This window comes from Equus przewalskii, chromosome 3 (genome assembly GCF_037783145.1).
Source record: "Equus przewalskii isolate Varuska chromosome 3, EquPr2, whole genome shotgun sequence".
NCBI classification, from domain to species: Eukaryota; Metazoa; Chordata; class Mammalia; order Perissodactyla; family Equidae; genus Equus; species Equus przewalskii.
Window position 1 is genome coordinate 19,416,119 of NC_091833.1, and position 288,358 is coordinate 19,704,476.

A 288,358-nucleotide genomic window follows, 5' to 3' on the forward strand; every position below is an offset into this window, starting at 1 on the left:
AGGGATTCAGTCATTTCTAAGGTTTCTTCCTGCAGCTCCAAAACCCAAGCATTCTGAGACAATAGAGCTGAGAAACAGACTGTAAACTTTTGGCAATGATCTAGTATACACTGTGCTCAGTCAGATGCAGCGGAAACAGATAATATCCAGGGTCATGTGTTCCCAGTTGTTCCCTCTCTGGGTCCCTGGGAAGAGAAAGCTCCATAAAACACCAGATCAAATTTTCTTTTAATCCTCTAAGTAGTGAAGTGGATAAAAGTTTCTGACAGTGGAAAACTCCAATTATTCAATTATATTAAAATAAATCTGTCACTAGACTTGGAAACTCAAGCTTTGCTTGCTCAGATAGCTATAAAAGTAAAAAGGTTTCCATGCTACATACAATTTTTCTAACTTCCCCCATGTGATTATGATTTAGAGTCATTTTACCCACTCACACCTGCTGTTACCCAACTTGTGAAATCAATGCAATAAATGACAAAACAGATTGTAAGAGGAACCCTAGCTAATCCCAGTAAATACCTCATTTATACTAATTTTGAATGTGTTCATTGTCTCTGGGAAGTAACCACAATTCAGGATATCAGAATATGCACATGTCCAGGCAAATATATATTCTATTTCTTAGAAATAAAGATACAATAGACACTGACATCTTGTCCATGACTCATGTCTGCATGGTTCCAAGCTCATGAAAGGGACTTAATCCACTTATCTGAGTAGGGGAATATCGTTAGGACAATACGAGTCTTTCCTTCACCTATTTAATCACAGATACTTAATACTGGGGAGTATATTAATAAGAATGTATATAAAAATGCATAAGATAGCTCACTGTTGATTCTACATTGACATTAACAACCTCTATCCCTTATCACGAGTTTGGAATTTTCCATTCCAGTTCATTGAAAATATATATATATATATATATATATATATATATAATATTAAATAATATATATTCAATATATAATATATATATAATATATAATGCTTGCTGGGGTTCCAATTTCAACTACTTCTTATGTGACCTTGAGCCACGTACCTGACCCTTTTGAGTCTTGCTTTTCTCATATTTATAATGCAGATAATAATAATACATATCTCTAGGTTCTTGTGACAATGACATGAGATAATAAAGTGCCTGGCAAGGGACCTAGAATATTGTAGGCACTGAGGAACTGACAGCTATCTTATCTCTTTATTGTTTGCACCTTAAACTTGATCCTGCTTAACAGATCTCAGTGGCTGAAAACAAAAATCCATGGAAAAAATGTTCAGTGGTCAAATGAGTTTGGGAAACCCTGTCTATTCCAGTAAGCCAGATATCAAAAGTTTAAAAATCCAAGGTAAAAAGAGTTTAACCCAACATTTCCTAAACATATTTGACCACAAAACCCTTCTGTTACACTAACATCTATAAACATCCTAAACAAGTAATGTCCTATGTGGAACTCATTTTGGGTATTAGCTTAAGGTACGACTCCCTCAGAGCACACAGATGCATCTGAATTGGGCCCCTTCTGTGTCTTAATCCACACAAGAAAGCTTAGCTGGCTACTCCAAAATTTCTGCTCCTGTAAATTAGAATGTGTGTTGACAACCATATGCTAATTCTCAGGCAGTTTTGAGCACTCAACAGATCATCGGTCCTGTAGCAAAGAGCTTTCTTTAGTTGTTTTAGAGGTCGTCGTCCATGCATATGTGGGACAGAGCTTTGTGACCTTGGAGCAAATCTCTAATTTGGGATAAGACCCTCCTTTCCCATGGTCTGGCTTTTATGTCTGAGGTCTTTCAAATGTCCTTGGGACTAGTGTATGACTGAAGACACTGTTAACCAAGCCAAAGACAAGCCATAGACAGGGAGGAGATATTTGCAACATATAAAGCCAACAACAGATTTGTATCCAGAGTACATTAAAGACTCTAACAAAAGCCAAACAACCCAAATGAAAAAATAGGCAAAGGGAACAAATAGAAGAGGAACCTAAATAGTCAATCAATTTCTGAAAAATGTTCAAACTCACTAGTAATAGGAAAATACAAATTCAACCAATGAGACACATATATGTAGTAAAAATACAAAAAACGAGCATGGGATGATATCTTCCAACTTGAGAATATTGGTTTCTATGGGGAGGGAGAAAGGAGAAAAGGATGGGAATGGGACTTCAGTGTTACATATAATGTCTTACTTCTTTCTAAAAAATATGAAGAAATACGGGGAAATGTTGAATCTTTTAAACCTGTGTGGTGGATATATGGCATCTATTTCCTGTATATTTGAAATATTTCCTATTTTAAAATAAATGAAAGAAAAAAAACTTCACCTTGAGCTGATTTACATGAATGTGAAACTTTGTAAGATATCACCTTATAAAAATAGTTTCTTCAATTTTGAGTATTATGTTTATTTCATTTCTTTCATTTATTGATTTTGCTCTTTGATCAACAGACTTGTCTGGAATAATTTGTACACTGTAAACCCCAGAGACGTTGGTTGTTGTGGTTTAATTATTCTCTAGGGTCTAGAATCTAGATAGTTAGGCTTCGCTTAATAGTTGTTGCCTTTTTCCTTTTTTAAAAAACTGGTCATGGATTTAGATAAACCGGGCTAAATAAAGTTGCAAGTGACAGAAAAATCATCTCAAAGAGGCTTAAGATGAAATTTTATTTGGCCATGGAACTGAAGAGCTCTGGGTTGAGGGGGAGCTGGTCAGGCTTCATGTACCAATGGATCCAGGGTCTTAAATCAATTCCCTCTTTCTAGTTTTTCAGTATTACAAATAATGTTGCAATAAGCATGTCATTGCCTGCTTCTATACAAGAGTGAGTTTCTCAAATCTAGAAGTGGAATTGCCAGGTCTAAAGTATAGACATTTCTAACTTTACCAGATATTGTCAAGTTTCTTACCAAAGTGTTTTCTTTTTTTGTTTTTTATTTTGTCAATTTATACTTCCACCAGCACCAGCAGTGTATGAAAGTTCTCCTTTCCTTTCCTTTCATCCTTATTATACTTTAAGAACTAAAGAACTTTAAGGGGCCGGCCTGGTGGTGCAGCAGTTAAGTTCGCACGTTCCACTTCTCGGCGGCCCGGGCTTTGCCGGTTCAGATCCCGGGTGTGGACATGGCACCGCTTGGCAAAAAACCATGCTGTGGTAGGCATACCACACATAAAGTAGAGGAAGATGGGCACGGATGTTAGCTCAGGGCCAGTCTTCCTCAGCAAGAGGAGGATTGGCAGTAGTTAGCTCAAGGCTAATCTTCCTCCAAAAAAAAAAAAAAGAACTTTAAGACTCTAAAATTTTTCTGCTCTTCAACCAGTGATCAAGGTCAACATCAACAGTCATAAATCATGTTGATATGATGTGATGAAAATGGCACTTTAACTCTGTGATCTTCCTCCCAAAAACCCATTGTCCCAGTCTAATTACAAGAAAAACATTAGACAAATTCCAATAGGGGGATATCCTACAATGTACCTGTCCAGTATTCCTTAAAACTGTCAAGCTCATCAAAGACAAGTAAGGTCTGAGAAACTGTCATAGCCAAGAGGAGCCAAAGGAGACATGACGACTAAATGTATCCCGGATAGGAGATCCTAGAACACAAAAAGGACATTAGGTAGACTAAGGATATCTGATTTTTATTATTTCTCTCCTTCTGCTGACTTTGGGCTTTGTTTGTTTTCCTTTTTCTAATTCAGTTAGGTGTAATTTGAGATTGCTTATTTGGGATTTTTCTTGTTTGTTAAGGTGAGTCTATATTGCAATGAATTTCCCTCTTAATACAGCTTTTGCTGCATCCCATATGAGTTGGTATGGTATGTTATCATTTTCATTTGTCTCCAGATATTTTTTGATTTCTCCTTTAATTTCTTCAATGATCTATTGCTTGTTCAATAGCATGTTGTTTAGTCTCCACATCTTTGTCCCTTTCTCAGCTTTTTTCTTGTAATTAATTTCTAGCTTTATAGCATTATGATCAGAAAAGATGCTTGTTATTATTTCAATTTTTTAAAATTTATGGAGGCTTGCCTTGTTTCCCAACATATGGTCTATCCTTGAGAATGTTCCATGTGCACTTGAGAAGAATGTGTACTCTGCTGGTTTTGGATGGAGTGTTCTATATATGTCTATTAAGTCCAACTGGTTTAGCTTTTCATTTAATTCTGCTGTTTCCTTGTCGATTTTCTGTCTGGATGATCTATCCATTGATGTGAGTGGGGTGTTGAGGTCCCCTACTGTTATTGTGTTATTATTAATATCTTCTTTTAGGTTTGTTAATACTTGCTTTATGAACTTTGCTGCTCCTGTGTTGGGTGCATAGATATTTATAAGTGTCATTTGTTCTTGATGGAGTGTCTCTTTGATCATTATATACTGCCCTTCTTTGTCTCTCTTTACCTGCCTTATCTCGAGGTCTACTTTGCCTGATATAATTATTGCGATACCTGCTTTCTTTTGTTTACCATTAGCTTGCAGTATCGTCTTCCACCCCTTCACTCTGAGCCTGTGTTTGTCCTTGGAGCTGAGATGTGTTTCCTGGAGGCAGCAAATTGTTGGGTCTTGTTCTTTTTTTTTTTCCCTTGCTTTTTTCTCCCCCAATCCCCCCAGTACATAGTTGTATATTTTAGTTGTGGGTCCTTCTAGTTGTGGCATGTGGGACGCCACCTCAACATGGCCTAAAGAGCAGTGCCATGTCCGTGCCCAGGATCCGAACCCAGGGCCGCCGAAGCAGAGTGTATGAACCCAACCACTCAGCCACGGGGCCAGCCCCTGGGTCTTGTTCTTTAATCCATCTTGCCACTCTGTGTCTTTTAATTGGAGAATTCAAACCATTTACGTTTAGGGTGATTACTGATGTATGAGGGCTTAATGCTGTCATTTTATCATTTGTTTTCCAGTTTTCCTGCATTTCCTTTGTTTCTTGTCCTGCGTATTTTGGTCTACCCATTGAATTATGAAGTTTTTTATGATGTTTCTTTGTTTTTTCCTTTTTTATTTTATTTTATTTATTTATTTATTTTTGAGGAAGATTAGCCCTAACTGCTGCCAATCCTCCTCTTTTTTGATGAGGAAGACTGGCCCTGAGCTAACATCCATGCCCATCTTCCTCCACTGTATATGTGGGATGCCTACCATAGCATGGCGTGCCAAGTGATACCATGTCCGCACACGGGATCCAAACCGGAGAACCCTGGGCCGCTGAAGTGGAATGTGTGCACTTAACCGCTGCACCACTGGGCCAGCCCTCTTATTTATTTTTTGAGTCTCTCTTCTGCTTTTTTGTTTAGTGGTTACCCTAAACTAAGGAAATCTGCATAAACTGTGAACTTTAATAATGATGTGTCAGTATTGGTGTGTTAATTGTAACCAACATACCACACTGTTAACACTCAGGGAACCTGGGCATGAGGTATACGGAAACTGTATTATTTTCTTGAATTTTCTATAAATCTAAGAGCTTTGCCTATCTTAAACATTGGGTTGTTTGCTTTTGGAGAAAATGATTTGTTGAAATTTATATATATTTAGTGTATTAACCTTTTGTTGGGTAATCTATTAATCTTTTTGTTGTGCTGAATTGCAAATATCTTCAGTTTGTAGGTATTGTTTGATATTTTCTAGGGTATATTATGGTATGATATTAATATGGGCTGGTAGATATTTTTAATTTTAATGTACTCAGATGCTTTTCTTTACCCTTTTACTTTTGAGTCTTGTTTAGAAAATCTTTCCCTATTCTGATGTCATGAACATATTCTACATTTTCTTCTAACAATTTTTACATGTTGCTTTTTACCTTTAAAATTTTTAATCCACATGGAATTCTTTTTATCTGTTGTAAGGTAAGGAACTGATTTATTTTTTTGTATAAGTAGCTAATTTTTTCAACACCATATATGGAGTTTTTCATCTTTTCTCACTGATTTATAAAGTAATTTCTATTTTATGCCAAGTTTGCATATATATTTAAGCTGTTTCTGGGTTATCTATCCCTGTAATCTATTTGTCTATCTCTAAAACAAAAGTTGAATTCTTTTTAAACATACGGCTTTATGATAAATTTTTCCTATCTCATCTGGTAAGTCAAGTTCCCTCCTCCTTATCTTTTTTTCCTCAAAATTATCTTGGCTATTTTTAGCCCATTTGTTCTTTCATATGAAATTTAAGGTCATTTTATCAAGAGCCATAAAAAGTCCTCTTGGAATTTTGATTGGTATTGCAATGAATTTACAGACTAACTAATATTATAGACTAATGAACTTATAGACTAATACTGCATCCTTCTATTCATGAACATAGTATAGTCTCCATTTACCTAAGTCTTCTTTTATATCCTTCAATGATGTTTTGTAAATTTCTCAAATGTCTTGCCCATCTTTTGTCCATTTATTCATGGGTATCTCATAGTTTTTGTTGCTCATCATTAACAACACTATTGATTTTTGGGTGTTGTCTTTACCAGTAAGTCACTGAAGGATTTTAACGTTTTTCTTGGACTTCCTATGTAGACAACCATGTCAATTGCAAACAGCAAAGATTTTTCTGTCTTATTTTCCAATCCTTATTCCTCTTACTTATTTTTTTCTTATTGCGTTGGGAGAACCTCTAGGATTATGTTTAATAGTAGCACACAGAGGGAAGCATCTTTATCTTGCTTCTTATTTTAATAAAATGCTTCTAATTTTTCGCCACTATGACATTTGCTGTAGGTTTGCTGTAGGTTTTTGATAGATAGTTGTCGCCCATTATCTATTTTATTAGAATCTGTTTTAATAGAGCCCCAGATTTTTAGCTGATCATATAGTTATCCGAAACCCATGCTACATTTTTCAGCCTCCCTTGCAGTTACTAGATGTGGTTATCTCTAAGCTTTGGCCAATTAGATGTAATTAGAGGTGGTTCTTACCCTTAAAGGAGAGAGGAATGCTCTTCCTTTTCATTTTCCTCCTCCTTTCAGTCGACTGCTATCCATTCTTGATAGCTGAGATAGAACAGCTGTCTTGAACCACAACATGGAAGGATGGCAGGAAATCAAAATAGAATATTTTGACAGCTTGGGGTTTTGATGATCTTGGAGCTGCCATATTAGCCAGAGATTGCCCACATTTACGTGAGTAAGGAATAAATTCCTATCTTGTTTGAGCCATTGCTTTTGTTTTGTCTTAAGAGTTTTTTTTTTTAATCATGAGTCAGTAATGAATATCATTCAATGCTTTTTCTGCATTGATAGAGATGACCATGATTTTGTCTCCTTTACAATGTTCTTTCCACCTCACCTACAACATTTATTTATCTCGTGATTTGTTTCTAACCAGGATAAGAAGATTGATTTTATTATTCTAAAATATAGATGAAGATGATATGTTTTCTGCCTAATTATCAACATTTTGAATGTTGGATGAGAATAAACTGATTAAGGCACACAGAACTCTAAGTACTTTCAACTTGGGATGAATTTCTGTAAATTGATTTGCCACAAAGTAAGACAAAAAGGAAAGACTATTTTTTCTTTATACATTTAAAAATATATTTGAAATGATGTATTATAAATAACGAAAATTTTAAAAAGAGAATCTATAAAGCTGCCATCTAAGTGCGAATATTCTTATTGTTACATACTTTCATTTCTTGTTCATATACTCTTGTGTTTTACTTATGATTGTAGTACAGAGACATTTTTTGCATTTTGAAAAATTACTTATTTTTAAAGTTTAGGTCCTCTAAGTCTCCATGTAAGAATAAACTACTGAACAACAATAACGAAAGTGCATAGAAGAAGTGTCCTTTCCCACTTGAGTCACCGAATAAAAGAACTTTTAGAACTGGAGGGAATTTTTAAATCCCACCTTTTGAAGGTTGATTTAAATATTTGTTTCTATAAGATAATTATTTGATAATAGGTTTGATAGCATGCTCTCAAATCATTAAATTCTCTAGGGGCCGGCCCCATGGTGCAGTGGTTAAGTGTGCACTTTGCGCTTCGGTGGCCTGGGGTTCGCCGGTTTGGATCCCGGGTGCGACATGGCACCACTTGGCACACCATACTGTGGTAGGCGTCCCACATATAAAGTAGAGGAAGATGGGCATGGATGTTAGCTCAGGGCCAGCCTTCCTCAGCAAAAAGAGGAGGATTGGCAGCAGTTAGCTCAGGGCTAATCTTTTTCTTCTTCTTCAAAAAATCATTATATTCTCATATTTAGGATAGCATTTCTGCTGTCCTATCTTTGTGGCAAACCCAGTTCTAGTAAAGCCTGAATTTTTTAACACTTCATCCATTATAATAACAATTACCGGTAACATTTGTGTTAAAATATTACACTTTATAAAGCACTTTCTCACAATTTAGCTCATTTCTCCTTATAATAATTCTGTGAATGACAAAGGTACTGTTATAAACCCATTTTAGAGGAGGAGGAGACTGAGGTTTCAGAGTGATTAAGAGGTTTATGCATTTAATAAGTGGCAGAGTGGAGACTCAAAATGAAATATTCTGCTTTTTCCACTGGCACCAGTAGCTTTTGAGCTCCGCCAGATCAGATAATGTCAGCATTTTTCCAGTTTAAAGTAGAAAAATAATTCATCAATGGGCCATACTTTCTCAATCATAAAGTTTTCCCTGATGTGTTTTTCTTAAATGGCTATCTCATGCTTGTCTGTTCTAGATGCTGGAATAGGATGGTATCTGATGTAGCATAAAGTTATACGTTTTGTGATTTTGTTTCCCTATCAGCATTTCTGCAGTGTTGTGCAGAGAGCTCAGATTTCCAGGTGTTGTATCACAGGAATATATTTTAAAATCATTGCAGTTTGTTATGCTAAGTCCTGGAACTTGCAAGCCGAACACATTTTAGGTCCCCAAATAATGGTAAAGAGCTACTATGGACTTGCCATTTCATGCATTGTTTCTCCTTACTGCTCATCAAAGTAAAACTTTTTGAGGGGTGTATCCAAAGGAAATCTTTAAGAAAAGACGAGCACAGATTGGCTTCAAGGATGTTCATCTTGGTGGTATTTACAAAGGTTTTCAAAAAAGGAAATAAACTAAATGCCAAAAGTAGGCGATTAATCAATTAGGATAGGGGCTGGCCCCGTGGCCGAGTGGTTAAGTTCGCGTGCTCCGCTGCAGGCGGCCCAGAGTTTCGTTGGTTCCAATCCTGGACGTGGACATGGCACTGCTCATCAACCACGCTGAGGCGGAGTCCCACATGCCACAACTAGAAGGACCCACAACAAAGAATATACAACTATGTACTGGGGGGCTTTGGGGAGAAAAAGGAAAAAAAAAATCTTAAAAAAAATAAAAAATAAAATAAATAAATAGCATTTGTTGTTAAAAATAATAAATTAGGATATAGTCTATAATAGAATACTCCTCTACTATCACATATTATTAAGAATACGTATTGGGGGCCACCCCGTTGCCGAGTGGTTAAGTTTGCATGCTCTGCTTTGGCAGCCCAGGGTTTCACTGGTTCAGATCCTGGGCGCAGACATGGCACTGCTCATCAGGCCATGCTGAGGTAGGTCCCACGTGCCATGACTGGAAGGATCCACAACTAAAATATACAGCTATGTACTGCGGGGAGTTGAAGAGAAAAAGCAGAAAAAAAAAAAAGATTGGTAACAGTTGTTAGCTCAGGTGCCAATTTTTAAAAACAAAAAAGAAAAGAATATGTATTGATGTGTACCATGTTCAGTTACATCAAGAAGGCAGGATGATGGTATACAGAGTGTAGTCAGTTTTTGTATATGTAATGCAAATACATATATAAAGTTCCAGAAAGACATATACTAAATGATCTTCTTTGTGTGGTGGTTTATGAGTTTTTGAATAATACTTTTTTGAATTATGTTCAAAACATGTCACCTGCTGCGTTCTGTCTACTGAGAGAGCAAAGGAAGAGGAAATGGCCGTGAAAGAGTTTAATTGAGACGTAAGAAGAATTTCCTGAAGGTAAGACCTTTAATCTGTGAAAATGCGAAGGGCTTAGGTGAAACAATTAGGTGAAGGGTGGTGGTCAGGGTGCTGACTCTGGAGGCTGAACTGCATGTACAATGGTGAAGAAGACTTACACGGAGAAAACGAAAGGCTTTCTAAGCTGGCTTCCTAGGATACAAATGGAGTTGATAATGACTGAGATGCAGTCAGTTAACAAGCATGCACTGGGGACAGAGTTCTGAGGAGAGAAAAGACATAGAAATTCAGATTTCAATTATTCATTGCTCAACTGTTACCAATTACTCGCTACAAATCCAGCATGGTGAGAAGTATTCGGCTTTGCTCTTTACAAGTTTACAATTTAGTTGGAAAGATAAAAGATGAGGATATGAAATCATTTGAGAAGGACTGGAAACTAGAAAGAAAAACCAGGTAACAGTTCAATTAGAGAAGGGATCAGAATGGTTGGAATTAGTGAGAGCAGGCTTCCAGAAGACTGGAATTTAAAAGTTTAAGACAGTTTTAGGGAAGAGATGATAAATGTGAAGAGCATTTGACTAATGATTTGATATCTTACCTGTACCTGTTGTCATTTCATTTATGAGATGTACCTCTACTTTTCCAAAATTTGAGATTTTAAAAATGTGTTCCCTTTCCACAACATATTTATCTCTTTTCCATTAAGAAAGGATTAGGTGAAACCAAATAGAAAAAAGATTAGAATTACAGAATTTCAGACGGGAAGGGTTACCTTTGCTATTATGAAGTCTGTGGCAGCTACTATAATTGTCTACCCAACATCTGTCCTCTCCCTCTTCCCTGCCATCTGACCCCTAATTGTGTTCAGAGCATCAATGCACCCATCTAAAAAACCCCACACGTTTCCCAACCTTCCTTTCGACAGGGTGACCATGTGACACAGTCCTGGCCAATAAGATGTAAGCAGAAGCCACTGTGTGGGTCTTCCAGGTACCAGAGGTATCCCTCTTGCCCTTTACTCTTCCTTCCTCCTCTAGCCTAGAATGTAGACAGGATGCCTAGAGGTGCTGGCCATCGTGTAACCTGAGAACAAGGGCCACCTCTAAAGCTGGTGAGGGGGACGCCTGTGTGCCTGATGGCATTGTGGGACTGCAAGACTAGCCCTGGACTGCCTAATCCAGGCTCCTTGCATGAGAACAAGAAAACCTTTAAGCCACTGGTGTTTCTTACTAGCAGCCAAACACAATGCCTGCCTGATAGATAATCTAAGCCACTTATTTCGCAGAGAGGAGACAGAGACTCAAGAAAGTTCCATAAATCCGGGCAGGCTGTATCAAGTTAAAACTTTCTCTCTCTGGAATGACAGAAAACCCAACCCCAGGCCTCTTAAGCAAAAAAAAAAAAAAAAAAAGAATTTATCAATTCAGATAATTAAAGTCAGACGTGGCTTCCTCCAGAGACTCAAATGATTTTTTTCACGTTCTGGTTTTTCTCTCTCCCCATCTCTTGGCAATGCTTCCTCTGCTCGCTCCACTTCAGGCAGGCTCTTTCCTCTTTGTGGTAAGGTGGTGCCAGCAGCTCCAGCCTTACCCCACCCAGGATTAAGTCTGGAAGGAAAGCAAAAACTTCTCCCTGGAGGAAAACCACAATGCTCAGGAAAAGTGTGACTGCCTGCTGGGCATTCCAACAGTGGACATTCTCTGCTCAGTAGGTGCTTAGAACCGGAACTTAGAACTCCGAATTCCAAGTCAGTTCACTTTCTACTTCATCAAATAGCCTCTGATAGACTTAAAATAGTTTATGTGACAGCCATGAGAAATACACATCTGTCAGCTATTTCCTTGGATCACATGATTACATGCTCCTTAAGTAGCTTTTGACCACTGACATAAATACTGTAGAGAAAATAGCAAGTCTATCAGAAGAAATTAGAGCTCATTGGGCGCCATATCTAAAGATGGCCCCCAACACTGAAGACCAGGTCAGATTTGGGGCTTGGGGTTGACCTGCTCATGAGCAATGATACGGATTACATCTTCCTCTTTCCCTCTAGATGGAAACCTACTGGAGCAACTCTCTACAAGCTTTGTCTTTCGTGTTTTTCTCTTCCTCAATGTTTCTTCCTTAATTTACCTCCTCTTCATATTCCTCTCACATACTCCAAAATATATTTATTTAATAACTACAAAGGGCAGACAATCTACTTGTTCCTTATGACTGCAGTCCAGGTGGTCAGGCCTGAGTTCAGAGTTCCCCTAGCCTGTTTTGTACTTGGTTTTTAAATGCTTTAGTCCTTGATCCAGGCCTTGCAGAGTAAACCTTAGGTCCATTATTACCCACGTCTTCTAAGAATGGGAGCTTTGCAAATTGATCCTCTTTAAAGACATGATGGATGCTTTTTATTTCTACAAGGCTTTTTCCTTTTTTTTGGAAAAATTGTTGGCCTTTAGGCTTCTTGGGATTCTTCCACATTTAGTTATATGAAAGTGAGCATATCAAGGCTTAAATGTTAATGCTCAAGTATGTTTGGAGGGAAAACTGGGAGTGCATGCTCATGTAGATTTGTTTCCTATCAATTTACTCTTTACTGAGTTTCAGCAAGTTATATTTACTTGAGTTTCCTACTGGTAAGAAGTAAATCTAGGATAATTTCTTCTCTGGTTAGAGTTTTTGCTGTTCCAGGTAACAAAGTATAAAGTCTCTTGCATGTTCCATGTTTAGTGGTGTTTGCTTCTCCGTTAAATATTTTTTTTGTAGGTTAAGCTATTGGACTCCAACGATGAAGAAACTATTGGTGGATGTTTCAAACCTCTGTCTCACTATCTCTTTTTCTTGAATATTCTGACTTTTCTCTCTCCCTCACTCTTATTTAAGCAGTCTCTGAGTTCTTTTGATTCTACTTCCACAATGTCTTACATATACACCTCTATTTTTCCATTTTTCTTTGGGATCTACCCTTTAAGGCCTCATTGGCTGGGCTCTCTTTCCAGGCTCTCAGCTCTCAATTTACTCTCCATACTGCTGCCTCTGTTACTTTCTTAAAATACAGCTCTGGGCAGGTCATTTCCCTCCTCAAAAACCTTCAATGGCTTCCCAGTGGCTATGGGATAAGCAACAAAATCCTTGGCATGATGTCTGAGGCCTTTTGCCTCCGCCCTTTTCTTACCTTTCCAGTTTCTTCTTCCATCCTGCCAATCTCTATACCTTATGTCAAATTCCTCCTAAAACATCAACAAATAACTTATTAAAGAGTTTGTTTCATTCTGCCTGGGTGCTAAAGTTATGTGCTCACAATCAATTATAAGTTATTTAAGGCAAGGATGTGTTTCATTTATTTTGACCTTCTCAGAGACTGTAAAAACAAGTGTTCCTAATTTTTAGAGAAAGACCCATGAACTGTAACTCACTGTCATGACTGCTTTACCAACAGTTTGAACAAAATGCTATGGGAACCTAGAGGAGAGAACAATTAATGCTGCTTGGAAGGGTTCAGGATGAATTCACAGATAAAGTCATATCTGAGCTGGACTTGGAAGGATAAGTAGGATTTTTGCAGAGAAAATGAAATAACTGAATGAATAAACAAATGAATATTCTCTCTCAGCCTCATATTTTATAATTAGATTCTAACACCTGTGGGCAGATACCTTGTCTGCCTCTTCTCATGTTTAGAGCAGCCTACATTTCCTTATTCAGCTGAAACAAATGCTTTTCAAGCGAAATAGTTATTTCTAAAGTCACTCTCGTTTATCCAATAACTTCAACTTAGCCCTTCAATTCTGGGGCTTAGTTGTGGATGACCAATTCAGCTATGTTATCATTGCATCCTTAACCTAAGTATTTAGCCATAATCCTCAGCAAAGCTATAAAAAAGACACTCAGTGTTTCTTTGTCCATCTTGACAAAGTCCAGTGAAGCCCAGGTATTTCTTGAAATATTTGTACCAACACATAATAGCCATGATGCATCACAATGTAAACATTGTATGTCAGGACTTTGCTTCTTTCAACCATTGTAGGAAACTGGGCTTGAAGTGAAGTGATATCAGCTGTGAGGGAGAATAGGCAGGGAAGAGAGTGATGTGTGTTAGATGGCATTCCTTCCTCTTCCCTTCTATCAGCTCACTAAGAAAGCAAGAGGATAATTTATTTCTAGATACCTGTACAGAACTCTAGCATAGCACCTGTCATAATGCATGTGTTTGTTGACAGGTCATCTCCCCCATCAGGCTGAGAGATGATTTCTTATATTCATCTTTGTACAATCTCTGCATTTTCCGCACCTTGCATATTTCCTGGAGCCAATTTGTGGAAAGATGGAAGAATGGATTTGCTCATATAGAGGAATTTTCATCTTTTCTGGGTTATGGATCTTTTTTTCAGAAATCTTATGGAAGTTGAAGACCTTCATCCCAAGGAAAAAGATGCATGTAGATACAAGCTTGCAAAAAATTGTGTGCAATTAAGGGAGATCACAGATGCCTTGAAACAAACCCATGGACCTCAGGTTAAAACTCTCTGAATTAAGAGAGAGGGTAGTAGGAAATTGGAAAACCACTTCTAATTCATAGTCTTGGCCAAATTAATATCAGCTGAGGTGGGGCTACGAGACTCAATAAATATTATGATTAGATGTAGAAAGAGCATTTTAGCAAATGTGAGGTGATGGTATCAAGGCCAGTGTGAATAAGGATTTGTGAGCAGTTTGTGTCAAGTCTAACCTGCTTACTGCTGGGATGACCTAGAGACATCGTTCTTCCTTTCTTGGTTTAATGGGCTCAGGGGTTTCTATTTTCCCATTAAAATTTCTTCTCCTTAATTTACCCTTTGAATTTCTCTGGCATTTACCTCCTTTCTCACTACTCACTAAGTCCCAATGATTCAAACTGATTGTACAGTATCTCAGGACTTGTGATTATTCTAGACCTTGAGAGACTGAACTGGTCTCTATAAGACTTAAGAAGAAAACTCTGACTCAGACTTTATGACCACGTCATAAAGTACAGAAGTACTTCATCAAAGTGAATTAGATGCCTGGTTATCAGATTTAGGCACTTTGAAAAATGTAAGGCGTAAGAATGTTCTAAACTCGATGACAAACTTTTGAAACTAATTTTGCCTTCAGAAATATTTGCTAGAACATGTTCTAAGGGCAAAAATTGACTCATAAACATAATCAAATAAGACTTTGGTTACAATTTCAGCACAAATGCCATCACTGCTGTTTCCCATCACTATCAATTCTCCATTAATAAGGAGTGCTCCCAAGGTGGGGCAAAGATAATTTGCTGTCTAAACCTTTTTTTGTCCGTGATTTGAATCGCTCTGGAAATTTTCCTTTCAGATTTTGTGTTTGTTTAGCAGGTTCTTTATAATACACGTGTGATTAAAATTATTTTAACAGCCTTAATTGTATTGCAATGACAAAGATCCTGTAGATCTTGTGACAACACATTCCTCTGTTCTGTATGAGTTTATTTAATGCCTTTTCAGTGGGTGATATTTGAACCTCTTTCATTTAGAGTAGATCGAGCAACACAATACACTAAGTGCCAAAACAGGTCGAGGAGGGGTTAAAGAACACACTACCAACAGAAAAACTGCACTCTATTGCGTAATCTACACAATCTTCGAGTTGAATCTGGGTTCTTGTGAAATTTTAATCAAGTAACTTGGGAACATGATATGATGATTGGGAAGTAATGTAAAGGAATTCTACAGACTACTAAATCTGCTTTAGGTTTTGTTCTATAATCCTATTGTAATTTTCAACGAAAGGAAATTTCCAAATCTTACATGCTTGAAGTTTCACTTTTTACTATGCACAGAGAAAGTTTTATGAAAGTAGATGTTTGGGTGATGGGGTGGTTTTTAAAGTACAACACGAGACTATTTCAAATACCAAATAAAAGGGGAAGCAACTGAGACTTTAATGACCACAGAGGGAAATATCATTGGAACTAGGGGTAGCATGAAATTTCCTAAAGAAACAGCAATGCGATAATTATTTTTGGTAACCCTGAATATCATGCAGGTCATATCGTATTTTGTGATCAGAGCAGAGCAAACACTGTTTAATAATGAATTTGTGATTTTAGTCATTGAAATTTTAAGGACAAAATGAAAATCTAAGTCTCTATGGTATTGCAAAGCACAGTCATGAAAACCATCCATCTAAGTAGTTTTTCAAAAAAATGTATGTCTGTAAAAGGACATGGGAGGAACCACTGAATTTTCAAATATCCATTTAAATATAAGTACTGCTTGACGCAGGGCCTGAAGGAGTGAGGCCTGAGCCCAAAGACTCCCAGTCTAGGGGAATTCACAGTCCACGTCAAGTAACACTTCTGGAGACCCGTCTTCACTTTGCTCTTACCTAATCAGGGAAAATCTGATTTTTAAAAAAGTCACAAAAGGGCAGAGAAGTGTTGAGGGAAAGGGGAAGGAAGAGGCCTTGCCAATTCTCGACTTGTTAATTAGGGTCAGACCAGTACTGGGGATTTCCTATACCCTAAGTTTGTTGAATGATTACATAGGTCTGGGGAAAAGGGATATGCTTAGAGTGATTCACCCAACTTTTTTAGTGTTGGGGTTCTGCCTGGTATGTTGCAATTTCCTCTTCTCACATTATGTATTGACTAATGGAGAGGGGAGGTCTCCAGCAGGTGTCTACTCCAATTCAAAACCTTGGCCAAGGCCTTGGCCTGTTGGGTAAAGTGGGGTTTGAATCTTCCTCTCTCAAATGAGTGGGGCTCTCACCAGTTAGGAAGAGACTTCCCTTGGGACTTGTTACAACAGCATATAGTGGCCATGGAGATTTGAGTGTAGTTTCCTGTTCTGCTTTGCCATCTTGGGGTAGCTCTGAAAAGCTTTCTTACCTCTGACAGGAAGAAAATGTTCACAGGATTGATTAATTACTACACAGAATGCAGTGGATAATTGAGCAACCTAAACCAGATGTTCAGATGGAAAGATGGGTAGACTCTGATGACACAAGTTTAAATTCTAGGTCTGCAGGTAAAGCTTTGCAAAGGGACCCACCTCAGAGACACCTGCACTGGAGCCTCCTTTGCTGAGAGCTTCTTCCCCATCCCTGGCATGCCAAGTCTGGATGAATTATCCGGATTCCTGGGGAAAAGGCTCCATAAATTGTATATACATATAATATATATATATATGTATATTATATATAGAGTACATCAGATTAACTTTTCTGATTTGTCACTATCTTTGTAGACAAAATAACAAAAACGAAACCAACTCAAATAGCTTAAAAACGTTGACCAGTGGCTGCTGGTTTCAATATTCCACACGAGATTAAAATTATTTCCCAAGATGCATACCCTGTGCTCCAAATGATATTTTAATAACTTGATTAAAAATTTCTCAGAAGTCTATTAGAGTCAGGAAACGGTCTGCGGTGTAGGTGAGGATTTTCAGTTTTTGCAACGGAAACTTTTGGCCCCATAAACATAATAGCAAAAACTCAATTAAATGTGTTCTTCCTCCACCCTGGTCTAGTCCAAGGGCAAAAAACGAAAAACTGCTTGGAAGAGTGGTGTGTAGGTTTGCTTTTCCTCGTTTTTCCTCTAGAATAACCAGGGGGAGTCATACGATCCAATTTTTAAATAATCTTTTATCTCCCACTCTGAATAAACCCAGCCACTCCAGCACAGTCAGAAAGATTTTTCCCCCCAGCTTTTAAAGGATGGGGGAGGGAGGAGAGCGAGAAGGGAGAGGGTAAAGGAAGGGGGAGAAGGTACTTTAATTAAAAACAACCAATAACTCGAGGTTTTAGGATATGGGCTGTCATTAAGAAACAAATGAGTTTGACAACTCTTTGTCCAACTCAATTTTGACATTGCTATGAAATCCCTAGAGGGGTGGTGACTGTCCAAGCGACGAAACTCCATTCCCATGCGAGACCCCAAGCCAGCCCTCCCCGGCCGAGCCCGGCTCTGGGGTCCTTCCCCTCTTCGCGCAGACACCTCGGCTCCGCCAGGTCTGTCTCCTCCTGCGCTGCGCTCGGCGCTGGGCCGGCCGCCTCGGGCCCAACGCCACCAGGTCGGCGCAAATACCTTTTCCCTCCCCGGGGCCCCAGGCGCGGACACCTCCCAGCCTCCCTCCCTCCCAGCCCGCGGGGCCCTTTCCCGGCTGGGGAACAGCAGCCCCGGCCGAGGCGGCAGGAAGCGAAGCCCTTGTTGATGCTGTTCCGTGGCGCGCCTCCCCGCCCTCCGCCGGCCGCCCCGGCTCTTCCCAGCTCTGAGGCGCCCCCCTCCGCGCCTGCGCAGTGCCCCGCGGGGGGCGGGGCTCAGAGTCCTGTCAGCGGCGGCGGCGGTGGCGGCGACCGTCAGTTCTCGCTGAGGAGAAGCACGAAACGGACCCGTTGGCTCTCCCCCCTCCCTTTCCCCGCCCTGAACCCCCCTCCTAGCTCGCCGGGAGTTAGTCCCCGTGGAGTTTCCCCTCCACCTCGCCGCCGTTTCCTCGGTCCTCCGTTCGGTGGAAGTCACTGCCCTCGAGGAGGAGGCAGCGGCAGCAGCCCTCGCCTCGCCGCCCCCGGTTCGGTGCCCGCGGTCCCGGAGAGGAGGTGCCGCCGCCACCGCCGCTCCCCCCCTCCCGCTGCCCTCGGGCCGGGCTGGGTCGAGCTGCGATGCCCTCGGACTTCATCTCATTGCTCAGCGCGGACCTAGACCTGGAGTCGCCCAAGTCCCTGTACTCGCGAGGTGAGTCAGGTTGGGGGCTGGGGCGTGGGGGCGGGGAGGCCGGGCCCGGGGAGCCCGCGGGGTTCGGGTCGGGGGGGCGGGAGGCGGCCTCTCCCGGGCCGGGATGGCCTGGCTCGGGGGGTGGGGAGCGGCCGACCGCGTCGGGTGATGGTGGAAGGGGCCGGGGAGGAGTGGCGGCCCCTCCCCCGCGCAGCCGCCGGCCTCGCGGGGCCCAGACGCCGTCGGCCCCCGGGTCCCTGCAGCACCGGTGGCTCCGAGCGTCCCTCGGCCTGTCCGGCCCCGCCGCACTCCCCGAGCCGCCGGCCCGGCCTCCCCCGCTCGGGGATCCCCCGGCCTGGGCCCCGCGCTGGGGCCGCAGCCATTGGTGCGCCGCGGCTCCTCTTTCCAGGACCATCCTCCCTAGCAAAGTTGCCCCCAAACTGGCGGCGTGGCCGGGGGCCGGTTCTGGGTGCAGGGTCACCATTTTCCTCCCCCTCCAGGTTGTTTGCGCGCCGCCGTTTCTACCCTCGCTCCCTCCGGCCTAGTCCACTCCCTCCCCTGGTTGGGACGGCCCCCCTCGACCAGGCGTTCCTCCTCTCCTCGTCATCTTTCTGCTGGAAGGGGCCCGAATTTTCTTTTTTTCCTCTCTCTCCACCTCTGTGGCATGCTAATTACTTACTTCTCTCTCTGGCAAAGATCGGGGTGCTCTCTCTGGATTAGTTTTATTCTTCTCCTGTCCCAGGGGTACCAGCTCAGGTTCAGACGCCGTCCTTTGAGAATTTTCTCTTTCGTTGCCGTTCCAGGGCTCGTGGCAGGGAGGGGACATCGGATAGAGATTCTCATTTTAAAACTCTTTTGGCCAAGGCCTGGAGGGGATTCCCGGGATCTAAAATATTGACACTCCAGCCGATTTCTATTGGGGTTAAATTCCTGTACTGGACACCACAAGAATGTGTTAGAACAGGTTCCCTGTGCAAGGGACGTCAAGTCGAAGCGTTCCCACTGCACTCTTCACGGCTGTTTAAAATACTGGGAGGGGGCAAAAGACATAACTGGGTTATTAGCTATTCATTTTACATGTTAAAAAAAAAAGATGTGCCCGTGTGAACCTCCTTCTTGAGAAATTCAGCGTTTCTTCAGTTTTTTACTGGATGTATCCATCCGCTGATTCCACCCCCTCCAGAAAGGGGGACTTCAGCTTCACATTAGCATGTTTAAATTAAGTGAATCCGAGTGAGGTAGTTTACTGTGGAAGGTACTGGACTTTATAGACTGACGATTGAGTTTGTACACAGAGTCCTGCTTAAAGACTGTAGCCATTTGTCTGTTGCTCTAATGACTTTAGTTGGCAGTCACCACCCTGTAGGATGTTTTTCGGGCAACGTTACCTGAAGTAGTTTGGAAATACTGTAGTTTTGAGTGTCAGAACGAAGAGACGATATCAAGAGATGATTCTTAGAGGAGGGCTAATGTGGTACAATTGGGTGCTAAAAATAGTCAAGACATTAACACCATTTGTGCAGTAATCATGAGATAATTTTCCATGAAACAAATGCTTTATGAAAATCTAAGTTTAGCATAGATACCAATGTGGAGGCAATTCAGCCTTCTTTTGCAGAGAATATATTCACAAATATGGACTTTAGCTCTTAAAAATACGTGACAGTTATATAAGAGATGTATGCTATCCTAGGCTTTTTTTTTTTAATAAATCATTCAGCATAAAAAGTACTTAATGCTTTTTGTGTTTTTCAGATTCTCTGAAGTTACACCCATCACAGAATTTTCATAGAGCTGGACTATTGGAAGGTCAGCAAAGTGCGATTTTAAAGCATATTGTGTGAGTATGCAAAGGCTTTCTCTGAAATGGAGTTTAAATGAGAAAGTGGGAAACTTTGCAAACTCATACAATGTAGTTTTCTTCTAAAGAGCCTGATCCTTCTTTTAGAGCAGCTGAATGTTTTAGTGGATTTTGCTGCTGTGTTTGATGTGCTTGTTAGCTATTGTATCTGCTCTGAGAACCCTTGAAAAAAACCACAAAATCATTAAAAATCATGTGTTGGGTGTTTTACTTTAGAATTCCAGATCTTAATTCTAGCTTTTTACAAACAAACGGAATATGAAAAGGCTCAGACATTAAGATCATGAATATAACTAAAAGAGTGACACCAACACATATTTAGTTTGAAAATTAAGAATTTAGAACTTTTATATGCTGAGGATTTCAAAATGGTATATTAATTATTTATTACAAAAGCATTGATATCATTACTATTGCATTATTTTTTTAAGGTTAAGGAAAGCCAAGTAATAGAGATGATGACTGAGCTATGCTTAGAAAAAAGAGTTTTAGAAAGTTCTGGAAATGTTAATAGAATGTGTAGAGTAATTTAAACAGCTGACTTTTTAAAGCTTTATTTTGTGTTGTTTTTGGCGTCGTAAGATGAAAAAGAGTCTATTTGTGTTGTTTGTGTAGTTTTTGAAGTAATTTCACATGTCATCTTTGAATCTTGGAATTGGACGGCAAGACTATTAATTTCCCTGGTATAGAGATGAGTAATCTGAGGCTGAAATTAAGAGACTTAGAAAAAAAGTCACACAGTAGCAGAAACAGTGCTTTTTGTATTTTAGTTGATGCTCTCTACCCAAAACCAAGTTGCTGCTGTAAAAAGTACATGTAACAAGTAACTTAAACATTTTGTGATCTACTTAAAAAAAATCCCTAAATATTTAAGTTTGACTTGATTCTAAGTGTTTGCCTCCCATTATAGTAGTCTGGTATATTGGGGAGAAAAGTGGGTTTTGTTATTGAGCTTAAGTTTGAATACCAGTTTAGCTACTTATTAGCTCTGTGACTTTGGACAGGTGATTTTACCTCTCTAAACTTTAATATTCTTTCTATAAAAATGTATATAATCTTTTAAAGTTAGTGAGCTAATGTGTATGAAAAGGCCCTAGTGTAGTGTCTAGCTTAATAAATGTTAGTTTTTTCCTTTAGTATCACCTAAATTGTTTTAACAGTATAATTTAGAGCATATTAAAGGTTCTCAAGTTAATAATTGACTATATTTATGTTTATAAGAAGCCCATAGATATATATTAGTATGAAAATCAACTACAATTTGAGGTGAGGAATTTTTACAAGTGTTTCTTAGTGAAGCAGATTTCTGTTGTTTATTCATTTTGTTCAATTTACGACCATGTTGTAGAATTGTCTTTGTCTGTACAAACCTATCTATTTTTCTGGACAACAAACCAGAGAGTGTCATAATCCTAGAGATTATCAGAGAGGAGAAAGATATGAAAAAAAAGACTTAATTTTTTAAGTAAATATTTTCAACAAGTTGGTGGAAATGCAGACAACCATTTAATATGTATGTTTACATGTTTGTGCCTGACTACTTTTACTAATTTTTCCTTTTGGTTGAGAGAATACTGAATTATTTAAAGAAAGAACACCCTTTTACAGATTATGTATGAGATGTAAAATGTCTTAAGTATCACGTATGTCATATCCTTTTATATCTTTAATACAGGGTATCATAAGAAAGTTCTTTGCTTCTATAATGAAAATATTTAATCTATGCATCCTATTTCTATTTTTAACCTTTTATTATGGACATTTTAAAGAATATATAAAAGTAGAGAGAATAAAATAATGAACTGCTATATGCCCGTCACCAAACTTTAACAATTATCAATATATGTCTAATCTTGTTTCTTTATCCTCTGCTCTCCGCCAGGCTGTATTATTTTAAAACAAGTATCAGAAATCATATCATTTCATACATAAATAGTTCTGTATTATAGTGACATTTCTTATATTAATTTTTTAAGTACTCTATTTCATTCCAGGAAATACATATTCTAATTTATTTCAGCAAAGTCTCTCATGTCTCTCCCGCCCTCTTTATAGGACATAGTACAGCAGGAGGCTGCTACTTCTAGTGTATAGTGTACTTTGTAATCTATGTTAAAATTGTAGGCCATGCGGTCAGACTTAGGTTCAAATCCTTGTTCTGACATTTGTGTGTGGCCTCAGCTCAGTCATTTAATCTTTTTGTGCTTCACTTTTCTCACCTTTGAATGAGGGCAATAATAATATCTTCATCATAGGTTATTGTGAAGAATATTTGAGGCAAATTCATGTAAAGCATTTAACCTAGCACATAGTAAATAAATTTAAATAGCTCAATAAATGTTAGCTAAATTAAAAAATTTTAAACAACCAGCTAAATAGTGCTTACTGTGTGCCAGGAACTTTACAGATATGAACTCACTGAATTCTCATAACAACCCTTTGAGAGGATTATCATTATCCTCTTTCACAGGTGAGGAAGCTAAGGCATAGGGAGGATCAGTAACTTACCCAACGTCACACAGTTGGTAGGTTGTAGAGCCAAGATTCCGACTCAGGTAGTCTCACTTTAGAGTCTGTGTTCATAACTACTATGCTCTACTGACTCCCTGTATTATATGAAATATTGTCTAGTAATATTTGTGTATGTATGCTCTACATCAGTAGTCTAGATTTCCATCTAATAATTAAAAACTAAGCCAGGGTGAGAGGAATTTAATTATCATCATACAATTTATTAAATTTTTCATAGAACGTACTTTTTGCAAATTTAAGTTCTTTGTTTATGACAGCAAGGTTGGAAAACCTGCAGTTGGGTGTTATTAAGCTTTAAAAAGAGATTCAAAAATCTGTTTACCATTCGGTTAAGTTTGCATGTATCCTACATATCAATGCTGGTCCTTGCTGCTACTACTACTATTTTTTTGTCTTAAGGAATAAGCAATTAGTCTTTTTTTTTAAGTTGAGGTGTAGTTCATATGTAACCTTATAATAGTTTCAGGTGTACAATGTAATGATTTGACATTTGTATATATTGGGAAATGATCATGACAGGAAGTCTGATTAACATCCATCACCGTACATGGTTCTGATATTACCTTTTTAATTAACATGGTAATTGCCTGATGATGGGAAAACAATCTAGCTATTTAATGTAATGATACATAGGCATTAAAATAATGTTTCTGATGACCCCATGGTTAATATGAAACCCTTAATAAAATAAATAAATGAAAGAGGTACTGTTGTAATTATATTAAAAATAACTTGCATAGAAAAAATTCTGGACAAAAGTATATATTGTAAGTTTTTACTTTTTGATTCTATTTTTGCATTTTCCCTACTTCTTTAAAGAAGATTGTTTTGTATATATTAAAACAAATAAAATGGTTTACAGTTACGGGGTTCAGATTTGAAGGCTAAGATTCTTCTTTGGAGTACCTAGAGAAAAAGTTCAGTTACACAGAGGAAAAGGTAACCCTTTCTTAAACTTTCTGTATTGAAAAATATCGATTTTAGCCTATATTGTTTGCCATATAAAAAACTGAGATAAAAGTGAAACTAAATGAAAGTAAACAAATAAGATTAAGAGGTAATTCTAAAAATATAGGCGTGTAAGATAAGATCATAGAAAATCAAATAAAACAGGAAAAATAATATAAGCAAATTGGAAAAAATAGAATAATAAAAACAATGGATTAAAATTTTAAAATGCTTTTAAAAACATTAGTTAAGAGATTACATGATGGATCAAATTAAAGAATTAGTTAAACTGGCTGAACTCCAATATGATGTGATCTTGGTATGAATTAAACATTTAAGATTAGAAGATTTTTAAAAGAAAATATGAAATCTTACAATGAGTTAGGGGAAAATATACTACCTTTTTTTTTTTTCCTATGGTCAGTCTATTTGGTATGGTATAATGCGTAATTATACTTTATGGTTTACAAATGAAAATCCTAAAAACAGTAGGATTTTACTGGCTTGATGGAATAATTCTGATTTGCCGTTAGGCCTGATTGATTTCTCTTTGTAGGGTCTGTGTTTGTAAGATAGTTAGGCCGTTAACTCTTACATGATGAAATATATGAAGATATCTTACTGGAAAGTATTTTTGGAAAATATTTAACATTAAAAATAATCGTTCAATCCTTTTCTTGTTTAGTGTATGTTAATCTCTGTTGATCCCTACCCAGTAAACTAAAAATATCATTATGGAAATGTAGTTCAAACATATGATAAGTCATACATAGTTCATCCCAACTTTTTGCTTCTAGGATCAGTCTCTCTCTGATTTCCTACCATATCTTTTTGCGTTTCTTTATAACCTCTGCTTTCATTATTTTTATTCAATACTAGAATTCTATTGTTATTACAATAAGAGGTAGAAATTCATATTTAATCCGATGTTTCTTGACCTGATCTTAATTCACTCTTGACTCTACTGTAATTATTCCAGGAGTCCCCTAAACTTTAAAGTGGTAGTATAGAAAAACATTTCTTATTTTGATCAACATTATATATAAAAAATTACTACTTTTATTAGAAAAAGTTGTCTCATCAGATTATATTTTCTATTAAGAATAACAAATAATTAGAAAAAAATAAAAGAGTAAATTAATCTGAAGCATCAGTTGGGCCTGATTATGTAGTGGCAGAGGATAGTCTTGTTAACTTTAGAGAGGTAAAAAACATTCTTCAATAGAAATGTAGCTTATTAACTTATGTTAATTGTCTTTTCTTTTTGTTGCTAAGATTTTATTTCAAGTTACATAAAAGAAATTCATGTGTCTCTTGTTTACTGTTGTCTTAATAAAAATCAATGTTAAAAAAACTAACAAGGTATAACATACTAATTTTTTAAACATGTACTTGAATGAATAGGTAGAAATTTTCTTTATGGATTAAAGATGTTGTGATAAAGGATCTATATTTTTGCTGATTTGAACTAAAGATGTTACATGAAATTTTTCAGTTTTATTTATTCTTAATAGCTATTGAAAAAATTTTTTCTCTTGCTTTTATTTTTAATATTTTCTTGATAAATAGTTGATGATTATTACTGCTGCCTAGCCATGAATGTTTATCACTTCTTTCCTGTTCAGATATGCTATGATTAGTCTTTTAGTAAGTTTGGTACTTGGTTTTGACAGTGAGACAAGAGCAGAAAAGTTTCTAATAGTGAGCTAAGTTGTTGATTACTCTTATCTTTATAAATGTAGTTTTAGTTTAAAAAAAATCTACTTAAAGCAATCTTTGTAGGACATATTAAAAGAAACAATGTTAATACTTAAGGAATAATAAATTCTTAGTAATAATGTTAGTTATTACTAGTTAATAGTAATAGTACTTAGTTAATAAGTACTAAGTACTAAGTAATAGTACTTAGTAATAATGAAAACATTTTTTGAGCAATTTATGTGTACCAGCATTTTACAGATGTTTTTCACATTTAATCCTCAGAAAAATCCTGTGAGATAACTATCGGTATCCCTATTTTATAAGTGAGCAAACTGAGGTATAGAGAGGTTCACTAATTTTCTCAAGGTCACATAGGTAGTGGAGGAGCTGGAATTTGAAACTTGACAATTTTACCCCAGAGTTTTGAGCTTATAGTGACTCTCTTACGTTACAAACATTTGATAATTGGCATTTATAGTTTTGGCCCTGATAAGATTATACCACTGTTTAGATGGTATAAAAAGAGTACTTTGTATAGAATTTTTAAAGCTAAATTTAGCTTCCATAAAATAAGGAGAGAAATTCTCTAAACCACACATAAAAATCAGTAAAGAATATGATGATGACCCTTTGGGGGAACATTTTAACACTCAAAATTAGCAAATCATTGCCTGGCTCTGGTGGTGTCTTTGAGATTTAACTGAAGCACATGGTTGGTCTAACCACCTATGTCTTGACTGATGATGGTACTCAGAGTGGAAAGTAGGGAAAGGGTAAGCAAGCCATCACCTGAAAATTACTTTAGAAATGCAGGGTACCATGGGCTCTTGATTTCTTGGACGGTAGTTTTATGGAAGTCTAGAAATCATTGCACCTTATTTCTTTTGGTATGTTTCAGAGCCTAGTTAAATTTGAGAAGAGATGAGCAACAGAAAAAACAGTACTAATAGAGCCTCAGGAGTTAGTTCTGTTTCTTGCTATAGTTGGTCTTTGTTAACTTCCTGAAAGTTTTGTGTTAGGCATTGGAAAATAAGGATTTTAATTCTAGTTTGGTCTTGAGACCTCATGGAAAATCATGTACACATTCCTTTTCTTCAGCAGAGACATTATTATCAGTCTTGCTTACTTTAGAGTTATGAGGAAGAATAACTGAAATAATGTTAGAGGACTTTGAAAACTATTAAATGCTATATGAATGGTGATATTTTGCATAGGACCCTATTAATTTACTTTGGTTCTTCTTTCTACTGTCCCTCTCTCCCACTGTTTTTTAATCTTCTTCTTCTACCTGTGTCTTCATTTTCTCATGGTACTCTCTACATTTTACTTGTTGATTCTGCTGTTACTTCTTGTATTCCTTCTCTCTTTCCCTCCTTTTTTAAAAAACAAACCATCTTTATAGAGGTACAGAGGTACACTCCTTTTTAAGTGTTCCATGAGTTTTTAACAAGCGTCTACATTTGTGTAATTGCCTCAGACAAGATAGAGAATGTTTCAGTCACCCCGTCTAGCTACCTGTTCGTCTTTTATAGTCAGTTCTGCCCATTCCAGTCCTTCAGGAAACTACTGGTGTTTTTCCTTACTGTAGATTAGTTTTGCCTCTTTTTAGAATTTCACTTAAATGGATTTATACAGCATGTACTGTTTTCTCTTTAACTTTTGTTGTTCAACCACTGTAACCTTCTAAAAGGGAAAACTATTTTGTTTTTAAAGGACATAAAGGTAATAAGACATTTTTTATTCTTGTATATATTCCTGTGTTCTATAATGTAGCCAATTGTAGATTTTTAGGGATGCTTTTTGATGTTTATGTGCAAGTATAGGTAACTTAGTCGTGATTTTGTTATTTATTCATTCACTCAAAATGAATTTACACAGATCCTGACTATATATTGCTTGTAATTTAGTAGAAGAGATTGTATGTGAATAAACAGTGATAACATAGAGTTTTCAAGGGTTTCATAATTCAGTCTAGATTAGAGAATGAAGTTAATAATGTGGGTGACTTTTATTTGTTAATAGGAAAGTACTTTTATGCAGAGTATACCAGAGCTTATAGTTAGACCATATACTTGATAATTGTAAATTGAAGTTTAGAACTTTAAAATTTCTTTTTAAAATAGTTTAAAGGGTCATAGAGTTAAAGAGTATGTAGGGGGTATGAACTTATTTACTCTGATGGTTTCTGTAGGCTAAGCACAAAGGTAAAAACAAAATATGAGCTTACTGCCCCATGTAAGTGACTGTTGTCTTGTGTTTAACTGTATGTTGTGAACACTAATTCTGAATAAAATTCAAGTTTGCCTAGTAATCATACATACTGCACTGCTAGTTTGGATGTTAGACATTAAGATACTTTTGTTAGCAATGTGCTGAAACACTTAAATGTTTTTTGATGGGGGCCTGATTACACAATCTTAAGTATTTGTTTGAATTAAAGCATCCATTATAATCGTTTGGGTAGGTCAGTAAAATACCTTGTGTATAAGTGTGTCTTATAGCAATGAAGCACCCAGACATAGGCTTAAGCTAACAAGTAGCTGTCCTTCACAATGGAGTTGTAATTAGAAGCCTTAGAGAATTTGTTAGTTTCTCTTTTTTCCAGTTTTTAAGCAGCAACTTGCCTATTGGGTTTTCATTCTGAAATGAAGATTTTACTTGGAAAAGTACTACTGTAAAATGGAATTAATGATCATAAATTAATGTTCTCAAGTGTAAATATTCAATTTATAAATACTTAGATAATAGGTTATAAGGACTTTAGAAACACTACAAATTAAAAGTTTACTTGAATAAGCTTTTATAAAATTGTATGAACTCCAAGGGTTTTTTCATTTTTATTGTTCAATCATATTCTCTAGAATATTAGGTTAATGTAGAGTGAATGAACAGGAAATATAAACATATAGCATGAATTTTATAATTATTTTTTAAGAACTTTTCATTTTCTTATTTATTTTCATTTTCTTTCATTATCTTTATATTTACCTGTAATACTGAGTACAAGATAAAGATTTATGTATAATATTTGAATAATAGATTCTTTTGATAAAACGACTAATTCCTTTAAAAAATTCATTATTGCTTTTTTAGGGAAAAAACTGGGTAATGAGGTAGCTGAACAGAATGCCATTAGTTAACTAAATTACTACTCTATTACAGTAAACACAAATAACATCTTTACAGTGTAAAATATAGTAAATGAAACAATGGAATAACTTTCTTGATAATGTTTTTCAACCAAACTTCACAAGAATGGATAGAATCAACACTATAAATTTTGCGCAGAAAAAAATTTAGTGCATACTAAATTGAAAATAGATGAACAGAAGAGTTGAAGAGTATGAAGAAGTGCTTTTCTTAGAAATTAAAAATGGTAAAGATAATCAGCAAATCAAAATTCCATGTGTTTATCAGTCTTGTGAATAAAGACTCAGTTTCAAAAACATGCATTATTTAATAGCTGTGTGATTTTAGGCAAGTTACTTAATCTTTGTGTGACTCAGTTTATTCTTCTATAAAGTGGGGATAGACTCAGATTTGTTATGAGGATTTGATGAGTTACTATTTCTAAAGCATTTAAATAGTGCTTGGCATGTAGTAAGCAGTGTATAAGTATTTATAAATAAATAAAATAATAATTCATATCTAGAGATAAATTACTTGGCAAACATACTTATCCAAGATGTAGCAAGGGACCAGGATTTTATTGGCATGAGCTTCTGAACACCCAAATCAGTTATTGCTAAATTTATATACTAAAGTTTAGGCATTCACAGCACTGTTATGCAGGAGTTATCTTCCTAAAATACAAATCTAATCCTATTGCTTGCTTAAAAATCCTTTAATCGTATCCATGGGCTTTAGAGTGAAATCCAGATTCTTAAAAACCTGGCTCTTGATTATCTTTTTTTAAATTGAGATAAAATTCATGTAACGTGAAGTTTTATCATTTTAATCATTTTAAAGTGTATAATTCAGTGGTTTTTAGTGTATCCACAATGTTGTGCAACCAGCACCACTATATAATTCCAGAACATTTTCATCATCCCCAAAAGAACACTTTACCAATATCGCAGTCACTCCCCATTCTGCCCCCCCAGCAACCGCTAATCTACTTTTTGTTTGTATGAATTTGCCTATTCTAGACATTTCATATAAAAAAAAGATCAAATAATATGTGGTCTTTTGTGACTGCTTTGTTTCACTTAGCATAATGTTGTTATGGTTCCTTCACATTGTAGCATGTATCAGTAATTCATTCCTTTTTATGGGTGAATAATACTTCATTAAATGGATATACAACATTTTGTTCATCCATTCATCAGTTGATGGGCATTTAGGTGGTGTTAGCTATTATGAACAATGCTGCTATAAACATTCATGTACAAGTTTTTGTGTGTACAGATGTTTTCATTTCTCTTGGATATATACCTAGGAGTGGAATTGCTGCATCATATGGTAACTCTATATTTAACTTTTTGAGGAACTGCCAAACTGCTTTTCACAGTGGCTGCACCATTTTACATTTTCAGCAGCAAAGTATGAGGGTTCTGATTTCTCCACATCCTTGCCAACATTTGTATTATTTGTTTTTTTGATTGTAGACATCCTAGTGGGTATGAAGTGGTCTCTTGTGGTTTTGATTTACATTTCCCTAATGACTAGTGATGTTGAGCATCTTTTCATGTGTTTGTTGGCCAGTAGGATATATTCTTTGGAGAAATGTCTATTCAAGGCTTTTGCCCATTTTTAATTTGGATTACTTGTCTTTTTATTGTTGAATTGTGGGAGTTCTTTATATATTCTATATACAAGTCCTTTATCAGATATATGATATGTAGAAATTTTCTCCCATCCTGTGGGTTGTCTTTTCACTTTCTTGCTAGTGTCTTTTGATGCACAGATGTTTTAAATTTTGTTGAAGTCCACTTTATCTGTTTTTGTTGTTGTCGCTCATACTTTGTGTCATATTTAAGAAACTGTTGACTAATCCAAGGTCATGAAAATTTACACTTATATTTTCTTCTAAAAGTTTTTTTTTTTTTGAGGGAGATTAGCTCTGAGCTAACTACTGCCAATCCTCCTCTTTTTGCTGAGGAAGACTGGCCCTGTGCTAACATCTGTTCCCATCTTCCTCCACTTTATACATGGGATGCCTACCACAGCATAGCTTGCTGAGCCGTGTCGTGTTCACACCCGGGTTCCGAACTGGTGAACCCCGGGCCACCAAAGCGAAATGTGTGAACCTAACCGCTGTGCCACCAGGCTGGCCCCTTGATTACAGTAGCTTTGAAATAAGTTTTGAAATTGGGAAGGGTGAGTCTTCCAACTTTGTTCTTCTTTTAATAAGATGTTTTTGCTGTTCAGACTCCTTAGATTTTCCATTTGAGCTTTAGGATCAGCTTCTCAATTTCTGCAAAAAAGTGAGCTGTGATTTTAATAGAGATTGCATTGAATCTGTAGGTCAGTTTGAGGAGTGTTGCCATCTTAATAATATTAAGTCTTCCTGTCTGTGAACATCAGATGTCTTTCATTTTATTTAGGTTGTCTTTAATTTCTTTGACAATGTTTTGTGGTTTTCAAAGTATAAGTTTTACACTTCTTTTTAATCGTTTTTTTAAGTATTTTTTTAATTGTTTTTAAGGGTTAATAAAATTTTGGAAATAATTTGAGGAAAGTTCTTTCTAATCTTGGGACTGCTTTAGTCTTTTTTTTTTTTTTTTGAGGAAGATTAGCCCTGAGCTAACATCTGCTGCCAATCCTCCTCTTTTTGCTGAGGAAGACTGGCCCTGAGCTAACATCCGTGCCCATCTTCCTCTACTTTATGCGTAGGACGCCTACCACAGCATGACTTGCCAAGTGTGTAGGTCTGCACTCAGCATCTGAACTGGTAAACCCTGGGCCACCGAAGCGGAATGTGCGAACTTAACCACTGCACCACCAGGCTTGCCCCCCAACAGGAGGGTTTTTTTCCTCTATTTGGGAGGATTATGTTTTGGGAGGTAGGTCTTAGTAAAGAAGGTTTTTCAAAAGTCTTTGCCCCACAGAACAGAATAACCAGTTAATATGAAGTGATTGTAGTACTGGAAATAGACCTTTTTACACATCAGCCGTACATAACCTAGCTTTCTGAACTCTTTTGCTTACCGTACTTTCCCTGAAACTTTAGTTGAGTAAAGTGTTGGGTGAGTAAAGTGAGGATCATTCCTGTCAACCCCCCAACTCTACCAACAGCTATTAAATGAATCTTGTAATTTTTAACTGTCATATTCCAGGAGCAAACTTCACTTTAAAAATATAAGTCACTGCAAAGTAGGACTTACCAATATTCTTCATAGATAGATTTTAAAGAAAATGTATGTCTTTTCACATGCAGAAACTGCATAGAAACTTTTTTAGCCTTTAATTTCTACAGGGTCCTAGAAGCAATGTAGCATCTAAAACACTTATTTGGGACTATCATACTTGTATTATTGGATTCATTGGTATAATACCACTACTTTTAGAATGACTGTGTTAAGAATACTTCTTAAACATTATTTTTTCCAGCTAGGAATTAGTCTTTGAATTATGAGATTTTTTTGTTTGTTTTTGATCATTTTACTCCTATGATTGACGTTCTATTTTTCTTCTAATTAAAAAAAATTTTTATTAAGATATAATTGACATATAACATTTTATTAGTTTTAGGTGTGTAGCATACTGATTTGATATGTGTATGTACTGGGAATGATTACCACAATAAGTTTAGTTAACGTCCATCACCGTACATAGTTCAATTTCTTCTCTTGCAATGAGAACTTTTAACATTTCCTCTCTTAGTAACTTGCAAATATACAATATTGTATTGTTAACTATAGTCACCATGCTGTACATTACATCCCAGAACTTATTTATCTTATAACAGGAAGTTTGTACCTTTGACAACCTTCACACATTTTGCCCCACTCCCTACCCCCTCCCTGCCTCTGGCAACCACTAATTTGTATCTATGAGTTCTTTTTTTTTTAGATTCAACATGTAAGTGAGATCAATACAGTTTTGTCTTTCTTCATCTGACTTACTTCATTTAGGATAATGCCCTCAAGGTCCATTCATATTATCACAAATGACAGAATTTCTTTCTTTTTTATGACTGAAAATATTCCATTGTGTATATAAATACATATATATATATATTTTTTTTCTTTATCCATTCATCTGTTGATGGACATTTAGGTTGTTCCATATCTTGACCGTTGTAAGTAATGCTGCAGTGAATATGGTACAGATATCTTTTCAAGATAGTGATTTTGTTTCTTCGGATAAGTACCCAGAAGTGGAATTACTGGATCATGTGGTAGTTCTATTTTTAATTTTTTGGGGAACTGCCATATTGTTTTCCCTAGTGACTGCACCTGGTTGACATTCTTGGGGACAGGAATTTATTCTATTTAAATAAAAAGGTGTCAGTTAAAAGAGAAATATTTAGGTGATTGGCTGTAAACAAACATAATATGAATAGAGTCTGACTACTTTATTTTATTGATTAGGACAACTATTTCACTATATTTACTTTTTTTTTTTAAGATTTTATTTTTCCTTTTTTCTCCCCAAAGCCCCCTGGTACATAGTTGCATATTTTTAGTTGTGAGTCCTTCTAGTTGTGGCATGTGGGATGCTGCCTCAGCATGTCTTGATGAGCAGTGCCATGTCCGCGCCCAGGATCCGAACTGGCGAAACCCTAGGCCTCCTAAGTGGAGCATGCGAACTCAACCACTCGGCCATGGGGCCGGCCCCCTCTATATTTACTTTAATAGCAGCAAAATACTGCTTGTGCTGTTAAACATATTTGTTTAATGTATTTGTTTGAACATATTGGCTTTTTAGTATCTTTTTCGTAAATATTGCTAAACATAAATGTTTTAATATGAAAGCACTGATGCAGTAAAAATACAAAATATCAATAAGCACGTGAAACGATTTGCAGCATCATAAGTCATGAGGGAAATGCAAATCAAAACCACAGTGAGACACCACTTCACATGCACTAGCATGGCTATATTCAAAAAGACAGATAATAGCAGGTGTTGGCAAGGATGTAGAGAAATCACCTTATGTACTGCTGATGGGAATGTAAAACTGTGTAGCCACTTTGGAAAATAATCTGCTAGTTCCTCAAAAAGTTTAACATAGAGTTTACCACATCACCCAGCAATCTCTCTTCTAGATATATACCCAAAAGAAATGAAAACATCTGTACACACAAAAATTTGTACATGAATGTTTATGGCAGCATTGTTCATAATAGTCAAAATATGGAAACAACCGAAACGTCCATCAACTGATGCGTGGATGGATAAACAAAATGTGGTACATCCATTTAATGGAGTATTATTCAGCCATAAAAAGGAATGAGTTACTGGTACTTGCTACAACATAGATGAACCTTGAAAACATGCTAAGTGAAAGAACCCCATCACAAAAGACCACATATTGTATGATTCCATTTATATGAGATGTACAGAATAGGTGAATATATAGAGGCAGAAAGTAGGTTAATGAGTCCCAGGGGTGGCATGGGAGTTGGCGTAGGGAGAGTATAGTTAAAGAGTTTGGAGTTTCTTTTGGGGGTGATAAAATTATTCTAAGATTTATTGTGGTGATGGTTGCACAACTCTCTCTATATACTAAAAAGCCAAGTATCCATCAACAGATCAATAGATAATAAAACGTACTATGTACATACAATGGGATATTAGTCACCCTTATAAAGGAATGAAATTCTGATACATCTTACAACATGGATGAACCTTGAAACATATGCTAAGTGAAATAAGCCAGATACAAAAGAACAAATATTGTATGATTCCATGAGGTATCTAGAATAAAGGCAGAAATTAGAATGGTAGTCACCAGGGACTGTGGGGAGAGGGGAGAGGAGAGTTATTGTTTAATGAGTACAGAGTTATGTTTGAGGTGATGAAAAAGTTCTGGAAATGAATGGTGATGATGGTTGCACAACATTGTGAATGAGCTTAATGCAGTTGAATTGTACACTTAAAAAAATGGATACGATGGTAAATTTTATGTTGTGTATATTTTACTACAAAAAAAATATGCTAAAAACCCCCCAAAAAGTAATTTAAAGAGTCTGAGATATACTAACTTTTTTTGTAAAGTTAACGAGACAATGTTAATTGTGTGGTGGCACGTGGCAAGGAGATTATTTTGATTTTCCTATTTAACAGAGTATATTTTAGTTGTCTAAATTATTTATGGTTTTCTTCCTTCTGTTTTCATAAAGTGTGAATTTCTCTTGCTTTCTATATGGGTCCCAAACTCTTTTGCTTTTAATGTAAATGGGATGACCTAGGCACCACTGAGTGTGCTACATCTTGGATAATCAGAAACAAAGTTCTGGGCCAGCCCAGTGTTGTAGTGTTTAAGTTTGCATGCTCTGCTTCAGCGGCCCAGGGTTCAAAGGTTTGGATCCTGAGCACGGACCTACACACTGCTCATCAAGCCATGCTGTGGCAGCAACCCACATACAAAAAATAGAGGAAGATTGGCACAGATGTTAGCTCTGGGCCAATCATCCTCACCAAAAAGAAAAAAAAATTTTTGATGAGCCAGACTAGACTACCGATGACTGTGAAAAAGTCATGAAGTAGACACATTAACTTTGTTTAGATTGGAAAGTTTTTTGACTAGTATTGGCATGCATGGTTGATTCATTTTGTTGATTTCTGTAAAGCAAATGTTTATATTCAATAGTAGGAAGAGGATTATAGTTTTCTGATAAATGTCACAGAATTGTGGCAGTGAACCAGGAAGAAGAAAAGCTGCATTAGTGAAGTGAGACACACTTCTGTAGCTGTGGAGCCTATAAACCCTACTAAGTCTCCAAAAGGTATTCTCTTTGTATTCTTTTTATTATTATTATTTTTTTTGAGGAAGGTTAGCCCTGAGCTAACATCTGCTGCCAATCCTCCTCTTTTTACTGAGGAAGACTGGCCCTGAGCTAACATCCGTGCCCATCTTCCTCTACTTTCTATGTGGGATGCCTGCCACAGCATGGCTTGCCAAGCAGTGCCATGTCCACACCTGGGATCCGAACCGGTGAACCCCAGGCCGCCAAAGCAGAACATGCGAACTTAACTGCTGTGCCACCGGGCTTGCCCACTGTATTTCTGTTATTAATTAGACACTAGTAGAGGTTAATGAGGACCTTGGAAAACTGCTAGATTAGTTGTATTCATCAGGGGTCTTGGGTAAGAGGCATTGTTGTGTAGTTTAGTATTTGTTTTATGTGAACATTAAAGTGTTATTTATTTTTGTTTAATTTGATTTATTACAGTTCTGAACTACTAAAATACTTTCTATTTAAAAGGATCTTTTCTTAGATTATTGCCACAGCTCGTTTTAAATTTATTTGAGAATAAATGAGAGAATATGAACATGATTCAATTTTGTAAAGTTAAATTAATCGTAACCAGTACTTGTATGTTTACTGGTAGATGCATATTAATCTGTACACAAGTAGATTTTATGAATACATACTATTTTAGGTATAAATTAATCACTTTGGTAATTTACAATAATTTTTGTAAAACGACTTGTGCTTTTACTGAGTAATAATTTCCTGATGGATACCTTGACTGGCCTGTAAGCTTAATATTTCTCTTAGTTATAGAAACTAACTTACTCCTAAGAATACTTATGATTAGATTTGTAATCAGGGTTCCTATACTCCTTTGGTGGAATTATAGTGGACTGCTTGAGGTAGCAAAGCTTCAGAAGGGGCATGGTGGCTAATTCTAAAAATAGAAAGGTAACCTAGAGCTGAAAGATAGATACTGAGTAATTGTGCTCTCACCATACCTATTATTTGTGTGTAAGCCAAAAAGTGCATTTTTCCTTAAATTTAGATATGTTTTGTTCTCTTATACACCTATATTAGGAAATATTTCTTCAACTTGCTAGGCATTTTCAGAAATGTCAGCTGTCAACCAGCATAGAAGCAAATTATGGAATCTCCCAAATCAAATAGATTTAGAAGTGAAATGTAGCAGTCCTTTATTGTATGAGCAAAATGAAATAGAAAAAGCGAACTATGAGAAGTAAGCTGTTTTGGAAAAATCATTTTAGGTTGGACCCTTTAATATTGCCCGGAAGAGAGAACTATCCATTTGGAAATGCCAAATTAGGGGGAAACTGGTGGAGGAAATGTTCTAGGCCTTCTTCCATTAAGAACTATTTGAATATTCACCATTATGTGTCCAGTTCTGGAACAAAGACCAGAGCATTACCTGGAGGATCCTTCTCGGTATGTTGGATCTCTTCTTTTTCTACTTCCTTTTTAGTAGAGCATTGTCCATCTACTTGTCCATTAATTGCATATTGCAGAGATAATGGATTGTAGTAAACATAGCTCTTCATAAAAGGACTGGATGGTGTGTCCTGTGCAAAAAGTTCCATTTTAGCAATCCAAATGTGGATGTCTTCTACTGGGATGGATAAGCATGTCCACATTTGGACTGCTGAAGTCCTTAAATGTAGATAAAACTTCAACTCAGAAATTCAAAGGTTAGAATTTGGTTAAAAAAAATATTTTTAACAGGAATAGACAGTAAAAAGCAATATCCCTAATTTTGGTATTTAACTAAGATTGGCTAGAAACTTCAGATTGCAGAGTCTCTACCTCAGTATGATTCAGATCACTCCTTTGAGTCCTCAGGGTAAGGCTTTTGAATTCCAAACTTGGGAATTAAAAGAGAAATCTCATTTTATTTATTTGTTTCTTTATATATTTAGATCAGTAGCAGAAAGTTATTTTCCTTGATACTTTGCTATTTTGTTTTCCAGTATTCTTTCTCTGTAAATTTTGTCTTCCATCATAGGTAATTCTTTGATACCCCAGGTGTCTAAAGAACTCCTTACTTTGGCATTTGTAGGTCTTAGTACAGATTTTAATAAGTGCTAAGTACCAAGTGACTAAATATGAGTATTCTGAATGAACTAATAAATGGACAAATCTTGTTTTAGGCAGTTAGGCTATGGTATACAACAGACTGGTTTCCTAATAATTTTATGTTTGAGTATGTATTTTAAAATGGCTTCCTTTGGGCCAAGGGTAAAAAGACATTGAGTCTTTCATTGCCTCACAGATGAGTTTTTTTCTAGCAACTTAGGTAATTACTCTCTATAGCCTGGCTCAATTTCTCCATTAAAATAAGGATCACAGAGAAGTTATGTTGTAGGACTTCTTCACTTTACAGGAAATCCAATTCCGAAGTCTAATGCCCAACTACAAATAATAGCCCACTTCGTGGAGCCAGTGTTCTTGTTCAACAGCAATGTTCTTGTGCTCTGGCCGTATAGAATTTTAAAACATTAAAGCAATTTGAAAAAACTTCTTATCTGTTTGCCATATTCTTTCCCATGATAATACATTAATAACATGGAGAAGGCAGTGTGTATAATGTAGTTATAGATGTGGGTCTTGGAGCAAGACTGCCTGGGTTCCTAGTTCTGGTTATATTGTTCACTTGCTGTATGACAGCTTGGACAAGTTAATTGACATCCCTGTGCCTCAGTTTCCTCATCTTTAAAATGTTGTTGATAATAGAACTTACATCATAGGGTTGTGAGAATTAAATGATTTAATAATATGGGTAGGTACTTAGAATGGTGCCTACCATAGGCTACATGAGTTGCTATTACTATTATTAGAATATAGTTCCTAAATATTTTTTTCGAAAGGGATAAAAAACATACTTTTATTCTAAGATCATTATTGCCGAAGAAAAAGTGGAAAACATCACATTAAAAAAAATTTTTTGTTGAGATTATGATAGTTTACAAACTTGTGAAATTTCAGTTGTACATTATTGTTTGTCAGTCGTGTTGTAGGTGCACCACTTCATGCTTTGTGCCCACCTTCCACCCCCTCATTCCCCTGGTAGCCACTAATCAAAACGTCACATTTTAAATAAAGCAGAAAAAACATCAGTATTGGTCTTTTTGGCATTCTGTGTTTGTGGCCATTTTCCTTTGGGTGGTTTCTTGATTTATCTGGTTGTCGGAATAATAACAGTGCCAAAGGTTCTTTGGATTTGAAAACAAGAATTTGTGCCAGTGCAAGAGCAGCTAATGCTGCCAACCATCTCCCCTGTCTAGAGTGTCTGGTTTTTAAGGCTCAGTTTTCTTATTCTGGATGAATAAGATGAAGGGGAAAAGCTTTAGATTGTTGGTTTCAGGCTGGCTACCATGGAAAAAGTACTTCCTGTTGTATCTTATTTGCAATTCAGAGGTACCTATGTGGTAGGAGGAAAAAGTACAGAGTTTGTAATCAGGAAATATTTATTTAAATATCAGGTTTATGTTTTGCTAGTCATATTCTTTTTATCCTTTGTACTCATTATCTAACAGGGTTATTATGAAGTTTATCTGAAATAATGCTTCTTATTATGCTAGTGTTTTTAAACATTTGAATGTGAATCTACAATTTGTTCTGAGTATTTTGAGAAAAATTTGAATATATATATTTGAAAGAAAGAATGTTAGTTTTTCAGGATAAGCCATTCTTTTTAAAGGTGATTAAGATATTTTCAATAGAAAATTTTCAAAAATTGAAAGCTTAATTCTTTCAGATTATATAAAATTATACTTTTTATGCTTATTACAAAAACAAAGTTAGGCCATTGTGAAAAATATAAAGCATATAAAGTAGAAGGGGAAAATAATATGTAATTCTACCACACAGAGATAACCACTGTTTGCATTTTGACATGCAATATGTCATTCTGTGCTTTTCTGTGCATATATAGACATTTTATATTTATTTTTTCTAAAATAGGATCATATTGTGAATTTTGTAACTTGCTTTTTTCTCTTAGTATATATTGATATACTGAGTTATCACTCTAGATTAATAGATGAAGCATAATTTAGCTTTATTTTTTATTGTAAAAACTTCAAACAATATAAAAAATATAAAGAATAAAGGAGGGGCCGGCCTGGTGGCTCAGCAGTTAAGTGCGCACGTTCCGCTTCCACAGCCTGGGGTTCGCTGGTTCGGATCCTGGGTGCAGACATGGCACCACTTGGCAAGCCATGCTGTAGTAGGTGTCCCACATATAAAGTAGAGGAAGATGGGCACGGATGTTAGCTCAGGGCCAGTCTTCCTCAGCAAAAAGAGGAGGATTGGCAGCAGATGTTAGCTCAGGGCTAATCTTCCTCAGAAAAAGAAAAAAGACTAAGGGAAAAATCACCCAAAAAACTACTGGGAAAAAAGCAAATACACATTTTAAAGGATTTTAATACCTGTTGCCTTGTTGCCTCCAAAAAGGTTTCACCAACTTATATCCATTAGCAGTACCAATTTCCAACACCAAGTCTAATCTTTAAAAAATTTTTACAATTTCATATGCTATGCTATTTTATTCTTTTAATTAGATGTTAAAATCTAATATTTTTTCATGTATATTGGCCACTTGTCTATCTTTTTGAATCATTTATTCTTATCCTTTGCTAAATTTCCTGTTGGAGTGTTCATTTTCCTTCTAATTGATTTAAAAGTTCCCTAAAAAGTAAAATCATAATTATTTTCTTGTGGATGATATGTGTTCTTGGTTGTCATTGTCAAACATTATTATATATCTATAAGTTTAGTAGGACATTAATACTTATAAAATTGACAGTTTTGTCGTGTTTTAATCATCCTCTCAATTTATCCTTCTTAAAAATGCATTCTAGCTAACAAGATGAAAATGTTTAATAATAATAATATGTTGATACTTTATTGTATAACTAAGGTCTGTAGATATTATAGCTTTTAAAGGCAGATAATACCATTGATCAATATATTGTAAAATCTGAAGGTCTTCAGCTATTGAAATATTAAAGTTTCAATTATTTGGAATTTTTGAAATTCTATGCTTCTATCTTTTTTAAGGTATACATCATTGATATAAATAAATTTTCTTGTGGTTGTCAATAATTTCCTAAATTGTGATAGATTACCTCTTTGTTACCCTCAGTGTTAGGTGCTTGCTGTTTCTGAGAGATACTGAGGCGCTTGTGGTAAAATATTAAGCATCTCCTCAACAGTGTATCATAATTTCAGTGTAGAATGTGATGAATTTTAGTGTAAACCCTCAAGCTTAAGTAATTGTGTTAATCTAAGTATACTATTCAGTTGTAGATTTCTTTAAAATGTTCTTTTCCGTTAGTCTCTGAAATTTTTCAACAGAGTAATTTACTTTTGGAATGTAGTAGTGTTTATGCTTGGGAGTTTGCAGCTGAGCAGAGAGGCATGGATATAAGAATGGATTCACATCCATTTCCTGCCTGGGTAATTTAGGAATGTAATCCATGCCAGGTTTAAATACACATTTTTTTTCTAGTTATATTAATGCCCAAAATGAATAAACTAGTTTTAGGTTTCCAGTGTGTTTTGAATATTTTAGATATGTACATACTCTTACTAAAGGTGAATAAATTAATTAAACAACAAAATCTTAGAATTTTATTGTAACTAGTCAAGTTAAAAAAAAGTGGCTTTTACTGAGTTGCTATCTCTATCTTTCTATAAGATGTTATCGTGAAGTATCTAAGAAGGAAACTGGAATGGCGTTTGCCATTGGAATAACTTTAATTCACCTCTAGTATTGCAGCACAGTTACATTTTTAACAAAGTAATTTTGAGAAAACAGATAAAAAGAGTGTGATCCTAAAACCGGTGGGTATGTAGAATAGGATGAGGAAAAGGAAGCAAAGTAAAGGAAGAAAATGGTAAATTGAATTTTTGAGTTTATTATTATAAGAAACTATGCCATTTTTGTACTGTATAAGAATATAAGCTTATCAGAATTTTTAAAATATAAAAATTTGTACTTTAATCTGTTTTCACATTAGAACTTTTTTTCCAGATGCTGTCTCAGCTGTAACTGTTAGTAGGCTAAATTTATTCCAGTCTTCCTAGTTGTTTATTACCCTGTTAGCACTTGACTACTTTAATAGGTTCAGGAAAACCTACTACTTGTTTGTTGAAACTGCCAAGAGGTGGAATTGGAACTATTCTGCTTTTAGTACATCTTCCAAATTTCATTTCGTTTTGAGAAAAGTTCCTTTTAACTTTAATGGACTGACTTAACATGTTATAAGAAACCACAGGTAGGAATTTTTATATTATGAGAGAGTGGGCAAGTAGATGGCTTACATTAGTGTTGTAGTATACTTTGCACACAACTTCGTAGAGTACTTTGATATACATTATTTCATTTAATCTTTTTGACACCTGGGAGGTATAGTTGTCATTCTCGTCATCAGAAGGATAAAACCAAACCCCAAGTGATTAAGAGACTTGCTCAAGTTGACATTGTTAATCAGTAAAAGAGCTAGGTTCAAAAAAAGGAAAACGTATTCTAACTTCTGATCCATTCCTTTTTTCTGTAACTGCAGCCAAGATAATTTACTAACGGATGGTAGATATAATGGTAAAAGACAAAAATGTAATTCCTACCCTGACTGAGCTTACCTTCTAGTTGGGGAGACTAGTAAATAATCAGTTAAAAATAGTATGCTCACAGCAAAGAAAACCATCAACAAAACAAAAAGACAGCCCACCAACTGGGAGAAAATATTTGCAAATCATATATCTAACTAGGGGTTAATTTCCAAAATGTATATATATAACTCATACCACTCAACGACAAAAAAATGGACAACCTGATCAAAAAATGGGCAGAGAGGGCCAGCCCGGTGACATAGTGGTTAAGTTTGCACACTCGGCTTCAGCGGCCTGAGGTTCGTGGGTTCAGATCCCAGGCACGGACCTATACACCTCTCATCAAGCCATGCTGTGGCAGCATCCCACATACAAAATAGAGGAAGATTGGCAACAGATGTTAGCTCAGGACCAATCTTCCTCACCAAAAAAAAAAAAAAAGGATATGAATAAGACACTTTTCCGCAGAAGATGTACAGATGGCCAACAGGCACATGAAAAGATGTTCAACATCACTAATTATTAGGGAAATGAAAACTACAATGAGATATCACCTCACGCCCATCAGAATGGCTATAATTAATAAGACAAGAAATAACAAGTGTTGGAGAGGATGTGGAGAAAAGGGAACCTTCCTACACTGCTGGTGGGAATGCAAACTAGTACAGCCACTATGAAAAACAGTATGGAGATTTCTCAAAAATTCAAAAATAGAAATACCATATGATCCAGCTATCCCACTACTGGGTATTTATCCAAAGAACATGAAATCGACAATTCAAAGACATTTGTACATCCCTGTGTTCATCACAGCATTATCCACAATAGCCAAGACGTGGAAGCAACCCAAGTGCCCATCAATGGATGTGAATAAAGAAGATGTGGTGTATGTGTGTGTGTGTGTATATATATATATATTTATATATATATATATGCATATGGTAGAATACTACTCAGGCATAAAAAAAGACAAAATCGTGCCATTTGTAACAACATGAATGGACCTTGAGGATATTATGCTAAGCAAAATAAGTCAGACAGAGAAAGACAAATACTATATGATTTCACTCACATCTGGAAGATACACAAATACATGGATAAGGAGAACAGCTTAGTGGTTACCAGAGGAGAAGGTGGTGGGGAGAGGGTGAAAAGGATAAAGGGGCATGTATGTATGGTGATGGATAAAAACTAGACTATTGGTGGTGAACACGATGCAATCTATACAGAAATACATATGATATATAATTATATAATCTATAATACATATATTACATATATAATATTGTACACCTGAAATTACACAATGTTATAAACCAATATGACTTCAATAAAAAAAAGTAGTATGCTAAGTGCTCTGAAAAGGAAAGTACAGATTGATGAGGTGGGACATGGGAGGATGCCAATGTGCCAGGGAATCAAGGAGGGCTTTTGAATCCAAACTAGTCCTGAAATCATAAAAATTAGTCAAGTAAAGGTGAAGGGGCGGTGTTCGAGGAAGAATGTTCCAGGCAGAAGGGAGAATATCATGTTGGAAGATTTGGAGGTGAGCAAGAGTTTAATATGTTAGAGAATTGAAAAAAATTCGGTATGGCTAGGTCATAGAGCTAGGGATTGGGGAAGGGTAGAGTAAGAGAAGGAAAAGTTATAGCTGTGAAAGATGTGGTAAACCAAGGCAGGGTATGATAAGAGCCTGAATTAATAGCAGCAGGGATGGAGAGAAGTGGACCACAAGTATCACAAAAAGCTGAATAAAGGTGATAGAAATATTATAGTCAACAAAAGATATTTTATGCAGTTATTACATATGTTTTCTTTGTACAGTAAAGGGCACAGGATCCTAATAGTTGAAAACAGATAACTCTGTACTATTCACCGTGATGAACCCTGGAGGTCAGCTTTGGCTATTAGATTCTTTTGCTACCATTTATAGCCTGGCTTCCCTATTCTGATATGTCTAGGTTAATCTTCCTCCAAGGTATTCTAAAGTAGGTCTTGGGTCTAAGGTTAATAAAGGATAAATAACTAAGTGAGGCTTACTCTTGCTTGACTTTATAACCTCTGTTGTCTAGAGAAGAAGATGTTACGGAAAAGCCAGGGAGAAAGGGATGGAGGGGTGGGAATTATCATTTGTTGCTATAATGGTCTTTAGTTATTAATTTAATTTTTAAGCATAAATTTAAGTCAATACACTGAATATTAAGATATTTGGGAAGGTAGCCATTTATTCAGTGTATTTTGTGCCCAGTGCTTGAATGATGTAAAGAGGCTAACCATTGTTAATAAAACAGACAGACATAATTTCAACATAGTTTGGTAAGTGCTACTTTAAAGTAATTGTTTCGTGCTGAAAATAAGGTAAAAGAAAATAATGAGTTCAGTTTTGGATATGTTGAAATTAAGATGCTTGTGGGATATTGAGTACCTACTATGCAACAAGCACTAATCTAGATGCTAGGGATACAGAAGTAAAGAAAACAAAGTCCCTGCCCTCACCAGTTTGTATTCTGGTGGTTGGAAACAGACAATAAACAAATAATTATCAAATGTCAGAGCGCAAGAACAGACAAATCCATAGAGATAGAAAGTAAATTAGTTGCCAGGGACTGAGGGGATGAGGGAGTACGGAATGACTGTGAATAGGTGTGGGGTTTCTTTTGGGGTTATGAAAATGTTCTGGAATTAGGTAGTGGTGATAACTGCAAAACTTTATGAATATACTCAAACCAGTGAAATTTTACAGTTTAAAAGGGTGACTTTATGTTATACGAATTATATCTCAATAAAAAAATATCAGGGAGTGAAAAAAACAAAGTGGGGTTAGGAAGGATAAGAAAGTGATGGGGACACTATTTTATATATGGTGGTTAGAGTGCCTCAAAGAAGTGGTGCCTCATTTGTATAGAGACCTGAAGGAAGTGAAGGAGTAAGCTATAGGGATATCTAGGGAAAGAATTTTCCAGATGGAGGAATGCAGAGTATAGAGGATTTGAGATTGGGAACGTGCTTGGAATGTTCAGGAAACAGTCATGAGGCCAGTGTGGCTGGAACATACTGAGTAAGGAGGAAAGTTGTAGGAGGTAAAGTGAAAGAGGTGTTGGGTGGTTAGATCACGTAAGGACTTTGGCTTTACTCTGAGATGGGAGCTGAGGAGTGATATCTGAATTAGGTTTTAAATGGATTATTCAGTCTACAGTGTAGATAATAAACTGTAGGAATGAAATAGTAGTAAATCAGTTAGGAGGCAATTGCGTTAATCCAGGTGAGACAATTAGACCAGATGGTAGTAGTGGAAGTAACAAGAAGTGACGGAATTCTGGATATATTTTGAAGGAAGAACAGACAGGATTTGCTTATGGATTGGATGTGGAGTGTAAGAGGAAAAGATGAGTGAAAGGTGATACCAAAATTTTTGAACTGAGCAACTGGAAGAGTGGAGTTCTCATTTAATGAGATGGCAAAGACTCTGGTGGGTGGGTAGGTGGAGGGATGTAAATCAAGAGATTGGTTTTGGGCATGTTAAGGATGAAATATCTATATAAGTATCCAAATGGAGATGTTGAGTAGATATTTATATCTCTGATTGGAACTAGAGGCAAACATTGATAGTCATAAACTTATAGATATCATTAGAGTTATGGTTGAAGTTGAAATTAACAATTAGGAGAGAAGAATGAGAAAGAAGGCGGCTGAGGGGGAAAAAACAAAAAACCAAAATATTTAAGGGCATGAAAAAAGGAGTAGACCAAAGAGGAGTAGATGAGGGAAGAAAAGAAACAGAACAGTGGAGAGAGGAGTTTCCAGAAAGCAGGAGTAGTCAGTAGTGTCAGAAGTTGCAAATAAGTCAATTGGGATTTTATTGGTAACAGAGAAATTTTGATGGAGTAGTGGGAACACATGCCAAGTAGTAGATGACTGAGTAATAAATGTGAGTAAAGAAAGTGGAGGAGGCTAGCAAAGACAACTTCTGTTGTACTAAGTCTGGTTGTGAAGGGAATGGAAAGTGGAAGCTGGAAAGAGATACAATAGGAATAGGAATCTTGTGGAGTGAGGAAGTGGAAGATAAAGGACAGGAGATAATAAAAGAAAGTATTGGAGGGGAAAGGATAGAAAGGGGTTCTAGTACATAGGGTTGCTTCTTCTCTTGAGCCTAAAGGGACAGAGGTAAGGATAATTTGTATCTGGGAAAGGACATATGGGAAATTCATGCCCTATAGCCAGTTTTCTCTCTGGAGAAATAAACAGTCATTTGCCAAGAATGATAGATAGAAGGTAGTGCCTTTAAGAGAATCATTGTGAGGAATAAGGGGAGAAAGCTGAGGAGGAATACTTAAAAAAAAAAAAAGAAAAGAGGATTCCCTGAGCTGCTTTGAGGAAGATCATGAATTCATAGCGGTACTAGTCTTTGTGTTTTGATTTTGTCTATCAAAACTTGGAAGCTATGGTTCAGGACTGTTGAAGATGAGTGATTTAGGGTCATTGAGAATTGGGCATGATTAATAGGATTATAGTAGAAACACAGTTAAGGGCTGGGTAAAGGAATTCTTCAAGACACAACCTCATCTTTTCCTTGAAGTTATCCTCCATTGATCTTTTGCATTTTGTACTTGTTTTCCCTATTAATACTGCCTTATAGTTAATCTATTAGAATTATATATGTGTACACATATATACTTACATTTAAAAAATATAGAAAGTACAAAACAAGGACAAATCACATGAAAGCCTGCTGTATCTAGATATGACCACTGTTAATATGTTGGTGATTATTCTCTCAGACATCTCTATATATGTATGCACGTGTACTTATTTGTAAATTTCTGCATAAGTGAACTTACACAGTACATCCTGTTTTCTTGTCTGCTTAGTGATATTATTAAATATAGGTCTATTATGATGATTTCTTTTTTTATTGAGTTAATGATAGGTTACAATCTTGTGAAATTTCAGTTGTACATTAATCTTTGTCAGTCATGTTATAGGTTCACCACTTCACCCTTTGTGCCCACCCCCCACCCCACCTTTCCCCTGGTAGCCACTAATCTGTTCTCTTTGTCCACATTTTTAAATTCCTCATATGAGTGGAGTCATACAGAGATTATCCTTCTCTAACTGGCTTATTTCACTTAACATAATTCCCTTAAGGTCCATCCATGTTATTGCAAATGGAATGATTTTGTTCTGTTTTACAGCTGAGTAGTATTCTGTTGTATATATATACCACATCTTCTTTATCCATTCATCAGTTGATGGGCACTTAGATTGCTTCCATGTCTTGGCTATTGTAAATAATGCTGCAATGAACATTGGGGTACATAGGACTTTTGGAATTGCTGACTTCAAGCTCTTTGGATAGATATCCAGTAGTGGAATAGCTGGGTCATATGGTAGTTCTATTTTTAATTTTTTGAGGAATCTCCATACTGTTTTCCATAGCGGCTGCACCAGTTTGCATTCCCACCAGCAGTGTATGAGGGTTCCTTTTTCTCCACAACCTCTGCAACATTTGTTACTATTAGTTTTGGATATTTTTGTCATTCTAATGGGTGTAAGGTGATATCTTAGTGTAGTTTTGATTTGCATTTCCCTGATGATCAGCGATGATGAGCATCTTTTCATGTGCCTATTGGCCATCCATATATCTTCTTTGGAGAAATGTCTGTTCATGTCTCCAGCCCATTTTTTGATTGGGTTGTTTGATTTTTTTGTTGTTGAGTTGTGAGAGTTCTTTATATATTATGGAGATTAAGCCTTTGTCAGATATATGACTTGCAAATATTTTTTCCCAGTTACTGGGTTGTTTTTTCGTTTCAATCCTGTTTTCATTTGCCTTGAAGAAGCTCTTTAATCTGATGAAGTCCCATTTGTTTATTCTTTCTATTCTTTCCCTTCTCTGAGAAGGCATGGTGTCCGAAAAGATCCTTTTAATACTGATGTCAAAGAGTGTACTGCCTATGTTTTCTTCTAGAAGTCTTATGGTTTCAGGTCTCACCTTTAGGTCTTTGATCCATTTTGAGTTTATTTTGGTGAATGGTGAAAAAGAATGGTCAATTTTCATTCTTTTACATGTGGCTTTCCAGTTTTCCCAGCACCATTTGTTGAAAAGACTTTCTTTTCTCCATTGTATGCCCTCAGCTCCTTTGTGGAAGATTAGCTGTCCATAGATGTGTGGTTTTCTTTCTGGGCTTTCAGTTCTGTTCCATTGATCTGTACACCTGTTTTTGTACCAGTACCATGCTGTTTTGATCACTGTAGCTTTGTAGTATGTTTTGAAGTCAGGGATTGTGATGCCTCCCATTTTGTTCTTTTTTCTCAGGATTGCTTTAGCAATTCGGGATATTTTGTTGCCCCATATGAATTTTAGGATTCTTTGTTCTAATTCTGTAAAGAATGTCATTGGGATTCTGATTGGGATGGCGTTGAATCTGTAGATTGCTTTAGGTAGAACGGACATTTTAACTATGTTTATTCTTCCAATCCATGTACATGGAATGTCTTTCCATCTCCTTATGTCGTCATCCAATTCTCTCACAAAGGCCTTGTAATTTTCATTATGTAGGTCCTTCACTTCCTTAGTTAAATTTACCCCAAGGTATTTTATTCTTTTTGTTGAGATTGTGAATGGTATTGTGTTCTTGAGTTCTTTTTCTGTTAGCTCATTATTAGAATATAGAAATGCTACTGATTTATGCAAATTAATTTTATACCCTGCAACTTTGCTGTAGTTGCTGATTACTTCTAAGAGTTTTCCAATGGATTCTTTGGGGTTTTCTATATATAAGATCATGTCGTCTGCAAACAGTGAGAGTTTCACTTCTTCCTTCCCTATTTGGATTCCTTTTATTCCTTTTTCTTGCCTGATTGCTCTGGCCAGGACCTCCAGTACTATGTTAAATAAGAGTGGTGACAGAGGGCATCCTTGTCTCATTCCTGTTTTCATGGGGATGGCGCTCAGTTTTTGCCCATTGAGTATGATGTTGGCTATGGGTTTGTCATATATGGCCTTTATTATGTTGAGGTAGTTTCCTTCTATGCCCGTTTTGTTCAGAGTTTTTATCATAAATGGCTGTTGGATCTTGTCAAATGCTCTCTCTGCATCTATTGAGATGATCATGTGGTTTTTATTCCTCAGTTTGTTGATGTGGTGTATCACGTTGATTGATTTGCAAATGTTGAACCATCCCTGTGTCCCTGGTATGAATCCCACCTGATCATGATGTATGATCCTTTTGATGAATTGCTGAATTCTGGTTGCCAAAATTTTGTTTAGAATTTTTGCATCTATGTTCATCAGTGATATTGGTCTGTAGTTCTCTTTTTTCATAGTGTCCTTTTCAGGCTTTGATATCAGCGTGATATTGGCCTCATAGAATGTGTTAGGAAGTGTTCCATCCTCCCTGATTTTTTGGAATAGCTTGAAAAGGATACGTATTAAATCCTCTCTGAAAGTTTGGTAGAATTTCCCAGGAAAGCCATCTGGTCCTTGAGTTTTATTCTTTAGGATGTTTTTGATTGCTGTTTCTGTCTCTTTCCTTGTGATTGGTCTGTTCAAATTGTCTGCTTTTTCTTGAGTGAGTTTTGGGAGATTGCAGGAGTCCAAAAATTTATCCATTTCTTCTAGGTTATCCATTTTGTTGGCATAAAGTTTTTCGTGGTATTCTCTTATAGTCCGTTGTATTTCTGCAGAGTCTGTTGTTATTTCTCCTCTTTCATTTCTGATTTTGTTTATTTGAGCTTTCTCCCTTCTTTTCTTTGTAAGTCCAGCTAGGGGTTTGTCAATTTTATTTATCTTCTCAAAGAACCAGCTCTTTGTTTCATTGATCCTTTCTACCGCCTTTTTCGTTTCAGTAGCATTTATTTCTGCTCTGATTTTTATTATTTCTCTCCTTCTGCTGACTTTGGGCTTTATTTGTTCTTCTTTCTCTAATTCAGTTAGGTGTAGTTTAAGATTGCTTATTTGGGATTTTTCTTGTTTGTTAAGATGTGCCTGTATTGCAGTGAATTTTCCTCTTAATACAGCTTTTGCTGTATCCCATATGAGTTGGTATGGCATGTTATAATTTTCATTTGTTTCCAGGTATTTTTTGATTTCTTCTTCAGTTTCTTCAGTGATCCATTGCTGGTTCAGTAGCGTATTGTTTAGTCTCCACATCCTTCTGCCTTTCTCAGCTTTTTTCTTGCAATTAATTTCTAGCCTTATAGCATTATGATTGGAGAAGATGCTTGTTATTATTTCAATATTTTTAAATTTGTAGAGGCTTGCCTTGTTTCCCAACATATGATCTATCCTTGAGAATGTTCCATGTGCACTTGAGAAGAATGTGTTTTCTGCTGTTTTAGGATGAAGTGATCTATATATGTCTATTAAGTCCAATTGTTTTAGTTTTTCGTTTAGCTCCACTATTTCCTTGTTGATTTTCTGTCTGGATGATCTATCCATTGATGTGAGTGGGGTGTTGAGGTCCCCTACTATTATTGTGTTGCTTTTAACATCTTTCTTTGGGTCTGTTAATAGTTGCTTTATGAACTTTGGTGCTCCTATGTTGGGTGCATAGATACTTATAAGCATTATTTCTTCTTGATGAAGTGTCCCTTTGATCATTATGTATTGTCCCTCTGTGTCTCTCTTTACCTGCCGTATTTTGAAATCCGTTTTGTCTGATATAAGAATTGCAACACCTGCTTTCTTTTGCTTGCTATTAGCTTGAAGGATTGTCCTCCAGCCCTTCACTCTGAGCCTGTGTTTGTCCTTGGGGCTGAGGTGTGTTTCCTGGAGGGAACAAATTGTTGGATCTTCTTCTTTAATCCATTTTGCCACTCTGTATCTTTTTATTGGAGAGTTCAATCCATTTACATTGAGGGTGATTATTGATGCACGTGGACTTAATGCTGTCAATTTGTCACTTGTTATCTGGTTTTCCTGCGTTACCTTTGTTTCTCATCTTGTGTATTTTAGCCTACCCATTGATTACTGCAATTTCTTATGCTGGGTTTCTTAGATTTTTCCTTATTTATGTTTTGTGGCTCTGTTTTGTTTTTTAGTTTAGTGGCTACCCTGAAGTTTGTATTTAGAATCTCGTGTATAATATAGTCTATTCTCTGGTGGTCTCTTACTTACTTGGCCTAGACTGATTTGGTCCCTTTGCTCTTCCCCTCCTGTATTATTATTTTCATTTCTTATTCCAACTCATGTTATGAGTTTGTAGTTAGAGTGATAAGATCGTCTTTGCTTTGGTAGTTTCCTTACCTTTATCCTAATGCTATAGTTGAATATTTGCTATCCTATTCTGGTTCTATCTATCTGTCTCCCTACTCTGTGATTTGTGACCCCTTTCTCCCTTTTTTCTTTTTTCAGGTATGAGAGCCTTCTTGAGGATTTCTTGTAGAGGAGGGCTTTTGGTTACAAATTCCCTTAATTTTTGTTTGTCTGGAAAAGATTTAATTTCTCCCTCATATCTGAAGGATATTTTTGCTGGACAGGGTATTCTTGGCTGAAGATTTTTATCTTCTAAAGTTTTGAATATGTCACTCCATTCTCTCCTAGCTTGTAAGGTTTCTGTAGAGAAATCCACTGAAAGTCTGATAGGAGTTCCTTTGTAGGTTATTTTTTCCTGTTTTGCTTCCCTGAGTATTCTTTCTTTGTCTTTCATTTTTGCCATTTTTACTACTATACGTCTTGCAGTGGGTCTTTTTACGTTGACAAATCTAGGAGATCTGAAAACTTCTTCCACACACATTTCTCCCTCAATCCCTAGATTTGGGAAGTTCTCTTCTATAATTTCATTAAGCACACTTTCTGCTCCATTTTCCTTTTCCACGTTCTCGGGAATTCCTATGATCCTTAAATTCTTTCTCCTCATTGAATCTGCTATCTCTCTGATATTTTCCTCATTCTTTTTAATTCTTAGTTCTCTTTCTTCCTCCGTCTGGAGCCATTCAGCTTGTCTATCTTCGGTTATGCTAATTTGCTCCTCTATGATGTCTACACGGGCATTCAGGGAATCCATATTCTGTTTTATCTGGTCCATTGTATTTTTCATCTCTAGTAATTGTTTGATTCTTCTTTATAATTTTAATCTCTTTTGTGAAGTAACTCCAGAACTCGTTGGCTTGTTTCTCTATCTTTCTCTCTACCTCATTGAGTTTTTTGATGATAGCTACTCTGAACTCATTTTCACTTAGTTTACCTATTTCCAAGTCTTCAGGACTTAATTCTGTGTTTTTGTTGTTTTCCTTCTGGTTTGGAGCTTTTATAAATTGCTGGATGGTAGAGGAGTGGTTTTTGTGCATGATGGTGGAATTCGGTTGCAGTTACAGCCTGTCGCCACTAGATGGGGGTCGAGAGCTGCGTTCTGAGCTCTCCGCCTTCAGGCAAGGTGGCGGCGCCCAGCGCGGGTTGCGGGCGGCGGGCGGGGGGGGGGCAGTTTCTCTCACACGCCAATCCGGATTCGGCTCAGCTCTCATTCTCTGGTCTCCTGGGGCCCTGGCTTGATGGGGTCCCCGCACATGGAAGCTTTCCCCCGTCAGCGGGTTTCCACTGCACCAGCGGCAGGAGTCCTGGATGATCCCCTGGTCACGTGGCCCCTCCCCTCCTTCTTCCCTCACTCATGGCAGCGATCCCAGTCTCTAGGGGAGGTAGCAAAGTTCTCTCTTACCCCAGTCCAGCTCCTCTGAGGACGGCTACAGCCTCTCTGTTCTCTGTCTTCTTACTCTGTAGGTCTCTGACAGTCTCGGCATTAGGGGACATTGGTTGAAATTCAGTTTTTCCGTTTCTTTGGTTGTATTTTGGAGGGGAGAGAGTCCCGGGTCAGCTCACCCTGCCATTTTGCTCCATCTCCTCTCTATTATGATTATTTCTAATACCTGCAAAGTATTTCATAGTTTAAATAGTAAAATATATTTAAATCAGCCAATCCTTTAATGATGGATGATTATTTTATTTTTCAACTGTTATAAACATCACTGTAATGAATGCGGTGTATACATTTTTTTTTCTGTACTATTATGGTTATTTCCTGTGAGTTAATAATATACTTATGTAGCATTTACTCTATGATGAGTACTGTTCTAAGCACTTAAATTTGTCTTTTATTTCTAAATTTCTTCTGCTGTTAAATGTCAAGGTGAATCCTTCATACCTGCATCTTCTAGCTTTATGTTGAGAATGGAGTAACTAAAAAAAACAACCTGCATGTAATTAGTTAAGACCACACCTAAACCATCCTGTAATATATAACGTGTGGCAAACTGCTTAGGCTTTGGAGTCAGAACAGATCTGGATTCAAATCCTTGTTCTGCTACTTAGTTGTAGCACTCTACTAAACTTCAGCTTTCCAGTTTGTTAAATGAAAAGCATTTAAAGCATATGATCTTTTTTTCCCATTGGAAGAATTTTATAACTAAGATGAAATAATAATTATTAAAAAAATTTTAGCTTATTAAAATCCTTCATGGTGCAATTAAATGTTATTTTCCTTTTCTAGGTTAAGGGAAACTAGAGAAATCTTAGTTATCTTTTGTTTGATAAACATTTATAAATGAACTATTGGCTGTTATTATAAATCATGTATTCAAAGAATATTTAATGGTAGGAGAAAATGTCCATGATTGAATGTTAAATTTTAAAAAAGGAAGATATATGGAGCTGGCCCTGTGGCACAGCAGTTAAGTGCACACATTCCACGACCCTGGGTTCGCTGGTTCAGATCCTGGGTGCGGACATGGCACCGCTTGGCAAGCCATGCTGTGGTAGGTGTCCCACATATAAGGTAGAGGAAGATGGGCACGGATGTTAGCTCAGGGCCAGTCTTCCTCAGCAAAAAGAGGAGGATTGGTGGCAGATGTTAGCTCAGGGCTAATCTTCCTCAAAAAAAAACAAAAAAACAAAAAACAAAAAGGGAAGATATAAGACTACGATCCCAGTTAAAAAAAAAAAAAGACTAGTAGGAAGTAGATCCTGAGAATTGGGATATTCTCCTTGTAAAAAATATTTTCAGAGGCCAACCCCATGGCATAGTGGTTAAGTTTAGCACATTCTGCTTTGGCAGCCCAGGTTCACAGGTTCACATCCCCGGCATGGTCCTACACTGGTTGTCAGCCATGCTGTGGTGGTGACATACAAAATAGAGGAGATTGGCACAGATGTTAGCTCAGGGCTAAACTTCCTCAGCAAAAAAATCAAATTTTCCGTAATGTTACATCCTTTATATGTCCTTTTTGCCTATCAGTTTTATAATTTAATAAAATATAAAAATAATAAAGTAGGAATCTTCATGTATTAGAACATTGTAACTCTGAAACTTTTATGATACCATCTTTTAATTTTTTCTCACAGATTTTTATTTTCACTGCTTATATTTATTGTAGCCCTCTAAGTGCTCTTCAAGTTTTTCATTTATATCACGCATTGCAGGACTTAACGCAGAACATATTTCTCTATTGAGATCTGATTCTGTGATGTGTATAATTCTAGGATTATCGTTTCCTTTGCGTAATTCTAAATCAAAGAACTTGAGATTTGAGCAATTTACTTGTCAGTTCTAGCTATATAAGAAGCTTTTGGTGATAGACCTACCAGTTACAAATTTCCAATGACATTAATATTAATTAATGATATTAGTTATATTAATGGTAACTACATAAATTAATATTAATAGCTAAATTTTGTTTAATTCTTCTAAGAGCCTCAGTCATTGGATTCTTGGATCATGGAATTAATCCTCAGAACAACCCTGTAAAGTGTAGGTAGCATTATGACTCCTATTTTACAGAGAGGAAAACAGACTAAAAGTAACTTGTCCAGAAGTACGTAGTAGCAAAGAGTGGAGCTGGGATTCAAATGGTACTCAATTTGGTACCAGAACCACCTGCAGCTTTCCCCGCATGATAAATTTCTCTCTCCTGGTTGTTGTGTGAGATTTGCTGACATAGTTTATATTTAAAGAATCTAGCACTGCATTTGGTACCCAGTAGGTACCTTTTTTTCCCCCTAATAGGAAGAGCAATCACTTTGAGTTAGGTGGCATATTCCACCTGGTGGTAAAGTGAGGAATTGTTTTTAAAAATTTCTTTATTGAGGTGAAGTTCACATAAATTAACTGTTTTAAAGTGAACAATTCACAGTGTTATGCAACTACCACCTCCATCTGTTTAGGTCAGAAACATTTGCATCACCCCCAAAGGAAACCATGTACCTGTTAAACGATTGTGACCTCTCTCTCTCCTCCCCAGCCCCAATCTAACCACCAGTCTATGTTCTTTCTCTTTGTAGTCACCTATTCTGGATATTTTATATAAGTGAAATCATACAAAATGTGACCTTTTGTGTCTAGCCTCTTTCACTTAGCATGATGTTTTCAAGATTTATCCACCTTGTAACATCTATTAGTACTTTATTCCTTTTTATGGGTAAATACTATTCCATTGTATGGATACCACAATTTGCTTATCTCTTCATTTTCTAATGGACATTTGGTTTGTTTCCACCTTTTGACTATTGTGAATAGTGCTACTAGTCACATACTACGAACATGCATGTACATGTATTTGTTTGAGTACCAGCTTTCAATTTTGAGTATAAGAAGTGAGTTTTTTGGTTTGTTTTTTAAAAGTAGCCTTTGGGGCTGGCCAGTGTCGCAGTGGTTAAGTGCGCATGTTCTGCTTCAGTGGCCCGGGGTTTGCCTGTTCGGATCCCTGGTGTGGACATGACACCACTTGGCAAGCCATGCTGTGGCAGGTGTCCCACATATAAAAGTGGGGAAGATGGGCACGGATGTTAGCTCAGGGCCAGGCTTCCTCAGCAAAAAGAGGAGTATTGGCCTCAGATGTTAGCTCAGGGCTGGTCTTCCTCACAAAAAAAAAGTAGCATTTATTAGATTCTTTAAAATTCTATAAAAATATTAAGAAAAAAAGAAAATGGAAAAGTAGTATATTGTGAAGAATACTACTGTACCTAGTATTTGTATCCGTGTCATCTTGCAGGGAGCCTTACAAATATTAGATGCTTAGTAAATGTTAAAATTGAATTGTTGGTGTTTGAGAAACTGCTTTTTAATTCTGATGTTGCTGTCAACTATCTGATTGGGGGCAAATTTTTAATCTCTGGCCCTATATAGATATAGTTTCTGTATCTGTAACATAAGGAAATAGTAGACTCTTTAAAAATCAGATTAAGTTGTGTGAAAATCTATACCTTTTTTAAAATAGGAAATGTTTTGGTACTGCATCCTTATTTTACCCTCTGGAAGATCAGGTACTTACCAGCTCTTGACTGTTGTATACTCTTTCTTTCTCATTAAATTTGCCTCTGGAGAGGGATAAAGAAAGTTATGATCTTTATGATCAAGAAAGTTGAGACTACTGTTCTAGTCTTTAAGCTCTTGCAAAGTTTCTTCAGGAAAGATTCATCTTTTGTCTTCCCCTCCTCCTGTTTCATAAAAAGACTTCAATTATGTAACCCTTAATGTGGAGATTGAAAACTCAGATATCTACAGGACTCAGACAGTGTAATGTAAATCAGTGAAATTGGCTGAGTGGTACTTGGAGTAACTGGGAAAGCACACTAAAAGAGGCCGTTCCAGTTTTCCTTGTGGGAATATACCTAATGTTGCCAGATCTTGTGATTCATCAAGAGAAGCTAGAAATCTGGATTTTTGTGTAAAATCCTATTATTAAATGTTGACAGCTAATTCAAAATGTTTTAGAACACTGTGCAAGCCAAACAGAACACTTGCGCACTCCAGATATTTAGTGAATAAAGTGCAAGACCTGCAGAAAGAAAAGCTGTGTATTTTAAAGTAAGATTAGAGTCATCTTGGAATAGACATGAGGTATTCAGCTGATTGCGTTTGGAATTAAAGAAATAATGCTTATGGAATAACTCAATAATACCTCCTCATTGCATACCCTTTTGGGAGCAGGAATTACGAGTTTTATTTCTGTTAGTAGCTCCAATTAATATCTCCAGAACTCAGTGGTTCCTGGTAATCTCTCAGTGAATGCATGTAATTTAAGCTGGTGTGCCTGTATCCTTAACAGAGTTTATAGGTTTATGGTAGAGCTAATCACAGATTATAACCAGGTTCCGTGTAAACTTTTGGCATATTTTTGGTTGGGGAAACAGCGGCAGTACTGTGTTGTTAATGTGTGTTTAGCCCTTGTTTACTCTTACATCTATGTTTTTAGGCTTACTAGGGCGATAGTGATTATTCCTGTATTTTTTACTTTGTTTCCTTTCCCTAAAAAGTGAATTAATTTGAATAAGTAGAACTTCATTGTTATTGTTTATGTTTTTTAAAGATGCTGGCCACATCATTAGGTATTTCTCTTTTCTGAGTCCTTTTGTATGAGCTTTGAATTCTGTTTCGTTCATCCAACTGTGTATCCCTCTATTCAATAAACATTATCTTGACCTTATCAAAGATGCCAAGGCCCTGCATGATCTGTCCTCTACCATCCCCACTAACCTTATCTCATGCTAGTAAGGGGAATCTCTTGATTACTATATTTAGACCATACTGTGCCCCTTTCAGTTACTCAAACATGCCTTGTCTTTTCCTGCCTAAGGAGTTTTGCACATCCTCTTCGCTCAGATTGTCTTGCTTATCTCTTTGCTCTTAGAGTTACTGATTCTTTCTTATCCTTAGGAAGCTCTCAGAGAGGCTTCCCTTACTATCTTCTCATAAAGTAATTCCCACATTATTCTTTATTACAGATTACTGTTTTGCTTTCTTCATAGCCTTCACCCCACTTTGAATTTTTAAAATGTATTTCCTTGTTTTCCTGTTTCTCTCATTACAGAAGAACTCCTTAAGGACAGGGACCTTATTCAATTTTGTATCCTTGGCTCACAGTAGATTACTTTTGAACGAATTCATTAATCAGTGTAAAAATCCTATTGTATGCCTACACTTTGCTGGATAGAGCATTCTAGGCATGATGTATACGTTATTGCTAGCGCTCACAACTTTATAAGGTAGGTAGATATTACTGCCGTCTTGTAAATGAGACAACCAAGGCTTACTGTGGTAAGTCACTTGCCCAAAATTACACAGAAAATAGGTGATAGAGCTATAATGAAAGCCCACTTCTGACTACCTTTGCTTTTTCATATGACATGCTACCTACCTCTTATTTCTTGTGAAGAGTATTGGTATCCTGACACAAGGATCGTACTGGTTTGTGTAGTGATTGTAGACATTTCTAAGGAAGCTTGTGGTTTTCTCCTTCCTCCCTTACCCCGCTTCATGTAAAAGATTATGATAATATTTGAAAAGCCTAATAATCATCTGCTGTATATAGCGCCTCATAGTTTCGACTTTCTGATCAAGCCAAATGAGAATTCACGTACTTTTGTTTAATAATAATACTGATACCTTCTAGTATTAGAACTTTTATCCCCTGAGCCTTAATCCCTTAATTCTTCTATATGATATAATTGGCTCTTTAAACATTAATAGGTGTAGAAGGATTTCTACATGCCTCTTAAGCATCTGGTTTTAGGGCACAGCCACTGGCAAATAGAAATACTATCTGAATTGTCTTTTAGAGCACTTTGAAACCATCCCACTGAAGTACTTCAACTTTTTACGTCTTCATCTCAAAAATTTGTTTGACTCTTCTCATTTCCTATTTTTGTTTTCTCTCGTGTCAGTGGAAGAAATGTCTAATCTTTTTCTAAGACACCCTCAATCTCCTAGACTTGATTCCATGCTATACTTTACCTTCCTTTAATATTTTTCAACTATCTTTTTTCATTCATGTTTTTGTTTCCTCATAGCAGTCAAACTGTGTTTAACTACAGTTTCTATGGAGGTACCTCTGCAACATGATATAGTTTCAAGAGAAATTATACTTAAAAAGTAAGTTAGAAAATGATTTCCTTATAGTTGTATAATCCTAAAACAAAGCCCTAGAAAACTGTTTTATTCATTGCTATACTAATCTCAACTTCTTTGTCATCCAATTGTCCCTTAACTCTTTGTTAGCATCCAAGCATTCTCTAGGAAATTCAGTTATGGTTTCACAATTGTCTAATCTGATGGTGTTTTCTTAATTAAATCTCTTTTGTATGTCCTCTCTGGGATCTTCAAGCTTTTCCTCCTTACTGGCTGTTTTTCTGGTACTGTCAAGCATATGCAGTTTCTTCTTTCACACAGTGAAATAAAGTAAACCCTTTATTTGATCCTGTCTCCTTAAGTATCCTTTTCCTTCTCTTTGGAAGGACTTTGTCAAATAGTAGTCTATATTTCTGCTTACACTGCATTTACTTCCTCACTTCTATTTGGTCTTCAACTCTTTGCCTTCTGGTTTCTCTCCCCATAACTCTCTTGATCCTTCTTTGGCAAAGGTATCAAGAAATACCTTTTGCCACATCAAATAAATGCATTCTTTCAAGTTTTTCCTTACTTTAACCAAATGAGGCATTTTCATCTTTTGGCAATCCACTCCCAAGACTGTTCTTTTTTTGACTCTGTACTCTCCAGGCTCTCTTCTGACTCTTCTTTAGCTTCCTTCCTGACTTCTTTTCTCATTCTGAGCCTTCTGCTTCATTCTCTGTATGATCTGTCAGCAATCTTGTGTATTCCCACAGCTTCTGTTTTCTTGCTCATTCATGTATTCATCAAATGAATGCCTGTTTGCGCCATACACTGCTGTTGCTGAGGAGATAGTGTGAATGAACGAGACTGACACAGCCACTGTCCTCATGACATGTATGGTCTAATAGGAAATACAGATAGGTGAACTGGGAATTGTGGAACAGTGTCTGTGATAGTATTCTGGTAGAGGACATACATATAGGGAGGTTACCTAACTAAGACTGGAGTGGTCAGGAAAAGCTTCTTGGGAAGAAGTAATGGTTGAAAGGGGCTGTGGGAAGGGCAGTGTTTCAGGCAGAAAAAGTAGCACTTGCAAAGAAATAAAGGTAATGGCATGCAAGGCTGAAGAATTGAAAATCATTGTATCTTGAGTGTGTGGAGGGAAAGAAGAGAATGGAGAAGGATAAAGCTGCAGACACTCATATAAATATTCGTTTAATAAATATTTGGTGCTTTGTTGTGTTATTTTATAGCTACACTCACATAATTATACATTTTAATAGCCTAGTTTTCACTCTTGCTGCTATGAACAATCAAAACTAGGTTTTAGAAGATATCTGAGTCTATGATAATTGCTTATTGCTATAGACTTGTGTTATGATATGTTTATACTGGTTATATTACTAGATGTGACTCAAAATATTCAAAGAATCTTTTATTGATTATTCAAGACCTTGGCCTCATATCTCTGGTGTTTAATTATAATCATTCTCAGTAATGTATAACCTATTCTTATTCTCTAAATGTTTAACATATATTGCCTTATTCCAACTAGATTTTCAGTTCTTTGAGGGTATAGCCTACTATATCTTCAATTTCTTTTACATGTTCCTTTGTGCCTAGAGTACAAATGGTACATCTGTCTGTGTCTGTGTGTACAGAGTATTTTTGTACTCTTACAAGATTAAAACTCATTTTTTTAAAACCTCAAAGGGTTTAACCAAGTATTTTTTACACAGGGCACATATGATATTTATAGAATATTTAATTAAGTAACCTGAAAAATCTTCAAATCTATTGAAGGTTGTCAAGTAGAACATGGTTATATTAGTTCTTCATCTTCTCTGAGCAAAGAACATGTTGATATGGATTAAAATTACAATAGAATAACTTCTGCTTTTAGCCAAGATAGAGTAACAGTGAACAGATTTACCCTCTTGCCTGAAACAACTAAAAAGCCAGATAAAATATATGAAACAACGGTTCGCTTGACATTTAACGTCAGGCAAAGAAGGACAGTGATCCCTGAGGAAAAAAAATCAAGTGGCATGAGCCCTGCAAGTGCCCTGGCTTACTCCTTGGAGAAAGTTTCCAGGCTATGTTGCAGAAAGGGGGAATCCAAGTAGAACCCAGTGTTCTCGCTGAGTTGAGGAGATAGAGCTAGGAGTATGGGGAATCCAAGATAGCTAAAGTTCTCATCTCAGGGCAGAGTACCGGAAAGGAGGGAGATGTACTTAGAACTCCGGAGATCTGCAAAGGGTCTCCTTTGAGTATTTAGTTGAGTGGTGATCATAACATGCATGTGGGAAAACTACCCAAGACTGAGGAAAAAACTATCTGAAAGGATTAGAGGGAACAGTGCTCAGACCTCACAGACAACTGGAGTATGATGCTTGTTTGCACCAGGGAGAGTAGAAAACCTCTTAATTCAGAGGATATTGGGTAGTTTTAAGAAAGGTCTTGCCTCAGTAGTAAGGAAAAATTAAATCTGAACTAAACATACTCTGGTCATGCCTAACAAAGCTTAAAAAAGGCAAGAACCAAAAGGATCAAACTATTTCCAAGTAACTTAACCATATCCCAAAACAAAGCTCAAGAATATTTATAGGAATATTAAAATATCCAGCACACAACAAGGTAAAATTCTCAATGTTTGACATCCAATCAAAAATCACCATGGTACTAAAAGTTAACTTTATTTTATCAAAAATCACCAGTCATGGAAAGAGGCAGAAAGTTACAACACATAATGAGAAAAATCAGGTAAATTGAAACTCATCCAGAAATGACTTGTGGCTTTTTTTGTCTGTGCCCACTGGCATCTCAAGGTTATTGGCCTCTCCAACACCCAGTCTGGGATACATGAGACAAAAAGAAAACCCAGAGAACTCACTTCTGTATTGTTCCTGGGTCCCACTATCCATAGCTGGTCTACCTTCTTTTCTCCACCTTTCAGTCTTATTTTTTTTTTTTTTTAAATACGTATATAATAATATCCAAGATTTTTAGCTGAACTTAGTGGGAGAAATAAGGAAAAGTGCATCTACTCCATCTTTCCAAAAGATAATGTCTCTGAGACTTATAGTTTTAGAGTGAAAACAAATATTCCTTGCCAGATCAACGGAATATCCATATGAAAAACAATGAACTTTGACTTCACCCTCTTAATACAGTAAAACCAGTTCCAGATGGATCGTAGTTATAAATGTGGAAGGTAAAGCAAAAAGACTTCTAGAAGAAAACATGGTAGAATAGCTCCGTGTCCTTGGGTTATGCAAAGATTTCTTAAACAGGACACAAAAATTACTAACCATAAATGAAAAGATAGTTAGATTGAACTTCACTAAAATTAAAAACTCCTGTTATTAATACCATTAAGGGAGTGGAAAGGCAAGCCACATATGGAAGAATACATTTACAATATGTATATTTGACAGAGGATTTGCGTCTAGAATATATAACGAACTCCTACAAATTAATTCTTTTAAAAAAGGGGCAACCCCGTTAAAAAATGGGTAAAAGAACAGTCACTTCAGGAAAGAAGTTAACCACATGGCCAATAAGCATATGAAAAGGTGCTCAAAATCATTAGTTGACAGGGAAACGTAAATTAAAACCACAATGTGATACCACTCCACCTCCAGCACATGGCTTATAAAAAATAATAAAAACTTTTTTATGACTGAGCTTGTGGAGTAGCCAGAACTTTCATACACTGATGAGAGTGTGTATTGGTATGACCACTTGGGAAAACTGTTTCAGCAGTATCTACTGAAGTTGAGTATACATATACCTTATGACCCAGCAAGTTCACCTCTAGGTATATATCCAAGGGAAGTACATATTTGTACATGTAAGAATGTTCAAAACAGTATTTTTATAATAGGTAAAACTGTAAACAACTCAGTCATTTAACAACAGAATGGATTAACTGTAGAATATTAATATGACAGAATGATATATAGTAGAGCAAAAGAATTAACTTTTTGCAACAACATTGATAAATCGAACAGACATAATGCTAAGTGAAAGAAGCCAGGCATAAATGAGCATATCCTGTATGCTTCCTTTATATAAAGTTTAAAAACAGGCAGAACTATAATCTGTGGTGATAGAAGTCAGAAGATTGGTTACCTCTAGGGATGATGCTTGGGAAGAAGCATGAAGGATGCTTAATCACCTAATTGTTGGTGATGTGTGTGTTGTGTTCATTTTTTAAAATTCTTTAAGCTCAAGACTTAACATATGTATACTTTGCTATATGTATATGCTATGCTTTAATGAGAAGTTAAAACACAAAAGAAACAAACTATTCTGAAATTAGGACTTATAAGATTAATAATTATCCATTTTCACTTATGTATACTTTATAGTCAAAGCAGTTTTCACATATAGTAATACTATGATTATAAAGATAAAAGTACTTTGTAAACTCTAAATTGTATATTATCAGATGAAATCATCTGATAATCTGGTGAGATGATCTGGAGAACTACCATATGCTGTCAGTGGGTGAATTTTACCCATTGAGAGTCTTGTTTTTGCCCATAAGAGGTAATTCCGGATAATTTCTCCTAGGCTTAAAATAACAAGCACTGTGCTAATTTGTTTCATTATTTTAGGTATTATTCAAGTGTACATGTATCAAATATCTAAAATTATCTACCACTGTGTGAAATAGCAGTTGTCATTTTAGTCAGAAAAGATAAACAACGTTCATTTCATCTTTTTGATATGTAAGTATAATTGTTTCTCTTCAAGGTTTAAAAATTTAGGTAATCTGCAGAGGATAGTTCAGCTTTTTGTTGCAGTCCTTTTCTACTGTTCAGGGAAAAAAAAAAATAACTAGCAATACTTAAAGAGACAATAAACTCAGGCCACTACATTTGAGGCTGAATTTCATGCTTTAAAGTAATGGCTCTTGGCCAGAATCAGCTGTGGAGCTTTATAAAAATATACATTCTGTGATCCTACCTACTGTAAACCCTTATTCAGTAATCTGTGATGGAATCCCAGGCATCTTCATTCAGAAATAAAGAATACATATTTTCGTCTGCAGTTCTGATATTCCTTGTTGATTACCATTCTCTTAACTTAAGAAGCAGAAGTAATGAGCTTGGTCATTTGTTTATTGACACTCATGGTAGACAAATATTTTTGATCTCTGCAAACAATCAACTTATGTCTAAAAGTATGAGGTTTGAACATTTCTGTTTATTGTTGATAATCTTTGTGTAGAGTAGAAAAGACAAAGCCTTGTTGATTTCTGTAGTATTGACTTGAAAGAGGAAAAAAATTTGTGTTACATGAATAGAAAAGAAGAAATTTGATAGGAAATAACTTTAAAAATCATTGAAAATTAAGACCCTAAATCACGAAAAGTAATTTTTGTTTGTTCATTAGGAAAATGGTGGTTTAGCTGATGCTGGAGTAGAAGCTGGAAGATGGGACATGGAGGGAATGGGGTATTTGGAGTAGGAAATACTGTAGAAAAAAGACATTTTTAGTTGAGGTGGTGGACATTCTGGTAATGATAGCAAGGAAAACAAGATGAGTTTTTGTTTGTTTTACTTTCCCCCAAGATTATAGGTATAAAAATGAATTTGTTCATTTGTTCATATATTCATTCATACATTCATTTATTAAGCATATTATTGAAGTGCCCATTATGTGCCAGACACAATAATAATATAGTAAATAAAACAGATGGAGTTCCTAACTTCAGTGGGCTTTTTTTGTTTTTGTTTTTTTAAAGATTGGCACCTGAGCTAACAGCTGTTGCCAATCTTCTTTTTTTTCTTTTTTCTTTTCTTCTTCTCCCCAAAGCTCCCCCAGTACATAGTTGTATATTCTAGTTGTGAGTCCTTCTAGTTGTGGCATGTGGGATCCCACCTCAGCATGGCCTGATGAGTGGTGCCATAACTGCACCTGGGATCCGAATCAGCAAAACCCCAGGCTGCCGAAGCAGAGCACGCAAACTTAACCACTCGCCCACCTGGCCGGCCCCTCAGTGTTCTTTCTAATTGCATAGACGGGAATGCTCGGGAAAGAATTTATCTTTCAGCCAGCTGTTCTGCTCAGGACCCAGCTTTAACCAGTCTTGGCTACGCTAAATCATAACCTAATTGGAACATAATTTCTTTGTGGATACTTTCACCACTTCTACCTCTATAATTCTATGCTTTTTATGTGAATTTTAGGTTAATCTCATGAAACTACATTCATTCCATTCATACTATTCTTACCTTGCCCTCTTTATGTTTATTCTCTCCTACTTTCTTTTTTCACATATAACGTCTATGTCTTGATATGATTCCATTGGTTATTTATGTACTTGCCGTCTACCTCACTGGATTGTAAGCTGTTTGAAACTGATGCAGGTCACTTTAGTGTTTATGCACACAAAATGAATTAGTGGTGACAAAATTAGGTTTTTCTTCTTTTAGAAAATAAACTCCTGAGCTACCTTGTGATACAAGTTCTATGAGATTAGAAATAACACTGAAGTTATGAATTCCATTTATTTTATTTACTATATTATTGTGCCTGGCACATATGGACACTTCAATAGTGTGCTTTATGAATAAGCCAGAAAATCATCATTTAGTAACTGTCTTTTTAAGATCAAAAACAAAATAATATGCATAAAATAATATTAATTCTATTTAGTTCTTTTCATTTATAAATTATTACATACATTGATAACTACATGATTATTTTAGTTTTAAAAGGAATGGCTGTTAAATGTATGGTTATGTAATATGGTTAACTGTTCAGCAATGGAAAAGATCTCTATTCAGTATTGGTTTTGTAATCATTCAGCTAAATTATGTGTATATACATTATAAAGTTTTTTTTTTTTTTTAAAGGATGATTTTTTTTTTTTTAAAGATTTTATTATTTCCTTTTTCTCCCCAAAGCCCCCCGGTACATAGTTGCATATTCTCCGTTGTGGGTTCTTCTAGTTGTGGTATGTGGGACGCTGCCTCAGCGTGGTCTGATGAGCAGTGCCATGTCCGCGCCCAGGATTCGAACCAACGAAACACTGGGCCGCCTGCAGCGAAGCGCGCGAACTTAACCACTCGGCCACGGGGCCAGCCCCTACATTATAAAGTTTTAAAATAAATGTATTTTGAACTTTTTCTGCTGCTTATGTTCTTGAAATGAACTTATTTTAGTAATACTATGATTAAATGTGAGTTTAGTAGGGGTAGAAAATTATAAGACACTGGAGCCTGCTTCTCTTGTTAGCAAGCAAGCAACCAGTCACCATAATTTAAGTCCATTAGAATGGAAGTTCCATGATGCCGATTTTTGTCTGTTTTGTTACTGATGTATCCCCAGGACCTAGGACAGTTCTTGGCATACATTAGGCAGTCTGTAAATATTTGTTGAGTGAATGAGTACATGAATAAATGAATGAATATTTATCGAATTGTGCTTCATTCTATAGTAGATACAATGTTATCACCTTACCACTGATATTTATTACCTCTTATATTTATTAGCAGTGTTTCTAAAATAATATGAAAATTAGAAATTTTCTAGAAGCTTATTTCACAACTTATAATTACCCCTGTAGCCTTCCTTAGTATTTTGATAACCTCATCAGCAAACATTGAGTGCTTGTTGTAAGTAGAGTACTGCTAAACTGTAGTCGTTCAAAGAGGCTAGCAGTGGAGAGTTAGAAAATAGGCATAAAGATGATGCATAGCGATATGAGGATGTCAAAGATACAGTAGATATCAGAAATTAATATGTTCAGTGAAAAGTTTGATAATTAAGTTTATGTGCGTTCAACGTTTTAAAGATATACATAGAAAAATATGGAAAGGAAACATAAATATGCTAGTGTTTTAATAGTTATCTTTGGATGATGAGGTCATGGGCAAATTTAATTTTTATATCTTACATATCTGTATTTTTAAAAGCAAGCAATAACTTTAAATATGTTAATAATTTTCTGTCCTGGTTCTAGGACAGATTTTGTGTGAAACACAAAAATAAAGAAGTCTGTGTGCCCAGCAACATCAGTTTCTAGACCTCTCTCCTATTTACATGTTCACTAGGATGCACCATAGGTACCTCAACCTCATCATTTAAAGCTGAATTCATCATCTTTCCAGATTTGCTCTTATTCGTATATATTCTCTATTATGGGAAATAGCACCACCTTCCATCAGTTTTCCCAATCTAGAATTCCTATGAGCTGCTTAGAACTCTTTTTTTTTTTCACTCTCTCTGTCCCTCACAGCCAGTCATCCAATTAAGTTCATCAGTTTCCTAAACATTTTTAAATTCATATCCTGTTTGCCATTCTCATTGCCACTGCTTTGGTTCAGGACCTCGTTATTTCTTACTTAGACTGTTGTAAAAGCCTTCTTACTCATCTCCATCTCTAGGACCTAGTTTGCATATACCTGGAATAATGATCTTTCTCAAATACAAATCTGAGCTTATCATTTCTTTGCTTAAACCCTCAAAGGCTCCCTGTGTGCTGAGAGATAAAATCCTTACTGCTTAGCATGGTATAGAAGGCCTTTCATGTCTTGTCTCTCTATACCTTTAGTAGCCTCATCTCATGTTACACCTCAATGTAACTCTCGTATTCTAACTTACTAAATTACTTCAAAAACTGAAATAACTGAAATAAAAATACTCTTTGATCAGGTTTGCTTTTACAATTTCTCCTCCTTCTTCACAAACCTGTCTGCTGAATATCCATTTCAGTGTTCAAGATTTACTTCAGGTATCACATCCTCTGTGCGGACTTCTCTGATCTTTCGCAGATAGTGTTAAGGATTCCCTCTTCTCCACTTACAAAGCACCCCGTACTTCTATTAAAACATATACCATACTGCGTTATTTTAAACTTGATTAATTTTATTTTCTCTTGACTGATCTTCATAAAAGTGATTTTCTTTTATATTTGTGTCCCTAGTTTAATAGTGTGGGAGCTAAGTGTGTGTTGAATGAATGTTTAATTGCTATTCTGTCAGGTTGAAAGTAATAGTAAAGAGGAGATGGCATAGCAAAAACTACTGAGCCTGTGAGTGTGGCAAATAAGGTGTCAAATAAGTAAATATGACGAAGAAATAACATGATATATTTTGTAGCCCAGGTTATCTTTCTGTACCAAAGTATTTGGTTTCATTTGTTTGAGTGATTTTAGGCAGAAAGGGTAGGAAAAGTGAGAGGGAGGACAATGTAGATGACCAGATATCTAAATGTGAAGACATGAAATAAGCTTGTTTCCTTTGATATATTCATTTCTTTGGAACTTGCAATTTAAAAAAGTAAAACTACTAGTTACAGAGCTGAATATTTGGACTATGTAGTAATTAACTAAGAAATTTTTAGTGAAATGTGTGCTTTTATGTACTTTTGGAACAATCTTGAACTTATAAAACAGTTGTGAGTACAGTACAAAGAACTTTTTTTCTTTTTTCCTGAACCATTTGAGAGTAAGTTGCTGACATAATGCCCCATCACCTCCGAATACTTTAGTATGTATTTTCAACAAACGAGGATATTCTCCAACATAATCACAATATAAGCACCAAAATTTAAAAAAGTAACGTCAATACATTTTTTCCATCTAATTCTCAGACCTCATTCAGGTTTCTCCAGATGTCCCAATAATGTCCTGAAAAGCACAAGGATCTGGTTTAGAATCACATGTCCATTTAGTTGTCATGTCTTATTGTTTCCTTCAGTCTGAAATAGTTCCTTGGTCTTTCCTGGACTTTCATGGTTCTGATACTTTTGATTACAAGTCACTTATTTTGTGGGATGTTTCTCGATTTGGATTTGTATACTTCCTCGTGATTATATTCAAATTATGCATCTTTGGCAAGAATATAACAGAAATAATGATGTATTTGTATTGCATCCTCTCAGGTAACATACAAGTTTGATTTGTGTCATTGCTGATGATACTCACTTTGATCACTTTTAAGGTAGTGTCTGTCAGCATTCTCCACTTTAAAGTTACTCTATTTCAGGGCTGACCCAGTGGCATAGTGGTTAAGTTCATGCACTCCACTTCAGTGGCCCAGGGTTCGCAGGTTCGAATCCTGGTTGGGGACCTAGCACTGCTTGTCAAGTCAAGCTGTGGCGGCTTCCCACTTAAAATAGGGGAAGATTGGCACAGGTGTTAGCTCAGTGACAGTCTTCAATGTTAGCTCAGGGCCAGTCTTCCTCACACACAGAAGAAATTATAAAGTTACTCTATTTCTCCTTTGTAATTAATACATATTTTGTGGAAATGTACTTTGAAACTATATTCATATCTCATTTCTCATCACACTTTCAGTTTATTCATTACTGTTTTATATCAGTAAGGACTCCTGTGTTTTCAGTAGATTATAATTTGTGACTATTATTACTTATTTTTATGTTCATATTATCTCATGTTTGGCCAATGAGAGCCTCTACAGGCTGGCTTCTGTGTCTTTTTGGCATGTCCCCCATAATTCTTTGAGTATTTCCTTACTTTTAGCAAAACAAGATATTCCAGGCTCATTTTGTACCTTCCCTGTCCTAGCCCTGATGTCAACCATTTCTCAAAGAAACCCTACCTACTCTTGGTGGAAAAGGGTATTTAGAAGCCAAGATCTGGATATGAGATGTGCTCATTTTGCATAAATATGCTTTTGGGGTGCTGTTGCTCACAGGACCTTTCAGAGGACAGCACTAGGGAATATATGTATATTTATATACACATACTCACACATACATACATTTGTGTCTTTATTTTTCTTTCTATTCATATTGACTATCATGAGTTCACACCGATACCTCCAGTTGCAACTCAAAACCATACGGTTCCTTCTTGTTTTTCTTCCTTTCTATGTTTGTAACTCCCTTGTTTGACGTTGGGAAACTTGATTTCCTTTAATCTTAATATATTTACTTATTTGAGCAGTCTCCCTCTGTGTAACGAAGCTTCTGTTGCCACTGCCTCTCCCATTCTTGTTAATACCCTAATTACCCAACTTGGACTCCCGTATCTTGCCTCCAGGCTGTGGCTGCTGTCCTCCTACGTGAATACTCTTTTCAACCCACATGTGCTGTGACACCCAGAGCTGCCCTCCTGCTTACCTGTGGGCATCCTCCTTACACTGCATGAGTTCTGACTCCCCACATCCATCCTACATTCCTCACCCTGCTAGGATTTTGATACCTGCCTAAAGCTGCTGTTTGCTTCTGCTCCCTCAACTCCCATGGATGTCTTATTTATCCTGCTTGAACTCCAACATCCTATGCTGGGCTGCCCATCCATGGGAATGTCCTCTTCATCCTCCTCAGGTTCCAACGTCTTACATGAATGCTGTCTTCACCCTCCTTGGATTTCTAATCCCCATGCTGGGCTTCCTCACTCTGCACATGGGCACGTTCTACTTCCTGCTTAACCTTTGATACCCCAGCTACTATATGGATATCCTCCTTACTGCTTGGGTTCTAACACCCTATGCTGGGCACCCCCTGCATGGACACCTTTCTCACCCTGCTCAGGCTCTGCTTTCCTGTGCTGGCCACCCTCTGTCGTCTTCCTACTACTGGGCTTGTGCTGTGATACCTTGTGCCATCCCCTTGAGGATACACTGCTCACCGTGCTCTGGCTCTGACACCCTATGCTGGGCTCTCCCCACTCCCTCCGATAGATACCATCCTCATTCTGCTTGGACTGCCCATCCCAGTGGAGGCTCTCACTTTGCCTGGTCTCTACCCCCTCCCCCCCCGCCCCCAGCAAGCTGTCCCCCTGTGCCTCAGGCTTACCTCTTGTATGAACACTCTCCTCATCCCACTTTCTTGGTCTCCACCCCAAGCTGGGTCATCCTTCCATTCCCTGCTCCCCCTGCCCCCATATATTCTTCAACCTGCCTGGGCTCTGACAGCACATACCAGGCTGCAGATATTTTCTTTACATTGCTTGGACTCTGTACCTGGATATCTCTTCTCTCTCCCTCTTCCTCCTCCCCATTAACACTTTCCTCACCGTGCTTGGGCTCTGAAACCCCTTGTCAGGCCTCGCCCCCCCCACCGCCCCCACCATAGATACCCTCCTCACCACTTTTTGAGTTTGTCTAAACTACAATTTTTTGTTTTTGTTTTTCTCCCCAGAGCCCCAGTACATAGTTGTATATCCTAGTTGTAGGTCATTCTGGTTCTATGTGGAATGCTGCCACAGCATGGCCTGATGAGCAGTGCATAGGTCTGCGCCCAGGATCCAAACTGGCAAACCCTGGCTGCCAAAGCGGAGTGCACAAACCCAACCACTCGGCCACGGGGCCAGCCTGTGAGCTCTACAGTTTTTTGTTTTTGTTTTAAAGATTTTGTTTTTCCTTTTTCTCCCCAAAGCCCCCTGGTACATAGTTGTATATTTTTAGTTGTGGGTCCCTCTAGTGTGGCATGAGGGATGCTGCCTCAGCATGGCTTGATGAGTGGTGCCATGATCTGGGCCAGCAAAACCTTGGGCTGCTGAAGCAGAGCGTGCGAACTTAACCACTCGGCCACAGGGCCAGCCCTGAACTCTACAGTTTTTAAAGCTCTATTGAAAAGTATTCTTGTAAGATCTTTGAAAATTGTAAATAAGCCATAAATGTTTTAGGTTGGGGCCAGCTCCATGGCTTAGTGGTTAAGTTCGGTGTGCTCTGCTTCCGTGGCCAGAGTTTGGTTCCTGGGCACAGACCTACACTACTTGTTGGTGGCCATGCTGTTTTGGTGACCCACATACAAAAAGAGGAAGATTGACACAGATGTTAGCTGAGGGCAAATCTTCCTTAGCAAAAAAAAAAAAAGTTATAGCTATAACTTTGAAAGTCTCGTTCCTTCTAGGACAAACTTAAGTAATTTCTTCAGAAAATAATATAAATAAATTAAGAATATAGATAATCAAAATGGTTGGTTGAATAGTATACTCCATTCTGTATTTCATAAATGTTAAGAAGTTATTTAGAAAATAATTGTGAAGTTTTTACATGAAAAGTAATACCTACTAGAAAAAATATATGCTGTTCTATATTAAAATGATTGTGGAGCTCCAGTTAGTTTTCTTATTCTCCAAATTGATATAATTTATGTTGCTGTATATTATTTGAAATTACCTTAGAACACTAGGTCGTTTTAGGGAAACAATAATAAAATACAGTTAGGAAGAAGTGATATTATTATGTAAATATGTGACAGCAAACCAATAAACTGGCTTAAATTTAGATGAGAAAAATTTGTTAAAACAGAGCGTCACCTACCAGTTATTCTTGGACTTCATAATCTTTTAGAAACCAAATATCCAGTAGACCTGCAGCCAGAACATTTTTCCAATGGAGATGCCAAGTATGATGACTGTCAAGCCCGAAGTGTTTTTAACAGAATGAATGCTGTCTCTTTTCAATGCAGAACTATGCTGGCACAGTGGAGGTGCCAGGCATTTTGTTTTAGAATGTCTGACGTGAAACCATAGCCTTGGGATTCACCAGCTTATTGAGATAGTTAATAGAGAGATGGAAGAGTAAGGCAGTTCTCAAACTATTTGCGAGGACTTTTTGAAAATCTTCACTCTTTTGGGTGCTCAAGTAGCTTCGTCTTTAGAGTTTTAAAAAAAGTAAAATCCCATTTTTGAAACAAGATATATTTATAAATGGATTTTTCAGTATTATGTTGTTTGCATCTGATATCAGGGAACATTCATTGTTTGAATAACTAATACCTGTGCTGAGTATCAATTCAATTTTTGTTAAATTTTTTAAGCATTCCCAATACAAAGTATCATCCTTTTTACCACAAATATTTCCACTTAGCTGCTTGCTTGACAATTGAACAGAAACATCTTATTTACAGAATTTTTTTTCCCTTTTTATTTTTCATCTCTGCTTGGAGTTAAATCTGTAGTATTAGTTGCATACAACTTTTATTTATTTTTGTTACCTGGAAGTAATTAAGATAGTCTTCAGGAAAGTCATATAGTAGGTGGGCTTTCTGACAATTTTGGTTTTTACTCACTAATCCTAAAGTAGTTGAACAGTGAGCGCTAACTATGAGGTCAGCAAGGGTGAGGTAAGGATAAAAATTCCAAAAAAGGAATAATAATTTTTTTAAAGATTTTTTTTTTTAAAATTTTTCCTTCTTCTTCCCGAAGTCCCCCAGTACATAGTTGTATATTTTAGTTGTGGGTCCTTCTAGTTGTGGCACGTGGGATGCCACCTCAGCATGGCTTGATGAGTGGTGATAGGTCCGTGCCCAGGATCCAGACCAGTGAAACCCTGGGCCCCTGAAGCAGAGCACACGAACCCAACCACTCAGCCACGGGGCCAGCCCCAGGAATAATAATTTACAGAGTCCTTTTTAACAGCCCTTTCAGGCTGTGTACCATCCATGCATATCCTTAGTTTTTATTGTATTTATTGATTTGATTAGGTTATATATTTTAGTAAAAAGAAGATCCATGAGCCTGCTGTCCAGCCCAAGTTATTTCTGCTCCTCCTTTGTCCTATCTCCTTGTCTCCCCATCAAAGGAAACCGCTGTCCTAGACTTTGTATCTATCATTCCTGTCTTTCATTTTATCACGTGTTTTTCGTTTTTTACCATTACACAAGCTTCAAATTCTTGATTGGTACAGCCTACCTCACACGATTGTTTTGAAATTAAGTGAGAATATGTACATAATGAGCTTTGCACAGTGACTAGCCCTGCTAAAATGCTCAATAAATGGTAGCTGTAATTGTATTATTAATGTTGTTATTTTGCTGCGAGAAAATAACATGAAAAGCATGTCTTTTCTTAGCTGTTAACTTTGTTTTATCTCCCTGGACTCTTCCGGGGGAAATTGAGGGAATATGGGGGTTTGAAGTCTTTTCCTGGAACTGAGCAACGTGCAGAATGAAACAGTAGAGAATGGGATTGGGCCATCCGCAGTTAGGCAACAGAGTTCCCAATTGAAAAGGAAAAAAAAAAAGCAAAGCTGCACTGTTAAGTTACCAGTTTTTCCCTTCTCTTTCATTACTTTACACCCTCAGGATGGGATTTCTGTCTACTTTGAGTTTGATAAGGTATAGTGAAGCTCTCACCCCTTATTAGCCAGTGTTTAAGAATAAATGACTGAATTGACCCAGAAATAATCAGAGACATAAATGGATCAGAGTTTGTTGAATGACCAAGCAAACATGCCAGCCAGTCAGCCCATTTTTACGTTGTTCACCTTCCCACCCAACATTGGGAAGCATTAATTTTCTATCAATATCTGAAAATGATTTCATTCTTCCATTTCTTCCTTCTTCCTCATTGCCCTAGGCTCTGCACTATTGCACCAAGAGAAGACAAATTCTTGATCTGAGCTTCTTCCCCTTTCTGCCTAATTTCTTTTATCACACACTTGCATTAATAATTTATGTTAACAGAGTTATTTATTATATTACACTTGCCCTAGTTCTGCTACATAGATTCTTTTTTTTTTTTTTTTTTTAAAGATTTTATTTTTTCCTTTTTCTCCCCAAAGCCCCCCGGTACATAGTTGTGTATTCTTCGTTGTGGGTTCCTCTAGTTGTGGCATGTGGGACGCTGCCTCAGCGTGGTCTGACGAGCAGTGCCATTTCCGCGCCCAGGATTCGAACCGACGAAACACTGGGCCGCCTGCAGCGGAGCGCGCGAACTTAACCACTCGGCCACGAGGCCAGCCCCTGCTACATAGATTCTTAAGCAGTGGACTTATGTTGGGATTTTGGTCAACTAAAATTCATAATGAACCATTAAGTTAAGTTGACTAAACATTGTGATTGCCCAAATTATTAGCAATGTTAATAAAAAAAATGCATGACAATGGTCACCCCAATCCCAGCAGACAGAGAAAAGAATTCCTTAGAAAACAAAAGTAAAATCATGTATAAATATCTTTAAAAAGAGAGAGAAAGTGTGTGCATTTAAGTACATTGCACAAGAGCAGTTTTTATCAGCTGTTACATTAATCCTTATTAAATTTCACCTTATTCCTTTGGGCAACTATTCCAACCTTTCATGATTGGTGATGAATTATAGCATACGAGATATCCCTCTTAAGCCTGTCATTCACAAATTCAGTATCTTTGTACAAGTTATTGATATAGTAACCACCTCCCTCCAGGTTGAACCCATACATTTTTGGGTGCTATTGCTTAGCGTCATCTATTTTATTGTTTGTATTTCTTCATCTTGTTCCCTAGAACTTTTTAAGATTTTCATCAATTATTTTACTGAATTTAGGGTAACTATGCCTGTAGCATTTTCTTGATCCTCTAGTAGAAGAGCCTTAAAAAGCAAATTAGATTAGTTTGCAGCTTGACCTTCCTCATAATTTCATTTTTCACAAATAGAAGATATATGAAGGGGCCGGCCCCGTGGCCGAGTGGTTAAGTTTGCATGCTCTGCTTTGGTGGCCCAGGGTTTCACCCATTCGGATCCTGGGCACAGACATGGCACCGCTCATCAGGCCACGGTGAGGTGGCATCCCCCATGCCACAGCTAGAAGGACCCACAACTAAAATACACAACTATGTACTGGAGGGCTTTGGGGAGAAAAAGGAAATAAATTTAAAAATCTTTAAAAAAAAAAAAAAGAAACTATGTGAAGAGATATTTTTTGTCCGTGAAGTTTATTAGGAACATTGAGAAACCTAACTTGCTCTTGTGCAATTCTCGCTTGTCCTTGTTCTACTTCTCTTTGTTAAAAAACAGTATTACCAATGTATAATTCACATATCATAAAATTCATCCATTTAAAGTGTGCACATTCAGTGGTTTTTTAATATATTTGCAATTGTGTAACCATCACCATAATCTAATTTTAGGACATTTTTACCGCCCCAAGAAGAAACCTTGTAACATTGTCTCTCTGTAAAAAAAATCTAAAAGTGATTTTACTTTTGTTTTCTAATGAAGTCTTTCCTCAGGAAGCTGCCTTTCCATTATGGATTTCCCATTCTCTTTCTTCATATTCTATGTTTAAAAATCTAGAATTTCTTTCCTTCCTTATCTATCTAACTGATTTAAAAGATAACACAAGAAAAATAGATATGGTGGCTTAACATGAAATATCTAGTACTTACTTAGGACTGTTTGTTTTCATGAATTTAAAATACCTATGCTCTTTTTCAGGAGTTTTTTCATTGGCTAGTGGAGACTGTAAAAGTGTTTAATTTGGATTGAATTTAGGATCAAATGGCAGTAGTGTAAACTGCATAATTTATATACCTTTAATCTTTTTATGTCTTATGGGAAACAGATTTAAGAGAAAGACCAGTGTATGTGGTTGAGTTGAACAGTTATATCTTGGAAGGAAAATCTTTGAGGTAATAGGGTAAAAGAAGTTTAAATGAGCATTTAAGTCTTAGAGAAGTTGTTTAATGTTGCAGAGCCAACCCAGTTCTGTCTGAAATCAGAGCCTGTGCTGGTAAGGACGATATTAACTACTACTTCCCTTGGATAGATGAGATAAAACTTCTGACTTCTCGAATTTCTGAACACTTGAGTCACTTAATCAGAAAATACTTTGATGAAGGAGTGAATCCATGCTTCCCACTTCTTCCACTTGACCTTGTGTGTTACTTTGTTTTGAGGGATGGGGAGAGGGAGGTCTTGTGATATAAGTTCTGTATTTAGTTACTTTCCAATATATTTTTGTTAACATTGCTTTTGTACCTCTAATGTAGACTCAACTTTATACCCTTTTTTGGGAAAGATAGAGTGTTTCAGTCCACAAGGGTTTGTTTTGATTTGATTTATTCATTTTAATAATTAGAGGGGCCGGCCCTGTGGCCAAGTGGTTAAGTGCGCATGCTCTGCTTCAGCATCCAGGGTTTCCCTAGTTCAGATCCTGGGCGCCGACGTGGCGCTGCTCATCAGGTCATGTTGCGGCGGCGTCCCATGTAGCACAACCAGAGGCACTCACAACTAGAATATACAACTATGTACCAGGGGGCTTTGGGGAGAAGAAAGAAAAAAAAGAAGAAAAGAAAGAAAGATTGGCAACAGTTGTTAGCGCAGGTGCCACTCTTTTAAAAAAAAAAATAATAATAATTAGTGAAGTGGAGAAATAGTTTTGACCAGCGAAGTGCTGTTAGTGATGGGGCTATTACTAGGATAAGTTTTTTTCCCTTGACATAAGTGTATTTTGGTAGATCTTTCATCTAAGTTAATTTCTATTTTCAAATCTCCTTTTTGTTTGGGGAAAAAAGGACTTGAGTGTACTTTTATGTATGAGGAACTCTTGTTTTCAACATGTATTGAGAAAAATAATTGTATTAAAATCAATATTTGATGATATGGCATTTCTGTTTTAATTGTGTTCTCCCTACTCTCCGCCTATATTATTTGAAAAATGGAAGTAGTTTACGTAATGCTATTGGCAACATTCTAACAAGCTGAAAATTTTCAGTCAGGGCATATTATATTCACACATTTGCCAAATGCTTTGAAGATGGAAATTTCAACTGTTAAGTAGTAGGGTTTTTCAAAAGAAACTTTTAAGTTAATTCTTTACTGTTAATGAAGATCATTTAATAGTACAACTTCTAATTTTAGCTTTCCTTCCTGACATTCTTCCTTATTCCTGTCCACATCAGTTAGGATATATACTTTAATGATTAACTGGGAGGATCAAGTATATATGAATTCAGTAGTAAGTTAATTAAAAATATTGTTTGTCACCGAGGATACAGTATCTTATAGTGCTACGTTTGCTTTTTGAATCAATCATGCAAATAATTAATAAACTTCTTTAATTGTTGGAATGTTGGGTTTCTTGGAATACTAGGCAAGTCCATTAAACTCTTGTGCCTCGGTTCTTTTTAAAATGGGCATATGATTGTAATTGGTCTTTTAAAGTTCCTTCCAACATTGATTCTACTACTTTTTGAAGATATTTTGAGAATTATTTCTGTCCCAAAACCATGCAGTAATAACTATAAAAGGATTTTTAAAATAGTAGATATAAATTTAATTTTGTGGACAATTAGAATTATAAAAGACACTGAAAAAGATAATATTCTGTAATCTGGGATACAAAAGTAATCATAATGTAATATGGGCATTTATGTTCTCTGATTTAAGAGTATCCTATACTTGTGCCTTTGTAGAATTGGAGATGCCTCAGAGTAAGAAGTATTTGCTTGAGCAATGACATTCCTTTTTTAGCTTCTTTAGGAGGGAAAAATGCCTTATAATGGCAAATTAAAATATTTGCTAAAGGGGCTGGCCCTGTGGCCAAGTGGTTGGGTTTGCGCGCACCGCTTCGGGGCCCATGGTTTCGCTGGTTTGAGTCCTGGGCGCAGACATGGCACTGCTGGTTGGGCCATGCTGGGGCAGTGTCCCATGTGCTACGGCTAGAAGGACCCACAACTAAAAATACACAACTATGTACCAGAGGGCTTTGGGGAGAAAAAGGAAAAATAAAATCTGAAAAAAAAAAATTTGCTTAAAGGTGCTGGGTAAAAGAGCAGGGCTAGGCTAATGGTCTAATCGAAGAAGTCAATTTCAAGCTGATAGACACTAGTATATGCTAACTCATATGTAAAAGATGGTAAGTTACACTCTTATTATTACAGAGGAAGATACTGGAACATTTTGAGTTATTTGACATTTCTTCTATTCTTTCCAATTTCATTCAGTTTTAAAATTTTATGACTTTTTCTGGAGACCATCTTAATCATAAGGAATAAAAGCCAAGAAGAATATAGGGCAGAACTAATGGAAAATTTATTCTTCAGTTCAATAAAATTATATAATAAAAGAAAAAAACATTTGCTGGTAATTCTTTACAACAGTAATTATATGAAGTTTTGTGTGTGTGTGAATAATACAGTTCTCCACGTGAGAGAAAAGACTTATTAATTTCGTGCTCATATATTAGGTTATTGCCTTACACTCTTTCAAAAATTTTTTCTCCCTCTCCAACAGAATCTGTCTATGATCTTCTCCCCAAGGAGTTACAGTTACCTCCATCTAGAGAAACATCTGTAGCATCAATGAGTCAGACAAGTGGTGGTGAGGCAGGTTCGCCTCCTCCAGCTGTAGTTGCTGCTGGTATGCATTTCATTTTACTTTATTAAAGAAAACTAGAGTATTATCTGGCCAACATGAACAGTGCTGGCAAAGTTCATATCAAAAAGAGTGTGATTTGAGGGTTTGTTTTAGGAGGTTTTAAAATATATACTTTTACTATTAAAATTTTTCAGTATAATTTTCTTGATGTAATTATTATTTCTTAAAATTTCACATTGGCACATGTGTTAGTGCCATCTCCTTGAATGGACCTTGTCTTCAGCTATGGGAATGAGTTTAAAGCTCTTTTGTTGACTGCACATAAAAAAAGTTGAATACCAAGCTATGGATAGAAAATTACGTTTGAGTCTGTATTTAATAATTTTTTTAAGAAATTTGTTCAAAGGGAAAAATATTTTGTATAATATGAAGAAAGACTCAAGCACTTAAGTCTCTTTTCTGTTTGTAGCATGTTGTTATAACCTTTTCCCTACATTTAAAAACATATATGACTTTATACTTATTTTAAATTAAGTTGAAAGTAATGGAAGATTTGAATGTAATATTTATGTAAAGACGTTGTCTTCTATCAATGAAAAAGTATGGAAAGTAATGTTTAAAATTTATCAAGTTTATTTTTACTCAGCTCTCAAATCATACACTTTATGATTGTATAAAATTGGTTCACATTTTGATTGAATTAGAATAAAAGATTGACAGACAAGCAATAGAAAAGTCTTGATTAGTGCTAACTTAATAAGAATGCTTTCAATAATATTAGGTTGCCCAACTGTAATTCTTTTTTTAGTTGGGTTTATAGACTGCTAAGTGTGTTTGGTTTAAAAAAAGGAAAAAAGTATATACATGCTCTGAAGTTTTATCTGTTCTATTAGAGGTTTCTTGTCTAATATGATACCTCTCATCTTTTAAAATGGTAAAGTCCATATCAGAGCATTGTTTTCGGTAAATTCTTTTCATTTCAAAAAGAACAGTGAAGCGGAAGGTTGTGATTTAAATGAGGATATTGGTACTGTAGTAGAACTTTGGGTATTTTTCTTAAATGTGTTAACTTATGTACCATCAACCTTGTGTACCAATCTTTCACCTAAGCTGTATAGTGCAATATGCAGCCTTCCTGATTGAGGGCAGGAAAGCTTTAAACATGGCAAAGAAACTTAACAGCCCTGCTCACTGTTCATGTATTGCCAGACATTTTCTAACAGATTCTGTGGATTTAATTGTGAACTTTTTAGTAATCAGATTGTTAAGATGACTTATTTTCTCTTTATATTCACTGGGTTCTAAAATGCCCCTCCCTGAATTTTTTTTCTGGAATTTAAAGTTTTAAATCTTGTTTAAAAATTGTATCAGATAATAAAATATAAAAAAGATTTTTTAATGAAATATTTCACTTTAAATCCACAGTTAGAAATTGACTAACTGATTTTTTTTGTATCTTTGAGATTGTTTTTTAAAGACATCTTGAATCTGTATAAAACTAAAAGTCTGTTTCTTCTGTGCTTTTTTACATCTGTTGACAGTAGATCCAGTTCCTTTTAAAAGCTGAAAGAATGTTAGCTAGGTTTGGAATAAGAACAACACTTCTTTTTAAGTATTACCAAACAATTTCAGAAGTTTTTATGTATAAACATTGAAAATTCTTGAATTTGAGTCACTAATGGAATGTTGATCCTCTCTCCCTCCGTCCATGTATTTGAGAAAATCTTCTCCAGATAAATTAGATTGAAAGCTGTGAGTTGAAAAAATATGAAAATAAGAGAATTAACCAAAGGAAGTATTCTAGAGTAATAAATTCATGTTAGATTAAGAAGTTATTGACATTGTAAAGATAGTGAAAAGAATAAGGAGGTAACCTCGAGGTTTTCTTATATTCACACATGGAAAGTTTCTATGATCTAAAACCAAGTCTTTTGTAACTTTTTTTAATATAAGTTTAATAACAGAGATATAGTCTTATTCTAGGATTCTAATCTCTTATTGGTAGAGTAGTCTTTGTCATATAACATTATAGATAAGAGAGTTTAGGTTAAAAAATAATTATGCAGGGAGATCAGTTAGTATATATCATTAGAGTTGCTTTTTTATTTGACATATTAATATCCTTAGTGACCTAACTGTCAAAGAGAGATTTGGAGTAAATTACCAGTTATTCAATGTTTCCTGGCCAAAGGACTAGATGTCTAGGGAAAGGCACATTAATTTATACTTCTGAGAGGTTTTTTTTTTTCAAAGCTATAGCATTTGCTGTTTAAATATGAAATGCGTAAAAATGATGACTCTTGATGTCAGAGTTTTGTCAGTTCTTCAGAGTTTTGAAGGAGCCGGATTGGCTGCTCTCAGATATGAGAGCCTGGTGGGAACAGACTTCTAGTTCTGCCGTAAAGGTTTGTGCTTCACAAGTTTTAAATCAATTTAAATTTTAAAATTTAGAGGCTGGGCATATAGGTGTTTATGTACATTCTTTATTATTTAATTATTTAAAATGTGTTTCTCAGATTCGCCAATCTAGATTTTTTCCCTTTACATATTACTGAGGGAATGAGTAAACATGATGCTGCTAATCCACAATCCAGAATATTGGGTAAAAGAGTGTCTTTCAAACCTTTTTCTGCCTCTGCACTGTTCACACTTTTACATACTCCCATCAATAACGTCTTTTTATCCGGTAAGTCCCAGGGTTGCAGGTGGGGGAAAGAGGGCTTGCTTCTACACAACTCCTCCTCTCTCCGTGGGGCCAGGTATCAAAATCTGGGAGGTGTAGTTGAGAATCACCAGTCTGAAATATGTATTCCTCCCCATTTTTTAAAGGCCGCTGTTTTTGTCCAACTAGAAGGATAGTTAAGAATGTGAGGTTCAATATGTGAATAAATAAAAGTTTTAGAAATGTGGACTTTCTGAACAGTATTATGTAGGTTCCCAATAGTTAAGACAGAGGCCATTTTCCTAACACAAAAAAGGTGTCCTAGTGAATTGATGGTATTTTTTGGCAAAATAAGGAGTTGATAAAGAAGAAATGAGAATGGTGAAAGGATTCTTTTTGGATTTTTTGTGAATCCTATAGTATAGATTATAAAGAAGTGAAATGCAAGTATTATGTAGGGAACTAAAACAAACAATTATTGCCAGAATTTGGAGTTTTTGAAAAGAGATATGGCAGGTATTTTTCTTAAATAGCAGCTTTATTGAGATATAATTCACATTCCAATCAAGTATTTTTTTAAATCTACTTATACATTTATAGTTTTTATTGGTAAATCCTTAGATTTACTTAATTTATTTAAAATAGAAAGTCTTTTACAGAAGTGAACAGTAATCTTCCTTTTAAGAAATCAAATTATTTTCTTGTTCTATCCTAGACTCTGTCTTCATTTTGGATATGGTATTATGTTTGTTAGTTTATATCAAAGTATGATTTTACTAAGGTGACTGTTTCAAGTTTATCTAAAATTTTTTGTTCTAATTCTTGAGATAAATGATGAATTAATCAAACTATAGGTTTTATAATTCAGCCAGAGAATCTTAAGAAAAACTAGTCAGTAATTCTTTTGTTGTTTGTTTTCATAAAATTATTTTGCCGTCAGTAGTTATATATTTGTACTCTTTTTGGAAGTAATAGAGTCTCAGTACACTAATACTTCATAGCAGTTTTTAACATGTATAAGTATATACGTTAATAAAACATGTACAATAGAAATCTCTGTTGAATATCTCTGCTAGTTAGATCACTGGAGATTTTTAAGGCTATATTTTAAGTAAATACCTTTACATGAAGTGATCCATACAATAAACTTCTCTGTTGGAAGAGACTTTTAAATAATACTTTGAATTCTATGCCACAGCAATTAATAAATCTCAGGTACCTAACATGTACTTTCTATACTGAAAGAACTTAATTGAGTGCCATTTACACTATAGGGGAGGACACTAGAGAACTAAATTAATGTCCTATAATAAAAAAACAGCTATGCTTTAATTCATTTCAGACATCATTAAGACCTAAATGAAAATCATAGGGATTTCTAAACCATGCATAACAACAAAACTACAAAAATTGAGTTGGAGAGAATGTAAGTTATCATTTTTGAGTTCCTACTATGTGATTGGGAATGGTGCTTAGATAATTTGCATATCATAATATCTCAGTCCTTCCAGGCACAAGATACCTCTCTTCTTTCCTACTGGAGTCTAATTTCTTTTCTCTTTGCCACTGTACTTTAAAGAATTTAGCATTGTGTGCTATCACTTCCATTAGGGAAACACAAGATCCTGGGCTAGGCAGTGTGTAGGCTATTGAGTTGAAAAAGCCATATCCCTTCTCGCCAAGTTATAGGATCTACAAAATGGGAATATGATTTCCAGAAGAATATTAATTCTTAATAAAAGTGATTCACAGAAAACAGAATTGCATAGCCCATTGAATTTATTATAACTTATTAACTAGTGTTAGAAGGTATTTACAGTTGCTCAGTTTGGATTTTCTTGAGTTGACTAAATTTGAGGAGCAAATTTGCCTTTGATTACTCTCCTGGGTTAACTAGGTTAACGTATTTCAGAATTTTGGCCATTTATGTAGGATACTATTCCTAAGATTAAACCTAAAGCCAGTTAACAGGAAAGGCTGTATGTCAACTATGTATTATTGTTGTGAGCTAAAACGTGAGTTGATCTTAGTTATTCCATATGGCCATTTCTACACTTCCTAGAAAACTGGACCACTTCCAGAAGGAAGTTAGATCCTAGTTACAAACATGTTGCAAGTAAGTTTAAAAACTCTGTTATTCCTTCTGTCTTCTTACGAAAATTACATAGTAAATCTAAATACATACCTTTGTACATATAGAAATATGTGTGTATGTATAGATTTATGTTAACATCTGCATTATTAGAATGAAAAGCATAAGCAAACTTGGGCCATAATGGTTAATTCAGAAACAACTACTAATTCAGGAGGCTATCGATATTATAAATTATCATTGACAAAAAGTACACAGCCTATTATTGATTCATTCCTTAAACATTTACCTTTTTATTGTCCTCTTAATAATTTTTAGCAACAACTTTTATAAATATTGTGATTTACTCACTTTCTGGTAAAAGAAGCACATTTTTATATTACCTGAGACTATAGAATAGCATTTTAAAACTGCTTACAGATTCTCAACCATTCATAGACCAAATACGTATTTAAAATAGCCATGATTTCTATTTTTATGTTTTGTACAATTTCATATCAAGAAAATGATGCACAGAAGTGGGTTTACTTTTTTTATATCACCAATAAACTTGATAATATCATAGACAAAAAGTATTATCATAAGTATTTTATAAATTATATAAATAATATTAATAAAGTTATATAAATAACACTTTAGCTGGGGCAGGAGTGAGGGGAATGAATTAGAGTAGGATACAACAGAGAACTTCACCTGTTTCTGTGACATTTTTTCTCTTAAAAATAAAATCATACATTGTAAAATGTTAGCTTTTGTTAAATATGGGCAGAGGGCACATGGCTGGTAGTTTCCAATTTTTCAGAATTTAAAAAACATCAGGTGGCAGATGATTAAAATAAGTTAAAATACCCAATGAACTATGCTCTTAAAAAGTAACAGGTGTGGGATATATTAGATACTTGATGAATTTATTTTTGACATAAGTAAGAGTACATTAACTTTTCATCCATAAATGCAAATATACGTCCATCAGCAGTATTTATTTAGCCCCCTGAGGTAAAATTCGTTCTTCCCATGTCATTCCTTTGGAACAAAGTATTATTGTTAATTAAATTAAATCAGAAAGTGAATGAGAAGTCACCTCAAAGTACCAGGCTGGTACAGCTACAATCTAGATAAAATACACATGTACACACATGCATATTATAGTTTTATTTCTATTTATTTTTCCCACTCATGAAATATAATAAAATTAGCATGGGCTTTGGAATCATAAAGGCCTAATTCGAATCTGGTTGCTATTATTCATTTCTATCATATAGATAGAATCTTGTGGAAGTTAAATAGATTTCTAATAATATTACCCCTGTAACTAGACAATAATACCAACTTTTTCTTAAGGTCATTATGAAGTTAAAGATGTAAAATACTTAATGTTACCTGACAATTAGTGATCATTCAGTAAACATTGACCTCCCTCCTACATGTGTTTCTCCTTTCATGTGTTAGTAAGGTTTTTAAAAATCTTATTTTTATAAAAATAAGTTTTTTCCATTCTTACCCAGTCTATTTTTTGCCTTACTTTGAAGTTTTGCATGTTAGTCAAGATATAGCCACACATGGGCCATGGGATTTACTTTCTGACTTATTCTTTCACATTGACACACCCTCTCAATAGGAATCCTTGTATGTAAAAGGAGCATTGATAGAGGAGGATGAGTCATAGGGAGAACAGACATTTCCCAAAGGGATGAGTCTGCAAAGTTGACTGGTTAAGAGTTTTTCCTAGAATTCTCTTCCTCTTCTTTTTTTTTTTTTTTTTAAGATTTTATTTTTTTTCCTTTTTCTCCCCAAAGCCCCCTGGTACATAGTTGTATATTCTTCGTTGTGGGTCCTTCCAGTTGTGGCATGTGGGACGCTGCCTCAGCGTGGTCTGATGAGCAGTGCCATGTCCGCGCCCAGGATTCGAACTAACGAAACACTGGGCCGCCTGCAGCGGAGTGCGCGAACTTAACCACTCGGCCACGGGGCCAGCCCCTCTCTTCCTCTTCTTTTGTTAAATGAAATGCTAAAATTGCACGATCAGTTCAAAACTTCTGGTAGAACAATTTATGACTTCTGTTTTTTGCCTAGACAATTTATTTTGTGTGTGATTGGATACACTCTAATCCAGACCCAGATGTAAAACCTGATTAATTAAATTAGAAGATTTTAATGATACAAATACTGTTTTGTTTTCCTTTTTTAGTCACCTCTAAAAAAAAGAAATGTGAAGACGTTGGACTAGAGTTGGCAGTAGCACTTTTATTATTTAATCTAAACTATATTAAAGTGTATTACATGATAAAGCTTTGAAGTGACCTTCAAATATCATCTCTCAGATGCTTTTCTGTCTAATTCTTATTTAGTAGAGTGATAATCTCTGTTTTTGTCTTTAAGTAACACTACCTTTCAGCTCGTATAATTATTCCCTTTTGTGTTTAAATTATTTGAGGTGGAGGATTCTTTCTGGGTTTTAATCTCTTTACCCAGTATTGACCAGTGATCCTACCCAATAGTACTCAAATCCCTAGATGATAGAAAGCATCTTTCTCTCCCAATAATAGGAAAGGGCTTAAAAACCAAATTGTATAATGTGTACCTAATACATATTTTACGCTGTGCTTAGACACTTTGGGTTGAATAAGACAAAAGATGTATTTAAAACATTACTCTAAGTGTCAGGACAGTTAGAAATTTTATAAGCATTTTATTTTTCAGGAAACATTCTTTAATAAATATTCTGTGAATATATTAATGTCACTCTAACAAGGTAAAAATAATTATTTTAGAAGAATTCAGATTAAAAACGGGAGAGAATTATTGTGTAGTATTAGAACCCTGACTGGCAATTTAATGGACTGAGGAATAAAGAGGTAGTCTCCAATAAATCAGTAACAAACCTTTCAGCTTCAGCAGTAGTGCTAATTATTTTTTAAAATAGAGCCTCAACCAATGTCAAGGATCAGACATTTTATGCACAGTAGCATATCTAATTGAAAAGTGTGAATTAGTAAGTTTTTTGAGGGGGGATGAGAAAGTAAGTATTTGAAAGTTGGTTTGGGAAATGAAAAGATTGTTTTGCTGCTAAAAAATCCATATTTCTTACTGCTTTGGGTATGTTGGTCAGAGCATATCCTCTTCCATTCTTTAAGGGAATTTGGGTAAGGGCATAGCCTAAAAACACCTGAGAGAGCATTCTGGCTTATGGATTAGATTGCATTAGTAAACAGGAGAACAAATTGGTGAATATGAGTTAAAAATTTTGGATAAGAAATTTCCCCACGTGCATTTATTTGGATGTTAATAATTTAATTTTTTAAAGTTTGTTTTAAAAACATTGCTTATTGTAGCATGTAAACTTAAGTTGGGTCGGAAAAGTACAAATGGGAAATTGAAACTGTTTTAAACATGTAAATTAAATGATCGACCCTACAATTTTTGTTTTTGGGTTTTCTTTCTTTCTTTCTTTCTTTTTCATAAAGTAATCGGGATTGCTTATTTTATATGCTGGGATGCTAGTTGTTTTTTCTATTAATACACTTAACTTGCATTCTAGCTTCGCCATTCAGAGACAGGCATCGTGTGGTGGGTTGTGTGACAGTGTCTGTCAATAGTGAAGACAAATAGTGCCAGAGACACTTAACCCATCCAATCTCACCCAGGGTATAGGTCGGTCTCGTTTTCAGACTTCTTCATAAGTCTTTTTTTCTTTCTTTCTTTCTTCCTTCCTTCCTTTCTTTTTTGTTTCTAAATAGTGGATTGATACTGATTGAAACTAAAACTTTTTGTAAAGTTTTAAACTTTACATTAATATTATAAGAAGAAGAAGAAAAGTAGAAAACGAAGGTTGGCATGTAAGGTGTTGACAAAGCAGGTTTGCAGCCACTTTGTGTGTTCTAGGTTTTTCAATCCCTTGGCAACATGAATGTTGGCCTTAAAATTTTTTTCTCTCAATATCTTTCTTCTTTCATCTGAAAGTATGTCCTTGTGTCTGGTGACTTTTATCAGACAAGATACTTAGATTTGAAGTCATTGTTACCAGTAAGAAAAATGAAATACTTAAAAGAGAATAACTGAGATTGAACATTAAGTGTTTTAGACGAGAAATTGTTTCCAAACATCTTGTGTAGTTTTTTATGATTATTTTCTGAACAGTCAATAGTTTACTCCTTCTCCGTTCCACTATTGGTTCATTTAGCACATTTGCAAAATTTTATGGCTTTTGTTCCAATGGTTTTTTTAGGAAACTCAACTGACTTTGCACTGATGTTGAAAAGTTATAAAATATGTGCGTGTATTTAAATGCTAGGGATCACATTTTTATCTTGGAAGCTTAGTTAAATGTCATTTCTGTCATATATTTTAAATCAGTGAAAGGTAGTTATTTCTTTGAAGACTTTAAAGAATGTTTCTAATTTCAGAGCTTTCTATAAAAAGTTTAGTTAGTTCCATATGAAGTGTCATCTCTTTTTTGCAGTATTTTAAGCACTAAAATGAAATGGTAATTAAAAATAATTTCTAGTTCACAAATCTAAAACTAATAGCTGTTAAATTTAAAATTCAGTTTAAGCAAGGAATATATGAAATCTACACAGGTTTCTATATGTGGTACCATTTAAAAATCCATTTTAATCTCGTCAAATTAATAATGCTTGCAAATTCTAGGATATCCAGGTAGATATTATCTGCCACTCTTTTTATCCCAACTACTTTGAATATTCATAGTGAACCTTAATGATTTCATCAATTCTTAAAAGAAGCCATATATGCCATTTAAGTTCACCATTATTACTGACATTTGGTCTAATAATTGGCTACTGCCAATAATAGAATTATTAGACTTAGGTATAGAATACTATAGATGTGATCCTTCCCTTCACTTATAAATTTTAGAATTATTCTTTTGAAATTATACATTTCCATTAGTAAATTGGAGAAATAGTCTATCAGTTTTCCCTTTGGTTTGCTGTTCTCTCTGTGGTCACAGAAAATGCTATGGAACAATAAAATTCTAGGTTCAAAAATTTTTTCATAAAAGAAAAAAATCAGTAAAAATTTATTCACATTAGTTAGACGATAAATAATTTTAAGAAAAAATTGAAGAAAAACTTCCCACTTTATGAGGGGATTGGTAAGGGATTTAAGAACAAATAAAATTATAAAGTTATAAAATAGAAACATATTACAACTGTTCTCAGTGAGAAAATAAAAGCAATTATTAAAACTTTTATGTTGGAGTTTTTGTATTTTTAATATGCAGCAGATAAACATAATCTCTACCTTCTTAATAGTGAAAAATAGAGACTCAAAACCAAAAAAAATGGAGGAGAGAGAGTTAGCATATTTTGTTCATAAGAACTTATAAATAAAAAAGAATGTATAGATGAGGCAGGATTGCATTAACATGTCAATTCTATAGAATGTCAATTAAGCTGTTTCTTGATGTTTAATGATAATAGTGACTGAAAAGTCTTTGTAGATATTTTAAGTACATTTACAGTATCCCAGGAATGTTCTTTAGTGCTTTTCTTGGAATGCTTGGAATTGACAAATTAGTGTTTAAAAATCTAAAATATTTTTGATGTTATTTTTATGCATTTGTTTTTTAATAGATAATATTAAGGACTTTTTTTCTTTGTAAACTTATGAATTAATTCAAAAGTAGGTTGATTTGGCTTTAATATACTTTCAAGAAAGAAAATTATTAGCTCACTCTTTATAGAAACAGAGAATAGTCACCTCTAAACTCTTAAGTTACTTCTAAATCCTTTCCTGTATCAGATAATACTATTATAGTAATATATATTCTAAGCACTTTGAGTAGTAAATTTTCTTTTTAGACCTGATATGTCCATTATGGATACATTGGTACATTTATTTACCAATTTAACTTTAATATAACAACATGCATATCAAATATTGGCTTCCCATACATCAATTTAATTTAAAAAATTGAATTTTTACTACGTACAAGGAACTGTGTTAGGTGTTGGGAGGGTCTAAGATGAGAAAGATATTGTCCATGCTCTTAAAGGGCCTGTAGTTCTTATCCTCCACTTCACCACCCCACCTGGCATTACTAATGTGCTTAGGTGATGCCTTGCTAACCAGAATATAACATCTTTATGTGAAGGATTGTGTATGCCATTATCATCATCATCAGAGAACAATGATACTATTGTGAAAAACTTTATAGTTAAAAAAAATTGTCTTGGGGCCGGGCCCGTGGCTGAGTGGTTAAGTTCACACGCTCCGCTGCAGGCAACCCAGTGTTTCGTCAGTTCGAGTCCTGGGCGCAGACGTGGCACTGCTCATTGAGCCACACGGAGGCGGCGTCCCACATGCCACAACTAGAAGGACCCACAACTAAGACTATACAACTGTGTACCGGGGGGCTTTGGGGAGAAAAAAGGAAAAAAGTAAAATCTTTTACAAAAAATTGTCTTGTTATAGTCTTAAAATGAGTAGAATCTCTGTAATTTAGGATCAAAATGAGATAGACTTTAAAAAGTAATATTTTTAAATTAGAGGATACTTTACTGCTATCTTCTGACAGAGTTTATGTTTTCAGTTTCATAGTTTTGTGGTAATGAACTTTTTTATTTAATAAGTATATCCAGGAAACTGCAGGTAAAATATAAAAATTGTATGTTAGGTATCCAAGGAAAATGTGTAGAATATTTTGATTTCTGTAGGTTATGAGATCATAGTTTGGCACACCTGTCCCAGAACAAACTTTTATATATAATTATATCTGTTGGATTTTGTAACCCTGATCATTTTGATAAGATGTGCAGGATAAAATCAGATAGACCTCAAAGAGCAATGTTAGGTTGTATCTTGCATATTAAATTCATAAATACCACATAACTTGCTTTTGAGTTCGTGATTGCTTTTTCACCTGTACTTTCCATCTGTGGTGAACTGGGATCCCTGAGATGTTAATATTCTGCATTCTCACGTTCATGGTACTTAAATTCAAAAAGAGTGGGTTGGGGAGAGCTGCTTTATAGAAATACAAGTTCACAGCATTCCTGCTGCATGTTTTGTGTATTTCACTGCAAACATTGCATGCTGCATACTTGTATTTCTCTGGAAATTTGAAGAACATAGGCTCATACACAAAAATTTAGTTTCACTTTTGCCAATAGTTGGAACAGATGGAGGAATGTTAGACGTAATACCTTTCTTATTTTTTCTAAAATGAATTCTATAGTATTTTTCAAAAAATGAGGAAAAAACTTGTTACTTAAACCCAAAGTGGCTACAAATCAGCTCCTAAACTGTCACTGACATTAGCATCTAGATTTTGTAGTTTTTACAAATCTTTTAAAATATTTATTTACTAAGAAAACATTGCATTAATGCATGATACAAAATTGATAAATTTTTCTTTAAATTGGAATGCAGTTTAAAGTGACTGAATTTTCCAATTTCAGCTACTGCATTTGACAAGGATACAAACTGGAAAATGGAACTGGTATCATCTAATTGCTCTAGGTTCTTTAACTTATGGTAGTTGCGAAAAATCTTTCCACGTGGCCTTGTGTAGATCACATTATTAATGGCTAATATTAATTGCCTTGACAGCAATGAAAAATTGTGGGTGAATTTAGTTCTTTCAAGTGATTTAAGTGTTTTGGTACATGTTTTCAATTTAAAAATAGATCTTTGGCAGTTGGCTTTTGATTATCTAAACATTGGCATTCTTACATTTCACTCTTTATATTATGATTGATATGAATCTTGCAATTCCAATAACTGCACATCACAGTTTTAATTTTTATCCTACTGCTTTAAAACAGTGGTGTTCTTGGCTTTAGGTAAAAAATACTTTTAGATTTAAGCGTATCTCTTAGTTATCTGTCACGTTACCTATTTTTATTTTTTTGTGTGTATGTTTATAAACCTTTCCATATCTTATACAAGGTAAAATGTTCATTCTAAAATTTTAAGACTGACTACTTCCCACCTTAACATTCTTAGTGTGCCTCTGAGGTTATGCTGTTAAGGGTTAAAGTCTTATTATTTTTCAATGAGCTATTCTGCCAGTTGCCACACATTTTTAAAAAATCTACTTAAATTATTTTTGCTAGGTGTAATAGATGAATGGTTTTATAAAAAATCTTTTTATAGGAACTAATTCTTGTGCTCTCCAGAGATTTTTTTTCTACTTAACTAATTTTTGTTAGACTTCATCTAAGAAAATTTACTGTTACTCATATTAGGAAATTCCCTTAATAGTTAAAACCACGCAGGCCCTTTAAAAGAGGAAATGGACAGTGGTAACCAGTTGCTGAGTGTGTGATCAAGTACTTTATAAGAGAAATCCATTCAATAATCAGTCCTTACTCTACTTTTCATTCTGCATTAAGGATGGATTTATTTATTTTAGAGATCATGGTTTTGAACTGCCACTTCCAACTTCTGGAGATCCACACTGGTTAACTTGCTTGTCTTCTACAGCCCAGCATGTTCCAAATCAAACCTTTTTCACTTTTATTCTTCTAGATTTTACACAATCATAGTGACGGTACCAGTTCCATTTTGCCTACACTTCAGTTGATTATATATTTTTTCTATTTATTTCTCATTTTATAATTGATATCTGGAATAATCAGTGGCTCTTTTCTCATTTATTTTCTCATATTTTTATTCCAGGATTTGCCTCTGAAGCAGGGAGTGTCTGCATTAAAAATGACCTGTAGTTCTCTGCTTCATAGGTTAGAAACTTATTTTAATATTTTGTGGCTAAGCACAGTCCCACTTTTCAAATTTTATAATGAATTATTTAATTGGCATTGAATGTGGACCACAAGCATATATTTCATATTGGGGTTTTATTATTTTAAATGATTAAAAATTCAACAGAACATCCAGCTGAGGCAATAAAAGCTTTATTCTTGCTTTACAGCTTAAAACATTAGATTTTAAAAAATCTATCGATTATAACACAAGTAAATTAATGCTATTTGGGCATTTTTTTAAATTGCATTTCTTAGGCCTTGTATTGCTTTGAAGCATTTATATTCTAAAACAACCAAATTCCAACTATTCATTTTGGGGAAAAACAATCAGTTCACAAATCACGGTTTCAATGGGACTGCTAGCCAGCATAGGTGAAAACATGTATAGTGTATTTACTCTTAAATTGTACACCGCAGATGCTTCTTCAGCTCCCTCCTCTTCCTCCATGGGCGGTGCTTGCAGCTCCTTTACCACCTCTTCCAGCCCTACCATTTATTCTACCTCAGTCACCGACAGCAAGGCTATGCAAGTGGAGAGCTGCTCCTCAGCCTTGGGGGTAAGTAACAGAGGGGTAAGTGAAAAGCAGTTAACCAGTAACACAGTTCAGCAGCATCCATCAACACCGAAGAGGCACACAGTCTTGTACATCTCACCACCACCTGAGGACTTGCTGGATAACAGTCGGATGTCCTGCCAGGATGAGGGGTGTGGATTGGAATCTGAGCAGAGCTGCAGTATGTGGATGGAGGATTCCCCCTCCAACTTCAGTAACATGAGCACCAGTTCCTACAATGATAACACTGAGGTACCTCGTAAATCACGAAAACGAAATCCAAAGCAGAGGCCGGGGGTCAAACGACGAGATTGTGAAGAATCTAATATGGATATATTTGATGCCGACAGTGCCAAAGCACCTCACTATGTGCTTTCTCAGCTTACCACGGACAACAAAGGCAACTCAAAAGCAGGAAATGGGTTGGTATTCACATTTTTTTAAAGTTCTATCACCATTATGCAAAACAAAAAAAAATCATTCCCCACTTTTATTAATTGCTCAGTTAAGTTTGCATATAAAGCAAAGATGCTAATTTTATCATTGAAATATGTGAAAATTTTAACTTAAAATTACCAAGTTTCACTAGAGGAAAAATAAAATATCAACAGATTTTAGCAGTAGGTATCTTATTATGAGTATGATTAAGTAGCAGAAAATGAAAATAATCTGTTTTGAAATAACTTTTAAATTTCAAATAGATTTTATTTTAAAAGTATTTTAAAGTATTTTTACTCCTAGAAATAACTAGCAACGTGATAGCTCTAGCTAAAACAACTCAAAACATTCGCAAAAGGCTAGTTTGTGTTTTCTTTCACGTTGTCTCATATGGTTCAATCTATTCCCATTTTTGTGAGGATTTTTACACCTTATTTTTCTGTTTTATTTGATGAAAACAAAAAGCTAAATTCATAGTTTGATTCTCCTCATTTAGATTCATGTATTTATTTTAAGCTTTTTCATTGTGCCAATTCAGGATTTAAAAAAATAGAGAGAGATATATATATCACTAATTTTTTTCCTGTGATTCTAGGTTATGTATTTGAAGGGTGATAGATCATGGTACACATTTGAGTTGTCATTCATGTCTGCCGGTTCACAACATTCACTAAATATATTTCAATAGCTACAGTAATATTCACTGCTATAGTACAGAATACTATGACATTTTCAACTTTTTAAATTCTTTAGTACTTTTATTGTAATATTTAATTGCTGGACTTTTTGATTAGATTTTCCTACAGTATATTCAACATAGTTTGATAAAATTTAACTCACTGGATTTTGAGAGATTACTTTTTTAGGATTTGGGGTATGGTCCTTTAGTTGACCCAGCATCTCCTACAGTTTCAGGTTGTCACAAAAAGTGATAGAGAAGCTGTCAATTGGTTTACTACTTGATGACGTTGTTATCTTTTAAGTTAAAAATCTAGTTGAGTATTATAAAGAATATTTTTAATGTATATTAAACTTGTCCAGATATTCTCTCAGTACATTTTTAAAGTAATATCTATCTACCATTTAAGCAATAATTATTCTATACTACTTTCTTTTCTACTCTCATTTAAAACTCCTTTGGTGTTACATAGTTAAATAAAATTCATGCTTAAATGTTTTTCATTTTTAGAAAGTCCAGATTAGAAGATTATTTAAAAGAAAACAAGATAGACCCTTTCCTAAAATGTTACCATTGGCAGAGTCAGGAATTCTAGAACATTTTTGTAGAAATATTACCTATAGAATAATGGTCTGAAACACAGTAGCACAGATCTAAAAGTCTCATGTATATGATTAAACAGGTATGTGTTTATTTGGGCTTTAATGGAGAAAGTTTTTTTTGAGTTCCACAAGAGAGATTTTCAGTTTTATACTGAAATAAATGTTAAAGGTTCAAATGAAGAACAAGTAAAATTTTGACTTAGATTTAGTCAACACACATACATGATTTGCAGTTGCTATTTAAAGAGATATCTTGACCTACATCTTTTCTGCTTCTGCTTTTGTATGATAGATGTATCTTAGAAATGATTTGAGGTTACCCAGGGAAAGTATAATAACATTTGTCAAGACAAAATCTCTCATGAAATTATTCATGGAACAGAAACTCATCAAGCAGCAGAAGAATTGTCCAGCTTCTTAGGTAATGGAAAAATATTTGACACTAGCGTATGGAAATAATGGAAGAAGTTTAAATTTTGAATTTATAAGGACTATATCAAGGAAAGGATAAAAGCACATGTAAATATGTAGAAAAATAGGCCTTTGAAAACAATTATTAAGAAGATCTCAAGCTAAAGTCTTATATTCTTCAACAAGAAAGATGTTAGAAACGTGAAAGAAATTTAGAAATGTTTTGAGAGATAAGGTATTTATAGCTGTAGATCTAATGTGCCGTGAATTTATAATTTATATAATTCTAAATTGTAGAAAATATATTCTCAAATATTTGCGTACAGCAGTTTATTGGTCTTCAAGATGGAAATGGCATTTTTATATAATTAAAGTGTTATATAACAGTTGGAGTTTATTAAGAAAACAAAACCATGTTTTTAAAAAACTGCTCAGTATTTAAACATTCCTAGCTATATCATTCTTGAATTCTTTGATGAAATGTCCTGAGAATCAGTAGCCCTATGTCTCTTCTAGATATTCCTAGAAATTAAGATATGATGTCATCTGGATATGAAACCTATTTTAGGCATTTTATAGTGAAAATTATTTTTGACATAGGTAACCAGAAGGATATGTAGCACAAAGGAATTAGGATATCATTTTAAGACTTCTGAATAGAATATGCCAAGACAGTGGATTTTCCTTTTAGATGTCATTTAGAAGTAAAAGTCCATAAAATTAACTGTTACTTTCTTGTTTTTTCTGAAGCCATCATGCCCTAAAAATTAGTAATTTGAATGATTACTTTTCTAAGAATTAGTTGTTTTCAGTCTCACACATCTAGAGATCTAAATATGTATGTATTCCATTTTTATGCTTAAACCTAGAGAATAAAAATAGTTTTAAGAACTTTTTTAAGTATCATTTCAGAAATTTTTAAATTATATGTGCTATTCTTCTTTGAGCCATAATGTGTATACTTTCTCACGTCACTTGACAATCGTCATCCCAAATGAAATATTTTGTTTTGCTGAAATAGTAAAACTCATTATCATCTATTTATCCTCATAAATATTAGTTTGGCTAGCATAAGTGAATATTAAAATCATATCTTGACAAATTAATTGATATGATAAATTTTCCTTATATTTCAAGCCAGTGTTTCCTTTTCTATTATAAAATTAACAGATATTTATTACAAACATTTGAAAAATACAGAAAAATAGAAGAAAATAACCCATAATCTAGTCACTCAATACAACTGATATTAGCACTTTGCTATATTTTCTTTTAGTTCCTTTTGTTGCATATTTGGGGGATGTTTTTACATAGTAAAACATCAGTAAGTGAATATTTTTGCTTTGATTTTAAAATGAGTGAAAAACAGAATATCATTATAGAATTTCATATGTAAGGGACTACACATTGTGTTCAGGGAAAATGTTTGAATTTCTACCCAGAATGATAAAGAGAAAAATAGCGCTTATTGCCCATTATCCCAGCTTCAACTTGACACTTTTGTTTATAGGATTTATTCTTCCAGGGCCTTTTAAATGACTTACACAGGTAATCTTTGAATTAATTATGTCAAACACGAATGGCATTCCTTGGCCAATTAGGGTCCAGTCCTTTTGATCTTACTATTGTAGAAGCGTCTTTTTTTCGTTTGCTGTCCTTTCTTTGTCTGTTTCTTCTTCCTATTTGCCTTCATCAACAAATATTTTTTCAGCACCTGCTGTTTAAAGAATTGTGCAAGGTTCAGGGAATATGGGGATGATTGAGCATAGTACTTGCCCTCAGAACCCTCATTCCTATCCAGTCAGTTTTATTTCATTCCTTTGCATCCCTTCTTTCCTTCATTCTTCTATCCCTTTCCTAGCCGTGGAGTTCACCCCAGTCCCTGGTATTTTCTATTTATTTTTATCACATATTTGCAGTGCTTCAGATTAAATGTGTTGACCTGAAGCCCTAACTACCATTTGAAATATTTTTCTTTGAATATACATTCCACATAGCAAATGTATGATAAACAAATAAACATTAGAAACACAACTTTTAAAAATAAATTACATTGCCTATCTGTAAAGCCCAGATTATAAATTTTTTACATGCTAAGGGCTTTAATTATTTAACTAATCACAAATAAAAATACTCTGAAAAATTACACTTCTGAGAAAGATTGGTTAGAGTAAAGCTAATTTCCCAATAATAATTGAATCACTGATTTTTTAATTATAATTGTTTGATATACTGAGAAAGATATCCAAAAGAATATGCTATATGTACTTTCAGTTGTTTTTTAAGGCCTTTTGTTTGTTTCTTTTTGCTACCCCCATTTTTCTTTGACTTTGCAAGATTGATTAGAAAATAATGATAGTTAATCTTGTAGCTTTATGTAACACTCACATATATATGTAATTTTAAAAGTTTATTTTGACTAAAATGCAGTGTGAAAGGTTACAATGACATCATCTGTTCTCTTTCCTGTTATTCCCAGTTCATTGCATTCAGTCTTCCTCCTTCCTCCTACCACACATATGCACTCTTTGTCTTCTCTGTCCAACTACTTTCTTTTATTTTTGCATCATATAGTTAAATTTTATTACAAAATTTTAAAAGATAATTTTGTTTATGCAATGTATCTTCCCTTAGGCTGTATTTATTCTATCAGTAAGATAATCAGTTGTTTTTAATGTTATTGCCCATTCTGTTTCTTCCTTTATCTTACATGACTTTTGTAGAGAACTGTTTTTGATACTTTTTCCATGTTGTGCTCTGACTTCTCAGAACATTGGAAAACCAAAAAGGAACTGGAGTAAAGAAGAGCCCTATGTTGTGTGGACAGTATCCTGTTAAATGTGAGGGAAAGGAGCTGAAGATAGTTGTACAACCTGAGACCCAGCACCGGGCTCGGTATCTGACTGAGGGTAGCCGTGGCTCAGTAAAGGATAGAACACAGCAAGGGTTTCCTACAGTAAAGGTACTTACTTCATTTTGCAATACGTGAAGAATTTTCTCCAGTTTTACTTATTACTTATTTTGTTTTTAACCAATAAATGCTGCCTGAAGTAGAAGGATAGAATTACTAGCTATATACAATAAAAATTAAAGTTAAAGTCTGACTGAACCATAGCCAAATAGTGCTAATTTGATATTTGAATTTTAGTTTAAATTAAAGGAGAGCTGTGTATGTGTTCTGATAAGTAAAATATCTGGAAATCATGAATTATCTTACCCTTATATTTGACATTGGTAGTGACTGTATTAGATTCTTCCCAAACTTTATATTTAAGAAGAAATTTTAAAGTGAATTCAAAGAAAAAGTATTGTAGAAATTATTATGGACTTGAAAAATAAGGTTTGTAAGATGGCTAAATTAGGAGTATTCAACTCAGAAAAGAATTGGTTGATAGGTAACTCAAGTCTTCAGTTTAAGAAATAGGATATCATCTGAGTCTTCATCTTTTCAGAACTTAGACCAACAGGAAGAAAAGAGGCTTAAATTTCAGCAACTGGGATACCTTGTTAGAAAGAATATTTCTCTTTGAAGACAAACCAAAGAAATTGGGATGGGGGATTTTTAACAAGTGTTCCTACCCCTGCAAAATACTAATCAGGGAGGAATTATGGCTAGTCACATGGTAGATTCTTGTTGGATAGTTTATGTAAATGCATTAATTGAACTGCCTTTCATATTATACTTTCATGAAATTGTACCAGAAACTTGGGATTGGGAAATTTACCTGTGACCTTTATAAGATTGGTTAATTGTCACATGTACAAATATCATTCCTACCCCTCCGCTGCTCACCACACCAACCCTTCCTCAATCTCCCAAACTCAGGATGGGTAATACGCAAGTGAGAAATTTAAGTTGTGCTTTGTGTGAATATTGGTCTAACCAAACGTTTTGATAGTTTGGTCAGTATTTTTAGTCTAACTGCTGGGCTTTGTTATACTTCATATAAGTACTTGTCTGGTCAGAAGTATTATTAGATTAATTGCCTAACTGTGATGCTGTGTGAATTCCTGAACTTAAAAGTTTATTCATTCATTCATTCAACAAATATTGTGCCTCTCTATGTGCCAGACACTGTTCTGGATAACTGCTGACTAACAGTTTAGGTAAATTGCTTATTTGCCTCCTTATTGTATCATTTCACAGAGATACGCCTATACTGGGATTAAAAAGATATATGAGTTTTTTTATGCACTTTGGTGTACATCGTGCAAGTTATTTTGTGATTTTCTGCATTCTATATTAGCAGCTTCAATGTTTAACTATAAACCTTACCAAGAATCAGCATTGGAAACATTTGTTTATTTATTTATTCTTCAGCATACAAATCATAATTTAATTTATGAAGAGTTGCTGGAGTCTTGTAGTGACCCATAGATCCTGGTTCAAACTTGCAATTTTTCAGAACCATAATCTTTTGGCTCAGGATTTCATGATGTTGTATGTATGTATCTAGTCTCTGAAAATGAGCTCTGTTTCCCTATTATTTATATAGCTGCCCTTCAAACACTTTTCTATTCAAATAGCTTTAAAAGAATAAAAATTTAGTATATGTACTCTTGTTTGATGATGATTAATGATACCACTAACAGTTTACTGAATTTTCCATTGGTGGTAGTGGTAAATTGTACATAACCTACATGATTCTTTGACAGTCCATAAATTTATAAATACCTAAAAGACTGTGTATTTATTCTCATCTAGTACAAATTAATTATAAATAATTTATCATTAAACATCTAAAATTTTAATTAAAATGTGATTATTGCAGAATTAAAACTTAGCCAACTCTCTTTTATGAAAATATTTCATCTGTTTTTCTTGAGGATTTAAATTATTTCTTTATTGTAATCTAGTTGTAAATATAGGACTTGGTCTTAAATGTTTGATTTTACAATTAGATTATTTGACAGACTAATTACTGTTTATGTTCCATGTTATCTCACTCCAGCTGGAAGGCCATAATGAGCCAGTAGTGTTGCAAGTGTTTGTGGGCAATGACTCTGGTCGAGTGAAACCACATGGGTTTTATCAGGCCTGCAGGGTAACTGGGCGAAATACGACTCCCTGCAAAGAAGTGGACATTGAAGGCACTACTGTTATAGAAGTTGGCCTTGATCCGAGTAACAACATGACACTAGCGTAAGTACTTAGTAAAATTTTTTTGTTATACATTACACTTTTGCAGTAGGAGGAAAAATTTTTAGTTTCTAGTATATAAAAGAAGATTTTGAGTATTTTATTAAAATGTTTTAAACACTATAAACAAAAACATAGATTATTACAGAATAATAATGGGTTAAAATTAACCCTTCTGCCCTTTGCTGGAGAATTCCAATAGTGAAAGGCAGGGAAATAAAAACCAGGTGGAATGCTGACTTTTTGGAAAATAACATAGACTTATTTTTTGGGATTAATAATATTAGCATTAAAAATAAAATTTACAATTTGATTTGGTTTCCTAAATGCCACTTTCTTAGTGTTTGCATTGGAAACTATTTGACAGAAACCATTCGTGGTGCCTTGATCCATCTTGATGTGAAAAAGCACATTGCTGGGTCTAAATGCACCTTCTATTTTATTTTCCTGTATTAAAAAATTATGTCCTGGAACTATGTATTTTTCATCTTATGTGTTTTTAATGCCTGAAAAATATTAGAAGTATTAATGATTTAAACCTTTTGTTAAGGACCTTTAATCCTAAAGTTGAACCATAATAGCACCAAATATATTGATATGGGGTAGACCTATGTTGTAATTATTTGTATTAGATACCTAAAGACTTTTCTATACTTGGTTTTCAGTTTCCTTTTGAAAGCCATTTTGAATAGGCTGGTAAGAGGTTAACTGGAAAAGGGAAGTTTTGAAAAATATTTAATAAAGATTCACCTTTCAACTTTTGAAAATTATAAAAACAAATATATATAGTTGGAAGAAAGGAAGTTACTGATTATAAAAGTAGTGCTTAGTCATTATAAGTTGAAAATACAGAATAATAAAAAATAATAATAGGGCTGGCCCGGAGGGACAGCAAAGTTCACACATTCCACTTTGGCAGCCTGGGGTTCACTGGTTAGGATCCTGGGTGCAGACCTACGCACCACTTTTCAAGCCATGCTGTGGCAGACATCCCACATATAAAGTAGAGGAAGATGGGCATGGATGTTAGCTCAGGGCCAGTCTTCCTCAGCAAAAAAGAGGAAGATTGGCAGCAGATGCTAGCTCAGGGCTAATCTTCTGCAAAAAAAAATTAATAATAATAATAATAAAAGGCTAAAAAAAACATACTCCTTCAAAGCCAACTTCCCAGAAATAACCACTTTTTTTTTTTTGCTGAGGAAGATTTGCCCTGAGCTAACATCTGTGCCAGTCTTCCTCTGTTTTGTATGTGGGTAGCCACCACAGCATGGCCACCCACAAGTGGTGTAGGTCCACGCCTAGAAACTGAACCCAGGCTGCCAAAGTGGAGCGTACCGAACTTAGCCACTCAGCCACAGAGCCAGCCCAAAATAACCACTATTTTGATATTTATCTTTCCAGGCTTTTTTCTGATAAAATTGAGATAATACCGGGCTGGCCCTGTGGCCAAGTGATTAAGTTTGTGTGCTCTGCTTCAGTGGCCTAGGATTTGACCAGTTCGTATCCTGGGTATGGACCTAGCAGCACTTGTCAAGCCATGCTGAGGCGATGTCCCACATAGCAGAACTAGAAGGATCTACAACTAGAATATACAACTATGTACTGGGAGTCTTTGGGGAGAAGAAGGAAAAAAAAATTGAGATAATACTGTAACCACTGTTTTGTAGCCTGCTTTTCACTTATCTTGAGCATTTTCCCATAACATTGGATATTATCTTATGGCATGCATTTTAACGGCTATGTAGTGTTCCATTCTTTTGGGGACTGTTACAAATTTTTTTTAAAGTAAAATCCATTCCCTCTATTTTAATATTGGAATTAGTTGTAAAAAGAAAGAGGCTAAATTTATTTATTTTTCTAAAAAACAGCAAGGGCCAGCCCCAGTGGCCTAGTGGTTAAGTTGAGTGAGCTCTACTTCTGCAGCCCGGGTTTGGTTCCCGGGCCCTGACCTACACCACTTGTCAGTGGCCATGCTGTGACAGTGGCTCACATACAAAAAGAGGAAGATTGAATCTTCGTCAGCAAAACAAAAACAAAAACAAAAAACAGCAAAAGTATCCCTTGTAACCATTACTTATGTTCAGATTTGAAATAGTGACTTTACTTCCTTACTGTTTTTTCCATTATTATTATAAACAAAAGGTTGACAAGATTAGAAATTGAATATTCAGAATTTACCTTTCTGTACTTTTTGAATTTGGAACCTTATGATTATATTACATATTCAAAAAAATTATTAAAGAAGAAAATTTTTTTAAGAAAGAAACTTCTTTGATTAAGAATATTGTACTATTGGTGCAGCCACTATGGAAAACAGTATGGAGATTCCTCAAAAAATTAAAAATAGAACTACCATAGGATCCAGCCATTCCACTAGTGGGTATCTATCCAAAGAGCTTGAAGTCAACAATTCCAAAAGTCCTATGCACCCCAATGTTCATTGCAGCATTGTTTACAATAGCCAAGACATGGAAGCAACCTAAGTGCCCAACAACAGATCAATGGATAAAGAAAATGTGGTACATGTATACAATGGAATACTACTCAGCTGCAAAACAGAACAAAATCATTCCATTTGCAATAACATGGATAGACCTTGAGGGAATTATGTTAAGTGAAATAAGCCAGCTAGAGAAGGATAATCTGTGTATGACGCCACTCATATGAGGAATTTTAAAATGTGGACTAAGAGAACAGATTAATGGATACCAGGGGAAAGGTGAGGTGGGGGTGGGCACAAAGGGTGAAGTGGTGAACCTATAACACGAATGACAAACATTAATGTACAACTGAAATTTCACAAGATTGTAACCTATCATTAACTCAATAAAAATAAATAAATAAAAAAGAATATTTTACTATTTATACAACAGAAAATATCAGTTAATGTATTTTTTCTGTGTTAGGGTGGACTGCGTAGGGATACTAAAATTGAGGAATGCTGATGTGGAAGCCAGAATAGGAATTGCTGGTTCCAAGAAAAAAAGCACTCGTGCCAGATTGGTTTTTCGAGTTAATATCACAAGGAAAGATGGCTCCACTTTGACACTGCAGACACCTTCTTCTCCAATTTTATGTAGTAAGTAAGAAAATGTAAAGATTTTAAATACATGGAGTTTTTTCATTTTCTATTAATCTTTCAGATATCTCTAAATTTCAGATGTTTCACATACTGCAGCTTATGATCATGCAAAATTTGAAACACTTTAAAAGCTGTAGTCAGATTTTCTAGACTAAACTAAAGGTGGGTAATTTCAAGTAAATATTAAAATAAATAAAGGTATGTAACATTTTGCAGTTTTCTATTCTCATCCTATACTGATTTAAAAAGTGATTTGGATAGTTACCAGAGGTAAATTGCAAAGCCAAAGAATTTTCCTGTCATCTTTATTGTGTGATAAATTGCTGTGATCCTAACTCTGTTTTGTGTTAGAACATAAACAGTAAAATAAGCAGAACTTTGTAAATACACAGCAGTTGGAGTTCTGATTACGAAGTATATTATTATAGTATAGTGTTGGGAAGTGGAAAATGAAATTTTTATCTTGCTAACCTTGACGTAGAAAGTAAATGATGTGCATGTGTTTAAATTCAATCAGGTTGTTATATGTGCTTCGCCATATATTCTGGTTTCCCTCTAATGAGTATTATTACAAGTAATAAATAGGAAAACATTTCCTTTATATATCGCTTAAGAAGATTTTCATTCAGCGTAATTTTCGTCGGCCTTGTTTCTTTGTAAATTATACTTGAATTCAAAAGAGCAGAAGAGACCCGTCCCCTTCAGTTGAATTTCCTGTTGAGTTGTTAAGGGTATCAGTACCTTGCTACCCCTACGACAGTTACAGAGCCTTTGTTATTTAGTTGTAGCTTAGTTTTGTCAAATTATTCATCTTTGGTAAATCTTATTTTTCCTTTTATTTCATCTCAGAAATGATTCTAGCTATACTTTAGCAAACACCTTAATTTTAAAAAGAAAGTATTAAACTTATCTTTCTGATCTCGAGAGAGCTCAATTCGATTTCTCATTAATTTGAGAAATTAATTTCTCATCAATTCTCGATTTTTCATTATTATGAAAAATTTGTTTTGATACTAGTATTTCCTTGGGTTAATTCTGGGTAGTGTTGAATTATAAATAGGCTGCTTTTAAAGATCTATCTATCATGTCCATTCTATCACATTCAGATCGGGACAGAATAAATAATCTGTAGATGGCTCATTGAGTTCTAAAGCTTTTCTAATTGAGGTATTCCAATGCTGAATTTACTATAACTCATGATATGTCCCAACCTGAATGTTATTAGAATGGAATTCCAATTTTAGTTGGACATGTGCAGTTCTTTTACATGATCTAATACTTTGAGTGTGATCATAGCCACTCTCTGAAGGCCAGAGCCAGGAGATGTTAGATAATTCAGATCATATTGCTTTAGCAGGGACTGGGAAATGGTTGCTAACTTTATTGTTCGCTCCTTTCATTAGTTTGTTCTTTCATTTTTTTGTTTCCTATCTCATTAAGATATTGCTAAAATATAAGTATGTCCAGCTAATGATGGTAGAAAATACACAAAAAAATAGAAAACATGATTTTTCTGAAAATTTTCATCTATAATTATTATTATTGTTAATTATCACCATTAATGATAATATATGCCCACACTGCAAAAAAGTGTATCTCCCCGAGAGGCTGTGTCTGAGGTGGATATGATAGCCCTAAGAAGCAGCAGTATACAGTGATGGGCATATTTAGCTAATAATAAAAGTTACCATATTTTGAACTGTGACTATATGCTAGCGATTTTGTTAACCACTTTATAAGCATTATATCATTTAACTCTCACCATCAATTTATATGGATTCCCTTCTACAGTTGATGAAACTGAGACCTAGAGAGATCAAACTTCCTCGAGGTCACATACTAGTAAATAACAAGACCAGGATTCAGAGCCTCTGCTTTTAGCCACTATGCTATATTGCCACCACGGTCACTTAAATTGCAGTGCTGAAATAAAGTTTGAACAGTTTATTTCATCCTAGCCATAGCTTCTGGGTGGTTAGAACTATGGTTACAGTATGCAATTATGTTAGAGAACTGTTTCCTCTTCCTAGGAGGTTTGTGTTGTATAATTTAGACTTTCTATGAATTTAGAAAGTGGATCTCAATATATATTAGGGGATTTTACTTGAATACTTCTATTACCCCTTCCATTTCCTTTTGTAGATGTTGTTTACCAGGAGGTGTAGGATATATATTTTTATTCCTTTAGTTGACTATTTGGCATTTATCTTGCCGTCTGCCTACAGAAACTGTATTAGATAAACATGGGCAGTACTTTCTTTTAAAGAAAGGGGTACCTTTGCAGTAGTAGTCCCATGCCTCTTTTGGAAAAGGAAGTGCTAGAATAATAATTAATTTGCAAATAAGTTAACGTAATAAAGAGTTTTCATATTTGTTTCTTAGTAATGTTACTATTTTCATAGAATTTTATACAAACTGATTTTTTTAAACATTGTGTAACTAGCTTAAAATATTTCTAATAGTAATTTCTGTGAATGTCAATTAGATCTAATCATTTAGGCAAGAGTCTAAGCCTCTTGATCTGCACACTCCTCCTAATGGGTTAATGATTTGGTTTTTAAAAAATCTATTGTTCTGTGTAATGAATGCCATCATTCTATGTTCAAAATGTAATTTTACTTTATATTGATGAGTTTTCATTAAATATACTACCCAGAGGGCTGTAGGTTGGTCAGACAATCTTGCTTTATTGTTTAACTGATAACAAAATGAAATATTTTAAAATTTTTTATTTTTAATTATTTTTGCTTAAATATTAGACTAGATGAACAGGAAGAGGTATTAACTTTAATATTACTTTTCATAGTAGTATGTTATCTCTATGTTGTACTGTATGGTTTATAAAGTTCTTTCTTGTATGTTTAGATCTTAGGAAGTTAATAAATAGATGTTCACTTTGTAGTAGGAGTTAGACACATAGGAGTTAGAGAAATCGAGATGAAAATACCAATTTTACTACTTATAAAAGTGTTAGAAAAAGGACTGGCTGCTTCAGTCCAGAGGAGGATATGTCTATCCACTCAGTCAAAGCAGCCCTCCACAATTGCAGGCCTCTCCCCATCTGGCAGTCAACAGTCTAAAACGTATGCTTTGTGCAGGTACACAGATGCCGAAGAGGGAGGGAAGAAACTGGGCTAATCATGCCCAAGTGCTGCTTCCGGCTCCTCAGTAGTTAAGTCATTCTTCCTCTGTAGTGACTATTGCTCTAATGGAGTTTCCCACTAATCATTGTGCATTATCCCATTTGATCCTGACAACAACTCTGTGATGCTAATAGACTAGAAATGATTAGTTTCACTTTTTATATAACAGGAGAGGTAGGAAATCTTGTTTGTTCAAGGTAGGACATGGCGCATGAAAGAGATATCTGATTTTATTTGTCCATTGTTTTGAGCTGGTATGTACTGTAGAGTATAGGAAGGATTTTATTTTGTGTCTTTGTTTCAATTTGATCATCATTTTATTTCTGTTCCTCATTTTATTTGACCTATTTTAAAAAAGTGTGATATATACTACTAAAATTTTTCATGTTCGTGAGATTAGTCAGCAAATTTGGCAGGCAGTAATATTGTGCTTCTCAATCCTGGCTATCTGTTAGAGTCTCCTGTGGTGCGTTTCAAAAAAAAAAAGGGGAGGCTGGAGTCATGGCCAAGTAGTTAAGTTCGTGTGCTCCTCTTTGGTGGCCTGGGGTTCGCCGGTTTGGTTCCTAGGCATGGACCTACATACCACTTGTCAAGCTATGCTGTGGCGGCATCCCACATAAAAGAAGTAGAATGACCTGCAACTAGAATATACAACTATGTACTGGGGCTGTGGGGAGAAAAACTGAAAAAAAAGAGGAAGATTGGCAACAGATGTTGGCTCAGGGCCAATATTCCTCACCAAAAAGCATACTTTAAAAAAAAAAAAAAAAGATGTGCCACTTCATCAGTGGATCCTAAGAATGTTCTGGGAAAGCTTCATAGTTAATTTAATGGATAGTTACAATGTGCCCAACTCTGGGAACAAAGATATGATAGCTTAAGGAGTTTACAGTCTAGCAGACTAGAGGGGAAAACAGATAAGCAAACTTCCTATTATAGTATAAAATGATATAAAGGCTATAGTAGATGCATGAATAGGGTACAGTGGAAACAGAAAACAACGTCTCAACATCTAACCCAGACTACTTGGAGATGGTAAAACTTGTGCTATGTCTTGAAGGACAAATAGAAGTAAACCAGGCAGAACAGGGTTTAGATGAAGATCGTTCTGGGCAGAGGGAACAGTGTACAATATATTCCATGAAAGGGTGTGTTTCTTTTAGGAGAATTAAAAAAAGATTGATGTGTTTGGAACAGAAAGATACCTACAAAGAAGTGATAAGATTTGAGGCTAGTAGAGCTAGGCAAGATCTCTTTCATACAGAGAGCTGTGTGTTGAGCCAAAGAATTTAAATTTTATCCTGACCACTTTAGGGAGTCTGAGGGTTGAACTTAGGCTTTGGGGTACGGGGTATGAGGGGAAAGGAAAAGTAAACACATAAATAATACACAGTGGAACAAAGGACCCCAAAAATCTTTTTATTTAAAAAATTAAAAATAAGTGTGTTCCATTATTGGTTTCTGGTTTGTGTTTATTTCCATGAATATAACTTTTTGGCAGGTTTGAGCAGTTAGAGTAGCATGAAGAGTGAAAAGAAAGTAGGTTAGTAAGAAGGTTAGGATTGGAATGGGAGGTAGAAGGAAACAGGAAGATGAGAGGGAGGGAGGTAGGAAAGAAAGAGAGGCCAAAAGGTAATAGAGGTGGAAGGGAGGAGAGGAAACAAAAACTTGATCTTCCATCTGGAGACATTCAGTGGAAATAAGGCCCAATATCAGAATTTATGTTGTGCCTTGTGACCTTAAAAAAAATCCTGCTTCTACTTGTTGGTTTAACAATGGCCATTGGATCCATTGTCTATCTTTTTGTTTGTTTTTAAGGGGATGGAACAATCATCCTCTTTTACATTTTTGACATCTTTAGATTTCTCCAGACAATGCAGGTATATATAGTTTTTTGTTTTGGTATATTGTTTATATTATTTGGCTATACTATGTCAAATTAAGGATATCAGTTTTCATACTTTTTTAGTATTTACCTTCCTGTAGTAATTTTTTTAATATGGCAAAATTAATCATAGCTTTCTTCAATATAATGTGTATTAGATTTTATCTTATAATGCTTATTGTATTAAATCTGACTGAATTTAACAAGTTTCTACTTATCTTCTTCCTATCTATCCCACAACTTTAGGAAAAATATAATATCATTGAGTAAACTTTCCTTCTCTTCACAGACACTATTAAAAAGCCTTACTAATTCATTTGACAGGTTGAAATATTTGCTTTGTTAAGTATTCAGATATTCATTAATTTTTTTCAGCTTTATTTTTGAGACCACTATTTGAAAAGCATCTAAAAGCACATTGTTTTTATAATACCAGAAAGGTGGCCACTTTTTTTCGTTATACTTTTTTTAAGCAGTGTAATCACTTTCAAGAGTCAGCTTACTAATTACTTAAAGATTAAAAAAAAAAAACAGTTAATGCTTAATAATCCTAACTTTAGTTCTGTTTAGTATGGAGTCTGTCTTGTTAGGTAACCATTAATAGGAAAACCTTTTTAATAGGAAAACCTTTTAAGGTCAAAAGTTAAAAGTTAAATTATGTTGAATAGTAACAGACTAATTCTTTGTGTGATGTAAATACAAATATATAGAAGATAAATACACATTGTACCTTCAGAGAGGCCTCATTTGGCTATTTTATGCCTTTAATAAATACAAGGGAAAAGTGGAATAGGAAAAGAAAGTTTTGATAATCATTAGTGAAGTGGGATTTCCACATGGTATTTGAAAATGGGGGGAAAGATTATAGATTTTCCATTCATTTTGTTAATACAATGTATTCATATAATTTTGCACCTCTTTTTTTCTAATCAAAATAATATTTACCATGTTTTTCTTGAATGTCCATTAAAAACAAGTATCTAGTTACTCCAAAATGTTATAAATTAGTTCAGTTAATTTTTTATTTAAAAAAGCTTGTATAATTGCCAGTGTATGACCAACAACTGTTTCCATTCTGTTCATGCATTAACCCTGTGGGTTCTAGACAGTGTATATGTATATACATTTACAGTTTCTTTTAAACTCTCAGCCATTGCTGAAAAGATCATGTGCTATTTAAATATTTAATGAGGATAGGATACTAACTTTTTTGTATCAATAAGTGAGGCTAAATGATGCTGCAGTAACAAAGAATCAAAAAAAAAAAACTCAGTGGCTTACAACAGCTGTTTTACTTCTCTGCTTTTTTTTTCCTTGATGAGGAAAATTGGCCCTGAGCTAACATCTGTTGCCAATCTTCGTCTTTTTTTTTTCTCCTCAAAGCCCCAGTACATAGTTGTATATCCTAGTTGCAAGTCCTTCTAGTTTTTCTATGTGGGATGCTGCCACAGCATGGCTTGATGAGCGATGTGTAGGTCTGCGTACAGAATCCAAACCAGCAAACCCCGGGCCGCTGAAACAGAGCACACGAACTTAACCACTATGCCACAGGGCTGGCCCTGTCCTTCACTTTATGATAGTATTGGCTGTGATTTGGAAGCAGGTTCATTCTCTTCACTCTGGGATCCAGGCTGAAGAAGCTGCCTGGGATATTTTATATGCAGTATTGCTATTTTTGTAGTGGAGGAAAAAGGAGATGGTGGAACTGTGTGAGGCTCTTAAAGCTTTTGTTTGAAACTGGCACATTACTTCAGCTTGCATTTCATTATCCAAACAAGTCACATGATCAGTTCTCACGTGAGTGGAGCAAGAATTACAGCCTTTCTACAAAGGAAGGGCCTAGGGAAAGAAGAGCCGTGAATATTTTGACAATAACAATTTCCCACACTACATTTTTGTAAAGATAAAATTAACTATTAAATATGTAAGTATCTAAGGGGAAACAACTTAAACTTTTCCTAAAGTTTAGTGGAATATCTCGTTACTTTCTAGTTGATGAGTTATATAAACCATATTTAAGTTTACTTTTGCAGTATGTATGTTGGAGGCGTTTACTAAAACAATAAATAGTGTCATCTATGACAAAGTGCTTAGCCTTAAGAGGAGCAGTTTTTTGATTACTTAAAAGTTGTTTATTCGCATACACCAGTATCCCAGAGAGTATGCTGGTAGAAACTAGTCCTTAGGTATCAGTAAGAAGAATGTTTCCGGAGTCACATATGTTGGGGAAACTGTATACTGTACCCACATCTTGGATATTTACAGTGTACATCAGAATATGAAATGCTTGGAGATATCCTTTTGTTCATTTAGCTTTACTTAACCTCACATGTCTCAGATTTACTTGCCTTTGGAACCTGTTTTGCTAAGCAATACCTGCTAAATTTTCTTAAAGAAATCCTGGCTTGAGGAAGTTGGTAGGCTAATTACAATTTATTCATTAGATCTGGCTTCTCAGTACTTCTCAACCTCTTTGTTAATTTTAGTAGTGGTCAGTTAATCTTTGTAATTGAAAAACAAGTGCATTCTGTTTTTTAACTTCAGGGTATCCCAGTTTAGGGAGATCTCCCTGGTAGAAAGAATTATTCTGAATGAGATTCAATCTGTTTTCAGGTGGTCTTTTGGTATGGGGCCTCTGATTCCTGGGTCTGGTTCCTTAAAGAAGCCGTCAGTACCACTCAGGCACTCATTGCCTCAGAAGTATTGTAATGGCATAGCATAGCTGAAATTTTTAAGGTCAGGATTGTGGGACAAGCTTGTTTTTAAATTGAATTTTAAAAAAAGATTATTAAGACAAAAACACAACTGAGTTCATATTTTAAAACTTTTTATTATTATTAATGTAATGAGAAGACAAAGATGACATAATAAATTAAAACCTTATCTTAGGGGGCTGGCCCCATGGCCAAGTGGTTAAGTTCACGTGCTCTGCTTCAGCGGCCCAGGGTTTCACTGGTTCAAATCCTGGGTGTGGACCTAGCACCACTCATCAGGCCGTGCTCAGGCAGAGTCCCACATACTACAACGAAGGACCCACACCTGAAATGTATACAACTATGTACTGGGGGAGAAGAAGGAAAAATAAAATCTTAAAAAAAAACCCAACCTTATCTTAGACATTACTACATCCCTATAAAATCTTACAATAGTTATTAAAAATTAAAATGGACTTTTCTGTTTTTTCTCTACTTTCTGTTAGGGTAAAAGTGAAGTTGCAGAATAGACGAAGTCAAATTCAAAACTTCAGGGGTAAACAAAGACAGCTTATAGAACTGGATAATAATTGAGACTTGATTTTAAATAAGAAATAAGTATTAGTGGTTCTTTTTATGTAATGCTTATGTATACCCACAGCTCAGCCAGCAGGAGTGCCAGAAATCTTAAAGAAAAGCTTGCATAGCTGTTCAGTGAAAGGAGAGGAAGAAGTATTTTTAATTGGCAAGAACTTTCTGAAAGGAACTAAAGTTATTTTCCAAGAAAATGTTTCTGGTAAGTAGGCATAATACTGGTATAGAGATTGTGGCATATTTCACTTTATTATAAAGATATAGTCATAGCTAAAAAGTAAAACTTTTTTCAGAATTTTAGTAAGCCACTGTTTTTATTTCAATCAGATGAAAACTCTTGGAAGTCAGAAGCTGAAATCGACATGGAATTATTTCATCAGGTATAATTTAAGCATTTTTATAGTTTGTTGTTTACTCTGAGAAATTGTTTTCTTCTGAAATTTTCCTGAATCAACAGATTAACTGTCTTCTTTATCTGGGATTGATGTAAGTCATTTTAAGTTTCTTTCTTGAGTTTCTTTAATTGAGATAGGATTATTCCACTGATGCTAGAAATGACAGTTCTCTATTTAAAAAGTTAAGAACATAGCAAATTACCATTGTTAATAAATGAACATTTCTTTCCTAATATTTATTTGCTCTGAGGATTTGGATTATTTTAGCCTACTGTTGAGTTAAACCAAAGGGAAACTTACTGTTTGAGTACCTGCTATGTGCCAGGTGTTTATGTTTGTTACCTTTTTGCATTCAGAAGCACTATTTGTTACACTTGTATTAAAGAATCTATTTGTAGGACCTCAACATGTATTGTTTTTCAAATAACAAGGAAAAAGAGCTTGAAAACAAGGGTAAAGAACTGGCTTAAGAATTAGTGTGTGGAGCAGATAGGACCAAATTCATAGAAGTTGAGACCAGCAGAAGAAAATGACAGACTTATGAGCAAATCAGATAGAAGACATAGGCACAAGAGTTGTATGTGTAGAAGTAGATCAGAGAGACAGAAGAGAGAAACAGGAACAAACTAATGTGTAAAATACCCAAAGCCTAAAATTTAGCATAAAATGCTGATGGGAATAGAAAAGAGCACATGAAAGCAAGCAAAGAGATGGAAGAGGCAAAAATTAGAGAATCTATAACCAATTTATCAAAAGAGTTTGTAATTCCTTTGTGTTTTTTTGGTTAATTTTTTATTCCTTTGTGTTCTAAAAAAATCTAACAAGAATTTAAAACATTATATATCCAATATGTTATATCCAATGTATTGCCAAACTCGTAGCTAAGGGCACAGTGCTCCCTAAAATTGCCCTCACTTCAGACACTAGCTGCAAGTTCAGGGATCTCCTGGCCAGTCTCACTTTTGAACAGTTGACTTCAAATTCAAGGGTTCCCACTACCCCCTCAGATTTGCTAGAACAATTCACAAAACTCAGGAAAGCACTATACTTAACAATTTCAGTTTTGTTATAGCAAAAGAACACAAATCAGAACCAGCCAAAGGGAGAGATGCATAGAGCATAAGGTCCCGAAGGTGAAGCTTCTGTGGTCCTCAAAGATGCCTTACCCTCTAAGCACATCAGGATGTGACAATATGCAGAGTATTGCCAATCAGGAAGCTCACCCAAGCTGTTGGCGTCCAGAGTTTTTATTCAGGCTTGATTACATACTGCCCATGCAGCTAACCTTTAGTAGGCAGTTCCACTACAGGTCAAAACTGATAAAACATGTTCCAAAGGCCCTTTTATAAATCACATAGTTAGACTGTCCAGTGGCCAAAGCCTCCAAACAAAGATACTACTATCAAACAGGACATTTTAGGGGCCTAGAGATCACCTCCTAGTAGCTAAGGGCAAAGACTAGATCTCACTTTGGGTAAAGTTAATTCTTTACTACATAGTATCCTGTGAAGTGGAGCTTCCTATATACTTAGACAAATGCTATGTAGAAAGTTTTCCTCTAGCCTTATGCTACTACATGCTGTCAAAAAGAGAATGGGACTCAACAGTCATTTCTTTGTCATATATACCATTGGGCAATCTCTGCTAGACTAGTCTTAACTGAAGTTCTAGTACCTGCTTTGTCACTAACAATCTGTGTTACCTAAGTAAGACAAGTTACTTTTGTGCCCCAGTTTTCTAATATATAAAATAAGCTCTTTTACTGGATTATTTGAGGCTCCTTCTAACTTTGACATTTTACGATTTCTTATATAACTTGTTGATCAGACCATTCCCACTTTGCATGAACCAACAGTGGCTTCTTCTGTGGGACTTCTAGAGGTTAGAGGCAATATATTATGACTCCTCTGTGTTCCTCATAATATTAAGCACTTAATAGATACTCATGAAAAACTTGTTAGTTCATTTTATTCACTTTGAAGACAAAGAGGACTCTGGGGTCTGCGGTCCCTTGTTCTTTCTGAGGGCACATCAAGCCCTGAACTCAACCAGCTTCTTATATGCCTATAGTTTTCGTCCTAACTGAAGCTTAATTTATCCGTGCAATACTTTTTTGTACCATGAACGTATTTTGGTTTTTGGTGAGTTGATTAGATTGATATAAACTCCTTTGCTGGTAGAACTCTACTTGAATTGTTATTCCTTACCTTATGATGTAGTTTTATAGAAACCTTGTGATGCAGTTTTATAGATAATAAAACTAGTTCTGGAGACTGAGAGACTTGCCTTATAAATTATACAAAATATTAATAAAATAGCCCCAACAAATTATAATCTTAACTTGATGTTTCTTATAGAACTTAATATCAAGAAGTCTTTGTCTCCTTGTCCTTACTCCTCTTCTCTCTCTCCCTCTTCCTCTCTCTTTTCTTCTTTACCTTTGAAGCATGGGGTAGTTATATTTTTAAGACATGTTTTTTCAGAGCCGTTATGCCAGCTACAGTAGATTAAAGAAGAATAATCATAAAAATAAGACATGTAGTGGAATGGAAAGGAATTATGTCCTTATTTGGTGGCTATAACTAGAGGTCCTGGGGTTTTTGCAAGCAAGTATGTAAAAAGCTAAGTCATAATATGATCTTTCATTGATTCTGTGGCTCTGCTGTTCATTTTAAAATTTTTATCTTTTACAGAGAGAGCTTTTGTCTTTTTTTTTTTCCCTAAGGGGCTTTCTGGGAATTATTTTAGAGTGGAATCAGAGTTGAAATATAGAGTTGATCCTAGAGATTATATTAAAGAAAAGAACACAAAAATGAAACATTTACAGGGAAGAGTGATTAGAAAATATATTAAAAGAAACTTTGGGTGTGGTCAGTAAAGAAATATCCAGCCTATACAAAAAGTTGAAAGGGGCTCTACAATATTAAAAAATGCCCAGAAGATGATAGAGTAAAGACCATGTAAAGATAACTTTGCAAATTGCAGTTATGAATAATTGTGATAGCTATTCATTTACAACCCCAAAATCGACTCATCAGGTATTAAACTTTTCCTATTATATAAAAATTCAGATTAACAAAGTCTGGGAAAACAATTCTTTGTTTAAATTTGGCTCTTCTAGTCAAGGCTATAATATGTCTCATGCTCATATATACCAAATGTGATAGGCACATGGTCATTATATCTACTCCTGTTTTAACGACTTTAGATGAGTTCTATAAGACCTTAATTGCCTATTAAATATATATAAAATATATCTTAAAGATCAAACTCCCCCCCCTTTAAGATAAGTTAATTTTTAAAGAAAGCAAGAGAGTTTAGCAGTGTGGTGGTGATTTAAAAAGGGAACTAGGAGCTAACAACAGGTATGTTAGAAACTAGGAAGAGGTATACAGTTTGATTTAAGAATTAGTTGTTTTACAAAACATGGTACAGGCATTAGTGTATTAAAAATGGAAAATTGTATAGATTCTCATTTCTCAAACTTCAGTCTTCTGGATTCTTTCTGTTGCATTTTTTAGTGTTAAGAATAAAAAAATTAGAAGTTGGAGCTTTGGAGAAGATGGAATTTTCAGTATAAATATGGAAAGAAAGTTCTTGAAAGAAATGCCAAAAAAGATCCTCAGAATTTGTGGGAACCACTAGACTAAACAAAGGCTTGAGAGTTTAGAAATTATTCAGATTGGGTATATTAGGAATTTTGTTATGTGTCTTCAATTATATATATTCAAAAATATATATTATATATATATAATATATATAAATCCCCAATTGCAAAATGAATATGGCAATGATAAATTATTTCTTAGGAGAGTGAAAAATCTCTAGCACCGTTGCTTGTAAGCTCTGAAAAAGCTTATCTGATTATCTGCTGGGAAAAAGAAATCGTTATTTTGAATCCCCACAGACTTTTCGAAGACGTTAAAATTCAAATATTCTTCTCTTTTTACCCAAGAGAACATTGTACCTGCTCTAAAGGCCTCCCAGCCCTTTGTATGTTTTGTCTGTATTGTACTCCTAGCTCAGTAGTAGTTAATGGCTCTTAATTTGTAAGAATAGTATTTAAAAACAACTTTCTATCACTATTCACTATTTACTTAGTTTTTAATTCAAATCACTTTTAGAATTTCTAGATTCAGATTGAGGAAGTATGAAGAATTAGTATCAAAATAGGTTCATTTGGTTTTTAAAAGGTTTCAAATTAGGTTTGCTTGAATATGCTCTCCAAAGCAAGTGGGATAAAAGTTTTTTGATAAAGTGTGCATCTGACTTTTAGATATTAATTCAGTTACTAATTACCAAAAAACAAGTTTTCGTTCAGAACAACAATTTCAATTATAGAGTTTGTCAACTAATTTTAAGACTGGAAGGATACTTCACAAGTCCATATATTCAACCATTTCCTTAACTATTTGTGACATAGTTGCATTGTTTAAACAAAAGAGTAAAAATGAGGGTAGATAAGATATAACAACTATTTCTTAGAAGTTAGACCAGTGCAGGTACATTTTTGGATGACCTCATGTGCAATTGAGTGTGCGCTTTCAGATATTTGCACCCCCAATACCTGTGAATGTACACAAAGTTATACGTGTTTTTCTACCTGGCATTATTTTTTTTTGAGATGACTAACTGGGCTTAGGAGGCATTCTGTTAATGCCATAAGTCAGAAGCTATTTCTTTATTTATAATATGAATATTTCAGAGAGTGTTTTAAGATGGCTTAGAAACAAATTAAGTGCTCAGAAATTGAAACCTTGACCTTGGCCTCATTTGTCACATATTCTATTCAAGTGAGTCAACCAACTGTAGGCTAACTAAATAAAAAATATCATCAAACTGACTTCACCCTCAGCTGTCAGCATTGGCCTTTTGCATATCACATCCTTAGTACAAAAACAGAATCACTGCCCCCTTGATGTTCCTTCCTGTTACTATAATGTACTAGGGAAGAAGAAAGTAAGTCAAATGTGGTTCACAGGATCTTCCAAGAAGATGTAGTCCTGGTGAGTAAGTGCTAGTGAAGCATTTATGAACTCTTCCCTTTTCTTATAAGGATGCTTCTACTGCTATTCTGACAAAAAATAACTTTGATTTACTGGGGTTTGGGTAAAATGAACCCTATTTGACTTTAAAGGAGAATTAAAATCGTTAGGAAGCAGTGGCCTACATTGTGAAATGCATCTCACAATGTACAGAGCATATGGTAACTGACATTGTGCTTGGAGGGCATATTTTTTTCCTCAAAATTTATTCATTCTTTTATTCAACAATATATTTGAATGTATTTTGTGTAAGTTGCTTAACCGTGGAGATAAAGAACAGAACATCCTGGGTGCTCACAGAGGTTACATTCTTGTGGTTGGAGAGACAAAAAACAAGCAGATAATCACAGTAATTTCAGGTGGTGATAAATGCTATTTTAGAAATAAATGAGATTATGTGATTAGGTCGGGGAGGGGTGCTACTTAAAATAGGATGGTCAAAGAAGGCTTCTCTGAGGAGGTAATATTTGAATAAGACCTGAAAATGGGTAAGGAACTAGCCATTTGAAGAGTGAAGGAAGAATATCCCAGTGGGAGAGAACAGCCAGTTGTAAAGGCTCTGAGGTAAAAATGAAGTTAGTATGTTAAAAGAATGGACTGAGAAGGTCAGTGTGGCTGGAGTGTAACAAGGTGGGAGAGAAGGGAATGAGATAAAATTGACAAGACAGGGACCATGTAGGCCATTGTAAAACATTTGGATTATACCTTAAAAGCAATTTTAAGATTAGTGTCCTCATGCCTGTGAACCTGAGCTTTAAAATAACTTTTTTTTTCCTAGTTAGACTTTTTAAACTTTATAGCTAACAAGAAATGTACTTAATTATGATTTTTTATTTCAAAATTTTATTTTAAATATTGCTTCTTTCTGACTCTTGTAATTTTCTTTAAATTAGAATCATCTTATTGTGAAGGTTCCCCCATATCATGACCAACATATAACTTTGCCAGTATCGGTGGGAATATATGTAGTGACCAATGCTGGAAGATCTCATGATGTTCAGCCATTCACTTACACTCCAGACCCAGGTATGTCAAAATAAGAAATTCTAAACTAAAATGAATAATTAATTTCCAGTTCTTTGGAAGGATATGAAGATGACCAGCCAACCAAAAAGGAAAAGTTGTGTACTAAGATGAATTGATACTAGTATTTTTTGGAGATGGCTTTATTTCCTAAGAAGATGGCCACCAAATACTGCTTTTATTCTTATGTTAAGAGAATCATTTCTGCCTTATGCTCTAATAATAAAAGAAAAGCTAAGAATGCTCTGAAGTCAGACTCTCCAGAGTTATCATACAGCTTATTCCTTAGTGAGAATTACCAGACATTGAGTACCTCTTATGTGCAGAAAGGTGAAAGTGACGACTTTGGGAAGCTGCTAATAGTTTACTCTGGCTAGCTTATAGGATGCATTTTGGTAGAGGTGAGAGAGAAGCTTGGAGTGATGAGAGAGTTACATGCCTGTAACACTTTCTAATTTGTATAATCAAAAACACCAAAGACTGCTAGTGAATAAATATTTTCAAAATAAGCATTTAGTTAAAATAGATGCTGTAGAAACCAGAGCAATAAAAGCAATTGAAATGTTAAAAGTTTAGAACATCTCTGGGAAAGAAGTATCTTACAAGTTCTTTGCCTGCATTCATTTAGTTGCCTGAAGAAGAGAAGCCTTTTCCTGGGAGAAGCAGGGAGAACATTTTGGAAATGGAAACTCTTCACATGTTCCATTGACCTTGGCTTGGTTTCTGCCATGCTTATTATTAGTCAGTTTATTCCAGTCTCAGGCATACTTCAGAATTAGCAATTCCTCCATATCTGTAAATTTATTAATGTGTTATTCCCAAATAGTTCAGGACTCAGTGAGGTACAAAGTCTATAAAGAAGTTAGAGAAAGAAAGCCCTGGCAATAAAAAGTGATGGAAACAGTAGCTAGGACAGAGTTATAACTAGTCATTTTTTTTTTTTTTAAAGATTGGCACCTGAGCTAACAATTGCTGCCAATCTTTTTTTTTTTCCTGCTTTTTTCTCCCCAAATCCCCTCAGAATATAGTTGTATATGTTAGTTGTACGTCCTTCTAGTTGTGGCCTGTGGGACGCTGCCTCAACATGGCCTAATGATTGGTGCTATGTCCACACCCAGGATCCAAACCCTGGGCTGCCAAAGTGGAGCTCGCGAACTTAACCACTCGGCCACAGGGCCGGTCCCTAAGTAGTCTTGATCATTACTTTCTATCACTTAGTGTATCTGTTCCTTTTTTTAAAAATCATGTCTGAATTTCACATTGGTTATTTTCCACCAGTTTGCTACAAAAGTATGACCCAGTGTGGCACTAATAAACTCCTCTTAGTATTTGTATCAGAATAAAAGATCACAAGTAGAAATTTCAGACAGAAAAAGGCAAAATTTAGAAATAATATACTGGCTTCAACAAAAATAGTAAAGAGAAGGTTGGTTTATACTCAAAGACCAAATATTTGATTGTTTTCTTAGTAGGAAAGCCTCAAAAATCCAAGAAAGTTTGATTTAAAACTAATGGTAATTAAAGCATTATAGTAACTCTTAGTTACTAAATATTGGCATTTAATATTTTGCATGAGGAGGAGCTTGCCCGTGTGGGGAGAAAGATGGCATAATTAATACATAAGAACTTTTTTCCTGATGAGCTTTTATATAGTTTGTATGGGAAGGGAAGAGGGAGGTATATGTGTGTGTCAGGGAATAGCCTTAAAGTTTTTGCTATTCTGAAGATACTGAGGTTTTGTTCTTACTCGTTTGTTTTTATGGATTAATTAAAAAGAACTTCAGGACTTTGAAGTACTTAGCATCAGCTTTAAGAATCCTCATTTCTTAGTGATGAATGCTGATTATTAGAAATTGCCCTTTGATAAATTGCCAAATAAAACAGCTTTTAAGTCTTCTTCTTTAAATCCTGTACTAATGGGCTATATTTGGCCACATTTAGGCAATCAACATATGCTTATTCTTTTAAGTTTTTTCCCCTTGGATTTTGTATGTCATAGATAGCAATTGCTCTCAGAAACTCTTAAGTGAATAAATACATAGTAAGCAAACTTTGTAATAAGATCCAATGTTCTGCCTTTATGATGTAGCTAATTAAAGAATCTTCCCATAATTTCACATTTTTGTATTTTATAAAATGTAATCATCATTTCAAATGTACATGAGAGACAATATGATTTCAGGAAAACTTGGCTATAGAAAATTTGCACTCTCTTTATCATAAACTAGGGGCTAGCCTGGTGGCTCAGCGGTTAAGTTCGCACGTTCCGCTTCTCTGCAGCACGGGGTTCGCAGGTTCGGATCCCAGGTGCAGCTGTGGCACCGCTTGGCACGCCATGCTGTGGTAGGCATTCTGTATATAAAGTAGAGGAAGATGGGCATGGATGTTAGCTCAGGGCCAGGCTTCCTCAGCAAAAAAAAAAAGGAGGACTGGCAGTAGTTAGCTCAGGGCTAATCTTCCTCAAAAAAAAAAAACCCAAAAAACAAAAAAAACATAAACTAGTTGCTGTTGTGATTCATCTGGAGACTGATTAAATATTTGAATATTCAATGGTCTGTGATTATAACACCTAAAACTAGACCCACCCTAATACTCTCAAGTCAGAGTAGAAATGACAACTGTTACATCATTTGTCTATTTAAAAGTTATAAATAAAACTTAAAAAATCATTAAATAAAATGTATCCTATCCTCTTGATTTGACCAAGATACCTTCATAACAGTCTGGAAGGCGAGATCTGAATTTAGGATTTTCAGACTGCTTGGAATTCCAAGCTGGAATATGGCAACAGGAGGAAAGAGGATGCCCAGCCTGCCACCCTTCTTTTCCCGCTGCTGGCTCCATCCTACACCTGGAGGGCCTCGATGCACCAACCAGTGCTTCCAAGCTCTGTCCACCCTGTAGGCCTAAGATTTGCACACATAGTCTGGAGTAGTTGTACAGGAAACTTTGAGATCTTGGGTACTTGGTACACGGTCTTAAAACTAGGATCCAGGCAAGAGTTCAAGTGAGCATAAACTGGCTCTGCACATTCTGCCAGACACAAGCCCCTCTAACACCCTCTGAGTCTATGCTGCCAAGAATACATCACATGTGCATGCTCTCAGGCACTTAGATACTTTGCAGAGTCATAAAACCTTTGTTTCATTGCCACTTAGTCACTGAAGCTTTGCTTAACCATTAAAACACCTTTAGGGTTTTTTTACTTCAGTCTAAGACACAAAAATCACATTATGTATTTTTTGCAGTTACTCTGTAGTGATTCCTGTAAGAAATGTGGGATATAATACTTATTCGTATTTTTTTGTTGCTCTAAAAACAAATGACTAAAACTTGATTTAAAAGTAGAAATGTAAAGTGTTTTCAAAGATTAGTTTCTATTTTTAAATCTGTACTTGTTAGAATTAATGTTATGCTTAAAAATTATCCATGGATTCCTTTTCCATTCAATTCCCTAAATATCATTTGTTGGACCTCCTGTGCAGCATGCTGAGATAAATCATTTAACTTTATTCTTAGGAGGTATGTACATTTTGTCTCTTTACTCAAAATTAACTATCTCTTTATAGTCTCTTTGTCACTATCATTTCATATTGTCATGTCAAGAATAAGAAATAGAAAATAAGCTGACTCATTTCCCATTTTGAATAAGTTAGGGAATATAGAATAAATATATTGCAAAATAGAAATTAAAATCTATTTAGACAAAATTATATAGTCATTTAAAGCAAGAACCTGTTTATTTGGAGTTTATTTAACTTTATTATTCAGAACTGATCTCTATTCTTAGGCTCATTAAATTTAAAGTTGTCATAGTACATATAGAGTCATACATCACTTTTAACAACAGGGATATGTCCTCAGAAATATATCATTAGGCAATTTTGACATTGTGCAAAGAAAGTACTAATCTTATGGGACTATTGTCATATACAATACATTGATTGGTTGTTGACAAAAACGTTATGCAGTACATGACTATAATTGCTATGACTAGATATTACACCCCAGCAATTCTCCATTAATAATAGCAAAGATTACTTTTTCCAATGCTTTACAGAAAGAATAATCATAATGTTATAGATTCTGTATGTTCATTACAGTTTTTTTAATATAGCTGAATTAATTAATGTTTCTGAAGCAGTATTTAATAAGTCATTTATGTAAGTGAATGGTGAATTTTTTTCATGCTAGTGTTAACAGTACATTTGATAAGTTTAAAAAGTCATATTAATCTTCTACTCAGGTATCATCAATGTGTGTACTGTTACCAGAAGGATTATTTTTAAAGTTTGCTGTTGTTTTTGTTTTGTTTAGATAAGTGAGCATATGCTTCTGCCTACTTGGAGATTGGTAAATTTTAGAGCATAGACTGGTGGTTATAAAAACTCATCTCAACCTAGGATTTCTTCTGAACAAATAATTTAATGATGCTTTGTGAGAAAATGTTACAATTCAAGAATTTCAGGATCCTTATTTTGTTAGGATGAGTAAGTTTAAATAAATACATTAATCTTTTTTTGTTTGTTTTTAATAACAGCAGCTAGTGCTTTGAATGTAAATGTGAAGAAGGAAATATCTAGTCCAGCGAGACCTTGCTCTTTTGAAGAGGCCATGAAAGGTACTAAGTTGATTCTTCTCAAAAATTGTAAATAGGTGATTCTATATATTTTCTCTAGCAAACCTTACTCTTTTGTTTTCTCTTATGTGCTTGGAACACTTAGCAGGGTATCTTAAATATTGTAAAGTAAATATTTGTTTAACTTTACTGAAGGCAGAAACTTATTTCCCAACTTAGTATTTCCCTTCATTCACCATATAAACAACTTTTCTGTGACATATATTAGAATGGAGGAGTTTTATTTTGTTTTTCACTCCACAATATTAAAAATCTTAAAAGTATATATAAAGTACAATCATGTATATAAAGTAGAGTCTATAAAGCTTCTTGCTACCAATAAGATTAGTACTTGACATTGAGACTAAAGAGACCAAAATATGAACTATAGGAACTTGAAAAAGTTGCTTTAGGTTCTTTAGTTATCATTCTTTCTTCTGAGTTAAATCAAATTAAATTTAAAAATTAAAAATACTTATATTTTTTAAGGGTCATAAAATACTTAATAAATTTTATCTAACACAGTAGATTTTTTTCTATTGTCAGTAGTAAAATTCAGCATTCACATATGTAACTTGCCATTATAATTTCTGACCATGAACACTTTCCAGAGTAAATTCATAAGGAATTATGCACAAGTAAGTAAACTGCTAAGATGATCTGATTCAACTACAGGAAAATTTACAAATCTGTGCTATGGATAACCATAGCTAGTGTTTGTTGAACATATATTAAGTGCTAGGTAATATGCCACACTCTTTATTGGCATTATCTCATTTAATCTTCCAAACTCTATGGAGTAGGTGTTTATTATTCTTATTTCATAAATGAGAAAGCCAAGGTTCCAGAGAGCTTAAATAATTTTCCCAAGGTCACTTAGCTAGGATTAAAAAAGGATAGATTGAGCTTCATTGTGTGAGGTAACACATCTAAGCAAAATAATTCAAACCATGTTTATTAGATGAATAATACCATAATTAATCATCAAAGAAAGTCAGGGACATTTGTGGTCTGTCCTTTGCTAACTTTGAAGCGTCTTTGTTTTTCTCCAAAAATTCCTTGATGCTCATTTCATAGAGTATCGAGCTGGTGGAATACTAATATAATCTAGTGTGAAACTTCTCATAGAAGATTATGAATTGAAGATTGAAGGGTTTTAAATGCAGTGTTTAATTTTTAGTAATGAAATGATTTAGTCATTTGATCAGAATCTTACAAGCCTAAAAAAATGGATAAGAAACAAACACACATATTATTCTTTTTCACAGTTCAGACCTTCTTATTTTGACAATTTTATCAACTGAAATCATGGGACAAATAATTTTGTGAAGATATAAAATTAAATTGAATACTAAACTATCTGATCAGTTAAAGTTTTTTTGTTATTTTAAATACAGTATCATTAATTGGAGATTCCTGATCAGTTAAACATAACAATAGCTTTTAGAACCATGAATTTTCCTTGACAAATGGCTTATTTTTATGATTCCTTGAAATCAGAGCTTTAGTATAACACCAGCATTCCATCTGGGAGATTTAATTTGGTATACTCCAGTGATGAAGACTGAGCAACATAAATGACTTTTAAATTTGTGTTATGGCAATAATCCTCCAAGTAACATTCTTATAAGTAGCCATTAATTACAATAAGATTTAGAACTTGATACCCAAATACGATATTATGGCCAGATAGCGAAAGATTTCACTCTGAACTAGGTTTCTAATTCCTTGGAGAGGGTTTGGGAGGGTGAGAAGTAAGGAAGAGAACTGCACAACTACTCAATGAGATACTAAGTCCAGTGCGAACGCATCATGATTCTTTTTTCAGTGTTAGCCGATTGTATATATATCCTAACACAAAAGTAATGCAAATTAAATAAGATAAAGTGTAAAATGTAACCTATTCTTAATAGTTTCTTGGGAATATTTATAGAAAGTTTTCTATAGGTTCAGGTAGATGTGAGTGCAAACTCTAGTTGCTCAAAGACTCTGTGATGCAGGGTTAAAGTATTGATATGCATTCTCTCAGTTTCAGCTTTATACAGAGTGGTTAATTGGATGAGTGTGAAAACTAGTTGAGAGCATTACTTTTCTCTAACTGGTTGCAGCTATGCGGAAAGGTTTAGAAGCTTAGAGGAACCATAGAGAAAATCTAGTTCAATCTCGTTTTACAGATGAACAAAACAAGGTTTAGAGAAGTTAAGTGATTTGCTCAAGGTCACACAGCTAGTAACTGACAGAGGTTGCAACTTAAATTTCGCCCAAAACTCTATATTCTTTTGACTTTATTATTTCCTCTCCTATAAATCTTAATTCATATTTTAACCAAATATATTTGTACTTGACCTAAATGCTGCTTGCTGACAACAAACTATAGTAAAGTTTCAAAAGTTGTTATTATTTGGCACAGATAGGAGAGAACAGTGTTTAAAAGTTGTTTGGCATAAACTATCAATACCAATATTCTTCACAAATTCAAATTGATAATGGGATGGTTAAATATGTCTATCTTATTTACCTTTTGGATTTTCTGAATTGGCTTAAAAGCTCTCCCCCAACCCCCTAGGTAGTACATAGTCTTTACCTGTTTGTATTTTTTTCTTTGTTTACTAAAATGTAATTTCCAGGTAGTAGGGCTTTATCCATCTTATTCATCACTGGATCCCCAGAACCTAGAACAGTGCCTAGAACTTTGTAAGGGCTCAGTAAATACATGGTGAAAATGTAGGAAGAAAAGATACGGTAACATCTCTTAATCCGTGTAATATTGTTTACAAGTTCATTAAGATACAGTTGTGGGTGCTTGGACAAGACAGTGTAAACTCACTTTTCCCTGTTCCTCCTTTCTAAATCTACTACCTACCTTGGAAATAATTCAGTAATCATAAGAGGACTTTGAAATATAGAAAGAAGAAAGTGGACTGGCTAGGGACCTCGGAACTTCAAGAACAACATCATGAGTTTCCTGGGTTTTCTTTTTATCTCCCGTTTTCTGAAGTGTGCATCAGAGAGGCCTGCAACTTAAAAGTGGTAACTGGCATAGACAAAAAATAAATCAATAAATAAGCATGAAAATCTGCTCTCTTTGGCCAAAAGGCCAGGAAAGGGAAAGCCTAGTAAAGATTTAGTAGGATGACTTGTACCTAGTAACAACAGCTGAGCCACTAGCCGAGTTTGGGGACCAACCCATATCCCACCCACACCTGCAGTAACAACAGCAGGACTTGAGAGAGTCAACTCACCCTATGCCCCACACCTGCCAAATAGCAGTGGGCCTAATCTGCCAACAGTGGGACCCAGGAGGGCCAAAACACAGACCTCACACATGCCAGCAACAGCAGGTCAGTCTATCTGTAGGAGCAGCAACAGCAGAACCCAGGGGGCCAACCCATGCCCTATACCCCACACCAGGCAGCAGCACACAGGCTCCTCCACCTGCACTGGTGGTGCCAGCAGGCCTTGTGTCTCCCTATCCTTCCCCCAACAGCAGAGAGAGACCCAGACCTGGCAGCTCCTGGCTCTCCACCTAAGAGCAGAGGAAGATCCAGACCAAGTATCTCCCAATCCTCCACCCAGTGACAGAAGGCAGTCCAGTGGCAGAAGGTGAACCAGACCCGGAGTCTCCCAAACCTCCACCCGGTGGCAGAAGGCAGCCCACGTAGCTGCTTCCCTACCTCAAGCAGTACCAGCAGAGATAGAATGGAAACCCCATTAGTACCAGAAGACTAGAGAATATACCAGGAGAAATATTTTCCCTCTTGTAGGCGCAGTACCCTTCACCCTCACCTAATGGACACCAGGCAGCCCAGGGAAGCACCTTCCACTCCTGTAGGCCACACCAGCAGGATTTCAGCTGAAGCTCATGCAGAACTAGAACAACAAGCAGACCAGAATAGGCCTCAGAAAAGTAAATTGTCATTGGCCATGGAAAGACTTTGTGCATATGGCTATAGGAAGATTTGTATCTTTGTGTGGGCATTAGACAAAATATCCTTCTCTTGTTTGTCTATACCAGTAGACATACCTATTTGTCAGTGGTCTCCTTAGGAGGAGTAAAAGACTCTAACTCAACTTATTCCACCTATTTTCACTTTCCAGAAGGGAAAAAAACTATGATAATAAGAATTATTCTCTAAATAAATGTGGGGGAAAATGGTATATAGATCTGATAATCAGTAACTGTGTAGGTGATACATTTATTTGTCAGTGGATATTTATATGCAGTTTCTAATTGAACTGTAATATAAACTTGTCTTTAGATATTGAAAAATTTTAGACCAGAAATACTGTTAATGAAAATATGTGGCACTGCACTCACTATAAGATTAACCAAACAATCTACAACAAACTAAATTGACTATGATAAAGGTAAAGTAAGATTAATTCATTCATTTCTTCATTCATTCAACAAATATTTATTGATTACCTGCTATGCATCAGGCAACGACAACAAAATCTCTGCCTTCATGGAGCTCGTATTCTAATAGAATTCAAAAGCAAGAATAGCAGTTGGATATTATAGGATTAACTTAAAGCAACACTAATGGCCTTTCAAATTGTCCTGTGAGACAGGCCTAGAATACTTTCAAATGCCTGCCCTGTGCATGATCTGAAGTTTTGTCTCAGTCAAAATTGGACTGTGAGTTGAACTGTAGTGATATTGGTAGAATCTAGGTGAAAATAGGCCCAGAGTATTCATGAGCAAATAATCCATTTCTCAGAGTAATAAAGCATAGAATATCAAAAGTTAAATAAGCACTGTCCCTCCCTCAATATAATCAATTTCCACAGGCACTGTTTCTAGCCAGCTGGCTGTGAGACAAGTTGAAGTAAGACCATAAAATTTCAAATTCTTTTAAATTAAAATATTTACAAAGGTAGCTATCCTACTCATATCATGCACCACTTAAAAATCCTTTTTGTATCCATGATTTCTTCTCAGTATCAAATTAAGAAATTTAACAGCTATGCCTTCTGTGGAGTCTATGTTTCTCTCCAGAGAGTCTCAAAGAAGTGGTAAACTTTTAGATCAAAATTTGGCTATGTGCTCAATTCAGAAGACCATGATTAGTGATATCAGTAGGCTCCACTAAGTGCCAATGGCAGACTCAAATAGACAAAGAAAAGAAATCAAGGGGAAAAAGAAGATAGAATGAAGTAGTAGAACCTACCTAATCTCTTATATAACTACTCCTGAAAACGGGAGTAGATGGAAGTGGAAAACGTTTGCTGATTTCCCTTTGGAAATTTAATTGGTAAATTTAAAATAGTCCTTAAATTTCTGAAAAGAAAAATTTTTAAGTTCTATCTAAAAGAGAAACGTGTTCATGTGTCAACTTGGCAAATTTAAGTTTTCGAAGACTAATTTAGAAAAGCAAAATCTATTTGGTTACTTGGTGGTGTTTTCTAATGAGAAGCTTGAGTTTTGTTGAGGAGAGAAATGTTCAGTCAATCCTATGGCTCTTAAAAAGTTTTGACTTTATCATGCTAGGTAGCTATATGCTAAGAGGAGAATGTAACAGTTGTAATTGAATAGCCTTAACTTCCTGGAGATTTCCAAGCTGTTCCTGTAATATATCCTAGTCGTGTTGAGCAGTGTAATTCATGGCACCCTGGAAGAGTCCTGGGGAGTATAGCTTAATAATCTAACTGCTTAAGCTTGTTGATATTTAACCTCCAGTCTCAGGCTCATACCAGGAGTCCTCGAGCCATGCTGCTTCCAAAATGAGAGGGCACTTTTTTTTTTAAAGATTTTATTTTTCCTTTTTCTCCCCAAAGCCCCCCGGTACATAGTTGTATATTTTGTGGGTCCTTCTAGTTGTGGCATGTGGGACGCTACCTCAGCATGGCTTGATGAGCGGTGCCATGTCCGCGCCCAGAATCTGAACTGGCGAAACCCTGGGCCACCGAAGCAGAGTACACGAACTTAACCACTCGGCCATGGAGCCGGCCCCCAAAAAAGAGAGGGCACATTTTGATCAACCAGTTTTGTATCTCATGCTACCATCATAACATCAAAAAATAGACATTTAAATCATGACAAATAGTCAACACACTAAAGAATGAAATAGTTGATGATTTTAATGATTTTAAACTTTTCTTTCTTTTGTGTGTGTCTGTGCAGCAATGAAGACTACTGGATGTAACTTAGATAAGGTAAATATTCTTCCTAATGCTCTGATCACTCCGCTCATATCCAGCAGTATGATTAAGAGTGAAGATGTTACTCCAATGGAAGTAACAGCAGAAAAAAGATCTTCTCCTATTTTTAAGGTGAGCTACATTGATAATGAACCACATCTTAAACTCAAATAGAAAAATTGCTATATTTTGAGTGGTTTGATTTCTTTTCCCCATGTTTATGCTTTTTACTTCCCCTCTTTCCTTCACGTTTGTTCCTCTTTGGATGCACTTAAATTGCTTTCAGAGTGAATGCTTTTATACTCCAATAAAATAGCTTGGAAAGTGACTTTCAGTATACATTTTGACGAGGGAGGAATTAATGTTAGCTAGATCTGTGGGATGTGGGGTCTTAATGAAAGTACTGGTTTAGCATTTTCAGAATGAGACATTTTTATTTCTTTTCCCCAGTCTTTTCCTATAACTCTCTTTCTCTTTTTGACTTGTTTTCCCCCCTATGCCCCCTGTTTTTACCCGTAACTACATCCCCTATTTCTCCCCTGTTACTAATGATCCACAAAATGGAGATTTTTTTTACTTTGCTATTAATTCATCAACCATAGGATTAATGTGTTCTTACTGACCTAAGCATATCAATAGCTAATGATTCTTCTACTTCCTTATTTGACTGTCTTTGCTTATAATACTTATTAAGGGGGCGGCTCTGTGGCCGAGTGGTTAAGTTCGCACCCTCTGCTGTGGCGGCCCAGGGTTCGGATCCTGGACGCAGACATGGCACCGCTCGTCAGGCCACGTTGAGGCGGCGTCCCACGTCCTACAACTAGAACGACCTGCAACTAAGATATACAACTGTGTACAGGGGGGTTTTGGGGAGATAAAGCAGAAAAAAAAAAAAAGATTAGCAACAGTTGTTAGCCCAGGTGCCAGTCCTTAAAAAAAAAAAAAAAGTAACATAATGCTTATTAAAAAAATATCCTGGTGACAATCAGACATCATGTTATCACTGAGAATCATAGTCTTATACCTGTTTTCCAAATAATAATATAGAGTGGAAAATTGGTCCTGTATATGTTTTTAGAATAGTAGTTTTTGAGGATAAATATATGAGCTCATTTAATCTTTATATGTACATATTATTTGGGAATTTTTATTTTTTAGACTACAAAGACAGTTGGATCAACTCAACCAACATTAGAAAATATCTCTAACATAGCAGGAAATGGGTCTTTTTCATCATCGTCATCATCTTCCCACTTACCTTCTGAAAATGAAAAGCAGCAGCAGATTCAGCCCAAGGCATACAATCCAGAGACCCTGACGACTATCCAAACACAGGACATTTCACAACCTGGTACCTTTCCAGCAGTGTCTGCTTCTAGTCAGCTGCCCAGCAGTGATGCACTACTGCAGCAGGCTACACAGTTTCAGACAAGAGAAGCGCAATCTAGAGAGGTATTACAGTCAGATGGTACAGTGGTTAATTTGTCACACCTGACTGAGGCATCGCAGCAACAGCAGCAGTCACCACTACAAGAACAAGCACAGACTCTACAGCAGCAGATCTCATCAAATATTTTCCCATCAGCAAATAGTGTGAGTCAACTGCAGAGTACGATTCAGCAGTTGCAAGCAGGAAGTTTTACAGGCAGTACTGCTAGTGGCAGCAGTGGAAATGTTGACTTGGTCCAACAAGTTTTAGAGGCACAACAACAGTTATCTTCAGTTTTATTTTCTGCTCCAGATGGTAATGACAATGTTCAGGAACAGCTTAGTGCAGACATTTTTCAACAAGTCAGTCAAATTCAAAATAGCGTAAGCCCTGGAATGTTTTCCTCAACAGAACCAGCAGTCCATACCAGACCAGATAATTTAATAGCTGGAAGAGCTGAAAGTGTTCACCCACAGACCGAAAACACATTATCTAATCAGCAACAACAACAGCAGCAACAGCAAGTGATGGAATCATCAGCTGCAATGGTGATGGAGATGCAACAGAGTATCTGCCAGGCAGCTGCCCAGATTCAGTCAGAGTTATTTCCTTCAACTGCTTCAGCAAATGGAAACCTTCAGCAATCTCCAGTTTACCAGCAGACTTCTCATATGATGAGTGCATTATCTACCAATGAGGATATGCAAATGCAATGTGAATTGTTTTCTTCTCCTCCTGCAGTTTCTGGAAATGAAACTGCTACAACCACCACACAGCAGGTTGCAACCCCTGGCACTACCATGTTTCAGACATCAAGTTCAGGAGACGGAGAAGAAACTGGAGTACAAGCAAAACAGATTCAGAACAGTGTCTTTCAGACCATGGTCCAAATGCAACATAGTGGAGACAATCAGCCTCAAGTTAACCTTTTTTCCTCTACAAAGAGTATGATGAGTGTTCAGAATACTGGTGGCCAACAACAAGGTAATGGTTTATTCCAGCAAAGTAATGAGATGATGTCACTCCAATCTGGGAATTTTTTGCAGCAGTCTTCTCATTCACAAGCTCAGCTTTTTCATCCTCAAAATCCTATTGCTGATGCTCAGAACCTTTCCCAGGAAACTCAAGGTTCTATTTTTCATAGTCCAAGTCCTATTGTCCACAGTCAGAATTCTACAACTTCCTCTGAACAAATGCAGCCTCCAATGTTTCACTCTCAAAGTACCATGGCTGTGCTACAGGGCTCTTCTGTTCCTCAAGACCAGCAGTCAGCCAACATATTTCTTTCCCAGAGTCCAATGAATAATCTCCAAACTAACACGGTAGCCCAAGAAGAACAGATTTCATTTTTTGCAGCTCAGAACTCAATTTCTCCACTTCAGTCAACATCAAATACTGAACAGCAAGCTGCATTCCAACAACAGTCTCCAATATCACACATCCAGACCCCTATGCTCTCCCAAGAACAGGCACAACCCTCCCAGCAAGGTCTTTTTCAGCCTCAGGTGTCCCTGGGCTCCCTTCCTCCTAATCCAATGCCTCAAAACCAACAAGGAGCAATTTTCCAGTCACAGCACTCAATAGTTGCCATCCAGAGTAACTCTCCATCCCAGGAGCAGCAGCAACAGCAGCAGCAACAGCAGCAGCAACAGCAGCAACAACAGCAGAGCATTTTATTCAGTAATCAGAATACGATGGCTACAATGGCATCTCAAAAGCAACCACCACCAAATATGATATTCAACCCAAGTCAAAATCCAATGGCTAATCAGGAGCAACAGAACCAGTCAATTTTTCACCAACAAAATAATATGACCCCAATGAATCAAGAGCAGCAGCCCATGCAATTTCAGAACCAGCCCACAGTTTCCTCACTTCAGAACCCAGGTCCTACCCAATCTGAATCATCACAGACCTCCTTGTTCCATAGCTCTCCTCAGATTCAGTTGGTCCAAGGGTCATCGAGTTCTCAAGAACAGCAAGTAACACTCTTCCTCTCTCCAGCATCCATGTCTGCATTGCAGACCAGTATAAACCAACAAGACATGCAACAGTCTCCTCTTTATTCCCCTCAGAACAACATGCCAGGAATCCAAGGGGCCACATCTTCACCTCAACCACAGGCTACTTTATTTCACAACACTACAGGAGGCACAATGAACCAATTACAGAATTCTCCTGGCTCATCTCAACAGACTTCAGGAATGTTCTTATTTGGCATTCAAAATAGTAAGAAACTCCTTCTAATTTCTCATTTCTTAAATGTTATTGGTTGAAATGGTCAGATGATTATTATTATTAGAAGGAAACAAAACACAGTGGTTTTAAGAGCACAAATTATAGTTAGAACTCAGTCCAAGTCCCAGCTTTACCACTTACAGACTATGAGATCTTAGGCAAGTTATTTGACATACATAAGCTTCAATTTCCACATCTAAAGTGGTGGTAATATTACATACTTGACAAGGATATTGGGAGGATTAAATGTGGTGATGTATGTAAATGTATGTGTTTACCATTTTAAGCTATAAACTTGAAAGGAAAATGAAGTAAGAATGACAGAAAATATCTCAGCCAATTAAAGTAAGCAATTTCCAAGGAGGCAGAAACCCATTTTTAATGTTTATATATCAAGGAAATTATATAGGACTTATGATGATAACTAAGCAAAGTTGTATTTTTATACTGCTTAGAGGAAACCTAAGGTGAATTCCAGTACTGTTTGGTGAAAACCTTTTTGGGGGGCTGTCAAGTGCCTCACTTTTAGTTCTATACTGAGTGAACACAATAATGAATTTCCTCCAGCAACTAATAAGTATCTTTTTACAACTCTTAACAGAAAGTAACTAATCAGGTAGCTTCTCTATTTTAAATGTCTCTGCAGACTGTAGTCAGCTTTTAACTTCTGGACCAGCTACATTGCCAGATCAATTGATGGCCATAAGTCAGCCAGGCCAACCACAAAATGAGGGCCAGCCACCTGTGACGACACTTCTTTCTCAGCAAATGCCAGAGAATTCTCCACTGGCAACCTCTATAAACGCCAACCAGAACATTGAAAAGATGGATTTGCTTGTTTCATTGCAAAACCAAGGGAACAACTTGACTGGTTCCTTTTAACTGGATGTGTAAGTATTGCATTTTGGTTTCTTATTGAAAAGCATCAGTAAATTTTATTATTCTTAACAGATTTGAGTTAGGTAATAACACTGTTTAGACTCTGATCTTTTAAAGTGTGGCTTTCTCACAAGATGGTACTTTTCTACTCTGAATGATAATTTATAGTCATATTGTTAATACTGGGCATGCCTTCTGGCTCTAAGCTTCTTTGCCTTGGAATGACAGAATGTCTGATGAATGTACTATATATTGGATATAATTATATCTCATTTCTCCCTGCCTCAAGAAATAAATGTTGAGTCAGAAAAGTCTGTGGAAGTATAAATATGATAAAGTAACATTTATAATACTGTAATATACTTTGGGATCATTCAGGGTGACAGGAATTTTGTTAATGCTTTCTCTCCCTAGTGAGTTATATTAAACTTTTTTTTTTTAGAATTCCATGAAGAAAATCCTGATTCCAAGATGTCCTGAGATCTTGTGATTTCATGAGGATTTATTGAACTGTTACTTTAAAAACAAAACAAAATATGAAAAACTGTGATTGAGTAAATGGATAGATTTTACTCTGACTGCAAAAGAGCACACCTATCCTGCCTGTTGCAGTGATTAGCCACCATTGTTAACATCTTCATATTTTATGTTCCTAATAACAGTGATGACTGAGAATCTATTTGAGTTTCCAGCTGACAGGATTAATTGTTGCTATTTTCCTAGGCACTGTTTCTCTAAAAGTTCAGTTTAAATTCAAAAGCTGGACTGCTCAGTTATTATTGCTATTAAGAAATAATTCATATTATCATGTTTACTTTTGTTCTTCACTGTTTTCTTTCCTACATTGTTCTAGTCAAGTTAGCCTTTTGAAAAACGAAAGTTCAAATAGTAACTAAGGCTGTGATTTTTCAACATAAAAAGCACAGCTATTGGCCAAAGTGAAGGAAATCTTTTTTCAGTTTTTATGGAGAAACTGAAGGGGATAGCGTTTTGACAAGTAAGCTGTATTAAGAGCTCTACACAGATAAGAGGCCTCTTTGTTTATCACAAAGGCAGACAACACACTTATAAACTGGGAACAGCTGGAATGCTATTGATTTTATTTTTTAGAGAGTTGTTAATTCTCTGTATTTCTGTTAAGGGGTTTAGCCATAACTGTGCATAGAAAAATAATCATCTTGCTCTATAAAAAATGAGGGGGATAATATATGGCAAATTATGTTCTGATGTTCTCCTACAATAGTTTAAACTGACAGTAATTTGAGTCTGTTTTCTTCTTAACCCAATCTTGGGCCAATGTTCCCTTTTTATATTCATCTATATTATTCTTCCCTTCCTTTTCACTTTATTTTAGACAACTGGTAATATACTACTAGCTTTGTGACCCTGTAGCCACTTAAATAAAAAGGCCACTTTGATCTGGGGTAACCCAGTAACTCCTGCAGCACAAGTGGGAACAGAGGGGTGGGGCACCCTTTCAGGAATGAGGGGAGCTGATTCCTGAGAAACAAGAAGCAATGCATTTTTTTTCCGTGAACGGTGCTGTTCTGAAGTCTTCAGATTTTTCCCTCTAATAAGAAAGTATAAGTTTTAAGTTAAAAAAAGGCAAAGTAAAATTTCTTGAAACATCACTTCTCTCTAAGCTGCAGTGAGTGTAATTCACTTGTCACCTCAGTGCTTTACAGTTTGAAGTGGTCACTTATCTGATGGTTCCCACAAGCCTTAGGCTTTACAGGGTCATATCATTGACTTAAAATGAAGAATTAACTTGTGTTACATCTATAGAGAGCAAAATAACACACTCCAGAACTTGCAGTTGTAGCATTAGTTACACAGTTTTGGGTGTTCTTGCCACCCATGGGATGCCTGCTTCTCACTACAACCTGTTGTCTGGACACATGCTTATGTCTTCTTTTCCTTTCAGCATGTAGAAAGCTGTTAATACAGTTTAAGGCCAAATTGTGTGTGGCTTCTATATGTAGATAAGATGTTTTGGTATTCTTGTCCGTTTCATTTATTTTTTAAGTGTACAAAAAATAGCCTGTTAATGGTTGTTGAAGGCTACTTTTCTGTTTGTTCTTTTACTTTTGTTTTTCTATCCTATGTATTTAGTTGAACTTTGTGGAATTGTGGTGTTGGTTTTGTTTATACAGCCAGATTTTTCCCCCTTTTCGTGATGGTCTTCCTTGATTCTTTGTGTTCTTCTAATTTGTTTTTTCTTCTTGTTCTCATATATTCTTCCCTCCACCCCCAGCCCTTTCTTTCTTTCTCTCTCTGATTGAGAGGCATTGAATTACGTTTTCAGTAGTACAGGCTTCTTGCCGATATGAAGGGAACTTTTCAGAAAGAGACCTACTCTGGGTCATTTAATTTTGAATACAGTTTTCAATCGTTCAAGTTTTGGATGGTTTATATCTAATGTGTGTTTCATTTTTTTGGAAAGCTATATTTTGTATTTAGGAAATGGTATACTATTTTGCTATTTGTACTGAGTGAGTACATTGGCATAAATATAGAAATTTATATATATACATATATATAAACTATTCTTTTTTTTGCCACACGTTTTTGTGGTAAATTTGTGAGTTTGTCTGATGTTCTACCACAACGTGGCGTCTGATAACAGTGAGGGGGGGTTTGTTATGTCTTTATGAGTATTTAAGCATCTTTTGAAACAAATGACCTGTTCATCTGTGGCCATTCCATCAGGCAGTTCCTTGATGTTATTAGTGGGCTAAAGGCAGCTTACTGTGTGTTTGCTGGATCTTTCACTCAGCAAAATGTTAGAGTAAGGAAACCCATCTAGGCAGTTGTGTCAAATGGTGTTTCACAAGAATGAGCCATTCAGTCTTTGCTCACTATATATTTAATATTTTATTATTGTTGTTATTATTAATTGGCTTTCTGTATTCTATGCCTTTTATTTATAAAGACACTAAAAAAAAAACCATGTTTGTAATTTTAATAATGTTTTCCCCATCTTGTAATATCCAGAGCTACTTTATAAATTCTCTGAACCAAAAGCATTTTTCTCAGTATCTCTCTTCTCTCCCAACCCCTATCAGGAGAAATTACCCAGTATAGTTCAGGTTATGAGAAGGACCATCCACACAATCCAGTGCTTCAGTTTTAAAATGCAAAACTGTAACTACAGAGGGTCAAAACTAATGTCAGAAAGCTTGCCCAGCAGCTATAAAAATAAGAAGTAGAAATAAAATGCTGAAGTTTATTTCTGAGTTTTCTGAATTTTTTTCTCAGAGATTCTACAGAAGACTCAGGAAGTCTATTTGTTGACCAAGTTCCAATTAGAATGTTTGTTAACGCTGCTCCACGGATGAAGCGGGGGCAAGAAGACTGGCTTGTGTGCTGGCTTCTGTTCTGTTATGTAGCAAGAGGTTTATCGTTTTTTAAATGCTGATTGCCAATGCCATGTCACCAGGGACCAATTTTCTGTTTTATAATATCTAAGTTTAGAACAGAACATACACCTGAACTGTAGTGGTTTGATTGGATGGAGGCAGAAAACCCAATTTTTATTTTCAAAAATTTTGTGGTTATTTATACAAGGGCTGTGCTATGCTACTATATTCTTATTAAATAATGATCGATTTTGTTTTTTTAACATTGTTAAATGCTCCTTACCCCTAAAGGTCAATGTTAAGTACAGCATTCTGAATATACCATTTGGTTACAAAAAGTATTTATCTTCTTATTGAAGAGTTAGCTCAATGGTCAGTGGTTGATACTTGTGCTGATAATGTGGTTTTCCAGATTGCTGTTATAAGTTATAGGTACCTATAGCAGAGAATCTGTGAGCCAGCAAAGGCCTTGGAAACAACAATTTATTAAATTTATATATGGCAGAATGACGTAAATAAACTATGAACCACATTTTATTCCTTCATATCATTACCTTCAATTGTTCTTGCTTTTAGCAGTTCACATTAATGCTTGGAGCTTATCTCTGTGTCTGTGTGAGTGTGTGTGTATGTGTGTTTTATTCCTTATTGTCATTCCATTATATATCCACACCAACATGGGAGAAGATAATTATAAGTCGTATTTTGCTTCTGAGCTTTATCATGTTACCTTTGTAATTAGAGTATCATGTTGTTCTTTAGCCAATACAAATCTGTTTTCACCAATCTCCCTAGAACAGGATTTTTGTTTTGTTTTGTTTTGTTTTTCTAGAACAGGTTTTGAAAGGGCTTAGTTTATTATAGAAGCAGTATTAATGAGGGACCAGCCTTCTGTCCTTCCTTCCTTCTTTTGTAATATTGTATATGGTGTAGTTGGGAATTTCAGTGTAGTGCATTTGTTGCCCATCAGAACCTCAGTTAATCTGCCTAGGAAAAATAGTGTCAAAGAAAATGAGAAAGAAGTTATGTCTGAATCCCTCTAGAACTAAGAACTACGATACTAAGTCCTTTTGACCATTTAAGCTGTTGTAGACACATGTTTTGGAAGAGTGATATCTGTTTAGACATATCAACCGTTAAAGACCAGAATTAAATGCTTTAATAATGAAAATCTCTAATTCAACATGGTTTGTAAATATATTCTCTAGGAGTAATTTGAGAACTTTTCATCTTTCTGGTGAAAATTTCTGTCCTAATCTTTGTTTCCTAGTTGATTTTTCTTCTAATTAACTGAAAATTATATGAGACCTATTAGCTTTACTCTGCTTCATGATCACAGGCTTCCTCCCTAACCGAGACAGCCATGTTATATCTGCATGCCTTTGGCTATATGGTGGGCCTTAATGAAAGAGAAACTGTAGAGTTCAGCAGCTTTATTAAAAAAATAACCCAGAGTATCCACCCTAGTAAGTGGGCGAGTAGAATCTTATAACATGTTAAAAAGGGGTTTTCTTCTCTGCTTCTGTGTGTCACTAGAGCTAAACATGGAGATAATATTCATAATGTAGTAAATATCAAAACAGTACCTATAGTATCGTTTGTGAATTGTCCAGTGATCTAATTACTTCATAAATCCCCATTTATTTTCATGCCATTCTAGACTCATTTATTAATAAAATTGTTTTTACTCAACTTTCTCTTTCAGGAAAAAATTTTAATTTAGTATTTTATATCTAGATTAAATGCTTATGGAAAAGTGCCTTTTTACCATGATAGTGCCCCTTTCTTGTAATTTCAGTTTTTACTATTGCCAAAAACACATAAACAAATTATTTTATTAGGTCCCAACTTTCAATTTTTCCATTTAGTCATTCTTTTCTCCATTTCTCGATCACCATAGAAAACTTTATGTTTCTAACTCCCTTTGGCATAAGAATAAGAGAAAAGATGCATTACTAGAATTGTTCCTTTGAGGGAGAGTAAGTAAAAGATCACAGAATTAGTAGTTTAGGGTTTATATAAATTAACTGAATTTGTCTTCATCTCAACCAACCAACAATAGTCTTATCTGAATGCTAATGAAAATTTTACTACCTGTGGGACTTCATGCACACAAATGTGTTTAGTTAAATTTCAGGAAAGAAGTGTTTAAATTATCTTCTATGATCTTAATTAGATGGTGAAAATAAATCTCTAATGCATAGTTTAGGAAAACCCTGGTAATGTCAATTTTTCTAACTGGACAGGGCCAAGTAATTCATTATAGTGCCCTTCTTGCCCATCTGAACTTCAGCAATCTGCCTATGAAAAATTGTATCAAAGGAAATGAAAAAGTTATGTCTAAATCCCTCCAGAACTAAGTTATCTTAGTTAATAGTTCTTTTAACCAGATACAGTTGAATTGAGTGTCCCTCTGGTATTTGTTAATTTTGCCTATGTTCCAGCTTCTTACCACAGTGATGTGGCCTGAAGAAAGGGCCATGAGCAACAGGTCAGGATAGTAGGAGCTTTGAGATAGAGCTGCTTTCCCCACATGAGCATTTCCATGACTGGTAGCAGCACTGAAGACTGCAAACCTTTATGCAATACTCTCAATACCCCATTGATATTATGCACTTTAATCATTCCAAAGAAGCAAGAATGCTGTATAGTGATGATTCCTTCTTAATGAATAATCCTAACTATTTAGAATATTTACATCCCTTTTTATTTTTAATAGCCAGCTTGGTATAAGTGTTATGAGAATATTTTCTAAAAGGACTGTATAGTAGGACTTAAGGCTTCAATGTAATTGACTATAAGGGGAAATGATTACACTTCAGCAAATCATTTTAGAAGCATTAAAATATTTAGTTCACCTTGCTAATCTGTATGTTAGAGAGTTAATTAAAACCAGCCCTCTTCCTATATATTTTGTGTCATGTACATAAGAATATTATAGTATATAGTTTTCTACATATATAGGATCTATAAACCAGTGGTTCTTAAAGCATAGTCCTCAGCTCACCAGCCAACATCAGTATCACCTGGAAACTATTTAGAAATGCAAATTTGGGGGCCCTAGCCTAGACATACTGAATCAGAAACTCTGCAGTGGGGCCCAGCAATCTGTTTTAACAGCCCCTCCAGGTGATTCTGATGCATGCTAAAGTGTGAGAACCTCTGGTGTAAACTATATACAGTAAGGTCTAGAAAGGTTTTTTTCACTCATACAGACACAGTTATACATTGTTCTTTACGTAAATTCAGCTTAACCTGGTTATCCATAATCATTTATTGGCAATGATAATTTATTCTCAGTGCTGCCTATAGAAGTACAGTATATTTTATGTACATATACAGTTAGTCTAGTTATTGATAATTCAGTAAACTTAGTTTGGCATTTTCCTACCACTTACTAAAAAGTTTACATTGCATGACTGATTTAAATATATAGGTGCAATGTTTTATATTTCTTTTAATTATCATGACATTTAAGTAGCTACCATAATTGACGGGTGCTAAAGTCTCCTGTTTACCCATAAAATGGGTATGTTGTGGGCAGTGATAATACAAGCTCTCTTTTCATTGCCTCTTCCTTTACCAGCAGACCACCGTTTTGGTCTGGCTAGACCAACTCTCAGAACAAAATTATTTATCATTCCTTGTATTTACATTTGTATCTGAGATATTAAACAAGATGGCTGGCCAGGTCAACAAAGCACCTTATTTAATTTCTTTTTTTAATACTTAAAACTTCTTTAAAAGTAGCTTGCTTTGTATGAGAACTGATGCAGTAGAGATATAGCTATGCTTGGAACTTATTCTTCAGACAGGAGTTACTTACTAAAATAAGTATCAAACAAGACAATGCATCATATAATTTGGGCATTTCTCCCTTCTCAATTGTATGCATCATGGTAAATATAAACTAACCACAACAGAAGTAGATTTATTTATGCATTTTAATCTTCCTGTGTAATACAATACCTCCATAATTGTTCTCATCTTCCTCCCACTGTTTACTCATTACCGATTAAATAACTCATGAAAGAAAAATGAACATTTCAAAATAAAAATCATTGTATACTCACTTTATAAAAATTGCCACTACTGTCTTTACTTAAGACTAGCGGTGGAATGTAAGTGGCTTACTCTACAAACTTTGGTGCTGGCAAATACACAGGCAAACTGTTGGGAGATGTTCTAGCTACATTCCTCCTTTCTTGTTCCCTTTCCCCTCTTCCCCACTGTATGGCATAATATATTTCTGTTCCCAAAGCATTCTACCACAATTCTATTCGACTCCAACTTGTAATATTTCCTTTAAAAGCCCCGTGTTTACCCATATCATCCCTGCTTTTTTTTTCGCAGAAGTAATTTGAGATAGTTTGTAAGGATTGCTCATTAATATTATTTTAGCTAATGAACCTCAGGACAAAATACATACACACACACACACAGCCACACACACAGCCACACGCACACCATCTCAGATGTTTGAGAGTGAGTTTGGAATCAGAATAATGTGCCCAAGAAAGAACTGTCCTGCACTGAAGTGTTTATGGATCCAGTAGCTACAAACTGATTCCAATGGCATTGAACTGAGTTCTTTTGATCTAATGAATGTATCTGCTCACCTTGTTCCCTTCCTTCTAATTGATAAGCTCCAAATAGTTCCTGCTCCTTTTCACAGCTTTTACTGAGTTTCGTTCACTTCTTTTACTTAGTCTTTTAATACATATACTACAAATATTTCATTAACCTATTCTCAAGTGGTTTAGCTACCATTCTGCCATTGAAATTTTTTAATTTAATTTTGTTTGCTTGAGCACACTGATCAACCACTGAACTGCCTTCTTCCATTGTCCTGCAATGACATAAGGGTTACATTTTTGTGCATAAGGCTTTCCTAGTTGGGATTTCAGAGCACTGACACCAGATGTTTTCAGTTTGTTCTCTGGGGGAATTTCATTTGCATCTATGTTTTTAGCTATCTGTGATAACTTGTTAAATATTAAAAAGATATTTTGCTTCTATTGGAACATTTGTATACTCGCAACTATATTTCTGTAAACAGCTGCAGTCAAAAATAAAACAATGAAAGTTTTCATTTTGCGGTGGGTAACTGTCTTTTTTCTCTCAAACTTTGTGGATGAATTTGTATACATGAATGTCACTTCTGAGCAGCATAAGTATGTGGCTGAAATTATAAGACCATTAGGAAAAGTTATGAAATATAGGAATATTTTTGAGTAGTAACTTTATGCCTACCATTTTGCCAGGCAGACTACAGAGTCACTTAGCGTGACAGAATTTTGTTTGTTTTGCTTAGTTTAAATGTTTCATGTTTAGTAAGACAGTACATACACATAGTAGCAAATCATGCAGCATGGTGGTGCTTTTGATGAAGACCAGGCCTCCCCAGCCCTCAGTCCCACATTGCGAGGCAATCTCTTCCTGTTCTGGCAGTTATTGCCACGTATATAAATTTATTTTTACCAGAATATGTGGTACAAAAAACATATCACTAGTGGTACTCAAAACATGTGCATTAGAAAAAGATATGATGTGTCCACTTACTGGACTGTGGGGAAATAGGAGTCAAATGAAACATAAATATTAAATAATTACTAATACAGATGATACATGGATATGATGAGTATGACATAGAAATAACTGAAGCTTGAGAAGCACTGCTTTAGCCACTATGCTTATGCCTTCTTATCAAAGATGGTGTCTGTTGATTCTATGAAAGTGACTGAATTTTTATCATATCCAAATGTATACATCTAAATGAATTGTCACTTTAGGAGGCCACATATATATTTCAACAATGCTGCCATTGTTCTAAGTATGTTTAAAAGTTGTCTTTTGGCATGTATTGACTTCAACAGGGCTGGAAAAGAGTAATAACCCAACGCAATTTAGTAAGTATAAACATCAAAAAGACTTTGGTCTAAAAAACAGCATATGTGGGCAAAAGACTGATCTGAAGATGGGACTATAAGTGGCTGTCAGAAAAGCTGATGCAGTCCTGGGTTACGTAATTTAAGTTACAGTGTCCAGGACAAGGGAGGTAGTTGTCCTGCTTTGCTCCAAGCTAGTAAGAGCACTGTCATCTTGTAAGGAGAAAACAAATTCTCAGCAGCCATTTAATCAGGCCTGTAACACAACTGTAACCTCATTTATCCCTGCTTGGGACACAACAGGGACTCCAGAAGTATAAAAGCAACTGCAGTTTCTCAAGAGCAACACTTCATGATCTTGCTCTCACACAGAGGTATTGATTGCTGCTCTTGTGCTCTATTTCATGGTGCCATCGTCCATGCTTCTAAGGAGGCAATATAATACAGGATTTAAAAGCATAAACTCTTGAGTTTTCCTGCTTGGGGGAGTTCTGGCTCCCCCACCCACTATTTAACCTCTCCATTCCTCAATGTCCTTATCTATAGAGTGGAAACAAACATAGAACCCTCCTCTTAAGGTTGTTGCGAGAATTAAGTAAATTAACCCATGCAAAATTACTTAGTTCCTGGCACACAGGAAGTGCCTAATAAGAGTTACTTTGTATTGGCATTACTAGTCCTGATACTAGTCTGCTCTTCTGTCTCTTGTGCACTGGATCCCATATCTTTTTGCTTTTTCAAAGACATGTTCCTTTAATAGGTCCTCTTTCTCCAGCATCAAAAATCTTTTCACTATGAGAGTTGTTCCCACTGGCTTATATATTGCTACAATGTAATTTATCTCTTAAAAAATCAGATAAATAACTTTCTCTGACCACACATTCCCCTACACACTATTTCCACTTTCTCTCCCTCCATTCTGTCTTGAATCCATTCCATTCAGGCTTTCATCACACCACTCTACTGAAATAGCTTGTGTCAAAATCACTAATAACCTCCCGTGGGAATATCCAAAGGTCAGTTCTCAAGCCTGTCTTACTTGCTTAACAGTATCAACACACTGGATCCCTCGCTCCTCGAAACACTTTCTTCACTTGGCTTTTGGGACACTGCACTCGGCTCTCCTGCTTCACTGGCCACTCTTTCATTCTCATCTCCTTGACCTCCTAACACTGGAGAGCCCTAGAAGTCAATCATCAGCTGTCTTCTCTGCTTTACTCAATTCCTAAGCCATCTCTTATTGATCTCAACTCCTAAGAAGATTCCCAAATGTGCATCTCCAGCCAAAACTTCTCCCTTAACTCCAGGTTCCTGTTATCCAACTGCCTGACAGCTTAACTATGCTTTCTTAATAGACAGGCTCAAACATAACATGTCTGCGGTCAGATTTTGACTCCACCCTTCCCACCACACACTCCACCAGATTCTTCCTTACCTTAGCAAATAGAATCTCCATTCTTCCAATTGCTTAAGCCAAAATACCTCTGAGCTTTCTTATCTGACCTAGGTCCAATCCATCATCAAATCCTGTTACTCTATCTTTGAAATATACTCAGAATCCCACCACTTCTCAACATATCTATTGCTGCCCCAAAGCATTTGTTCCCTAGATTGTCACAAGTTTCCCAACGATTCTCCCTGCTTCCATCATTGTCCTTTATACTTGATTTCTCACATACCAGCCAGAGTTAAACATGTCAGATTGGTACACCTCTGTTCAGAACCCTCCAGTGACTTCCCAGCTTACATTCTTACAGTGTTTATAACGTTCTTTGTGATCTGATTCCAGCTGTACCTCTGACCTATCTGCCTCTTCCTTTCTCTGCTTTAGTCACAGAAACTTCCTTTCTCTTCCTCAAACTTACTAAACATGCTCCTTCCACAGCGGTTTGCACTCATCACTCCTGCCTGCACGGCTCTTCCTTCAGATATCTACATGTCTCACTCTCTATCGGGTCTTGGCTCAAAAGTAGCGTTACTGGAGAGGTCTTTCTTGACCACCCTGTGTCAAACCAAACTCCTGTAGCCCTCTCTGTTTTTTCCCTCCTAGCATTTATCACCCCCTGACATTTGTTCATCTGTTATTCACTAGAATTACAAACTCCATAAGGGCAGGCACTGTTTGTTCCTTAGTGTATTCCCAGTGCCTAGAAGAGTGGCCCATTGATTGGATAAATCAGATAAATCAAAATAAATACTGCCCCTTGGCATTTCTTCACTGCATTGTTTTTATTGATTTCTACACTACTCTCTTTCCTGCCTTTCTGTAAATGTCTTTTAAATTCCCTGAGAGGATCCTAATAGGTCGTTCCATTACCATTCAGTATGAAGCGGCCCTGTTGGGCAAGCTCTCAAGCCAAGTCACCTTATAGGCTTCTGGCCTTAATTTATTACTGAATCCTCTGATCCTAATCTTCCCTAGTAGATGCCACTTTTGCCTGAATGCCTCCATCACTAGCTTCGCTGATGCCACAAGTGTGGGTCTTTTTTGCAGAAATGGATTTTAGTTGATTTGGAACTTTTAGAAATTTACTTAAAATTGTAGTGAGGATGAAGGCAACAGAAAATATTTTCTGATGGAAGCACCCAGCCATCTGCCATTGTGGATACTGTAGAGCGAAGAAACACCCAGTGCCATTTGACATCTGGCAAATGAGGTTCTCCGGCCTGCATGTCCGCAGGTAGGTGCAATGCTGTTCCCAGTTCAGGGAACCTTGCTTGCGTCATTTCTCGTTTCCTCCCTGTGCACACAAGAGGGCAGTCTTTCATCATACTTGATGAATTATACCAGCAGTGGGTAGAGGAGCACTTCAACAAATTAAATGGGAAGTTAGATCAGTCTGCAAAAATTGTTGACCAAAGTTAATAAAACTCTAAGCTTACAATTTTATCCCAAAAGTCGTGGGACCAAAACACATCCTTAAAAGTTGTCAGTGTAGCAATGATACAGAAAAAAACCTTTCCAGATGGTTATATAGGTAGAATATAGTACTGTTTGTGGAAGGCTGATTTTAAGTATTGGGGGTACTGTTTCCTTTCTTGAATTCACTCACTGTAACAGATATAGTATACAGATATGTAGGTTTATTTCTGCAGACATTAAATTAGAAGATTGAGGTAAAGAAGAGACCTTTATTAGGCTTGTCATTTCAAGGTATGTGCGTGTACTGTATACAAACAACAAAAGTTGAAGGAAGAGTACCACTCATGTCAGGCATATTAGTCACTGTGTAGCCATTACAACAAATACATACCATAAACAAGCATAGACTACTAACTACTAAACAAGTCCCTTAGGTCAGATTCAGTTATTTCTTTCTCTGGGCAAGTCCCTTCTGCCATAAACCACAGAGGTAATTAACAGAAAAATAGAGCATTGAAGAATTGGATGCTGTCCAGCCAGATTTAGCTCTAAAAATTTATCCTTAAAAAGAGGAATTAAATTGCGTACAGGACCTTAAGTCCTAAGTGGCCTCTTGAGCCTAAGCAGATTTTGCCACAATAACAACCATAACAATCAATTACGTCAAATAAAACTATCCAAAAATGTATGATTATAGCCTATTCTCTCAATTCATTCCTTGTGGAAAAAGAACACAAATCTTAAAAACTAAAGCAAGTCAAGGAGGCCTGAAGAAGAAACATAGATCTGGCTACATTTTAGAAAGAAATCAAGCCCTGTGAATTTTATTTTCTGGCTTTGATCTGGTCGTCAGTTGGGATGGACTTGCCCAAGTGATGGCCCACAGAAAGGCCAAATTTCGAGTTTTTCTGCTTCTCCTGCACCTCCTTTTTCAATAAGAATCCTGCCTGGAAGTCTAGGTCAAAGAGGCTACTTGGAGAAAAATACAGTGGAGTCTCATTCCAAATATTCTCCAGGCGTTTCTTCCATCCTTCCAGGATCTGAATTCGGGTATCCTTGGGAAGGTACAGAACGCTATATGTCAGTTGAGGTTCTAAGACTTGGAAGCCACAGAAATGCAGAGTGCCACTCTGGGGATACACAAAGCACAGAGGTGAGTCAGAACAAACCCTATACAGCGTGTACCATATACAAACAAGAGGTTAATCCCAATAACACACTCCAGTGTGGAGCCTGAGGCACCCTGGAGAGTCAGTTCATAGTTATAGACCTTCTCTGCTCTCTATACCTGGCTGTTACCTCTTCTAGCTTATTCAGCTGTAATCTTCTTTAAATGAATGAGACCTTGAAGCTGTGCCAGCCTGGGATCCTCTGCCAAAAGTGCCGGAAGTGCCACTACACGAGGGAGAGTTTCAGCTTCTTGGCAGCTGACTCTTGCCGAGGTATGCAGATGTGCTTTTCTCGGCCTCTCCATAGAACTAGACGAGTCTTAAATGATTATCACTTATTCTCCAATGTTAATATTAATTCTTCAGTATTACAGGTGGCCACCTCATTTGCTCTTCTTTCCAACCCTCTTCCTTAGAAGAGATCATCTTGAGTTTGGTGACCACCAAAAGCCTACTTCAGACCTCAGTTTTATTAGCTGGAGTGAAGCATTTCTTAAATTTTCTTGGGCTCTATAGTCTATGAGACTGTAGCAGCAAGCTGGAGAAGGACAGGAAGCCTGGAGAAAGATGTCGGTCATCTGGAGAGAATCAGAGCCTGTGGCGATACAAATCCAGGGGTCGTCTGCACTAGGCCTTGGTTAGGAGAGAGTGGTGTTTAGACCTGTGCACACATGAGCTTTTCTATAAGCATAGGGGCCTGGGAAGAAAGGTAAGTCTTAAAGGAAGCTCCCTAGGGTTCTGAATCATTACAATGCTTTCATCCTACACCTCAGGTCTGTTTTCAGCTGAGGATTTGGACCCCATAGAAAGCTCACTTAATCCCCCTGTAGGTTCAGTGAAAACGTGGTACCTGAATTGGCCAGAGAAGTATATTAATGTCCCCATGGATACCCTGGGGGGAGTACATGGGGCCGCTGCCCCCAGTGGTGATGGAAAGGACTGCCTTCTTGTTCTGTAAAAGAAAAGTCATTATCTTCCACATCTCCTTGGTAACAGGAAGTTAATGAACAGCCCCAGAGAAAAGAACACACAAGTCCACCCTATCTGTTTTTATTTAACTGAATACACTGGCTGCTCTGAGCCATGCCAGATGACTGCAGAAGTACCAGCCTGGAAGATGATCCCCAGACAGGTAGCCAGGGACAAGCCCAGGATTCCGTGTTCCTGGGTGTAGCAAATCCAGTGAAGGTTATCATGGAAATGCAAAATCAGTGTTGACTGCTGGTGCCTAGGTGGAGTAATTTGTTTCTTGTTTTTATCTGTCTCCCACAGTGCTAGGCATGTATCTAGGCATGTCATCTAGAAGGTATCAAAATATTTCTTGTGGGGACAGCCTAGTGGCGTAGTGGTTAAGTTTGCACACACTGCTTCAGCAGCCCAAGGTTCGTGGGTTCAGATCTCAGGCACAGACCCATACACTGCTCATCAAGCCATGCTATGGCAGCATCCCACATTCAAAATAGAGGAAGATTGGCACAGATGTTAACTCAATGACAATCTTCCTCACCAAAAAAAAAGATGTATCTTGTGTGGTACTTGGGTCTCTGAAAAACAAAGACAGACTTTCTTTTTTAATTTTTATTATGGAAAATTTCAAACTTACACAAAGAAGAGAAAATAGTATGATGCATCCATCAGCTTTAACTCTCAGTATTTTGCCATGTGAGTTTTATCTAATTCCCTCGCCCCTATTTTTCCTGGAGTATTTTAAAGCAAATCCTAAACATCATGTCAAAATATCTATAAAACCTTTAGTAAGCATCTCTCACAAAGGGACCTGGAGCCTGATCTTAGGATCTAATTGTCCTCAAAACTCTGCCTCAGGACAGAATCTACCCAAAGTTCAGCTGTTAGAAAAAGCAGAACCGTCTACCTACCTGGAAAGGCCCCTTCTCGTACAGGGCAGCAAATGAGTAGGCAAACTCCCCTACAAGCACTCGATCAAACCAGCCTTTCAGGATGGCAGGGACTCCAAACCACTGCAGGGGGAACTGTGGGACAGAGGACAAGAGGTCAGATTGGCAGCTCCTAGCACAGAGGGCAGCTCAGCTGCTGATCATGATGTCACTGATGGGCCCTTTCTTCAGGCCTTTGTTGTTCCTTCTGGAGGAGTTAGCACATGAAAGAAAACAAAATTATTGTCTTTGGTCAGTCAACTCAACACTCCTGCTTCTACCTAAAGATACAAATATTGGATGGGCCTGAAGAAATCCACATGAAAATAAGATTTGTTTCTATGAAATAACCTTTGGCAGCAAAGTCGAAACAGCAAGGATTGCAGACAAAGCTTGCCTCAGTGTGTGATGCCTAAATCAATATTTTCCCAAGAGCTTGCTTTAGTAGATATGGTATAAAAAATATGAAACACGACTCAGAGTGAAGGGATGGAAGACAATACTCCAAGCTAATGGCAAACAAAAGAAAGCAAGTGTTGCCATACTTCCATAAAACAAATGGACATCAGGATAAAAGAGGTAATGAGAGACAAGGAGGGGCAGTATATAATGATAAAAAGGACACTCCACCAAGAAGACATAACACACATATATATATGCACCCAACACAGGAGCACCAAAGTACATAAAGCAATTATTAACAAATGTAGAAGGAGATATTAACAACACAATAATAGTAGGGGATCCCAACACCCCACTTAGATCAATGAATAGATATCCAGACAAAGTCAACAAGGTAATAGTGGACTTAAAGGAAAAACTAGACCAGATAGGCTTTATAGACATATAAAGAACACTCCATCCAAAAACAGCAGAATTCACATTCTCAAGTGCACATAGAACATTCTCAAGATTGACCATATGTTGGGAAATAAGGCAAGCCTCAATAAATTTAAGATTGAAATCATATGAAGCATCTTTTCTGACCACAATGTTATGAAACTAGAAATCAACTACAAGAAAAAAGCTGGGAAAGGGACAAAGATGTGGAGACTAAACAACATGCTACTGAGCAACCAATGTGTCACTGAAGAAATTAAAGGAGAAATCAAAAAATATCTGGAGACAAAATGAAAACACACCACACTAATTCATATGGGATGCAGCTAAAGTGGCCCTAAAATTCATAGCAATACAAGACCACCTTAACAAGAAAAATCTCAAATAAGCAATCTTAAATTACACCTAAGAGAATTAGAAAAAGAAGGACAAACAAAGCCCAAAGTCAGCAGAAGGAGAGAAATAATAAAAATTGGAGCAGAAATAAATGAAATTAAAACAAACAAACAAAAAAAACAGTAGAAAGGATCAATGAAACAAAGAGCTGGTTCTTTGAGAAGATAAACAAAATTGACAAACCCTTAGCCAGACTCACAAAGGAAAAAAGAGAGAAGCCTCAAATAAATAAAATTTGAAATGAAAGAAGAGAAATTACAATGAATACTACATAAATACAAAGGATTATAAGAATACCATGAAAACTATATGCCAAAAAATTGGACAATCTAGAAGAAATGGATAAATTCTTAGACTCATACAACCTCCCAAAACTGAATCAAGAAGAAAGAGAGAATCTAAATAGACTAATCACAAGTAAAGAGATTGAAACAGTAATCAAAAACCTTCCAATAAATGAAAGTCCAGCAACAGATTGCTTCTCTGGAGAATTCTACCAAACATTCAAAGAAGATTTAATACCTATCCTTCTCAAACTATTCCAAAAAATTGAGGAAGACAGCACACTTCCTAACACATTCTATGAGGCCAACACCACCATGATACCAAAGCCAGACAAGGACAACACAAAGAAAGAAAATTACGGGCAAATATCACTGATGAATATAGATGCAAAAATCCTCAACAAAATATTGGCAAACCAAATACAGCAATACATTAAAAGGATCATACATCATGATCAAGTCGGATTTATACCAGGGACACAGGGATGGTTCAACATCTGCAAATCAATCAATGTGATAGACCCACATTAACACAATGAGGAATAAAAACCACATGATCATCTCAATAGACACAGAGAAAGCATTTGATAAGATCCAACAGCCATTTATGATAAAAACTCTCAATAAAATGAGTATAGACGGAAAGTACCTCAATATAAAAGCCATATATGACAAACCCACAGCCAACATCATAGTCAATGGGGAGAAACTGAAAACCATCCCTCTGAGAAGAGGAACAAGACAAGGGTGCCCATTCTCACACTGCACTGGCGGTTTTGGCCAGAGCAATTAGGCAGGGAAAAGAAAGAAAAGGAACCCAAAGAGGCAATGAAGTGAAACTCTCGCTGTTTGCAGAAAACATGATTTTACATATAGAAAACACTAAAGAATCCATCGGAAAACTATTAGAAATAATCAACATCTACAGCAAAGTTGCAGGGTACAAAATCAACTTACAAAAATCAGTTCCATTTCTATACTCTAACAACAAACTAACAGAAGGAAAACTAAAAAATACAATCCCATTTACAATTGCAACAAAAAGAATAAAATATCTAGGAATAAATTTAACCAAAGAGGTGAAAGACCTATCCAATGGAAACTATAAGACATTACTGGAAGAAATCGATGATGACATAAAGAAATGGAAAGATAGTCCATGCACATGAATTGGAAGAATAAACATAGTAAAAATGTCCATACTACCTAAAGCAATCTGCAGATTCAATGCAATCCCAATCAGAATCCCAATGACATTCTTCACAGAAATAGGACAAAGAATCCTAAAATTCATATGGGACAACAAAAGACCCTGAATACCTAAAGCAATCCTGAGAAAAAAGAGCAAAGCTGGAGGCATCACAATCCCTGACTACAAAATATACTACAAAGCTATAGTAATCAAAACAGCATGGTACTGGTACAAAAACAGACACACATCATTGGAACAGAACTGAAAGCCCAGAAATAAAACCACATATCTACAGCCAGCTACTCTTCAACAAAGGAGCTAAGAACATATGATGGAGAAAGGAAGGTCTCTTCAATAAATGGTGCTGGGAAAACTGGACAGGCACATGCAAAAGAATGAAAGAAGACCATTATCTTTCGCCATACAAAAAAATTATCTCAAAATGGATCAAAGATTTGAACATAAGACCTGAAACCTTAAAACTCCTAGAAGAAAATATACGCAGTACACTCTTTGACATCGGTCTTAGAAGAATCTTTTCAAATAGCATGTCTACTTGGACAAGGAAAACAAAAGAAAAAATAAACAAGTGGGACTTCATCGGACTAAAGAGCTTCTACAAGGCAAAAGAAACCAGGATCAAAATGAAAAGACAACCCATCAACTGGGAGAAAATATTTGCAATTCATATATCCTACAAGGGGTTAATCTCCCAAATATATAAAGAACTCACGACTCAATGACCAAAAAAACACAAACAACCTAATCAAAACATGGGCAGATGATATGAACAGACATTTTTCCAAATACAAATCAAAACTACATTAAGGGGGCCGGCCCGGTGGCACAGAGTTAAGTGCGCACGTTCTGCTTAGGTGGCTCAGGGTTCACCGGTTTGGATCCCAGGTGTGGACATGGCACCGTTTGTCAGGCCATGCTGTGGCAGGCATCCCACGTATAAAATAGAAGATGGGCACAGATGTTAGCTCAGGGCCAGTCTTCCTCAGCAAAAAGAGGAGGGTTGGCAGCAGATGTTAGCTCAGGGCTAATCTTCCTCAAAAAAAAAAAAAAAGCTACACTAAGATACTACCTACACCCATTATAATAGCTATAATCACCAAGAAAAAAAAAATAACAAATGTTGGAGAGTGTGGAGAAAAGGGAACCCTCATACACTGGTGATGGGAATGCAAACTGGTGCAGCCACTGTGGAAAACAGTATGGAGATTTCTCAAAAAATTGAAAATAGAAATACTATATGACCCAGCTATCCCACTACTGGGTATTTATCCAAAGAACTTGAAATCAACAATTGAAAGAGACTCATGCACCCCTATGTTCACTGCAGCATTATTCACTATAGCCAAGACCTGGAAGCAACCCAAGGGCCCATCAACTGAGGACTGGATAAAGAAGATGTGGTGTATATATATGTGTATACACACACACACACACACACACACACACACACACACACACACACACACACAAAACAGAATACTACTCAGCCATAAAAAAGGAAAATCATCCCATTCACAACAAAACGGATGGACATTGAGGGTATTAAGTGAAATAAGCCAGACAGAGAAAGACAAACACCATATGATTTCACTCATTTATGGAAGATACACACACCAACAAAGAGAACTGTTTAGTGGTTAGCAAAGGGAAGGGGGGTGGAGGGTGGGCTTAAGGGGTGAAGAGATGCATTTATATGGTGAGCGACAAACAATAATGTACAAATGAAATTTCACAATGTTATAAACTGTATGACCTCAATTAAAAAAAAGAAACACAAACCTTATGCTCACAGATATAAAATCTTATCATTTAGAACAGAACCACTCAAATATCCAAACAAACAGTGTGACATAGGGTTATCAGGGAATTCCCATGAGAAAGTCCAATTATTGGGCCTCTTGTCCTGATAAAGGCAGAGTAAGCACCTCACCAAATTTCTTATTTTCTTTGACTCATGATTTAAAGATGATGACAATTAGAACATGCCCGGAGGAAAAAGACTAGGACAGAGAAGGGATTTGTAGGACTCGTGAGCTCTCTCTTGAAAGGGCTGCTGACCTACAGAAATGGGGTTAAGGAAGCAGGCTTTTAGAACAGGAAGAACATACGATTGAGAGCGAGGTTTGAGTTCTCATCCTGAATCTGCCACTAACTTGACGCACGACTTTTGCCACACAAGCCCCACACTTTCCCTAAGTTTCCTCTGCCTCAGCTGTACAAAGAGGGGCTCGACTGGGTCTGGTGGTTCTCAAATTCTCACATTATGACCCTCCAATTGTGAGGGGCCAGATCTGCAGCTTTTAGGATAAACGTGTAGGTTATATAGGCGAGTAGATTGGGTCCCCTTTGAATGTTCTCTAGTCAGAGCTGAAAACAGAATTGGTGGGCTTGCGGAGCATTAAAAGTTTACTCTCCCTCAAGTTGTTTGCAGAAGTGAGAAAAGTGGGTAGGGGGCTAGCCCATATGGCATCTCCTTCCTCAAGGAGAATTAAAGCACTCCTTCCTCAGGACACTTTATTTCCATGTTACAGACTATCATACATAGTACACTCATTTTGCTAGAATAAGACTTTTCCTGTCATCTGTAGGGGAACTGTTATGATAAATGTACCAACCTGAAGTGTTTACATTGCCCTTCGATGTATTGCTATTTTGCAGTGCGCAACTGTTACCCGGGCCCCTGGCCCTGTAAGACATTAACAACAATGCTAAGCAGAACAAGCCTAGGGGAGGGGCTGGCCTGGTGGTGTAGAGGTTGGGTTCGTGTGCTCCGCTTCAGGTTCATGGGTTCAGATCCCAGGCGCAGACCTAGGACCGTTCATCAAGCCATGCAGTGGCAGCGTCACAAATAAATTGGAGGAAGACTGGCACAGAAGTTAGCTCAGCGTCAATCTTCCTCAAGCAACAAGAGGAAGATTGGCAACAGATGTTAGCTCAGGGCCAATCTTCCTCACACAAACACACACACACACACACACACACACAAATAGAACAAGCCTAATGCATTCTCTTTAGCTTACAGGAAACCACAATGAGAGGAATGAGGAGATAGCTGAGACATGTAGTCGAAACCAGTTAAAATCGGTTGATGGCAACATGGCACTCTGACTTGACCTGACACAGACCCCACAGCTCATTGTAATACATTACCATGCTACATAACACACCCACCAGCACCATGAAAGTTTACAATTGCCATGGCAACGGCAGGATATAACAAAATAAGGAAAGAGAAGAGGTGGCCCCCCTGCTCCCCAGAAAAGCCTGCCCATTTCCCTGAATAACTATGAATATTCCTTCCCTTCTTACTCAGACCCCTTAAAACAGCTGCCTAATCGCCCCAGGAGCTGAGAAGCTGATTTGTGAACATAGTTCCTACTTCTCCATTCTTCAGCCATCGAATAAAAGCTTGTGCTGTTGAACAGTCACCTGTGGTTCCTTTCAAATCCCTGACACTGATCAGGAAGGAACCCTCCGAGGAAGGGAGGGATTGTGGGCCCCTCCCTGGAGCTCCTCCAAATGTGGGTCGGAGTCCCACGGGAGTGAGGTGAAATTGGTAACACAACCTGCTCAGTGGTACTGATAGTAAAGAAAACTTACGTATCAAATAGAAGCTGAATTTAAAGGCCACCAAGGTCCTTTCCAATTCTAAAATTTGATGATTCTGAGATGCAGAACTAAAAGCTGCTACTGCTGCTGTCTTGGCTGCACTAGGACAAGACGCAGTAGTAAACATGGACCGAGAAGGCATCCTTTGGGGCACTAACGCTGTGTGGCTTTGAGTCATAGCAATAGGTAGAATAAGGGACTTCAAAGGTTGGATTCTTTGCAGCTGATGGAATAATTCCAAAAGCCACAGCTGGTATCACCCTTCTTGTGAAGTTTCCAGCGTCATGTTCTTTTCACATTCAATATCAAAGCGCTGGTCGGAATTGGTAGAAGCAAAGTCATGGAGTAGAGTCTGGCATTTTCACGAAAGATGACAAGGGGCACACACAGTTCCAGTACTGACTGCTAACTCGTGAGGCAGCCTCCGGGAGAAGAAGGCTGGTGTGCTGCTGGAATACATTAAGCAGGGCAATGCACCCTTCAGCTGGGAACCTCCAACAGCAGAGAAGTCTCTCTCACACGCAGCACTCCACAAACTATTCAGGATGCTTACAGAGAGAGGGAAAACTGCAAACTTTGAGAGGTTCCACAAGGAATCACTAATTGAAGAAAAGATGAAACACACTGGGAAAAAAAGCTCAAGGCTCCCATGTCGTGTTTGTAGACACATTCATATTTTCAGAGTAATAGACAGATTGTATAAATCTACGAAATCTATAAATCTGTCTAATGCTGCACCTTTGAAGTGATCACTGTGCTTTGGAGAGAATGCAGTCAGGTGGGTAAGTGACTTTTCTATGACCACATAGCTAATTAAGTGATAGGTCCAGGACAATAAGAACTCAAGTCTCCTGACACCCCATCTGATGTCCTACCACACCTGAAAGATCACAAGGTCTGCAGCCTCCAGCTTCTTTTGTTCAGCCACAATATCTGGGCTCAGACGGCCTTCTTTATAAGCTAGAGTAGACTCCACAGCATACTGAAAGTTCTCAGGGTCCTTCAGTTTACCTGCAGAGAGGAAAAGGAGGCTGGGGCCAGAGAACCCCCAGGGGAGCAGTTCCACAAGGACCTAATTAAAGGGGAGAGCTGCTCCTACCTGAGATGTCCTTCCTGGAGATGAGGGGGTTGAAGTTCATGGCATACAGGTCCGACTCAGCGACCTCCCATCCCTTCCTCTTCAGAGTCTCCACAGCAGCCTCCTTCATGGCATAGTTGAAGGATGTCCTCTCTGAGTGGGCCAGTACGATCAGGGCTTTTCTGGCTGATTAGACACACATAACGCACACGGTCAGTTACCAACCAGCAAAGTTTCGGCTACAGGGAGCTGAGCCAGGATCCACGATGGAAGAGGCGACTCAGTTAGACCTCAGGTTATGCAATCCATCCACTGCAACCAGAAAGATATTTTCTCCTTAAAAGTAGCAATGAACAAAAGAGCCATTTTAAACTCTCTGGGAAAACAGTGGCTAACTAGTCAATGGTGTGGGCATACTTAATCAGCCATCTGCATGAAAATACAGTTTTCCCCTTAGAAAACTAAGCAAGGGTGTGAGAAGTCAGTATGGTGATTACCCTTCATGGGGCGAGCAACTGAAAGAGCACAGAAGGGGCTTCTGGGGTGCTGGCAATGTTCTCTTTCTTCATCTGGGTGCTCATCACACAAGTGTGTGTTTGGTTTGTGAAAATTCACTTAGAACATGTGCACTGTTCAGTGTGTCTAGCGTATTCAATAAAAGCTATTGTTATTAACTAACCCACTGACACACCACATACAGCAATAGTTTACTGGCAGATTAAAGATCTAATTTTTTAAAAATGAAACTATTAGAATAGTATGGAAGGAAAGGGAGAATTTGTCTAACCTCACGACAGAGAACAGTTTTTAAGAAAGACTAGAGATTCAGAAAGCATTAAAGAAAAGCTTGAGAAATAAAGCCACATAAAAATGAAAAACGTGTCTTTACCCACGGCACCATAAACAAAGTCAAAAGACAGTCAACTAGGAGAAGTTATCTGCAACTCTTATCTCAAAGAGTTAAAATCCCAAAAAATGCCTACAAATAAGTCGAAGGCAGATGATGCAAAAGAAAAATAAGTCAAGGATCTGAACACACTATTTGCAGAGGAGGAAATGCAAATCACAACAAACAAACGAGAAGGTGCCCCGCCTGGCCTGTCAGAAAAAGCAAATTAAAATGAGATGTCATTATTACCCAACAGATTGGCAAAACAATTGAAGACAAGTAACGCTGAGGGCTAAGAAGACTCAGGAGGACAGGCACCTTGCCAGTGGGAATATGAATTGCCTCAGCAGGGAAAGTAATCAGGCTGAATCTTTTAAAATTCTGAAGGCACATAAATCTTTGATCTAGCTGTCCAACTCTGGGGAATCTGTTCTACAGACTGAAAGCATCAGGACATAAGGATCTAGGAGCAAGGAGGAGTCCTGTACCATTCCTTCCACTGGTAAAAGTCAGGTATAAGCTGACTGTCGATTTATGGGGAGCAGTGGAATAAACTATGGTACATACACACTACAGAATATTATGCTGTTAACAAGAATGAGTCACCCAGAAAGATACCCAGGATATATTGTTAAATGATAAAAAGAAGCGAATGTGAATCCATTTTTACAAAACAGAAAGAAACTACATATATGTAGGTAGATTTACAGTATATTGGTATGGGGGAAAAAGAAGTGGATTGATCACATGAAACAACCGTTTTCTTGGGTAAGAGACGGCGAGGGGGTAGAGGCAGAGGGGAAGACGCACTCTTTCTTGGACTTCCTCGGTATTAGTAAGGTTGTTAGAATGAGCATCCTTCACTTTTGCAGTAACAACATACGGTGGGCGCTTACCGTGTGCCAGGCGCTGCTCTAAGGGCTTTGCATTCTTCTCAATTGTCACGAGAACGCCATGCAGTAAATACAATTAGTATCCTCACAGTATGGAGGAGAAAACTGAGGCAGAGAAAAGTTACGCAAGTGACCCAAGTTTCCACAGCAAGTGGTGAAGCCGGAATCATCTACAACTATACAGACCTAGAGAAACCCCCGCCACGGTATGCAGGGCGTGGGGCGGAACCAGAGAAAGTTGCTCACCGCCGCCATCCCTCCCACTAACTGGACCCCTGCTTCACACCTCACTCACTCAACTGTGGCGCTGTGGGTGGAGCTGGAGAAGGCACCTGCACCTCTCTGTGCAGTTAGAAGAAAATTAACTAGACAGCCACACTGAAGCCTTCAGTCCTCGTCTCGGTTTTATCATTAACCACGCCTGCCATGGGCAGCGCCCTTGGGTGAACTTCAGCCAGGCGTGAGCTTCAGGCCCCTGCACGCCAAAAACGAGGCTCTCCAGGCTCAGTCCAGCCTGGCGTTTCAGACTCTGTAAAGTCAGATTTGGTGGAATATGACTTTCATGAGGATTTAAGTGCTATGGAGGTGATTTTTCTGCTTTGGATGGCCTGGGAAAAGGAAAGGAATTCCTGAGGGTGCCTCAACCAATTCCCACACCTTTCTTATCAACTCATGAACTTACACGCTTGGGAGCAATGAGGGCACGTTGACGCTGCCATGCACTTTCCTTGCGAGTGACCTTTGCATCAGGCACAGCAATGCTTACTGAACACTGCTTCGTCTGTTTTTACTCTCTTGGCTTACTCCTTATCGAGACATACATATATTTTTCATTCCTTATCAATCTTAACAAGCATTTCCTAAGTAGTAAAAACTAAAGGCACGTCCCAGAAAATCTTGAGAAAGTGAGGATATCCACCCCTGCTTTCACGGAGCCCCCCATGTACCAGCTTTGGGCACGCCTGTGACCTTCAAACATAAGAAAACTAAGGATGCAAACAGAAGAAAATATTTGCCAGAAATATAACCAACAGAGTTCAAGACCTGGAATATATAGATTCCTAAAAACAACCCAGTAGAAAAAGGATCCCAGGCTATGAATAGGCAGTAACAGAACATTCACTTGCACTTAACAGAACACTCACGCTATTTGCCGGAAGTAAAGGCTCAATCAGGATATTTGTGACCCAAACGGCATACTTCCAAGTCACTCGTTTCCAGGTCATTTTTCATGGACAAACCTGAGTTTCTGGACTTGGAACGTTCAGTTTGCCTTCCTGCCACTTAACTAGCTGCATGACAAATCTGACTTTCTCAGAATTTACCCTAAGAAAGACGATAGGACACATACACAAATAACTAATGGCATTGGCCTGATGGGAGAGGCAAGCGACAGAGTTCCACAGAGGAAAGCTGTTCACTTCAGGCCTGGCCAGTTAGGAGCAGCCTTCAGCAGCAGCTGCCATTTGAGCCGAGTTTTGAGAGACAAATGGGATTATGATCAGTACCTCTGGTTTAACATTCATTTCTGCTGGTCATGCACGTCATTTATCTAATAGAAGCGACCATTTCTAAGCGAGCTGAGCACATCGTTGTCAATGCATCTCTCTCCCTGCACTGGTTCACGTCCAGATCCCGGTCCCTACAAAACATGCTCCAGTTCACCCTCACTTCTGCGTGTCCTGTAAGCCCTCCTTGCTTCCCCACCAGCCTATGTCTTCCATCTCCACCCAAGTCCACACCAGCCACCTGCCTTCCCCCCTGAAACGCTCATGTTCTCACTAACCCATCCTCCCAGCCTCTCCACCGCGGATCATGGAGCACCTGCTATGCAGCAAGCACTGCTCTGGACATTTGGGATCCATCAGTGGACAAAGCAGACGCGAACCTTTCCCTTCATGGAGAGTACATTCTGCTGGCCGAAGCATCCTGACTGTCTCTTGGGAGCTGACCTCTTGCCTCATATGTTGCTCTGACATCCCTACAATTCTCTGCCTTCAACCTCAGGCCGTTCTGAAACCAAGAGTTTTCACTAACCTTCCGGACTAAACCGTCCTCTGGTTCCCTGACGACCAACATAGAACTTAACGACAAAACACATAACGCTGGCGGTGAGAGAAGCAGACTGCAGTATGTCACTCTAATGAAAGCATGTCTGGGTATCTTTAACAGTTAAAGAGATAGTACCCACATGATCATTTGGCAGGAAGAATATGCAATCAAGGAGAACCTATTCGAAATACAACAAGGGCGGGCCCTCAAATCAGTTCGTGCATTCTGCTTCTGCCCCCTGGGCTCAGTGGATTCCTCAAGGCAGGCAGGCGAGTCAGACACGTCTGTTAGTTGCAAGCAAACACTGCTTCAGTTAACCTCAAGATGTGGTTAGCTGGGTACAGCTAATACTAGTCATACAAGATTCAAATCTTACAATTTTCTCTCATACTCACTCTCCCACCTTTTTTTGTCTAAGTAACATCCTCTAACATGCATACAGGAAGCCTTGTCAGCTACCGTGCAGTCTCTCCCAGATGCTTCCGCCCTAGGCTTCTAGAAACTCTGGGTGGACTTCTAACCCCCAGCTCAGTGCTTTTCTCAGAGATTCTTACTGTAGTTTGTCAACTGCAGCAGCAGTGTCTTCCTCCCACTTCCTTTCAGCAAGATGGGATTCTGTGTGTGTGTTTTCAGACAGGAGAACTAGGTTTCTTTTCTTTTTCTTTTCTTTTTTTTTTGAGGAAGATAGCCCTGAGCTCACATCTGCTGCCAATCCTTCTCTGCTTTGCTGAGGAAGACTGGCCTTGAGCTAACATCCGTGCCCATCTTCCTCTACTTTATACGTGGGACGCGTACCACAGCATGGCTTGCCAAGCAGTGCCATGTCCGCACCCAGGATCCCAACCGGCGAACCCTGGCCTGCTGAAGCGGAATGTCCGAACTTAACCACTGTGCCACTGGGCTGGCCCCCAGAACTAGGTTTAGAGGGAAGGAAATCACAAAAAGGTAGAGTTCTGCCCTAGTTGAGGAAACAGCTCACTTAAGTTTTAGCACCCTCCAACCTCCGAGTAAGGCTCCCTGGGAAACAGAGCTCCCTGCCCCTGCAGGTGTTGCAGTGGGTCCAGGATGCCTAACAGGTCCTTCACACATCCGATAAAGGTGTGGTCACCTCTAAGGTCCCCTCAGGTTGATGGAGGAGAGGGGAGGCTCTGTCACTCGAAATGGACCCGTACCAGATCGGGTTTGCCCAGTCCAGTCCAAGGGTCACAACTGAAAATGTCTCCTGGGCCAGGCAGCCTGGGACTGGGTCTGGTCTCTGTCAAAACAAAGGGAGCAGCTTCCCCAGCTCCAGCCCACCCATCGCCATATCTTTCAATTTTCCTGCAGAAACTGGGACTCCACATTTTTAAGTGATATCGTCTATGTTTATTTTAAATGTTAGCAGCTTATTCCAAAGTGTCTTAAATATTACTAAAGCCAAACAAGGTGCGCCAGTGGGCCAGATTTGGCCTCCGAGGGCCGGTTTCCGACCTGTTTTGGAAGAAATTTTTGCTTCCAAGGTCAAGTCTCTACTCAACGCTCTCCCCTCCCCGAGTTTGTGGGGGTGGGGTAGAAACAGGAGCTCCCCGTCTCCTGGGGTCCCATCAGGGCGCATCCCAGGGCACCAATGCCTTCACTTTTCCAGTTTGAGTCCAGGAAGAACACTCAGGGCGCAGACCCCACAATCGCCTGCACAACTTCAGTGGCTGGAGGCTGCGGAGCTCCGCGAACGGGGGCACTTACCAGCCATGGCTCCGGCGGGGCGCTGATTGGCTGGACGACTGGTGGCCGGGTTGCCGCCTGTGCAGCCCGCAAAGCTCCGGGTACTTTATACCCTGCACGGCCAATTGAGCCTGGGACGCGGGGAAGCCCGTGGGAGGGGCGTGGGGAGCGCAAGGGCGGAGCCGGCCACCCGGGCGCTGGGGCGCAGGGCGCAGCACGTTGGCTGCAGTTTCAGGAAGGAGGCGGAATCAGGGGCCTGGAGTAGAGACCTTTGATAGTAGGGGTGGGGCAGACGAGAGGCCCCATGGGTCTACCTGGGGATACGAGAAGGAAGTTTCCGATGGCGTTCAAGGCTTCAGTAGGGCGCTTCCCTCGTGCCTCGCCTAGCGGGGGGAAATCGCCTAGGCATGAACGGGGAGGGCAAAGGGTGGGGGTGGGGGGGGGTGCGGAAGACTGTTGTCATTTAAGCTCAGAATTGCTGAGTCACTGTGACTCGGGACTTGATTTTGAGGGCTGAGGAGAACAATTCCCAGACGACCTGGAAGGCTTGCTCCCGGGAAAGTGAATATGTTTCTTCCTTTGCAAGGTTCAGATTCTGCTCTTGTGGGGTCCCTCAGAACGCGCTTCCCTGGGTGCAAATGCCTGCTCCTCCTAAGCTAGGAAATAAATGTTTTTGATCCCCAAGACCTAGTCCAAGGCTGATCTGAGGGATAGCAGTACATAGGCGAGAAGCGTTTAAAGAATAGCCAAGGCAGATTAAGTTTGGTGGCTTTGCACAAAGTCCTAGTTGAGGGAACTGAATAGAGCAGAGAAAAAGTTTTGGGTTTTTTTTTTTTTTTGAGGAAGATTAGCCTGACCTAACTGCTGCCAATCCTCCTCTTTTTGCTGAGGAAGACTGGCCCTGAGCTAACATCCATGCCCATCTCCCTATACTTTATATGTGGGACATGTACCACAGCATGGTGTGCCAAGCGGTGCCATGTCAGCACCTGGGATCCAAACCTGGGAACCCTAGCCACAGAAGCGGAACGTGGGCACTTAACCACTGCACCACCAGACCGGCCCTGAGAAAAAGTTTTAAATCTCTACAAAGTGAGAGCCTACAAAAACAGAAACCAGTTGAAGAAGGCCAAGCATTTATTTTTGGATCAGAGAATTGCAATTGGGGAGCACAGATTCAGGTAGGAACCCAAATAGTGTCCATCTAGGGACTAAAAGTCAGGGGCTTTTATTTTATTTCTTTGGTGAGGAAGATTTGCCCTGAGCTAACATCTGTGCCTATCTTCCTCTATTTTGTATGTGGGATGCCACCACAGCATGGCTTTATCAGCGGGGTGTAGGTCAATGCCTTGAATCTGAACCTGAAACCATGGGCCTCTGAAGCAGAGAGCCCAAATTTAACCACCATGCCACCAGCCGGCCCTCAGGTGAATTTAAAGGCAAAGAAGGGAAGTCGTATTACAAAGAGTTTTAATTAGAGTTGGAGGTAGAGAGCTAGATTTGACTAAACATTGATAGATTATTGATTCTGTCTTCAGAAAGTATATATCCTCAGTCTTTAAGATCAGGTTCTTCATTCTCCTGCTGACTGCTCAAACAATGGCTTGTAAAACAATTGCTGGTTTCACCCAGTTCCAAAGGTTTGGTCAGTCCCAGGTTCAAGACAGCAAAGCAGTTTTTCTGGAAGGCAGCTTCCACTGCATTTTAAAATGGCTCCACTATAGTCAGTTTTGACAAAAGCAAAAGTTATAGTAAAGTCTTCATTCTACAGAACAGAGTGGAGACACACTATCAAAAGGTGAAGGAAAAAGAAATAGAACTTTAAAGTGTACCATTGGAAAGATTACAAATGATTACTAAGTTCAGAGGGAAGGAAAGTGGGAAGTATGCCGACTGTATTGGGCATCACAGGTCTAGAATGCAAGAGAAAGATATGAGCTGGGGGTCATAGACTGAGGGGTCACCAGTGTGCTGGTTGTGCTGTCTCCTCTGCTTTTCCATTCTCCACCCTTCCCTGACTACTCTGTGCCCCTGGAGGCTGACTCTACAGGTGGCATCACTGGGGCGTTCTTGCCCTCTGGCTTCCAGGTGTGTCTAGCCAATGGGAGGTATCAGCAAGTGTTAAGAGAGGAGGTGGAGAGAGAAGGTGCTCCAGCTCCACTCCCTGCCCTGGAGCAGAACAGCTCATGTCAGTGTTCCCAATTTTCATGGGAATCAATTTCTTGGCTTTGTCTTGAAGTACTCCAACAACAACAACAACCACAAAACTGCCAGAATGATGAAACTGCTACCAAGCCAGGTTCATCTTGCCCATCACACAAAAAGCCAATCACCAAGATGAAAAGTTTGCAGCAGGGAAAGAGTCTATTCACAAGGAAGCCAATTGAGGAGATGGGAGGGCAAGTCTCAAATCTGCCTCCCCACAAAGGGGGACTAGGAATATTAATGGGATACAGGGGCAAGGTGGTCTGAACTGTGGGAATAGATGATTGGTGGTAAGGAGGCATAAGGTAATTGATGATGTGTACAAGCACAGTCAAACTTCGTAACTTTTTATAGGATGCATGTTCACAAAATGGTGGCATTTGTGTGATCTGAGGCTGGAGTTTTTAGTTCTCTGATGTTAGGAGTTCACTTATTGCACACCTGCATAGGTTCTATTCGTGGGTTGTTGGTCTTGACTGGCCTGAACTAGACAGGGGTCGACTCTTATTTCCTGAAAAAACTCAAGCATCCATTACCATGGTGACCTAGGCATCAGGGATGTAATCTATGAGGAGCCTAGTGGGAGTCAGATAATATATTGCCTGCGCAGCACCACTAACAATGAGTGAGTGAACACTAAAATCTACAATTAATAACTGCCAAAAAAAAAAAAAAAAAACACTTTAGTTACTAGCTACCGAATCATTAATGGCTAACTATTCACCAGTTTCAATCCCCTCTATTCATTGGTCATTCCTAATTCTTGTGGGATTCGGGGTGATGACCGATCTAGCTACTTCCTGCTGAACTGGGGCATAGATCTGGATTAGAGAAATGGAACTGTTTAGCACTCATTTGGAAATATTCTCTTGTTCCAAGCTTCAGGGTGACATTTTGCATTATATTAGAATTTTCATATCTTGTTCAACAGTTTTGGAACAACATGCAAAGGCACATTTTATAATCAAGTATCCAACCAGAAAGATAAGAAGTAGAGGTAACGCAAATTTTAATAGTCCCTGAAGAATAGATCTGATCCCTTGGGGAATCCAAGAGAATAATCCTGAAAAACAGTTTAGACCTGGCACCTCTGGGGATACTTTCTGTACCCATGTAGCTTGTTGTCTCATTTGGTAGGTGGCCCAGCCAGGCTCTGTCTGTGACATGTTTATAGGTTACATTTTTAATTTTCAAGGGGGAAAGTCTGGTGACATTATAAACCAGAATTATCAAGGGGTTTCCATGGTCATACACTGAATATGGTTTGGGATGACAGATCCAATATCTAGAAAGATCACCTGCCTTTGCCAACATCTGAGAAATTTTAGTCATTAAATTGTCCTTCCAGGTTTGGGGGGTGTCAAAGTCAACAAGGAAGCATAACAGAAAAAGAAAAGAACAATCACGTTTATAGTCCAATTTGTGGTCTTTATCTTGCGGAAGCTATACTAGAAACTATTGATTGGTTTACAAAGGAAGTTGTTTAGCCCTTTAGGTAGTACACTGTAAATCATAGCAAGTAGAAAATTAAGAAAAGACGAGCAAATAGTCCAACAGGTAAGGTACAAACCTGGGAGTCATTCATTACTTATTTTTAGGAGACTGTCTTCTGAACCACAACTTGAGGTCTGTCAGGGGTTCACTTGTCATTTGGAGAAGTCAGTGTCTGGAGTATGAAGACTGTAGAGGTTAGGATGATCTCAGCTACAATGTTCTTCCACGGTATAGTTCCCACTTCCCGTGGTGTTCTAGAAGATGAGATTTGGTGGGTCTGAAGATACTCATGGGACTGGCTTGACTTGAGTATGGTGGATCCATGGCTTAATTCCTTTCAGCTCTATTGAGGAGTGCATTACCAGCACCACTTTGTGTGGTCCCATCCAGTGGGGATGAAGTTGATCTGGGTGCTTGTGCTCCCAGGATTTCAATAGGACCCAGTCTCCACAGTGAAGATGGTGCAGAGGAACATCTGATGGTATCTAGTTCCTTAATTTGAGTTCTCTTTGGGTCCCCAGGATCATCTCTAGAACATAGGAAGTGTCATCCAAAGTTAGGCCTATATTGTATAAGCAAGTAACCAAGTATTTAATAAGAAGCATTTCTAGCAAAAGAAAAAGAAAAACAAGGATGGTGGTTGGAGCAAATTATAAACCAATTCCTGAGTTAATGGGACAGCCAGTCAAGAAGATTTCCAGATGTCCGGGCTGAAGCATCTTTTGCTGTTTGAAACGTCTCTGATCATGTCACAGGTGATCAGGTGTCTTTTGAGTGGCTTAAACTCAAAGAATAGTTTAAAATACCTAAGTTCTCCTAAGAGGGAGATTTCAGCCTTTTGGCACATAGGAAATTATTTTAACTAAACATAGATTTTCTGTCTTTTAGGTAGACTTACTGAAAAATAACCATCTTTTATAATCTCTTTATCAAGAGCAGACTAAATGTTCAAGAAAATTATCCCTTTAAGAGAGAGAAAAACAGGGGCCAGCCCGTGGCCCAGTGGTTAAGTTTGCGTGCTTTGCTTCAGCAGCCCAGTGTTTCACCAGTTCGGATCCGGGGTGCAGACATGACACCACTCATCAAGCCATGCTGAGGTGGCATCCCACATAGCACAACCAAAAGGACCCACAACTAGAATATACAACTATGTACTGGGGGTGTTTAGAGAGAAGATTTGGAAAAAGAAAAAAAAGAAAATTGGTAACAGATGTTAGCTCAGGTGCCAATCTTTAAAAAAAAAGAGAGGGAGAGAGAAAAACAAATTTTAATTTTGCACCAGCTTACTTTTGATATTAAAACTCATTTATTTGAGTTCATATTAATCTTAGCCAACTTGACCATGCACAAAATTCTTTCCTCAAGGTTCCGCTTCTATAACTTTCTTTTTACATTCAGAATTTGTTCCATGCCTTCTTTCCTCTCTCCTAATACTTCAGGACAAGTTTATCTTTTTTTAACTAAAAGAAAATCTCATTTCTTAAATCTTCTTTACTGAAAATGTACATTTTACTTTTCTTAATATTTGTATTGACATCCTGTGGATTGGCAGATCACAAATACTGTCTAGAAACATGTGCTTTCTCATAGGAAATTCTGCAGCATGGCACAAAATGTTTATCCATAAACCCAAATATGTTTCTAGTTTCTCTGTAATACAAAGCCAAAGGTAGATAAATCTAGGTTTAGTAATTAATATCCAATATTATATCTTATGTGGAGATGATCTAGATACTCTATAAATTTTATCATTTAACTTAGCAAAACTCTAAGGTTTCAAGTTACCAAAAGTTTTTGAAGTTAAGTATATACATTATAACGCATAATTGGGACCGGCCCCATAGCCGAGTGGTTAAGTTTGCACATTCTGCTTCAGAGGCCCAGGGTTTCACTGGTTCAGATCCTGGGCATGGACATGGCACTGCTTGTCAGGCCACATTGAGGTGGCATCCCACATGCTACAACTAGAAGGACCCACAACTAAAATATACAACTATGTACTGGGGGGATTTGGGGAGAAAAACCAGAAAAAAAAAAAGGACTGGCAACAGTTGTTAGCTCAAGTGCCAATCTTTTAAAAAAAACAACAGCATAATCATTGTCAAAAATTCACCCAACATTTTAATCTTTTTTTGTAAAGATTTTATTTTTCCTTTTTCTCTCCAAAGCCCCCTAATACATAGTTGTGTATTTTTCTTTTAATTTTAGTTGTGGGTCCTTCTAGTTGTGGCATGTAGGATGCCACCTCAGCATGGCCTGAGTAGTGGTGCCATGTCGCATCCAGGATTCGAACTGGTGAAACCCTGAGCTGCCGAAGTGGAGCACGCAAACTACCACTCAGCCATGGGGCCAGTACCCCAACATTTTTATCTTTTTACATCTATTTAGTTTACTTGTTCCCAATAATTATGTAGATTGCCTACAAAACTTCATGTGAGATTAGACAAAATTAGCTATCATTCTAAGTTACTGTTTTTGCTAAAGAGTTTTGTAACAGAGGTAAAATGAGCTTATTTGACCAATAAACCCAGGTAGAATAAAGGCTGCATGACTGCATCATATTGTTGGGGAGGAAGATAATTCCTCTACCCTCTAGGTCCTTCTGGCTGGTCTACAAATTAAATTGATATGAGAAAGAATAACAGGAGGAAATCAAACAAAGCTTTATAACATGTATACATGGGAGAAACCCAGGAAAACTGAGCAACTTGTCAAAATGGCAAAAGTGGCCACCTTAAATACCATTTTCAGCCAAAGGCAAAGGAGGATGTTGGGAGTAGTGGTTTGGGACTTTAAAGAGGAGGACGGCAATTTACATGCAGATGAAAATGCAAATGTTTGTTAAACCAGTGTTTGCTGGGCAGGCTATAGACAATATTACCTTATGGTACGAGCTCCTTCCTAGAACAGGCCTTCTGTCTTAAATTCTTCTAGGCGGTTAGGGGGATGGTCAAAGTTTCTTTCAGAGTCTTTTGTTCTTAAAAATAATGAAGCCAAAGAGACACATTTTGAGGTGGTCCGTTCTGACCCCCCACAATATCCAATGTTGATAACTTATATTCCTATTTCAGTCAAACCAGCAAACATATATAAGCTTTCATTTACCAAAGATTATTTTATATCATTTTAGCTTGGAAAACATTTGCAATAGTTTCTATTACATTTATATAGGAACTTACTTTAAGCCAATTGAATAGAGCTCCTTTAGAAATTATACCATCTGGACGTAAAAATATCACACACATATAACATAGAAACACATACACAGAGACTCCACAGCTATTATTTTAAAATTACTGCCATGAGTCAAGTATAGTAATACAAAGTTTGCTAGATATGAATCCAAATTTTGTTTTGATATTTGTCTTTTATACTCATATTAGTCTTTTAGGTACCTTTATAACAACTTTTTCCTTTTGTGACTTTCCATAAGATTATTTTGGAAATTTGAAACTTTGGCTTTTAAACACACTTTTTAAATGATCTTATTTAATTGAAAGATTCCTTCTAATGGTCAATGTAATCCCCTGAGGCTGATGGCAGTTTGGTAGGACCCTTAGCTGCAAATGGAGTGCAACTCATATTTCTGTCCAACCACCTCTGACTGCAAAATGGGATGCAACTGCATTTTTGTCTGACCATATTTTGGGACCCCCCCAACCTGGTGATTATTAAGCCAAGTGCTCAGGACACAAAACAAGCTTAGTAAGATCTTGCTGTTTGTAAGTATTTACAGCTTCCAGAACCTTTAGGTTTTGAGCAATTGTGCTGGAAAGTGGCATGCTCCACTCTTTAGAGATTTTCCTTTTCATTGGCTTGTAACTAAAGGTTGCCCAGTTTTGGAGAATGCAGCCCAGGGAGTTACACGTGGGGGTTAACTTACTGTTTCCCCTTGTTTCAGAATTTAGACACGGCCAGTCAAAAGTATATTTCAGCTGCAGCTAGAACCAGATCTCAAAAAACCAAACAAAACAAACAGAACCTCTGTGAGTGGATCCCCTAATTCTTCCTTAACATTGGACATCCCCAAAGCCAAGACCCTCACAGTAAATGGCAAGCCAGAAGGAGGAAGAAATAAGAATCTGGGGGCTGGTCCCACGGCTGAGTGATTAAGTTCATGTCCTCTGCTTCAGTGGTCCAGGGTTTCACCTGTTCATATCCTGGGTGCAGACCCAGCATCACTCATCAAGCCATGCTGAGGCAGCATCCCACATAGCAGAAACAGAAGAACCTACTAGAATATACAACTATGTACTGGGGGGCTTTGGGAAGAGGGAGGGAAAAAAATAGAAGATTGGGAACAGATGTTAGCTCAGGTGCCAATCTTTAAAAAAAAAAAAAAAGAAAGAAAGAAGAATATAGTCACTTATACTGAAGTTACTCACCAAAAAGATGTCTTCCAAACCCAGAAACCATTTCTCTATGCAAAGAAATGAAATTACATGCCAGAGTCAGCAGCGCTGAGCCAGGGAAAAATCCCAGAATGGTCCCTGGGAAAAGTGGTCCCAGCAGCTGCTTGAACTCATCCACAGGCTCTCCACACAGGCAAGGGGCCAACAAACTGTGGGCAAAAGGTCTGTCTGTACTTTCCTCCTGCCTCATTCACCAAATTGTTCCTGAACCAGGTTTGCTTTGCTCATCACATGAAAAGCCAATCACTGAGATGAAAAGTTTGCAGCCGAGGAGGGGTTTATTTACAAGGCAGACAAGCAAGGAGATTGGAGAACAAATCTCAAATCCACTTCCCTGAATATGTAGACTAGGGATCTTTATGGGGTAGAGAGGCAAGGTGGTCTGAACGGTGGGGATAGATGATTGGAGGTAAAGAGGAGTGAAGTAATTGGTGATCTGGGCAAGCGTAGTCAAACCTCATGGCTTTTCATAGGATACATGTTCACAAAATGGTGGCGTTGGCATGATCTGAGGATAGAGTTTTTAGTTTTCTGACATCAGTTCACCTATCAGACACCAGCACAGGCTCAGTTGGTGGGTTGGAGTCTCAACTGGCCTGAACTGATCAGGGGTCGACTTTTGACAGGGGACAAGCACCCATTACCATGGTGACCCAGGCATCAGGGATGTTATCTATGAGGAACCTAGTGGGAGTGAGATCATATATTACCTGAGCAGCACGACTGACAATGGGTGGGTGAGCAACTAAAAGCTACAATTATAACTGCCTAAAAAAACACTTTAGTTACTAGCTACCTAATCATTAATGGTTAACTGTCCACCGGTTTTGAAACAAGATTGACAGAATTGGTTTAGTATTGAAACTGAGTGTTGGGTATATGGGGATTCATTATCCTATACTTAATTTTGCATATCTTTGAAATTTTCCATAATAAAACATTTTGTTAAAAGAAAAAGCAGTTGAGCTGTTTGAACGTTCTTCATAAAACTGTTCTTAAACGTTTTATTTTGGAATAGTTCAAGATTTAGAGAAAGGTATGCGGCTGGCCCCATGGCACAGCGCTTAAGTTCACACGTTCTGCTTCAGCAGCCTGGGGATCGCCAGTTTGGATCCCAGGTGCGGAAATGGCACCGCTTGGTAAGCCATACTGTGGCAGGCGTCCCACATATAAAGTAGAGGAAGATGGACACAGATGTTAGCTCAGGGCCAGTCTTCCTCAGCAAAAAAGAGGAGGATTGGCAGCAGTTAGCTCAGGGCTAATCTTCCAAAAAAAAAAAAAAAAGATTCAGAGAAAAGTAGCAAAGATACTATGGCTTCCCCATTTTACTTAACCATAATACATTTGTCAAAACTAAGAAATTGACTAAACTACAGATTCTAGGCTCATTGAGTCTTGGTTTTCACATCTGTAAAGGGAGAATTTGGATTGCATTGAGTTTTTCAATCATCAATTGACTTTTGCCATTTTTACTAATATATGCCTTGGAGAAGATCTTTCTACATTGATGTAGTTTGAGTTACATTAGTTTCATTTACCTGTAATTCCACCTTCTTCCCCAGGCTTGGGAAGCTCTCAGCTATTATTTCTTTCAGCAAGCTCTCTGGTCCTTTCCCCCCGCTCCCTTTTCCCTCCAGAATACCTGTAATCCTTATGTTGCATTTTCTAATTGAGTCAGATATTTCCCAGAGAATTTCTTCATTTCTTTAGCCTTAGTTCTCTCTCCTCCCCCATCTAAAGCATCAATTTTTATTTTTTGAGGAAGATTAGCACTGAGCTACCATCTGCCAATCCTCCTCTTTTTGCTGAGGAAGCCTGGCCCTGAGCTAACATCCGTGCCCATCTTCCCCTACTTTATATGTGGGACGCCTACCACAGTTTTCTTGTAACATGTTGAGTTTCTTTATGAGAACTATTTTGAATTCTCTGTCATTTAGATTGTAAATTTCTGTGACTTCAGGATTGATTTCTAGGTACCTGTCATTTTCTTTCTGGTCTGGAGTGTTAATATACCTCTTCATGCTATTTTATGGACTTGTGCCAATGCTTAGTGATAGTATCTTGTCACAGATTCCACCTGCTGCCACTGGGGTGGGCAGGAGCTGTGTATTCTGAGAATCCATGATCCCTTATGGCTGTGCCTATCCATTGGAAGCTGTGCTGACAGGGCTGTCTGCATTTGTCTGCTCACCTCCACTGCTTTACACATGTAGGTGCACAGGTGCTCTGGCAGGGGTCCTCTGCTCTGGCTGACCAACTGAACTGGTGCACTGGGGGAGGGGGTGCTTTCTTTCACGTGTACAATCCCAGGCACTCCCTCTCTGCACTCGCTGTCTGCCCTCCTGGGCTGCTTGGCTTGGTGAAGATGCCCCCGTGATTGCTTAGCCTCTTCGGTGTGGAGAGTTCCCAGGAGCTGGGAGGCAACTCCACGAGTGAAGGTGTTCAGACAAAGGGCTGCCCTTTCCCTCCTCTCCTCTTAGGGCTGCCTTCTGGCTACTGCACAAGGTCCCACATCCTAGATCGCTGCCATTCAGGAGGAAGAGGAGATCCCCTTACCTCTTTCCATCGCCTCCCTGGACGTCCAGCACCTCCACCTTCAGATATACGGCTGTGTGGATCTCTCGGACATCTATTGTGTTGTGTGAATGTCCTCTGTTGGTTTATGAATTCCTTTTCATTGTATCTTAGGGGGGAGAAACTAAGGGCAGAGATCACCCTGTGGTGATATTTACATTACTCTCCATGTGTCTCATTTTTTAAACAGTTTTATTTAGATGCATAAGCCATAAAATTTGCCCATTTAAAATGGACAATACAATGGCTTTTGGCATATGTATAGAGTTTTGTAATGATCACAATAATCTAATTTTAGAACATTTTCATCACCTCCAAAAGAAACTGTGTACCATTAGCAATCACTCTCCATTCCTCCTGCTCTCTCCAACTGCTGCCTGTCCCCACCCTTTGATCTTAGGGAACCACTAATCTACTTTCTGTCTCTATGGATTTGCCCATTTTGGGTATCTTATATAAATGTTTTCAAACATTATGTAGTCTTTTGTGACTGTCTTCTTTCACTTAGCATAATGTTTTCAAGGTTCATCCATGTCGTAGCATGTATCACTACTTCATTCATTCTTATGACTGAATAATATTCCAGTATATGGATAAACCACATTTTGTCTATCCGCTCATCAGCTGATGGACATTTGGGTTGTTTCCCCTTGAGCTATTATGGATAATGCTACTGCGATGAACATTTGTATACATGTTCTTGCATGGACATATGTTTTCATTTCTCTTGGGTAGATATCTAGGAGTAGAATTACTGGTAACACTATGTTTAACATTTAAGAAACTGACAAACTATTTTCCAAGGTAGCTGCATCATTTTATATTCCTACAAGCAATGTAGAAAGATTATAATTACTCCTCACCAACACTTGTTATTGTCTGTCTTATTATAGACATCCTAGTGTGTGTGAAGTGGTATTTCACTGTGGTTTTGAGTTGCATTTCCCTAATGACTAGTGATATTGAACATCTTTTCATGTGATTGTTGACTATTCATATATCTTCTTTGGAGAAATGTTTATTCAGATCCTTTGCACATTTTTCAATTGGGTTATTTGTCTTTTTATTATTGAGTTGTAAGAGTTTTTATTCATTAATAATTTGTTTTCTTCTTCTCCCCAAAGCCCCCCAGTACATAGTTGTATATTCTGGTTTTAGGTCCTTCTGGTTGTGCTACGTGTGACACCACCTCAGCATGGCCTGATGAGCAGTGCCATGTCCATGCGCAGGACCCAAACTGGCGAAAACATGGGCTGCTGAAGTGGAGCACTCAAACCCAACCACTTGGCCATGGGGCTGGCCCCTGTAAGAGTTCTTTATATAAGTTCCTTTTCAGATATATGCTTTGCAAGTATTTTCTCCCATTCTTTGGGTTGTCTTTTCACCTTCTTGGTGATAAATTTTGGATCATATAAGTTTTTAATTTTGATGAAGTCTAACTTATCAACCCTTTTTTAATAACATGTGCTTTTGTTATCATACCTAAGAAATCATTGCCTGACCCAAGGTCATGAAGATTTCTACCTATGATTCTTCTAAGAGTCTTATGGTTTCAGCTCTTACATTTAGGTCTATAATCCACCTTGAGTAATTTTTGTGTATGATATGTGGTATACAGAACAAAACCCCCATTTTACAGATAAGGAAATTGTGCCATCGAGTGGTTATGTGGCTTTTCCATGGCGATACAGCTAGTCAGTAGTGTAGTCCAGAATTTGAACTCAGGTCCTCAGACTTCAGAGCCAGCTCCCAACTCCTACTTGCTATCAGACTTTGAGTCAGAATTCTTGAGTCTAGCTCCAGGTCACCTACTAATGCTCTTTTCTCTGAGACCTGGTTGGTTCCATCTGTAAAAATATGGGTTTGGGCTGCATTGTCTTAAAGGTCCCTCCAGCTTTAATTTGCTGTCAGTTTAAGATTCAAGTACAATTCCATGGTCTTCTCTGAGCAGGCCTCTGTCCTAGGAGTATGTAAGTACTGGGCATTGTATGTTGACTTAAAACAGAGTCCTCAAGGCCTCCCCCACATCTCCAGGGAGCAGGCCAGCACCATGGAACTGTAGGAAGCTTTGTGGATTGTCTTCATCATCTAGAAATAAAAAGCACGGGTGGGAGAATCCTCAGGAGTCCTGTATCCTCCTCCTGATGAAAGGACACAAACAGCCTCATTAGCCACCTCCTAAGGCACCATGTCCACATGTGTGGCTGCTTTTCTGCACAAGAAGTCCCCATAGCCCTCTTACTTTTCTCTAAGCTGCGGATGATGGATTTAGTACAATAGTTTAGAGCCATGCTTGTGCCTGTCTGGGGACCTGGGCATCTGTTGTCCTTGGTGGTTCCTATGGCTACCAGCCAAGTATCCCTGGAGGGACCAGGTGCCTGGTATAGGGGGAGAAATGATCCTTCTACTATAGACACCATCACATCATGCAGTCCTGTCCCACTGCCACAATCACTATTGTACACAACACACGCTGTTATGTTGGACTTCCTGCATTTCTGTGTGTTCTGCTGGAATTTTAACACATTACCTATTGTGTAAATTAAACCCTCTTCTGTTGGGCTTAGACCATTCTGGTTAAATTGAAATTTCTCTTGAAATGGCGTGCATTTGTTGTGAAGAGATTTCACCTGATGTAGCAAATTGAGGTTTTGTGCCAGATCACAAAATTTAAGGGGTAGAATGGATCCATTTTCAGTGCTTGGTCCTTTTGTTCCACTAGTAACTCTCAGCTTTTGCATGAACACGTCCAGGGATGGGGGACTCATTTGTAATTTCCAAGAGAAAACTAAAAGAAAAAGCATTTCCTGTCTTTTGACTGTTTTCTCCAAACTGGTTTGAGTCATGTATTCAATTCCACAAGCATTTATTAAACATCCTTCAGGATCCAGGCACTGAGCTCCAGGAAGGGTGCTGAAAGATAAACACCCAGTTCTAAACATTTGAAGAGGTCCAAGCAGCTGTTAGTAAATGTGCCCCACACTTCCTCATCATCATGGGTCACAGAATTACAGTCTCATCATTATCTTAATTATGCAAAAGGGTTTCTTTTATGAGAATGTACCTCCAAATACATGAACACACTGTGAGGGATCAGAATTGGCCACTTCCAAATGTATCTATTTGGCTCGATTATTTCTTTTAAAGATTTTATTTTCCCTTTTTCTCTCAAAGCCCCGCAGGTACATAATTGTGTATCTTTAGTTGTAGGTCCTTATAGTTGTGGCATATGGGACGCCACCTCAGCGTGGCCTGACGAGCAGTGCCATGTCCGCACCCAGGATTTGAACTGGTGAAACCCTGGGCCCACGAAGCAGAGTGCGGGAACTTAACCACTTGGCCACGGGCCAGCCCCTGGCTTGATTATTTCTAAAGACAAAAGACTGAAAGAAACTTTGACCTTCCCCCCAACTGTCTAAAAGAATTTAAGATAAAAGGGCCTGTCCCAAGAAGGAGCTATCACTGTAGATAATTCTAGCTATCACCATAGATAATTCTTCCTGTGGTAGACAGGAATGCATCCAGCAAGGGCCATTTTATTAAAAGATCTCTTTCAGGTCCCGTTGTCTATAGATGACCCAGCAAACACTTGTTTATCAAACATTTGCTTTTCCATTTCCATGTAAATTGCCTTCCTCCCCTTTTAAGTCCCAAACTACTACCCCCAACATCCTCCTTTGTCTTTAGCTGAAGATGGTATTTAAGATGGTGGCTTTGGCCATTTTGGCAAGTTATTCAGTTTTCCTGGGTTTCTCCCAGGTATACATGTTATTAAACTTTGTTTTATTTCCTACTGTTATTCTGTCTCACGTCAATTTAATTCATAGACCAGCCAGAAGGACCTAGAGGGTAGAGGAAATTGTCTTCCTCCCCTACAATGCCACGGCACTGATCTAGACATGTTCAACATTTCCATTCTAGATTTCTTCCTGTCTGTATGTTGAGTAAAAATAGCTACTAATGTGGGGATTATGCTCCTAAATGCTCCAGAGTTTTGCATATGCTGCTTGGTTGTGGATGAGGATGGTAATGCTCCTTTGGGTGGTGTCTTGGAAATGTCACTAACTCTGTGTTATTAACCATATCTTGTATTAAAGAAGACAGCAGTACAGAATTATCACCTCATTAAAAGTGTCAATCAAGGAATGTTTACCAGTAGGAGTTGGGTTAAATAAGGGTTATGAAGATCCTGAACTAGCAATCAAAGCTTTCAAGTACAACTTACTTATATAAACAAGTGTTCCCTACATCAGTATTCTCAAAACCAAGTCAAATATAGAACTTCATCAGAGTTTCTCTCTTTCTACTATTAAACCCCAAATCAAAGATTTAGTTTCAACCAAATAATATACATCATTTGTCACATTTAATTAAAATAATTATGTGCTAGAATTTTGGATTTTTTAGTTAAAAGGTTACCCTTATTTTCAAACATTGCTACAAAATATAAAACAGTCTGTTTATTTCTGTGTGTTCACTCCTGTCTAGGTGATTAATTTAGTTTTTTTGGGTGGGGGCAAGCAGATTGGCATCTTTCTATTATATCCATATAAAGCAAAATTTATCTTTTTGTTTTTTAATCTGTTCTCATATGTGTTTCTCACAAAGGTCAGTGGACATGAATTTGCCTGTGTCCTTTGGTGTTAAGGCAAGACCAGTTTTGGCATATGTAAAAACAAAGCTGACTATAGTTCACTTTTTAACAGTATTTACACCATTCTAGTATGAGTGTTATTTCTTTACATGTAAGTGAAACAGATGGGTTGTCTGGAGAAACAGAGTTAAGTGAGTGCATTTGGGGTACATGGATCTTTGGTCTCCTGTATGACCATCACCTGGCTGCTGTTGCCATAATCAGGGAGATTCTGATTTCTTGTGTTTGTATGGTAGGCTCCACAGGCCCCTTTGTTCTTATCTTCTTGATGAAGTTCTCTTCTGCTTCTTGTTACTTTGGGAGCTCTTATTCTTTCCAGGCTTAGATCAGAACTGTGTTTGCTTGGCCTTAGCTCATTCCAAATCAGTATAGATGAACCCTGCAGCCCAGCTCTGTGAACTAGGAGACAGCTCCCTCCCCTTCTGCACAGTAGAAGCTATCAGCAGATGAAAGAAAGCAATCATTTGGAAGTTTCTAAGCTTTTAAAACTCCTAGTGGCAAGGACTGAAAAACTGGAATTAGCAATTTGCTATGCATGCATTTACAACCCCCTTTATCATCATGTTCCTGCTCACAAGTTTGTTACAAAACCACATCTATAATTGCAATTGTTACTAATGCTGTTTGCCAATTATTTCTGGCATCGAGCCCTCCAGACACAGGGATTGCATTTCTTGGTCTGGGTGGTTGGGTAGGGCCGCAGGACTAGTTCTGGCCATTGAACTATGAGCAGAATTCTTTAGAGGTTTGCTTTCTTGGGCAGGAGCAGAGCAGCCTTGGTCTAGAGAGAATTGTTTCCCACTCCTGAGTGCTTACCTCATGCCTGTGAATTATAAAGTTTTCCACTCTGATTAGTGGGGCTCCAAGGATTATTTCCTGTCCTTTTTTTTGGTATTTCTTTGAGATATTTCATTTCTCAGAAAGCTTCTCACGTGATATGCTGATCAGTACTTAGCTGAGGACCCATATGGGCCTCTCTAGAGACCTCCAGTGCCACCCCCCACACTCACCCCCGCATGCTCTCTCCTCTCCAATAGTCTGTCTCACAAATTCTAGCCATCTTGGCCTCCCTGGACTCCCAGATCTGTTGCTTTAACTCAAGGAGACTTCTGGGTTCCACCTCTTTCTTCTGGAAATTCTCTCTAGACATGAAACTAGCGCAATTGGCCATTCACCTAATTTGTTTCTCTCTCTCAGGGGTCACCATACTTCCCTGCCTGACCTCCAAATGATGAAAATTGTTGTTTCATATATTTTTATCTGGTTTTTAACTTGTTCAGGTGGGAGGGTAAATATGAACCCTTTATCTTGGCCAGGAGCGGATTTGTATGACTTCTAAAATCTATTCTTAGTTTAAAGACAGCCCGAAAATTTCTCTACAACCAAGCTGGTATTCTGGCTCTGTCTTCAATAACTGAAAATGGAGTTGTTAAATCAGTTGGTGGAAAATCGTGCTTTGTGGCCAACTAGTCAAAAACACTTTAATGCAGCAGGTGGAGTTATGTCATATACAGTCATATGTGCCACATAACCATGTTTTGGTCAACAAAGTACCATCTATCTGACAGTGGTCCCCTAAGATTAGTACCATATAGACATCATCAACATGGTGGAGTGAGCTGTTCCCTTTAGCTCTCCCTCTTTGAACTACAACTAAATGGACATTCATTGACCAGTGGAGGATACCAACACAGCACAACAGGATGCCTGAGAGACCCATGCAGCTATACATCTGAAGGTGGATTGACTGGGCCTCTGGGAAGTAGTGGACATAGGTGAGCAGTCCTTGACCCTTCTCCAGCAGCCCAGTGCATGCATGTGAATGCCTTCCCAGCTAGTGGGAGCGCCCATAGTGCTGCTGCAGTCCTCCAAGTGGGAATGCGCCTTGGGGTGACTTTAAGAAGAGGCAGCGGCAGCCCTAAGCCCATGCATGAATGCTTTCCCAGCCAGCAGGAGAGCCCACTGTGCTGTTGCAGTCCCAAGGAGTGGCCCAGGCTCAGACTCCATGAAGAAGCCCTGCCCATTAAGCACAATGGCTGGCGCAACTGTAAGAACACGTGCTGGCAGACCTGAGCCTGTGTACAAAGGTTTTCTCAGATAGTAGCAGTACCCACCATATGCCCACAACTTCCAGCAGATAGGGTGGGATCAGAAATAGAGTTCTTGCTTCCCCCTAGTGGTAGCAGGTGGAATCTATGACCTGATGATACTACAAATGCACCAGCAAAGGATTAGTTCATCAAACACCATAAGAAACTACAACAACAATTCAAAGAAGGAAGTTGATAAGTCTCCAGAATCGACTCCTGAAGTAACAGAAATTTACAATCTAAATGACAGAGAATTCAAAATAGCTGTCATAAAGAAACTCAGTGAGGTACAAGAAAACTCAGAAAGACAGTTTGATGAGCTCAGAAATAAAATTAATGAGAAGGAATACTTTACCAAAGAGACTGAAATTATTTAAAGAAAAAAGCAGAAATTATGGATATGAAGAACACAATTCATGAGATAAAAAATAATCTAGAATCCTTAAAAAACAGAGGTGACATTATGGAAGAAAGAGTGATTCAGAGGATAGAAATATAGAAATGCTTCAGGTGGATGAGGAGAAAGAACTAAAATTTTTTAAAAATGAAGGAATTCTTCAAGAAATATCCAACTCAATTAGGAAAAGCAACATAGGGATGATAGGTGTTCCAGAGGGAAAAGAAAAGGAGAAGGGAGCTGGGAGCATGGTCAAAGAAATAATGGCTGAGAACTTCTCAAACCTGGGGAAGCAACTGGACTTAGACATTCATGAAGCCAAGAGAATTACATCAGTGCTAAAAGACCTTCTTCAAGGCATGTAATAGTAAAACCGGCAAAAGTCAATGAAAAGGAAAAAATATTAAGGGCAGCAAGGCAGAAGAAAATAACCTAGAAAGGAACTTTTCAGGCTTTTAGTGGATTTCTTGGTAGAAACCTTACAGGCTAGGAGAGAGTGGAATGATATATTCAAAATACTGAAAGGCAAAAACTTTGAACCAAGTATACTCTATCCAGTGAAACTATTCTTCACATATGATGGAGAAATAAAGGCTTTCCCAGATCAACAAACACTGAAGGAATTCATTGCCAGTAGACCTCCCCTAAAAGAAATGTTAAGGATGCCCTCATAGCTGAAACAAAAAGGCAAAGGTCTACAAATCTTTGAGCAAGGAGATAAATAGACAGACAAAATCAGAAACCTGAAGCTCTCTTTCATAACAGGGTAGCAAATGCTTAATTACAACCTAAAAGATAAAAGGAAGGAAAGCATCAAAAGTAACTATAAACACTTCATTTTAATCAGAAATGCACAACACAAAATAGAATAGGTTGTGACAACAATAACTTAGATGGGGAAGAGGACAGGGATGGAACCAGATCAGACTAAGGAAATAAGAGGCTATCAGAAAATGGACTATCTCATCTGTGAGACCTTTTATACAAACCTCATGGTAACTGCTAAACAAAATATCAGAGTAGAGGGGCCGGCCTGGTGGCGTAGCAGTTAAGTTTGCATGTTCCACTTTGGTGGCGCAGGGTTCACCAGTTTGGATATTGGGTATGGACATGGCACCACTTGGCAAGCCATGCTGTGGCAGGCGTCCCACATATAAAGTGGAGGAAGATGGGCACAGAGGTTAGCTCAGGGCCAGTCTTCCTCAGCAAAAAGAGGAGGATTGGCAGCAGATGTTAGCTCAGGGCTAATCTTCCTCAAAACAAACAAAATCAGAACACGACCACAATTCATAAAAAAAGAGAAAATTGAGGAAATCACCATAGAAAACCACTAAAATGAAATGGCAGTCAGAAATACAAAGGAAGGGAAACAATGGATATATAGAACAACTGGAAAACAAGCGATAAAATGGCAGTGTTAAGCCCTCATATACCAATAATCACTTTAAATGTAAATAGATTGAATTCTCCAATCAAAAGACACAAAGTAGCTAGATGGATTAAAAAACAAGACCCAACAATTTGTTGCCCCCAGGAAACACATCTCAGCTTTAAAGACAAACAAACAAGCTCAGATTTAAGGGATGGAAGATGATACTCCAAGCAAATGGCAAACAAAAGAAAGCAGGTATGGCCATACTTTTTTAGACAAAGCAGACTTAAAGATAAAAAAGACAATGAGAGACAAAAGGGGCAGTATATAATGATAAAAGGGACTTTCCACTAAGAGCACATAACATTTATGAATATATATGCACCTAACACAGGAGCACCAAAGTATATAAAGCAACTTTTAACAGACCTAAAGACAGCAACACAATAATAGCAGGGGACTGCAACACCCCACTTACATCAATGGATAGATCATCCAGAAAGAGCGTCAACAAGGAAATAGTGGATATAAAAGAAACTTGATCAGATGGACTTAGATATATAGAGAGCATTCCATACCAAAACAGCAGAATACACATTCTTCTCAAGTGGGCATGGAACATTCTCAATGATAGACCATATGTTGGGAAATAAGGCAAGCCTCAATAGATTTAAGAAGATTGAAATCATATCGAGCATCTTTTCCAACCACAATGCTATGAAACTAGAAACCAACTACAAGAAAAAAGCTGGGAAAGTCACAATGATTTGGAGACCAAACAACATGCTACTGAACAACCATTGGATAAATGAAGAAATTAAAGCAGAAATCAAAAAAATATCTGGAGAGAAGTGAAAATAAAAACACAACATACCAACTCATATGGGATGGAGCAAAAGTGGTCCTAAGAGGGAAATTTATAGCAATACAGGCCCACCTTAACAAAGAAGAAAAATCTAAAATAAGCAATCTCAAACTACATCTAACAGAACTAGAAAAAGAAGAATGAACAAAGCCCAAAGTCAGCAGAAGGGGAGAAGTAATAAAAATTAAAGCAGAAATAAATGAAATTGAAACCAAAAAAAAAACAGTAGAAAGGATCAATGAAACTAAGAGCTGGTTCTTTCAGAATATAAACAAAATTGACAAACCCTGAGCCATATTCACTAAGAAAAAAAGAGAAGTGTCAAATAAACAAAATTAGAAATGAAAGAGGAGAAATTACAACAGATACCACATAAATACAAAGGATTATAAGAGAATACTATGAAAAACTATATGCCAACAAATTTGACAATGTAGAAGAAATGGCTAAATTCTTAGACTCACAAACCCTCCCAAAACTGAATCAAGAAGAAATAGAGAATGTGAATAGACCAATCACAAGTAAGGAGATTGAAACAGTAATCAAAACCTCTCAAAAAACAAAAGTGCAGGACTAGACGGCTTCTCTGGAGAATTTTACCAAACAATCAAAGAAGATTTAATACGTATCCTTCTCAAACTATTACAAAAAAATTGAAGATAGAATTCTTCCTAACTCATTCTATGAGGCCAGTATTACCCTGATCCCAAAACAGGGAAAGGACAACACAAAGAAGGAAAATTACAGGCCCATATCGCTGATGAACATAGATGCAAAAACCCTCAACAAGATACTGGCAAACTGAATACACCAATACTTCAAAAGGATCATACACCATGATCAAGTGGGATTTATACCAGGGATGCAGGGATGGTTCAACATCCACAAATCAATCAATGTGATACACCACATTAACAAAATGAGGAATAAAAATCACATGGTCATCTCAATAGATGCAGAGAAAGCATTTGACAAGATCTGACATCCATTTATGATAAGAACTCTCAATAAAATGGGTATAGAAGGAAAGGACCTCAACATATTAAAGGCCATATATGACAAACACACAGCCAACATCATACATAATGGTGAAAAACTAAAAGCCATCCCTGTGAGAACAGGAACAAGAAAAAGGTGCCCCACTCTCAACACTCCTATTCAATATAGTACTGGAAGTTTTGGCCAGAGCAATTAGGGAAGAAAAAGAAATAAAAGGAATCCAAATTGGCAAGGAAGAAATGAAACTTTTGCTTTTGCAGATGACATGATTCTGTACATAGAAAACCCTAAAGAATCCATCAGAAAACTATTAGAAATAATCAACAACAACAGGGTACAAAATCGACTTACAAAAATCAGTTGCATTTCTATACACTAATCACAAACTAGCAGAAAGAGAAGTCAAAAATACAATCCCATTTACAGAGGCTGGCCCCATTGCCTAGTGGTTATGTTCAGTGCACCCTGCTTCAGCAGCCCAAATTTGGTTCCCAGACACGTACCTATACCACTTGTCAGTAGCCATGCTGTGGTGGTGACCCACATACAAAATAGGAGAATATTGGCAGAGATGATAGCTCAGGGTGAATCTTCCTCAAGCAAAAAGAGGAAGATTGGCAACAAATGTTAGCTCAGGGCGAATATTCCTCAGGGAAAAACAAGTGCAAATAAAAACAACAACAACAAAAAACCAAAACCAAAACCAATCTCATTTACAATCACAACAAAAAGAATAAAATATCTAGGAACAAATTTAACCAAGGAGGTGAAAGACCTATACAATGAAAACTATAAGACATTATTGAAAGAAATCAGTAATGACAGAAAAAAATGGAAAGATATTCCATGCACATGGATTGGAAGAATAAACGTAATAAAAATGTCCATATTACCTAAAGCAGTCTACAGATTCAATGCAATCCCAATCAGAATCCCAATGACATTCTTCATGGAACTAGAACAAAGAATCCTAAAATTCATATGGGGCAAGCAAAAGACCCCAAATAGGTAAAGCAATCCTGAGAAAGAAGAACACAGCTGGAGGCATCACAATCCCTGACTTAAAAATATACTACAAAGCTATAGTACTCAAAACAGCATGGTACTGGCACAAAAAAAGACACACAGATCACTGGAACAGAACTGAAAGCCCAGAAATAAAACCACAAATCTATGGACAGTTAATCTTTGACAAAGGAGCCAAGAACTACGATGGAGAAACGAAAGTCTCTTCAATAAATGGTGTTGGGAAACTGGACAGTCACATGTAAAAGAATGAAAGTAGACCATCATTCTGCACCACACACAAAAATTAACTCAAAAGGGATTAATTAAAGACTTGCATATAAGACCTGAAACCATAAAACTCCTAGAAGAGGGGCCGGCCCAGTGGTGCAATGCTTAAGTTCACACGTTCTGCTTCTCAGCGGCCCGGGGTTCGCAGGTTCGGATCCCAGGTCCGGACATGGCACTGCTTGGCAAAAGCCATGCTGTGGCAGGCATCCCACATAAAAAGTAGAGGAAGATGGGCACGGATGTTAGCTCAGGGCCAGGCTTCCTCAGCAAAAAGAGGAAGACTGGCAGTAGTTAGCTCAGGGCTAATTTTCCTCAAAAAAAAAAAACTCCCAGAAGAAAATATAGGCAGTATACTCTTTGACATCAATCTTAAGCAGCAGCTTTTCAAATACCCTGTCTAATTAGGCAAGGGAAACAAAAGAAAAAATTAACAAATGGGACTATATCAGACTAAAAAGCTTCTGCAGGGAAAAGGAAACCATGAGCAAAATGAAAAGACAACCCACCAACTGGGAGCAAATATTTGCAAATATCTGACAAGGGGTTAATTTCCAAAATATATAAAGAACTCATACAATTCAACAACAAAAGAACAACCTGATCAAAAAATGGGCAGAGGATATGAACAGATATTTTTCCAAAGATATACAGATGGCCAAGAGACCAATGAAAAGATGTTCAACATTTATAATCATTAGCAATATGCAAATCAAAACTACAATGAGAATGGTTATAATTACCATCATAATGACTATAATTACCAAGACAAAAAATAACAAATGCTGGAGAGGATGTAGAGAAAAGGGAACCCTCATACACTCCTGGTTGGAATGCAAACTGGTGGAGCCACCATGGAAAAGTATGGAGATTTCTCAAAAAATTAAAAACAGAAATACCATATGATCCAGCTATCCCACTACTGGGTATTTATCCAAAGGACACTAAATCAACAATATAAAGAATATAAAGTCATACAGCAGAAGTGTTGTTGCATGACTTCCAACACTAGGTCATGTAAAGCGAAAGAACTCTGCCTGGATCTCTGCACCCCTATGTTCACTGCAGCATTATTCACAATAGCCAAGATGTGGAAGGAACCCAAGTGCCCTTCTACAGATAAATGGATAAAGAAGATGTGGTGTATACATATGATGGAATACTACTCAGACACAAAAAAGACAAAATTGTCCCATTTGCAACAACACAGATGGACCTCGAGGGTATGTTTAGTGAAATAAGCCAGACAGAGAAAGACAAACACTGCATGATTTCCTTCATATGGGGAAGACAAACAAACACATGGATAAGGAGAACAGATTAGTGGTTACCCAAGGGGAAGGGAGGTGGGGGGAGGGCAAAAGGGGTAAAGGGGCACATATCTATGGTGATGGATAAAAATTAGACTACTGGTGGTGCACATGATGCAGTCTACACAGAAATTGATTAATAATGTACACCTAAAATTATGCTGTTATAAAGCATTATGATCTCAATAAAATAACTGGAAGAAAAAGATTAGTACCATATGGCCTAGGTGTGTAGTAGGCTTGTGCAGATAATCTAGGTTTGTGTAAGTGCACCCTGTGATGTTTGCACAATGACATCTCCTAAGGAGGCATTTCTCAGAGTGTATCCCTGTCATTAAGTGATGAATGACTGTATGTTACCTTTTAAAAAGTTAATATTAAATGTCAAATACATACAACAAATATTTATTGAGCACCTGCCATATCCCAGGCACTGTTATACGTGGTGAGGATGGAACAGCGAACACAATAAAGCCCCACCCTCAAGGAGCTGACAGTCTAATAGTGGGAGATAGGCCATGTAGCTGACTTTTCCAAAAATCGCCACGGCAGTATTTTCTTTTTTTTTTTTTTTTAAAGATTTTATTTTTTTTTTCCTTTTTCTCCCCAAAGCCCCTCCGGTACATAGTTGTGTATTCTTCGTTGTGGGTCCTTCTAGTTGTGGCATGTGGGACGCTGCCTCAGCGTGGTCTGATGAGCAGTGCCATGTCCGCGCCCAGGATTCGGACTAACGAAACACTGGGCCGCCTGCAGCGGAGCGTGCGAACTTAACCACTCGGCCACGGGGCCAGCCCCTACGGCAGTATTTTCAATCTCACCCTTTTCTCTTCCAAAACCTTGACACTGTTCCTATTAAAATATGGAATTGAATTCCCCTCCCTGTAATATAGGCGGGACTTTGTGACTGCCTCAACTCACAGAATGCAGAAGTGCTGCTGCATGACTTCCAACACTAGGTCATGTAAAGCGAAAGAACTCTGCCTGGATCTCTCAGGATACTTGCCCTGGGCACCCAGCAACGATGATCTGAGGAAGCCCATGCTACAGGAAGAGGCTACTTGCAGTATTATGACTGACAGCTCCTGCTAAGGTCTCAGTCTACAGACATTTGAGTGAATGAGTCTTTAGATAAATCTAGCCTCCCCCAGATCTCAAGTCTTCGAGCTGAGGCCTCGGACATCATGACACGAGCTATCTTTGACCCACAGAATCTGCATGATAAATGGTTGTTCCCCATCACTAAGTTTCAGGGTAATGTTCACGCAGTCACAACTGGAAAGGCAACAAATATTTCAAATGGTGATAGGAAGAAAATGGGGAGAGGGGAAGGAGAGATGTGGAGTTTGGGTGGGAGGAGAGATAGCCAGATCACATAATGCAGGGGTTGGCAAACTGTAGCACAGGTGCCAAATCTGGCCCACTGTTTTTTAATAAAGTTTTATTGGAGCACTTAATAGCTGTGTCACCAAACACTTTTATTTATGTATTGTCTAGGGTTGCTTTTGTGCTGTAATGGCAGAGTTGGGTATTTGCAACAGGGACTGATTTTTTTTTTTCTCTACAAATCAGACATTTTTGTTATCTGAAATATTTTCTTAATTTGAACATAGTGAAACGTCAAGACTTGATAAGGCTGGGTGTTGGGTACATGGGTATTACACTACCCACCACTGTCTATATGTGTGATAGACTATGAGAAGGTGGAGGAAGAGGAGAAACGGAAAGGGCAGTAGACTCTTACCAGATTCGAATCACCACTCGCCTCTCCTCCAGCACCCTGAGCTCCAGCCATGTCTCATCAGCGGGCACTCACAAGTGTGAGTCTCACAAAGATCGGGGGTGAGGGAGGCACAAAGCGTTCAGCCTGTTTTCTGTGATCTCCACTGGTACCTTTGTTGCATAAAAGCACAGATGGACTAAGCTGAAATCTTGGGCTGGACAAAGGTAAGTCTGACTTTGGGCAAGCCATTTCACCTCTTGTAGCACAAGACTGCTGGAGATAACAGTATCTGTACTTCACAAAGATGTCCTATGGATTATACGGGCTGATGCAGACGGCGTACTTTACAGCCTGTAATAAGGGTAAGTGTTTGAATTGGTAGCTTTCCACAAGGCAGTACTAGGGAGCTGATAAAAAGAATAAAGACCTCTATGAACTGATATGGAATGATTTCCAGTGGTGAAGAATATAGTACACTGCCTTTAGTGCTTCGAAGAAAAAAGGGAATGGAACACACAGACACAGACACACTTATTTTTGTGAAAGAAAACACAAGGATAAACCACAAATGAAACTGATTACCTACAGAGGTTAAGAGGAAACAGGACGGACGGGATGGCATCCAGCTTATACCTTTTTGTTTTGACTTTATACTTAAGAGTGTTGACTTTTGGAACCATTAGCTTTTATATTTAAAAAAATAGAATGGCGGGGCCGGCCCCACGGCCAAGTGGTTACGTTCGTGCACTCTGCTTCAGTGGCCCAGGGTTTTACCAGTTCAGACCTTGGGCATGGGCATGGACTTGGCTCTGCTCATCAGGCCATGCTGAGGCGGCGTCCCACACAGCACAACCAGAAGGCCCTATAACTAGAATATACAACTATGTACTACAGGGCTTTGGGAAGGAGAGACAAAAAAAAAGAAGCTTGGCAGCAGATGTTAGCTCAGGTGCCTATCTTAAAAAAAAAAAAAAAAATAGGATGGGAAAAATCTTAAATTGAATTTAAACCAAAAGAATGACTTTAACTATATATCAAATGGATGAGATAACCAGAGGAAAAAATTGAATTTAAGGAACTTTTGTAGATTGCACTCTGTGTATATACTATCAATATCAAGAACTTGGAAGAAATCTTGTCCTCAGCAGGTTCGTCCACCAAATATCAAAGTTACCATCACCAACTGTGCTGTGCTGAGGACCTACTGACCACCCGGGCAGCGTTCCTGCCCCAAGTGCATAAAACCTCCAACTATGAGGAAAGAATCCATCAAGCCCAAATAGAGGGACCTGTTAAAAACCTGGCTTTGTACTATTTAAAAAATGTTAACTTCTCAAAAGACAAAGACTAAAAACTTCAGAACTGGGGGGAAATGCTACTGACGAACAATCTTGGGACAATTTGGTAAAATCTGAATCGTTATATATTAAATAGTCATGTATTAATGTTAGATTTCCTGAATTTGATCCCTGTACTGCGGTTATGTGAAAGAACATCCTCTTCCTGGCAGACACTGTGTGTACTCGTGCGCGTAAAAAGAGAAAAAGCGAACGAGGTGAAATAACAATGGGTGAATTTAGGTGAAAGGCTGTATGGGAGTTTACTAGACTGAACTTTCCAGAATGACTGAAATGTTTCAAAATAAGTAAAAAAAAAAAAAAAAAGAGAGAGAGAGAGAGAAAACGGTAGTTCTTAGTTTTATTACAACAAACAGTGTATTTTCTCACAAAAAGACAAATCTAAATGCTTGACCCTTGGGAGTACACCTTAAGTATTAAATTACCTAAGCAGCAAAAATTTGGCCTATTTAATGAAAATGCACAGAAGCTTGCAACCACATTTAATAGAAAAATATTATCACTTGGAAGTCTTTAAAGGTTGAAGATTTGCTCTAGGGCTCTATTCTTTCTGTTTTCATCAAATTCCCCTCCACAGGGCAGGAATCCCAACTCTCTGGATGCTCACAGGCCAAGGGACGGCCGAGTTCCACCACAAACCCAACTCAACACACCACGGTGAGATGGGAAGCAGCATGGCGCAAGTCGGGTCTATTCCTTCCATCCTGATGGTTCTGGCGCTGGCACAGCAGGGGAAATGAGACACCAGAATTCCTTGGCAGCCGCAGCAGCAATCCAGTTGGCCCATGGAGCTTGCACTTCACCTTTTCTTCACAAACTTCTTTCTGGAAGCATTGGGATTTAACCGTCTCCTCCCGGCTCCCAAGGTGCTGTCCCGGACCTGCAGGGTGGCTGACCGGCTGGAGATGTCGTTCTCTGCAAAGGGAGATATCCCAGCTACGTAGTCAGGGGCAAACACATCAGTTTTCTGCCTGGCCTTTCGGGAGAGCCGCAGCTGAGGGAAGCGCTGGTCCTCAGTCAGGTGGGGGTTGATGGCATATTTCCCTCCTTTGGGAGTAGGAAGTGAATACTGCAAATAAGACAAGGAAAGGCCATCAGAAGGATGGGGATCCATATCCATACACTCAGATCCTGTTAGTAAAGCTTACCTGACAACTCTGGATGCAGGCAGATGACATCAATGGAATCTCATTCACTGCCTACTATGCGCTAAGCCATAACATGCATCTTCCCACTTGATCTTCACCTCAACTCACAGATGAAAAACCCAACATGGTATTTTGACTACATACCCTTAGCTAAAGATAGAAAGATTATATATAAAGACAACTCTGGTAAGCAGGTACCATTTTCATGATGGTTTAGGTTACCAATTCTGAAACAACATGTGTTCTAGGGTTGAGCAATTAAGTTAATAAGGGGGTTATGAATATGATGAAGGTGGAGGGCTAGAAGGAACTCTCCAGTGGGCTAAAATTGAAGTTATAAATTCAATTTTTAATACAGATATAGAAATAGAAAATATTATGTGTGCATTTATATACACATGCATATACGTCCTGTCTCTGTCCACTGCGGGCCGAGAAGCAATGACACCCTAGGACAAGGAACATACCCCGTGCCCAGATCTTTGCTTCTAAAAACCATTCTCCAGAAAGAACCAGAGTTCCTTAGAGAACTGAGTGATTCCAGAGCAGGGGCAGGGGAGGGATAAGAGAGTCAGAACATCTCCCTGTGCCAGAAAGTAAAATGTTCAAAGAATAATTGGGACACGTCAAAAGCACACAGAAGCCAGCCTGACACAGCTCCATGAACAGTCTCAACATCAAAATAAATAATAACAGTAAGGGATCACGGCCTATAGACTAAAATAAAAATCCATGAGACCACACTCATATAAATAAATAACGGGGACAAAGGGGGGAAGTTCCTCTTTACAGTTGAATGCGAAGGAATGATGGAATTAGAAAATCACCATTTGGCAACCATCACTGTAAAACTGATTCGGGCAACTTTAACCAGTGAGTCAAAGTTTGATGTACTTACACAGTATCAGAATCTTTCCATAAATTACTTATTAATTACAAATAAAAACTTTATAGAAAATTTGTGGCCAAGTTTGAATATGGTCCATAGATAGCAGTTTACAGCAATGTTAATCTCTTGGTTTTGACAATTATATTGTAGTTACATAAGAAACCATCTTAACCAAGTGAGCAAAGTTACTATCAGCAGTGAACTGGACAACTAATTACCATTTACCCTGACGCGGTGCACTGAGAAGGACACAGTGTCCCTTCTGGGTGTCGCTGCCAAAAACGCACAGCCTGAATCTAACCACGAGGAATAAACCCAAGGTAAGGGACAGTCTGCGAAGTACCTGGCTGTACTCTTCAAAGTGCCAAGGTCATGAAAGACAAACGACTCGAGAAACCACGTCAGTACAAAAGAGACTAAACAGACACGACAGTTAAACCCACTGTGTGACCCTAGATTGGATTCTGGACCCAAAAACCCCTTCTTTTGCTATGAAGGGAATTTGTGGCAAAGTGTGAATACGGTCCATAGACTAGATGGTAGTACTGCAGCAAAGTTAGCCTCTTGATTTTGATAATTACATTATGGTTATGTGAGACAGAGTCCTTGTTTCAGGAAATACACACTGAAGCATTTAGGGGCACAGGGGCATCACGGACAATTTACTCTCAGAGGGTTTAGCAGAAAAAAAAAATACATATATAAAATGATAAAGCAAATGTGGTAAAAGGTTAAACTGGGAAATCTAAGTGAAAGGTTAATGGTAAATATTCATACTATCTTTTGGAACTTTTCTAAAAATTTATAATTATTTCAAAATAGAAAGTTAAACAAAATTCTTCTTCTGCCTTCGCAGCATTTGCCACTCGGTGCCAGTTGGCTACACTCTCATACCCACTTGTCTCCCAACCTTCTCTCCTGATTCTTCAAAACAAACCCAGCCTAGGCCTCTCTTTTGTGCTGAGCATTTACACGCTCTTTCCCCTCTGGTTAGAGAAGCTTCTGGAAATCCTTTGTATTCTCAAACTTCTGCACAAATCTAACCACCACCACATTGCAAATGATCTTCCTCTTTGCAACCCCACATGCATGTGGCCCTTATTATTTGCTGCCAGGAATTACTGGTTATTTCTCATTAGACTGCAAACTCCTCAAAAACCTCACGTGGAGGCTGTGTCGTGTACCTTCCCCTATCTGTCTTGGCACCTGGATTAAAGCTTTTCTCTAACTATCCTGTAGAAACCACAAGGTTTTTTTTTCCTGTTCCTTTTGATCCTAGTGCTAAGAGGTCTCGCTCTTGCAGCCTTAGGCCCTGCTGTCAGGGGAGTGGGAGACACACCACTCACCCGAAGGCCCCGAGGATTCAGGACCTTAGGGTTGCGGGAGAAGTGCATATGCAGGGTTCCATCATCACTGACGGTCACAGACACCTTCTTCAGGGTCTTGTTTCCACAATGTGAACAGAACACTCGGTTCATGTCAGACGTTGTCCTGGAGACACAAAAGGAGATACATCATACTGGTGCCACAGGCAGCAAACCCTGTCCCCAGAGCACAAGGTGAGTCATGGGCCTCAGAGGAGGAGGAAATGACTATAAACGGGGAAATGCTGAACCGTAGTGGACACGTCACAGACCAAGGCCACCAGCCTCATGCTGACGATATCAGCAAACTGCCGCGGCGTGATTCTCCGAGGGAACAGGCAAATGACACAAGTAGCAAGTAAATATGAAAACTGAGCAGAATATAGTTACATTAATAATGAACTCTGTAAGGCAATATTCTACAAGTTCAACATCAAAGCAATCCTATGAGGAGGTCTATCTTCATTTTTCAGATGGGGAAACTGAGGCAAGGTAAGGGAGCTTGCCCAAGGTCCCAGAGCTGGTAAGTGGCAGATATAAACCCAAGGAATCTGGCTCCAGAGTAATGCTCTTAACATCAGCATACTTTCTCAAGGGGCATATTGTTACAGCTCTAAGTAACTTGTCTCCAAATGTCAGCCTGGGCATTAAGCCAGGAGGTAGCTCCAGAGGTACCAAGAATTTATTAATAATTATATAGAAACACTGAAAAAGCTGCTCTGGTTGAATGGGTGTGGATGTTGAGGGCAGACCCCAAGGCCTTGCCTCTCCTGTCTGTTCAGGCCCCAGTGGTGGACCCTGGACAGGAAAAGCTGCTGCTGTCAAGGACCGAACAGCGGCACCGGTGTCTGTCCCTGAGGAATTCTCCCCCAAGTCCGAGCGGTCAGGAGACAGGAGCTGCGTGAGACTGCCAGAGAAGCCACATCCTTCACCCGCAAGTCTCCGAGAGTGAAGCAGGCTCCTCTCAACAGGTGCGGGGAACTAACTATTCCGTACAAAAGCTGTCCAGTCACTGGGGCTAACCTCACAAGAACGGAGAACATTTCTAAGTGTTTCTAAGAATAAAACTTAGGGAAGGACAGGCTTTGGTAACAAAGGACAGGGGAGGAAAGGGGATTTCATGAAGCAAGGTGTTTCACTGTGGCGAGCCTGGTACGTTACACACTAAAGATTCAGAAGAAGGTGAGGCAGCTTTGAGGAGCAGCTCATTACGTCATGGGCAGGCCTGCAGAGGATGGCAGGGAGGGCCCCCGAGCCAAGAGTGATGGGGAACAAGGCTCCAACCAGGCAACCCCATCCTCAGTGCAACGGCACTTGGGGACTCAGTGAGAGGCACTTTGCTGCCTCTGAAACCTTCCAAACAGGCCTCTGTAATGAGGGCTCCATCAGATGATCCACATCATGGCCACTGAATCTGTGGGATGGCTGGAAGCCACGACAGTATAAGTTCCCAGGGCCATGCATCAACAGCAGGGTTGTCTTACAGTCTCTGCCGCTTCAACCAGCTCTCTGGGATCCTGGGGCTTCCCCAGAGAACACCAGCCCCCACCACAAGAAGAACCAATTCAAGAGTCAGAAAGGAAACGGAGAGAACGGCAGCGTCAATGAACTAACAGTTGACCTGAATGAAGCGCTTCCCATGTGCCAGCTACTACACTCTTATGTGATTATCTCCCTAGTTCCTCACAAAAATCTTTTCAATTTTATGTAAGAAGAATCTGAAGCACAGAGAAGTTAACCAACTTTTGCAAAGTCATACAGCTAGTAAGAGATAGAATCTGGATTTGAAGCCATATAGTCTGGATCCAGAGTCTACTTTTTTTAAATAGAAAATTTCAAACATAAAGTAGACCAAAGAGCACAATGAACCCCCGTACTCACCCAGCTTCAACACCCATCAATTCATGGCCATCTTGTTTCATTTCTGCACTCACCCACTCGTGTATTATTTAAAGCAAATCCCAGACATCATTCCATCCATAAACATTTCAGTACTTATTGCTAAATGATAAGGGTTCTTTGCTCTAGAACCCACACCCTTAATCTTATGACACTAAAATAAGGACTAAAAACATCCCTCCTGGATTTGTCAGGTGGGAGGTCACTGGCCACCTCTGTCCAGGGGTTTTAGTGCCTTGGTTGGGGCAGAACCTAACCCACCTAGGAATGAGGAGGTGGAGGTGGAAGGAGTACCTGTATACAATGCAAGGCTCTTCTTCAAGAAGTTTGTAGAAGGGCTGGGAAGAGAGTAGAGTGTTCAACGGAGGGGCTCTGGGTCCAAAGTATTGGTTACTTACTTGAAACAGCCGTGACAGCGTAAGATGTAGCTCCGGGCCTCACGGATCAGCATGCCGTTCACCGCCAGCACATGCAGCCCCATCTGAAGCAGGACATTCTGCAACCAACAAGTTAAAGTGGAACTGAACTCAGAGCGAAAACAAATTTTCTTTTAACATTTGTATGATCACATAAAAGAACTTCACAGATGCTGGATTGGCTCATAAAGGGCTTTTGCTAAGGAAAAAGAAGCTTGGATGCCTCTCAAGACATCCTAAGGACCCAGATTCCTCTTATCTCGAGTGCAGTGGTCTCTATGCCTCATTTCACCAATGCCCCTCATTTGCAATCTCTTAACAGAGACTTATGTTTTGTGAGAGCAAATATACTCATTTCTAGGCTGGAAATCTTACCTACTTTCTCCCAGTACTTAACTTAGCACAGAATATTATATACACTGAAAGAAAAGCATTAACAGATCATGAATAGTAAACACTAAAAACTTAATACACTATAAAAATTTTTTCAGTATATTATGATTCTCTAGCCTCCAAACAAAACTGAAAATTACCAAAGAGCACAGGTAAAGTTTCCAGAAGCAGGAAAAGCAGCATTACACGACAGCTCTGTACACAGCCCCAAACCTCCGAAGGAGGGACCAGTGCCCATGACAGGTAAGACCCAAAGATCACGGCTGGCTGATGGCCAGTCCACTCACCTGCATGGCAAAGTCTGTAGTCACACAGCCAACCCGCACGTCCTTCGGGACGGCACACTCCTCCATCTCCTGCTGGATCTGCCGGATGTTCTTGGGGGTTATCCACCCACCCCCATCGTCATCACTGTCTTGGTCTTTGCTTTCTTCAAATCCATTCTCTTCCTTCTCCACCTCCTCCTCCTCACTTGCAACATCCTCACCTCCATGATTCTGAAACATTAACAGGATTCACAAACTCCCAGCCCAAAGGAGCAACAGGGAGAAGCTAGTGTGCTGTCATCAGGAGATCGTAAATCAGGGCCTCACCAGCAGCTCCTGCAGTTCATGGTCAATATTAGGCAAAGGGTTTCTCCAGAACACGAAGGAACTGAATTCTAGGTCCTCAGGCTCACCAGCTGGGTGTCCATGTTCTACTGTTTCTCGTGGGGGTTTAGGCTGAGGTTAAAAGAATAATAATTTTAAAACCTGAAAACTGAAGGGGTTACAGATGAAGTGATACATGCATACAAATCAGACCAGACAGGGCTGGACAAACTATGACACTGGTCTGGGTAAATTTAGCTTACCGTAAACAGACAATTGGTGGAGACATGACATGCAGCAGAAAAGAGCATGAGGAACACAGACTGTGTAGGAAATTACCTTTGAGGGCAGATGGAAACCAGAAATATGTAGAGGAGTTTCTGGGTGCTGAAATGATGAACTCACTTTCACCTTTAAAAGAAAAGAAAAAAAGGACAGCCCTAAGTAAAGAAATATCGTTTGAAAACTCAACATGGAGGAGTAATTAAGAAAAAAGAAAACAAAATATTTTTCCCCAGTTACTAAAAGATATTCAGTGTTTTAATAAAATTGGAAAACATAAAACTACATATAAAGAATTACACAGTGATGCCATTACCACCAAATAACCACTTTCGGAGATTTCTTTTTTGTCCTTATACGTAAAGCTGTAATGAATGCCATTATGTGTAAAACCTGGAAGCACCTTTGGTTATATCCTTAGGATAAATGCCTAAGAGTGGAACTGCTGGTCCAAAAGATACACTGTTTTAAAGCTTTTCATACAATATCTAACTCTTGTCCAAAAGGCTGCAGGAAAGGGCAATTTTTAGGAACTGACAGATGCTGCATGCAAACCCAGCTACCAGTCAGAGTCAGAGTTTACGTAAAACTATTCCCTTCACCGCCATCCTCCCAAAACATTCTGGTGACAGGCAGAGGTCTGTATTCAGGCATCACTTTTTCAGTTTTTGGATTGGAGGACTCTAAAGCTGATTGAAAACAAGTGCGGGCAGTTCCAACTATAGTATGGCACAGGAATGTGAGTCCACCATAGTTCTGATGACTTTAGGCAGAGGAGGTCAAGCAATTCTTTATCAACACTATTTGAAATGAATTATTATAAGGTTAATTATTTGGCTTCCAAAATCCTCTAGCCTGGAAACAGCCAATGCGGCCACCGCACAAATCCATTGGTCTCTTCAATCTAGCCAAGGAGGGCAAGTCCCTACAAGCACTACAGGAACCCAGAATTCTGAAGGTAGCAAGGGTTAAAAAAAAAAAAACCCAGCAAGCACTTAGTGTTGCTTCTTGCTTGCTTCTGTAAAGAATTCTTTCTGTTTAAAAAAAATAGTGAGAGCCAGCTCTGATGGCCTAGTGGTTAAAGTTCAGGACACTCTGCTTCGGCGGCCCAGGTTTGGTTCCTGGGCGCAGAACCACACCACTGTCTGTTAGTAGCCATGCTGTGGCAGCAGCTCATGTAAAAGAACCAGAAGGACTTTCAACTAGAATGCACAACTATGTATTGGAGCTTTGGAGAGGGGAAAACAAATAGCGAGAATATAATTGATTTTTACTCTCTTTCTGCATTTTTCAAATTTAACCAGCCCTTCCCAAGAACCTACAGATCAAAAGAGACTGAAACAGGGGGGCCCAGCAAAGTGGCATAGGGGTTAAGTTTGCATGCTCTTCTTCAGGGTCTGTGGGTTTGGACCCCAGGCACAGACTTACACATTGCTCATCAAGCCACACCATGGTAGCGTCCCACATACAAAACAGAGGAAGACTGGCAAAGATGTTAGCTCAGGGACAATCTTCCTCAGGCAAAAAGAGGAAGATTGGCAACAGATGTTACCTCAGAGCCAATCTTCCTCACCAAAAATAAAGACAGAGAGAAACTGAGACACATTTGCTAACTGCAATGTATAAACTTTATTTGGAACCTGATCCAAACAAATAAACTATTAAAAAATTTTATAAAATAATTGGGAAATGTGAATGCTAACTGCATAGTTGATGATATTAAGGACTTACTACTAATTTTGTGTAGGTGTAATAATGGTTTTGCAGCTATTTTTTAAAAGAGATACATCTTATTTTTATTTTTAGAAACAGACCAAGAAATACCTATCAATGAAATATGATGTGAGTTCAAATTACTCAGGGCTGGGGGTCAGTAGACATGAAAACAGATGGATCGTGAGCTGACAACTGTGGAGACTGACCGATGCGGACACGGTCCATTCTACTGTTTCCTCTACTTCTGTATATCTGATAGCTGCCATAAGAAAAAGGTTAACACCTAAAACAGAAAGTTAAAACCAACAATCCTCCTGATTTACCTTTTCTGGTTCTTGTTTTAGGTGAGACACCCCAACAAACTCTGCTTCCAACTGGTAGGTAAGTGCCAGCACTTGGATATCTGTGGCAGAGAGGCTCGGATAGTCTCCAGTTTTCTTTGAAAACTCAGTAACTGTAAACAAGAGATCCCCAACTTCAGACTGAGGCAAAAAGCCATAAGACCTTGGGAAAACATCATGGAAGTATGGTAAGAATTTAAGATTAACAGCCCAAGAAAAACTTCTTAACACTTTCATCCGTTTCCTAATCTTTTTCCACTCATGGTTGAGACATTGTATTCTGTCATCAAGGTCCAAGCCAGTTAGGTTTACTGTGACATCCTTCTCTAGTGCAAATGAAGGAACAGGAGAGCAAAGCTAATGGAGTCATTGAAAGCATAACATTTGAAATGATGAGAGTTCCTTATCTAGGCTTTGGTGTTATATTCTCTCTGAGCTCTAAAATTTTTTGATTCTAAATTGGCTAGAAAAGCAAAGGAAAGTGTCGCAAAAAGTGGGAAAGAAGGAGAGGTAACATGAGAGGAAGAAAGATTAAAGGGTTTGAAAGTTGTTCTAAACCATGTTTTTACTTAAAAAAATAAGGTATTTTGTGGATTTTATCTGCTTGCAGATTAACCAGGATAATTTAAAAAAATTTAAATGTTACAGAAATCTCTTCATTCATTCATTCAACACTATTGCATGCCTATTACATGCTAGACAATATTATACTCGCTGATGTTTCAGCAGTAAATAAAACAATGTCCCTACCAATTACATTCTAGTGTCCACAAAGTATAAAGTAAACTTTCTCATTCAACCCCCAAAAATGGCCACTGGAAATGGTTTGGCAAACGTTCCAAAAGACGTTGTAAATGCAGATACTGGTATTTATTTGTTTTTACAAAAAAAATAATAAACTATACTTACTAACTTAAAAAAAATGAAATAAAATCCTTTGATTCTAAGTATAATAGATTAATGGAGTGGATGACCAGATTCCAAATTGAGATGGAAAGTTAATTGAACCAACAAACAGAAAGATGTCTCCTCCTACACTGGCACAAGGAACACTAAGTATATTGCTCACATTTCCTAAAAAGCAGATATTGATTAACAGCAGCTAAAATTTATTGGGCACTTACTACGCACCAGGCAGTGGGTTAAAAGCTTTTCATTTCATCCATCAGCCAAATCCTATGAAGTTAAGCACTATTAGTATTTCCTCAGAAAGATTAAGTAACTTGTCAGAGATCACACCGCTGGTAAGTTGGTGGAGAAAGCCACAGAAATCTCCAACTACTAAAAGTAGGTAACATTTCCACTCTCAGCCTCTAAATCCTAAAACACTTCCAGCCACCTAGGACCCTTCCTGGACATCACCGCCTTGATCCCTAACCAAAGAACAAAGCGGACTCCTAAGCCAAGCGATAATTGTTTAGTTTTCTTTCAGGACTAATGTAAGGCCTCAAAGCCACCCCTTTTTCTGACTTGAGGCTAGCCTCCACATCCAAAACAGTGATCACTCTGATCTACCGAAAAAAATGGGCGAAAGTAAGAAATCCTAGATTCCTCTATTTTTAATCCAAACAAATTTATTAAAAGCTTATAGGGTGCTAGACTCTATGCTAAGTGACGTATTCCTCACTTAACACTCCCAGCAACCTCTGAGGTAGGTGGTATTATCATTCTTATTTTACAGATATGGCAACCGAGGCCTAGAGAGTCTGAGTGATCTATCCAAGAGCATAGAGCTAGTAAGTGGCCTGGCCTGGCTGACTCCTGACCCAAGAAGCCTCTCCCATCACCATCTCCTAGAACATGCAGTTTCTAGGTCAACTGCTGATCAAGTAGCCAGACCGCAACTTGCATCTGCACCCTGGGACCGAGCTTTGCCATCAACACCGCGGCAGAGTGACTCACCCAGCCGCACGTATTCCGGAAAGGGCTCTTTGAAACGCAGCTCGTAGGGGAGGACCGCGAGCCGCCTGCGCGTGGCCTTGTCCCGTATCTCGCTGATCACATCCCGGATAGTGTAGATGTTCTTCCCGATGTCCTGCAGAGAGACCAGCCCAGCTCACACCCGCCCGATTTCCAGCGATTCTGCAAAGGTCGCCAGCCCAGACCCCGCTCCTCTCCACCGGAGCTCCCTGTACCTGCAGAGCCGCGTCCCGCAGGAAAGCCCCGGCGTCCGCCACAACGTGCTCCACCGGCGCCATCTTGGCCGAACGAGCCTGGAGCGCGCATGCGTACGGAGTTGCGCCCGCCTCTACGTCCCAATCCCAGCCCCTGGGAATCGCGAGGAGCAGCCGCGATTCAGCTGCACCCCCTGGTGGCCGTGCCCGCATCTGCCGGCTCGGGGCTACCCGCGCGCATGCGCAACGTGGGCGGTTGCCCAGCCATGGGGATGTAGGTGGGATCAAACCTTGGGAGACACCTGAGGAAATAGGCTTCAGCATCTGCTTCTTAGCGCCGCCTTTACTTTTAGATGTGAAACTGGTATATGGTCTCATTGTTAAAAGTCAATCAATACAGATAACCTAAGTTAATGATCACAACCAGCTTATGAGGTAGGTGCTATTTTACAGGCAAGGGATAGCTATTCAAGATAGCTAGGTCCGGTTAAGATGGCTAGTAAGTGATTGGAAGAGGCTAACACGCAGACAAACCCCCTTGGAGCCACTTTCTTTTTCTTTTTTTTTCTTTTTGAGGAAGATCAGGCCTGAGCTAGCATCTGTCGCCAATCCTTCCTTTTTTTGCTGAGGAAGAGTGGCCCTGAGCTAACATCCGTGCCCATCTTCCTCTACTTTATATGTGGGACACCTGCCACAGCATGGCTTACCAAGCAGTGCCATGTCCGCACGCGGGATCCGAACCAGCAGACCCCCGGCTGCTAAATCGGAATGTGCGAACTTAACCGCTGGCCTTGGTGCCACTTTCTTATCCACTATGCTATACCGACTGATGCTTATATACCCCTACTTCATTTTGAGTAACTTGGGGCTAGAGTCTATGTGTTATTTACTTTAATGTCCTCACCCCTCTTCCCTAAACAAGGCACTTAATTTGCTAGTAAATAATTCCTTGCTGAATCGAACTGACGGGGTATTAGATGACTTCTAAATTTTCCTTCAGGTCTGAGCTTCCATAATTATGATATCTGGCCTATTACAAATTCATGCTTGCTGTTTTGGCTGAATATTGACATGAGCTTTCAGTCATTCATTTTCAGCGATGTTGAATTATTCAGAATCTTTGTCAAGTCTTCACTCCAACTTATCTCTTGCTTGTAATTTATCCATTCTACCTCCAAAAATCCTTCAGTGCCCTACTCCCTTCAGCAGTTGCCCAAATCCCTTTTCCTTCCCCAAACATCTGTCTCAACTTTTCTTACCATTCAATCTCTTCAACCTCCAGAGTCAATGTTTCCTGCCCTACTTGCCCTGCCTGAAATAGCACGGTTGAGATTGAGAGCTGTTTCTTCTTCTTCTCTTTTTTTAGATTGGCATCTGAGCTAACATCTTTTGCCAATCGTTTTTTTTTCCTTCTCCCCAACCTCCCCCCCCAACCCCACTGTACATAGTTGTATATTCTAGTTGTAGGTCCTTCTGGTTGAGCTGTGTGGGACTCTGTCTCAACATGACCCAATGAGCGGTGACATGTCTGCGCCCAGGATCTGAAGCAGTGAAACTCGGGCCAGAGTTTCAGAAGCAGAGTGTGCAAACTCAACCACTCGGCCATGGGGCCACTTTGAGAGCTGTTTCTAATTATCTAGCTCATCATATCAATTTTTTCGTTTCTATTTCTCAGCTTTCTCAGTTTCTCTGCAGAATTGGACACTGCTGACTGTCTCCTCTTTCTGGACTTTCCTTGCCTGACTTTGGTGATACTTCATGATTCTGGTTCCCTGCCTCTCTGATGGCGCCTCACCCTCCTTCACTGGACTCTTCTGTCTTGCACGCAGGGCACACTCCACAGAACTGTCTTGACTCCTTTGTCTCCCTAAGTTCTCTCCTTCAACAATACTGTCTATCCTCAAGCCTTCAATTATCACATTATAGGAACGCCTATAGGTCCTATAGATCCAATCCCTGTTTATTTTCCAGCCTATCCTTCTGGAAACATCCACCTGAAAACTTTTGGCATTTTCACTCAGGAAGAATGTTAAAGCTGAGGTAATTATCTCTCCCGCCCCCGCTTAAACTTTCTTCACTTGTTAGAGTTCCTATTTTTACTAATGGCATTACCGCCAACAAAGGCATTCAGATAAGAATCTCTGAGTCATTTTCATTTCCACCCTCACTCTCAACCTGTAATCCTTTTTTTTTTTTGGTGAGGAAGATTCGCCCTGAGCTAACATATGTGCCAGTCTTCCTCTATATTTTGTATGTGGGATACCTTCACAGCATGGCTGATGAGTGGACTAGGTCCACCCTGGGGATGTGAACCCACGAACCCAGCCACCAAATTGGAGCGTGTGGAACTTTAACCACTTGGCCACGGCCCCCACCTGTATTCCTCTTGATGCCACTTCTGAAATGTTTGGGGTGCCTAATCCCCTCTACATTCATTCCCTTTACTCTAGTCAAGTTTCTTTCTCATGCCTAGAAAATATAACCCACTCAAAGCTAGTATTCTAATTTCTTTTCTTCAACTGATTGCTCCCATTGCCTAAAAAAGGGAGGATGTAGGAACTGGACTCCATAATAAAAGAGGTTATTGAAGTTGGCAGCAATAATTCTATAAACCCTAGAAAAGTTTGTGTGTGAAAAAGAATGATCTAGATCAGTGGTTCTCAAACTTGAGTGTGCACCAGAATCACCTGGAGAGCTTGCAAAAACAGATTGCTGGGCCTTGTCCTCAGTTTCTGATTCAAAAGTCTGGGCAGGACCTGAGAATTTGCTTTCCTAATAACTTCCAGGTGATGCTGATGCTGTTGACCTGGAAGACACGCTGGAGAACCGCTGATTTAGGGCAATAGTCAGGAAAAGAAAGATCAGACTTTGAGCCATTCATTTTCTAGTAAACACTAAGAATACTTATTAATGGAAAAGGTTTCTTGACACTGTCGCTTTTGGCATTTTTTATAGTATTTTAGTCTCTTTCTTCCTTTCCTGTAACATTAGTTTCCAAGCCTGCTAAAGCCTTAGAAGGATTTTCATTTATTCAACAAATATGTATTGAGAGCTATGTTATACCACCATGATATAACACCTATGAACAAAATGATATTGTGTGTATCCTCTAGGGGCACCTTCAGAGTTTTTGACTTTGGAGGCAGATTTTTTTTTTTTTGAGGAAGATTAGCCCTGAGCTAACTGCTGCTAATCCTCCTCTTTTTGCTGAGGAAGACTGGCCCTGAGCAAACATCCGCACCCATCTCTACTTTATATATATGTGGAACACCTACCACAGCATGGCTTTTGCCAAGGGGTGCCATGTCCTGGGATCTGAACCAGCGAATCCGGGGCCCCTGAGAAGCGGAACATGTGCACCTAACCGCTGAGCCACCGGGCTGGCCCCCAAATTAACACTTTCAAACACATTTTTGAATGTGCTTCCGATGTAGAAGGACTCAATGTATAACTCATTTGGAGATAATATGAACATTTACAGGTGAGACTGTTTACGAAAGAACAAGGTCTTGCTTGTATGCCAGTAAAGATCTTAGTTCATTTCCAGGACCGGAAAATGTAGAGGTGGCCAAAGTCTATGCTTAACAGTGGGCTCGGGGAGAGAAAAACTCGATGGAGAAAAAACACTGTGTGAAATCACTAAGTATCCCTGGAATGCCTCTGGACTTCCCTGGGAGAGTCCTGGACTTTCTTGTCTCTGCCCTTTGCCCTTGTTTTTTCTTCTGCCTGAAAATTCTGCCAGCCAATCACTGCTTACTTAGTCTCCAAGAAGCAGCTCAATTGTCCCCTCTGTAAACCAACCCCTGATCACCCAAAGCAGATTTTTTTCCCAAGGACAGATCTGAAGTCTTCTTTCTCATCACACTTAAGATATTTCAGTTCTGTCAATGAGCAGTTGTTATTTCTGCTTTGCATTGCAGTCAATTGTGTGTCTTACTTCTTTCAGTAGGTTGGAGGTCAGGGACTGTGTTTTAGGAATCTTTTTCCTTATATGAACATTTCAGTTTAATTTTTAACTTTTTGGGGGCACTTTTATGATAACATACTTCAGATTTTTTATGTGTCTTTTAAAAACTCTCCTATGCTGTAGGACCTACAGCAATGAGTTCAGTGCTTGGTAAACGTGGATGAAATCTATTCACTCAAGAAATTACTTAAAGGGGCCTCCTATGGGTCAAGCACTGCTTTAGGACCTGGGATATAGCTCCTGTCTTCAGAATTCTTGTAGTGGGAAACAGATATTATATATATATAAGTATATAAGTATGGAGAAATATAGCAGATAAGTATGGAGGGAATACAGAGGTAAAAATAAAGCAGAACGAGGGATGGTAGGAGGGGAAGAACTGAGTTGCAATTTACATAGGCTGATCCGAAAAGGTTTCACTGAGACAGTTGAGCAAATATCTGAAAGAGATCAAGGGTGAGCCTTCCGACTATCTGGGGAAAGAACTTTCCAGGCAGAGGGAAAAGCAAGTCCAAAGGCCCCGAGGCCGTAGTGGCTGAAGCAGAGCACTGTGGGGAAGAGTAGTTGGAGATAAGAGGAGAGAAATGAAGAGGAAGTGTGGGAGGGATTATGCAGGGCCTTCTAGGTAATAGAATATACTTTAGTTTTTACATCTTTAATGCACAGTTCCAGCATGCTCTGCCTAGTCGCTTCTTCCTTATGAAAAACAGCTACTCAAATGCTACCAAATCAAAGAGGTCTTCTGTAATTCCTCTAGAATAGAATTAGTAAAATGCCCATCAGTGGAACTAGAGAAGGTTTGAAGTTTTATAGATGAGATTAATGTAGGGTTTAGGGTATTAAGAAGGGCTGTATCTCCTTGAAAGGCCATCTCCTGGATTTGGAATGGGAATAGGAAAAGTAGAGACTAAGTACTCAACCAATTTAATTTGTATGCGTAATAGGATCCATCTAAACTTCAAGACTCAAAAATAATGGAATAATTAGTGCATAGAGTGCTTAAGGCTAATTAGGTGATTAGTATTAATTTTAGTTAATGGTGATTAAAAGTGAAAAATTGAGCCTTCATTCAACTTGTCAAAGCTGAAGGTCGAGACCATCAGTAAAGAATGTTGATTTTAAATGTTTTTTTCTAATTCATAAAGTTCTATTTATTGTGTAGATTAAGGGAGTGGCGGTTGGTTTGGTGTGGTAGGGCATTATATGGACCCAAGCAGGGGTGTTGAAGCTTTTATATCTTTGCTTTATGTCACAAGAACAGATACTGCACAAAGGCTACTTATATTTGTGTTTCTAGGGCCTGCAACGGTGCCTGGCACGGAATAGGCATTGGATTGCCAGATAGATCAAATAAAAATACAAGATGCCCAATTAAATTTGACTTTCAGATAAACAACAAATACTTTCTTAGTATAAATATGTCCCATGCAGTATTTGGGACATAACTACACATTACATCGTTGTTTATCTGAAATCCAAATTTAACTGGGCGTCCCGTATTTCATCTGGTAACCCTAAGGGGCTCCATGAATATTTATTGACTTAATTGGTTGGCCTCTTCTCACCTGTAAAATGAGGCTAATGATAGACCCGCCTCCGGGGTTGATGGGAGGAGTAAACGAAGCGCAGGGCGCTCAACGAGCCCTCAATTTATTTGGTTGCTCGGGGACCATCTCGGGAGTGGAAAACTCTTCCACTTTTACACATACAAACGATAGGAAGGCCTGCTCCCGGGCAAACGCTCCCAAGCCGGGCCTAGGTTACCCACACCTGCGGGCCCGGCCAGCCTCTTCCGGGTCAGGTGACTCCGCGCGGTCACGTGACCCGGCCCGAGTGCGGGCGGTGGAAGGCGGAAGTGGGAGAAGAGTGGGCGCCGCTTCTGTGGCCGCGGCAGGTAGCGAGCGCTGGCGCGGGGGGCGCGGGGCGCGCGGTGGGCCGGGGGCGCGGGTCGGACGCGGGGCGGCGGGCGGCGCGGGTTGGGCCGGGGGCGGCGCGGCCCGGGCGCCGGGGGGCGGCGGCTTCCTGTGGGAGGGGCCTGGCGCGGCGGTTCCGGCCTCCTAGGAGGGGTGTCCCAGCTCCCGCCCGAGCAGGGTGGGCGCGCCGCGGGCTGTGCGCGGGGGCTGCTCCGGGGTGGGCGCCGAGGCAGCCGGAGGTGCGGCGACCAGCGAGTCCTTCTGGAACGGAAGAGGAGCTTAGGAGCCAGGGATGGAGAGGAGTGACCTTTGTGGAGGAATCGGGACCGGAGGCAGGGGCGACTTGGGACTGAGCTGGCAGGGGGCGCCTGAGAATGGGCGTAGGACATGGAGGGAAAGGAGAAATCAGGAAGAAGATGCTGCCTGAATCCCAGCAGAGAGTCTCTTCCTTCCCTCCTCTTTGGAAATGATTGTTACCCGCGACTTTGATTTCGGTCCCACTCAGTTTTTAAACTTCCAAGACGGATCACAGAATGTTGATCATCTTGCGTTCGACACACCCACTTGGGTAGGGTTTCCACTTCTTGGGAACCTAGCCCTTCAGGTCATTTTTCTTTGAGATGTTCCCAGATCACATGAACTTCGAGGCTTAAAAAAGAGTGTGGGCACTTTGCTCTGGCCATAAAATGGCTTTTAGCCTAAACTGTTGACCACGGCTTAGCCCAGCATTACCTCAGCAGCATAGCGGCTGCAGAAATCTTAGAGCGTCTACCTACACAGCTTTATGGCTTTTCCTCTTCACTTTAAATTATTCAGCTCCCCTTACCATGTGACTGCTTGACAGACTGTAACTAGGTAGGGTGCCTGAGAGACCTGTGTTGTCTTCATTAGAATGTGACCTGGATCAGGATTTCGAGATTAAATCCGTATGTTAAAGCCGTTCATCCTCTTTTTCTTCATCTTAACTAAAATTTGCAGAAGTGGAATGAATTTTATAGGTGCGGTGTAACTGGAGTGGATGTTCAAACTGGGCATTCATAGGAGCCAGAGTCGTTTTGGGTTACAAGTAGGAGAAAACAAAAAGGACTTTGCTAATGTATAGTATTATGAGTTAAAGTTTTTGGACTACTTAAGCATTTGAAAATTAATTTCTGTAGCGGCCTGGGAGTTAGGTTGGGAAAGTGTTCCTCCCATTTCACAATGAACAAACAGACCTAAGAGAGATGACTTGATTTTTTTTTAACAATTTATTGCTCTTTCTTGTTTACTGGTCTCCTCTCTCTGCTAGGCTGCAAATCCTTCAAGGGCAGGGTTAGTATCTTATCTGGCTACTAGCCTAGTGCTTGCCATGTTGTGGGCGCTTGGTAAATGTTTGGTGAATAAAAGTTTCTGAAGGTCACGTAGCTGTAAGTGGAGGACAAGGGATTTGAGCCCAAGTCCTAGCTCTTCTCTTGTCAGACAAACTTGCTATTTTCTGTGTTATTGTCCATATGAAAACCATAGGCGTGGGAAAAAGGCTTGAGTTGGCTTTTCACTGTCTTTTACTTAATGACGACTTTCCCATTTACAAAGAGCTTATATTCACATCTCATTTAATTGTCACCATGATCCTGGGAAGGTCAGTATTGTCCCTATTCTACACTTGCAGAAACGGAGGCTTAGCGAAGTCCTTGCTTTAGATTCCAGAGCTAGTGAGTGACTGAGCAGGGACTCTAGCCCAGGCCTTTTGCCCCTAGACCCATTCTTTTCCATTTGTAGAAGCAATATAAAGTCTTATTTTAAAAATTTTTTTCTTTTTGTTTTTTTGGGTTTTTTTGAGGAAGATTAGCCCTGAGCTAACTGCTGCCAATCCTCCTCTTTTTGCTGAGGAAGACTGGCCCTGAGCTAACATCCATGACCATCTTCCTCTACTTTATATGTGGGACGCCTACCACAGTATGGTGTGCCAAGTGGTGCCATGCCCGCACCCGGGATCTGAACCGGTGAACCCTGGTCCACTGAAGCGGAACGTGCGCACTTGACCAGTGTGCCACGGGGCCCTAAATATTTTTTTAAAGTATAAAAAGTATGACATTTTAAGGAAAAAACAGTATGTAGATCACAGCAAAAATAGTGAGTGTAGAATGCAATTGACGTTTAGAAGACTCTGTACTATACCGTAGCTGCCTCTCCCTGGAAAAACATTCTTTCATTCAATGAATATTTATAAGTGCCCACTCTATGCCAGGCATTGTTCTAGAATTGCGCTGTCTAGTATGGTGGCAACTAGACATGTGGGACTGTTGAGCACTGGAGATAATGCTGTGAGTATAAAATAAACACCAGATTTTGAAGACTTAGTGTGAGAAAAAGGGAAAATACCTCATTGATATTTTTATATTGTAATGAATACAATATTAATAGAATATAAATATATGCTATAAATAACATTTTGTTAATTGGGTTAAATGCAGTATAATTGAAATTAATTTCACCTGTTTCTTTTTATTTTTAAAATGTGTTCCCTAGAAAATTAAAAATTGTATTGGACAGTGCTGTTCTAAACACCAGGAATACAGTATACAGGAAAGGCAAAAATCCCTGCCCTTGTTGGTCTTACTTTATTTTTTTTTTTGAGGGAGATTAGCCCTGAGCTAACATCTGCTGCCAAACCTCCTCTTTTTTTTGCTGAGGAAGACTGGCCCTGACCTAACATCCAAGACCATCTTCCTCTACTTTATATGTGGGACGCCTGCTACAGCATGGCTTGCCAAGTGGCGCCATGTCCTCACTGGGCATCCGAACCTGGGATCCCAACTGGCGAACCCTGGGCCACCAAAGCAGAATATAGGAACTTAACTGCTGTGCCACCGGGCTGGCCCCAACTGTCTTACATTTTAGTGGGGGAAAGCCACAGTAAACAAAGTAACCAAGTAAAGTGCACATTATATTGTAATAAAGGAGGGAAGCAGGATGTGGAGTGTGGGCTAGGGTTGCGGTTTTGAAGAGGGTCTTTAGAAAAGCCTTCCTGGAAAGGTGATGAAAGTGAGGGAAGGAGCCATGTGGCTGAATGGGGACGTAGTGGTCCAGGCAGAGGACACGGCAAGTTCAAAAGCCCTGAAGAAGAAGCACCCCTGGCAGAGTTGGAACCAGCCAGGAGGCCAGTGTGGCTGGAGGGGTAGGCGTGAGGCAGGGGTGGAAGGATGAGGTCAGAGAGGTGATGGGGTAAGGGGAGAGAAGGGCAGGTCGTGGGGGCCTTGCAGGCCATTGTAGGGGTATTGCTTTTTACTTAGAATGAGTTGGGGCCGTTGGACAGTCTTGAGCAGTGGAGTGGACACAATCCATCCCGCCTTTTCACAGGCTCGCTCTGGTTGCCATGTGGAGAAAGAGTCAAGAGGAGCAAGGCTAGAAGCAGGGAGACAAGTTCGGAGGCTATTGCCTTGATCCAGGTGGAGGAGGGACCGGGTGGTGGTAATGGAGGTGGCGCGGAGCAGTCAGGTGATGGGTATATTTTGAAGTACAGCCACTGGGTTTGTGGATGTGGGATGTGAGAGGAAGAAAAGAATCAAGGGGAACTCCATGGTCTTTGGTGTGAATGACTGGAAGAATGGAATTGTCATTAACTGAAACGGGGAAGACCGTGGGAGGGACGGGGTTGGGGCTCCTTTTTGTTCACGTTAATTGTAAAATGCCTATAGAAATCCAAGTGAAAGTGTCGTGGGCAATTAGGGAAGTCTGGAGACGCCTGGGCTGGAGTGTGCATGTGGAATTGGTTACCATGTGGACAGTGTTTAGAGTTGAGAGACTGGGTGAAGTTACTTACAGAATAGTGTGGGTACATATCCAAGAGGCGTGCTTCTTGCCAGAAGTTAAATTTTGAAATAAAGTCTTAGTTTGTGCTATTATAGTACTAGATATTTTAAATACGGTGGAGCATTGTAGTATATCTCAGGGAACTTGATTTTCTCTCCTTTTCACTTTTCATTTAAAGACTCTTGAAAACCACGAGCTAATGGGTTTCTCTTTTCTTGAGGAGGCTGCTATTCCAAGAGTGCGTCTTTGTAGTGCCGCTGAAATCAATTTTGAGTGCCAATTTCTGGAATTAGTCTGGCTTTCTGGGTTGGTAACCAATTTAGGGACCTCCAAGAAGGATGGGAAAGAGACAGCCTGGAAGGATGGGGAATGAGTTCTTAATGTTATAATATTGGTTTTACCTATACCATGCGTACTGAACGCATGTTGTTTGTCAGGCATCCTGCTGTTTTATAGATTTAAAGCAAACAGAACCTCACCGAGGTGAAGTGGCCTGCATGAGGTCATGTAGCTAAGACCTGGAAGAGCTGGGATTTGAATCTTGGTCTTCTGAGTCTGGATCTGATGCTTCCATCGGGAAGACGTGTGATAGTGGATGCATGAACATCAACTCTCATTGGAATCAAATCAGTGAGCTGCTTTTGACTGATTTTGAATCCTTTTGGACTACTATAGACTGAAATTTCTGAGAGATAGGAACAAAAGGGAAGATCTTGTTTCTCTTAGAGAACCAAGTGAATCTTTTTTCTTTTTTTGAGGAAAATTAGCCCTGAGCTAACATCTGCTGCCAATCCTCCTCTTTTTGCTGAGGAAGACTGGCCCTGAGCTAACATCTGGGCCCATCTTCCTCCACTTTATATGTGGGACGCCTACCACAGCATGGCTTGCCAAGCGGTGCCATGTCCGCACCCGGGATCTGAACCAGTGAACCCCGGGCCGCCAAAGTGGAACGTGCACACTTAACCGCTGCACCACCCAGCCGGCCCCAACTGAATCTTTTCTAGAAGGTTGTAGTCCCCTGCAGCTGGCCCCTGCCCCCTGGCCCCACTTATAAACAAACATTCAGTGATTTCAGTCGTGTTAATAACTACTTCTAGGAAAATACCAAATACCAAGACTTGGCAGTTCTGACCCAGGGCAGGTCCTCTTCCTCTGTGTCACCCATGCCTTTTGCTTCCTGTTTTGTTGTGAGATCTGCTTTCCAGTCTCTTTTTATTACTAGACTGTAATTCCACTGTGCTTCCAATGATTTGACCTCCCCCTGTCCCCCTCCCTCTCTTTCTTTTTATGTGCTTGGTCTTTGTACGGATGTCATTTGGCAAAGTTCAATTCTTTTTGATTGTTTTTCAATATGGGCCTTGGGAGAATGGAAGGTTAACTCAATGCTGGACAGAGGAAAGAGGCCAAGAAAGAAGCATTAGTGTTGGAAAGAACTGGAAAAGCATGAGAGTGTGAAGGAAAGGAGGAATCTTTTGAATAGATGCTTTTCTTCCATATCTTCTGAGAAGTGGATGCAGGGTGGATCTATGGTTATAAATAAGCAGCTCTGCCTGTTTCTACAGCTGGCTAATTAAAAATAAAATCTTGGTGCTGGTGAGTAGCTGTGCTCTTCCCTGGCTCATCTGCTGCACAGGTCCTTTCATCTCAAGATCAGTGTTCAGTGGTTTCTTGACTCAAAGCTGGAATCCCAAGAGCCTAGAATTTCAGCTTCAAGAACAACTAGTTTAGCTTGTAGTTAATACTCGAAGAGGACTTACCATGTGCTGGCTGCTTTACCTGAACTCGTTTTAATCCCTACAGTAATCTTGTAAGGTAAGCACTATTATTAGGTTCATTTCACAGATGAGGAATTGAGATTTAGAGAGGCTAAGTAACTTGTCCAGTATCACTCAAAGGCTAGTGAGTGGTTAAACCTATTTGCCTCTAAAAGATTGGCTTGTCTGAAGGGTTCTTCCTGAAGTTGGGTGATAAGAGTGATCAGGTGCTTCCGATATTGAAAGAGCTAGCACTTGCTGACTCTGATGTGCAATTGCTTTCTCCTGCCAAAAGCTCTTTGAGGATTTATTTGATGAGGATCTCTCAGAGCAAGATATCTTAGCTCCCCGGGGGCAAGTGCCCTATGGCATTCGCCTTTGTATTTCCAGGGCCTGGCACAGAGTGGGGCGTGTGAACATCTGTTGAAAGACTGACCCTGGCTCAAGACGAGACAGGGTCAATAAAAGTGGCCTGGAAGAGGCACAATCAGAAGGCTGGCTAAAGTTGCCCTTGACCATTACAGTCCCCTGGCTTCAAGAATCAACCCGTCCAGGGGGCCAGCCTCATGGCCGGGTGGTTACGTTCACGTGCTGTGCTTCGGAGGCCCAGGGTTTCGCCAGTTCGAATCCTGGCCTGGGCGTGGACATGGCACCACTCATCAAGCCATGCTGAGGCGGCATCCCACATGCCACAACTAGAAGGACCCACAACTAAAAATACACAACTATGTACCGGGGGGCTTTGGGAGAAAAAGGAAAAAATAAAATCTTTAAAAAAAAAAAAAAAGAATCAACCCGTCCTAACAACCTAAATGTTGAGTTGTCTACCAACTGGTGAGTGAGTGGATAGACAAAATGTGGTATCCATACAATGAAATATTATTCAGCCATAAAAAGGAGTGGAGTACTGGTACATGCTACAACATGGGTGAACCTTGAAAACATTACACTAAGTGAAAGAAGCCAGACACAAAAGATCACATATTGTACGATTCCATTTATTTGAAATGTCCAGAATAGGCAGATCTGTAGAGACAGAAAGCAGATAGTAGTTATTAGGGGCTGGGGGCAGAGAGGAATGAGAAGTGACTGCTAATGGTTATAGGGTTTTCTTTTGAGGTGATGAAAATGTTCTGGAATTAGTGGTGATGGTTGCACAAATCTGAATATAGACACCAAATAGTATGCTTTAAAAGGGTGAAGTTATAGTAAGTGAATTACATTTCAATAAAAATTAAAAAGGATCAACCAGTCCTGTTTTGAATGCACCCTCTGTGTTCTGTAGAGGTCAAGTTAAGATTTTAGTGCAGGCAGCGGAGCCACTAGCCTTCATCTTCTAGTGCTGGGGCACCGCGTCTTATTCAGCTTCCTCTGAAGTGCCCTGGTGAATATGTTAAATAATGTTCTCTCTACTTGTTTGATCTCAGGTATTTCAAGTATTTTAATCAAAAAGGACTATGATACATCTTTGTTGTCTTTCAGGATGTCTCTGGAAACTGAACCAGTAGGTGGACCCTTGACATACTTAATTTGGCTAGTGAGAAGGACTCAGGAATTACTACCCTAGCTTATAGTTTCTTCTCTTTGAATAGCCAGATTATAGACAAAGAAAGCTGGCGTTTTTTTTTTTTTTTTAAGTTTCTTCTTTAGAATTAAAGGTGTAAGGGCACTATTTGCTCCCTTCAGAGCAAAGCTGGTAAACCCCTGGAAGATGGTAGTTCAGGTTGTATCACAGTCTAACTCTGAGCCTGGGGTAGCTGCCCTTTTGGCTGTGAGCCCGACAGTGATACCCATGCAGAGCCTAGGATGTGCCTGAGTCACAGGAGGGAGAAGGAAGACATCGGAGGGGAGAAAGTGCCCAGCAAAGTAGAGAAGGAAAGAGAGGTGAAAAGGAGGAAGAAGATGGTAAAGGCAGAGACCAGAGATAGGCTGCCTGTTAACTCTTGTAATGTAGCCCCTCTTTATTCTTTCTGTCACTTTATTAGAATTATTCTCAAATTCTGAAAAGCTAAACAGTTGTTGTGTTAGTAGTGGCATCAACAAATTGTTTTGAGTAGAGCATGAAAAATACTCGTTTTTTAAATAATGGAATAAAACACAATGATACATTTAGGATTTTGTTTTGTATCTGGAATCACAGTTAAGAAACAGGCAGGGCCAGGGGCCTGGCCTGGTAGCGTAGTAGTAAAGTTCCAATGCTCTGCTTCAGCGGCCTGGGGGTTTGTGGGTTCGGATCCTGGGTGTGGACCCATACACTGCACATCAGGCCATGCTGTGGCGGTATCCCACAAGCAAAATAGAGGAAGATGGCCACACGTGTTAGCTTAGCAACAATCTTCCTCAAGCATAAGGAGGAAGATTGGCAACAGATTTAGCTCAGGGCCAGTCTTCCTCACACACATAAAAAAAGAAACAAGCAGGGCCAGCCCCAGTGGCCTAGTGGTTAAGTTTGGCACGCTCCACTTTGGTGGCCTGAGTTCGGTTTTAGGGCATGGACCTATACCACTCGTCTGTGAGTGGCCGTGCTGTGGCAATGGCTCGTATACAAAATAGAGGAAGATTGGCAACAGATGTTAGCTCAGGGTGAGTCTTCCTCAGCAAAAAAAAAAAAAAGAAAGAAAGAAAGAAGCATTAATTTCAGCAAGACCACACCCACTGACTGCAGGGGTTACTTCTTAAGGGAATTTACCATGGGGCCTGGATCCAGGTGGACATGGGAGTTGGGCACCCCAAGGATGTGTTGCTGATATGCCAAAGACTTCCAGCTTCAGCCTTATGTCAGTTGAAATCCACAACTGTTAAAGCCTTTGTTGCTAACTGCATTAGTTTCCTATTCCTAATCTGTGTAACAAATTGCTAAAAACTTGATTTAAAACAGTAGGAATTTATTCCTTTACAGTTCTGGAGGCCAGAAGACCAAAATCAAGGTGTCAGTAGTGTCACCAGGGCCTTGATCCCTCTAGGGGAGAATCCTTCTAGTGGCTCCAGGCATTTGTTGGCTTGGGGCTGCATGACTCCAGTCTCTGCCTCAGTCTTCACATGGGCTCCTCCTCTGTGTCTGTGTCTTCTTCCCTCTGTCTCCTAAAAGGACACTGCATCCACCCTAAATCCAGGATGATCTCATCTCAAAGACCCTACATCCTGATTACATCTACAAAGACCCTATATTCTGATAAAGTCACAGTCACAGATTCCAGGAGGGTTAGCACTTAGACATATCTTTTTGGGGGCCACAATTATACCCACTACACTAACTGAATGTAGGTGGGATACTCTTATTAAAATTAAATAAGGACATCCTCCTATGACCTGATTTGAAGAGAAGCCTTTTCCTTTCTTGAATTTAAATTTTATTTATGCCCAAATAATGCACGCACATAGTTTAAAAAGTCAAATAGCATTCATTACCAGGATTATAATGCCACAGCAGTGCGTGGCTTCACCCCTTTTTGTTCTTGATTCTTGTTCTGTAGAGTCAATGACTTTTAACTCTTTTGGTTCTTTTCTGATAGTGACTTCTGCATTTCTAAATGACATCCTTACACTGTTATTTCCTAGCTTGTCTGTTTTGTTTATTGTCTTTTAACCACTGAAGATGAGGATTTAGCTCTCTTTCAGTCTCTACAAAGACACACTTCTATCTCCATCTTCTGATTACAATATATCACAAGTTTTGATTAAATTTATGCTGTTATGATTACAAATATTCACAACTGAGCCATGTAGTATATTAGGATGACATTTCCTAGCTTTTGTTTTTAGTAGAGTTACGTATTTTCTGGTTTTTTTGTTTGCATAATTTTCTGTTTACCTATCACCAGTTCAGCCCCAAACATTCTGATAAAGCTAAATCAGTACTTCTTTCAGTGCAGTCAGATGCATCATGTAATCTATTTCTTCCATTTTCTTTCCTTTATCTTTTTTTGGTGAGGAAGATTGGCCCCAAGCTAACATCTGTTGCCAATCTTCCTCTGTTTTTTTTTTCTCCTTTTTCTGTCCAAGGCCCCAGTACCTAGTTGTATACACTAGTTGTAAGTCGTTCTAGTTCTTCTATGGGGGACGCTGCCACAGCATGGCTTGATGAGTGGTGTATAGGTCTGCACCCAGGATCCAAACCAGTGATCCTCAGGCTGCCGAAGCAGAGTGTGTGAACCTAACCACTTGGCTTCGGGGCCAGCCTGTCTTTCCTTTATCTTGAGATGACACTTTGATACACTCTCTAATCTGGACTTCTCTCTAGGCTATTGCGTAGCAGTACCTTGGGATTTCTCTTCATTGCCCTTCTGGGAATTCGTCTCTCATGTGGAATACCCACCATCCTCCATCTTTCTTATTTACTCCCCTGGAGAGCGTTTTTTTGGTAGCTTCCTGAGAAGGCAGCTTTGGAAGTGACTTTTTTGAGACTGTAAATCTGGAAACATCACTGTTTTCTTGTCATACTTGATGGATGGTTTTCTTGATTTTAGAAGTCTAGACTGGGCATAATTTTATCTAAAATTTGAAAGCGTTCTGTTGTCTTCTAGCATTCAGTATTACTGTTGAGAAGCCTGATGCCATTCTGATTCCTGTTCTCTGTCAATGTCACTGGAAGCTTGTATACTGTTTGTCCCCATGTCCTGAAATTTCATGACATTGTGTTTTAGCGTGGTTCTTTTTTCCTTCATTGTTCTGGGCACTCAGTTGGGTCCTTTCTATCTAGAAATGTATATCCTTCAGCTTAAGAAAAATATTTTGTAACATTTTTTGGTGATTTCTTTGTCTTTGTTTCTCTTTTCTATTTCTGGTCTTACTATAAGTCAGACATTGGACATTTTTTTTTTTTTTCACTTTTTATTAAGATTATGATAGTTTACAACCTTGTGAAATTTCACTTGTACATTAGTGTCTGTCATGTTGTAGGTGCACCACTTCACCCTTTGTGCCCACCCCCCACCCCCCTTTCCCTTGGTAACCACCAATCAGTTCTCTTTGTCTACATGTTTAACTTCCACATATGAGTGGAGTCACACAGAGTTTGTCTTTCTCTATCTGGCTTATTTCACTTAACATAATACCCTCAAGGTCCATCCATGTTGTTGTGAATGGGATGATTTTATCCTTTTTTATGGCTGAGTAGTATTCCATTGTAGATATATACCATATCTTCTTTATCCAATCATCAGTTGATGGGCACTTAGGTTGCTTCCACATCTTGGCTACTGTAAATAATGCTGCAATGAACATAGGGCTGCATGGGACTTTTGGAATTGCTGATTTCAAGTTCTTTGGATAGATACCCAGTAGTGGGATGGCTGGGTCATATGATATTTCTATTTTTAATTTTTTGAGGAATCTCTATACTGTTTTCCTTAGTGGCTGCACCAGTTTGCATTCCCACCAGCAGTGCATGAGGGTTCCTTTTTCTCCACAACCAGACATTGGACATTTTAAATGAATCCACTATTTTAAAAAAATCTTTTCTCTCCTATTCACCATCTTCTTTTTCTTTTGGTTCTGCTTTTTAGTATATGTCCTCACTTTATCAGCTTTGTTTCTGCTGTTAGAGCTGTCCTTTCCAAGAGCACTTTTTTTTTTTCTGGAAAGATTTGCCCTCAGCTACCATCTGTTGCCAATCTTTCTCTCTCTTTTTGTTTTTTCCTCCTCAAAGCTCCAGTACCTGGTTGTATATTTTAGTTGTAAGTTCTTCTGGTTCTTCTATGTGAGCCACTGCCACAGCATGGCTACTGACAGATGAATGCTGTGGTTCTGTGCCTGGGAACTGAACCCGGGCTGCCGAAGGTATAAGTCTATACTGAAAACCATGCTTCTTCAGAACGCTTTCTTCCTTTCTGGAAAAGGCCTTGCTGGGTTATAATCCTCACTTTGGCTCAAGTAAAATTCATCTTATGAACTGGCCCTGTAACTGAGTGGTTAAGTTTGCACTCTCCACTTTAGTGGCCTGGGGTTTGCCAGTTTGGATCTTGGGTGCAGACCTACGCACTGCTCATCAAGAAAACCCTCGCCTATTTCTCTTATCTATAGAATGGTTATTGGTTATTTTGCATTAACATATGCCATTGCTTTATATGTCTCTTCCTATGCCAGTACCACACAGTCTTGATTACCGTAGCTTTATAGTAAGGTTTTTTGTTTTGTTTTGTTTTGTTTTTGCTGAGGAGGATTTGTCCTGAGCTAACGTCTATTGCCAATCTTCTTTTTTGCTGAGGAAGATTTGCCCTGAGCTAACATCTGTTGCCAATCTTCTTTTTCGTATGTGAGCCACCACGACAACATGGCAGATGAGTGGTATAGGTCTGTGCCCAGGAACCAAATCCGGGCCGCTGAAGCAGAGTATGCTGAAATTAACCACTAGGCGAGTGGGGCTGGCCCTGTAGTAAGTTTTGAAGTTAGAAGTTGTGAATCCTCCAACTTTGTGCTTTTACAAGATTGTTTGGCTATTGTAGGTCCTTTGCATTTCCTTATGAATCAGCTTATCAATGGAATTCTTTTTTCTCTTTGTTTGTTTTGATATCTGACATTTCTGTCTGAGGGTCCCCTCAAATAGTTGTGTACATTTAAGTGTCAAGTACCAGCAGGCTCATCTGTGCGCTAGGACCCAAGTGAGGGAAAAGGGGTGGGGGACAGTGACCTTTCATAGTTCATGCCGTAGACTTTCACTTATCTCCCTGGATTGTTGTGGTGTCTATTCCTACCCTCAACTGTACCTGAAGTCCACAGGTCTGGTTTAACCTATCCAGGGACTAAAATTTAACTCTCCTGCTTAGAGTTAGGGAGGGGTGACTGCCTAGCTGAATTGGGTGAGGAAGGGAAGTCTGGGGCTCTGTTTCCCATAGGCTGCATGCTCTCACTGTCAGAGGTACCTAGTGCCACCAATTATTGACCCTTTCCGGGATTCCTCAGTGCCAGTCAGCTTGCTTCTTGTTGACTTCCCCCACTCAGGCAGTTAGGTTTCAATTTCAACCCACTTGCCATTTTCCAAAAATGTTGCTGCCAATCTCTATTGTTCCCTTTTCCATTCTTTGTTAGTGGGTTTATATTTTTGTACTGCCTTCTTGTCATTTTGATGGGGTTTGAGAAAGGAGCAGAAATAGGTGTTTAACCTCTCCTGTTTATTGAGTCCTTAGAAGAGACTCTAAGGAAAAGGTAGGTATCAAGGAAGGTGGTATAATACTTAGTTTCCTTGGAGCCACTCCTGACACAGAGCTCCTTCACCGTATTCTGTTCCTAGAGTTATATATTGCCGCATTTTTTCATTTGCATATTATTCTATGCAAATTTTTTGCATAATTTTAGTTTAGTCTTAAACATGCTCATAGAGCTAAAGTCCTATTTTCAGTGTGGTCAAATTAGTTGAGGCTTCAACTAATTCAGTAACACTAAACCATTGGTTCTCCCCTCAACTTTATATTAGGATCGCTTGGGGGAACTTTTAAATAACACAGCTGTTCTACCCCACTCCAGACCAATCAAATGGGAATCTCTGAGGTTGGGGTTTGGTTATGTGTTTTTTTAATTCTCTCCAGATAATTCAGGTGTGCAGAAAGAATTGAGAACCACAGCTCCAAGGCATATTTCATATTTCATTAAGGATCATTTTACCTAACAGGAAAATTCAGTTGCATCTCTCATTTCTCTCATCCTCCTCCTTCACTGCCCTCCAGCCGCTGGCCCCTTTTGTTCCTTACACTCCCAAGACGTGCTGCTGTCTCAAGAGCTTTTGCTTTTGCCCTTTTGTCTGCCTGGAATGTTCTTCTGCAGATATCCTCAGTTTCCTCCTTCACCTTCTTCAGATCTTTGCTCAGAAATCATCTTATCAATGAGACTCCCCTTGTCCACAACTTTGGAATTTCTGCTTCCAATCCTCACCCCAAATTCCTGTTCTCTTTCACTACTTTGTTTTTTCTACAACTTGTCACTTCTGTAGTTCTCTTGTTTCTTTTCTATTTGGCATCCTCTCTTGGCACATGCCTTTTTCCCATGTATCAATCTTTTAGTGTAGAGTTGTGCCGTGGTATCTGTGGGGGATTGGTTCCAGGACCCTGCCCCCCATACCAAAATCCAGGGATGTTTAAGTTCCTTATATAAAATGGTGTAGGGGCCGGCCCGGTGGTGCAGCGGTTAGATGTGCATGTTCTGCTTTGGTGGCCCGGAGTTTGCAGGTTTGTTTGGATCCCAGGTGCAGACATGGCACCACTTGGCAAGCCATGCTGTGGTAGGCGCCCCACATATAAAGTAGAGGAAGATAGGCACAGATGTTAGCTCAGGGCCAGGCTTCCTCAGCAAAAAGAGGAGGATTGGCAGCAGATGCTAGCTCAGGGCTAATCTTCCTCAAAAAAAAAAAGGTGTAGAATTTGCATATAGCCTACACACATCCTCTTTACTTAAAATCATCTCTAGATTACATAGAATACCTAATACAATGTAAATGTTATGTAAATAGTTGTTATTCTGTATTGTTTCGGGCATAATGACAAGGAAGAAAGTCTGCGTGTTCAGTACAGATGCAACCATAATAGGCCTTTCAATCCATGGTTGGTTGAATCTGTAGATGCAGAACCCCTGCATGTGGAACCTGTGGGTGCAGAGGGCCGACTTCATAAAGAAGCCAGTGGGCAGAGCTCCATTTATTCCTTCTACCCTGCTCTTTTCTTTGTAGATACAAGTTTCTGACTTATATCATTTTCCTTCTGCCTGAAGAACTTCTTTTTAACATTTCCTGTAGGGCAGGTTTTTGTTTGAGAAAGTCTTTTTTCTCCTTCTCTTTCAAAGGACGACGTCATTGGATACAAAATCTAGGTTGGTGCTTCTTCTCTTTCAATGCTTTAAATATTTCACTGCACTGTCTTCTTGCTTGTATGGTTTCTGGCAAGGAGGCTACTGTAATTCTTATCCTTATTCCTCTGTAGTTCAGGTGTTTTTTCCCTTTTGGTTTCTTTTAAGATTTTTTTCTTTACCTTTTGTTTTCTGTAGGTTGAATATAATAATATGTTATGCCTAAGTGTAATTTTTTTAAAATTTATTTATTTTTTTTGGTGTTTATCCTGCTTGATGTTCTCTGAGTTTCCTGGATCTGTGGTTTGGTGTATGTCATTAATTTTGGGAAATTTTTGGCCATGATTACTTCAGATATTTCTTCTCCTGTGTTCTTTCTTCTTCTGGTATTCCAATTATGCATATTTTGCACCTTTTGAAATTGTCCCACAGCTTTTGGAAGTTCCTTTTTCTTTTCTTTTTAAATTTCTTTCTCTCTTTGCACTTCAGTTTGTAAAGTTTCTTTTTTTCTTTTTGAGGAAGATTAGCCCTGAGCTAACTATTGCCAGTCCTCCTCTTTTTGCTGAGGAAGGCTGGCCCTGAGCTAACATCCATGCCCATCTTCCTCTACTTTATACGTGGGACCCCTACCACAGCATGGCGTACCAAGCGGTGCCATGGCCACACCCGGGATCCCAACTGGTGAACCTGGGCCGCTGAGAAGCTGAACATGCGCACTTAACCGCTGTGCCACCGGGCTGGCCCCTGGGAAGTTTCTGTTAACATGTCTTCAAGGTCACTCATTCTTTCTTCAGCCATGTGCAGTCTACCGATGAGCCCATCAAGGTGTTTTCCCTTTTTCTTACACTGTTTCGGATTTCTAGCATTTTCTTTTGATTCTTTCTTAGAGTTTCCGTGTCTCTGCTTACAGTACCCATCTGTTTTTATGTGTCGTCTACTTTTTCCGTTAGAGCTCTTGACATATTAATCATAGTTATTTTGAATTCCCTGTTCAGTAATTCCAAAATCTGTGTCATATCTGAGTCTGGTTCTGATGATTGCTTTGTCTCTTCACACTGTTTTTTCTTGCCTTTCAGCATAACTTATAATTTTTAATTGAAAGCTGGACATGGTGTATTGGATAATAGAAACTGAGGTGAATAGGCCTTTGGGGTTTTATGTTAATCTGGCTAGGAGTTGGTTTGTGTTTCCTGATTGCTGTAACTGTAGGTACCAGAGACCTCAACTTCCTCTGGTATGCTTTTTTTTTTCTCTCCCCTGTTATCTTTGGTCTTCGCTAAGAACTCCTTAAATGGAGTGTGTGCCTTTTAGCTCTTTCAGCTGTAATCCACTGTTATTATATGGGTGGTAAAGTGTGGGGGAGGGGAAGCATTTGTAATCTTATGATTAAATCTCAGTCTTTTAGTGGCTCTTTGTCCCTGGGCTGTGACCTTTACAAGTATTTATTAGCTGTTTTCCCCCACAGGTGAGACAAGAAGGCTGGAGGGGGCCTGAGTCAGGGAAATCTCCTCCCCCTAGTTAGGATAAGGCTCTGGTAAAGTCTTTTTCCCTGGAGAGAAAGCCATTGTCAGGGAGATGGGCGTACTTCACAATGGTTACTTTCCCCTTCCCCTGCCAGAGCCAGGAGGGGATCATTCTTGGCTCTTTTCCAGGAGAACCTTGTAGGGCAGGATTTTTTTTTTTTTACTATTTTATTCACGTATATATACTAGCAGCAAAAACAGTGCATGATACTGAATAAATGCTCAATAATTGTTGAATGATCAAATGAATACCTTTGATCCAAGCCCATGAAATTGTTTTACCTAGATGTGGGAAAATTTCTCAGACCTAAGATGATGATAGACCGATGACATTTCTCTGAGTGACTAGTTAGTCCCCAATTTAGCATTTGCTTAATTCTGTGGTGTTTGTGAGTGTCTCCAATCTAAAACCTTACCTAAAATGGGATTGTTGTAGAGCAGTTGTTGTCCAGATTTTTTGACCCCAACCTTTAGTAAGACATATATTTTATATCATGACCTATTATACATGTACATATAAATGTCCATTTATCTGAAGAAACTTTTTATGAAATAATACTTTCTTTTATGTATGATGTACTCTTATTTCCTACTTTATTATTTTATATTTTATTTTAGAAAGCGCTTGTCATGATTTATAGAGAGGATAAGTTCAGAGGACAGTTTATTTTTTTAAGACATTTGGGTAGATCTACTGGACTTAGCAGATCCCTTGCTCCCTTCCATTGCTCCCTTCAGTAATGAAATTCTTCGTGCACCTATAACTTTTGGTGATATTTTAAACGTTGTTCTCCCTCCTCCCCTTGCCTGCCCCAGGCTTATGCTAACTCAGTGTTTTTGGAGTGATTTGAATGCAAACACTTATCATCATTATTAGCAGGAGAAAAAATTACTTGAGTACATGTACAGAGTCATCTGTTTGTGTTGCTGAGACAGGTGTAGAGTAAATTCTAGGTCTCAGGTTGCATAAGCTTCCTGTAGTGGGTAGTGAGGGTTTAGACCTCATGCCTGTTAGGAACCATGTCCAATATGGGGCCCTGAGGCAGAAGCTAATCGGTTGAAAGTCCTTAGACTGAGATGGGGTCAGATCTGACTTCCCTTCTGTAGTACTGGCTCTTTTTTTTTTTTTTTTTTAAAGATTTTATTTTTTTTCCTTTTTCTCCCCAAAGCCCCCCGGTACAGAGTTGTATATTCTTCGTTGTGGGTCCTTCTAGTTGTGGCATGTGGGACGCTGCCTCAGCGTGGTTTGATGAGCAGTGCCAGGTCCGCGCCCAGGATTCGAACCAACGAAACACTGGGCTGCCTGCAGCGGAGCGCGCGAACTTAACCGCTCGGCCACGGGGTCAGCCCCTGGCTCTTTTTCTTTATACATGGATTGGAAAACTTTTACGATTCAAGATATCTACCTTGTAATGTCAGGGTGGTATCTTGCTAATTGGATCTGTGAAGACAGACAAAGCCCCAGGTAATAACATGGATTGTTGTTAGTAAACAATGGACTGTAATTAGGAAAGATATTGCAGAAAGAAAACATGGTGGTGGTCCCTACTCTGTTTCTCCTGCCTTCCCAGTCAGTTTTGTTCTGTGCCTTCTTTAGAATTTATCTGATCGATTTTGTTTCAGGGCCATGAAGTATAGATCAAGAGGTTTGGTCTTTCTTTGCATTTAACAGGCTGTCCGGGGGCTTCGAGTTTCATTCTCCTGAATTCTCTTGAGTTCAGACCAAAGGCTAAAAAGAGCTAGAGCTCAGGGAGAACAAGCTAGTTTAAAAACTACCCTCAGTCAAGTTGCCTTAGGAAGGAAGGAGTCCCAATAGATTTAAAGATTTAAAAAATATTCTTTCATTTTTAAAGTCTATAAATAATGCATTTCCAGCTTTTAGTGCTTTAACCTCTGTTACTAAAAGCCCTGAGGCTTAATTTATAATCATTAATCTTTCCTTCATTACTCAAGATAGGATCTTTTTTCCTCCTTAAAATTATTGTTAAATTATGAAAAAGATCAAACATATGAAATGGTTCAGAGAATAAGATAACAAGCAGTCATAAAAACCACCATCTGGATTTAATGAATATTAACATTTTGCCATATTTGCTTCAGAACTTTTTTCTTTAAGAAAACAAAATGTTGCAGATACAGTTGAAGTTCCCTTGGTCTTTCTCCTCACTCCACTTCCCCCGCTCCCTCCTCCACTACCCCAGAGATAACTTCTGTTCTGAACTTGGTGTGGTTCCTTCGTGGCCATGCTTCTATACTTGTATTCCGTTTGTGTGTGTCCACAACAATTGTTTTGTGTAAGTTCAAATGCATATCAGTGGCATCACTCTATATCTAGGCAGCCACTTGCTTTTTTTTTCTTTTATCATGATTGTTTGGGATTTGTACATGTAGATTGAATTGGTATATTTCAGGTACTATATAGCATTCCATTTTATAAATATATCACAATTTATCCATTCCCTCATTGATGGGCAGTTAGGTTATTTACAGATTTTTCTATTATAAACGTTGCTGTGATGAACATCTTTGAACAGCATGTATAGGAAGATTTTCCCCTACCAAATACCTAGGAGTGGAATCTGGGAGATACAATATATGCATCTTTAACTCTACCGGAGGTTGCCAGGTACCATCTAGTTTGCACTGCCCCCAGAAGTGTATGAGGCTTCTCACCAACACTTGTCAGACTTATAATCTCTTGCTCATCTGATGGGTAGAAAGAGAGTTGATCTTTTTATTGCTTTACCAAAATATATTTAGTCTAAGGGAGTCAAAACATCATCCTTTTGGAAAAAGGAACCCTCATACAATGCTGGTGGGAATGCAAACTGGTGCAGCCACTATGGAAAACAGTATGGAGATTCCTCAAAAAATTAAAAATAGAACTACCGTACGATCCAGCCATTCCACTACTGGGTATCTATCCAAAGAGCTTGAAGTCAGCAATTCCAAGAGTCCTATGCACCCCAATGTTCACTGCAGCATTATTTACAATAGCCAAGACATGGAAGCAACCTAAGTGCCCATCAACAGATGAATGCATAAAGAAGATGTGGTATATATATATACAATGGAATACTACTCAGTGCAAAACAGAACAAAATCATTCCATTTGCAATAACATGGATGGACCTTGAGGGAATTATGTTAAGTGAAATAAGCCAGTTAGAGAAGGATAATCTCTGTATGACTCCACTCATATAAGGAATTTAAAAACGTGGACAAAGAGAACAGATTAGTGGCTACCAGGGCAAAGGTGGGGTGGGGGGTGGGCACAAAGGGTGAAGTGGTGCACCTGCAACACGAATGACAAACATTAATGTACAACAGAAATTTCACAAGATTGTAACCTATCATTAACTCAATAAAAAAAAAATCATCCTTTTGAATTTCAGAAAATTCATGCTCAAGTTCATTCATTCAGTATATATTTATGGAGTTCCTACTAAGAGCCCGGCACCTTTCTAGACACTAGTGCTCCAGGGCTAACAGATGGGACACATGTCTCAGCCCTCCTGGAGCTTACGTTCCAGGGGAGGGAGAGAGACAATACATAGAATAAATAAATACAATACAAGTCATGTCAGTGATAAATGCAAAGGAGAAAAAGTACAATCAGGAAGGATGGGTACTAATGTGTGTGGAGACATGGGGTTGATGAGGTGGTCAGGGAAGACCCCTTAAGAAAGTGACATTTGAGTAAATGCCTGAAGGCACTAAGGGAATAAGCCATATATGTGGACACCTGGGGAAAGAACATTCTGGATGGAGCGGTAGAAGCCTGATGGGGGAGCATATCTGGCATGTTCAAGGAACAGGGAGGAGACCTGTGTAGCTGCAGGGGAAGGGGGTAGTGGGGAGAAATGGGAGATGAGGTTAGAGAGGTGTGTGGTAGTGGGGGGAGCATATCACGTAGGTCATTTTGAGGAGTTTGACTCTGAGATAGGGATGGGAAGCCACTGGATGGTTTTGAATAGCAGCGTGACAGGATCTGATTTACATATTAAGAAAAATCACTCTGCTGAAGGTAGAGATTAGATTGAAGGGTGGGGAGGGCAGAAGCAGGAAAAACAATAATCCAGGTAAGAGATCATGGTGCTTTGGACCAAAGCAGTGACAGTGGAGGTGGAGAGAAATGTTAGTGGAAAAATTTTAAAGGTCGAACCAACAGGATTTATTGACAGATAGAATGTGGAGTGTGAGAGGGAAAGGGGAAGCATGAATGAGCCCCAGAATTTTGGCGTGAGCCACTGGATGGAAGGAGTTGTCATTAACTGAGATGTGGAAGGCTGAGGAACAGGTTTGAGGGGGAATGTCAGAAGCTCAGTTGTGTCAGTGCACAAAGAGGATCTGAGGTTCACTGGTGAGGTTCGTACTGGATGTGCCAATTTGAGATTGTCAACAGACAGATGGTGTTTAAAGCCATAAGACAGCATGGGATAACCAAGAGAAGACGTGCAAGCCTAAGTTGTGGAACATTTATGGTTAGACGTCCAAGAGGGGAGAAAGAGTCAACAAGGAGGCTGAGAAAGAGCAGCCTGAGAGGCAGGAGGAAAATCAGGCAGGTGTGGTGCCCTGGAAGCCAAGGGAAGAGAACATTTCAAGGAAGAAAGAGGGATCCATTGTGTCAGATTCTGCCAATTGGTCGCATAAGACGAGGACTGAAAATTCACTATTGGATTTAATAACATGGAAGTCTGGGCTCTAGAGCTCTTGATAAGAATAGTTTCAGCCTTGTATTCCTATATTCCAGTATTGAATTCCTATATGTTATCTATAACATGTCAGAGGTTTCCACTCCTACTCCGTATGTTAGATTGAAGTAAAGTGCCTGTTACAGACTAGTCCAGAAAAAACTAGTCACTTAAATTTCTTTGGACTGATTGTATCTTATAAATAAGGCAAATTGTTTTGTTTTGGCTAAAATCTTGAAGCATAAAATTATTTGACTTTAGGGGGCCGGCCCCGTGGCCAAGTGGTTAAGTTCTCGCGCTCTACTTCGGCGGCCCAGGGTTTCCCGGTTCGAATCCTGGGTGCGGATGTGGCACTGCTTATTGGGCCATGCTGAGGTGGTGTCCCACGTGCCACAACTAGAAGGACCCACAGCTAAAATATACAACTATGTACTGGGGGGATTTGGGGAGAAAAAAAAATTACTTGACTTTGGCTATGGAAAATGTCAAAATCAATGTGATTTAACTGTAGCTGCATTTAATTCTCAGTTAAAGGGCTTCCATTCTTAGGGTAATATGGTGAGTTAATAACTATTTTTATGGCTAAACAACTCTTAGAGTAGGAAGTTAGGAGGAGAGATCAGGTACAAATAGAATGAAAGAATGATGTTGAATAGAATAGGAATTTTACAGTGTTTTTATAGCAGAAGTTCTCAAGTTCTCCTCAGACCTCTCGTAGCCCTTCAGGACTTTAAGGGTTTTGCAAGATCAAAGCTATTTTCACAATAGTTTTATTTGCCTTTTTCACTGTGATCATATTTGCACTGAAGGTGTGAAAGCAAAGGTGAGTAAAACTGTTGGTGCCATATTATGAATCAGGGCAGTGCCACCAATGTGTGCTGTTGTCATTATATTCCTCACCATAGTATACTCAGTGAAAAGAAAAGAAAATCCAGTTTTGCTTAAGAATCTGCTTGATGAAGCATAATTTACAAATTATTAATTTTTTAAAGTCTTAACCCTTGTGCACGTCTTTTTAATATTTTGTGTGATGAAATGGGAAATAGCCTGACACACTTCTGCTGCATACTGAATATAATGGTTGTGTTGAGAAAAAGCACTTGTATGATTGTTTGAATTGAGAGTGGAATTAGTTGCTTTTTTCTTGAAATACCATTTTAGCTAAAGAAACTAACAGACAAACTAAGGTTACTAGATTTGAGTATTTGGCAGTTTTTTCTTGAAAATGAATGAAGTGAGCCTGTCACTTCAAGGAGAACAACTGACAGAGTTTGTTACCAATGATAAAATATGAGTTTTTAAGTGAAATTTAGAGTTTTGAAACACTTAGATCTACCACCAAGAGCTTGACAGCTTCCCAATACACCAGACTTGTCTGATAAGATTAGTGGTGATTTTCAGAAGTGTGATTTTTTTGATATTATAGTATAACGAAATGTGTTAACGTTCAGAATATCTACAAAACTCAATGAACTAGTATTTTCCAGATGACAAATGATGATGTTACAAAGTCATATGAGCAAAGATCTGTTCAAAGTGCAAGATAGACTTCTGCTTCTAGCCAAGATGGAGTGACAGGGATGCCTGATGGCTAATGATGTTGAGCATCTTTTCATGAGCTTATTGGCCATTTCTATATCTTCTTTGGAGAAATGTTTATTCAGATCTTTTGTCCACTTAAAAAATTGGGTTTATTTTTGCTGGGAATGATTCACTCTGAGCTAACATTTGTTGCCAATCTTCCTCTCTTTATTTTTCTTCCCCAAAGCCTTAGTACATAATTGTAATTTTGGTTGTGAATGCTTCTAATTCTTCTGTGTGAGCCACCACCACAGCATGGCTACTTACAGACAAGTGGTGTGGTTCCACGCCTGGGAACTGGACCCTCAGGCCACTGAAGTGGAGTTTGCCGAATTTTAACCACTAGGCCATCAGGGCTGGCTTGAATTTTTTTATTTTCTTATTGTTCAACTATTGACTTTCTTTTTGGAAATGTTATATTAGGCTCTCCCTCCTTCAGACTTTGATATAACAATGCTATGTCTTTCTTAGGCTGTCCAAGACCTATCCAGCTTCAATAGTTATTACAAGACAGATAACACCACTGTGCTGAAAGTAGCATGGTGATGGTTGTTGGATGTTTATATTTTCCTGCTTCTGTCTCTTTAAACTCAAATACAGTCATGCATTACTTAACAACAGGGATACATTCTGTGAAATGCATGGTTGGGTGATTTCATCGTTTTTCGAGCATCATAGAGTGTGCTTACACAAAGCTAGATGGTATAACCTACTACATCCCTAGGCTATATGGTACTAATCTTATGGGATCACCCTTGTATATGCAATTTGTCATTGACCAAAATGTTGTTATGCGGTGCAATACTGCGTTAAAATTGGGTCTAGCTCCTCAATCTGTTACCAGATAGTCTCTAAACCTACTGCTGTGTTTGTCTTGCAGTTTCCTGGTGATGACATGGCATCTGCCAGCTCCAGCCGGGCAGGAGTGGCCCTGCCTTTTGAGAAGTCTCAGCTCACTTTGAAAGGTGAGTGGCACAGTGAGAAGTGTTTGTCAGTTGAGTTCTAGCCCAGTCTGTGGGGAAGAGGTGGGATTATACCACACCTTGGTCAGGAGAGCCTAATCTTGTGAAATGGCTTAAGAGTGTAACTTTTCATTCTCATAGGGTTGTCATACTGGAGCTGAAATTCTTGAAAAAGGAAAAATATGAACATTTGGCACAAATTGAAATGGTGATTCCTTCATTCCTTCTCAGGGCTCTTTTCTGTCTACACTCATTCCTTAGGTGATCTCATCCAACCTTGGGCTTTTAAATGCCAATGTAAGATCACTGCCAAATTTCTACCTCTAGCTGGGGCCTTTCCTCTGAACTCCAGATTTATATATTAGTAGCCCACTTGTCACCTCCCCTTGAATATTTAGTAAACATCTAAAATGTGACGTGTCTGGAACTGAGCTTCTGGTTTTTCTTTCTTGTATCCTGTGTTCAACCAATCAGCAAATCTGGTTGTGTCTGTCTTCAAGATGTATCCAACGCTCAGCCACTTCTCGCCACCCCCACCGTCCCATAAACTGCCATCATCTCCACCCTGGATTAAGGCGATAGCCCCTAACTGGCCTCCCTGCTTCTGCCCTTTGCCCTCCTTCATTCTGTTGGTCACACAGCTGCCAGTGATGTCATTAAAATGTAAGCTAGCTCACTATTCACAATAGCCAAGACATGGAAACAATCTAAGTGCCCATTGACTGATGATTGGATAAAGAAGATGTGGTGTGTATATATATATATATATATATATATATATATATATACACACACACACACATACAGTGGAATACTACTCAGCCATAAAAAAAGAAAAATTCATCCCATTTACAGCAACATGGCAGGAGCTGGAGGGAATTATGCTAAGCGAAATAAGCCAGACTGAGAAAGACAAACACGAGATGATTTCACTCATATGCGGAATATAAACAAACACTTGGACGGAAAAAACAGCTCAGTGGTTACCAGGGGAGGGGGGTCGGGGGTAGGTACTAGAGGTGAAGGGGAGCACTTATGTGGTGACAGTCAAGAAGTAATGTACAACTGAAATCTCACATTGATGTAAATTATTATGAACTCAATTTCAAAAAATAGAGTAAAATAAAAAAATTAATAAATAAGAAATATTTAAAAATTAAAGAAAAAAATGTAAGCTAACTCTTGTCACTCCTCTGCTCAAATGCCAAGGGCTCTCCATCTCACTCAGAGTAAAAGCTGAAGATCCCACATGCTGTGACTCCCCATTTCTCAGCTCCTGTTACTCTCCCACATTTCTGCTGCTCTAGCCACATTGGCCTCCTTGCTGTTTGTTGAGTGTACCAGGCACACTCCCACCTCTGGGCCTTTGCACTTGCTGTTCCCTCTGAGTGAAATGCTTTTGGCTCAGATATCTACCTGGCTTGCTTCCTTACTTTCTTTAGGTCTTTATTCCAAGGTCGCCCTCTTCAACCAGGTCTTCCCGATCTCCCCATGTAAAATCTCCCCACCTCCCTGACTTCCTCACGTCTGTCCCCCTCCCAACTTTATATTTTTCTTCTCAGCCCTTGTCACTATTTAACATAGTACATATTTTTATCTATTTCATTTATTGACTGTCTCCTTCAATAGAATATAAGCATCACAATAACAGGAGTTTTTGTTTTGGTTACTGTTGATACCCCCAACAACTAGAACAGTGTCTGACACATAGTGGGCCCTCAATAAATATTGCTTAAATGGAAGAATATTGCTTTGTCACTTTAGTTCTGCAGAAGAGTCATGGGACTGAGAGATGCCTGGGCATGGGGGACCAGAATCTGAGTTCAGGCCTCTCAACAGGGTCATCTGGAGGCAAAATTTTATCTATCAGTAGTTTTCATTATTATTTTTGCAATCTAAATGTTATTCATTTATAAAATACATTCACATACTTTAAAATTCTTTCTTTCCTCCATCCCCTCAGTGCCTCCACTTGGAGGAAACCAGGATTGTTAATTTCTTGTGTGTCCCTTCCAAGATGCATCAAAGGGGATGTATTTTTGCAATTTTGAGAACCAGGTCACCTTCCTTGGAAGGAATACTTTTCTAGCAGTGTCTGAGTGTCTGTTTCCCCACATCTTTACCAACACAATGTGTTGTCAGACTTTCTTTTATCTTTTCCACTCTGATTCATAAAAAATTGTTTTCTCAGCATAGTTTTATTTTATATTTCTTTAATAATAATGGTGTTTAGCATCTTAGCATATGCTTAAGGGAAATTTGTGTTTCTTTTGCTGTGGATTGCCTGTTCATATTCTTTGCCTATTTCTTATTGAGTTACTGATTTTTCTTAAGATTTTATTACTTTTTTTAAGATTTGATTTTTCCTTTTTCGCCCCAAAGTCCCCCGGTACATAGTTGTGTATTTTTAGTTGTGAGGCCTTCTAGTTGTGGCATGTGGGATGCCTCCTCAGCATGGCCTGATGAGCGGTGCCATGTCTGCGCCCAGGATTTGAACCAGTGAAACCCTGGGCCACTGAAGCAGAGCGCGCAAACTTAACCCCTTGGCCACAGGGCCGGCCCCTTGATTTTTTTTTTTTTAGAGTCTTGAAACATTTTAATTATTTTTCTTGACGTCTCCTGACTACTCCAGCCCTTTTGAGGAGGAAGAAGGATTAGAGTGAACTGATAGGGTTTTGAACTTGGAACTACAGCCTTTACTACCTTATCTAACAATTAGCAAGCCTAGGTCAAAACAGAAGCCCGCCCATGGAACCTGGTGACAGCCTGAGGTTTCTGTTTTGGGGTCAAGTTATTCAGGAACACACATTAACTTCTAGAGATTCCTCTGTTGCCTTTCCTCAGTGTGGATTTTCTTACTAGCGTGGAAAGGGCTAGCTTGATAATACAGGTGCATCTCTTTATATGTGCGTTTAACCTCTAGGGATTCCATATACGATCCAGGAAAATGGTGGGGCAGGAAGAGAAAGAGAGAAACAACACTTTAAATAGTGCGGGTGGTTCTTCCTCTGGTGTGTTTCATAGGTAGAGCCTGTAGAGTAATTTGGGAGATGTTACTATGCTGTTCCCTCTCTTTGCCTCGGTTCCCTTGTGCCTCTCTGTAGAGCAATCCTAGAGTCTCAAGATACGTTTTTTAAATACATCAAGGCCCTTAAACATAAGCCAGCTATTTTGTATGATATTTAACTCAAGAAACATTGAAAAACAGCACAAGAAAGCAAAAAACTGGCTATTTGGAACCTATTGAAAGACAATATTATTCCAATGGTATAATTTTGGCCATATGTGATTTTTGCTTCTAATTATTGACTTTAAAAGTTGACTCCTATGTGAAGATATGACTCCATGTATAAGAAACTGGCATTTATAGTTCATCAAACAGTAAATAAACTTTATACATAAACTTGAGACCTTTATTTTGGCTTCTCTTTTAAGAACAAGAAACATTCAAAATATCACCCCACTGATTAATTATAAATTGCAGAGAAGAAAGTATGTCTTTACAGAGGAGAGACCTGGCAGACCCCATATTAACCAAGGGATGAAATTAGCATCCCCAATAGGAAGACAATCTGTTGTGTACAATAAGAAGCATACAGTGGGGGCCGGCCCAGTGGCACAGCGGTTAAGTGCGCAGATTCTGCTTCAGCGTCCCGGGGTTTGCTGGTTCGAATCCCGGGTGTGGACATGGCACTGCTTGGCAAGCCATGCTGTGGTAGGTGTCCCACATATAAAGTAGAGGAAGATGGGCACAGATGTTAGCTCAGGGCCAGTCTTCCTCAGCAAAAAGAGGAGGATTGGCAGCAGTTAGCTCAGGGCTAATCTTCCTCCAAAAAAAAAAAAAAATCATCATGGGAGAAGAAAGGAGAGCATTCTAGTTTTTAAAAGATTAAGGAGATAACAACCAAATGAAATTTGTTCATTTTGGTTGGATCCTTGATTGAGAGAAAAACAGCTATGGAGATATGTTTGAAACAGTCGGAGAAATTTGAATATGGAATGGATAGCAAATGATAGAGGGAATGACTAAATTCTTTTTGGTATAATAATGGTAGTGCAGTATAATAATGGTGGGAGAATGTCCTTATTCTTAGGAGTTGCATTCTGAAAGTATTTAGGGAAAGTTATGATGTCTATAATTTATTTTCAAATGATTTACCAAAAAAAGGTGTGTGGATCCACACATACACACACGTGTAAACATAGATAGCATATATTTATATCCTGTGCTGTCCAATAGGGTAGCCACCATAGCCACAAAGAAATATTTACATTAAGATTAAAATTAATACAATTTAAAATTCAAATCCTCAGTGGCACTAGCCATGTTTCAAGTACTCAATAGCCATATGTATCTCATGGCAATGCATTGGACAGCATTGGTGTAGAACATTTTCATTATCACAGAAGTTCTCTTGAATAGCACTGATATAAACACACACATAGATAGAAGAAAAGCAAATGTGGCAAAATGCTGTCAATTGGTGAAGAGTATACAATTATTTATTGTTTTGTTCTTTCAACTTTTCTGTAAATTGGAAACCTCAAAGTTAAGACTACTAACTGCAACGTGTGATCCTAGATTAGATCCTGGGCCAGAAGAAAATGTTCTTTTCTCTTTTGCTATAGTGGACATTGATAAGACAATTGGCAAAATTTGAATAAGGTCTGTATATTAGATAATAGTATTAAAGAATGTTAAATTTCCTGATTTTGATAATTATACTATGGTTATGATAGAAAATGCCTTTGTTCTTAGAAATATACACTGAAGTATTTAGGAGTAAAAGGGCACAGTGTCTACAGCTCACTCGCAGAGTTTCAGGAAAAAATGAGTATGTAGATGAGAGAGAGTCGGGGAGAGAGAATAATAAAGCAAATAGAGTAGAAAGTTATTCTTTGGTGACTGCATGAAGGGTTTATAGGAATTCTTTGTATTATTCTTAGAACTTTTCTAAAAACTTTTCTGAACTTATGTCAGAATGAGGAAAGAAAAAAGAAAAAAAGCCTAGGGAAAAAAGCTAGAGGATAAAAAGGAAATATCATGGCAGAGAATGGGCTCAAGTTCAAAGACGGCCTGGGAGCCGGGAGACTTGGTTCCAGGCTTAGCTCTGCCTCTGACCAGCTCCGTGATTTTGGATGTTATTTCATCTGGATCTTAGCTGGCCCAATTATTAAAGAAGGATTTGAACTGGTTGATTTTAAAGAAACTGTCTAGCTCAAAATGATGCACTCTGATTATAACTAGGCTCTATTTTTTTTTTTTTTTTTTTAGTTAAGGGTCTGCATGTAGAGCTACTCTCACACCACCAGGTGGCCTCAGTTAACCTTGGTCTATTTGAAGTTTCATTTTTCTACTCTGGGCCACTTGTCCCAGCACTGCCACCTTTTTTCCTATTACCATCCCTCATTGCTTCTGAATCTTAGCCACAACTATTGTTGTTGTTGTTGTTGTTCTTTGACTTTCTCCCTACTGTTCTTTTGGGCGTGGAGAAGACAGGAGTTGCTAAAAACAATCCGGATGTGGATTTGCCCTTTGCCAAGCTGTGAACCTGTATAGGACTGTCACCTCTCAGAAAGGTCTGAGAGGGAAAGGTTTGCTAACTCTTGACAGAGGGGTGCTCAGGCTCGGACAGTCTTGTCATCACGGGTAAGGAATGCCAGTCATGTGCTCCAATTTGGGGCATAGGATAAAAGACATCTCGATGTGTTTTGTCCTAGCGACCTGAAATTTGCACCATGGCTAATATGTGCTGTAAGCGATGCTTCTCTAGCCCTGGGCATATGCTTGCTTAGCTTGTGCTCTGAGTTCCTAGTTTGCTGGTGCCAAATGAACATCAGAAATGCTGCCACATGAAGGATATGAACAGAAGAGGAAATGCAGGTGGTTAACAAGCACATGGAAAAAATATTCACCCTCACTAGTAATTGAAGAAAAGCATTAGAACAAATAAGCAAAGTCTGGTAATGACATACAGCATGCTGTGGAGGCAGGCTGCCCGGGTGCACATCCTGGCTCGAAGCTCCCTGGCTATGTAGCCTGGGGCAATGACCTAGCTTCCCCAAGCCAGTTTCCTCCTGGGTAGAACGCAGTGATGACGTATTCCTTGCCTCCTGGGTTTGTTGTGAGGATTCAGTTAGATAATTTGTGCATAGCATAGTGTCTGTAATAAGTGCTCACTCAATCTAGCTATTATCTTTGTAGTATTTTTTTTTAACTATGTGATTTGAAAAAAGTGAAAAACATAGTACTCATTGCAATGCAGTGTTTGGTGAAATGGATATATTCCTGTAGCACTGGTGGGTGTCTGTATGGGTTTACCCTTTTGGAACAGATTAAGCAGTTATAAGAAGTTTAAAAAATGTTCATATCCTGGGGCCTGGCCCCCGTGGCCGAGTGGTTAAGTTTGTGTGCCCCACTTCGGCGGCCCGGAGTTTCGCCGGTTCGGATCCTGGGCATGGATCTCGCACCGCTCATCAAGCCACGCTGCGGTGGTGCTCCATGTAGTACAACTAGAGGGACCTACAACTAGAATATACAACTACGTAGGGGCTTTGGGGAAAAGAAGAAGGAAAAAAAGATTGGCAACAGATGTTAGTTCAGGGCCAATTAAAAAAAAAAAGGTTCATATTCTACTTAGAAATACATGTAAATATCTACGTTTGTGGTAATTTTCCCAGAGCAAAAAACTGGAAGCAATCTCCTCGTGAAAGAACAGGTAACTGAATTATGGCATGTCTACACAAGGGGCTTATATTGCAGGCATTTAGAATTGATTAGGCGGGAGAAGAATTTTTGAAGAATTGGGAACATAAAAGATGAGAGTCTGGAAAATCTGGATTTACCAACATCTTAACAATAATTATCCCAGTGTTTTCAGGTTAAGAGTGATTTTTTTTCCTATGCTTCATGTTTTTTTGTATCCTCACATTTTTAAAAAATAAGTTGTTTTTAGATCAGGAAAAACATTTGTATTTTAAAAGAAGTAGCAAAAAGGAGCAAGAACATCTGCCACAGGGGGGCGTCTGGGAACCCTCTGACTCATCCTTGACTTTTTCTTTCTTTCCCGTCCAGTGGTGTCAGCAAAGCCCAAGGTGCATAATCGTCAACCTCGAATTAACTCGTTTGTGGAAGTGGCTGTGGATGGACTCCCCAGTGAGACGAAGAAGACTGGGAAGCGAATTGGGAGCTCCGAGCTTCTCTGGAATGAGATCATCATTTTGTAAGAGAAAGTCCCTTCTCTTTGAGTGCAGCAACATGGGGGAGAGAAGGCGCTCCAAGGGGGCTGTGGGAGATCAGGTTTCCCGCAAAGCCTCTAACTCTTCTGCTTTGGTACCCGAGGCACCTCTCTTCAGGTGTTTCTACATCACTGAGCTCACAGAGCGTTCATTATTAGCTAGATGGTTACAGCGTCAGCCTTGTCGGGGAAAGGGTAGATGTGAGTATCTTCCTGTTTGGGATTTTTCCCCACTCCAAGATGTCAGCAGAATAGCTTGTTTTCTTATAAGTTATAGGAACGACTGATCTGCTTGGATATGATGAATCAAGTGTTTGTTTTCCAGGAACGTTACGGCCCAGAGTCATTTAGATCTGAAGGTCTGGAGCTGCCATACCTTGAGAAATGAACTGCTAGGCACCGCCTCTGTCAACCTCTCCAATGTCCTGAAGAACAATGGGGGCAAAAGTACGTATGATGAAGTGGTAGCTGACGTGGATCGTTTGTAGGGGTGGGGAGAAGAATTTGAAGGCGTGGATTTCTGTTAACCAGCATGGGTAGACCTGGTGATGCCGTTTCCTCCAGGACCGGGGGCTGCAATGACCCTGCCCCTCAGGGATGCCGTCCGTGGAGGTTTAGGAAGGCTGAGAGCTCCTCTCTGCCTCCATTGTGGAATTCAATCCCCTTCGTCCAGGGCTCTGGTGGTGAATGCAGTGATGTGTCTGGTTGATCCTTACTCAGGACGAATACTTTCCCTCTGCCTCTGCCCCTCTTTTCCTGATCCAGCGTGACATGTAGAATCAAACGGTCAGATACCTCCAGCCTGAATCATTACTTTCCTGGTCTGAGCCCTTGAGCGGAACAAAGGAGCTGCGTGTGTGTGTGTGTGTGTGTGTCTCTGTGTCTGTGTGGGATGGTGTTGCAAATAGTGCCCTTTGCTTAGTAGGCGTTCAATAAACATTTACTGGATGTTGGAATGTGATGGAAGCTCTGTCATGAGTATTTAGGGTGCCTCTGCTGCAGGGAAATCTAAATCCTGATGTCTATTTATTGCTGTTTGTGGTCAATGGCATAACCGTGGCTGTGGTATCTGGACCCTCCCTCATAAAGCCTCTATTCAGAGCAGGACCATATGTGGTTAGGGACTGCCACAGAAAGAAAGGCTCCTTTTTCTCTTGATATCTGCTGTCTAGAAAATATTTTCTGTACGTGGATTTAGCTTGAGAGAGATGTAGGGGTGGGAGTGTTGCGTCCCAGGGAGAGTGCTGCATTGGTTCAAGCCTGTCCTTTCAGATGGGTGGTATTGAGAGTCCCCTGGTCTTGTCCTTTCTTCTGGGCACACAGAGATGTGGTGAAGCCACTCTGGTTTTGGGAATTGTTTAAAACCAGGGATGTGCCTCTATTTTAATTCTGCAGGGAACTGCCTCATGCTCTGTCTTCTGAGTCGGTCTTTTTTCCCCAAACTCTAGCCTGCCTTTTATGATCTGATTCTTAAGGAGGATGATATTTATTATGTCATTTGGAAATATCCTCGTGGGCATCCTCACATTAGGATCAGCTGCCAACATCGGTGTCCTTTTTGTTTCTTCTTCATTTGCCCCGTCATTATACTTTGCTTTTGATCATAAAGTTAATCGTAGAAAAATTATAAGTTACAGAAAAGCACACAGATGCACAAAGACACTAAAATTCTCCTGTAAGCACAGCACCTAATGATAATTATTGTTAACATTTTGATATATACCTTTCTTTTTTTTTCTTTTTTGTTTTTGCTGAGGAAGATTCACCCTGAGTTAACATCTGTTGCCAATCTTCCTCTTTTTGTATGTGTGCTGCCACCACAGCATGGCCACTGACAGACGAATGGTGTAGATCTGTGCCTGGGAACCGAACCTGGGCTGCCCAAGCAGAGCACACTGAACTTAACCACTAGGCCACTGGGGCTGGCCCTGATGTATACCGTTCTGAGCTTTTTTTCCTGCGTGCAAATATATATTAATATTGAAGATGTCAATGAAACAATTGAGATCATACACAAACATAGTATTTCGCAACATGCCTTTTTGTCTTTAAAATGTATCAATATTTATTTATAATTGTGATAAAATATATATAACATCAAATTTACCATCTTAAACATTTTTTTTAAGTATTCAAATTGATGGCATTAAATACATTCATGTTGTTGTGCAACCATCACCACCATCCGTCTTCAGAACTTTTTCATCTTCTCAAACTCAAACTCTGCCCCCATTAAACAGCAGCTCCCCACTCCCTCCCTCCTTCCCTCAACCCCTCACCATTCTCTTTTCCATCTCGATGAATCTGACTACTTTAGTGCCTCACGAGGGTGGAATCACACAGTATTAGCCCTTCTATGTCTGGCTTATGTCACTCAGCATGATGTCTTCAAGGCCCATTCATGTCGTAGCATGTATCAGAATCTCCTTTTTAAAGGCTGAGTAACATTCCATTGTATGGATACAGGACCACATTTTGTTTATCCATTCATCAGCCAGCAGCGCTTGGGTTGCTTCTGCTTTTTGCCTGTTGTGAACACAGGGCTACAAATACCCCTTCGAGTCCCTGCTCTCAGCTCTTGTGGATGTACACCCAGAAGGAGAATTGCTGGGTCATATGGTAATTCTGTTTTTAAGTTTTTGAGGAACTGCCACACTGTTTTCCATAGCTGCTGTACCATAAAATATATCAATATAGCTTTAATTATGCTTCCAAAATTCAGTTGTTGATAATTGCTTGGCAGATGGCTATGTGAAAAACTTTTAAGGTTAAACATTTGGGTAGTTTTCAGTATTTCACAGTCTCCAATAATACTACGGTAAGCTTAAGTAAATATCCTTGTATCCTTTGTTGAAATTTACTTAACGATAAATTATTGAATATGCCCTTGCTGAGTTTAAACATTTTTCAAGGTTTTTGACACATATTATCAGATTACCCTCCAGAAAAGTTTGACTCATTTAATGTCCCGTCAACAGTGGCTGAGATTGCTGGTTTCTGTTGCACCTTGGCATTTATTGAATTTACTTCTAAAAAAATATATGTATATATTTGCCCGTTTGATAATTAACATTATGCCAGACTTGCTTCATCTATTTCTTTTTTGGCTGTAGTATTTTAAAGTAAATTACAGGGGCTGGTGCAGTGGCATAGTGGTTAAGTTTGTGCACTCCACTTCGTGGCCCAGGGTTCACCGGTTCGCATCCTGGGCGCAGACCTACACACCACTCATCAAGCCATGCTTTGGCAGTGTCACACATGGAAGATCTAGAAGGGTTTACAACTAGGATATACACCTATGTACTAGGGCTTTGGGGAGGAAAAAGAAAAAAAAAGAAAAAGAAAGTAAATTACAGATGTCTCAACATTTTATCCTAGATTCTTCAGCATGCATCTGGTAAAAAAGGGACATTTTCTTACAGAATTACCATTACCATTAGCACACCTAGCAATAATAACATGAATTCTTTATTATCACTTAATACTCAGTTCATATTCAGTTTCACCATTTGTCTCAGAGGCTTGAACCTGGATTCGGACAGGGTCCACTCATTGCATCTGGTTGTTCTATCTCTAAAGTCCCCCCAGTTCCGCCTCACCTTTTTTTATGCTGTGATTTATTGAAGGAGACTGAATGTTTTTCAAGTGTGTTTATTGCCTAGTTATTGTTCTTTGCTCATTTTTATATTGAAGTGTACATTTTTCTCTTGGTTTTGATAGAGCTTCTTAGATGTTAAGGCTGTTATTCTTTGTCTTATAATTTGTAAATGTTTTTCCAGTTTTTCATTTGCATTTTAATTTTATAGGCTTTTTTTCCTTTTTTCCAAACAGATGTTTTAACTTTTTGTGGGCAAATCTGTCACCCTGTATACTTTCGATCTTTTTCTTTTATACCTTGAAAGGCTTTCCCTATTCTGAGATCAGATAAATAGTCACCTCTGTTTTTTCTTAGTTCATTGTGATTTTATTTTTCACATTTAATTCTTCATCCAAGCAAATTTGTTTTTGTGTACAGGGTGAATAGGGAACTAATTTAATTTTCCTGATTGCTTTAGCACTACTTATTGAATAATCCCTCTATATCCCCAATGATTTAAGTTGCTACCTTCAGGACATATTAAAAACATATGTATACTTCGGCCTGTTGGGGGACTTTCCATTTCATCTGTTGTTTTGTTAACCTTTTAAAATCACTCTCTCTTAGCTTTGTAACATTACAGTATGTTTTAATATCTGACAGTTCAAGTTTCTCTTCCATGCAAAATCTTCCTCCTTCTTTTCTTTGCATATATGACATCAGCATGTGAATTTGGAAATTATTTTGTGAGGTTCTCCTCTCTTCCTACTCTCGTCCCCTCAATCCTTTGAGATTTTATTGGAATCTTGTCATATGTAAAGTTCCTTTATGGGGAATTTCCATACTGATTTTTCCTAACCAGGAACATGGAATGTCTCTAAATTCATTCAAATCATTTTGAAGTTATCTTTAGATAGATTCTTTTAAATTTTAAAATAGTTTTGATATTATTTTCAGTAGACCCTTTTCCTATTATATTTTCTAACTTGGTGTTGTTGGTATATGACTATTAGTTTCTGCATTTTCTTTTATAATCAGTCAGTTGCTGATTCTTTTTATTTTTGGTTTATAACATTATATAAATTTCAAGTGTACATTATTATATTTCGCTTCTGTATAGACCGCATTGTGTTCACCACCAAAGATCTAGTTTCCATCCGCTGAATTCTTAGTATAGGTTTTTCAATAGATTCTTTCAGGTTTTCTTGGTAGATATTTATGTGGTTTCTCAGATCGATAATTTTGCTCATATTAGGAGCTAATTATGCTTCTTTTTCTCGTTAGTTGGTTTGCATACAACTTCCTGTGTTAGTGGTGATGAAGTGGGCATCCTGCCCTGTCTAATAGACAGGCTTCTGGTGATTCTTCTCTAAGTGTAAAGTTGGTTTTTTTTTTTTTTTTTTAAAGATTTTATTTTTTCCTTTTTCTCCCCAAAGCCCCCCGGTACATAGTTGTGTATTCTTCGTTGTGGGTTCCTCTAGTTGTGGCATGTGGGACGCTGCCTCAGCGTGGTCTGACGAGCAGTGCCATGTCCGCGCCCAGGTTTCGAACCGACGAAACACTGGGCCGCCTGCAGTGGAGCGCGCGAACTTAACCACTCGGCCACGGGGCCAGCCCTAAAGTTGGTTTTTAATAACCTGTCTTCTTGGTTTATTAATCATTGTTGTTTTTAAAAAAAATCAGTAAGGAGGTTGAATTTTTATCAAATATATTTTAAGCAACCATCAAATAATTAAATGATTTTTCTTCTTTCAATTTATTATATTTATTTCCTAATAGTAACAATCTTAGAATTTCTAGAATATACCTAATGCTCATGTTAGATTGTTCCTTGAAAATTTTGTTAGAATTCCTTGTAATATTTTATTTGAGGGTTTTCCATCTATATTCATAAGGGACATTTGTCTGTTGTTTTGTACTATTTTTGTCATCTTTGGAATTGAGGCTAAGCTAATTTTATAAAGTAAATCGAAGCACTTTCCAGTTTGGGGAACAGACTCTATAACATGGGAGTTATCTGTTCCCTGAGTGCAGGAAAGAGCTCACCCATAAAACCAACTGGGTCTGGCTGCTTGCTTTGAAATAATTCTTTGGTGACTTTTTTAGTTTTTTCCCCCCATAGTGATTGGTTTGTTCAGCTTTTCTGATTCATCTTGCATCAGTTTTGTTAATTGGTATTTTCTGAGAAAATTGTTTCAGGAGATTTTTCAAATTTTGTAGTATAAAGATTTTAAATAGCATTCTCATTTAAAAAAATGTTTCTAGTCTTTCTCATTTAGAATTTTTGCTATGTATGTTTTTTCTAAAATTTTTTCTTGACTATCATAAATATTTTTATTTTAGCTTTTGATTTTTAATTTATTTTCCACAGGACAACTTCTTGGACTTATTTATCAATTATACCATGTTTTCTAATATTAATTTCCGTTTTTAACTTTATTAACTTTTTTAAACAATTTGTCCTTAGATCTGTTTTATTTATTTATTCATTCAATCAGTCAGTCATTTATAGCTTTTTGAGTTGAAAGCTTAGTGCATTTATTTTCCTTTCTTGTTTAATGATGAAAACATTCTTGCTTGAACTTGCCTTTGATTTTTCTTTCTTTGGGCATTCAGATTTTTTTCTTTCAAAGGAAAGTGCACAAACCTTAAGTGATACAGCTTAATGAATATTTACATATGTCCACATCTGTGTAATCACCACTCCGATCAAGATAGAGAACATTTCCGGGGCCCCAGAAGGTTCCCTGTGTCCTTTCCAGTCAGTATCTCCTTGCCCCACCCTGAGATAAACCACTATTCTGACTTCTTTCACTATTGATTAGTTTTGCCTTTTCTTGAATTTCGTGTCAATGAAATCATATAGTATGTTGTCTTATGCCTGGCCCATCATCATATCTGTGAGATTCATCCATGCTTTTGCATGTAATAATAGATTTGGGGGGGGGTGTGGTATCCTATTATATGAATATACTACAATTCATTTGTTCATTCGGCTGTTGGTGGACATTTGGGATGTTCCCAGTTTTTGGGTATAGTGAGCAAAGTTGCTATGAGCATTCTTATGTGTGTATTTTAGAGGACACATACATGCATTTCTATTGAGTGTGTACATATCTAGGGGCCTTGGTTCATAGGGTGGATGGTTTAGCTGTAGTAGAGGCTGTCAGTTTTTTAGTGTCGAGCCAATTTGCCATGCCGTGCGTTTTGCTGTGTTCTGCTCATTGTTTGTAATTGCTGTTGTGATTTTCTCTGTGAGCCCAGAGTGATCCAGGAGGATGATTTCTGTGTTTGCCAGGGCTTGTGTCATTTTGGCAGTGGCTGCAGCCCCTACTGCTCTTGCTGACACCAGCTGGGTTGAGTAGTGAGGCACATTGGATCTGAATCTGATGGAAAATGTGGATTGTAATAGGGCAGGGGGCTGCTTTTTCTTAGCAAAGCAAATCTTCTAGGATAACAATGGCATAGCTGATATATAGAATATTTCAGTCACGTTTCATAAAGCCTTCTATTTAGAGCAAGGCTGTTTTTGGTGATTACAAATGTGTCGTATAGAGAAGTAGGTAAGAACACGTAGACTCTCGAGTCAGACGACCTGGGTTTGACTCCTGATTCCACCAGCTGTGGGACATTGGACAGTCGCTTAACTTCCCTGTGCTTCTGTTTCCTTATCTGTAAAATATTGTTTTGAGATTAAATGAGCTAAATCAGGAACTGACACAGTAAGACCTGTATAAATACCAATAGTAGTAGTAATGGTAATTCTGTCTCCTCTGCTCGCTTTCTTCCCCAAAATTGGGAGGTTCGAATTCCAGAGATGGACAACAGAGACCCTGTTTCTTGATGTGGGACCTCCTTGCCTAAATGGGAGGCAGATCTGAGGTTGTTCCAAGAGAGAATTCTAAGAGTTGACAAAGGCAAAAGCTCTGGGGGAGTGGAGTGGGAAGGCTGTCGTTAACGGGACGGTTCAGCACCATGGTCTTGGTGCCTGTGCTCCTTGGGGAGCTGCTGGGCTGGAGATGTTTCCAGAGTGGTGTCTAAATAAGAATATGGTTACGAAGGGTAGTGGGCCACAGTTGTTCGGTGACTTTTGTCATTGTAGCCTGCCCTTCCTGAAACCACTTGTCCTGGGAAAGGGCCTGGTGGGTTGTGGTTGCCCTACCTGGCGTTTTTCTGTTCCATGAGACATAATTTGTTCTTTCATTTGCTCCCTTGTTTTCCCCTTGGTCGACCTGGAAGTTGACTGGGAAACTTAGCTGGCTGTTTTTCTGCCTCCCCCTGGCAGACAGATGCAGTGGTGGAGGGTTTTACTCAAGTCCTGCAGTTGCATAATGGTCAGCCTTGGCTGACTTTCTGTGAGGGCATTGACCTGGCTATGGCTGCAAAGAAGACTTGGCCAAATGCAGGTTTGGCTCTTAGGGATAGCTCTTGTCATCTCTGTGTGGAAGCCAGATTTTGAGGTTGGATGTTGACTTTTTTAAAAACCTTTTTATTAGGGGAATTTTCAAACATAATCTCCTTCACCCAACTTCAAAAGTTATCAGTGTATGTTTTGTCCGTACCCACCCACTGGATGATCTTGATTTCTGTGTAAATTGGTAGCAGGTAGGATCCAAGACTCAATTTTCTCTTGCAGTGCTGCAGCCGGCCTCATTAACACTGCAGACCTTGGCATGACCAGATTGTCCTGCTCTCAAGGAGGGAAATGTAGCTTGAAGTGGATTTTGTAAAAGTCTTTATTTTAAAATAATTTCAAATTCAGAAACAAGAATAGGACAAAGAACTCCCCTATACCCTTCACCCAACTGTTAATATTTTGATACACTTGCTTTAACATTGTTTCTGTCTATACATACATGTGTAATAATTTTCTATACATACGTGAATGAAAAGTTTTCTAACTTTCTGTAGAGAAATACAAGAAGAACCTTGTGCTTCTTCATCCTGAAATATTTGTCTTTTTTTTTTTTTTTGAGGAAGATTAGCCCTGAGCTAACTGCTGCCAATCCTCCTCTTTTTTTGCTGAGGAAGACTGGCCCTGAGCTAACATCCATGCCCATCTTCCTCTACTTTATATGTGGGACGCCTACCACAGCATGGCTTGCCAAGCGGTGCCATGTCTGCACCCGGGATCTGAACTAGCAAACCCCGGGCTGCCAAAGCGGAACGTGCACACTTAACCGCTGTGCCACCGGGCCAGCCCCTGTGTCTGTTTTTTAAGAAGAATATTTTCTTACATAACCAGTATACAATTCACCAAATCAAGAAGTTAAAATTTTTTACAGTATTGTTATTTAATTCAGATTTTCCATTTGCTGCAATAATACCCTTAAAGTGAATTTTTCCCCCTGGTCCAAGATCCTATGTAACATTATACATTGCATTTAGTCGTCATGTCTCTCTAAATCAGGGATCAGTTCCAAAGCCTGTTTTTGTCTTACGTGACACTGTCATTATTGAAGAAAACAAGACCAGTCGTTTTTTTTTTTTTTGAGGAAGCTCAGCCCTGAGCTAACATCTGCTGCCTATCCTCCTCTTTTTGCCAACGAATATTGGCCCTGAGCTAACATCCTCCTCTTCCTCTACTTTATATGCCCATCTTCCTCTACTTTATATGTGGGACACCTTCCACAGCATGACTTGACAAACGGTGCGTAGGTCTGCACCTGGAATCTGAACCCTGGGCTGCCAAAGCAGAGCATGTGAACTTAACTGCTACACCACCGGGCAAAGGCCAGTCTTTTTGTAGAATCCCCTCAATTTGGCTTCGTCTGATGTCTCCTCATGATTAGATTCAAGGTATACATTTTTTTGCAGGAACACTCCAGAATTTATGTTGTGCCCTTCTCAGTGTGTCATATCAGGAGGCACATGACTTGGCTTGTTTCATTATTGATGATGTTAACTTTGATCATTTGGTTAAGGTGGTGTCTGCCAGATTTCTCCACTGTAAAATTACTATTTTCTCTGTATAATTAAAAAGTAATTTATGGGGAGATACTTTGAGACTATGTAAATATCTGTTCCTCATCACAACTTCACCTACTACTTTTTGCATTTATTAATGTTCCTTAATGATTTTTGTCTGAATCAGTTATTACTGTGATGGTTGCAAAAAGTTTTTTTCCAATTTTATCATTCCTTCTACATTTATTAGTTGGCATACTACTGCAGGAAAGAGCTTTTCCTTTTCCTTTATATATGCATGTATGTATATATCATCAGTCCCAACTCATGGATTCTTCTTTTGTTCAGTGGATTATCATTTATTACTGCCATTATTTTGATGCTCGAATAATCCCTGGTTTGGCCAGTGGACGCCTCTTCAAGCTTGCTCCTCCAACCTTTTGACATGTCCTCATCATTTATTTTTTTCCAGCCATTATCCAATATAGATAGAATTTACTATATGATAAAGATGGCATTTAAAATCAGTACAGAATGACCATCAGCTAACCCAGTGGTTTTCAAAGTGTGGTTCCCCAGACTAGCAGCAAGGGCATCACCTGGAAACATGTTAGAAATGTAAACTCTGAGGCCCTGTCCCAGACCCGCAGAATGAGAATCTCTGGAGGTGGGCCCAGCAGTCTGTTTTAACAAACCCTCCAGGGATTTCTATGCACACTCAAGTCCGAGAACCACCAAGCTACCACTTGGGAAAAAATGAAATTAGATACCTTCCTTATACCAACACTTGTGATGGTTTTCTTTATTTAGTTTTTAAACATTTACCTCTTTAATCAATCTGGATTGGGGCTGGCCACGTGGCCGAGTGGTTAAGTTCACGCGCTCTGCTTCAGCAGCCCAGGGATTTGCCCGTTCTGATCCTGGGTGCGGACATGGCACCACTCGTCAGGCCATGCTGAGGTGGCGTCCCACGTAGCACAACCAGAGGCACTCACAACTAGAATATACAACTATTTACTGGGGGCTTTGGGGAGAAGAAGAAGAAGGAAAAAAAAAGAAGATTGGCAACAGTTGTTAGCTCAGGTGCCAATTTAAAAAAAAATCTGGATTTTATTTTGGTATGTGATGTAGGATAAGGATGTGGTTGTATTTTTCCTAATGGGTTTTATATATTCTCACTGTTTTCATTGAAGGGAATGTCAACATCAGATTGGACATATCTCTTCTCACTGCTCTTGTGCTTTAAAACTTTCTTGGCTCTTGAGCCTTCATTTTTCCTGACAGATTTTATATCTGTCTGTTCATCTATCTGTGCACATGTACACACACACACCCATGTCACACATACACACAGACATGTAAATATCTATTTCAGTGTCTGTATATTAAACACCATGCGTTCTTACTGAAACCTTCAATTCTAATTGAACCCCAGAGGATTCTTCCTAACCTTCCTCCTTGCCGTGTGAGAACTCTGGCTCTCAACATCGTCCATGCATTCACTCATTTCCTCAGTTCTACAATACATAGAAGAATTGCTGTACCCATACCACTGCGAAAAATAAAGTAGACTTCGAAAAGCCCCCTGCTCATGCTCTCTGTTTTCTATGTATGTCTCTTTTCTTTCCCTGTGTGTCTCCCAAATTAAAAAAAAGAAAAAGAAAGAAAACAAACAACTCTCTGTTTATTTAAAAATCTTATAAGCGGAGGGTTGTTATGGTACTTTACGTTCGAAGAACAGATAGGCCAGTCATGAGGGGTGCACCACCTCCCTCGCGCTTCCATAAGGACGGAGCGTTCTGGTGGGTGGGCTGTACGTCTCAAGGAGGCACGCCTGACAGACAGTGCATGCAATTATTTTAAAGTAAACACAGTGCTGTTTTTCCAGTTTTCAACTGAAAAATAAATAAAACTACGGATCCTTGGAACTTGAGTCAGAGGAAGAAGAGAGAAAATGAAAAAGTTGCTCTACAGTTAAAAACAATTTTAAATTTAAATTTGAAAAATTGTTCATGATTTCTTTCTGAGGAGGAGCTGGGCAAGGAACAAAAGTGAAAGGCAGTATGTGACAGTCTGTAAGCTGATGGGGAGATATTCTTTAGGACATAGCTGCAAACTCCAGTGCCTTGAATAGGCCTGATGGTAGACATGGCCACACCAGTCCTGCAGAGCCAATTATTTTTATGAACCTGTTAAACTACAAGCCCTAGTTATTTCTATCTCGTGGAATGCTTACAGGAAATTTCTGAGAAATTTTGTCTTGCTCCGAAAATTGAAAATATTAGCAATTTTTTTCCTGATTTTTATAAAAGCAATGCCTGCTCCTAAAACTGAAAATATTATTATTTTTATTATTGTTGTTATTTCCATGCTAATTGAAAGAAAGACAAAAACCGTTCTGAGTGCTTAGTATGTATCAGGCATTATTCTGAATTATATACATGCACACACATACACATACACATATACTCTTACTCAGTCCTCCTCTGTCCCCATGAGGTAGATTGTATTGCCAGCCCCTTTGATGAGGAATCAGACAGATGTTATGTAACTTGCCCAAGGCCCCACAGTATGTGGTGGCAGATTTGGGATTTAATCTGGGCCTTTTGGTCCCAGAGCATTGCCTGTAACCTCTGCATCTCCTGCCTTTCCGTGAAGGAGAAGGTTAAAATCACTTGAAATTCTGGTATTCAGAGCTAATCCTGTTAATCTTTTGTTATATATCTGCTAAGCTTTTTTTTTGGTATGTAAATCATATATGTATGTATGTGTATATGTATAACTTTTTTTCCAAAATGGGTACTCATTGTCCATATTGCTTTGCAACTTGTTCTTTTCACCATTTTTTTCCACCTCAATGAAACTAGATCATTTTTAATGGCTGTAATAGCATTTTTTGGGGGTGAATGCACCATAGTTTAACCATTCTTTTATTTATTTATTTATTTAATGTATTTATTTTTAAAGATTTTATTCCTTTTTCTCCCCAAAGCCCCCTGGTACATAGTTGCATATTTTTCGTTGTGGGTCCTTCTAGTTGTGGCATGTTGGATGCTGCCTCAGCATGGCCTGATGAACGGTGCCATGTTTGTACCCCGGATCCAAACCGGTGAAACCCTGGGCTGCCGAAATGTAGTGTGCGAACTTAACCACTTGGCCATGGGGCCAGCCCCATAACCATTCTTTTATTGTTGGCCATTTCTCCTTCTTTGCTATTATAAACAAGACTTGTTAGTAAATTCTTGTAAAGATTATTGTGCTCTTTGGGGAGTAAACTCCTAGGCGTGCAGTTGCTGGGTCAAAAGGTAGGTGTGTTTCAAGGTTGTTGTTGTTGTTTTTATTTTTGTTTTGAGGAAGATCAGCCCTGAGCTAACATCTGCCACCAATCCTCCTCCTTTTGCTGAGGAAGATTGGTCCTGAGCTAACATCCGTGCCCATCTTCCTCTCTTTTATATGTGGGACGCCCGCCACAGCATGGCTTGATGAGCGGCACATAGATCCGTGCCTGGGATTCGAACCGGTGAACCCCAGGCTGCTGAGGTTGAGCACATGATCTTAACTGCTATGCCACTGAGCTGGCCCCTGTTTCAAGGTTTTGACGCCTATGGCCTGGGTCTGCTGCACAGCTGGGATCACTTCACACACTTGCCCTGCGTGGGCCTGTGAACCTGCTCCCCTACCCTCAAGGGCATTGGGCACTGCCAGTCTTTTTAACTCTGCTGGTTTGTTAGGTGGAAATCGATTTCTGTTATTTTAGTTTGCATCTCTTATCATTTCTCCTCTCCCTTTTCTTCTTGAGAAGCTATGCCCTCATGCCCTGCTGTAAGTGCTTGTACCAAAGTTGCCTGTCACCTTCATGTTGCTAAACCCAGTGGTCAATTCTCAGCCAATACTCAGTTCCCTTACAGATTGCCTAATGGACAATCCCTCCTCCTTGATGTACTTTTTTCACTTGGTTTTCAGGACACCATACCCAACTGGCTTTCTGTCTGTCTGCTGATCACTCTTCTTCAGTCTCTTTTGCTGGTTTCCTCCTTGCCAATCTGAAAACACTGGGAGACCCCGAGTTGGCTTGGTCCTGCATCCACTTGTCAATTTACACCCCTTCTTTTTGTGATCTTTAACCTCAATGGCTTTAAATTTGGTCTGTACGCCTATGACGCCCAGCCTGGGCCTCTCCCCTGGCAACCCAAGGCAGTATTTCCAGATGTATTGTTAACATCCTCGAATTAACATGTTAAAAGCTGAACTCCTGCTTTCCCATGGCTTCCTCCATTTCAGGCAGTGGTGATTCTCTATTACTCAGACTAAAAACCTTGGTGTCCTCCTTGACGTTACTCTTCCTGTTACAACCCACATCCAGTCCGTCAGCATGTCCTGTCTGCATTACCTTCAAGATGCATCAGAGGATCTGACCGTGGCTCACCATGACTGCTGCCATCACCTGGGTTCAACTCACTGTCACTTCTCAGCTGTTAGGAGGCAGAGGTCCCCCACTGGTCTCCCTGCATCTGCCTGTGTCTCCCTATAGTGCATTTTTGAACCCAGCAGCCAGAATAATACCAACCATAAATCAGACCCTCCAGTGGTTGCCCATCACACTGAGAGTAAAAACCAAAGTCCTTCCCTAACTGCCTAAAAGGCCCTCCCTGGTCTTCCTGTCACCTCTCTGTTACCTCATCTTAACCATTCTCCCCTCACCAAACCCCCTTCTGGCCCACAGGCCTCCTTCTGTTCCTCTAGCCTACTGTTGCTCTTGCCTCAGGGCCTTTGGGCTGGCCTTACCTTCTTACTGAAGTAATCTTCCTCATGTGTCCTCATGGCTTGCTTTCTCACCCCCTTCCAGTCTACTCAGATGTCACCTCAGTGAGGTCTTCCCTGACCATGCTGTTTTTTCAAAACGTGTACAATTCCATGATGTAAAAGAAAATTTACCAAGTTGTGCAATGTCCCCATGAACTTTCCCATCATCCCAGTAAGATCCCTCCTGCCCATTTACTGTTAATTCCCATCCCCACCCCTGGCCTCTGGCAACTACTAGTCTGCTCGTTGTCTCTGTAGATTTGCCTTTTCTGGACATTTCATATAAATGGAGTCAGACAGCATGTTACCTTGACCAGAGACTATCTTAATTGTAACACCTCCCTACTCAATAATCCCTATTTCCTTTTCTTTATTTTCTTTTTAGCAGTATCCCCATATAATACTATGTATTTTATTTATTTATCTCACTTATTGTCCTCTACAAGTAGAATGTAAGCTCCGTGGGGACAAGCATTGTTTGATTTTTGTTTACTTGTGTGCATGCCTCCACCCCATGCCTAGAATACAGAGAAGATGCTAATATATACATATATAATATAAAATATATTTTACATATGAAATAAATAATATATATAGTGCATATATACATATATTTAATTAGATTAGTGAGGATGAAGGTCTTTTCTTGTGACATAGGTTTTTGTGGCCAGTGTCATGGCTCGCCTCTGAGGCAGGGGTAGCGCCAGGGTGGTGCTGGGTGCCCACTCTGGGGACGCATTGGGCTGAATCCGTCGCCAGCCTCCAAATGCAAGCCTTTGTTTCATTTTGCCTCATCCGGTTGCAGTTACATCAGTGACTACTGTTTTCTTGATTGGCACAAGATGCCAGGCGTTGGGATTAAAAACCATCTTTAATAGTCTCTGAAAAGCTCTCTGTGTGTTGCTTTCCATCATCCTGCACCTCAGGCAGATATGGCCAAGCCAGAACCTCAAGGAATTCCCAAAGAAGCCAAAAGCAACCCCCTCCCCTGACCCCACGTCCCCAGCTTCTCAGAGTTACAGCCGGACCCAGTTCGTGGCTACAGTGTCAGTGGAGAGCTGTTTAAAAGAAAAGGTCCTTTTAGCCAGGAGTCGTCTCAAAAGCAAACACACAGGCCCCTGCAACGAATGTTAAAACAGACCTGCTCTCTGTGTCACCAGCTGAGAAGCTGCCTTTGTGTAACCTCACTTGAAGAAAGAAGAAAAGCTTTCTGTCAGGAATCCCTGCCCCTGTACGTGGCTGCCTCCGCGTAGCCTGTGGTTTACCGCCGCCTCTAGAGTGTTCTGTACGCGTATCAGCTTTGGAAGTCAGTCAACCTCGTGGGATTGTGGACTTGAGCAAAGAGTGATTCCACCCCTCAAAACCTGAGTGCCGACGCGGCTATTCCCCTTTTTCTAGAGGTATATTGTGACCTTTTTCATATTAGTCCATAGTAAGTGGTCAAGACATTTTTTCCAGCTTTTCCTTTTTTCCTTTTTAGACAAAATAATTTCTCTATGTTAGATCAGGGTTTTGTGTGAGAGGAAATTTCCTTCTTCTCCATGGGACATTTTCTTAGGATTGTGAGACCTGCCTGGAGCAGGGGAAGGATATGAAGTTTATTTACCAGCGTTCACAGAATAAATGCCTTTGAGCACCGGCTAGATGCTAGAGATGCAGCAGTGGACAAGGCAGACAGCATCACTGTCCTCCTGGAATTTAGGATCTAGAGAGGAAAACAGACAGATGGTAAACAAACTGTAAACTATTCCGCTTGTGATGGGTGGTGGAGGAAAGTGCAGGATGCTTTGGGAGTCTATCACTGAGGACTTAGCCTAGGCTGGGGTCGGGGGATGTCAGGACAGGAGGACTCCAGAAGGAAGAGAAGGGATTGCCCAGGCTGGCAGGAGAAAAGCATTCCAGACTGAGAGGATAGCATATGGGAAGCTTTGAGGCAGGAGCGAGCTTGGTGCAGTCAAGTTACACAGAGAAGGGCCCTGGGGCCAGCCAAGCCTGGTGCGTGAGAGAGCTGCTCGAGATGATGACCAAACATGGCAGGGAGGAGGCGCTGGAGCAGCACTGTCCAACGGAAATATGATGTGAGCCACATATGTTATTTAAAATTTTCTAGTAGCCACGTTAAAAAAAGGAAAAACAAAAACAGGTGACATTAATTTTGGTGTATTTTATTTAGTCCAATATATTGAAAATGTCATTATTTTATATGTAACCAATGTAAAGAAAACTATTAATGGGAGATTTTTACTTTTTTTTTTTTTTGTATCATGTCTTTGAAACCCAGTGTGTGGTTTACCCTCACAGCACCTCTCAGTCTGGACCATCCACGTTTCTAGTTCTCAGTGGTCATATGTTGGACAGTGCAGGTCTAGAGGTTAAGTTACTAAAGGAAGACTTGGAAAACTTCTAAATTGAGTTGGTAGTGTAGGACTGTACTGTTTGTACAGTTCTAGAAACTTCTTCCATTCCTCTTAAGCCTGTCCCGCAGTGGCGTCATGCCATCTCCTGGAGGACACATGCTGTTTCTAATCAGCTGCGTAGCATTCAGCTTCTGAACCGACAGCTGTTATAGGCATGAAATGGTGGCCTTGCACTGAGCCCAGATCGGTGACAGGAAAATGAGACCGTTGCCTGGATATGAGCTGTTTGCTGCCTCTTGCCAAAAAAAACCCTGAAACATTTCATCTGATGTTTGGGCCTCTGCTTTGCTCCAGTTATTTGAAAGAGGCTCCCGCCCGATTGTCCATTCCAAGCTCCCAGGTTCTCCCAGGGGAGACGCTGCTGCGGCTGCTGGAATAGTATTAAGATCAAGCCTCATTTATCTCATGTGACTGCTTTATTTTCCCTTTTCCTTTGGTCTTCTAGGATTCTAGGAGTATTTTTCTTAGAGTAAGAGACTTATTCTTGTAGGAGAGTGGTATGTCGGGAGGGAAAGCGATCCTAGACCAGAGTAAGAATGCCACAGTCACACGAATGGCACAGTTAGTGCCATTGTAGGGACAGAGCGGGGATTTGCACCTCAGTGGCAGGCCTGGCCTGGAGGATGCTGTTATTATGTACAGGACAGCAAGGCTCACGTTTCTCAGAATATTGCTGTCTGTGTCTTCCCTCCCTCACTCTCTCAATTAATTAATTAATTTTTATTTACACATATATTACACAAATTCATTCTCTTGGAGAGGGGGGACGTTGCAGTAAAGACTGAATTCACCTTGAACATGCCCCTTCTTCCATCCTAAAACCCTAAATTCCTCAATGGATAGATTGCTTCTGTATGTATTTTTAAAGATTTGGAGAATGCATTAAGTGAAAAATCAAAGAGGACACCTTTTGGGTCTAGGATGAAGTCAGTTTTGCAGTTTATATATGTGTATTTGTGCTAGTGTTTGCAGGTACAGCGACTTCATACAGAGTTGACAGCAGTGAGTTATATCATGGGGAAGGAATTTGGAATGTGTGTGTTTATGGGGTAGGTGTCGTATTTTGCCTTTCTGTATTTGAATTTTTTGTAATAAGCATGTTTCTGTAATTTTTTATTTCTTAATATTATTTATTGTGAAGACAGTATATAGCAAAAATGGGAAAACAACTTTAAACTTTTAATTATGGAAAGTTTCAAACATAAATAAAAGTAGAGAGAATAGTATAATGAACCATCCTGTACACATTACCCATTTCATTTTATTTTTTCTATTTTTTTATTAAATTTTTTTTTTTTTTTTTTTTTTTTTTTGGTGAGGAAGATTCGCCGTGAGCTAACATCTATTTCCAATCTTCCTCTTTTTGTATATGAGCTGCCACTACAACATGGCCACTGACAGATGAGTGGTGTAGGTCCATGCCCAGGAACCAAACCCAGGCCACTGAAGCAGAGCACACCGAACTTAACCACTAAGCTACCGGGGCTGGCCCTCCATTACCCATTTTAACAGTGATCAGTACTTGTCCAGTTGTCTTTCATCTGTGGCCCCCACTTTTTTGGGGAGTATTTGAAAGCAAATCTTAGACATCATGTCATTTCATTGTAGACACTTCCATATGCATGTCTAACTGATGTGGAAATTAAGGAAATAATGTGTCCACTATGCAGATAGTGGAAATTAAAAAAATCAAACCTGTAGTTCATAATCTTACTCTTCAAACACAGCTTATTATTTTTCTGTGGTTCATTTATTTCTTTGCCTCTTTACATACTTATTTTTATAGGGTTTTAAAATAATAGAGTGCATTCTATAACTTCATGTTCTTTTTTTTTAACTTAACATTTTAGTATGAATGATTTTCTATGTCCTTATACACTCTTCATAATCATTAATCCAAATCTTGATTGTGGCATAATATTTCACTCATCTGAAATTGTAATTTTTAAAAAGCCATTTTTTTAAAAGGGGGAATTTTTTTTTATTGTGAAATGATTACCACAGTAAGTTTAATTAACATCCATCCTCTCAAATAGATACAAAAAGAAAAAAGTGTTTTTTCCCTTGTGATGAGAACTTTTAGGATTTACTCTCTTAGCAACTTTCAAATAGACCCTACAGCATTGTTAACTAGAGTCACCGTGGTGCACGTTACATCCCCAGTCCTTATTTATCTATAACTGGAAGTTTGTGTTTTTTGACTGCCTTCATCTAATTCCTCCACATTGCTGATTTTTTAAAAGCAGGATCTTAACCACAAAATTTCTCTTCTAGCTGGGCTCCTATGTTTTGCTATTCAAAGACCATTGAAAAGGAGGTTTGTTCATTGAAAGTGTGTCTCTACCGTGTTTATAAACATGGCTTTGATCCTGTGCGACAGGGAGAGGTGGTGTGGGGCTGAGGTTCCCTGAGGGCACAGAGAATGGAGGAGCTGTTAAAGTGGGCCTGATTCCTCTAGGAATTGGGGGACCAGGACTTTCTCTCCTGGGGGGGAAGAGGAGCTCTCATGACGAGGCAGCAGCAACTCATGTGAACTCACAGTTTGCTCTAAAGACTTACCTTTCCCGGATCTGTATTTATTTCCCCCAGATCACTTAAAAATTTTAAAAATATGCTACAGCTTGACAAACAGTGAGATTTACCAAGACAACTGAGGCCTTGTGTTAAAGCGGCCCTTAGTTGGTTCAAAAGAGATTCTTTGTCTATGATGTACCTCATTAGATGGATGACTGTGATGAATAGCCAATTTTGAAGTGTGCATGCATGTGCGCTTTTTTTTTCTTTAAGTAAAAAAATGTGTGTGTAGCTGCATGGGCTTTGGCTACAGAATACTGGGACCCTGAATCAAGAGAAATAAGCATGATTGTAATTGACAAATCTGTCAGGTACAGAAAGGAGGATGCGTGTGCCTAAGCCCCCCTCCTGCTTCCCTTTGGTAGGAGGGCAGCTGTCCCTCCTTCTCTTATGTAAGGGCAGACTCTCCATCCTTGCTTCGGAGCCCGGCTTTTCCTGCCTTCTCAGGAATCCTTCCTGATTTTTCTCCTGCCTCTTGGACTGTTCTTCTCTGTCTTCTTTGCAAGGTCATCTGCATCTGACTATTAACTGTGAGTTTCCTGCCATTCCATCCTCTTCTTCTGTGGTCACATTCCAGTCCATACCTCTTCTTTATGCATAACCACCATGTGCTGGTGACCCACAGATTTGAATCTCCATCCTAGACTTCTCCTCTGAGCTCTATACCACATACCTAACTATGGTCTTGCCATCTCAGAAGTGCTGCCAAATCGACATGTCCAAATCTGAACTCATCACCTCTTCCTCAGACTTGGTCTTCTTCCAGTGTTCCATATTTCAATGTATAGATCCTTCATTTGCCCAGGTAAGTAAGTTAGAAACCCAGGAGTCATCTTTGATTCCAACACCTCTCTTTTTTTTTTTTTTTTTTTTTTGAGGAAGATTAGCCTTGAGTTAACATCTGCTTCCAATCCTCCTCTTTTTGCTGAGGAAGGCTGGCCCTGAGCTAACATCCGTGCCCATCTTCCTCTACTTTATACATGGGACGCCTATCACAGCATGGCTTGTCAAGTGGTGCCATGTCCGCACCCAGGATCCGAACCGATGAACCCCAGGCTGCCGAAGCGGAACATGGGCACTTAACTGCTGCACCACCGGGCCGACCCCCCAACGCCTGTCTTGCTCACCCCTTTTGCTAATCTATTTTCAGATTCTCTTGGTTTTTACCTTTACAAGTCTGCCTACTTCGTTCATCTCCACGTCTACTCCCCTGGTCCTTTCCTGTGGCCTCCCGTCTGCTCTGCCTGTATCTACCCTTACTTCCTTCCAGTCAGTTTTCCCTACTGCAGACAGAATGATTTTTGAAATCATAAAGCTGATCTTGTCACACCTTGATTAAAAACCTTTAAGTATCATGCTGCTACTCTTAGGATAGAGAAAAACTCTGCAACATGGTGGACCCACAAGGCATTATCTGCAATGTCTGGCCACTACCTACTCCTACACCATTTCCTACTCCATTTGGATCACATCTCGTTTCAGCCCTGTTATTCAGTTTCCTGAATGCATGCAGCTAATTGTGCCATAGGGCCTTTGCACATGGCATTTCCTCTGCCTGGAATGGTCATCCTCCCCACTCTACTCTACCCCCCAACCTGCTAGCTATCTGCCTGAAACTTCAGATCACAGTTGAGTTGTCAGTTCCTCAGGAAACTTTTCCTGATTTCCTGACCAGGCCAAATATCCAACGTTCATGGGACCATAGATCTCTTACATGAAATCTGTTTCACAGTTGCAACTTTGCATTTCTTTGTGAGATTTTTTAATTGCTTCTGTTTCTCCCACTTACTGATGAGGTTCCTGAAAGCAGAAACTATGTCTGTTTTCATTCTTCAATATAATTCAGCTTCTAGCACAGTTTCAGGCAGATGGTGGGTGCCCAGAAAATGCTTCTTGAATGAATGAACCAGAAAGAAAAAGAAAAGTTTATTAACTGCCTTTGTAAAATGAAGCTATTTTCATTTTTAGAGGAGTTAATACAATTCCCAGTAGACTAGAACTTTAATTTAGAGATGATTAAGGCTGGACCCCCAGCAGCCGTACACACAGAAGAGGTTTCAAGGCCAAGGTAGACTGTTCCTTCCACCCTGTGTTCTGGGAAGACCCTGCCAAGGTGTGAGTGGTGGGGGCCAAGAGGACGTGGGGTGAAGCAGAGTCAACACTGGTATCCCCAAGAATGCCAGTGTTTACAACCAGATGCTAGCTTGGTAGAAAAGACTTTCTCTTGTTAGACTCTGGCTAAGATTGGAAGCCAAGGAGACATTGTAACAGTAAATCCTGGAAGCCTCTGGCTTCCTTTACTGTGAAGGGAAGGTGAAAGAGCGTTCTCTTTAAGCCTGGGGTAGACTCCAGCCTGTGTGTGTCTGAATTACGGGGAACCAGGGAGTGGAACAGGGACTGTTTACTCTCTGCCCTTCTGGAATTTCCTCCGGTTCCGTTCCTCTGTGCACCAGTGTTTCACAGCTGTGTGTAGAATGAACACTGACCTGTTAATGAATGCCCTGCTTATTTTCACTTTCTTTTGATGGGCCTATGGGATTGAGGGCAGAGGGAGGCAAGAAGAAGGAGGTCTGTTTGTTCCATTAGTGCCTCTGTTAAGGCCAAATCAGTCAGATCTTCATCGGGCTTCTTTGACTCTTGACACAAGAGTACTTGGTCTCCCTTATAAGTATCCTACTTTTGTGCCCTGTTTGATTTTTCTCAAATTTCCAGGTAAATCCTTACATTTGTAGTCTGAGTTAGGAAACAAAAGAAAAAAAAGTTTTTTCTTTTTAAAATACGTAAGTGTGAAGACCAGCCTGGTGGCTCAGTGGTTAAGTGCGCACGTTCCGCTTTGGCGGCCCAGGGTTCGCTGGTTCGGATCCCGGGTGCAGACATGGCACCACTTGGCAAGCCATGCTGTGGTAGGCATCCCACATATAAAGTAGAGGAAGATGGGCACGGATGTTAGCTCAGGGCCAGTCTCCCTCAGCAAGAAGAGGAGGATTGGCAGCAGATGTTAGCTCAATGCTAATCATCCTCAAAAAAAAAAAGTAAATGTGTACATGCACGTACATCTTGGTGGTGTGGGAGCAGGGAGGGACAGTGGCGATCAAGGATTCTAAACTAGAAAGTTCTTTCATATACTACAGTGAAACTGTCCAGGCAGGACTTCTGGGTTTCATAACTGAAGTGCATTATAGTGGCACAGTTTGGCAGTTCTCGTTTATGTAGTTTCTTCTTTTCCTGGAATAAGGAAGGCAACTTCCATGCGCTATTTATCTATACTGATTAGTACCATATGCAAAAAGCATATTCAAAAGGCAGAGTCAAGAAAGGGAAAAAGGAACTCTTAGAAAAATATTACTCATCCTTGTTGCACATAACAACTCTTCCCAATAGGAAATTATTAACCTGAAGCTACTTGCAAATCTGAGGCTTTGAAGTAAGGAAAAATAAGAGGAGGGGTTATTCCCTGAGCAGCTTGATTGGGTATTTCTACCTTTTTGTATTTCAAACTGTATGTGTAATGTTGAATTCTTATAAGTTTTTTAGTTTATAGTCACTGTTTGTGCCTTAGGTATGCTGGCTTGAAAAGAAAGACTATTATAGAAAATGTCAAGCTCACAAAAAGATAGAAAGAATAGTCCATGAATCCCTGTGTGCCCATCACCCAGCTCCACAGCTATCTAAGAATGGCCATTTCTGTTTCATCTTAACTTCCCACCTGACCCTCCACTGGATTATTTTTATATAAATCTCAGTTGTATTTTTTCTTTCTTTTTTTTTTCTGAGGAAGACTGGCCCTGTGCTAACATCTGTGTTCATCTTCCTCTACTTTATATGTGAGACTCCTACCACAGCATGGCTTGTCAAGCGGTGCTGTGTCCGCACCCGGGATCCGAACCGGTGAACCCCGAGCCGCCGAAGTGGAACGTGTGCACTTAACCGCTACGCCACCGGGCTGGCAATCTCAGTTGTATTTCATCTACAGATATTTCAGTTTGTGTCTCCAAAAGATAAAGCCTTTTAAAAACCATAATCATAACACCAATTTCATACCTAAAAAACTAAATGGTAATTATTTAATATCATCAGATATCCAGTCGGGTTTTATATTTCCCCAGTTGTCTTATAAAGTTTTTCTTTTTCCTACCATTGGTTTGTTTCCATGAGGATCCAAACAGATTGATATGTCTCCTAAGTCTCTTTTAACCCATAGGTTCTCCTTCCACTTTTTACGCCTTACAATTTGTTGTCGGAGAAACTGGACGTTTTGTCCCATAGTTTCCCATGTTTTGGGTTTTGCTGTTTGTGTCCCTGCAGTGTGGTTTAACATGTTCCTCTGTCCCTCTGTTTCCTGTCAACTCATGGGTGGGTCTGATCTGATCTGGGTTCTGTTTTTTCCTTTTTGATGAGGTGGCATGTGCTTCCATCAGGAGGCACCTACTGCCTACTTGTCTCTCTTGGTGTGCTGGCTTTTGAGGGCTTCTCCTGGCACGGCCCTTGAGATTTTCCAAATTTTTTCCCCTGCATTCTAATATCCAGTCCTCCAGCTAACTGTAGACCTCCATAAAGTAGCATTACGAAGGATGGGTAATGAGTGGGTGCTTGGAACAGAAGGGCACAGTCCTGTGACTGAAGAAGTGTGCTGTTTGCTGAAGTTCACGTGAGCTCAAGACTGTGGCTTTCTCAGAGGAGCTAAAGTCTCTTGCTAGCGGAGTATTTTCATTCTATGTGTTCCATTTGGTTGCAGTTGAATCTCACTTCCTCCAGCCGTTCTCTAAGTTGGTGCTTTTTGCAGCCCCTGCCTATGATTTGCCCAAAGTTTTGGTTCCAAGAGGCTGGTGGGCCTGTAGGGCCTGGCCGATGTGCTCAGTGGGGAGTCATGGGTCTTTCCTAATACGTGCTGGGCGGGAGGCCAACGTAGAGTCTCCCTTAGGCACTGTGTTGCCAGAAGACCCTGCCATTACTGTGGCCCAAGTCACCATCTGCTCCCACCTGGAATATTGCAGTGACCTCCTGTCTGATTTTGTCTGCTTCAGACCTTGCTTCTTCTGTAGCCAGAGTGATTGTGCTGCAACAGGAGTTGTGTCCCTTCCTTGCTCAAGATCTTGTAATGGTTGGGGCTTGCCCCATGGCCCAGTGGTTAAGTTCGGCACTTTCCACTTTGGTGGCCTGGGTTCTGTTCCTGTGTGCGGACCTACACCACTTGTGGGCAGCCATGCTGTAGTGGCAACCCACGTGCAAAATAGATGAAGATTAGCACAGATATTAGCTCAGGGTGAATCTTCCTCAGCAAAAAAACACAAAAAAAACCCCTCTAATGTCTCCCAATCTCATGCAGAGTAAACGCCAGAGATCTTGCAAGAGCTCCAAGGCCTTTCTCATGAACTCTGGTTACCTGCTGCCCTCATCTCATGCTCCTCTGTCCCCTCATCCACTCTAGCCACATCGGCCTCTCTACTGTTCATCAGACATGCGAGGCATGCGCCCACCTGGGGCCACTGTGCTTCCTTTTCTCTCTGTCTAGAATATTCATCCTCCAGATACTCCTGCCCCATCCTTCTTTCAGTCTTTGCTCCGTTGTCACCTTCCCAGTGAAACTTTCCCACCACCCCAGGACCTTGTCCCACCTCTGGTACTCTCCACCCCTTTCCTCGTTTCATTTTTTCCTACTGCATTTGCCACTTTCTAACAGATCATGCAATTTACTAAAAAAAAATTGTTCATTGTCTGTTTCACCCAACTAGAATACAAATACCCAGAGCACAGAGTTTTGTGTTTTGTTCCTGTTGCATCTCAGGGACTAAACTAGTGGGTGCTCACTACACATATGGAGTTGCGTGACCACAGATAGAGCAGGGCGTGACGACTCTGAGAGTAGCTTGTAAGCTTCCTATGCTAAACCTGACTAGTTATGCAAATTTACTCACTACACCCATTTTTTCATCATTTTCTTGAGTTTTGAGCAGTACCTCAAAGCCAGTAAGAAGACATGCTGGAAGAGAAAGGCCCTTTGTAGAGTCGTCAGTGTGGCTGTACTGAAACCCGAGGGCCCCAGAGTTGAGGTGGCTAATGCTGCTATTTATAGCTAAGATTCCAGTATAAGTTTTCCAGCCACACTTACTCTTTTCAGCCTCCCCTGTATTCTCAAGTCTGTCACTCAATTAGCTAATGGTTTCTTTAGTCCCATTATGCATTGTAGGGCTCCCCTGGCTCAGGTATTTTTTTTTAAGAGAATAATGGGGTGTTCTGTTCTCAGAGGTTTAATTTTTTAATAGCCTTGCCAATTTAAGAAAATCTTTTCCAACTTTTTATTATGAAACTTTCAAACATACAAAAGAATTGAAAGAATAACGTAATGAACACCCAAATGCCCTTTACCTAGATCCGCATTTGTTTTACCTGTATGTGTGAGCCTGTGGGGCTGTGCATTTTTTTTCCTGAACCATTTGGAGGTAAATTTCAGATATCATAACTCCTAAAATCTTCAGCCTATCCTCCTCTAAAACCATTTGAGAATAAGTACAGATATCATCATAATCTTCTCTTGCATCTCCCAAGAATGAGAACGTTCTTATATAAAACCATAGTACCATTAATGAACCTAAGAAAATCAACAGTAATTTCAGACATCATCTGATAGCCAGTCTGGATGCAAATTTCTCCAATTGTCCCAAGAATATTTTTTTCAAACCAAAGTTTAGTCAGAATTCACACATGGCATTTAGTGATTATGTTTCCTTAAATCCTGAAGAGTCTCCTTCCTTCCCCTTTTTTAAAAAAATAAGAAATGTAGAGCCAGTGCTGTTGGCCTAGGGGTTAAAGTTTGGCATGCTTTGCTTCAGTAGCCCGGGTTCGGTTCCTTGGTGCGGAACCACATCACTTGTCTGTCAGTAGCCATGCTGTGGTGGTGGCTCACATAGAAAAACCAGAAGAACCTTCAAGTATACACAACTATGTACTGGGGCTTTGGGGGGAAAAGGGAAGAAAAAGAAAAGGAGGAAGATTGGCAACAGATGTTAGCTTAGGGCAAATCTTCCCCTGCAGAAAAAAACAAAAAACCAAGAAATGTATTTAATAACATTGACTTTTTGAAGAGTCCAGGACCGTTACTATATAGATGTCACATATTCTGGATTTGTCTGATTGTTTCCTCTTGGTGTCATTGAGTTTGTTTCTCTATCCCTTATTTCACGTACACTGGGAAGGACATTTAAGAGGCTTGATTGGATTCAGGTTAAATCCTTTTAACGAGAAGGCTTTAAAAGAAGTGGTGTTGTGTACTTCATACTGCATCACATCAGGAACCATGTGGGTGTCTGGTTGTCTGGTTCTTAGCAATGCTCAATTTGATTACTTAGTTATGTTATGGTAGCGATGGCCAGATGTCTCTCTGGCTCTCTTTGTTTTTAGTAAATAGAACAGTGAAAGGTTGTGTTCTCAAGAGTTTCATTTAAAGAAAAACAACTTCCCCCGCTTTGGCTCTTTTTGAAGGTCAATGTGTCTCAGGGTTGCAAAGTAACTTCTGAGCCTGTAAGTATATAATCCTGCTGGACACAATTAGTGGGTAAACTAGATAGAAGAGCTAAGTTGGAGCCTTGAGATGAGACTATGGATAGAAAAATTCAGGTTATGCCTCTGGCTTCTATTGCAGGACTGTGGCAGCGTGACTGTCAGGAGGTTGAAATTAGCAGTGAGTGGCCTTGGGTTCCTCTGCCTTCCTGTCGAACATTATCATCCCTTCAAGAAGGAGGGAAAAACCTGCCCACACTCCACTTATAAAATGATGATCTCTGAGATATCAAGAGAGGAATCAAGGAGCCCTTCTAGAATGCTTGTCCTAGCACATTTCCAACAGCACTGTACTGAATCCAAAAGGCTGAGCGTCTTTAGGAAGTGTCTGAGAAGCAACATGAGAAGATCATTCATCCTTGTGATGGTTATGTGGCTTCTTTTGGGAGATTTTGGGGAGTTTCTTGCCACAACCTGAAAAAGGCTTGGAAAGGTCAAGAGAAGAGCGACTAGACAATGAACAAGTTAGATCAAGAGAAATTGGGACTCTTCAGTCTGTAAAACAGGGATGTCAACAAGGAGATAAAGAAAATGACAGCTTCTTAGGAGCTTACTAGGTGCCATTTAATTCTGAAAAATATGCTCTTACTGCTCCTGTTTTGCAGGTAGGGGGACCGATGCTCAGATGTGCTGCATGGATACTAGGTAGTAGAACTGAGATTTGAACTCAGTCTGTCTGGCTGGCACCCATCTCTGCTGTACTGCCTGCTAGGGACTGACATACTGGATCTCAGCATGATTCAGTAGGGAGACACTCCTTGACTTCTTTTAAAAACAATAATAAACGTTTACTGTCTCATAGTCTCAGTGGGTCAAGATTTAGGAGCTGCTTAGCTGGGCAGTCTGGCCTGGGATCTCTCATGAGGTTGCAGTCGATCAGCTGGCTGGGCTGCACTCATCTGAAGGCTAGACTGGGACTGGAGGATCCACTTCCAAGATGGCTCGTTTGCATGGCTGGCAAGTGGTGCTGGTGGTCAAAAGGCCTCTGTTCTTTTCCCCACCCTGGACTTTCAAAGAACTAGTTTTCAGATTACGAGTCTTATTTTGTAGAAATATTTAGAACTCACCAAGCCCCTCAGTGAAACTGACTCAAAAGAGCAACAACAGACTCAAAAGGATTTGGAGAGCTCCCTTACAGGGAAGAGAGATTAAGGGAAGGTTGAAGAAAACTTGAAAACCTGAAAGTTAACTGATTTCCACCTTATTATAAGAGATCCTTGAATTGATTCAGACTTTTTTTTCTGCTAAATTTTGGAAGGACTATTTCTATTTCTTAGATTTGGGGCAGTCTTTGTTGGTGTGAGGAAGGGGTTGTCTCTAGGAAGTATTCAGGGAGATAATTATTTATACATACTCCACATTGTTTAGGAAAGCTGTGAGATAGCTTATAATAAAACGGCAGCAATTAAGAGATAAAATGAGGGGGCTGGCCCCGTGGCCAAGTGGTTAAGTTGCGTACTCTGCTTTGGCGGCCCAGGGTTTCGCTGGTTCGGATCCTGGGCGCAGACGTGGCACTGCTCATCAGGCCATGCTGAGGCGGCGTCCCACATACCACAACTAGAAGGACCCACAACTGAAAATACACAACTAGGTACCAGGGAATTTTGGGGAGAAAAGGGAAAAATAAAATCTTTAAAAAAAAAAAGAATAAGAGATAAAATGAAGTGGTGCTTTGATGGGGTGGGGAGGGAGGTTGGACTGTGGCACATTCGTGACCTGGCTTTGTAAGATGGGGGAGGCATGGAAGGACTGCCATACTTTGGAAATCCTTGTAAGACCTGGTATTCTCTTAGTAATTATCAAATGGACCTCAACTGGAGGTTGTAGTGCCTGACCAGTAACTGAGATGTTTGGCGTGGTCCAGCTTGGTGGGGGGGGTGAGGGGGTGTGCGTAGCAGTTTCCAGCCCGCCTAGGATTTGGTGCTTCTGCCTCTCGTCAGTTTGTTCTGTTTTTCCGCCGCAGTTTCCCGACTTTTGCTGTTTGCCCACAGGGCTGAATTTGCCTAGTGTTCTAGGCGCTGGGTGACTCTGAGCTGCCTTCTCACCTCAGTCGTAGAGCCAGGTGTTGACTGGTCTCTCCTTACGGGACTGATCCAGGGCCATGTGACTATGGAACCAACTTGCCTGCATTGAACTTTTATTGCTTTAAAACCTTTTCCTTATTTTAAACTGAAACAGTTTCAGGATTGCAAATTTAAAAAAACAGAACAAAACACTTTTTTTTAAATTGAGGTCATAATAGTTTATAACATTGTGAAATTTCAGCTGTACATTATTATTTGTCAGTCACCATACAAATGTGCCCCTTCACTCCTTGTGCCCACCCCCCAACACCCTACCCCCTAGTAACCACTAAAGTGTTCTCTTTGTCCATGTGTTTGTTTATCTTCCACATATGAGTGAAATCCTATGGTATTTGTCTTTCTCTGTCTGGCTTATTTCGCTTAACATAATACCCTCAAGGTCTGTACATGTTATTGCGAATGGAATGATTTTGTCTTTTTTATGGCTGAATAGTATTCCATTATGTATATATTATATGTATCTGTATTTATATGTATCTATCTATATGTATATACACACACACACACACACACACACACAGCATATCTTCTTTATCTGATCATCAGTCGATGAGCTCTTATGTTGCCTCCACGTCTTGGCTATTGTGAATAATGCTGCAATGAACATAGGGTTGCAGAAGTCTCTTTGTGTTGCTGATTTCACGTTCTTCAGGTAAATACCCAGTAGTGGGATAACTGGGTCATATGGTACTTCTATTTTTAATTTTTTCAGAAGTCTCCGTACTGTTTTCCATAATGGCTGCACCAGTTTGCATTCCCACCAGCAGTGTGTGAGGGTTCCCTTTTCTCCACACCCTCTCCAACATTTGTTATTTGTTGGCTTGGTGATTCTAGCCATTCTAACGTGTGTAAGGTGATATCTAAGTGATTTGCATTTCCTTGATGATTAGTGATGTTGAACATCTTTTCATGTGCCTATTGGCCATCTGTATATCTTCTTTGGAAAAATGTCTGTTCTTATCCTCTGCCCACTTTTTGATTGGGTTGTTTGTTTTTTTGTTGTTCAGTTGTGAGTTTTTTATATATTATGGAGATTAATCCCTTGTCAGATATATGGTTTGCAAATATTTTCTCCCAGTTGGCGTGTTGTTTTTTCATTTTGATCCTGGTTTCCTTTGCCTTTCAGAAGCTCTTTAGTCTGATGAAGTCCCACTTGTTTATTGTTTCTTTTGTTCCCCTTATCCGAGTAGACATTGTATTCGAAAAGATCCTTTTAAGACCAATGTCAAAGAGTGTACTGCCTATATTTTCTTATAGAAGTTTTATGGTTTCAGGTCTTACCTTCAAGTCTTTGATCCATTTTGAGTTTATTTTTGTGTATGGCGAAAGATAATGGTCTTCTTTCATTCTTTTGCATGTGGCTGTCCAGATTTCCCAACACTGTTTATTGGAGAGACTTTCCTTTCTCCATTGTATGTTCTTAGCTCCTTTATCAAGGATTAGCTGTCCATAGATGTGTGGTTTTATTTCTAGGCTTTCAATTCCAGGACAAAACACTTTTTAGCACAAATAAGGAATGAATAAGCCCGTATAGTCCCTTATCTAGAGATGCCCCTTGATAACATTTCCTTAGGGTCTCCTGACCTGTTTCTCTCCTTTTTGCCAGTGTTCTTTGTATGGGGAGGGAGGATGCTGCTTGGAACTACTTTCTTCCTCTGTATGCCATCCATTTCTCTACTCCATTCTTACAGTCCTCAAGTATAGACAAACAAGTAAATAAGTAATGTAGAAATTATATAGCTATCCTAGTGATATAAAATGTTTAAAAGAGAAGGAGTACAGCCTTTCCCAGCAGCCTAATACAATGACGATGAAAATTAGACATGTTCCTTCCCATTCTTTTGTCCATGCCACAAGACAGATTTGAAGATGCAGAAAAATGTTGCCAAGGATGCCAGAGTAGGTGACATGGGAACTTATAACTTAGAGAATCTTAACTCAGGGTGCGTTTGCTTTAGTCCATCCCTGTTGCCTTTTGTGTTCAACAGTGGAGAACACGCAGCTGACCCTGAACCTGCAGACAGAGAACAAAGGCGGTGTTGTCTCGGGCGGTGAGCTGACAATTTTCCTGGACGGGCCGACTGTTGATCTGGGAAGTGTGCCTAATGGCAGTGCCGTGACAGACGGTGAGTGCTGCCCTGCTCCCCAGGGCTGTGCCGGGATGGGGTGGGGTTGGGCAGGGTAGGAGGGGGTGCCCAGAGCTTGGTTCTCTCCTGGTATCTGGGTTTGGGTACTGCTCAGCCAGCCCTGGCCCATGCCTAGCCATGACTTTTCTTAGCATCCTGGACCAAAATCCTGACATGATTTTTCAAGGACTGCTTTCTGATAATGGACCAAAATAAATGTCAGGTCTTTGTAAGTGTGTTGTTGTTTGGTTTGAGAGCAGAGAAAAACATCTTTTCATCCCACATAGACTTTGGAAAATAAAACATCTTTATGAAATGTCACTTGGGACAACTTTTCTTCTTTTCAATGCAGTTAAACTTCCTGGGGAGATTGAGGGTGACTTTTATGAGACAGTATTAGCTGAGAAAGAACTGTGTATCTTAGAGATCTACACTTGCAAGATACAGACAGAAGCAGGGAAATTGGAGAGTGTCTCCCACTCTGTCCTGAATGTGGGCATTTTGTTTCTTTTGATCTAGTCTGAAATTAGTCACTTTTGGATCTAGCAGGAAATTATTTCATGAAGTCTGAGTTCTGAAATGGGTTGGGTTTCTCCATAATTTTTTTCGTTAAATGTGATGTAACTATGGCGCGTTCCAGGCCCCAAACAGGCTTTCTGTAGCTTCAAGGGGGTGAAATTTGAATTCCAATTCAAGGGCAGTCGAGTGGAATCCTAGTGATTGGATGGGACTTGATTGCTGAGAATCCTCCCTCAGCTGGGCCGAGCGGTGCTTGGGTACTTTTGGTACATGGAGGAAAATGTGCCTCGCTTGCTCATTCAGCACATGTATCCATAATTGAGCACCTGGAATGTACTAGATCTTGGACCAGATGCCGGCCAGATGGCAGTGGGCAAAATACATGTGGTCTCTGCTCCCTAGAGCTTATAATCCACTTTGCGGGGTGGGCAGAGGATGTTAGGTATCAAAGAAGTAAATGCACAGATAGTTATGTAACTATAATTGTAACAAAAGCTATGAAGGAAAGTCCTGAGTGGTATGAGATTCCTGTACTTCAGAGGGATCTCATCTAAATTAGAGGGTTGGGAAGGTTTCTCTGAGGAAGCTGAGACCTGCCAGCATATGAGGAGTTTAGACAGGCCAAGGTGGGGGTGTGGGGTTAAAGGGATGGCTGAGTAGAAGGTGGAGGGGTTGCCTGTGCATAGGTTCTGAGGTGGGAGTTAGCTTGGCCTGCAGTGGGAACAGAGGTGGCCAGGGTGGCTGGATCATGGGGAGCAGCAAGGAGAGGGGTGGGAAGTGAGGCTGGAGAGGCAGGTTGCCTCAGGTCACACCGCCTCAAAAGCCTTGGTAAGAACCTCGTCCTAAGAAGCAGGGAGCTGCTAAAGGGTTTTTAGTAGAAGAGTATCATGATTTGATTTGAATTGAATCTTATTTGGCTTTTTAAACAGCTCTCTGGTTGTGATATGGAGAAATGCCCCAATTCCTTGCCCCTACTTTGTATGGTTAGCATGTGTTCTCTATCTCACGTTGGTGTGGCTCAAGTTCATTTAGTATATAAGGCAACATGCTTGTAAGTGCCTTAGATGTTCTTGAAGGTCCTGGAGAAGAAGAGCTGTTTCCCAAGTTTGAGCCCCTCTGTTCCATGGTCCCAGTCAGATCTCATCTGTCTGTCCCTATTTCTTCTCATGCTGGGAGCTGCAGCTTGCTAAACCATCCTTATCCCGCCGTGATGGGTAACTGTAAAACATGGAGCAAACTCTGTTCCTGTAGTCACATCTCAACCAAGGGCTGAGCTTCTCAACATTTCTGTCTTTTCCTGTGATGGATCCCCTTTCTAGGATCACAGCCACCTTCGAGAGAACCCAGTGGGACAGCTGTCGCTCCAGAGAACCGGCACCAGCCCCCCAGCACAAACTGCTTTGGTGGGAGATCACGGTAAGACCCCCCCTTGTGGATGAGGAGGAGCTGGGAAGATGCTAGAGCTGTTGAAAACACATTGGGAAGTGGCGAGGAAATTTCCAGAGAGCTGACAACTGACTCAGTATGTTAAGGAGGCCCAGAGGGGAGCACAAAACTCAGGATTCTCGGAAGGGTCAGGGATTCCTTGACAAAGATCAGGACTGGCTGAGTTGGTCATTTGGATAAGAGGAACTGCTGAACAGAACTTGACTGCTTTTTATATGTCAGGTGTGGTGGCCACGATTTCCTTCCAGGATACACATAGAAACGCTTAGAGCAATGGTTCTTTGTATATGAAATTTTCTGTCTGTGTATTTCTATTTTGGGGGGTGATTCATGGTTCCCTTTAGAGTGGTGGCTACACCTCCTGCACTTAGAGTCTGAGTTATATTATCCTTGTTATACATATCACAATGACTTAATTTTATTTACTGACATTCCCATCTCATACCTGTGTTAATGGTGCAAACTCATGTCCATGGCAACTGAATTCCCAGGCAGCAGGGCTGCTTGAAGTATATCAGAGAGATGGGGGAGGGGGTTGAGAACCTGCATTTATTGTTTATTACAATGTACAAAATCCCTAGACATTTTAAGGAAATTTTCAGTAAAAGAATCATATGAATGTAGTTTATAAATCTTTATTGTCTGCAGAAGTAGGCCAATAGTAAAAATCTTCCTAGAGTCAGGCCCTGTGGTGTAGTGGTTAAGTCTGGCACACTCCACTTTGGTCACCTAGGTTCACAGATTCGGATCTCAGGCACAGACCTACACTGCTCATCAGCCACGCTATGGCAGCGACCCATATACAAAGTAAAGGAAGGTTGGCACGGATGTTAGCTCAGGGCTAATCTTCCTCAAGCGAAAAAAAAGAGGAAGATTGGCAACAGATGTTAGCTCAGAGTGAATCTTCCTCACCAAAAAAAAAAAAAAAATCTTCCCAAACAAATCCCAAGGAGTGGGGAATAACTCTTTGAGAAGCAGAGTATGATTTCATTTCAGCCGCTACCCTTAGTATCTTGAAAGATTCCCTCTGAGGACAGCTGTCAGCCTGTCCAAATTTGGTTGTTTTGCGAGTTCTGAGGTTTTGGTGCCTGGAAGGTGCCAGGAGCAGGAGAGGGTGGATGTTTAGATCTTTTGTCTACAGTGTCATTAGAAGCAGAGGTGCCGTTTCTCTCTCCTCTTTTCTCCAAACCTCTGCAAAAGTGTTACCTCACACCCTGAAGGCCAGTCACACTTTTCCATGACTTGTAAATTGGGATAAATTGTTGAGTCTCACAGAGTAAGGACTGACAGTGTGATTGGCAAAATCTTATGTCAACAGAGGCATGATACATACCCAGAACTAGAGAAAATGGAGTCTCTTCAGTGGTGACTAGCTGGCAGAGAGGACACCTGTGCATTTCACTCTCTGAGAATGATATGTTCTTAGCCTTGGCACCAGTAGCTGCCATCTTGGTCTTTTAGCTGACTTGGAAAGTTTGTATCAAACACAACTGATGTCACTTAATTTGGGGCTGGAAGGCAGAGTTCAGCTCTTAACAGGACTTAAGTTCTTGACCTGTTCATTGCTCTCTGAAGTTCTTTAGTTTATAGACCTTGAAATTCATATATTGCAGTATCCCTTCTTTGTTGTTTCTCTTGAGGGTTGTTGACTGTTACAGCAGCAGCCAGACATCAACCGAAAATAAAAAGCATTTTTGCCCATAACACGTGGTAGACATTCAATGCTAGTTAATTATGGGTGGGCAAAGTGCCTTCCAGATAGTTTAGGCTGTGTGGGAGTCCTCCTCAGTCTGCCTGCTACTGCAGCATTTTCCATGCTGAGCATTTTCTCTGAGTTTTCATGGGGCTCTGCCATCGAAGTATTTATTCTGTGTTCACATGGAACCTGCTGCCATTCAGCAGCAAAAACTTTTGAAAGTATGACCCAGAGGCAGTATCTCCTGTGTCCCTAAGAACCCCTTTTCCCTTTTGCTGCTGCATTTATGAAGGTCAGTGTGCACACGCTGGTGTTAGCAGGGTAGTTGACTGGAAAAGAGTGTGGGGCTTGGGAATCAGATGTAGATTGAATCCTGGCCTGTTATTTACTTGCTGTGTGATATTGGGCAAGTCACTAAACCTCTTGGTGCCTCAGTTTTATCACTTGCCTCACAAGTTCATTGTAGGTATTAACTGAGGTAAGGTTTGTCATTCTGAGGGCCTTGCGCACTGGGAGTGCTCAGTGAAGGTGGTGGAGGATTTCTTTGCTCTGGAGACTGTCTATTTCGCCCCCTTCCCCACCCCCAAACCTGGGAAGTATGGCGTTACTGATAGATTCGCATCAGTGAAACTGTAGTTAGAAGGGTGATGAATCAAACCCTCAGGGTTCAAGGACAATCTTCTGCTGTCCTTGGTTTCCTGGAGCAGAGAGAATGATCGGCTTCTGCCTGCTGCCTCCCAGACTAAATATTTAGCTTTCGCTGTCTGGAGGGTAGGTTTTTCTTGGACTTAGGTGCTATTCACTATGATCAAAGGTGCTCTGACGTGCAAGGTGAAGATTGCAATGTCAAGCCTTTTCTTTTCCTTTCCCCTGCTTTATTAAGCCATAGAACCATGTGAGGGTTTTTTTTTTTGTAAGGGTTCATCTCCCCAAGTTCATCGAGCGAAGCTACCATTTGCTTTCTGAGCAAGGCCTCAAAGCTCCATCTCTTACTGGGATCTTGCCCACTCTTTAAGAATAATTGGGTGAAATGTCTCTGGTTGGTTTAGCATCTGATTTGCCACATGGAAGCCAGCATGGGATCACCACCATCAATTCATGGGCATAAATTTATGTGCAGACAGACTGTGTTAGCATGCAGTCAGTGGGCCCGGTTGAGTAAAGAAAGAGTTTAATATCATAAATTGTTGTATAGTCCTACACTGAAATACTGTCCCATGGTAAAAATGAGTGAAAGATAGGTTACATCAATATGGTAGAATCTCAGAAACATAATGTTGAACAGGAGAAGCAGGTCACAGAAAAAAATATACAGTATGATGTAATTTATGTAAAGTTAAAAAATGTGAAACTAAACCCTATGTTTTTTGTGGATACCTTCATAGGTGGTAAAACTGTAAAAAATAGAAGGGATTAATTAACCCTGAATTCAGGAGGACGGTTATCACTGAGGGGGAGGGAGATCGGTATAATGAGGAAAAGCACAAAGAAAGCTTCTAGGTCCTGGGAATGTTATTTCTTAGCCTGGGCGGTGGGTCCCTGGGTGTTCATTTTATTATGCTTTTTTAAACTGAATATATATGTAATATATTCTTTTGTTTACATGGTATATTTCACGATAAAAAAGTGTCATCCACCAACCTAAGAAAACTGAACAGCAATGGTATTAGATCAGAGGAATTGTTGTCTGCTATTGAGGCAGGCAGATTTCAGAACTTTTCCAGGTTCAATAATGACCACTTATGTGTATTCTGCCAAGTTAATCTATATAGCTGTCTAGCCAGCGATTCTAAGTTGATGTTCCACATTGGCCTTATAAGTTGCGCTCCTATCACTTAGAAATCTCAGGCCTGAGAATTTATTTTGGGAGTTGAGGGAAAGGGTTCCAGATGAAAGCTGGTCACTGCTAGACAAGGCGTCAGAACAGCACTAATCTTGGTGGCCTGAGAGGCCTGGCCTAACACCATTTGGTGTTTGATTGGAGCGGGGACGATGACGTGGTGTGCCCAGGATTCTGTCAGTGTGCCATCCTGCCCTGTGTCCTCAGCCAGTGTTCCTTATTCCAGAATAGTGGGGAGTGTCTGGTATGTTATGGCGCCCCCTGGGAGAGCATGTGCTAGTTGGCATAGGGAGTACCTACCACACCCTTTAATAATCCCCCAGTGCTTATTTTATTTTCTGGAATGAGGACTGGCTTTGGGAACTGTGCCTAAGTCAATTCAGGTTTTGAAGCTCTCGTATGTGCCTGGTATCGTGCGCACATTGCACAGGCCTTGCCAGAAGCATGGCCTCTACTTTCCACAGTGAGCTCGCAGTCTTTGTGACTTATGAGATGTATATGAAACAGGCAAGTAAAACTGTGAGCGCCATGGGCAGCTCAGAGAGAGAAGAAATCAGTGTGTGGAAAGGGAAGGACCAAGAAGAGAGCGGAGCGGGAGTTTGCAGAGAGACTGTTGTCCGTTGTTCAGCAGTTCAGTACAGTATCTTAGGGACTAACCAGTTGAGGGGGCCAACTAGTGAACTAGAGAAGCAAACAGTGGGGTGTACGTGGAGGGAAAAAGAACCCAACAGAGGAGATCCGTGCTGGTCCTGGCAGCTCTCTTCAGAGTTACTGTTAGGTTAGAAATGGTTGTGAAATTCGAGACTGAAGAGTGGAAAGCCAGGCTGTCTGAGTTCCTCTGTGGCTTATTGATTCTTTGTCACCTGTCTTTCCCCTCCCCCCCCCCGCCACCATTACATGAAATCCTGGAATTAAGGTGAAATCAACTAACGGATGAAACCCTTAGGACTATCTGTGAGTGATGTTGCTGCTCCAAGCACAGACTTAAGATTTCTTCTGAGTTGAATAACTAGCTCCTCAGTCTAGAATCTCTGTAGATTTTCCATAGTCATACAGGAAAATGGTACCAAAAATGGGAGAATGCATTGAATTTGCTTTTAGGTTTATAAAGTTTTTTATTAATAGTTCTGAAAACTGTGAAGGGGATCTTGGTGAAGAAGCTGTATATAGGGGCTTAAACAGTTAATTTTCCTATATTGTATATGTATGTATTTCAGTTATTTTCTTTAAGAGTATATGTGAACGTGCATGAATGTGTGTGTGTGTCTGTGTGTGCTCGTGCATGTGTGTGCACAGTTGGTGTGAAGAGCCAGAGGCCTTAAATTTGCCTGTGTGCCTCATCAGCTGTCAGTATTGGCCCATGTTGGTCAGAATCTGCAATTTAACAGGTTCCCCCTGTGGTTCTTTTATATGTAAAAGTTTCAGAACCTCTTATGATAGAGTTTTCATCCACCCTCTTTTCCTCTTTCCGTTTTAGTCCTGCTTTGATGAAAACATATCAAATTTATTGACTCCCTTGCCTTGGCATTAATGACCTCTGAAGATTTAAAAGAGCTGTAATCTCAGAGACTTACAAAGCCCCAAGGTCTCTGGTGAGCTCTAAATAGCTCATCAGCTGTGTCTGCAGACAGCCTAGCCCAGAAAGGAAAGAAAAATAAACTCAGCTGGGCGTGAGGCTGCTGGGAACACTGCTGGGAACACTGCTGGGAGTCCTGCTGGGAGTCCTGCTGGGAGTCCTGGGAGGGCAGGGGGATTGGGAAGCAAAGCTAACAGGGAAAGAGGGGTGGGAGCGGAGCTTTCCGGCGTGGCCCCTTCTCTCAGTCATTGTTGGACACTGCCACCTCTCCATCAATTGAAATGACTAAAGGTTACTTGATTTGGAACTGTGGTTATTTGGAGATGTCACCTTGTCAGCATGAAACTGAATGAGCACCTTCACAGTTTCCGTTCAGGCTTCCCACCCAACAACTCTTACTTAAAATCTGGCCATAGACTCATTACAATTGCTGGGGAAGAGAAAGGAGTGAGAAAAAGAATAAATGTAATTCATTTATTCGTTCAGTGATAACTGAGACACAGTCCCTGCTCTCAAGGAGCTGGCAGGGCTCTCTTCCAAGCAGTTGGTATATCTAGAATAGGATTGAGACTGTGGACAAGAGCCCCACTACATCCTCAAAGCCAGACATCAAAAAGTAATTATGGAGATGAATTACACATTCATTTATACATCGATTTATTAATTTTGCAGTACTTAAATTTATGCGCTACACATTATTATACATTTGTTTGTTCAGATCTATTTCTTTCATAGGGTTTTATTGGGCTTTTCTTCTCTATGAGCCTAGAGAGGTGTGGTGTGTACCAGAGAGCTGGTTAGGGATGTCTCATGAACTAGGAGAAAGTAAGGCAAAAATGTGCAGTTAAGGCAATATTCGTTCCGCAAACATCGATAGCCAGCCCTGAGCTGTGTCGTGATGATAAAAAGATGAAAAATCATGGTTGCTGACATCAAAGACTGTGGCACCTAGTGGGATGGAGATATACAGGTGACGATTACTGTTCAGTGCAATGGACCCCATAGTAGTGATGAGTACAAATGCAAGAGGAAGATAGTGGAAAGTTTACCTAAATCCACCTGGAGGATCTGGGGGGAAACCTCACATGTTTGAGCTTTACTTTGAAGGAGTTTGCAGACGGATGAAGTCAGGGTAAGAAAGCGACTCCAGGCAGAGGGAACAGCACAGACAGAGGCAAGGGAGAATAAGAGAACTTGGCTTAATCGAGGAAATGTTAGTCATTTGGTAGTGTTGACATGTAAGATATTCAGGATATGGTTGTAGCAAACTGTAGTTTGCAAGCCAAATCCAGGCTGCCACCTGTTTTGGGTTTTTTTACAGCAGTCTTAGCTTTACAGCAAAATGAAGCAGAAGGTACAGAGATTTCCCATATATCCCCTGCTCCTACATACATACAGCCTCTACTACTGTCAACATCCCACACTAGAGTGGTACATTTCTTACAACTGATGAACCTACATTTACACATCATTATCCTCCAAAGTCCATAGTTTACATTAGGGTTCACTCTTGGTGATGTACACTGTAGGTTTTGACAAATGTATAATGACATATATCCACTATTATAGTACTACCCAGAGTGGTTTCACTGCCCTAAAAATCCTCTGTGCTCTGCCTGTTTGGTCCTCCCTCCTTCCTAATTCCTGGCAACCACTGATCCTTTTAATGTCTCCTTAATTTTACCCTTTCTATAATTGGAGTGATAAAGTTTATAGCTCAGATTGGCTTCTTTTGCTTAGTAATATGCATTTAAGTTTCCTCCATGTCTTTTCATGGCTTGATAGCTCATTTCTTTTTAGTGCTGAATAATTGTCCATTTTCTGGATGTACCACAGTTTATTTATCCATTCACCTACTGAAGGACATCTTGGTTGCTTCCAAGTTTTGACAATTATGAATAAAGCTGCTATAAACAGTGTGCAGGTTTTTCTGTGGACGTGTTTTCAACTCCTTTGGGTAAATACCAAGGAGAGCAATTGCTGGGTCGTATGGTAAGAGGATGCTTGGTTTTGTAAGAAATTGCCAAACTATCTTCCAAAATGGCTGTACCATTTTACATCCCCACCAGCAATGAATGAGAGTTCCTGTTGCTCCACATCCTTACCAGCATTTGGTGTTGTCAGTGTTCCAGATTTTGGCCATTCTAAGAGGCATGTAGTGGTGTCTCATTGCTCTTTTAATTTGTAGTTCCCTGATGACGCATGATGTGGAGCACCTTTTCATATTCTCATTTGCCGTGTGTATATCTTATTTGATGAAATGTCTATTCAGGTCTTTTGCTTATTTTTAATCAGGTTGTTCCTTTTCTTCTTGTTGAGTTTTAAGAGTTCTTCCTGTATTTTGGATAACAGTTTGCAAATATTTTCTCCCAGTGTGTGGCTTTTCTTCTTATTCTCTTGACCACCTGTTTTTGTAAATAAAATTTTATGTGAATTCAGCTATATTCATTCATTTACATGTCATCTATGGCTACTTTCATGCTACAATGGCAGAGTTAAGTAGTTATGACAGAGACTGTATGGTCTGTAAAGCCTAAAATATTCACTATCTGGCCATTTACAGAAAGTTTGCTGATCCCTGCTATAGGAGATGGTAAGAAGGTAAGACCAGTTCACAAAGGGCCTTTTGTGCTTTACTGAGGACTTTAGATTTTATTCTTTGAAGATAGAGAACCACTGAATTTTGAGCAAGGGCATGATGTGCTGTTTCTGTGATAAATTATTCAGGAAAGTATCTGATGGATGCGTTTGAAGCTATCTCAGCTAGGGTTCATTGCAGGAAACAGAAACCATTCCAGGTATTTTGAGCAGAAAGAGATTTAATATGGGAGTTGGACATTTATAAAAGTCATTGGATGGGCCAGAGGAATAGAAGTGAGGCCCTCCCCATCCTTGGTTTCAAGGTCGCAGCCCCGCAGCTGCAATCCAGATGTCAGGAAACTGCCACTGCCCCTACAATCGCCTCACATCCATGAGCTGGTGTCCCGGCACTGAAGCATGGAGTCTGCAGGAGCCCCTGCTGGTCATCACCACCACAAGAAGAATGGTCTCTCCCTCCTTTCTGCTTTCTAAATCTCCTGCAAGAGCTTCTCATTGGTGCAGCCTAAACACCTCCAGAACCTAGCTGCAATGGACTCTGAGAGTCTTCTACTCCCTGCAGTGAGGGGGGCAGGAGAAGGGAGGCATGTGGAATAGGAGAGGGTGGGAATGTCTGACACAGTGGAGGCTGAAACTAGACTCAGGAACCAATTAGAGGACTGTTGTAGGAACTTGTAAAATAGGAGTTGATGACTAGTCTTGGGCAGTGGCAGATTACAGAGGAGACGGGAGAAATATCTAGAAGCACCCAGGAGGTGTAATCATTGAGCAGGACCGGTGACTGACAGGGTAGAGGATGAGGAGAAATAGAGGGGACTCCTAGGCTCTGGGTTTGTGATGTCACTCATGGAAATAAGAAATGCAGGAGAGGAGGAGCTTATGAAGCTGTCACTTTAAAATGGCATTCCCCGTAGTGGTTGGGATTGGTGTTTAGCAGACTTTATGGAACAGTGGTGCTGTGTGGCTCTGGGACAGAGTCCGTCCTCTGAAAGTGTATCCATAGGAGGAGGAATGCAAACCAAACTTAAGAGAAATAGCAAAACAAAATATATTCGAAAAACAGGGCCAATATAAGGGTCACCACAGTTTAGGGCACAGGGGTGAAATTTCTACTTTAACCAGATCTGTATCTAGATTCTAGGACTTCTCAGTCCTAGAAATTGTGATTGAAAGGGAGTTTTGAGAGAAGCCAATAGAAAGAATATGGGTCTTGGAGAAATGACTTTTTAGTCATGGGAGCTTAAGCAGCTTGGGTATGTGATGATGGAAGACCAGAATAGAACTGGCTGCAGATGCTTTGGACAGATGTGGATGGCAGGGAAAGGGGTTGCTTCAACTGTGGTGTTTGTGGCTGTGGTTTGGTATGATGAGGTTAGACTTTTCCTTCAGGATGATTCTGTTGGCACTGGATGGCTCCTTTCGAAAGCACCAGAGTCTGTGGAGGTGGAGATTTGGGGTTTGGTTTAGTGACTGTCTTTATGATGACATACTCAACAGCCTAAATAGGGTGAGTCCTTTCAAACACTGAAACAATTCTATATTTAGGTTTTTCATTTTGCATTGGATAAAAATAGTCACAGAATGGAAACACAATTTATTGCTTTATGCTTTATATATCACAGGGTTTCCTGAAGTTATTATGTACCCTCAACTTTTTGAAAATATAGTGAAGATATTGGTCTCAATACTCTTTGGGACTCTCCTATTTCCACTTACGTGTTAGTTCACTTCATTCTGGCATCTGCCTCAGTCACTCTACCAAAATTACAGCCACGAAGGCCAACCTGAGCTGTCTCCAGGTTTAACTTTGTGGACTAGTCCTTTCTGGAAGCATTCTCTCCCTTGGCTTCTATAATAATGCAGAATCCCAGAGTGTTCCTCTTTTTTCTGGTTTTCTTGATCTTTATTATTTAAAAAATAAATTTGATCCATGCAAAAATCTATATGAATATATTACATAAAGCAGGATGCAGTATTAAATAAGGCAGTGAAGAGAGGGGTTACTAAGAAGATGACCTTTAAGAGAACATTTGAAGAAGGTGAGAGAGTTAGCCATGAGGCTGCCTGGGGGAAAAATGCCTGGGTAGAGGAATGGCTGTTGTAAAGGAACAAAGATGGGAGTGTGCCTTTGGAGTTGAAGGAACGGTAGGGAGGCCAGTGTGGCTGGAGTGGGCTGGAGTGGAGGGAGCCATGGGAAAACAGGAGGAGATGACAGCAGTCATGGGCAGGGCCAGATCGTATCTGTGAATTTCTGCTTTATGTATTTCAAGGTTATTTTATTGGGTCCACAGTATGAATATGAAATATGTCTTATGGACAGATTGAACTTTTTATGCTTATCTTGTGAACCTCTCTTTTTTTAGTGCCTTTTCTCTTAAAATTTATCCTCTTAAAATTTATTTACTGCAGCATGGATGACTCTCAAAAGCATTATGCTAAGCGCAAGGAGCCAGACACAAAAGGCTACATTCTGTATGATTCCTTCCATTTATCTAACATTCTGGAAGAGGCAAAATGATAGGGACAGAAATCCAATCAGCAGCTGCTGGGAGTGGAGGAGAGGGATTGACTGCAAAGAGGCACCAAGAAATGTTTGGGGGCAATGGAAACGTTCCATGTCTTGATTGTGATATTTGTTAGAACTCATTATCCTATAGCCTTAAAAAGGGTGAATTTTACTATATGTAAATTATGCCTGAATTTTAAAAATCCCTGAAAAAATCTGTTTGGTTTGACATTAGCATAGCTACCCGAACTTCCTTTTGTTTTGCATTTGCTCGGCATATTTTTTTCCCCATCCATTTAGTTTGCACTTCTTTGGTCCTTATATTTTCGGTGGTGTTACAACAGCAATTAACTGGATTTTTTAAATGCCAATATGATAACTTCTATCATTAAACTGTCACTATTAGTCCGTTTATGTTTCTTGTGATTCTTGATAGGTTTGGCGTTCTCATCCTCTTGCCTTCTAATTTCTGTCTGCTCTGCTTTCTTGGTTCCCCATCTCTAGACTAACTCTCCCGCAGGCCTGCATTTGGCCTGCCTTTTCTTTGTCTTGATGAGTTGAAGATGTCTTTGGCTGCTGAGTATTTGGTAACGGAGTATGAAATTCTGCAACTGTTGGTGTAAAGGGAACAAGAACTTATTCACTGGCTCCTGTCTGAAGATTTTCTGTGTAGCTTTACTTGGAGTTTTCTAGCATGTGTACATGCTGGGTCTTCTTTGTGTGCTTACACATGGCCTTTGAAGGTGCAACTTTGTGATAACGAAATGACGAAAAACTTTTAAAATGAGATTTGTGAAAACCCCAGAATAGGATATGGTGCAAATAATTGTTCTTTTGTGAAAGAGAAGGGGAGATTTGGATCAGGTGGGTTTTGTTCTTGTTTTTAAAAATTTTACCTTAAAAAAAGGTAAAAACAGTTTTATTTTAAATCAGATCATACAGTTGTGCTTTACACTTAGAAAAGAATGATGAGTTGGGAACTCCTGAGCAATTACTTCTTCCTCTTCCATCTACTTTTTTTTTTTCCAGGAAGGGGTGCCATGGGGAGTGGTGCTGAGTTCTTGGCCAAACACCATGTCAAGGCGTCTGTGCCTCATTCATCTCTGTGCCCCTCGCAGGGCCTGGAATACTGCCTTGCTGCACGTAGCAGCAGCTCAATAAATATTTGTTGAGTTGAAAGAGTCTTGTGTTCCTCCTCCTCGTTTGCCAGAACTTCAGGGTGGGTCTGGCTACTGGTTACATTCCTTGGCGCCCCGACTCCTGAGAAGTGATGGTTTCAGGACGCAGGGTGCAGGGGAGGCTTTTTATCAGAACTGCCTTGTGCTTTCCTGGGCTTAGCCTGACTGCCAAGAGCGTGGGGGGTTCCCACTGCCTGCTCACTTTCTCCTGTTTCATCTGTTTTTTCCTCATAATTGATTTTTCCATATTGAATCCTTTTCATAGACTATTCTTTTCAAATCCTTGCAACTTTTAAGTTTAACATTGGAATAAGAGATAAGTTGATGCATAAATACGTCTTGAAAAAGAATGTGTGAAGTCCATGTACCTGAACTCTACCAAAAAAGAATGTTGCTTATTTGCCCTCTGAGAACATCTCACTTATGTAGAGCTGTCCAAATTCCCAAGTGGTTGTTGAATCTTAGAAATGCATCTCAGAAAGGCCATTTGGATCACTGAAATGCTGTCCCTTTGAGACAAGCACTGATTCCATAGAGCAGCACCATACTGTCTAAGGCCCTCTGATGTAAGATTGAGGTAGGGTGAGCAGCAAGAATTCGGTCTGAGGGGAGCCAGCCCGGTGCGCAGCGGTTAAGTGCGCATGTTCTGCTTCAGCGGCCTGGGGTTCGCCAGTTCAGATCCCGGGTGCGGACGTGGCACCGCTTGGCATGCCATGCTGTGGTGGGCATCACCCATATAAAGTAGAGGAAGATGGGCCTGGATGTTAGCTCAGGGCCAGTCTTCCTCAGCAAAAAGGGGAGGATTGGCAGCTGTTAGCTCAGGGCTAATCTTCCTCAAAAAAAAAAAAAAAGGAATTCGGTCTGAGGCTATTACCTAACCGTAATTTGAAAGTTAGTTTCTTCTTCTGTGGAAATTGATATATATTTGTATTGAGAGGATTTATTAGTTTTCTATGGCTGTTTGTAATAAATCCCCACAAACTTAGGACTTAAAACAACACCATTGATTAGCTCACAGTTCTGTAAGTCAGAAGTCCAGCACAGTGTAGCTGGCTGAATTGTCTACTCATCGTCTCACAAGGCCAAAATCAAGGCATCGGCAGGGCTGCGTGCTTATCTGCAAACTCTAAGGAAGAATCTGCTTCAAAGCTCATTCAGGTCATTGGCTAAATTCAGTTTCTTGCAGTTGTAGGACTGAGGTCCCTAGTTCCTTACTGGCTGTCAATCAGGGCCTCTCTCAGCTCCTTAAGGCCACCCACATTCCTTCTCATGTGTCCCCCCTGCCCCCTGCCCCATCTTCCAGCCAGCAAGGGTATATCAAATCTCCCTTGTGCTTTGAATCTCTCTGATTTCCTCTTCTGCCCTCCACTTCTGACACTTTCTGGAGAAAGCGCTGTGCTTCTAGATCATGTGATTAGATCAGGCCCACCTGGGTGATCTCCCTTTCTTAAGGTCAGCTGTGCTATGTAACATAACATAATGAAGGTTGTGATGTCTTGTCATCTTCACTGGTTTTAGGCGTTAGGGTTGGGATTCTTTGGGAGGAGGGGTCATTTTAGAAATTCTGCCTACTGCAGAAGGTCTCTCTCTTAATTCTCATGTTTAATCACTTGTCTAGTCTTTACCTGTTGGAGTGTGCTTGAAAATTACAACTAGAATTAAAAAAAGCCTATGCCAAATAAAATCTGGTTGAATTTGGAGATTGTCTTGCAATTTTAATATATGTATGTGGGCATGAAATGAGTCTGATGAAAGAATTTTTATTTCTAGGCTCTGATGCTAGAGAATGTTTTCACATGACGCTTAGGGCTAGTCTTTCTGGTAGACAGTAGCTCTGACCCTTCTTGATACCTGGTAGACCCTGGATTCCATCCTTTGGCATAGATTCCATTCTTTCAATGGGTGGCAGGAGATGGGGAGGTGATGAGTGACTGGATTGCAAAGAACATAGGAAGTACTAGAGAGTACAGGCCAAAGAGTGCTTTTGAACTTGATAACTTGCTTCTTTTATTCATTCAGCAAATATTTTTGTATGCTACTGTGGGGTCAGGCACATGCTGGGTATACACAAAAAAGACATGGTCCCTGCCTTCATGGACCTTATTGGAGACAGACATTAAACAAATAAACACACAAACAAATATATAATTACAAAAAGAAGCGTCATAAAGAGAAAGATTAGAATGCTATGCCAGAGAATACAAAGGAATTTGTTGTAGCTTGGGAGATGAGGGACATTCAGACCAAGATATGGATGAGGAGCCAGCTGGGGGAAGAGTCCGGAGAAGAGTATGCTAGGTGAGTAGATCAACAAAGTCTCTGAATCCTCATGAGGAGTTCAGAGAGATGTTTTGGGGAATGTCCATTGAACATACTCTTTTTGAAACTTAGCTCATTCCTGCTGATTTCCTGCCTTTGTGATTTGTTACGTCAGAACACTTAGAAATAATGCCCAAATATACTGTCATCCCCAGTGCCTTAGGGTCCCATGTAGTCCTTTCAGTTCTGGGGCTGTAGCATAGGGATGCTCTGGGCTGGGCCAGATTCAAACAAGATGTGATACCAGTGGGAGAAGATGGAGACACTTTTCTGGTTGACGTGTACAAGTTGGAGCCCCGCATTCTTTTCAGGGTCTGCCCCACGTGGATTCCTCCTCTAAGTCAGTGGAGGTTGTTGGCCCTCGTGCACGATGCTGTGAGAGCATCCTACCCCCTTGTAATTCAGGTTAGACGATCTCAGACCATGAGACAAATAAATCATGAGCTGCCTTTTATGTTCAAGGAACTTCAAGTCATTGACTGCTGCCCCGAGCTGGCGGTAGAATGCGACAGTGAAGATGTTCCCCAAGCTTCAGTCTCTTTCAAGTTTAGGAGGGTGTTTGAGCATTCTTTTCAGTTAAGCCCAGCACACAACCTGGAATTAGATTAGATGAGTGAAAATTTATTGTATCTTCTCTCTTAAGATGAATTTTCCAGTCTCATAAAACTGTCACTGTTGAGAGGATTGCTGTGTACTCCAGGTTGGGCAGAAATAAATCATTTGTCTTTCTGTAATGTAGAGTGGACTTTATTTTTACCTTTCCTGTCATTTCTGAGGCTGGCAGCAAGAGCTAGGGTGTGGAATGGAGCCGTAAATTACCCTTGGAATGACTAGAAGGATCCCATTTTAACTCTAATTGTGCCTTTCCCTTTTCACCTCTCCTTTTTATCCCCCTCATTTTTTTTTTTTTTTTTTTTCTGATCCACAGCTGAATGAGGAGCAAGAATTGAGGAGGGTGGAGGTGGGAGTAGGTTTGCTTATTGATGCCTCTCTGAATGGTGGAAACCATTTCTTTTCCCATCACTGTTTCCCATTTTTTCTCCATGCTTCTATTTTAAGTGCCTGTTTTTTGCTGGTTCTGTCTTGCTGGAAACTGGCCAGCCTCACTCAGTTTTGTTTCCATGCTGCTATTAAAAGACAATGGCCAGCTAAGAGGACTCAGAGGAGGGGTGGGACAGCTGCCCTCTTGGTTCTGGTTCTCCAGGCAAATATTGATTCCCCGGATTGGAATGTGAGAAGTTTTAAGTTTATTAGGCAATTTTAATTTCTGTGCCTTTTTTTTTTTTTATGCAGGAAAACCCACTATCAGTTGTTATACCCTAAAACTCCTCTTCTGTTGAGCTCGAATACTAATGGGCCTGAATCTGAGGTCAAAGAACCTCCCTTTAATATTCTGGAGATAGAAAACTATGCCTGGCACCGAGTGTCTGGTCACCCATGAATTGCTGACACTTGGGAGAGACGCATCCCTTTGAAGAATCCCCACATTGATACAGTGTTTGGCGAGTCCTGAGTATTTTCTAAATCACATTGCAATCAAGGCTCTTGTTTTCTGTTGTTTTTGAGCACATCCTCACACCATAAGTTACCTGCCTTTTAAAACTTTTACTCACTTTATTTTTTCTTACTTGATGAGCCTTTTTTGCAGTGGCTGAAACACACAAATTGCTTTTTAAAATTCTTAGGTTTATTGAGATGTAATTCACATACAGTAAAATTCACCCTTTGCAGTGTGCAGTTCTGTGAATTTTGACAAAAGGATACAGAGTCATGTGTCACTTAATGATGGGGATACAGTCTGAGAAATGCGTTGTTAGGTGATTTTGTTATTGTGCGAACATCAAAAAGGATACTTACACAAACCTAGATGGTATAGCTTACCACACACCTAGGCTGTATCGTACTAATCTTATGGGACCACAGTTGTTGACCAAAACATCATTATGCAATGCGTAACTGTAGTCTGGTAACCACTACCATAATCAAGATAGAAAAGGTTTTGTCTTATGCCCCTCTGTAGTCAACTCCTCCTTCTACCCCCAGTCACTGGTACACACTGATCTGTATTTTCTCCCTACAGTTTTACCACTTCCCGAATGTCATAAAAATGGAATAGCACGCTATGCTATTTGAATCTGTCTTCTTCCACTTTGCGTAATGCATTTGTGAATCAGCTATGTTGTTGCATGTGTCACTAGCTTGTTCCTTTTATTTGCTGAGTAGTATTCCACTGAATGGATATACTACAGTCTGTTCATCCAGTTGAAGGACTTTGGGTTGTTTTCAGTTTGGGAAATTATGCGTAAAATCACTATAAACATTTGCCTACAGGTTTTGTGTAAATATACCTTTCCATTTCTCTTGGGTAAATAGTTAGAAGTAGGATTGCTGGTTTGTATGCTAAGTGCGTGTTTAACTTTATAGGAAACTGGCAAACTGTTTTCCGAAGTGGCTGTACCATGTTACCTTCCCTCCAGCAAGTTTTGAGAGTTCCAGTTGCTTTATTTATCTGCCAGCACTTGTTACTGTCAGGTTTTTTTGTTTGTTTTTACTTTATCCATTCTAATGGGTATGTAATGATATCTCATTGTGGTTTTAATTTGCCTTTCACTAATGACTAATGATGTTGAACATCTTTCATGTGCTTATTTGCCATCTGTAGATCTTCTCTGGTGAAGTGTCTGTTAAAATCTTTTGATTACTTTTTGTATTGATTTGTTGTTTTCTTATTGAGTTTTGAGAGTCCTGTATATATTCTGGATATAAGTCCTTTGTCAGATATGTAGTTTACAGATTTGTTTCCCAGTCTATGGATTGTCTTCATTTTCTTGACAGTGTCTTTGGAAGAGCAGGAGTTTTGAATTTTGATGAAGCCACCAACTGCTTTTTAAAATCAGTTTCCACATAAAGGATATGATAGACTTATCAATGTCAAGTTCTGAGTCACCACCAAATTTTGAATTCTACTTTTTAATTTTGCAAAACGTTTTCTGCTCTGGCTTGTGAGCCGTCACTTTTCTGGACTCTTTGTTTTGTTTTCATTTACTTTACCAATGCTAGCACTGGCTTCCTTTTTTTTTTAAACCAAAGAAAGTTTTGTTTTGTTTAGTTACTCCACATAAACTACTGCATATGTAATGATGGTCAACAACAAAGCTTCACTGAGTGACAATGCCAGCTTGTCAGCCAGGCTCACTCGCTGGCCAAGTAGCTCCCACATGTCAGCATTGTAGGGCGTGATGCAAATGTGTCTGAGCAAGATCATTGCATTTCCACCAAGATGTAAGCTCCTTGAGGTCAGGACTCTTTCTGTTCTGTTGCTAGCCCTAGAACAGGGCCTAGTGCTCAGAAAATAATGATTGAATGCAATTCAGTGGCCTTCATGAAGGGTGACGCAAGGTGTCCCAAGGCATCCAAGGCTCTGGCTCTCAGGGTGCAGGTGACGACTGAGGCCAGCGTTGTAAATGGCAAAGCTTGAATGGCAAGGAATAGGCGAGAGCCCCCTCCTGGGGACCTCACCTGCAGCAGATCTGCCTTCAGGAGCATGGTGAGAGAATCTCAAGGTCCTGGCCTCCATTGGCTTTCCTCAGGGAGGCCTCAGTGTCTGAGGGAGGAACTGAGGTGAGGACATGCCAGCATTCTGAGAAGCGTGTGCTGTAACGAGAGCTGACTTGTCTAACTAGGTGACTTGAAACCGTTTGTTGAGTTTAGCTGTTCCGCCTTCTTCTGACTGCCCCAGGGGCTGCATAACTCTCCCCGCCCCCCCAAAATGGTGGAGGGATCAGGCCAAGGTTGAAGTCATTGGCGGAGCTGAAGCCAGGCTGTCTGTGGTGGAGCCCAGCTCATCCCCACCCCATTGCCCCACTTTTATCCTGATACTATTTTGGCTTCTGGTGCATGGTTTCAGCATTTCGGCCAGCTTTTAATCACGACACAATCCCGTCTTTTAAGGGTTGAGTGAGTCCTCCAAGAGAGGAAACTGCTGGAGAGATTTTCCTCAAACGCTGAGGCCTTCTCTTCCTTCTGAGAGTCTTATTTTAAAGGTAATTCAAGAGGAAAAAAGTGGAAGCTCCAGATTTAAGGCAAGGGCAGAATCTAGGGGAAGGGTATTTATGTGTGTGTGGCAGGGGGGAGGGAGTGGAGGTGGAGGGGAGCGGGGGTGGCAGTGGGCCACAGGCAGGGAGGTGGCAATTCACGCAAAGTGGTCCCAGCTGCCCCTGGTTTAAGGACTAATCCCGGCTCTGCTCCAGCCTGTCATTCAGGGTAAGCTACTATCATTAGTGGTTAAACATTTCTGAAAGTATTCTCTCTCAACTCTGACCACATGCCCTTTCGGGGAAGGGAGGGAGGAGCCTGGAGAGTAATGAGACCCACCCTGTTGTCATGCCCAGCTGCTCAGCAGAGGGACAAGGAGCCCAGGCCCCTGGAAGAAATCATGGGCTTGTCAGAGCCCGTGTGTGTGACAGGACTGATGTCACATTTTCTGTGCTGCCCACGTGGCCGCGTCCTCCTGAGGGATCCAGCCCTCTGCTGTGGGCTGCGAGTACCAAATCAGAGAGGCTTTTTTTGTCCTTTTAAGGGGATTCTTGACTGAAATAAACCTTCTCTTAACCAGTTTTATCTCTCTCAAGCTTTCTGCCCTCAACACATATCCATACATTCACCAGTGGCTAGAGACTGTCTTTCCCTTTGGAACTAGTCCGCACTCACTCTGCTTTCGATGAGGAGCTGTGGTAAAATGCTCAATACTGACATTTCTTCCCATGAAGTGGGGACTTTGAAATATTTTTCTGCACTGAGGTGTGGTTGACAGCTTTTGATTTATGAAATTAGCTCAGGGAAAAATAAGGTGGAAAAAGAGCGTCCAAATTAAATCTTTATTTCCATAGCTCAGTGGTGCCCTCTCCATCCATTTTTAACTGCCACGCAGTCTGTAGGTATGAGGGACTCCAGAGTTTGCTAGATTTCTTTTGTTGTTGTTGTTGTAGTTTTGGCCCAAGAAAACCCACTTTTTTCTCCTTTAAAAAAAAAATGTGTTTTTTCCTTACTCAAAAGTATACAAGAATAAAGGTGATTTATATATCTTCATTTTTTTCAATGAAGGAAACTAGAAAAACCTAATTAAACACAGAAGGAAAAGCTAAAGGCATCCGTCTTCCCGATGTCCAAAGATAATCACTATAAATGTTTTGGTTTATGCCCATCTTGTTGGAAAAATCCGTTCCTTGTGCTGGAGAAGGTAGTTGGTGGGGCGCTTCTTATTCCCGGAGGAACCTCTGAGTTTGCTGTGCTGCAGGCTTGTCCCAACACACTGGTCTGGAGAGTCTTACAAACAGAGGTGTTCTGGGGGGTGTGCAGCCTCCCAGTGGGAAACTTTCTATTCGACCTCGTCATCTCTCCATTGGCCAGGTGACCAGTGAAAGAATAGGCCAGGAGGGATTTAGTTTAAGTCCAGGCTTCCCAACCCCTCCTCCAACCCAACAGTGTGGGCTCTTGACCTTAGACTGCCTGGATTTGAGTGTTTGCTCCATTGCTTATTTTCTCTGTGTCTGTTTTCTTATCTATAAAATGGGCATCATAATCTAGTTCTCGCTGCCCCATATCACATGGTATGGATTGTTCTCTGGACCTCTGCTTCTCTGCCTGGACAGGGTTGGTCTTTTCTTCACTGGCTGGTATTTAAATCCTCTCACTCTTGGAAGTAGTATATAATGACTAGGTAGTAGAATAATTTCCTTTGACAAAACAGCTGAAGGGCAGGGAGGATTAGACATTTTCATGAAGTGGACGAAGTCACGCTACAACAGAACCCTGAGAATGTGTGCTGCCTATGGCCTTGTGTTTTCTGAAGATGTCAGATTGCTCCTCTGCTGCCAGATCTTACCGTTGTCCTTGTGATATAGAGCCCTGTCTGTATTGTTCCTCGTTTACTTGCATGGACCACTGAGT

The 288,358-nt window shown here is 38.9% G+C and overlaps 4 protein-coding genes and 1 long non-coding RNA gene across 27 annotated transcripts in view; 2 read left to right on the forward strand and 3 right to left on the reverse strand.

Moving 5' to 3' along the window:
- Positions 1-13,093: 13,093 nt before the first annotated feature.
- LOC139082466 (uncharacterized) lies at positions 13,094-19,423 on the reverse strand. The gene is made up of 3 exons (XR_011538496.1): positions 19,309-19,423; positions 16,969-17,055; positions 13,094-13,149 (listed from the first exon to the last, which is right to left on the reverse strand). It is a non-coding gene; the product is annotated as an uncharacterized lncRNA (long non-coding RNA).
- Positions 18,207-141,917, forward strand: NFAT5 (nuclear factor of activated T cells 5). Of its 15 annotated transcripts, none has more exons than XM_070613784.1 (16): positions 18,213-18,650; positions 20,385-20,438; positions 78,911-79,036; positions 92,392-92,453; positions 92,895-93,453; positions 97,931-98,123; positions 100,114-100,304; positions 103,208-103,380; positions 111,766-111,900; positions 112,026-112,078; positions 118,032-118,164; positions 122,702-122,782; positions 128,904-129,052; positions 130,079-132,578; positions 133,234-133,477; positions 133,909-141,917. In XM_070613784.1, exons 5-15 carry the CDS (start codon positions 92,924-92,926, stop codon positions 133,467-133,469), a joined length of 4,374 nt encoding a protein of 1,457 aa, XP_070469885.1. In that variant the 5' UTR covers positions 18,213-18,650; positions 20,385-20,438; positions 78,911-79,036; positions 92,392-92,453; positions 92,895-92,923; the 3' UTR covers positions 133,470-133,477; positions 133,909-141,917. The 15 variants fall into 15 exon arrangements, with proteins under 15 accessions (XP_008516617.1, XP_070469883.1, XP_070469894.1 ...); XM_070613788.1 differs by having other exon boundaries at positions 122,705-122,782; XM_070613786.1 differs by having other exon boundaries at positions 18,241-18,650; positions 20,385-20,469.
- A 3,908-nt stretch (positions 141,918-145,825) lies between these two features.
- On the reverse strand, positions 145,826-162,020 carry NQO1 (NAD(P)H quinone dehydrogenase 1). Of its 3 annotated transcripts, none has more exons than XM_008518400.2 (6): positions 161,617-162,020; positions 156,082-156,246; positions 155,863-155,993; positions 148,623-148,736; positions 147,596-147,697; positions 145,826-146,706 (listed from the first exon to the last, which is right to left on the reverse strand). In XM_008518400.2, exons 1-6 carry the CDS (start codon positions 161,621-161,623, stop codon positions 146,401-146,403), a joined length of 825 nt encoding a protein of 274 aa, XP_008516622.1. In that variant the 5' UTR covers positions 161,624-162,020; the 3' UTR covers positions 145,826-146,400. The 3 variants fall into 3 exon arrangements, with proteins under 3 accessions (XP_008516622.1, XP_070469898.1, XP_070469896.1); XM_070613797.1 differs by having other exon boundaries at positions 156,082-156,372; positions 161,617-161,983; XM_070613795.1 differs by lacking the exon at positions 161,617-162,020 and adding an exon at positions 159,880-159,990.
- A 26,641-nt stretch (positions 162,021-188,661) lies between these two features.
- Positions 188,662-199,707, reverse strand: NOB1 (NIN1 (RPN12) binding protein 1 homolog). 2 transcript variants are annotated; one of them, XM_008518405.2, is made up of 9 exons: positions 199,512-199,707; positions 199,279-199,411; positions 197,359-197,489; positions 195,377-195,448; positions 195,041-195,169; positions 194,735-194,944; positions 194,037-194,134; positions 191,722-191,866; positions 188,662-189,407 (listed from the first exon to the last, which is right to left on the reverse strand). In XM_008518405.2, exons 1-9 carry the CDS (start codon positions 199,701-199,703, stop codon positions 189,138-189,140), a joined length of 1,380 nt encoding a protein of 459 aa, XP_008516627.2. In that variant the 5' UTR covers positions 199,704-199,707; the 3' UTR covers positions 188,662-189,137. The 2 variants fall into 2 exon arrangements, with proteins under 2 accessions (XP_008516627.2, XP_008516625.2); XM_008518403.2 differs by having other exon boundaries at positions 197,359-197,539; positions 199,512-199,650.
- Positions 199,708-205,071: 5,364 nt separating this feature from the next.
- WWP2 (WW domain containing E3 ubiquitin protein ligase 2) overlaps positions 205,072-288,358 on the forward strand; it is a 138,163-nt gene continuing 54,876 nt past the window's right edge. For 2 of the 6 annotated variants that reach the window (XM_070613804.1, XM_070613807.1), the window contains exons 1-6: positions 205,072-205,351; positions 228,367-228,451; positions 235,524-235,671; positions 236,012-236,133; positions 266,594-266,731; positions 268,570-268,666. In XM_070613804.1, the coding sequence (XP_070469905.1) occupies positions 228,382-228,451; positions 235,524-235,671; positions 236,012-236,133; positions 266,594-266,731; positions 268,570-268,666 (575 nt within the window). In that variant the 5' untranslated portion in view covers positions 205,072-205,351; positions 228,367-228,381. Of the gene's footprint in view, positions 205,352-205,481; positions 206,297-207,607; positions 207,674-222,512; positions 222,677-228,366; positions 228,452-235,523; positions 235,672-236,011; positions 236,134-266,593; positions 266,732-268,569; positions 268,667-288,358 lie in introns of those variants that run through there. The other 4 variants (XM_070613805.1, XM_070613808.1, XM_070613806.1 and 1 more) reach the window with 3 other exon arrangements.

Coding starts and splice junctions, on each gene's coding strand:
- NQO1 (XM_070613795.1), bottom strand. CDS start 159,943: ATGTGTTTTGTCGTTAAGTTCTATGTTGGTCGTCAGGGAACCAGAGGA. Junction 147,698..148,622: donor ACGAGAAGGGGCCTTTCCAG/GTAGGTAGACGG, acceptor TTTCTTTTACAG/AACAAGAAGGCAGTCCTTTC. Junction 146,707..147,595: donor TACTTCTCTGGCCAATTCAG/GTACCACGTTTT, acceptor GTGTATCCCCAG/AGTGGCACTCTGCATTTCTG.
- NOB1 (XM_008518405.2), bottom strand. CDS start 199,703: ATGCGGGCACGGCCACCAGGGGGTGCAGCTGAATCGCGGCTGCTCCTC. Junction 194,135..194,734: donor CTACAGACTTTGCCATGCAG/GTGAGTGGACTG, acceptor TGTTGGTTGCAG/AATGTCCTGCTTCAGATGGG. Junction 189,408..191,721: donor TGAATCCTCGGGGCCTTCGG/GTGAGTGGTGTG, acceptor TCTTATTTGCAG/TATTCACTTCCTACTCCCAA.
- NFAT5 (XM_008518392.2), top strand. CDS start 18,578: ATGCCCTCGGACTTCATCTCATTGCTCAGCGCGGACCTAGACCTGGAG. Junction 18,651..20,384: donor CAAGTCCCTGTACTCGCGAG/GTGAGTCAGGTT, acceptor TGTGTTTTTCAG/ATTCTCTGAAGTTACACCCA. Junction 111,901..112,025: donor TTTCCAAGAAAATGTTTCTG/GTAAGTAGGCAT, acceptor TATTTCAATCAG/ATGAAAACTCTTGGAAGTCA.